We start from the raw sequence: 258,065 nt of genomic DNA, 5'->3' as shown, positions 1-258,065 counted from the left end.
TTAGATGGGTGACGTACATCCCATGGATAGAGGCGTGCTACCAGGGTACGTTGGACACACAAGGACAAGGTTCTATTCGTCAAAGGGCATATCGCACGTCTCCAAAACAAAAAATATATATAATCGAGGAACTGATGCAAAATAAAATAATTCGTTATTCAATGTCCCCATGGGCAACCCCTATAGTATTAGTAAGTAAGAAAACAGTGGATGTCCGTTTGTGTGTAGATTTTAGAAAATTAAATGAAATAAAAACAAAAAAAATTGTCCTTTACCTCTGGCCAAAGCTCTCTCTTAAACGTGCTTACGACAGTAAGACTTACAGAGACACACTTGTCTCAACTGCTACGCCAGGTCTGACTGTCTTTCTCGTGCGCCGGCCGGCTTACGTGACAGTCACGCCAACTGACGGTCACAAGGGACAATCACAAGGGCCCTCAGGGCACCCCAACTCGTCTTTAAAAGTCTGCAACCATTGAAGAGGCCTGTGATCGCTTATAATAACAAAATGTTTTAACCAGTAGATTTTTATATATTTTTTTATATTGCAGTATTAAACATGCTGCCAGAACGGAGACTATGGAGAAGAAAGTTACACAGTGGCGACAAGATAACTAATTTTTGATGCTATATTCATATGTATGTGTGTGATAGCTCAGCGGTAAGGTGTTGGGCTCATAACACCAAAATCAATGAATCAATACTCTTTGAAACGCAAAATTTATTTAGTTTTTTCCTTTTTATGCGTATATTTTGTTAAATTTTTAAGTCGCTTAGTATGTCTTAAACTTAAACTATCCTAAGTAATATTTATATGGTTACATTCCCTGAATTGCTTTTACAAGACAATTCAATTTGTTGTCTATTTTTGAGGAAAAATCTTCATCTAATTCACGATTGCATTCTCATTTTTTTTAACATAAGTCCCCGTGTTGCTAATTCTTGACAGTATACAACTGCAGATGATGTAAAATTAAACTGCTATTCATACTAGTTGCATTATGTCAATAACAGCATAGTGGTAAGGTGTTGCGCTGGCATCATTAAGTTTAATTGTTCAATACTCATGCGAAAATCAAACATTTTTTCTTCAAATGTAATTGTTTTTCTAATTTTTGGAAATTTTTTTTAAGTCGCTCAATAGGTCTTAAACTTACATTATCCTAGCCAATATTGATATGGTTAGATTCCCAGAAGTGTATTTTAAAAAACTATTGCATTCGGTAGTACATTTGTTGTATAAAATTCTTCAAATTCCTTATTGCATTTTCATTTTTTTACATAAGCTCCCGTGTTGCTAATTCCGGACAGTAGACTACAGCAGATGAACACTATAAATTGATTGAAATTTAGAAATCTTGGATCCAAAATCTGTTTATCTTTGGCCCACGTTACATGTCTATAGACAATTTTTTTTCAAAAAAATTGCCCGAAGGACATTACCGAAGGAATCTTGTTTCTTTGTTGAAGATGGTCTTTTATGTAAACACTACGAACCTACGTCAGTGAATAGAAGAAACTTTGAACAGTGTCAAGTTGTTGTTCCGCTTTCTCTTAGAAAGCTACTTTTACAAGAATACCATGATTCCCCATTGTCAGGACAAGGCAGCTAGGTGAACATTTTTTCGTCCAAGGGACCAATACTATTGGCCTATTATAACGAAGCCTACTGCGTATTGGCTTAGCGCTTTCTGAGAAGCAGAAGACACAGACATTACCAAGGCCGCTTGAGGCCTCTTAGCAACCGACGTTTGACAGTCGTCAATACGTTGTCAAGTTGTCCTACTTACTTTGTCTGTGTCGATATTTTCTTTTCGTTCTTCTTCTTCTTGTCCACAACTAACTAAGTCATCTTATATTTGTGTGTCCAAACTATTGAAATATTCTACTACATAAGTATTGTAAACGGCTTTCTAGAGCCAAGACTAAACCTACAATATACAGATCCATTCAACGTTCGTTCTCACCCTCCGTTATTGATGTAACGGAGAGACTCGCCATCCGTCGGAAATGGTCATCTTGCATCTTCGAACCGCTTTAGCGTTGGATTGATGGAAGATGCGAGCTATTAAAAAACCCGGACAGAGACTAGAGTGGGGGGAGTCGGTCGATCAGTTAGTAGTCTTAGCAGTTGTGGGTGAGTCGTGTTAGCGTTTTGTTTAACTTGTTCGTTTCCTTCCTTAGTGTAAGCAGTTTTCCTCTTTTCGTGTTATACTTTGAGTGCTGTGCCTTGTGTAGTTGCCCGTGTGGATCAAATCTAAAATAAACAGTTACTCCCGGATCGCTCGTTACATGGTAGAGATGCAGGGTACACCTGCCTGCTAGAGCAAGGTAAGACAAACCGGTTGTTCCCGTGAAGGTGAAAAGTGGAGTAAGGAGCTAGGAGGCGGGTTCTGTTGAGAGGTCCTTGGGAGGTGTGACCAGCTGGTACGGTTAACTTAAATTGTTTGGGCATAGGACCACAGTCCCGGCTAAACGTCTTGCCCCTCTGTCTGCTTTCACCACCGGAAAGATCTTTCTCTGATTAGGTTAAAAATAGGTGTACGGGGAGAACCTTGAGACCGGTGAGTCGTAAAATTTCGGTTATGGGGACAGATGAATTTTGGTCAACTTAGGCAAAGTAAAAGGATAAAGGGGATTTAAGCGTCACCCGAAAGGAGATTTAGGGAAGGTGAAGATCAATTGAGGGTTTTGGGGGTAAGGCCGAAGGTTCCGACGGGAGTTTTTGTAGACGCTGGGACTCAGACCTCATCCGCGACCGGTCCTTCAGCTTTGAGTCGGGGAGCCAAATCCTTTAACCCGGTTGTAGGCGCAGGTGCAAATACCCAGGAGGTGTGTAACTACCAACGGTTGCGAGCTCCGCAGAAAATACAGGATATTGGAATAGGAGAGCAATCGGTAGTGGAGTCGGGGAGCACCTGTGAGGAAGTAGCTGGGAGAGAACGAGCGTTGACGTACCCACTTTCTCTAGACAGTAACTCGGCCAGTAGAGGCGAATTCGTTGAGAGTGCAATAGATAGAACAGTCGCTGAATCCCTGCAGTGGAACTTGATTTGCGCGAGATTTTGGCGGAATCGAGACCCTCAGAAGAAGAGACCAGCGAAGATTTAGGTTCAAGCTCCCAGTGTTGGAGAGGTTCGAGTGATTCATCAGAATATTCTCCCGTAGAGACTTCTAGTAACGACGAGTCAAGCAGGGAATTTTCTAGTAGCAGTGTCCCTTCCCCTCTGCCACCGTTAGCAATGGCCCAGCGGGCACCAGCGCCATAGCTAAAGTATCGAACTCCTCCAATTTTTTACGGGAAAAAGGAGGAGGATGCGGCCGATTGATTGGAGCGTTACGAGAGTACCGATCAGTACAACCGATGGGGGGCCAACGAAAAAGCGGAAAATTTTGGGATGCATTTGGATGGTGCCGCACGAAAATGGTTTCTCTGCTTGGGAGCAGTCGCCGATTGGGAGGACACGCCAGCCGTAGCAGCAGCAACGGGAATAGCAGCTGTCCCGGCGGTGCCAGGGTTGCGAGCAAGATTCCTCACGGAATCTCAGGCGCAACATTATAGTCGCTATCAAGAGGCTAGGCTGCGACAGAGATAGCAGGGGATAGAGGAGTAGGGGATAGAATACGTTTACGGCGTCATCGTAACTTATGTCGGAAAGTAGATCCTGGTATGATCGAGGAGGTGAAGGTGGATTATCTTTTATGAGGATTAAAACCCACCTTATTGGAGAAAATCTGGATTGTTAGTCCAAAAACGTCCGCCAAGTTTCTAGCAGCGCTAAAGCTACATACTGAGGCCGCGGAATTAGCTATTCGACCAGACTGGGCCCTCAGCATCTTGGGCGCCGCGAAGGATGGTACACCGCATAGGCAAGACACGAAAGATGAACTACGAGAATTAGTTCTCGAATTAAACGCTAAACTCGCTGAGCTGAAGCGAGCGTCTAAATTTTCCGGGTTGTCCGGTTAACGAGATGGAGCGAGGTCGCCGCAAAACTCACCCTCGTTTGCATTGCGAACGGCGGATGGGAAACCCATTTGTCATAGGTGTGGGAAAGCTGGCCATATTGCTCGCTATTGTGAGGCGGAAAAAGTTAATGACAAGAAAGAAGAGCAGGTGCACCAAAAGCCGGATTGGGAAAGAAATGATCCGCAGGAAGGCAGGAAAGGGAGTGGAAGGGATGACCGGAAAGACGATAGAAGAGATGGGTGGCGAGGAGATGAGGGGCGGGAGAAAAGGGAACGACGGGTAAGGAAGTAGTCGTGAGACCCGAGAAAATGACCAAATGAACGTCGGCATGGTCTCCACGGATGAAGACAAAACCGAAGAATCCGCGTCTCTTCTTATAGACTGTTCGCGCTTAATTACGGAGGTAGTGACCTGTCAAGGGATGAACATCCGAGCTGTGATCGACACCTGTGCGGTGGTGTCAGTAGCGTCTCCTGAGTTACAACGAAAGTTACACTGCTGCTGGACTGCTGTCCAAAAGTGAAAGTAACTATTCGATTACGGAAAAGGAGTGTTTGGCCTTGGTATGGGCAGTGAAAAAGTTTCGCAGCTACATCTGGGGCATGGAAACTCTAGTGGTAACCGACCACAACGCCCTTTGTTGGTTGTTAACAAAAAAGGACTTAGCAGGGCGCCTAGCTCGTTGGAGTCCCCATATTCAAGAATTCTTACTACGTATCGCGCACCGGAACGGGAGATTACACTCAGACGCGGACGCTCTCTCTCGTTACCTAACCGACGCACCACAGGAACTAGACGAGGAATTGCAGTGTATGTTTGCTGCCCTGATCATCGACCTGTAAAGCAAAAGTGCTTTACAGTGTTCCCAGAAGACCGAGTGGAAGCTGGTATAGAGCAAGTGACTGACGTGTATCCCCAACTGTTTTACGAACGCACGTTACGATTTTAAGAGAGAAATTGCGGCTGGCGGCCATGTTTATCTCGAAACAAACATGGCTTCCAGCCGCAAAAGCTAATCTTAAAACACCAAGGTGCGTTCGTAAAACAATGGGGGTACGCGTCAGTCACTTGCTCTATTTGCTGAATTGGAAAAGGGAAAACCTTACCTCCAAAAGCGTCTTAGGGATGGACTTCTGTGTTTTGCAAAAGTAATGGAGGATGGCCTCCTCTTACGACTGTGTGTACCCCAGTCCTTCAGAGAAGAGTTTATGCGCGCTTGTCATCACGACATTACTGCTGGACACTTGGGACTCACACAAACCCTACACAAGATACAGTCCCGGTATTATTGGCCCGGAATGGGAGAAGATATCCGTGATTTTTTGCGGAAGTGTCGCGAGTGTCAATCGCGCAAGTCGGTGTACCATCGTTTAGCTGGGTTTTTGGAAATTGAGCGGAGTGAGAGTCCCTTCGAAGATTGAGAATGGACGTTTTAGGTCCCTGCCCTTTGTCAAAAGGTGGTAATACTAACATTGTTGTTGCCATTGACTATGTCACGAAGTGGGCAGAGACAAAGGCTCTGCCTAGAGCGGGGGCCACCGAGGTAGCTGACTTTTTAGTGAAGTGTGTGCGGTTGCACCACAGTGCCCCTCACCAATTGACAACCGACGAAGGGTGCTGTTTCATGGCGGAAGTGACGCAAAAAGTGTTGCAGGCGATGGAAACTAACCATACACCGACCACTGCATACCGTCTGCAGGCCAATGGTTTGGTCGAACGATTAAACCATACTCTGGCCGACATGTTATCCATGTACGTTAGTGCGGACCATCGAAACTGGGATGAATCCTTACCTTTCGTGACATTCGAATACAATACCAGTCGACAGGAGAGCACGGGGAGAACTCCTTTTTATCTTGTGTATGAGAGAGAGACCATTCTCCCCGTCGACGGAGCTTTAAATTCAGATCCGAATCTTGTCCCCATTCATGACCAAGACCCTGCTGAGTGGGCCTTGGAAAGGCTACAACGAGCGCGCCACGAGGTGCAGAGGCTAAGCGTCGCTGTGCACGAAAAGCAAAAGATTCGGTACGAAGACGGGTGCCGTGAGGCCCCGACTTACCTGCCGGGCGAAAAAGTATCAATTTACAAACCGGTTCGGAAGGTAGGGAAAACGGAAAAGCTCCTACATCGCTGGTTTGGGCCGTACGCCGTTGTACGCCAAACCACCCCCAGCAATTATGAGCTTCGACGAGGGCGGTCTCCAAAATCTGAAATCGTACATGTGGAGCGGATTAAGCCGTTCGTTGATTGTGTAAGCCCAAGTCTTCCAGCGCCAGTCCCTACGACTACTGGCGGCCAGCCAGAAGAGTCATCTGGAGATCCCTCAACGCAGTCTCACGCTGATAACCGGGAACAGGAGCCACCGCCAAAAGGCCGAGATGACTATCCCGCGCCCGGCTGTGCCGCTTGTTGATGAGGGGGGTAAAGGACCTCGACGTTCAGCTAGGATCCGAGCGGCAAGAAAAAAATTCTCGCTGACCTTTGCTCTATTCATGTTTCTAACAGTGATTGGGGAGTTGGACCTCACGTCAGCCAAGAAAGTGGTGGCTTATCAAGGGATGATTTTTAAATCAGAGAGTGAAGTGGCTTTCTCTGATTACGAATGGGTGGTGGCCACCGAACTTACGTTGAACCACATGAAAACCATGATGAAGACCTTACGCGAGAGGCTTGAAGTGAAAGTTGAAACTATGTGTTAACCACCGAAATAAGTGAAACGGAATGTGGTTAACTCAGTGGCCAAAAGGGCCACGCTGCGATTGTATTAAACACGAACGAGTTTACAACATCGAAAATTGGAGCGACAGGTTGCGACTGCAGCCACGACGAAAACGAATCAAAGTGACCTCGTTGCCGCATCTACCTCCGTCTTCAACTACGGCGGATATGCAGAAAAAGGGGTAAAACAAAAGAAGGTCGCTAACGCGAACAATTAGCTTTAGGTGTAAATGGGGTGGCGGAAGTGTAAGGGAGGGTAATCTATAGCAAAACCAAACGGTATTAGTTTAGCCAAGGTCAGACAAGTTCAGACTTGTCTGCCCCTCGGCAATGACATGATCTTACACACACACGCACATACACACAGACATACAAAACGAAAATTAAATTTACATTAACTCCTAACGACTTCTGTCGTTAACAGCGGGGCCTGTTACTGATTAAAGAGAGACACAATTATACCTCAGTAACATCAGATACATTCAGATTCTAATAGGCATAATTTGGACACCAGGCGGTGGTATTCTCCAGTAGATGTCTTGACGAACACCGACCTGACGATTCCATCTGGACTGGTGATGATCCGAGTTACTCGAACAATAGGCCAATGTTCTCTAGGAGAATTCGGGGCCACCACAAGCACGGTATCGTCCATAGCCAAATTCTTCTTATCGAAAAGCCATATTCGACGGTCAGTGAGTGTGGGAAGATACTCTTGAAGCCATCGGCGCCAAAAATGTGTCATCATGACTTGCATAGCTTCCCAATATTTTCGACAATGCAATTTATTGTCCTCGATGATGTCGTCTTCGGTGTTAGGTGAGCTCTGAACTATCAAAAAATGATTAGGGGTAACTGGTTCGGGATCTCGAGGGTCTACACTGACATAGGTCAGTGGACGTCCATTCAACAACGATTCAGCCTGAATCACGAAACCACGTAAAAGCTCTTCAGTAATCGCTATGACGGCCCTAGAGAGAAATTCAAGCTAACGCTACAAAAAAATATAAAAGGGAAACCCCAAAAAAAAAAAAGAAAACCGGGGTTTAAAAAAAAAATTATAAAAAAAAAAAAAAAAAAAAAAAAAAAAAAAAAAAAAAAAAAAAAAAAAAAAAAAAAAAAAGAAAAAAAAAAAAAAAAAAATTTTTTTTGGGGGGCAAAGAAAAAAAAAAAAAAAAAAAAAAAAAAAAAAAAAAAAAAAAAAAAAAAAAAAAAAAAAAAAAAAAAACATAAATTTTTTATTGTCTCAGCAATGAGACATTGTTGGAAACGAAAGCAGTGGCTGATGCTTTGGGTGAGCTACAGACTGCTTTCGCGCAAATCGAGAGAGTAACCTGGAAACCAGACCAAAAAAATTGAAGGAGTCGCACGAGAAATGGAGACACATTGGATAGCAATTACGACAGTGGAGGATGCTTTTCGGCAGGTGGAGCCCGCCCTCGCCTGGCTTGATGAAGCCCTGAACAATATTTCGGTTGGCATCGCTAATATGTCCATGGGGCGGCTTCCTGTTACTCTTTTTCCTACATTGCAAGTGGAAGCAATGCTGAAGGAAATCAAGGCGGTTCTACCTCCAGGCTGGTCGCTTAGCCCATGCATCCAGAACGGACATACCTGGAAGCTTTACATGGAAGCGAAGGTGGTAGTAGCGACCGTAAGTGACTACCTACGCATTTTTTTAACACTTACCCGTGTTCGAGTTTCCATTTAGATTTACACTGTACGAAGTTATTAGCTTGCCGCATCCTATCGGCAATGCCACGCTAGGTGCTCAGTTCGAGCCCTTTCCTCCGTTTTTCGCCGGGGCCAGTGATAGTCAAGCTTTTGTGGAACTGACGGTGTCAGATTCTTCCCGCTGTGTGACTTCCACTACATCCATCTGCCCAATCTGCCGAGCAGTTTATCGAAAACACAGAGAGCTGAGTTGTGCCATGGCCCTGTTTCTAAAAGACGAGGTACGGAGCCGCGCTCAATGCAAAACTAGGCTGTAACTATGGAGAGGCCAGCGAACTGTGCATCTAGGTCACCAAAGGTGGGGGTATTCCACAACACAAAAGACCACGATCACGTTCACCTGTCCTCACGAGCGCGGGAGAACGAATACTGTGGTAAAAAAGGAGGCGTTTGTAGTTTTCGAAGTGCCTATGTCATGTTCGGCACACACCGACGATTGGATTTTTCAAGCTAGCATTAGGAAAGGCATCAAGCATCCGCTCCGCAACAGCACTCTACCCTCTGTGACTCAGTTGGAAAATCTGGTTCAACTTCTGCACAACTTCTGCCCGAGCCGGCTGAAGAAGAAACTTCATCTTCTTTAAAGAAAAAGGTTGCGACTGCCAGCAAGCCCTTACTGTCGCATCACGCTAAATTTCAGGGCCGCATATCACTCATGGGTGTACATTTACGCGTCATCAAAGAAGAGGAAAAAGCAAGAGTGGCTATGGAGGTCGACGGCACCGTCGGGCTCCGTTATCCCTATGAACTAATTATCGCGATAGTCGGCTCATTGCTTGGCTTCGCAGCATCTTTAGTTTTCAGCTGGCATAACGTGACTGGAGGGGCGAATGTAATTCGACCCTCCCCCCAAAACTACTTGCCTATCCTTCCTTCATTTTGTTTTCCCCCTTATAGGTAGCTGTGTCCGGTAGTGTGTGTGTTTTCAAAAATCTTTTGATTTTGTTTCCTTATCTTTGTAGTTTTTCTTTGCGAAAGCTAGTGTGTTAAAAATATTACATTCATGTTATGTTATTTGGTTTCATGTTGTGTTAGTTTCGTCTAGTTTTTGCTCCCAAAAAAAAAAAAAAATGTGATCGGGACAAGTCGCCGGCTGAGGAGGGGGGGGGGATGTAACGAACGGTTTCTTGTTAAGCCCAAGAAATACGAAGGAAGCGTGAGAGAGAGCTTCAACGTTCGTTCTCACCCTCCGTTATTGATGTAACGGAGAGTCTCGCCATCCATCGGAAATGGTCATCTTGCATCTTCCAATCGCTTTAGCGTTGGATTGATGGAAGATGCAAACCATTAAAAAACTTGAGCAGAGACTAGAGTGGGGAGTCGGTCAATCATTTAGTAGTCAAAGCAGTTGTGTGTTAGTCGTGTTAGAGTTTTGTTTAACTTGTTTCTTTCCTTCTTTAGTGAAGCAGTTTTCCTCTTTTCGTGTTATCCTTTGAGTGCTGTGCCTTGTGTAGTTGCCCGTGTGGATCAAAATCTAAAATAAACAGTTACTCTCGGATCGCTCGTTACAATATATTAGTAATCATGGATTACTTTTCTAAATGGATAGAAGTCATTCCTCTTACCAACTGTACCGACCTCAATACTAGTAAAGCCTTAGTAGAACGAATTATTTTACATCATGGTCCCCCGAAAGCAATAATTACAGATCGAAGCAGTAATTTTAATTCTGAATTATTTTCTGCGCTTTGTAAATTTTTAAACATTAAACGGTTGAAAACAACTGCGTATCACCCTCAGACTAATGGGCAAACAGAGCAATTAAACAAAACTGTTGTTGAAATGATAAGGAAATATTGGGAGAATGGATTCGAGCGGGGGGGATATTTTAGGCCCTGTTGTTTTCGCTTATAATAATTCTGTCGACTCATCAACACTTAAGACTCCATATTTTCTAAATCACGGTCGTGATCCAGTCATGCCGATTGATCAATTCCTCTGTCCTCTTCCCCCAGTAATAGTTACTCCCTCAGACTACACGAAGCCTTTCAGCTTGTCAAAATCAATCTTTTGAAGTAAATTTTGAAAGTAAGCAACAATAGTACAGTGGAAATACAACAAGACGTAGGAAAACAAACTCAACTTTTACTTGTGAATCGACTAAAACCCCTATTTGAGTCAATGATCTGGAAAGACGAACCAGACTTTTTAGATGTAAGAGTTGAGAAACAGGCTGAAAAATTCGTACAAGAAACCGCAGATGAACTCAAAACTTTCCCTCCACCCCTAGAAACAAACCTTCAATCAGAGTTTGAACAAATTCCTTGTGAAAAAGAAACTCCTACTAAAAATTTTATGACACCTCCACCCACAACTCCTCCTAATCCAAGTTTAATGATTAGCTCACCAACAATTTCGTTACCTTCCAACCCGATTACAGAGACGTCAACCTTACCCATACAACCAGAGCGTCGCCTCGGTTTACGTCATCGGAATCTTTTAAAACCAGTTGTCAAATTCTGATATTGTATTGCTGTTATTTATTATTTTTTTTAATCACGTTCGAATCACTTAAACTATCTTTAAGCCATGTTTAAATTCTAATTACTGCGTATTAACGGATTTCTTTAACTTTTAGTAATCGTTGAACAATATCACTTAAAGCAGTCAGTAAAAAAAAAATAATAATAAAAAAAAATAATATAAAATAAAATAAAAATAAAAAACTTTGTATTAGTAATCTTAATTATTCATAAAATGGATCCCTAAAATAGATTTTGAAATTATTTTTCTCATAGATTATGTCTTCTACCTCTCCTCATCATACCATTTTTCAGTGGCCTCCATGCTCTTAACATCACTATTTGCAATTGTACGGCTTCTCAACCAAAAGAATTCCAAAAATTCACTAGCGATGACTGTGATAATCAAATAAGCCCCCTTCCCGGTATTCTAGTATATTATGATGTCTTTCTACTCTTCCCCAAATCAACCGTTTTGTTGGCCGTTCGTGTACCATGTGGCTGGAAAAGAAACACATCTATACTGACCTCTGGGGTTGGCAAACTCCAATTCAATCAAGAGTGCCAATAGAATTAAATGCACATGAATGTGAAAAAATGCGAGATTCCCGATTGTGCCATGGCAAAAGCATGGACTACTTGGGAAACAATAAGTGGTCGTTCGAACGTATTCCAAACGTGCAGAGTAGCTGGCCTCAAGTCACAGCTGATCAGCTGATCAAATGTCGATTAGAAGAAGTTACTTTAGAAACTGAGTGCGCTAACTGTACGATAAGCTCACCCATTGGTGATATACCGGGAGGGATCAACGGATCCGTTTCTCACAACCTAGGAACCATTGTCTGGAAGGAATCATTAAGAGAAGCTCAGCAGTGCATACTAATGCTTGTGGAAACATGTATTGCTCAACGTTACCTGACTAACAAAAGTGAAATAGAAAGAATTCGTGACGTCGAACAACAACTTGACTTTGTGTACAATACAACTAACCACCCTAAGTCATCAGAAAAAAGCTACAAACAAGTAATCGAAATGGAAAAAGTTATCTTACGTTTACATTCTTTAACTGACACCAATGCTCATCCGAGTAAACCCCTGGAAGAAGACATCGAAAATATTGCTGACATTCTCCGGGCTGAAATCAGCGGAGCGGCACATTCTCGAGACGCACGAGACCAAACTGCCGATGGAATAAATGGAGTGGCTCGAGAAATTCGAGCTCTACAATGTGAAAATCGGGTGCTGGCACACAAAACTGCTATCGCCACCGCACAACACAGTGGATGGCTTGCTGCCAGTTACCTAAATTTATCCACATGTAGCAAATTGATAGTCACTGGGGAATCGATCAGCGTCTATCAATGCTCCCCCAAAAATTCAACAATCACCACTGAAATCATAAGCTGTGGTCCTCAACCCAAACTCAGCGACTACACTTTAGACACTAAAGGATGGGAACTGACGCCTTACAACCCCTGTTACTGGCATAAAAATTTCGTCAACATCAACAGCCGAACACAGTTACTCGCACTAAGTTTACACCCTGCACTAACCCCCCACCCGATGAGCCCTACAGCTGCAATCGCCGATATAATTGCTGCTGCTAAAGCAGAACATAGCATCGACCTTGGAAATCCTTTTCACATGAGCACTCTTCTTTCCTCACTCCAAAAAGAAAAGAACGTTTTCCTGTCGTCTAAGATTCTTAGCTAGTCAAGTAGCATTTGTAGTCTTCTAGGGATGGGATTTATCGGATTCATTTTCTTTCATTTTTAAAGAGTAGGTTCCCTTATTGCAAGATACATACCTTGCTGTTCTTTTCTAAGTACTTGTAACCCTTTTACTTGCTTCACCAAAACATCTGATAATGGTATAGAAGAAGGCCATCCTACGTTATTAAATCCCTCAAATCCATCCCCGCCCATTACTATTGTAAACTTACCAACCTCTAATCAACAACTGGCCCTGGAATTTTTTGCCCCATCAGCCCCTTTTCTACAAGGAGAGCCTCCACGGAACAAATTCCATCGGGACGCACTAAGACAAGCGCATCGAGAAGCAGCTGTTTTTTTTTTGAATTAATTATTGTTGTTTTCTTTGTTTTGTTTTGACTTACTTTCTATTCCGTTCCAAATTTGACCTTGATTGATTGCGAGACGCAATCTTTTGGAACCGGATAGCTATGTAAAGAAGCAAAACAGTTTATTCTTTATTCTTTTCCTTATTTTTCCCCTAACCTTTATTCTTACGTAACATTAATTTTTTATACGCCCCTCTTTTCTATGTAATTTCTTTCTTAGACGTCTTACAGACGGATTTACTCTTCAAACGTTTCAACTTGATTTTCTGGTAGTTCGACCTTCACGAACCTCGTATAAAAACTTTTTGTTCTATAGAAAAAAGACTAAACTCCGTTCACAATTCAGTTCCTTCTAGAGTTGTTCCCCAATTTTGTGTGCTACTGAAAATATACTTCACTAGAAAAGACAATGAAAAAGGAAGTTAAAATATTAATAGCTTACACTAGACAGATGTCATACTGTCGCGAACCACTCGTTCAAGTTGCGAGGGACAAAAGTCCAAGTGTCCGGAAACCTGGAGTCCTTTTGACAACTAGCCCAAAAGTCTCTATTCCTCAATCAAACGATTGTCCTAAGATAGGAGAACCAAATAGACCTAACATTCCAGGTCCCCCTCAACGCCAGGGAAACCACTAGAGATCAACTGTAGCTTCGGGTCAGTTGATATCGAGCCTCCTTTAAAATCCCGACACGTCGCAAAATTAACAACCATTACAAGTGAATCGACTCCAAGAATTCCATTTAAGATTTTCCTAATCCCTTTACAAGCATTATTTGGTACAGGCGCGTCTAAAAGTATTATACACAAGAGATCATTTAATAAGTTGCCCCCTAGAGGTCAAGTGATCTGCAGTCAGTTTGATTTTGGTTTATACGATGTAGGGGAGAAAAAGTTACATACGCTGGGAAGAGTGACATTGCGATACCGAGTCGGTTTTAAGATAAGAATTTATTGTTAAAGACGGTGTTTCATAATGCTGTATCCTTGGATGGGATGCAATCCAAAAACACGGAATTCGGCTTGATGGAGAAGCGAAGAGCATTTCTTTAGCAAGAGATGAGCAGGACCCTTTAGCTATCTCTAGAAAAAATTAGTATTTCATTAGTTGCCTCTCTAATTGAGCCATAAATAGAATAACTTCTCATACTTCAATGTTTAAGAATATAGAAAATGTACACTCTCGCGCTATCCCAGTCTCTTGGAAGAAACGGCGGGTGTTAAGTAAAGGGTCCCAAGATTCCCCGCCAGGTTCGCTAGTATAGGAGGCCCCTAGTAAGTGCAGCAACTTTTACACCTTTGTTAAAAATGGATATATTTAATAAATATTGACGAATTCTATTTCTAATGAATTCTGCACTAGAGAGAAGACAAACGTGTTTAATATAATGAAATAGGCAATGTTGCGACAGGTGCAAATTTTTTTAAATTTTGAATTTCAATCACAAATTTAACATATAAATAATTGCCTAATCTAGATGAATTAGGTATTTAAGGATCGGGAATTAAATTAAGCTTAAATGAAATCAATTTCTGGACACATTGATTGGTAATTTTATAGATAACGAACGAAAAATCCCAATTTTTACTATACCACCAGAGGCGAGGGGCCTCCTATACTAGCGAACATGGCGGGGAATCTTGGGACCCTATACTGAACACCCGCCGGTCTTGGGGATAGCCGAGAGTGTACATTTCCTATTATATCGTGGTTTTACGATAGAAGTACCAAACATTTATTTTTAAAAATTATGAAATAGTAGATTTTATTAGAAGTTAATCTGTTATACTTATTCAGTAGCGATACAACATTGAAAATAGTAAAAAGTAAAGTCTTGGAAGAAAAGTAAAATTTTGATAGTAATACAGTACCCACCAACCGATTAAGAAGACTCCCTTCGTTTTGCGTCCTTTATTATGGCACTACGTGTCTCACAAAAACTGGAATAATTTTTTAATGGCTAAAGATAGATTTTTCCTTCTCTTTTTCCCGATTAGGAGAGAAAATGATGTTCGAAATATGCGTGCTTCACATTTTTGTAGGGCTTACCCCGACATTCCTACACCTTCGTTCATAGATTTCAAAAATAGAAAATTAATACTTAGATTAGCGCTGAAACATTTTTTTATACCAAAAGATGTTGCGTCATTTAATGAATATAACCGCAAATAAATTTGTTTGAAAAAAAAATTCAGCTCCCTTTCCTATTCATTGAAGTTTACTTCCTTAAAAAATTTGGAGCCAAAATCCTAACTTCTCCTCCAGTCACTAGGGGAGCTGGCATGCGCGCAACGTTCTGAAAAAAAAGCAAAGAATTCAATGGTGGGATTTTGAATGAAAAACGACAATCAGTTAACGAAAATCAATATTCCATTTATTCTGGGTTTAACACTTAGTTTATAAAAAAACATAGCTAAGATCAATATCTGGTGTGGCCACTCTTTGGCTAAAATTACGGCCTGGCAACGATCTTTCATAGTATTTATATATTTTTTGACAATCTCAGGTGTCACTTGACGCCACGCCTTCTCCAGTTCGGCCCATATAGTTTTCTTCGTTACTTTATTTGATTCTTCTAATCTTGATTTCACGAAATCCCAAACTTGCTCTATAGGATTTAAATCTGGGCTTTGTGGTGGCCATACCATTCTTTTAAGAACACCAATTTTTAAGAGAACGCAATTAGTATAGCAATAAAAAAATACAAAAAAAATATATATCAATACCCAATTTCTCTTTTCCATCTAAATAAGAGCGACAAAGATTGGACGAAAGTTGGGATCATTGTCCTCCTGAAAAATAAACCCTTCCCCAAGCAAGCTGACCTCCAGGAAATGCCTAAGAATTCGGATATTAAACAACTCTATCATAACAAGTAAAATACTAAAATATACTTTGCAAATAAGAATTTGGTGGTAAGTTTCCTTCTTCATTTTGCCATCAATTCGGTGCGACGGGAGTACTCCCTTTGAAGAAATGGCTCCCATTACAGACCCTCCACCCAACGTGACTGTTGAAACAAGACGCTCGTTATTATAGCGTTCACTTGCTGCTCGTCGAACAGAAGTTCGCCTGTGTGTTGCAAAAATTTTCATTTTTGATTGTTCAGTAAATAAAACTTTATCCCATTTTCGAGTCGTCCAAATAACGTGTTCTCTTGCAAATTTTAAACGTTTCTGAATGTTCGCTTTACAAAGCGACGGTTTCTTGTATGCCACTCGGCCATTCATTCCGTAAGTCACTAGACATCTTCTAACTGTTGATAAAGAGACAGGTACATCGACCACGAGATTTATTTCTTCAGTCAAAACAGGCAAAGAAAAAAACATCGACTTCTTTTTTATAACAAATACAAATATCGAGCAGTTTTTGGGACAGTTTAAGTTCTTTCTTTCACTTTGTTTGACGACCAGGAACAACTTTTTTTTCTTTCTGAAAACTATCTAAATCATTTTTTACTGTAAACAATGTTTTGGCGTAGGCGTAGGTTGAAGTATATTGAAATTACTCGATAAGAACAACCACCCTCTCGCATGGTTACAATTGTCCTTTTCTCTATCACTGATAAATCACTTCCCTTTCCCATATTAATTACTTGCATGAGACACTGCCCTGGTTCTGCCACGACGCGCAATATAAGAATAAAGTAACTTTCTACAATGAAACTTTCCAATTTTTGTCGGAATTTGGTGGAAGAATTAAGACCGCACTTTGATGGGCATGGATTTTCCTACTTTGTGTATTCAAAGTTGAAAAGTGCTTTCTGATGACAAGAGCTGTGGTCACGACCACACTGAACAAAGGGAGACGAACGAGTGACGAACAAGTCACCACGCTCCAATAGTTAGAAAAACGGACGTTGATGAATGGGCCTAAGGCTCTTTCTATCGTTACAAATTAGGGGATGAGAACAAAGGGAAAAAAAATAGCAACGTTTGACTGGTGGTTGATAATTTTCGACATTATCCGGCGGACAGGAAACTAGCTTCTTCTTCTTGTTCGTAGATTTTCTTCGCCGCTTTTTTAGCTTAGACTGCACACTTTCTGGTTGGCCTGCGCATGGTTGGCACTGGATCAGTGAAAGAAGTAGGATCTTTTAGTTCAGTAGGCTCGGAGGCCTAGATTGGGTGCAGTTTTGAAATGGGACGATTGGTTTTTCCTTTTGTCGTCCGAATGTTTGCGACACGAATCTCTCCATCGTAACTTCAGATAAGATTCTCGACCACCGCTAGCTTCCATTCTTTTCTTGGCTTCTCGTCGTGTACTAGGACTACATCTTTCTCTTTAATAACGGTAGTTTGACCTTTCTTGGTAGCCTGATGATACTCTCTGAGAGCTGGAAGATACGAATTAATGAATCGTTTCTCAAATTGTTTTAAGAGTGTTTGATGTCTGACGAGAGCCTTTTTCAACTCATTCGGTCTTTCCGCGTAAGACAAATCTAAAATTTCCTCCGTCAATTCTTCATTGTAGGGTAATGTATTGAGACGTCTACCATACATCAAATGGGCTGGACAGAGAGATTCCTGATCTCCGACGTGGCTAGAGGGCTCTTGGAGCGGGCATTCATTCATTACGACCTCGGCATCTGCAACTAGTGCTTGGTAAGCATTGAAAGTAGGTTTGCTGCGTCCAAGAATTTTAGCTAGAGATTCCTTTGTTATTCCCACAAGTTTCTCCTAGAAACCTCCGTACCAAGGAGCGCGTTTCGGGATGAAACGCCACTCGACTTGTTGGTCGGAGAGCTGTCACAGGACTAGCGGATCGCGGAAAACCTTCTGGAAGGTCTTAGCTGCTTTTTCGAATGTTTTTGCATTGTCGGAAATGATTACCGCGGGGCGCGAGTGGTGGGATACAAAACAGCGGAATGCTTCGAGAAACGAAATTGTAGTTAAATCTTCCACCACTTCGAGATGAATGGCACGGGAACTGGCACATGTGAAGAGTAAGATGTCGGCTTTTCTGTCAATCTTTGTCGCTTCTTTATGACCACGTAGATTGAACGATCCCGTAAAGTCTACAAGTGTGACGGTAAATGGAAAGGAATAGGTGGATCTGGACACTGGAAGTGGCGCGTGATTGGGTTTCGCGTAAGCTGCCCCCCGTACACGACAACACGTTACGCAGTCTTTTAAACATTTTTTAAACAATTTGTCTGATTTGTGGGATCCAGAAACGATGACGTATAGAAGAAACGGTCAATTTGATTCCACCGTGTAGTGCTAAGCCGTGATGTGCAGTTATGATAAGTCTTGAAAGGGGAGATTTATTCAGCAGGAGTATTGGATGCTTTGTTTCTTCTCTTAATTGAGAATTTGTCAGGCGGCCATCACAGCGTATTAATTCATCATCTCCGATGAAAAGATCTAGCTGCGAGACAAGAGGTGGGCGCCTTGTGTTTGGGTTTGTGAAATAGTCCAAACTCGCTGGAAAAATGTTGCTTTTGAGCAGATAAAATCCATAAATGTTCAGCTTTCTTGAGTTCTGTCACAGTAATGTGTCCCACTATCCATCTGGCCCTAGATTTGTCACGTAGTTTGATGTTTGGAGCAAGTCGCAGAATGATGGCAGTTGTCCTAATCAGGGAGAGAAAATTTATACCGTGAGATCTCTAGAATTTTTTCAATTCCTCCTGTGACGATTAGAGATGCATTGGAATTCACCACAACATTTGTAATGGCTGTAAGATGGTAGGTCGCAGCTGTTTCAGAGATACACTCCCATAATGGCCACTCGTTCTTCTTTGGAAGCCATTGTGGCCCATTGAGCCAAATTTCAGACGATGAAAATTGTCGGAGAGTAGATCCCCGGGATAACAGGTCTGCCGGGTTGGAGGTTGTAGGGCAGTAATTCCATACTGCGTTCGAGTGACTGTTGAAGTTACGAATGGTGTCGATACGATTGTTGACAAATTGGCATTTGATTTTGCTAGTCTTCTTTATCCAATAGAGCACGATCTGGCTGTCTCACCAAAGATGACAACTCGGTATTGGATCAAGTGGTTGAAAGGCGGATAGGATAGATGATGCTAAGTGGGTTCCGATCACAGCAGCCATAAACTCAGTCTGAGGGAGAGTCAATAGCCTCTTTTCGGTTTTGAGGGGGGCTAACCGAGCTCTCACGAGTACGAATGATGTATAGCTTCAATCACACAGATAGGCCACAGCACCGTAAGCGGATTGGCTTGCATCTGCGAAAACATGCAGGTCAGCTTTCTTTCTTCTTTAAAAATAACAATGAGGGAAGGAAACGCTTGCACCTTTGATTGCTTTCGTAATACCGCTCCATCTCTCGATGAGATCTAATGGTAAGAGATCATCCCAGTCTAATTTAAGCTTCCAAATGTCTTGAATTAAAATTCTTGCTGGAATTGTAAGTGGCATGATGAAACCAAGAGGGTCATATACACCGGATATACCGCGTAGTATGTCTCGATTCGTGGATTTGGAGTGGCAATAAACATTTAGTCTTGTACTTGGTACCTGGAGAGAATCCGTTGCTGGCTTCCAACTAAGCCCTAGTACTTTTGTCAGCGGGGAATTGTCGTCAACTCCTTCGTTTTCGGCTTTCTTGGTCAACTGGATTTTGTTAGAACCCCAAGCTTGAAGTCTAAGGCCGGCGTTGTTCAGCAGACAGTTGGCTTCTTTATAGTAATCCATTGCTTCCGTAGGTTTGTCACACCCGGTGACAAGGTTGTCGACATATATGTTTCTATTTATGTCAGCAGCTACTGGGGATAAAGTTGATTGGAGGTACTTTTTAATTACGGACAGCAAGATAAAATCCAAACGGAATCACCCTTAACTTTAGGGATAGGATTTCCGGTCAGATGGATCCTTTAACCAGAGGAATCGAACATAGTCCCGATCCTTTTCGTGCACACTGATCTGGTGAAAGGCTTTCTCAATATCAGCGGTAAGGCCAATAGTGTGGATTCTAAAGCGGAGAAGTATCACCAACATGTCGTTTTGCAATGGCGGCCCAATCTCCAAACAGTCGTTCAGACTTACCCCGGTGGGAGTCTTACACTAGCAATCATAAACGATTCTGATTGGAGTTGTGGTGGAATCTCTGAAGACTGCGATGTGCGGTATGTAGTGACTTGGATTCTTCAGTTCGTTGAACGGAACCTTTTCAATAAACTTTCTTGTGAGTTGGTCCTGCATGATACTAGAGCTTGAGACTGTTTGGATCCTTTGAAGTCATACGGTTGATGGTCCCCCGTGTCCTTTTCTGACAAGTCAGCAAGTTGGATGATAGTTGTCGGTGGCTATCACGTCAGGGAAGTCTTGCCACGTATTTTCCGTTGTAGAATGCTATGGAATTCTTCAGATATGATTCGGTTGTCTGCGTTGACTCCGTTTCGGGTTAAATTCCGAGGGTTTCAAGCTACCAGAAGCGCGTTACATCGAATTTCTCCTGTACAGAAACATGGAAACTTAGAGTCGGTTGACGTGTTAACTCGGGTACACCATTTAGTCTGCCAGAAACTAGAAGTCCTATCCTAGAGTTGACAGCTGATGGACCTTGTCCTTGAATAACTTGGTTCCCAACAATATTCCAGTAGAAATCCGCCCCGATAAGAATGTCGATATCGAAAAGAGACCTCTCAGAAACAGGATGGGCTAATCTCAACCCCTTGAGGTGTGGAAGAAATGGCAGCATAGCACGATGTGGATCCGCCAAAGGATCGACAATGTGTTAAACCATAATGGCTTGAATTAGAAAAGATGATCCGGAGCAATCTAGAAGACAGGTCTTGTTAACGTACCCTACATCGTAGTATTCTGCTGATGAATTTTCCAACGAAAATCCGGCCAAGATGAGATTTTCGCGCAAAATGGGTCTAAGATTTAGTAGCTTAGCTAGTTTGAATGTGATGAACAAACGTTGGGCTCCTTTATCGATGAGCACATTTCCTTTTGTCTTCACGCCTTGGGATTGAACCATGGCTCTCGCTGTTTCAAAAAATACGAAAGAGTTTGAAGGACCAGATCAATGAGGCGTAGCGACTGTTAGCGTTGCTGCCGAAACAGACGTAACCGTTGCGGTCGTTTCTGTACTTGGTCTTGAGATTGGTGCTTTTGCATCTTCAAAGTGAAGGCTTGTATGGTGGTCACGTTGGCAAGTATGGCAACGTTTCTTGGAGGGACCATCATTGCTTGACGAATGCGAAGAACTGAGGCAGTTAAAACATAGTTTCTTCACGCGGGCTATCTTGAATCTTTCTTCCATGGTCTATAAACTGGAGGTCTACGGACTGTCGTCTGCTAGACCCGATTTTGACGATTCGTCTGCTAATTTTTGAAGCAAAAATCCGGGCATCCACTAGAGGCGCTGACTGTCCGCATCAGTCATCAAATTACATTGGTAAGCCCGCGGAAAATAAGAAATTTTGCTTAAACATTTTGGTTTCAACTTAATTTTTGTATTACATCTGGATATCTTACACTGTGTAAATCGATACACTGATATTGCACATTAATAAACATTTTACACAACCAATTTTGACATTTTGCGGTGTTTTTGTTGCTTTTCTTTCAATTTTTGCTGAGCCTCATTCTTGAAGCGCTTGGATTCGATGTGATAGCGGAATGCAACGTATTCATAGATAAGAAAAGATATAACTTCAGCTCGATGCTCCTTGCAGCATATGGGAAGAAGACTAAGGCCGTCACCAACAATTTTCTTGATAACAAGCTCAAAGGAATCTCTAATGTAGGCTTCCTCTGATTTTAGATGCTTTTGAAGAATACTCTCCACCTTGGCGATGATGTAATAAAAGCCGAGTGAAGCGAAACGGAGGAATCCTTTGCTCTTAAGTGTGGTTATGTGTGCCGCGTAAAATTCACTGGGTAGCTCACTTTTTTCGGACGTAAGCGAAGCGAGGCACTTGTCACAATTGATTTCTTCTTTTCTGGAAAAAATAAGGTACCCACAGTTATAGTATGTTGCATTAGATTGTACCAGATCCAGATCATCTCCCAGAGAAACCATTTCGCTTCTAGTCGCAAAAATGAGCCCTGTCAGTATATGGTCCTTTAGGTTGTTCCTCATTTTCGCGGATCTGTCAACGTTCTCTTTAAAACTCTTCAACATGCAATCTTTGTAACTTGTTAGGATATGCATCCTCTCTTGGTCATCGATGTTGCCATCAATACGAAGTGCATTCCTAACAGGTACGTACATCGAAAGCATGCGATAAATCCGCATGAAAGTACTAGCCGTGGGGGCATCCAGGCCACCTCCACATGACCTAACAATGCCGAAAAATCGCTGTAAATAGAAAACACTTTAGTTGCTATAATATTTATGAGAAAAGGTAGTGGTGAGAGAAAGGAGACCTACTTCAAGGCAATCTTGATTGAATTTGCCACTGAGGACGAAGTCATAATTGCATTTCATCAGTAGATATTCAATTAGCTCTATTGCACTGGTAAGTGTTATTCTCATCGCTTTCAAACTCGTATTCGAAATGAAAGGAAGCCCGTTGAACTTAGACGCCCGTGAATGTTCTTCAGTTTCATTGATGGCATCAAGGAGATCAACCAGATGTTTCTTGTCTTTTTCCCAGTTGCCTAGGGTTATTCTGTCCCTGTATTGTCTTCCGTTTAAAACGTCAAAGGCATCGTTAAGAACCTGGCACATTTGTTGAGTTGCCTCGGTATGTTTGAAAGCTTCCATTGTAGCAGGATTTTTCAGACGGTAAAATTCAAAAGCTTTTGCAACTGAATGCGAAAATATCTAGTATATTTAGATATATGTGATTAGAGCAAAAATATGTTTAATATAATAATATGTACCTCTGCCATTAGCCGAACATTCATTTTAGAAAAGCTGTTTGGATGGATGTGCTCATCAGTTAGACGGAACGCTACGCCCATACCGCCTTGTTCCGGTTTGTCATAATTGAAAAGACGGACAAAATCTGAATGGCGGACTTCTTTCCCTTTAAACTGTAAAATACATTCATTGTTAAAATATATTGATGTACGTACACATGTTTGTACCTGAATCTTGTCATTATAAAAATGTGATTCGGCCGCAGATGGGAATTCTTGCGCTAGATCTATGGCGCTTTCAGCACCTTTCGCTTTTACTGTTTTCTTTCTTCGAGGTCGCACCATTCTTTGACGGGTGAAGATAAAATTTCTCACACACTTGAATAGATGCGGAACGTCCTGGAGAAACCATATCTTCTCACCTAGTTCCGTTGACGTGGGATGCTCTATCGAACATGAAATGTTTCCGTCCTCGTCGGGCGATCCTCTTATTCCGAAATCCGCCCAGGCCGTTTTGTTCGTTTGAGCTCCGTCACACGTGACCGACGTCACTCGAGCGGAAACTGCTTCCAGCGCAACAATTGCTTTCGTGGCCAGTCGTGAAATAACATGACCAGGCGCGGCCCCTTTTATGGCAAACACAGCGATCGGCTGGATCCACGACGATCGATAAGGTCGAAAGATAAATACAAGAGCATGGTCCGCCATTTGCTCAGTAAAGTCCACATTCCGATCTTCAATTCCTTCCGGACCGTAGTCAATGAATCCCTCAAAATGCATTTTTTGAGCATCATATTTAACATGTTTGGTCAACGACATCTCGTCCCAAACCAATGATCCTCGTCTCAAATTCAAATCTAAGCCCTCTAGTTGACGTTTGATTGAAAGCAGAGCCTCCTCATTGAATCCAAAATTACAGGGCATTGAACTAAGAAGTCGGCGGATGGTATCCGGGCAGGGAAGAGGTAACAAACAGTTTGTACGTAGATGTTTGTATGCCCGAGTACTCTTAATTTTCATTAGGAGGCACTCCATCAACCACTCTGCATCATAGCGCATACCTTTTCCTTCTCCACAGTTTGACTTGTCGATGATGAACATTCTCACTACAAGCCGTTCCTTAATAATATTGAAACATAACATGAGTTATAGATTAGCCATTTATACAATGTCATGTCAAATTAATTTTTTTTTCATTTCATTTTGTTTAATGAATATGCATATTAATACAAGAAAGGAAACCGCGTCATTAAACCACAGTTTATAGAACATGATTAAACCATGGCCAATGAACTGTTTACAGACCACATTGAAAAATTGGTTAGAAAAATACCTTGTAAAAAATTTGGTGGGAAAAATAATTCTTGTCAAAACAAACAATTCTTGTCAATACAAAAAAAAATATGCTTATATGAAAAATAGCGTCATGAACTCATCGCCTATAAACAGTTCAGAGACCATGTTGAAAAGTTATTGAGAAGAATACTTCTACGCAAAACTAGCTAACAACTACTAGATGCTATCACATCCAACATACGCAAGCGCACATATCAATATACCTTCTGATTTAGGTTATCAAGAACCTTTTTAAACTTCTCTTCACTTTTTTTCACTTCATTGGCTTGTTGGGCAAAACCATAACGGAGTTTGAATAGCTCCGCCTCTTGAAGATTGATAATATCTTCCTTTGCAATTAAATCGGCTTCTATCTTCTGCTTTTCCATTCTCAAAATGTGCTCCTGTGACTCCATAGTACCAATTTCCTTTTCCATTTTCTACAGGGATCAATTCGAAATATTAAAAAATTTAAAATCATTTGTAAACAAAATACGAAACAAAACTTACAGTCACGGTTTCCTTGTTACGAACTAGTTTTTGCTGTGCCAATCGATAATCAGCTCTCAACTTTGCCAGTTTTTCTTTTTCTGAAATAGGATTCGGCTGAGTCACTTTTTTCACCAGAGCTCGCCTTATCGTGCAGCACTCGGAACACACCGGTGTTCCTAGTGGTCCTAGTGGTTTCCGGTGTTTCCACCGGTCCTCTATGGTTTTTTGTACCCATTTCAAGACGTCCTCAGGTAGGGAATGAGAGCTTGGGTTATAGAAATTCTTATTATTTACGTCGAAAAAGGTTTTGCAGTTGGTTGATCTCCAAGTGTCATCTTGAAGGACAGCTCCAGTGCAAAACTTAATGTTGGCAAACCGCCCTTCTCTCATGCCGTGGCATTTGTGCGCCTCGTCGAAATTCTTGATAATCCTTGCTAACTGCTGGCACAGTGTTTCGTCATTTTGTTCTTGATTTAGAAACGTAGTATAAAGTACTTTGGAATTGTAGGACAAAAAAACCTGCCCGTCTTTCAAGTGGACCGACTTTGATTCAGTTGTTTCTCCCGGGAGAGTTCAAACTGAACACAAAGTGGGACCTGTAATGATAATAATTCATTAGCCAAACATAAAACCATTCATAATAATATATATTACCGCAGACTCATCTTTGGAATTAATCCAAAACCAAGTTGGAGGTAATGGACAGTCTTTCGGATTAAAAGACAACCATGGCATCCCTTCACAATTCTGGAAAACATCATCAATGTCTTCTTGAGGCTCATCCAGGTGCTTAGCCTTCTTATGCTTCCTAACGTCAGCAGTCTCTCTATCTTTTGGTAATTTTCTTTTGGCTGCTGGTTTTGGCTTTGTCAGATGACTCGGGCAATCTATGTTACATTGATAAAAGAAGCTGTAAAAAGGTTTTATTATTTGAGTATAAATATATGGTTATATTTACCTTGAAAAATTCTTGGAATTGCTCCTTCTTTAAGGGTCACGTTCTTCCACGCATGGAAGATTTCTTTTCCATCCTTCCCTTTTATCATGCGTCCTTTAATGACGTCATCTTCTTCAAAATGTCTGGAACACACTCCTTGATGATGGTTTTAGCTTTATATCCTTACGAGGAATGTATTGCTCCCATTGTTTGAAGAGAGCTTTATCCTTGGGTGGTGCGAACAATGATAGTGTAGAAGCTGGTTTGTTGCTTGGATAACCAGTCTTGCAATTGGACACAAAGCAACGATTTGGCATTGTGCTGGTCCTGAAAGTCCATAATAAACATGTTAACACATTTCACACAACAAAGTTAACTTGTAGACTTGTCAGAAAATAATTAAAAACCAAAAACTTACTTTTCCAAATGATGCACCAGGTCCTAACCATGTCCTAACAATGAATTGTTATGACTGATGCGGACAGTCAGTGCCTCTACCGGATGCCCGGATTTTAGTTTCAAAAAATAGCAGACAAAATCTGGAGCAGACGACAGTCCGTAGACCTCCAATTTATAGACCATGCTTTCTTCGGTGGTGACGGTCTCTTTACAATTAGCTGGCCAGTAATCTCCCGTACAATACGTGCAGTGTCTTTTTGGGGTGTTTTCCTTATAGGTAGTTGATCCTGCAAACATTACATTGGTTTTCTTTTGCTTGGTGAAAGAATGTTCCACGCCATCTTCGAGTATTTCGATCTCTTGCCGAAGCGCTTTGCGTAGATCATCCAGCGTCCATTCGACGGCACCATGCTGCCTAGCAAGAGTATGTCGCAAGGGAAACGATAGCTTGTCGAGCAAAATGCACACAAGCAGATCGCCATAAGTGTCGACACCTTTACCAAGCGCATCCAATCCACGTATGTGGGATTCCAGATTATCCAGAAATTTTCGTAAACTGTAACGGTCAGACTCTGGTTTTGTTAAAGAAACTAGAGTTCTCATGTGAACCATAATAATCTTTTGCGGTTGACCACAGTGATCCTTTAATAATGCAAAGGCTACTGGAAAATTCTGATTGTTTGGCGTCAGTCCCACGAGCAGTGTTTTGGCTTCTCCGGTTAGACGAGAATTCAGAAAATTTAACTTCGAAGCATCAGAATACTTGGCCTTTTTATGTACTTCCACTTCAAAAACATCCCAAAACGCGTTCCATAGTAGTACAGAACCATTGAACTCAGGGAAATCCAATTTAGGCAGATGGCTATGGTCAACTGACGTCGAAACATTAATAGCGGGAACTTGTGCTACAGGGTTAGAGGCAGCGGTTATAATAACGGCCGCCACTTGAATAGAATCTGACTCTTCTTTTTTCAGTTTGAATAAAATAAATTCTGCTGCATCTCGAGAGTCGTAAACTGATGAATTATACCTGTCTGCATTGCTAATTTCATCCTCCAAATCCCCTGCGTCGACAATGTCCGCTATCTCAACTTCCAATATTTCAATTTTCTTGATCTTGTTGTGTAGATCCAGAAGTTTCTTTTCCAGTTCGTAAAACTTGTTATCTCTTGCCAAGGTAGCATCGTCGATGATTTGTTGGATCTTGGGTAGCAGTCTGGTAACTGCTCCCCGATTCCCAGCACGTTTTCTGATGAGGGTTTGTTGCGACATTACGAAGATAGAACTATCACACTAAGCTTTCGGGGACAAGGATTGGTAAGAAATTGCAACAAAAACGATGATAACAGCCCAATCTGGATGGCCCAAACAGTCTGAAGACCTTTGACCAATCCCTAGGCGAGCAATTTATCTTTGTGCAATGTCCTCCTCGTCTCCCTCCTGAATGATCAGAATATCTTCCTCGATGGTGGCTTCCGTCAACACGTTCTTTTGTGCCAAGAGATCTCGGGCAATTCTTTTTACTTCCTGAATAGTTTTTTTAAGTGTGTCCTGATCTCTTTCCTTATAGACTACTGTTCTTTCTCTTCGCCTCGCTAGTCTTTCTACGCTGCGTTGTAATCGTCTTTGTTCGTGCTCGGCTGCCTGTACAGCTCGGCTGATTTTGCTATTGCGACGTCAAGGCAGTTTTGAAATTTCGAGCCGGATGGCGAGTATCGAGCAGATAGGGAAGTTGGATGGTATCACGTGGTGTTGACTCGTGATACACGCGACTAATGGAATCCGAGAATATCGGCTGAAATTCCCCGCATCGGGAGGGGATTCTACTAGCGAAAACAATGTGAGATGAACGTCTAACTGAGTTTGAGATGGGATATCTAACACTTTTTCCAAAAGAGAGGGATCGAAATCTGACGAGACAACTCAGATTCCTAGATTTGACTTTTTGAAGTCAATCCTGGTTACGGCACCAATGTCGGAATTTAGTGGAAGAATTAAGACCACACTTTGATGGGCACTGAGTTTCCTACGTTGTGTTTTCAAGGTTGAAAAGTGCTTTCTGATGACAAGAGCTGTGGTCACGACCACACTCAAGAAAGAGGGACGAACGAGTGACGAACAACGGAACAAGTCACCATGCTCCAATCGTTAGAAAACGGACGTTGATGAAAGGGCCTAAGGCTTTCTATCGTTACAAATTAGGGGATGAGAACAAAGGGGAGAAAAATAGCAACGTTTCACTGGTGGTCGAAAATTTTCGACAATTTTTGAAGAATGAAAAACGAAGGTATGGGTGAGATTCCCAAGGTCTACTTATTCATTGGACTGTTATTAGAAAGATTCATCAAAGACGTGTCTGGCTTTTTCATTCAAAATCCCGCTATTGAATTTTTTGTTTCTTTTTCAGAACAGCACGCTGGCGCCCCTAGTGACTGGAGGAGAAGTTAGGATTTTCGCCCCTAATTTTTGAAGGATGTAAACTTCAAGGGATAGGAAAGGGAGCTGAAAAAATTTTTTTTTCAAAAAAAATTATTCACGGTTCTATTCATTAAGTGACGCAACATCTTTTAAAAAATATTTCAGCGCTAATCTAACTATTAATTTTCTATTTTTGAAAAGCCGGTTTTAACACTACGCTTATGAAGGGAAATACGCGTGTACTTAATCTATGAACGAGGGTGTAGGGATGTGGGGTAAGTCCTAAAAAATGTGAAGCACACATATTTTGTAGATCATTTGGTCTCCTCATCGGGAAAAAAAGAAGAAAATATCTATCTTTAGCCATAAAAAATTTATTACAATTTTGTCAGACACGTAGCGCCATAAGAAAGCACGCAAAATGAATGGGTTGTTCTTAATCGGTTGGTGGGTACTGTATATTTTATTTGAATTTAACAACTCCCACTTCTCTAAGAAATTCGTACGCGAACAAATCTTTTGAAATTTTTTGAAAGTCCCACTATTTACCACTCTCCTTGTATGATTATCCATAGCTTTGTTATCCCTACTAAGTCTTTTTCCCACATTCATAACAAATATAGCAGCGCCACCGCACTATATTTGTAGAACGACTATAGCTGTATTTTTCGACCACTGGTGGCGCATGTTGCATGTCCCACCAGGTTACTAATACTCCTACATTTCTTCTATGAGACTAAAATGACTAGCTGCAGGAGTATTAGTAGCCTGGTGGGACATGCAACATGCACCACCAGTGGTCCTTAAATTGTTTGCATTGCAAGGAGAAATCAGGTTTTATTTGTTTTCCTAATCGCCTCTCTCTTTGTAAACTCAATTTTTATGCAAAAAAAAAAAAAAATTTTTCTTGAGACGAACTTTTTGGAATTGCGTCTCATACAAAATTATTGGAATCAGCCCCCTTAAATAGATTTGCGTTTTTAGAAATGAACTGAGTGAAAATCCACTTATTTTCTGGCCTGTAATATTGTAAACCATTTAAAGAAAATAAGGTTTCTTCCAATCGTGCCCAAGGGGTAATGAAACACATCTAAGATAGGAGACGACCAAGTTTTGCGAGAGAACCCAGTTGAAGGCTTCATCCCATCCCCATTCCCATAATTTTCGAAGATCAAATACCACTCCAGTCTAGTATAAGCGTAGAAACAGTCAGGCCAGCTACGATCCCCAAAGGTCAAAATCCATTGTCCGCCTCTTCCGACTCCAGCTCGTCAAACTCCGACGACAGTGGCGATAACGTAAACAATATTCCACACGACAACAGAGGGCCAGACATGGCAGCCCTGATTCATAAGTTTATCGTTTAGTGTTTATCGTTAGTTGCCGTTTTAGTGAAAAACCGGGGAAAAACGCAGTGGACTGGCTGGACCGGTATGAGTTGACGGGCCAATATACAATCGTTGGGGCGATGATGAGTTACGAAGCAATTTCGTAATGTACTTGGAAGGAACGGCACGCAAATGATTTTATTCTCCAATATTTCAGAAACTTCGAGAGATCAACCTGCACAGGAAGCCGCACAAGGAGTCGCAGCAGTCCCCGCAACTCAAGGCCTACGGACTATCTTTCTTCAAGAATTCAAACAAAAAAATTTTGCGTTAGTCCAGGAAACACTCTTACGACAGTGGATGCAAGGACCTGACGAAAACGCAGCTTCATACTACATGCGTCATTTAGTAAACCCCGCAATGACGCAAGCCCAGCAATTGGAACATTTATAAAATGGATTAAAAAAGTCCTTGGTAAAAATGATTTACCCGAGACAACCAACTACTTCTACGGAATTTTTGGAAATATTTACGTGCAAATGGAAACATCGTTATTACTGGATAAACGCACATGCTATGAGAGGATTCCAGCTACATCGCCTCACATTGCAGTGGTACGTCAGGAACCAAAGGAATCGGATTAGAAAACCAATTTGGATTAAGGTAAAATCATAATGGGTTTCCAGGACTCTCTCACTGAACTAAAAGAACAATAGAAATACATCAAACGTAAAAACCAACGTACATTCAGTTGGAATGTTCCTGAAAATACGAATCGGGTTATAAATGGTAAACCGGTGTGTAATCACTGCGCCAAACTGGGTCATTATGCTATAAACTGCTTTATAAACCCATAATCTCCATTTTCTAAAGGTAAACCACCACCGGGATGACAAAATTCAACTCCACGCACGGTGTTGGGCCAAACCCCGACAAGGTACCCCGTCAATTACATTAACAATGGAGCTTGGTCTGAAGTACACCACGGACAACAACCTACCTATCAACCGGAATTCTCTTCCCTGTCACCTCCACAATAGTCTATTAAGGAACCCCAATTAAATCAATGGAGATTAATAACCTTAATCTCGATAATTCTCAACTGCACAACACTAGCAAACAAATAGAATCCCAACTACCCTGTTTGCTATTAGACACATCCAAACTAATATCTGAAACGGTATGTGGCGGAGAAATGACAGTAAACGCGGTGTGGATACTGGAGGAGTAATCACAGTTATCTCTCCAAAATTGTTACCCTGCATAAAATTCAGCCTGGAAAAGTAGACGGGACAAAATATTATATTGGCAAATGAAACAGTGGCAATGCCGTTGGGTGTAGCCAATATCTCAGTTCCAGTACATTCCAAAGTGGCAAACGGAAAAGCTGTCATCATGCAAATAAAGGGATCGACTTACTTTTAGGAAATGACTTCTTGAAGCCGTTTGGAAAAATACATTTTGACTATCAGGATTCCCGAACCTTGTTAATGGTGGGAGAATGACCACTAAACGTAATCAAACCTCAAACGTCGGACTCTGGTAAAACATCAAGAGATCGGATAACGGAAGGTCTTCACATTCTGGCATTTTCTGTAGTACAGGTACCAATAGAACCCTCTAATAGCTCCGGAACCCTACTGTTCACACCATCAACTAAACTAATGACGTTCAAATCTCTTAAGTTGGGATACGCTTTATTCACCGGAGATAGTGTCTCTGTTCCTATAGCAAATCTCTCGTTTGGGAAAGTTTGGATTGAAAAAGGTACTGCAGTGGGCACCATTCAAACCTACACAACCAACATCATTCCTTGTGATCTCAAGAACGGGTCGAAAAAAATCCCTTCGTTACACTACGAATTACCACAAGTGTAACGAAACGCCAAGCGAAGCCTCTTCTTGCCCTTTTTTTGCTTAATTAGAATAAGACCTTATTTTTTAAACTCTCCTTAACTTGATACACCACTAGTTGACCTAGTTATTAGACTTTCTAGAAAATATAACAAACGGAGAGAACAAGCCTCGGCAAGCCCATTATAAATAGAAACTTTTACGAATTGTCAAAAGCCGCCCAAAACGGCCTTTACCTGCCGTGGCTAAAAATAGATATATTTTTGTCTGTTGGAAATTGCCCGAAACGGCCCGAAACTGCCCGGCCTATTTTTAACAATCGTCCAAATTCGCCCGATACCACTCGAATTTGTCCGCCTATACCTCTTCGTGACGTTTAAAATCACCCAATACCGCCCGATTTTGTCCGCCTATACCTTAACATTGTCCCGTATGTCCCCCACGGGATGATGACTAACATATAAAAAGCCACCGCAAACTCCCAAAAGTCAGTCAGATCTACTCTGCCTGTTCCGTGTGCCAACTTAGGCCTCTGCCGCTCTCCCGCCGTGCCCGCTACCGTAACTCTTGCAAGCCGCAGAATAAGTACCCTTTAAGTAATCACTAAGTAGCTGTTTGACTCTTTCTTTATTACGTCTATGCCTTGAAGTTAGTACCCATTGGTAACCTTTTAGAGTCATGAGTCTTCTTTCCTTAATTTACGAGCTTGTCTGATTATTCTAGGGTACCTGTTGCACATCGGTTTATAATACACGGCTTTTTATTTAATGCGTGCGTGTTGTTTTATGCTTGCTAAGTATACAAGACATTGTTAGTAAATACGCTGCATAAAACTTTTCCGTATTGGAGACAACATGACAACGTCGTGTACTCCTTTACACAAGGACCAAATGACAACTTTTCTCAGATATTGATCAAGCAATAAAGAAGGAATTAGACGGTAAAGACAGAACCGCCGTAACAACAGTTCTGCACAAGCATATTCCCTGTTTTGCAATTGATATCAAAGACGTCGGGTGTTGCAAAATGGCAGAATATTCCATTCACATTAAAGACGGAGCCAAACCGGTGCAACAAAAACCTTACCCAAGTGCGTGGAAGGCGCATTAAATTATTCAAACTCAAGTACGGGATATGTTAGACGCTGATCTGATCGAACTATCAAATAGCCCATGGTCAGCTGCGGTAGTTCTCATTTTAAAACCTGATGGGTCGTGGCGGTTTTGTATAGATTATAGGGGATTAAATGAAGTAACTATAAGGAATGTTTATCCTCTATCTCGAATTACAGATTTTTTATGCAAGCTTCAAGGAGCAGAGTTTTTCTCCATTATGGACCTTCAATCGAGATACTACCAACTTCCTTTTCGCGAAGAAGATCGTGAAAACACTGCATTTGTGACGGCAAACAGACTTTATCATTTTAAAGTTCTCCCGTTCAGTGTGGCAAATGGTCTGAGTGAAACGAAACGCCAAGTGAAGCCTCTTCTTGCCCTTTTTTTGCTTAATTAGACTAAGGCCTTATTTCTTAAACTCTACATAACTTGATACTCTACTAGTTGACCTAGTTCTTAGAATTTCTAGAAAATATAACAAACGGAGAGAACAAGTCTAGGCACGCCCGTTATAAATAGAAACTTTTACGATTTGTCAAAAGCCGCCCCAAATGGCCTTAAACTGCCATCGCTAAAAATAGATATATTGTAGCGTTCACCCATCATTCTCGCCATCCGTTATAGCTGTAACGGATAGACAAACGACTGACGGAAGTATCATTCGAGCGTCATTCGATTTCTGATACAACGGATTTGCCAACTGACTCTTTCCTACGCCTGGAAGACTATAAATGGGACTGTAGTGTAGACCTTCGTGGCCAGTAGTTTAATAGAACAGTTGTGTTTACTTTGTGTAGTGCTTGCGTGTTGTAGAGATCCAGAAAAACACCGAACCCATCGGCGATAACTCGTTACATGGTGGAGATGCAGGGTTGACCTTCCTGGTAAAATAAGGTAAGATCATTGGGCTTGATTTTGAGTTGTGAGGGGACAAAGTGAGAGAGTAAGAAACTAGGAGGCAGGTGCTGTTGAGAGGTCCTTGGAAGGTGTGACCAGCGGGTAATGGTACCTTATTTTGCTTGGGTATAGGACCACAGGCCTGACCAGCTTCTTACTCGTATGAACGTCCACAACTCAAGTAAGAGAACCGGAAGTTTCGACCAAAGTTTGTTTTAGTACTGAGACGCAAATCTCTCTAGCGATCAGTCACCCCACCCAGAGCCTCGGAGTTGAATCAGGGAATCTGGTCGGGAGAGAGGGAGAGAGGGCGAACCTGAAGTGCAATTATCGGAATTTCTTGCTACAGCGGAGGCCGAGAGACAGCGGTCTAGGGGAAAACACGGTTGTGGATCCAGACGACACGGGAGAAGAGGCGGGCGCAAGAGAGCGATCCGCTACCTATCCGCCTCTTCTAGGTAGTAATGCCGAGAGTAGGCTTAACTTGGTGGAAGCGGGGATAGAGGGGGCCTACCAGACTGAGTCACTTTTGTGGGATTCCGGCGCCCTACGAGAGGACGCGGTAGGGCTCAGGGTGACCATCGATGCGGAAGAGGGCACCGGTCGGAAGGGCTCGGATTGGCACAGTTGGAGAAGCTGACCCATATCCTCAGGAGAGTCATCACTTGCAGATTCGTTAGACGAAGTTTTGCTTGCGTGTGAGCCGTCAGGCAGTTCAGTGGTTTCTCGGGCCGTGTCACCAGTAGTTATGGCCCAACGACCACCTGCCCCCAACTGAAGTACTGGTCTCCTCCGATCTTCTACGGGAGGAAGGATGAGGATGCATCGGATTGGCTAGAACGTTATGAGAGTACGGCTCTGTATAACCGCTGGGGACCAGCTGAGATGGCCGAGAATTTTTGGGTGCAGCTGGATGGGGCAGCTAATAAATGGTTTCTCTACTCGGGAGCCCCGGTGGTGTGGCGGGATACACCGGCAGTGGCAGCATCACCGGGGGTGGTGGCTGTGCCTGGGACGGACTGTTTACGAACGAGACTTTATGGGGCCTTCCAGCCGCAACATTATGGTCTCTATTGTAGCACAAATGTTTTTTTTTCGCTCAGCCCCGGATGCTGAGTGGCCTTAAATGTGCAATGGTCAATGGACTTTGCCGCTCTGGCCGTATGTCAGAGGCCTTAAAAGCCGGTCTATGGCCGGCCAGAGGGGCAGTCCAGTGTAGTGATTCTGTGTAGCTGTAGTGTTGTTAGTGCTGTTTAGTGCTGTCGTGTACTGCTATGTATTGTGTAACCTGCCTACGAGTAATACACCCAATTAATCTGTTACATGGTGGAGATGCTCCTGTTTTGTAACTAATCAAAGACACGTTTGACTCGGGTAGGCGTTTGCTGGGAGGGGTCTCTGGAAGGCAGACTCGCCAATTTATTGCCAGGCACGAGACCACAGTAACGGTCTGAGGAAGCGTGGAGTTGATAGTGGGATCGCAGAGGATCCTCGAGTGAATGTCACATGGGAGAAGTGCCATAGCAGACGCGGGGAAAAAAGCCGAAGGCGGGCAGCAGAGGAAGCGGCCAAGAAAATTCACACTTATTACTCGGGTGTGAGGGCAGCTACACCTCTGGGGCGATCGCAATTGAAGGCAGTAGACGCAGCATCAGCGCGGGTAAAGAGCCGTTCAAGAGGCCCGCCTGGAGAGGCAAGTGAGCTCACTTCAGGGTTTGAGGGTTGCGTGTTTGCCTAGTGAAGTGTCCCTACCAAGGGAAGTTCAAGATCCGGCACAATTACGGTCGGATTCCGAGCTACAAGGCGAGGAATTTGAGGAAGCATGGAGCGGCCAGGATTATAGAAATCCAGGAGCGGGAAGTGCCGTGTCGGAGGGGACTTACGAGCCGAGGGCTGCACGTAAGCAGTGTAAGGGGGCTCATGAGGAAGGGAACGGACGAAAGGTGAACGTATGGACCAGGGCGGGGGACGTAGAGCGACAGGAAGAGCGGCTAATTGATCGGGATCAAGAACCGCTGTCGCAGTGGAAGCGGACGGGTGACCCAAATTTGCTTGGAACGCAGGGGTTAGTGACCGTGAGCCAGAAAGTGTGTAAGGTGTCGGCACAAGCGGAAGACGAGACCGGCGAAAAAAGCGCAGCAGGCGTGGAAGCTGATACAACTGGGGTCATCATACGTTCGTCAGGTACCGATAGTAGCCATCTGTCGGAGGATCCCCGAGCTGACAGTTTCTGGAGGATCCCGAGCTAGATTGGGATCCGTTTTTGGAAGAAGAGGAGAACATGGCGGACCGCCCAATGTCCCACTACAAGGCCGAAAAGCTCCGGGGCACGCGTAGCAGCGACGGATGACGAACCGGAGCACTACAGAGAGGTGCGAGCGCTCAAGACGCTGTACCTCAAGCAATTTGTGGCGGTAAATCTGAAGCGGCAAACGGAGAGGAAGCTGCGGATGAGAGTGTAACGAGCCAACTGCATTATTTACGCTTTACAGAAGATGGAAAATCTGCACGGACATTGAGTGTACGCAAGGTGTACACCAAGGAAACGCCCACATGACCAAGTGACCACACGCCACCGCCATCTAAGCCACACCCAATGTGCCACTTGCAATTCTGTATAAAAGAAATGTTATTCGCAACAATAGTTAGAGTAGTGTCATGCTTCTTGGTTTGATTGTATTGCTATTGTAGAAGTCAATAAATACACGCCTGGCAAATCTTCCAATTGGAGGTCCCAACGAGACTCGAAATTGAAATAAAAGATTCTGTCACCGGTATAAAAAGACTTCGAAACAGTAGACAATAAAATTGAATCGGGAGGATAAAGTGCCAATAATTTTTTTTCTACTTGCGTCGGTCAACAAAATCCACCACGGTAAGCCAATGCAGAAATCTTTTTTACCACAGACTACTCTCAGGACCGACTCCATTTACCCAGACTTAACTAACGAAACTTCACCACCAGTAAACCCAAATTAGAAAACCCATGATATAACAAATCCTGACTCTGAAATAAAAACGAGAGCCGCATTTATTCTCAGCTGGAAAGAATTAGTTGAATAAGAATACAAGTATAATAAGGAAAAATCAAAAAGTTATCCAACAACTTCAACAACAGCCACGATAAAACAATTGTAAGATAGAAAAAAAGAGGCAAATACAGCGGTGCATATCCGACATTATCCGACAATTACAATAGTGCATTGCGTCGACTTTTCTCTATCGAAAACAAATTCGTGCACAATTCTAATTTTGCTGAGAGATACAAAGCCGTAGTCGATGACTATGTGGCAAAGGGATTTGCGTGGCCTCTCAAAGAAAGTGAATTGAAGGGCACCTTTGGGAGAAATTGGTACCTTCCCCATCATGGAGTCGTAAATCCTCGAAACCCGAAAAGGTTAGGGTGGTCTTCGACGCTTCGGCACAGTTTCAAGGAGTTGCACTCAACGAAGTATTGTTAAAGGGTCCCAATATCATCAATGGCATAGGTGCTACCCTTCTACTCTTCAGAGAAAAGTCGGTGTCCCTATCTGGGGATATTCAACAAATGTTTCTTCAAATGGGCGTGAAGAAAGAAGACCGTTCTGCTCTACCATTTCTATGGCGTCCACCTGGCTCTCGAAAAAAAACCCACCGTATATGACATGCAGCGACAAATCTTTGGATCGGTATCATCCCCTTTCCTCTGCTCTCAAGTGCTCCGACATATTGCTGACCTACATCACGAAGAATTTTCTGAAGCCGCTGAACGAGTCTACAAGAACTTCTATGTAGATAACCTTCTGGATTCCTTTTACACCGAAGAGGAGGCTAGTCGAGCGGTCAAAGACTCTACAGCATTGCTAAAAAAAGGAGGATTCCATCTGAACCAATGGCCGGGTATTGTCACGTGTACTAGAAGGTGATCGTAATCAGCCTCGCCTGAATTTGGATCTAGAAGATTTGCCCACGGAGAGAACCTTAGGTGTTTTATATGACAGCGAAAGTGACAGCTTCATCTTTGATGTTAAAACCGATGTCAAAGCGAGTACTAAGCGTCGGATCTTGAGGGCTGTGTCTACCTTGTATGACCCACTGGGGTTTTTATCACCAGTGATCCTTAGCGCCAAAAGAATTCTGCAAGAATTTTGGCTTGTCGGTGTTGACTTGGATGAACAAGTTCCGAAGTAATTCAACACCAGTGAAACAAGTAGACTACTAATCTTAGCCAGCTCGAAGCGTTCAAGATCCCGCGAGCTCTAACTTCGTCTAGTGACATCCAAGACATTCAGCTGCATGCCTTTTGCGATGCATTTACCGTTGGGTTCGGCTCTCTGGTATATCTACGAGTAACCTATCGCAACAATATCGTCGTCTTAAATTAAGTCCCGGGTGGCACCCCTTCGTCCGCTGACCGTTCCGAAATTAGAACTCCAAGGAGCAGTTGTGGCACTACGCCTTGTGAAGTTCGTCCAATCAACCCTTCGTATTCCCATCAATCAAATCATCTATTTGTCTGACTCTAAAACGGTCGTTCAGTGGATAGCCTCAAAGACATGTCGCTTTCAGACGTTCGTCGCAAATCGAATATCCGAAATCTTAGAGCATTCTCAACCAACTGAATCGAGACATGTCACAGGTATCGAAAATCTAGCTGATGAGTGCAGCAGAGGACTTTTCCCTGATGAGATGATGGGGAATTACCGTTGGGTTAATGGCAAAGACATCTGGCAGCAAGAAGAAAACGCCTGGCCGATAACCATTAAACTTCCCGAACCTTCTGTTGAAGATCCAGAGGTATCAGCCACCAACTGGATTGGGCTTGTTTACGGCCTCGCTGAAGAAAATAGGCTTATCTCCCTTTTGGAACGAAATTCCAACTATGACGTGGTTATGCGAATTGTTGCATGGATCCTTCGTTTCATTTCCAACTCGAAATTGAAATTGCTGGATCATGTCAAATCACGCATTGGTGTCAAATGCATTCAGCACGCTGCTAATCATTGCATCAAATCTGCGCAATTGGAGAAATATTCCAAAAAAAATAGAGGCTTTAAAGAATAAAAGGCCTTTAAAATTGAGTTCTACGCTGATTACTTTATCACCATTTCTGGATGAAGAAGGAATACTGCGAGTAGGAGGTCGCTTGAATTACGCCCCTCTTTCGTTCGACATCAAGCATCCCAAAACCCTGCCTCACGATCATCCACTCACGCGTTTAATCGTCATGAGAGAGCATGATCTCCTGTTTCATCCATCTCTAGAAAGACTACTCAGCTCAATTAGGTCTCAATATTGGATCATTAAAGGACGAGTGGCTATCAAAAGGTATCTGAACAAGTGCTTTACTTGCAAACGCCATAGAGCTACTCCCTGCATTCCTTTAATGGCCCCACTTCCGCGTCATCGTCTTATTCCTTTCCAACGTCCATTCACTCATGTGGGTTTGGACTATTTCGGCCCATGCAACACCACCATTTATCGTCGCAAAGTAAAACGATATGTTTTGCTGATAACCTGTCTCAACACTAGAGCGGTACACTAGGAAGTTGCAGCCTCACTCGACTTGTCGTCTTTTTTGATCGCCTTTGCTTCCTTCACCGCCCGAAGAGGTCGTCCGTCAGTCGTGTATAGCGACAATGGAACTCAAATTGTTGCTTGGGACAAGGCGATCCAACAAGGCATCGAGCGTCTCAAGGAGCAAAACATCGTTGGTCAAATGGTGAAACAAGAAATCGAATGGCATTTTTCAACACCATTAGCGCCACATTTCGGAATCGTTTAGGAAAGTCTCGTAAAATCAACAAAGGTGGCTCTGGAAGCCATTGTGGAATCACGTCCGCTTAGAAGAGCTTTTACGTGGTTTCGTGATTCAGGCTGAATCGTTGTTGAATGGACGTCCACTGACCTATGTCAGTGTGGACCCTAGAGATCCCGAACAACTTACCCCTAATCATTTTTTGTTAGTCCAGAGCTCGCTCGCCTAACACCGAAGACGACGTCATCGAGGACGAGAAATTGTATTCTCGAAAACATTGGGAAGTTATGCAATTCATGACGACACACTTTTGGCGCCCATGGCTTCAAGAATATCTCCCCACACTCACTGACCGTCGAAAATGGCTTTTCGATAAGAAGAATTTGGCTGTGGACGATACCGTGCTTGTGGTGGCCACGAACTCTCCTAGATGACATTGGCCTATTGGTCGAGTAACTCGGATCATCCCCAGTTCAGATGGAATCGTCAGGTCGGTGTTCGTCAAGACCTCTACTGGAGAATACCATCGCCCAGTGTCCAAATTATGCCTATTAGAATCTGAATGTATCTGATGTTACTGATGTACAATTGTGTCTCTCTTTAATCAGTAGCAGACCCCGCTGTTAACGACAGAAGTCGTTAGTAATAAATGTAAATTTAATTGTTGTTTTTGTATGTCTGTATGTACGCGTATGTGTGTGTGTGTGTGTGTTCGTGTCATTGCCGAGCGGCAGACAAGTCTAAACTTGTCTGACCTTGGCTAAACTAATACCCTTTGGTTTTGCTATAGGTTACCCTACCTTACACTTCCGCCACCCCATTTTCACCTAAAACTAAATGTTCGCGTTAGCGCCCTTCTTTTGTTTTAACCTTTTATCTGCATTTCCGCCGTAGTCGAAGACGGAGGGAGATGCGGCAACGAGGTCCTTCTCATTCGTTTTCGTCGTGGCTGCAGTCGCAACCTGTTGTTCCCGTTTTCGTCTTTTGTACCTCGGGTTCGTGTTAAATACATCGCAGCGTGGCCCTTTTGGCCACTGAGTTAACCACATTTGTGTCACGCTTATTTCGGTGGTTAACACACGAAGGTACAACCCATTCCTGTCCTGGCTCAGCACTGAATGTAGCGTTGGTGGCTATCAGACCCTGATCACATGCTAATGTTTTGACAATTACGTAGGCCATCGTACCAGCTGGGAAATCTCGGCCTTTTGATACGAGTAAGAGTCCGTATTCACAAGAAGTTACTGAATTTATCTGTGGGCACGCACAAAAAAGGCCAGGTTCTTCGTCCGATCCGTGAATAGTTTCTCCACACTCAGAACTGGTAGGATCACTCGAGTTTGCTGTTAATTGAGTCGACTTTCGTTTAATTTTTCTTTTCTTCTTTCGGACAACTGGCAGGTCTTCCGGTAACTGCTCCTTTTCGGTTTCGAGTTCAGTCCGTTCAGACTCTACCCCATAGGATTGTAGCGCGTTGATCTTATTCATTTCCCCTCTCATGCGGTTTATTTCATCCTTCATGTCTCTTATGGTTTCATGGAAAGTGATGTGATTGTAGAGAAGGGGCTTTTTTTGAGTCGTGATATCCGTGGCTGCTCATCTTGGGTCGCTCCTTAATGGTGGATGCTCTTTTAGATGACCGCCTTCTGCTTGAACAGATACTCCTGACTCGATGAGGCAGTCTGCACCCAGAATCAACGGGCCTACGGAATCCCAAAGAAAGTACACGGTCCTCAACTCCACCTCTGTTCCGTCAAAACGAACATTGAACCGCACGGTCCCGTAACATCGTATACGACTTTGATCAGCCATCCTTAAAAATCTCCAATAATGGTCGTAGTGTACGAGCGTAAATTTTTACAAAAAATATAATCAAATAATATCATAATTTGCATAATGCAGAGAATTGACCTCACACTTGATGTTAGTACTGATACCTCATCCCAGCCACAGAATGGATTTGCTGAGATGTTGGCGCCAATGCTGAGACGTTCGTAAATGCTAACAAGCAAGATTGGAGCAATGTAACTACGGTCATGTTTGATAATTTTTATTTGAAAAGTCAGGAGTTTAACCGTAAGCTGACGACATTGAAGGGAGAGTACAAATGGACTATTTGTGCTGGGTTGACTATTGTAACGAAGGCCTACAAATACATTTAATTATGATACCCACATTCGTATTATATTATGTTTACTCTCCCTTGGCATATAATTATGTCTATATTTTACTCTCTCGCATCTACTCTTCTTTTGCATATTATTCGAATATTGTAATTCACATAGTAACCATTTGTCATAGACATCTTAAAGTTGACCCAATTGAACACCTGCTGTCTGACCCACACGTGCGACGCATATCACGCCACCAAACAAAATTCCGTGATTAGTCACACGTGCGATGCATATCACGCCATTAAATAAACATCCGTTTGATTGGTCGCACGTGCGACGCCAATCAAGCCATTAAACAAACACTTTCTGATTGGCTGCACACGCGACATAGCGACGCGTCAACAGCATCACGCCACTTTGACGAGATGCGAGGTTTCATGGTGAACCCAAAATCTAAGAAAGATCAGGCAACTAGCAGCTCGCTAAACGTTCACTTGCCTTCAACCACACTAGTTCGACACCTAAATTGCCTTAGTGTTTTCCTCCGCCTACCTGTTTCCGTAAGTGCCTATCTGAGCTGGATTTCCATTCGTCTCACTTTCGTCTTTAAATTCACCCGTATCGCTCGCGCTACTACGGTAAGATAAATTTATGTTGTCTCCATTTACACCTTGTTTTCCTTTAGTTCTCGTATTCTTATGCGTGTTACTCTCTTATATTTTATGGCCTAGTCTAGTAATACACCGTCGTCATTGCGGGTAAATGCCTCCGAGTTCCGTGTTAATATACATTCGTCTTAATCCGTAAAGTCATTCAACCGAGAGGGAGGATGCTTTACTTAATGGTGGCAGCGCTTTTTGGAACTCAACCACAATGAATGATGATGTTGTTACTGGCGGGCATAAACTTGTACATTCCCCTGTAAACAAGCACTCTCGGCCCGAAATAACTGTTACCCTACCCGATCAGGAAACCGTAGCTCAATCCCTTGATTTTGATATCTTGGCCACTGAAACTCAGTTTGCACCAGATACACTTAAGAGTGGTAGGACTTTGGAGACCACTGCCGAAGCAATTAGTAGATCTGCTTCCCCAGTTTTGAATCCCAAAGTACATCCAAATAGTTCTCAGTTACGAAAACTACGATTGAAAGCTGCGTACAAAGCCGTAGCGGTGCTTGATACAATTTCCTCCAGAAAAACTAGAGTAAGCGCTACGTCCGAGGTTGCGTCAGGAAAACGATCACCCTCCTTTTTCGCTAGATTCGCTGAACGTATTTACCAGCTAAGTCTCCTCCCAGAGTAGCGACCAAAACTAGTTCATTAGCAAGCACAGTTCTCGGTTTCTTCCATACGAGGAACACACCGAATGGAAAATCACTTGAACCTGAGCCTGAGCCACCTATTCAACAAAGTCAAGAACAATCACGACAAGATATTCCAGACCAAGGCGAGCAAGCTTTCGTCCCTTATACATGCGATCAAGAGCATGAAGGAGAGAGAAGCGGATTTCCAGTCGAACGACCCGAAGGTTCAGACCCAGATAATTCGGCTGATACAGGACATCTGACTGACGAAGCTATATCAAGACGACCTGAACCCATCGACGGTGTGGAAAAAACCAACGACCCTACTGAAGTACTTGACGTCGATCCTGGAGGTGAGACTCAGTGCACAGTCGAATAAGACGACAGCAACGGAACAATAGACGTCCGAGCTGAAAGCGATTTTCATGTTGTATGCGAGACAGTTCTTGACCTTCCTGCTGGGACGGTTTCACAGCATAACCAACTTGCAGAAAGATAAGGCTATCTTGGAATTAATCCTGATTTGTGGGACCACACACAGACACAGAGAGGATCAATATTACCATGTTTCGCAAGAAGTGGAAGACCTATCCATTCGCTTGCAGACGGTATCGTTGGCCTATCAACAAATATTTCTGGCAGACATTCGCAACCTCATGCTATACATACGGGAGCTGCGACTACTGACTCCACTGGAACCACTGACACCCGAGATCAACTTACTGCTGAGGAAGTTGGACAATTTCCCAGGAGCCAGCAGACCGAACAACGAACAGCTCGCAGAGGAGATCAAACAAACCTTCTCCCAAACCAAAACCCAATTGAAACAACTGCTATCACCGGATACCACGGGATAGATATCACAGCAACCCGTGGCACCACAGCAAGTTACGCCGCTGTCGAGAACCACTCAACCACCGATACCAGTACGACACACCGTCCACCGCCCTATTCGGCAACCACACAACCAGCCTACAAATCGACACAACCTTTCCCCGAAACAACGATCCAGGTAGACAGCAGACGTTGTTGCGAACCTCCATGGCCTACGAGAAGTGTTCCAGCACAGTCTCAGACTTCGCAACAGGGAAATTTAACATTTAGAATGCCAGTTCCAAACAACAACATGGCCTACTGTACTTCCCCCACCAGAGCAGCAACAGTCAGAGATTTGGACGATTTTCAAAATAACCAGCATACTTTCTCCCGGTTACAATTACTTCCTTCTTTCACCGGAAGCCCTATTACTCGTTTTGACTCTTGGTTAGAATCATTTCAAAGTATAGTAGAGGGGTCGGGATGGTCAGAAGAAAAGCTATTCAGATGTTACGTGATAAATAAACGGACAGAGCTTTTTCCGTCCTCCAGGCAATTTTAAAGGAACATCCGCATGATAATGAGTCAATCAAAGAAGCATTGCTTAACCACTTTCATGGCGATGAAAATGTTGATTTACATCTTCAAAAGTTTAACAAAGCCAAACGTAAGCCAGGTGAAAAAGTTGTTGATTACTCGCTACGTCTACAGCAAATTTTTAAACGCACGTATCCTGTAGGTCATTCCGAAAAATCGTTTGCAGTTATTCTCATGCAAAAATTTATTGAGGAAATTAGATTCCAAATTGCAGGCAAAAGTCAAATATAGGGAATTTAAAGATTTTAACGAACTGGTTGCAGCAACACGCGTGTATGCCCTCAGGCTAGAAGCGTTGGAAACCGATCGTGAAAAAAAGGAGTTTATTCGATCCATAGACGGGTCACAAGACACCAGCAGTACAAAATTAAAAGAAATTAAGCAAATTGAATTAGGCGGTTGCCAATATTCGCCACGGGGATAAACCTGTCGGGGAAAAGAAAACAGAAAACGAAGAAATTAAAGACGTACTTAATGAGCTTATCCAAACCGTCAAAAAAGTGCAACTAAATAAAAACGACGTCTCTTATCCGGTAAACGCAGCATACAGGAAGCAAGTTTCTTTTCAAACGCGTACTGTTGACCAGTATAGTAATGGTAGACCATTTCCACCGTGCTTCCCCAACAATAGTGGTAATCGACAATTCTTAAACGCACAAAATAGGCCTACAAACGCTACACCATCAATTCCAAGATCAACTAACGATACCAATAATAGGCCTACACAGCCGTCGATAATTTGCAATTTTTTTGGCTATCGCGGTCACATGCAATCTAATTGTCGTAGTTATCAACGTCACCTACAAGAACAAGCTCAGCCTCCTATATGTTATTCTTGCCGGGACATCGGCCATAAATCTAATAATTGCCCTAAGTTCAGAAGCACCAATAGGTCTAACATACCAGGTTCCCCTCAAAACCAGGGAAACCAGTAGGGATCAACTGTAGCTTCGGGTCAGTTGATGAAGAGCCTCATTTTAAATCCCGACAAGTCCCGAAATTAACAACCATTACGAATGAATCAACTCCAAGAATTCCGTAAAAAATTTTCCAGGTCCCGTTACAAGCATTATTTGTTACAGGCGCGTCTAAAAGTATTATTCACGAGATATTATTTAATAAGTTGCCCCCCAAAGGTCAGGTGATCTGCAGTCAGCTTGATTTCGATTTATATGATGTAGGGGAGAAAAAGTTATATACGTGGGGAAAAGTGACTTTGCCCGTTGGATACGGGGAGTCAATTTTACAGCAGGAATTTATTATTACAAATTGTATTTCTGAAGATTGTATCCTTGGATGGGACGCAATTCAGAAACAAGCATTTAAGCTTGATGGAGAAACTAAAAGCATTTATCTAGCTAGAGATGGGCAAGGCTCATCTTCTGTTTTTAGGGTACCGGAAATTGCAGTTACGACGGTCAAAAAGACGACGCTATCTCGTCAGACGTCGCTCGTAATTGTAGGCCAGCTAAAGGGTTCATTTGCGTATGTTTCCCCTAACACAAAATTTATATTTACACCAGTAGAAAATTTGCCGGCAGGAGTTTATATTGAAGAATTTATCGGAAAAGTATCGGGAGATGGAACGTATAATATTGTAGTTGAAAACCATTCGTTCAATAAAGTCAAAATCCCAAAAAACACCAAATTTGCTATAATTGAAATTATTCATCATGTCATCGAAAAAATAGCTTTAGATCAACGAGAAGCTAAGCCTAACAAAATAACTGAGCCTTTTGTAATTTCAGAAGTCGACACTGAATTTCAAGCACCGCCCTCTAAATTATTAAATGACTTTCACGACTTGTTTGCTTCAAAAGATTCCGAACTAGGGAATCCTAATCTTATTAAACACACAATTGATAAAATTAAGGACGACACAATTAATAAGGACGAGGCCCCATTCGACAACGTCCATTTAGAGTAACAAATAACCAAAAAATTATTAGAAGACAAAGTGCAAGAAATGCTTCAAGCAAATGTAATTCGATATTCGCAGTCCCCATGGGCTTCACCCGGGGTATTAGTAGAGAAAAAGAATGGAGAAATAAGATTTTGTGTCGATTATGGGAAATTAAAAGGTATTACAAAAAAAGATTCTTTTCCCATGCCAAGAATTGACGAAACTTTAGATAAATTATATGGAAAAAAATGGGACGCAATTCAGAAACACGCATTTAAGCTTGATGGAGAAACTAAAAGCATTTATCTAGCTAGAGATGGGCAAGGCTCATCTTCTGTTTTTAGGGTACCGGAAATTGCAGTTACGACGGTCAAAAAGACGACGCTATCTCGTCAGACGTCGCTCGTAATTGTAGGCCAGCTAAAGGGTTCATTTGCGTATGTTTCCCCTAACACATAATTTATATTTACACCAGTAGAAAATTTGCCGGCAGGAGTTTATGTTGAAGAATTTATCGGAAAAGTATCGGGAGATGGAACGTATAATATTGTAGTTGAAAACCATTCGTTAAATAAAGTCAAAATCCCAAAAACACCAAATTTGCCATAATTGAAATTATTCATCATGTCATGGAAAAAATAGCTTTAGATCAACGAGAAGCTAAGCCTAACAAAATAACTGAGCCTTTTGTAATTTCAGAAGTCGACACCGAATTTCAAGCACCGCTCTCTAAATTATTAAATGACTTTCACGACTTGTTTGCTTCAAAAGATTCCGAACTAGGGAATACTAATCTTATTAAACACACAATTGATCAAATTAAGGACGACACAATTAATAAGGACGAGGCCCCATTCGACAACGCCCATATAGAGTAACAAATAACCAAAAAAATTATTAGAAGACAAAGTGCAAGAAATGCTTCAAGCAAATGTAATTCGATATTCGCAGTCCCCATGGGCTTCACCCGTGGTATTTAAAAAGAATGGAAAAATAAGATTTTGTGTCGATTATGGGAAATTAAAAGGTATTACAAAAAAAGATTCTTTTCCCATGCCAAGAATTGACGAAACTTTAGATAAATTATATGGAAAAAATCACAACTCTTGATTTAGCTTCTGGCTATTGGCAAATTCAAGTTCATGATCCAGATATCGAGAAAACCACTTTTGTAGTAAAAAATAACCTTTACGAATTTAAAAGAATGGCATTCGGTTTGTGTAATGCACCAGCCACTTTTCAACGACTAATGAATTATGTACTAACAGACGTTTTAGGAAGTAAAGCATTAGTATATTTGGATGATGTCATAATTTTTTCAGACACTTTTGAAAATCACTTACGAGATATCAGAGAAATTTTTATCCTATTAAAAGAAGCAAATTTAAAATTGAAACTTAACAAATGTCAGTTTATGAAACGTTCCGTAAATTATTTAGGTCATGTCATTTCAACGGACGGTATTAAACCCGATCCTGGTAAAATTGATAAGATAGGGAATTATAAAACGCCAACTTCTGTTGACGAAGTGAAATCATTTCTCGGATTTGCCGGATATTATAGAAAATTTATTAAAAATTTTGGTTCAATAGCTAAGCCGTTAACTCGATTAACGCATAAAGATTCAAGTAGAAAACCTTTTGCGTGATCTTCCGGCAGTAACCGGAGTCAGAACACTGTTTTTGAAAGAATTTCAGCAACAAAACTACAAGCTGTTCCAGGAAACACGCTTGCGGAACCGGGTTCAAGGTATCGAAGAAGCGTAAACTAACTACTATTACGATGTTATTGATCTTTGTAGGGTGGTGGATCCAACAATGGCGGAAGCCACCAAAGTCGACTACCTTTTGGGGGGATTACGGCCCTCGTTGGTCGAAAAATTGTACCCGTTACAACCCAAAACAGGCGAAGAATTTTTGGAAGCGGTGAAACGATTTACTGATGCCAAGCTCTTGGCCAATAGATGAAACTGGCCGGATGTGGTGCTCGGGGTGGTGACGACCAGAGTGGTGGATGTTCCAATTGATTTCATTCGGACCCTTCCAAAACCAGCTCCAACTGCGGCTGATACGGAATTATGGAAAGTAATTAAAGAACGGCAAGGTGCGGTAGAAAGTTTGAAGATTCAAGCAACTCCACCTTCGAAGAGACCAGGAAACGAGAAGACAGTTACTTGGGGAGAGTCGGAGAGAATCTACAGAAACAATAACGGAGTACTCAAATGTTACTGTTGTAATGGAACGGGGCACATGGCCCGGAATTGTTGGGAAAATCCGCAATCGGCTCGTTTCCGACAACGACCCTACTCAGGTCCTCCTGACCCACAGAGAGGGCCGTTGGGTCCTCCCGCGTCAATCAACATCGTGTCCCAGCTAGCCGAGACGACTGCAGATTCATCAACACAGGACGAGATAAAGGAGCAACCTATCCTTAGACTAGATTTCAGCAAGCTGATCAGAGAAGGAGTCACTTGTGGAACACGGCAAGTAATTGCAGTCGTCGACACAGGGGCGGCACTGACAGTTATATCACCGGAGCTGCTACGGGCATCCCAAATCGTGATGCGTCCATGGGACGGACCGCGGGTGGTGATGGCTAATGGAGAACAAGCAACGTTGATGGGAGCATCCACCATTTCGATCAACCACAAAATGGGAACAGCAACTGGTGAAGCGGTGGTATTTGGGATGGACGGAATTGGTTTGATTTTGGGCAATGATTTTCTGAAGGAGTATGGCAAAGTGCAAATCGATTATCGAGAGCCGAAGGCATTACGCTGCATTACATCGCAGCGGGCAGATCACCCAACACGGTCGGTTAAATTGATTACCAACGCTGATGTAACAATCCCTTCTTTCTCAGTGGCTAATGTGATGACAGTAGCGCCAGCTTTAAAGGCGGAGAATTTTTGTTTCGAACCATCAGGAAAACTTCTACAAACCAAGGGAGTGTCGGTGGGGCACGCGTTACTGGCAGCCAAAAGGGATTTCACCCCGTTGACCAATTTAACGTCGACTAGCGTGTGGATTCCAAAGGGGTCGACATTGGGAATCATCAGTGGCTACGACGAAGAAGTGCTGAGCTGTGGCTTAACGACAAGAGAAGAGGACCATGAATGACCAGACCACCAACAAAGGAAGAAGTGAATCAGCGGAGGACACTCATAGACGACCTCAAAAAACAAGTCAATCATGGCATTCCGAAAGACAAACGTGAAAAAAATGTTCCAATTGCTAGAAGAAAATTTGGAATGTTTTGCGGCAAACGCTTCGGAAGTAGGCCGCTGCAACATATCCGAACAAAACATTGAAACGGGAGATTCCCCGCCAATCCATCAGGCCCCGTATGCCAGCGCGTGGAAGGCTAGAACCATCGTGAACGAACAAGTAAAAAGTTTGGAAGAGGCGGGAATTATCCAAATTTTGGACAGCTCGTGGTCCGCACCGGTGGTGCTAATCAGAAAGAAGGATTGAATATGGAGATTCTGTGTCGATTACAGGAAGCTTAATTCAGTCACGGTACGGGATGTTTATCCTCTACCAAGAATTGCGGATGTGCTGAGTCGATTGAAAGGAGCAGAATTTTTTTCCATCCTCGACTTACAAGCCGGATATCATCAGATTCCGGTGAGAGAGGAGGACCGTCACAAGACTGCCTTCATTACGGCTGATAAGTTGTACCAGTTCAAGGTACTTCCATTTGGCCTATCGAACGGTCCCGGTTCATTCCAGTGGTCCATGGATATTATACTGGCCGGACTTCGATGGACAGCGTGCCTCGTCTACTTGGATGATGTTGATTAATATTTTAACTTACTTTTTCATTGTCGTTTCTTGGAAAGTATATTTCAGTAGCACAAAAATAGTTGGGGAACAACTCTTTAGGAACTGAATTGTGAAAAGTGTCTCACTCTATTTTCTATAGAACAAAAGTTTTTATACGAGGTTCGTGAAGGTCGAACTACAAGAAAATTAAGTTGAAACGTTTGAAGGGTAAATCAGTCTGTAAGACGTCTAAGGAAGAAATTACATAGAAAAGAGAGACGTATAGAAAATTAATGTTACGTAAGAATAAAGGGTAGGGAAAAAATAAGGAAAATAATAAAGAATAAATTGTTTTGGTTCTTTACATAGCTATCCGGTTCCAAAAGAAGGCGTCTCGCAATCAATCAAGGTCAAATTTGGAACGGAATAGAAAGTGAGTGAAAACAAAAGAAAGAAAACAACATTAATTAATTCAACAGAACAGCTGCTTGTCGATGCGCTTGTCTTAGTGCGTCCCGGTGGAATTTGTTCCGTGGAGGCTCTCCTTGTAGAAAAGGGGCTGATGGGGCAAAAAATTCCGAGGCGGGTTGTTGAATAGAGGCGGGGATAGATTTGAGGGGTTTAATAACGCGGGGTGGCCTACTTCTATATCATTATCAGATGTTTTGGTGAAGCAAGTAAAAGGGTTACAAGTACTTAGAAAAGGAAAACAAGTATCTTGCAATAAGGGAACCTACTCCACAAAAATGAAAGAAAAAGAATCCGATAAATCTTATCCCTAGAAGACTACAAATGCTACTTGATCAACTAAGAATCTTAGACGACAGGGAAACGTTCTTTTCTTTTTGGAATGAGGAAAGAAGAGTGCTCATGTGAAAAGGATTTCCAAGGTCGATGCTATGTTCTTCTTTAGCAGCAGCAATTATCTCGGCGATTGCAACTGCGGTGCTCATCGGGTGGGGGGTTAGCGCGGGGTGTAAACTTAGTGCGAGTAGCTTATCAATTTCATACTGCAAAGTGTTGGATTATTATACCGGGGACGATTGGATGCCAAGAACTGTTTTTGTAGAAATGTGCTCGGCCGTTAATGTGGACGAAATTTTTATGCCAGTAACAGGGGTTGTAAGGCGTCAGTTCCCATCCTTCAGTGTCTAAAGTGTAGTCGCCGAGTTTGGGTTGAGGACCACAGCTTGTGATTTCAGTGGTGATCGTTGAATTTTTCGGGGAGCATTGATAGACGCTGATCGATTCACCAGTGGCTATCAATTTGCTACATGTGGGTAAATTAAGGTAACTGGCAGCAAGCCATCCACTGTGTTGTGCGTTGGCGATAGCAGTTTTGTGTGCCAGCACTCGATTTTCACATTGAAGAGCTTGAATTTCTCGAGCCACTCCATTTATTCCATCGGTAGTTCGGTCTCGTGCGTATTGAGAATGTGCCGCTCCGCTGATTTCAGCCCGGATAATGTCAGCAATTTTTTCGATGTCTTCTTCCAGTGGTTTACTTGGATGAGCATTGGTATGAGTTAAAGAATGTAAACGTAAAATAACTTTGTCCATTCCGAGAACTTGTTTGTAACTTTTTTCGGATGAATTAGAATATTCCTCGTTAGTTGTATTGTAAACAAAGTCAAGTTGTTGTTCGACGTCACGAATTCTTTCTATTTCACTTTTGTTAGTCAGGTAACGTTGAGCGATACCTGTTTCCACAAGCCTTAGTTTGCACTGTTGAACTTCTCTTAACGATTCTTTCCAGACAATGGTCACTAGGTTGTGAGAAACGGATCCGTTGATCCCTCCCGGTATATCGCCAATGGGTGAACTTATCGTACAGTTAGCGCACTCAGTTTCTAAAGTAACTTTTTCTAATCGACATTTGATCAGCTGATCAGCTGTGACTTGAAGCCAGCTACCCTGCACATTTGGAATACGTTTGAACGACCACTTATTGTTTCCTAAGTAGTCCATGCTTTTGCCATGGCACAATCGGGAATCACGCATTTTTTCACATTCATGTGCATTGACTTCTATTGGCACTCTTGATTGACTTGGAGTTTGCCAACCCTAGAAGTCAGTATAAATGTGTTTCTTTTCCAGCCATATGGTACACGAATGGCCAACAAAACGGGTGATTTGGGGAAGAGTAGAATAGACATCATAAAATACTGAAATAGCGGGAAAGGGGCTTATTTCATAATCACAGTCATCGCTAGTGAATTTTAGGAACCCTTTTGGCTGAGAAGCCGTACAATTACAAATAGTGATGTTAAGAGCATGGAGGCGACAGAAAAACGGTATGATGAGGAGAGGTAGAAGACATAATCTATGAGAAAAGTAATTTCAAAATCAATTTCAGGGATCCATTCTATGAATTATTAAGATTACTAGTACAAAGTTTTTAGAATTTAAACATGGTTTGAAGATAGTTATAGTGATTCGAACGTAATTTACAAAAAAAAAAAATTCAGCAATACAATTTCAGAATTTGACAACTTGTTTTAAAAGATTCCGAGGACGTAACCCGAGGCGACGCTCTGGTTGTATGGGTGAGGTTGACGTCTCTGGAATCGGGTTGGAAGGTAAGGAAATTGTTGGTGAACTTATCATTAAATTTGGAGTAGGAGGAATTGTGGGTGGGGGTCTCATCAAATTTGGAGTAGGAGTTTCTTTTTCAGAAGGAATTTGTTCTAACTCAGATTGAAGGTTTGTTTCTAGGGGTAGAGGAAAAGTTTCGAGTTCTTCTACGGTTTCTTGTACGAATTTTTCGGCTTGTTTCTCAATTCTTACATTAAAAAAGTCGACACCTGGTTCGTCTTTCCAGATCATTGACTCAAATAGGGGTTTTATTCGATTCACATGTGCAAGCTGAGTTTGTCTTCCTACGTCTTGTTGTATTTCCACAGTACTATTGTTCCTTACTTTCAAAATTCGAAAAGGGCCTATAAAACGGGGAATGAGTTTTTTACTAATTCCCGCCAAGGGCGTTCGCATATCCAGTAAAACTTTATCTCCTACGTTAAATTTTTGCTCTTTTACGCGTTTATCGTACTGGGCTTTTTGTTGTTCATGAGCTTGGGAAAGATTGATTTTGACAAGCTCAAAGGCTTTGTGTAAGCGTTTCATAATTTGACTTTTATAGTCTGAGGGAGTAGCTATTACTGGGGGAAGAGGACGAAGGAATTGATCAATCGGCATGACTGGATCACGACCGTGATTTAGAAAATATGGAGTCTCAAGTGTTGACGAGTGGACAGAATTATTATAAGCGAAAACAACGGGGCCTAAAATATCCTCCCACCGCTCGAATCCATTCTCCAAATATTTCCTTATCATTTCAACAACAGTTTTGTTGAATCGCTCTGTTTGCCCATTAGTCTGAGGGTGATACGCAGTTGTTTTCATGCGTTTAATGTTTAAAGCTCTACAAAGCGCAGAAAATAATTCAGAAGTAAAATTACTGCCTCGATCTGTAATTATTGCTTTCTGGGACCATGATGTAAAATAATTCGTTCTACTAAGGCTTTACTAGTACTGACGGCGGTACAGTTGGTAAGAGGAATGACTTCTATCCATTTAGAAAAGTGTAACGAAACGCCAAGCGAAGCCCCTTCTTGCCCCTTTTCTTTTGCTTAATTAAACTAAGACCTTATTTCTTAAACTCTCCTTAACTTAATACCCCAGTAGTTGACCTAGTTATTAGACTTTCTAGAAAATATAACAAAAAGGAGAGAACAAGTCTCGGCACGCCCGTTATAAATAGAAACTTTTACGATTTGTCAAAAGCCGCCCAAAACGGCCTTAACCTGCCGTGGCTAAAAATATATATATTTTTGTCTGTTGGGCATTGCCTGAAACGGCCCGAAGCTGCCCGGCCAATTTTTAACAATCGTCCAAATTCGCCCGATACCGCCCGAATTTGTCCGCCTATACCTCTTCGTGACGTCCAAAATCGCCCGATACCGCCCGATTTCGTCCTCCTATACCTTAACATTGTTCCGTATGTCCCCCACGGGATGTTGACTAACATATAAAAAGCCACCGCAAACTCCCAAAAGTCAGTCAGATCTACTCTGCCTGTTCTGTGTGCCAACTTAGGCCTCTGCCGCTCTCCCGCCAAGCCCGTTACCGTAACTCTTGCAAGCCGCAGAATAAGTACCCTTTAAGTAATCACTAAGTAGCTGTTTGACTCTTTCTTTATTACGTCTATGCCTTGAAGTTAGTACCCATTGATAACCTTTAAGAGTCATGAGTCTTCTTTCCTTAATTTACGAGCTTGTCTGATCATTCTACGGGTACCTGTTGCACATCGGTTTATAATACACGGCTTTTTATTTATTGCGTGTGTGTTGTTTTATGCTTGCTAAGTATACAAGACATTGTGAGTAAAGACGCCGCATTAAATTTAACTTTTCCGTATTGGAGACAACATGACAACGTCATGTACTCCTTTACACTATCAGTTCTGCTTCACCGATTGACCCGAACATCATCAATCGATACCTTTGGAATTGGGCGAAGGGGTTGAAGGCGACCTCTTCTCTCCCAGTCAAATGGAAGTCGTACAATCTCGTGATTGCAAAGGCAGGAGAGGAAATCAGTCCTGAGGCCTTAGTTGTTGAACAGACCGACCTAACGGCACCTGGTACATTGCAGACCGCTGGCATTGTCATCTCCGGTGAAGAACAAACCACCTTAGCAATTGCACTGTTAGGAGCACATAAATATTCCATGTCCAGTCACGACTCTTACAGGTCGACCATTCTGGATAAATTCAAACAAATATGGGCTTCCTTTCAACCAAGGAGACCGCTTGACGCGGTTGTTGAAGCCGGCGCTGGATGGTCAGCACATTCGGAGTTCCGTAAGATTGTTGCAGCGATTGATATGTTCCTCGCTGCTGCACCGCAGACACGCTTCACGTCTGTCAGAGTCGCAACACTTGGATCCAGATATCTCCAATGCTCTGGATTAATGTCATTGCAGTATTTGTGGAACATTCTCGGATGGGATAATGACTGCTTGGTCGGGTTTATGTGGGACACAAAACTGGTAGAAGATGTAATCCAGCTGCTGGAGAACGGTCAGGAATACGATTGCCTAAACTCATACCTTCCATACTTGATGGATTTTGGCCTAGTCGTCAAGAGTGCGTACGCGGCAGCTTCCGTGCCGAGATTCACCATCTTTTGTCACGCCATTGGATCCCGCCCACTAAACACTGCTCCAACCGTACTACAGTCTTTAACATCGTCGGCCAATCAAAATTGTCCCTGGTAATGGCGGCCATCATGGAAAATTTCTGCCAATCACCGTAGAGACTCCCGCGCCATCTAGCGCTGAAGATTTAGTCAAAGAGGCTAATAAACAATATATTCAAGACCGTGTTACCGATTGTGAAAATAAATTAGTGCGTATGATTAACAAAGGTTAGAATGTGATGCCCGGAAAGCAAAACATGAAAGAACAATTGCAGCCGCTCAGTATACCGGTTGGGTTGCCGCTTCACATTTAAAATTACCACAGTGCACGAAATTACAAGCTTTTGGGCAAACTGCTGTTGTGGTTAAGTGTAACTGAGTGAACGTCACATTTGAAACTGTAATTACGTCATGCGGACCACAGCCAAAATTAAACAATTATACCATTAATCTCGATGGCTGGAAATTAGTTAAATTCCCCATGCTGTTGGACCAACGGATTCATTAACTTCAACGATAAGCCTTACGCTTTTTGCAACAATACTTTGAAACGAGTTGAGGCTAACATGGTATTGCCGGAACAAACGCTGGCACATTCCTGCCGTTACGACGACGTAAAATCCTTCGATTATGAACATCGTACTAACCCTGCTTACAACGACAACCTACTTAACCACATGAATGTCATGGCTGATATAGTAGCCGCCATGAATGAACATCCACCGACCGAATTTTTGTTAAATCACCAGCCCAGCGCATCAAGTGTGTTAGTGACAGCCGCTGGAGTAGTACATTATACCAGCTGGTGGGAGAGCATTAAAATGGGGTTCTTCATCAGCATATATTGTGTATTCTCGGCCTAGTCATCTTACGTATCTGCTGCTGGTTGGGTATCTTTAGATTCATAAGAAAATTTTGCGGCTATCCAATAGAAGAGGCTCGTTCACCAACCACCAACCGCACCGCCGTGCATCCAGTTTGATTACGGGACGTAATCTCGCACCGCCGGGAGCGATGTAACAAAGGCCTACAAATACATTTAATTATGAAACCCACATTCTTATTATATTATGTTTACTCTCCCTTGGCATATAATTATATCTATATTTTACTCTCTCGCATCTACTCTTCTTTTGCATATTATTCGAATACTGTAATTCACATAGTAACCATTTGTCATAGACATCTTAAAATTGACCCAATTGAACACCTGCTGTGTTGATGTAAAATATGTGTGGAATCTGTTGACATTAAATAAATATGGCAAACCCTTCTCTCCTTTCATTCTTGTGAAATTAATGCGCTTGGGTATAGGGATGCTGTTTAGCACTCCGTTTTTCTCTCTCTTCTCTCTGCTGACAGCTTTAACAGCTACTGACTCTATCACGTGCTTTTTGATTCTCAACTAGTCGCTTGTTTCTACATCTAGTAAGTATAAAAGTAAACTATATATTGTAATTTAAATATATATATCTGCTGTTTGAACTTATTTAGTAAACTATCAATACTCGATAAACTGCTTGTCAAATATTATTTTTAACAGGTTATGGGCCCAGAGTAACGTTTTTTTTTTTTATTACATGAAGTTTAAAAATGGCCACTCAAAATTTATCTGCTAATGAATTGAGGGATTATGCAAAGTTTAATGGAATAAATTTTCCCCAATGGTGGTATGGTGGTATGCTAAATGGTGCATGCTAAAACTCAGAAGGAAGAAGTTGGAAAAACTTGTGCTCGGACAAGATCCAAAACCAGCAGAGGTAATTACTTTAACAAAATACTTTGTTCGCATGAGTAGATGAATTTTTAGAAGCATATGATGGTATCGTTATTTAAGGTTTGATTTCCACCGAGTAGGAAATAAGATTTTCCCCAGTGATTTCTGTTACGTCAATTTTTGGGATTCCACCCATAAGGTGATGTTTGTCATTGTAAATGTTCAGATTTATATATTTTTTATTTTATACCAGGGGCTGTTCATAAATTACGTAGTAGCTTTTTTACTGTTTTTGGACCCCCTCCTTCCCTATTGTGGTAAGCTGAGTAGAATCGGAAACCCCCTCCCCCCTAATTACGTAGTAAACGGCAAGACCCCCTCCTAAAAACTATATCTTAAAAAGTAGGGAAAGTAGGTCGGGGTCAACGACTAACTGAGACGAAACGAAACAACCAGTTTGCCATTCAATGGGGATTTCCCCTTCATGTCTAGGCCTGTCTGGAAGCTCCTCCCCATTTCCCCCAGGCTACTGCAGCAAATTTTACTTTTTTTTTCAAAAAATTTTTTTCCGCACACTACGTAGAAAAATAGGAAATACCCCTCCCCTCCCCCCTGAAGCAAACCGTAGTATTTTGTCAGAGCCCCTACCCCCCTAAAACGTACTACGTAATTTATGAACAGCCCCCCACCCACGAGGTGGCGATCACATCCCAGTGATTTTTTTTGTTGGATTCCACTCATAAGGTGACGAGTGAATTGGTGACGAGTGAACATTTTTTGTAAATGCAATTTTGCTGGATTCCACCCATAAGGTGAAGAATGTTGTTGAGAAAAGAATTTTTCTTGTTGGAATTTCCAGAATGAATTGATTGTTTTTGGGAATCCGAATATGAATATTATATTTTAGATTTTGACACAAAAAAAATTAAAAATAAATAAAAATTACTAAATCAGATGTTTTTATCTCAATACAGACGTTTAACGATGAAAATGAAGTAACGAATCAAGATGTTATGGACACTTGGATTGAAAGAGATACTGATGCCTGTTCCATTATTTACTACAATATCGAGCCAACATATCAAACTTCAATTGAAGGATCTGCCACGTCAGCTGAAATGTGGAACAGACTGGCTCAGGAATATGCACAAGTAGCAGTGGCTAATTTAAGTAAACTCACAGCAAAATTCTTTCAGTATCTAATGGACCCCGGTAAAAAAAAGGGGGAAAGAAAAAATTTTATATCAATCTTTTATGTAAAATAGGACACACTGTATCAGCCCATGTCAATAGAATGAGACAGATGGCAGAAGAACTCGAGTGTTGAGGCTCCCGTCACCGATCAACAATTTATTTATAGGATCCTTCAAACGCTACCTCCGAGCTACTATAACTTTATTTCGGCATAGGAAAGTGTTCCGCTTGCAGAGCGTTCGATTTCCAGTCTTACGTCACGTCTAATACTTGAGGAAACAAGAATGAAAAGCAGAACAAACGGACCAAATCCAGCAGATATTGCCTTTTTTGCGTCTCACCCGAACAACAAGCAACAGCAGGCAGCTGATTGTAATTCAGAGAACGCCTACGCAGCAAGCAAAAGTTATAATGGTGTTAGAGGAGGCTATACAAGCTTAAGAGGTAATCGAGGCAGCTCTTCAGGTTATCGAGGTGGTTATCGTGGCGGTAACAATGGTTTTCGTGGAAGAGGTATGAACTTTAAATTCTCCAAATTTTCAGACCAATTTTTTTTTATAATTTTTTTAAATATAAATTTCCAGGCTTTCACCGTGGCCCTAACTTTGATCAAATTTACTGCTGGGCGTGTAACCAACCAGGACATAAGTCTTTTACGTGCAGAAACAAAGGAAGAAAAGAAGAACAAAGATCTTCAAGGCAGAACAAATTCGAAAACAACCGCAACCTGAACAATGGTTTTTCTGCCTTGTCTTCCTTCTGTTTCGTAGCAATAAAGCCGACAGACTGGTACGCTGATTCTGGCGCAACGCACTACATGTCTGAACAACGAAATTTTTTTACTACCTTCTGTAACAGAATTCCCATTCTGCAAGCATGGCTTCTTCACTTTATCTCCCCCACATCCCTCGTCACACAGCCTCCACTTGAACCTACCATAAGACTGCAAGCAGCAACAGAATAGACCTTTTTCCCATCGACTCCCTAAAAGACACCTGCACCGCCCGAAGACATATTCTTATATCAGCCGACTAACACGGAAGCACCCTCGTCCAGCCGGAAATTCCTCGAACATCTTCTTACCTTTTCCCACGCCTAGAATATTCATGCACCTGCACCGCACGCGCCAGAACATTCAACCCCTTTTTAGATTAAGATCACAATGCATAAATAACCGTAGATATAGAAATAGTTTTACTAATTATTCACTTAAACCCTAGTTAAGTGACCTGTCCTAACTGTCACCAAAGTTCGGGGGTGGCTTTAACACAGGACTATTAAATACTAATTTATACCTCAAACTCACGCTTCCTCCCGTAAATCTCACGACTTAAAACTATAATTCTTCCTACCCCTCCATGACTCATCCTAGCGGATGGGTACCCTTTAACCTCCCTAAAATTCGACTTAAGTGAGTTGACAGAACTGTCAACTCGAGTCGGGGGTGGCTTTTGCACGGAGCCTTCTTTCCCTATTGTTTTCTTTATTCAGGTCACGGCCGCATCTTTTCCATATAAAAGGCCATGACTTTTCTCTCATAGGACAGTTCCGTTGGTTCCGACAGTTCTGTTAGTTCTGTTAGTTCTTTTAGTTCTGTTAGTTCTGTTAGTTCAAACAGTTCTGCTAGTTCTGACAGTTCTGTTAGTTCTGTTAGTTCTGTTAGTTCAGACAGTTCTGTTAGTTCAGACAGTTCTGTTAGTTCAGACAGTTCTGTTAGTTCTGTTTAGCTAGTACAGCTCCCTTCGAGCTCTGTGACTTAAAAACTCTGTTTAAGTACCAGTTAGTTCAGTTAACTTAATTTGGTGAACCAGGTATTCCCTCTCCCATCGTTCAACTGTTCCCAATTGGTATGTCACACCTCATTTAACTTATAATTGAAGACTTAGACTTAGTAACCAATACATTTGCATTGTGTATCAGCCGTCTCCTTTTTATTTATTTAAACTGCTTTTAATTTAATTATTCCGTAAAGGGAAGAATGAGTAAATCCATGATCCCTTTACATCTGGTGGCAGCGGTATTTGAACTTATCCACAATTTCATTGTATACGGGTGCTAAGCCAAAAAATTTTTAGTAAACCAATAAAGAGTACTGTCTGTCACGGATCTGAACCTTTTTTTCCCACCTTTGATAATCTTACTTCTTTACCTGTCTCTAAAGTAAATCGAACCATCTCCTCACCAAAAGAGATCCACTCGTTCAACTGTTATCCTTAAAACAGCTAAGCTATTACAGCTTGGGTTAAAAAATTCTAAAACTGTTGGGAAACCAAAATCTTTTAAGTGGCAAGATATTAAGACATCTATTAGTACTAGTTTTCCACTTCTTGCTCGCACTATTGACTGGCTTCGGCAGTCCCCATCTACTTCAGATTTTGAAAGTGACAGTGAAAAACCGCCACGCGCTTTATTACAGGGCTCCTCTCCACAACTCCCCTCCTCCCTACTTGTAGTTAATGACCCTAAGATAACCTTTACAATTCAACCAACCGCCACTGAAATAAATAAAGTTGAAAGTCAGGAACCTTTACCCTCGCCTAATTCTAGCGACTTTAATTTTGACAGCACTTTGCTTAGCTCATTAAATGAACATCAACGCGTCGATACTACAGATATATGTGAAGCACGCGCCGTCATTAACCCACCTTGTCAATTACCAACCGCATTCCCCATTACCTGTAGAAAATTTACGGCTAGCCCTATTTGTACTCAAGAAAGCCTTACAATCCAAGCAAATTTTACCGGTTCACGAACAAAATTATCTGATAGCGCAATTAAAATCAATCAGCAATGATCCCCAACTATCAGACCCGAAATCGTTGAAACCATTGCCCAACCTATTGCCCTTGCTAGACGAAATTCACTCCCTTCTAAATCAACCGTTAGACAATTGTCGGCCGTCGGAAATTGTCAGCAACAATTATCAAAATCTTTGTCGATCGCTTGACGGACTACATGGAGCACACATTAAAAAATCAGACAGCAACCCTCAAATTTTTGAACGGAGCCAATCGTTACACTCACTTCATCAAGACGCTGACTCCAGCGAAGACGCAGAGCAGCAAGAAGAAACAGCATCCAATTCCTGACGGCATTCTCCGTCACCTATCCTTGGGCCTCGTAGAAAAAATTTGCGCAGCTCACTCAATGACATTCATCAACGATTTTCTTCAACTCCCATCCCTACTACGGTGCCTAGTCAACCTTGCAGCCGTTCCAGACCTAACCAACCAACTAGTTTTAAATCTCCTCTCACACCTGGAAACCTAGCGGATCTCCCGGAAGCAATACTAAACACGGTACAATTCACGGCACAGCAGCTAAAAGTACTCATCAAACGAGAATACCAGCGCACTTTAACGCCAACGTTATCATTCGACAACACAGTACAAGTCAAAGCAGCTGCGAAAGCCTCAGCCCCATTCTCACAGCACAGCAGGCATACACACAACCCCTCTCTGGCGGAGAAAAATCAAAACAATCTAAAGATAAACGAGACAGTCAGCAAATTCCATACAACGCCACATACACCACCAAGCGGAGACTTAACGCAACTTCAATAAAAACAAAGCAGCCAGCACCACCCGTCGCGCAATCGACGCCAACAGAAAACAACAAGCAATTCCACAGAAAAAAAAACAATAAAAATGGATCCACTTTAGTATTCATTGGTGACAAATGTCATCCGATAGGAGATCTGCAAGAATTAAAAAAAGGACAACGCACGCAAACTATGCTCATCCAACTGCAAAATTTTACAGGAGGACCATCAACTCGTTTTGACCGCTGGATTAAACTATTCGAAAATGTTGTCGCTATGTCAAACTGGAACGAAAAAGAAAAAATGAATATGTTGGTGACCAAAATGGCCGGCTCTGCTCATGATATTCTATAAAATATCCTAGAAAGCGTCACTCAAGATTATAAAGAAGTAAAACGGCTGCTACAAGAACGTTTCCATGGAAACGAAAATCAAGACTTTTTCCAAACCCAACTTGAAGAAGTAAAACGACATTCAGGCGAAGCTATTCTTGATTATGGTTTCCGCCTCAAAAATATTTTTGAACATGGATACCCAAGGGGGAAGATGACACAAAAACTGATGAAACAACACGATTCCAAATGCTGCGACAAAATTTTTTTCAAGGGTTAGACAAAGCTCTTAGAAACAAAGTCCGGTACAAACCTTTCACTACATACGAAGCCTTAGTTGCCGAAACCAATAAATATGCTCTACTTCTGGATAGAGAAAAAGAAGAAAAAGACCAAAGGGAATTTATTAATGCAGTAGAGAACAACTTCACCAGTATTGAAATTTTAAAAGCAATAGAGAAACTACCTGAAGCCATAAATTCCCTCGCGACAGGTACCAGGTATCCCCAAAAGTTCCCTGAATAAGATGGAAACCCCCAGAGACCTGCTAGCGCAGACCAGGTTGGTTTGGAAAAAGCAGTGCCTCAATTGATAGAAAACAGTGATCGTAATAGAACCAGATTTGATGGGAAAAAACAGTGACTCAATTGATAGAAAACAGTGATCGTAATAGAACCAGATTTTCTAATCATAGTAATATTAGACAAGCAAATTCATACCAAACAAGCAATGGTTACAATCAATACAGACAAAATTACAATACTCCACAAAATTACGATACTCCACCTTCCCATTTTGTGAGCAACCCTCCAAACAGGTACCAGATTAATAACCCTCCACCCCGACCCTTCTTCACATCTTAATATTCCCTACGCTCAGATCTGACTACCTGTCATGCTTGTGGCATGAAAGGCCACGTAAAAAGAGATTGTAGAAACAATCGAGAACAAAATACAAATATGCGACAGCCCCTCAAATGCTATTCTTGTCAGCAGATAGGACATAGAGCGAATGAATGCATCCATAGACAAATGCAGCAAAAGCCTAATATTCCTGGTCCATCTCATGGACAGGGAAACGCTTAGGTACCAACTGCAGCTTTTGGTCAGTTGGTAGGCCAACCTCTTTTTATGGGAAAACCCGGCACATTTCTCCCATTACAATTATTCAAAATAGTTCAGCACCCCGTATTTCTCTTTTTATTGATAATATTCAATTTGATGCGCTGTTTGATACAGGCGCTGCAAGAAGCCTTTTACACGAAAAAATTTATAGATTATTACCGTCGGGAATGCAACTGGCCAGTGCTGAGACCAACACAGATTTATTTGACGTACAGAATAGAAAATTACAGACTCTAGGGAAGGTAAAGCTACCTGTCCAATATGGAGAATATATACTTGAACAAGAATTTATTATTACAAGCGGAATTTCTGCAGCATGCATTTTAGGCGTTGACGCTGCTTTTAAACATGAGTTCGTACTATGTGGGCGAACTAAGACAATTTTTTTGGCGAGAGACAAAGCAGGAAGAGCACCTCTGTATTCAAGCAATAATTTAATGACCTCAGTCAAAAATGTGACGACGTTCCCATTGACTTGCACGGTCATTAGAGCCAGAATGAGTAGGTCACAATATCAATTGCTTTACTCCTAGCAAAGAGCTACGGGAGGGAATTACAGTAGATCAATTTTTAGGCGAGACAAATGATAAAGGTGTTACGTGTATGACCCTGTTTGTATACTGTTCGGTAGATGGCAGGTCGATCAGTGGTCGATTCACCTGCCTGTCAGAAATGACAGATAGTTAGTTCTCGGATCCGGCTACTGGCAGACCTAAAGAAGAAGCTTCGCGAAAGCCGGCTACTCTTCGCGTATTGTGGATCTACTTCTGTGTTCCTAAATAAATTGTGCTCTGAAATTCACGGTTGGTACTTTGTTCTCGGTTTATTCGGCTTTACAAGTGCAACAATTGGTGTCAGAAGTGGGATCGCAAGGCCTTAGAACGACTTTTAAAAAGTCGCCTTGCTGAACGCCACTGCCTTAAATTATTTTTATTTTTTTTTCTCTGAGGTTTTGTTTTGTCAATTTGTAAAGTGGTGTGTGGATCTCCGTAAGTTTTCATTTTTTTTTGGTTTTTGTTTTGTGTGTTTTGTGTGTAAGTGACATTTTAGGGGCATCTAATTTCCTTTTTGGCGCGCCGACAATTTAAGCGAGTTACGGTTAGTGTATCTAAGCTTTTGTCGGGTATTTAATTTGGTTTTAGTGTGTTCGTCTCCTGCCTTATTTGCTTTTGCTGGTGCCTTTGTTTATGTTTGGTTATTCTTTTTTTTTTTGCAAGTGGTTTTTTTTTCTCGTGGTTGACCGACTGATTAGTCACGTCTGTTTTGGGTCTTTTCCTTTTGGTTGCTTTTGCTGGTGTCAGGACCTGCATGTCGGATGCGGATTCCGAAATTAAAGAACCTTTTTTTGGTTTTGAACATCACTATCACTTACGAAGCCGTAGCCAACAAACCGATCCAGAACCGGTTAGACCCCGTTGAGTTCGCCCTGTACCTCGCTATCCACCTAACGACGCTGCTAAACAACGTCTGGAATTTGACATTTCTCCTTCGGAAGCGTCGACCAAAACTGAAGTGGCGGACAATGCAGCTCTCTCGCTGCGTTACAAGGGTTTACCACGGCAGTAGCAACGGACGCAGCAGCGAGGCAGAACCAGATGGCGCAGCTATTTCAAGTTATTGGGGGCCAACAGCAACATCACGCCGCTTTGCAGGCCGCTGTTGCAATACAACCAAACGCACCAGTGGTTCGGCCCTCTATAGTAGCCGTGAATGCTCTACCACATTTTTCAGGTAGTGCAGACGAGGACGCACAGGGGTTTGTTGACCAAGTAAATAGAGTAGCAGGGTTAGAAGGTTGGGCAGCCGACAACTGTCTTTTGGTGGCCGTAACTCGTCTTGTAGGTACGGCGTCTCAATGGCACGCGCAAACCGGACAGAACTATGGTACGTGGCCACTTTGGTCGGCGACCCTTGTCACAAACTTTTCCCACACCTTGTCGTTTTTGGAGTGGAGCTTAATGGTGGAAGCAAGAGTGCAGAAACCAGGGGAATCTTGTTTGGAGTACGTTTTGGACAAGCATAGATTATGACTGCGATCTCCTGTAACTTTGCCAGAGGTAGACATCATTAAGGCGTTGCTTAGGGGGCTAGCCAATCCAATTTACATCGCGGCGCTTACGGCTTAGCTACCTGTCAATTTTACTGACTTCGTATCTCGTCTACGGGACTTGGAACAGCTTGGCTTATCAAGTGTTCAAATGGGTATTCCTGCCCCGCCTGTAACATATGTAACGAAAACTGGCCTAAATATCTAAACCAAACACCACGTGGTCATAATACAACAACACGTGTACGGGGTATAAAAACCACGTGCGCAGAGAAACACGTGCGGGGGATGACACGTGCGCGAGGTAACACTTGCGCGGAATACCATGTGCGCGGGGGTAATAACACGTGCTGCAACATGACACCTCACTAAGAGCGCGAACCCTTCATAAATAAACCTTTGTCTCACCGTCTGACAGTTAAATGCTTTAGTTACTTGTTTAACCTTGCCTAATATTATTATTTATGCTAATTATCTAGTTTAGGGGTGGCTTTTCTACAGGGCCATTAACAAACCTCAAATTCACTTACTTCCCCATAAATTTCCTATGCAGCTATAATTCACCCTCCCCCGAATTTCTATTTTACTCTCGTTAACTCTAGTTTAAATCTCTTTTAAACAACCTGTCAAGAACCGCCAACTTGACTCGGGGGGGTTAACACGGCCCACATCTTTCTCTTGATTATGTAAAAGTAGGTCACGGGCCGGCTCGTTCGGTATATAAAGGCCATAATTTTCACCCCGAGGAGTCAGTCTCCTTTCGAGATCCCGACCACTCTTGGAGCCTCCTACCGCCAGCCGTGCCGCCATACTCATCCTATCGGTATGTTATTTTTATTCTAATAATTATTAGTCTTATTATTCGTCTTGATTGTAGCCCTAAATACACGGCATTCTGATAAAACGCCTCGTTCATTTAACCCTATATTTCGTAGAGTAAGATGACGCAATTGAGCATTACTCTACACATACACTGCACCCTTTAACGGTACGGCATGGCCTGCGCCACCTGTTGTCCACCTGTGCCCCACCTGCGCCAAATTCGCGGCTCTTTTTCAAAATCTTGGTGACAGATTGGTCAATCAAATTTCAACTTCAATGTCGCGGCTGGCGGTTAACCCGATAGCCGGTGGTTCACGCGCTGGGGGCCCGATGCCCCAGAGAGGCCCACCACAGAGACTTTGTTATGTCTGCAATAGAAATGGACATATTTCCCGGGACTGCCCAGCAAAAAAACGACGCGTCTGCCCGCCAACGGCAATGGCGCCCTTAAGAGACTTTGTTTGTTTTTTTGAAAACCGACCTACCTTTCCCCTTATCAAAGTCTGGATCGAAAAAGTAGGCGAAGTTATAGCCCTCGTCGACTCTGGTGTAAGTGTTAGCGCAGTCCGACTGAGGGTCGTGTGCAAGTTTTTAAGTCCAAACCGCAAGGTGAACAAAGCTAAACTCAGGGGCGTCGACAACAAACCGATGCGCGTCGAGGGGTCTTTGCCACTCAACGTTAAATGGGGGGGGGGGTAAACTTGTAAAAATTAATCGTGTAACTGTCTTGAGGACTGCACCATTTTCCTTAATTTTGGGGGTTGATTGGATCGTTAAAAGTAATACAAGTATAGTGGTTAAGGGTGGGAGGATTGAACTAGTTGGGGAAGGTAGTAAAATTTCGAATGTGGAAGGAAATAAAATTTTAAATGGGGAAGGGAGTAAACTTCTGAATGGGGAAGGGAGTAAAATTTTGAATGGGGAAGGGAGGGAAATTTTCAATGGGGAAGGGAGTAAAATCGTAGAAATTAAGGAAAGTGAAATCTTAGGGGAACGGGGGGAAGAAGGTACGATTTGCGAAGGACGTTTATATAATTAATGAAGGAATGGAAGAAGAAAAGGTTTACGTGTGTGACGAAAGGCAAAAACGGGAAGCGGTTGACTTAGTTGTGGGAGGAGTAGAAGGAAATGAAGAATTAATCATCGGGAATGATATTTGCGAGTATCTTGCCGAACAGTCACCGTCAAAACGCCGTGGGTGGATGCCTGTTAGAGTAGACGGACCCCGAACCATCCTGCCTAATTCACTCATGTTTGTGAATGGGAGATTGCCAAGTGGTATTTCGTGGAGGGGATTTGTTAAATTTAATTCTTGTTCGAAACCGGGAAAAGAATGGGTAATACCGTCGAGTATTGTAGATATTAGGGAAGGAATTGTAAAAATTGATATTGTAAATTACGCCTCGGTGGAGTTGAAGTGGAAGCGGCGCCATTTTTTGTGTGTTGTTGAAGCAGACGAAGACGTGGAATTGTCTGGTGTGTCAGAAAGTGGCGGAATTCCAGAAGTTGGCGTAACCTTGATCTCAGAAGATCATTTCTCTAAGTTAGCTCCACAAATCAGAATGGGGGAGAAACTCAGTCCTTTGGAGCGCGCGAAAATAGTCGAGTTGCTTGAGCGTCGACAAAAGTGTTTTCCGGCGTCAAAAAGAGCCATCGGACACACGACAGATGTCGTGCACCACAGCGACACGGGGATGCTCGCCCCATCAAATCTGTGCCATACCGGGTGTCTGCTTTTGAAAGCCAAATTATTGCCGACAAGGTCGAAGAAATGTTGGAAGACGGGATTATTGAAGAATTTTATAGTCCGTGGAGTTCGCCCGTGGTGTTGGTGAGGAAGGCGAAATCGGGAGAATATCGAATTTGTGTCGATTTCCGTCGCTTGAATGCAGTGACAAAACGTGATGTATATCCATTGCCACGGATTGACGACGTTTTAGATCGATTAGCAATAGCCCAGTTTTTTTCATGTCTTGATTTGGCCAGCGGATATTGGCAGGTGCTAGTAGCGGTAGAAGATCGAGAGAAAACAGCCTTCGTCACCCCGAACGGCCTTTATCAATTTTCTTGTCTACCGTTGGGTTTGAACTGTGCCCCAGCGACGTTCCAGCGTTTAATGGACAAGGTTTTGGCTTGCCTGAAATGGCATATGTGTCTTGTCTATCTGGACGACGTTCTTGTTTTTGGGAAGACGTATGAAGAGCACTTGGCACGTCTAGAGCTGGTTCTAACAGCCCTAGAACAAGCAAATTTGACTCTGCCCTTAGAAAAATTTTAGCAGTAGAAAGAAGGATCATATTAGTTGACGTGGTTGCCTTTAACATGCTAGTGGATGGCTAGCTGTTTGTTTCTATGGTTCTAGTTAGTTTCATACATGCTTGGTGGTTCAGGCTAGTAACATGTCTGTAACTAGCTAGCTACAGGCTGTCTAGACCCGGTAATTTTGTTGATAGTTTTTAGCTAGTAATCTCCCATAGGTTACTATTTAGCATTCTACTTGAAATTTTTATGCTAGCTATCCCCCATATGTTACTAGTTAGAGTGGTAAATGATTGTTTTCTGCTAATTACTTGGAATGCATGTTACTTGCTAGACCACCCGTCATAGCTATTAATAATTTTAAAAAAGGCGTGCATTATTCGTCGCGATCGTCTCATATATGCGCGGGCTTCTTTATTTATATATAACAATTCACGATGAAGAGCGCTGATAGTAAGGCGACGACGCGCGCGTGGCCGTGCCGTGATGGCACGCATCATCTCTTTCATCTCTGTAGCAAACTTTTCTGAAACTTTGGTATAAATATGTATCTGACCAGCTTATGCGACCATCGTTGTTAGCTGGTCGAGCAGGCGTGCGAGCGGGAAAAAAATGTGCTTTTTTAATTAACACACTATTGCGCACGTATTATGTTTTTAAAATATACAAACAACATGCCGCCTAAATTATAATACAATATATATGCTACACACGCTTTTGGTATAAACTGCGAGAATACAGAAAATAAATATATAAAAATGAATATTTAACAATAATATTTGTATTCAGATTATTGTTTTATTGAAATGCTGCGATATCATTATTGCAATCAATCGGATTCCAAAGTATTTGTAAGTGCCGTGATAATGAACGAAGGAATTAAAGAGTTGTAGAATGCAACAACACATTTTCTTACGACCTGATGTGGAAGGATTGCTTCCAAGGAAACCCAATCCTGACAGTTTTGTAGTTTAGCCAGGTAAAATTGCAAATTCTTTCCCCGCTAAACTAGGAGAAAAATGTTTTTTTAAATTCTTGACCCATCCTGCGACCAAACATAAATACTTGGAAATCGCATTTTCCTTCTTCAATAAAAATAAAGTTTTCAATTTAAAAGAAAGAGCCATCTTGTAAAAGGGCACAATAATTAATTCGCTTTTTAGATCGAACATAGGCGGCTGTGGTAAAGATGGAGTTGCTTCCGTTTCGAAATTCTAATCGTTTGTATAAGGCACAAGAATTGTTTTCAATTATAGAAATAATATGCTCACGGTCATTTTCATTGATGTCTTCGTCATTTTGTTGAAACAAACAGTTTTCGATTATCGTCTGTTCATCCAAAGTCAATTTCCACCTAACTTGTTTACCCAAAAGATTCAGACATGATTTGCCATCAATTTTTAGGCATTTCATATTCTGAAACTGATAGCTGTTGGGTAAACAAATTAGCCTATTTATCAACTTAGCTATATTAGGACGAATCGCTTCGTTTTTCAGCATACACACCGCCTGGTTTCGAACAGAATTTTGCATTAGGTAGGAACTTGCCATTTGTTCAACGACAGCTTGCGTTCCGTTAGATAACCCTTGTAATTGGCCATTAAACCACTCGGGAATAAACGTTGACGTAGACCATAAACATCCCCAGTCTAAAACACTTTTTGACACATGCGTCAAGAGATGAATGTTATAGGTAACAAATTTTTCGTCATACAACAGTTTCATTTTTCTAACAAAGTCCTCAAGAAGTTTTCCGACTTCTTTAACGTAAACTGTCGGAACAGATTCTTGCAAAAGAACTGAAAGAGCGTACGACAAGCTAGCAAAGTGAGAAAAATATGGTTCTGGTAATTTTCCTTCGAGAAGTGGAAAGTAGTAAAGAGCAAATAACCGGAATTCGGATGCTTTCCAAAATTTGATCGTGTCGACAGATCTCGAGGTTCGTGTTATGTCGTATGGAGGTTTGATTTTAGACAATCGCTTGTTCAAAACCTCTAATTTTTCTTTGCCTATGTACCATGGTTCTTTGCTGTTGGCTGGAGAAATCCATAAGAGCATTAAGTAACGAATTACCCCTAAGCAAAAACAATGCATATACTCCGGAATGAATGAAGCAATGAAGTCGAACCCTTCTATCTCATCAGCAAGCGATGTACGTCCTTTGATTCCGTTGAATGTTTTTCCACTTCTGATGGCTTCCTGACGTTTAATTTAAAAGATTCCTGAACTAATTTTTAATAAATATTGAAAGAAACATTCTTACGTTGACATCGTTTCTGTACTGAAAATTAGTACGAAGCGGGTAACGTGGGAGTGCTTCGTCACTTTGCTCGCAGTAAACTCGGACATGCCCTTTCCCTTTTGTCACTGATTTCCCTGTTCAAAATTGGACAAAAAAAGAAAAAAAAAATAGGGAGACAAGTCGGCTTTTTAAAATAATATCTTTTGTATACCAGGATGAAGGCAGAAATCGCAACCGAATTTGCCATTAAATTGCATCGTGTTACGCAAAACTGGACGAGCGATTGTGTCTACAGTCACGACGACAGGTCGAATCTTGTAGGTGACTCCATCGTATTGAATCCCGGTTGAAGAAAGTTTGTTCAGTTCAGACACACATGGATAAACAAAAACGCTCCGAGTAGGCTTTTTGTTTCCGTACCACAAAGCTAGGAGGATGATATTTGACCGTCTCGTTTTATAGCTGGTTTCATTTATAATCCCCATAAAGGGCCAAAATGAATACTTGCTGGATTTGAATTTCTGTGCCCCGTCCGTGTTGATTTGCAAGGTGACAGTATGATCATCAATAAGGCCATCCATAACGTACTGTTTATAGCGATCGCCTGTAAAGACGTCGCCTTTTGTTTCATCGTTGTCAGGGCTTGCTGATGAGTGCTTTCTCTGAATTCCACGGTATCGGAGGTAGAATGTGATCTGTTCGTCGATTGGAAGCAGGAGAGTATAACAATTGTCCGATGTTTCTTTAGAATATTTATGACCACAGGGCTGAATTTCTAAAGTAAATCCTGTGTCGTCATTCAGCAGTGGGACGGAGCAAGTTGTGCACGGAAAAATTCTTTTCAACCCTCCTTTTAGGAACCCATATTTTTTCATAAACATATACGGGCTTCTCAACTCTCGGTTGTCGTAGAGTTCGGATGTTATGTTTAAAATTTCAAGAAAATCTGAAAGTCCGGTTTGCGATAATCCGTGTTTCAGGTAAAATGCCGCTGTAAGAAGGCGCGTTACCTGAATTCGATTAAAATTATCCCCTGCTGTCATCTAGAAATCAGTATTAATTAATTAAATAAATATCCCAGCTTCACTTTGAAAAACCTATTGTCCTTACTGATACGTAATCGTCGTCTTCTAATGTCAGCTCGTCTTCACTACCAAACAAATGGTGTGAGCATTCGTCGACACCTTCCGGATCCGAAACGATTTCTTCCGGATAGTCATCGTCGATAACCAACGATTCCGTGAATGATTTTGATCCATCAATACGGTATCAGTATGATATTCAGTGGCTTCATATGCCTCATTGAAAGCTATATAATATGAAATTCACTGTATCAAATCGCGCTTAATAAAAAAATTAATCTACATGGTTAGGTAATATGTTACCCTTTTCAAAATTATTCATCGATGCAAAATCATTATTTTCAGAAACAGAAGTTACGGAATTCAAAACTTAGCTTTCTTCTTCATGAGGATAGCCGCCGCTGGAATTTGGTGTGTTTTGCTGCAGGAGCATGTCGTCTACGTCATCATTGGCCTGGCGTTCTGCTATCTGACGTGATATGGAGCTCAGTGTCCACCTTGAGCTTCCAGTAAGTCTCCTTCTTTTTGGATCACCTTTTCCACTATCTTTATTGTAATCTTCCATTTGAAACCTAGAAATGTTCACACAAAATCACGAAACTCCTTTCTCAATTTTGTCTAAACTGACTGAAAAATTGTCTCTAGTCAATGAAAGAGAACAAAGAAAACAAAAGTCTTAACAATAAGCCAGCACTTTGGTGATCATAAAGGTACCATGATGTCAGATTCTTGTATTAAAATATTGAAATGAGAAATGATTAAAGAATAATTAAGACTTTGATTCTTTAGTGTGTTTAGGGATTTAGTGATCCGGCCCGGCCAGATGCCTCACATTTTGGGGGGAACAAGTGCGTACACACACAGGAAAGCCTTACACACGATAGCTAGCTCAATCAGTTCAAAAACGCGTTCAAAACCCCCAACAGCATCAAGTACCAGTTTACATTATCACATGTGCAGTTTTTTTGTCGTTATTAATTATATTCCGTTTTCATCAACTGCCTAGGTTTGGTTCTCGTATGTTATTGGTTCGTAGTTTTCTTTGGGTATACTTTCATTGCTGTGGTGAAACAGTTCAGCACATGTGACGCATAAATGTTTCATCATTCATGTTTAAATGTGCCTCCGTTTATTATTTTAAGGCTTAGATGTGTAAAAATGTCACCTACACGTAATTCGTACAAAAGCAGCATTGCTATGCTGTTCAAGCTGAAGCAAACTGGGAGATTGGTTATCGGGACAGGTGGAGTTATAACATCTCCCAAACTTCCAGCTGACAATCTTGAGTTGCTGGAAGACATTGACTCACTGCAGAATGATAAGACTGAGGTCAAAATTAGGTACACAGTGTTTGTATTGATAAAAAAATTTTACTCGCTTTAACTAATTTAATTGATTCGTAGAATTGAAACTTCCACTGATGAGCTCACAACCTCGAAGAAAACTTATGTGGCTACAGTTCTTGGTTACTCAAGTATGTTTTTTTTTATTAAGGCCAAAAAGTAAAATATGTAAATTTGGTAATACTTTGTTTTATCATGTAGGTAGACCCAGTGGGAGAAAAGAAATGGAAGACCTTAAAACGAGAATCACTGAACAGCAGCCTTATGCTTCAACGCTTGGAGTGGTGTTGATCAGCACAACTCAAATGAAGATCTTGCTAAGAACACATCTGATAACAATGCTCAGAATGTAGCATATGAAGAAGAAAATAAGAAGAAATCAGAAGAGGATGCTAAGAAAAAAGCTTTAGAAGACAAAGCTAAAAGGAAATCTGAAGAAGAGGCCAAGAAAAGAGCTGATGCCGAGGCTAAGAAGAAATGTGAAGAGGCGGCCTTGAAAAGGAAAGCTGAACAACATTCTACATTTAACCAAAAAGGACCTGTGGCCAAGAAAAGGCTTGTATATCCAGAAGAAACCATTTCCATTCTGGACGAAGCATCTTCCCAAAATGATATGTTTGCCGTCGATTCATCAGGTGATGGTAAGTTATTGAAATAAGATTAATCACCAGCCTGTAGTTTGTGTTCGAGTATTTTATATGTAAATCTGTTTTATCATCCAGAAAGTGATGAAGACGATGAAGAAAACGAAGAAGAAGAGTCGTCAATGGAGACGAATATGAACGAGGCTCAAGGACAGAATTTAAATGACAATGAAGATGAGTCTGTGATGCACAACGCTCCTTCTGTTAGTGTTCCAGTTCCCCATGACCGATCAAAATCGTCATCGAGACAATCTCAAGCCTCATCATCAAGCCTTGTATCTCTTCAGTCAAGTAGTAATTCTGTTGTGGTTAACAATAGGACTAGTCCTTCACATCAGCAGGTAAAGAATGTAATATTCATTTAAAGTAATGTAATATTTATTAAATAAGAAAACCTCTTGAAATCAAGATTATTGCAGCGCTAAAGGCGCGAATCGAGCAATTGGAACAAGAAAACGACTATCTCCACCATCAAATTGATGACAGTGAAGTGCTTACAAAGTCCCTCAAGTCCGAAATTGTCGAACTTAAAAACAAACAACCAGAAAATTTGATAGACAGTAAGGAAGCTTTAAAATCTAAAACCAATAGTTGAACATCTCACTTTGTTGTTTCTTTTTACACAGAACTCCAAGCTGCGATTTCTTTGGTAGACGGGATAAGGAACAACGAAACAGACGCTGCCGGTGCTGTTGCTGCTGCCAGCTCAAGACGCTCATCCAAACCTAATAACATGGTAAGTCTAGACTACTTTTATATTTTAAAAAATTTCATTGTTTCGTAATTTTCTAAAATGTATTATCGTTAAGGTTTATATAGTGCAGGGCCATTCTCTGAGAATAAACACGTCGGATCTAAAATTCGCAATCACTATCGGAAGATTATTCAATGGCAATTTGAACGCCATGGTTAATAAAATTATGGAATCAGTGTACACACGAATTTACATGAGTGAACATTCACTCTCAGGATTGCCTCCCCGGGTGTCGAAGGCCCAGAAGGATACAGTCGCCTAAAAACTCCACCGAAACCAACCAAACCGGGACTCCCTGAAGAAGACGTCACTGCAATCACTCGTGTAAATAAAAAAGGGCGGAGGGGTAGGGTGTAAGAAACAAAAAAATAGAACAAATAAGGTATCTCAACCTCTGCCATAGGCACATACCATCCGGCAATACACAGTAAAATGGCGGGTTTTTTAGCTACACGTAAAGAAACTTTCAGCCGCGACTGTATGTCTCAACGGTTTGTTATTCGGGGTAAAGTCTTGTATAAAAAAAATAGTCATTCGGGTAGAAAATTTCTTTTAGTTGTTCCCTCCATCCTACGTCGTAAGGTCCTTGAATCTTGTCATGATTTTCCCTCATCCGGGCACCAGGGAGTAGATAAAACTTTATTTAGAATAAAAAGTAGATTTTGGTGGCCACGGCTGGGTAGGAGTGTAAAAGTGTTCGTCCAATCTTGTCTTTTCTGTCAAAAACACAAACATGCTATTGGTCACGTGATTGGTAAGCTCCTCCCCATTGAGCCACCGTCATCCCCATTCCATCTCATCGGTGTCGACCATTTAGGTCCATTTAAGAGTACGTCTGCAGGATTTCGCCACATCATCGTCGCGATCGACTATTTGACTAAGTGGATCGAGGTACAGCCTGTTCCAGATACGTCGTCCAAATTTGCCACTGTTTTTTTGGAGCAAAATATCCTCTTCCGGCATAGGCACCTCAGCGCCTAATTTCGGATCAGGGCGCGGCTTTCACCTCGAAGTTGTTTTCTGACTAGACAAGAAGATGGAATATAGACCACGTTTTTGCGACCGCAGAGCATCCGAAAACCAATGGGCTGGTTGAACGGGTAAACAGGACTTTGACACTTGCTTTCTGAGCCTTCGTTAATACGACTCATGATGATTGGGATTTGCATCTGTCCGCGGCAGCATTTGCCATTAATACTGTCACGTGGTCAATGACCACGTTATGTGATCCGGTATGCAATGCTACCGGACGTGTGACGTCAGTGTTCCCCCCCATATATAGTCCCCCGTTGTCGTGTATCAACCCCCCAGTCTTAGTCTTGTGAACCGTCAATACAACATACTGTTACATGGTGGAGATGCAAAACCTCCGGTAAGTCTCTTTTGTGGTTGTGTTTCTCTTCGATTCTGTGCTGCGGAGGCGGTGGCTGTCAAGGACCCCTGAGAATCGACGACCCAACTGGTTTTAGCACCTTAAATTGTTGGGGTACGGGGTCACGGCTCCGACCGTAGGGCAATCGGGGGAAGCATAACGAAGGAGAGACGCCGGGGGGAAAACGGTGAAAAGGGCTAAGGCGGGGCAGACGGGTACATTGAGGGAACGTGGATAGCGGAAACCGTGAGCCGAAGTGGTCGGCAAGAATCGGGGCAGTGAACCGTGAGCCGAAGAGTTCGGCAAGAAGCGGAGAAGTGACCGTGAGCCGAAGTGTTCGGTAAGAATCGGGGCAGTGAACCGTGAGCCGAAGAGTTCGGCAAGAAGCGGAGAAGTGACCGTGAGCCGAAGTGTTCGGCAAGAATCGGGGCAGTGAACCGTGAGCCGAAGTTTTCGGCAAGAATCGGAGAAGTGAACCGTGAGCCAAAGTTGTTGGCAAGAAGCGGAGAAGTGAACCGGAAGCCGAAGAGTTCGGCAAGAAACAGGCGGTGCGAGGATTGCGGGAAGTAGATGATAGGAGAGGAGGACGTAAGGAGCGGGGAGAGAATCCGAGACGCTCGGGGACGGTTCGTGGCACGGGGTAGGTGGGGGATACCCGAAATCGGGAGTGCATCCCAGGGGCGAGCGAGGACGCGCAGTCGACCGTTGAGGGAGAGCGGAACGGAAGAGCGAGGAGAAATAGAGGACGGGGCTAACGAACCCCAACAGGAGCAGCGACCGGCATCCGTTCGGCAGGAGTATCATCTCACATTCAGTGAGGAGGAAACTGAGCGGTGGGAGGACGCCGAAGAGAACACGGAGAAGCGCAGCCAGAGTGGGATTTCACGGATTTGAGAAGAAGATCATCGAATATCAGTAGCTACATCCGGGGATTCAGAGCAGCTCAACAGCAAGTGGGCGCAAGGCACGCGATGGCCGCACAGATAAAATTCCAATCCCCACCCACCTTCGGGGGGAAGGACGGGGAAGACGTCGTGCAGTGGATGCATCGATACGAAAGAATCGGGAGATATAATCGATGGGGAGATGAAGAACTTCGCGACCACGTGGAGCGGTCGCTTTCCGGGGCAGCGCAGAACTGGTACTCATACAAAGAGGCCGCGGGACAACTAGCAGCCGAATGGGAGGATGTTGCAGGACCGCCAATTGTACCCGGAGTAAAAACACAGCTGTTGGAGCAATTCAAGCCAGTCAATCAGAATCGATTCAATGAAGCGAAACTGAGAGAACGCAAACAAGGAATCGAGGAATCCACGATCGAGTATTTTTACGACATCCTGGATTTATGCCGCAGAGTAGACCCGAATATGTCCGAAGCTACGAGATTGGCGCACCTATGGAGAGGACTCAAGCCAAGTTTACTAGAGAAACTCTGGAGTTTGAAACCCAACTCATGTGACGAATTCCTTCAAGAAATTAAGCGGTATCAGGAAATGACTTCCCGAGCAAGACACGAGGAATGGGCGATGGGCGTGGTCGGAAAACCAACACCAACGGCGGGAAGTGAGAGAATGGATCGAATAGAAAAATTGCTAGAGGGACTGATGGGAGCCGTTGCATTAAGGAACGCATCAGGGGCAGCCGCACAGCAAGGAGAAAGAGCGGAGAGTCAACAGTATCGGTCGGATAACCGATCGATACTAAAATGGACTTCGGATGGGGAACCTATCTGCAGCAGATGTAAGACGGAGGGACACATCGGGAGAGAGTGTCCAACAAGAACAAACGGTCAGGGAGGCCTGAGGGGTCGGACACCGGACGGACAGGTCGTATGCTACGGGTGTGAAGGGATAGGACACATACGTCGTGACTGCCCGAGCTCCCAGCGAGAAGGAGGGGCACCACAACAGCAACGGCAGGTGCGATTCGCTGGAGAGGGTAGGCAAGTAATTGGTCTAGTAGGGACACAGCATGTAGACCCGGAGGTGCTAGCATGGCCAATTCTGAAAATCGACATCCAGAGGATGGTAGTACTGGATGTGTGGTGCTGGGGAAAACGGGTGGCTGCCGTGATAGATACAGGGGCGGGAGTGTCCGTGTGTTCGCCCAAATTAGTAAGAGAACTAGGGATAACAGTGACACCATGGCGCGCAAATCGTCTAGTATCAGTTGACGGCAAGGAGATTCAACCGGGAGGAGCCGCAATGCTGTCAGTATCAGATGGGAGGTTGACCGTCAAGGGGGGGGGCTTTGGTTCTGAACGGCGACATCGACTTACTTCTGGGGAAAGACATGTTGGAAAAACTTGGAACGCGGATGAAGATTGGGGCGCTACCGGAGATCTTCATTGGAGACACTGCCATGGGAGCACCGGTGGAAGAGATGACGGAGGAAGCACCGAAACTAGTAGTCCAGAATGGATGCGAGGTCCCACCCCGATCGAGGAAAGTGGTCGCAACTCAACCACTAGATTTGAATGGGTTTGGCGAAGGTGCACTGATGGAACCATCCCAAGCATTGCAGACGACGAAAAGGGTGTCGACGGGTAAGGTCCTAATTAGCGGCGTGGGAACAATCGGACAGATGGCGATAACCCACTTATCGGACCACAAACAATGGATCGAAGAGGGGACGGTGTTAGGAATAATCGAGCCAGTGACCGAAATCAAGGAGGGAGACACGCCAGTAGCCGTCGCGACAGCAGAGGCAGAGAAGAAAGCGCGTCGGGAGCACAAATTTGACAGCAGGATTGGAGAAGGATTAATGCCGACAGACAGAGAAAAGATCCGAGAAGTGTTAGTGGAATATGGCGACTATTTTTCGTGGCCCGGAGACCAACTAGGACTGAGTACGGCAGCAGGGCAGACAATAGAGGCCAGGGGAAAGGACATCCGTGACCGAGAGGCTGAAACTAGAGAGACTATACCCCTGGACGAGGAGGTGCAAGAAGCTCGAAATGAAAGTGTGGACGATCAGGTGCGTCGATCAACACGAGTCCGGATGCCACCGGTACGATACGGACAAATGCCGCAGGTGGCAGTGGGGGCTCTTCTCCTTCTGCTAGGACTACTAGGACCGCGGATGGGGGAACTTTTCCCACCTACTCAACTGCGGTCGGTAGACGACTCAGTAGACGACTCGGAGAGGGAAAAACGAGCGGCGGAACATCATACATACCCATTTGAGCTATGGGGTGTGGGAGCAGCGTTGTTTATGGCCAGTGTGGCTGTGTTCAGCATCCAGTGGTGCCGTGGGAGAAAAGGAGACGTTAATAGGGCTGACCTTCGGGAACGCCTACGGATAGTGGAGGAGTTCGTAGAAGAAGAAGCTAAGATGCGACGTGCGCGGCGGTGGAGTACCGCCGAAAAAAAAGGATGATGTTTTTGTTTTTTTGGGGGGGTGTCATGTGGCCTATATCATGTACCAATGTTCCCGGTTTTCTTTCGGTATATCTTTTTTTGTAATGTTTGTTTTTTAGTAATGCATTCGGGGACGAATGCAGCTAGAGGGGGGGATGTCACGTGGTCAGTGACCACGTTATGTGATCCGGTATGCAATGCTACCGGACGTGTGACGTCAGTGTTCCCCCCATATATAGTCCCCCGTTGTCGTGTATCAACCCCCCAGTCTTAGTCTTGTGAACCGTCAATACAACATACTGTTACAATACTGCTAGACAGGCCACTACGGAAATAACTCCTTTTGAACAAGTGCATGGTCGTCTCCTAGTCCTGTTTATTGAGAACATATTTCCCTGGCCGGATAAAGAGAAGGAGTCGCACTCGCAATTTTTGACGCGTATTGCGGATTTAAGGATGGCAGCGCGGGTGCGGATTATTAAGAAGCAACGAAGAGCAAAAAAACGCGTCGATAGACGAAGGAAAGTAGACACCGAGCTCCTACTGGGGATCTTGTCCTTGTTCGCTGGAAGCTCCATAAGAAGAATCTTACAAAGAAATTGTTGTCCAAGTTTATCGGACCGCTCAAAGTGGTGAAAAAGGTGTGTCCGACAACATATTTGGTGGAAGATCTGCCCGCGCGCAGGAAGAAAAATTCACATCGGCGGTTTAACGCTCATGTCTGCCAGATTCGTCGGTTTCATGGCCAGTCGGATCTTGAGTGGGATGAGTCAGAAGACATAACGGTAGAAGAATCTTTGTCATCGTCGTCCTCATCAAGTGACGTAAGCTCATCGGAATCGGAGAATGAGCCACCGGAAGCCCCACCAATAATTACGCCATTACCTGTTACGAGGATTGGGCGACAAACAAGACGGCCGGCGTGGATGAGGCACTAACACACATGACCGTACACGCACTTCTTTCGCTGTGTTTTATTTTTTTTGTATGTTTATAACATTTTTTTTTTTTTTTATTATTTAGCTGTGTTTTGCCTTGTGGTATGTGTCCCTTTTTGCTATGTTTTTTCTTTTTTTTTTTTTTGCTTCTTACGTGGTTACAACTTATTCAAGTACTTAATTTTTTTTTCTTTTTTTGGGGGGGTAGGAACTGGTTATTTTAGAGCCGTTAGCCGAGGGAGGGTTTAGTATTCTGGAGGGTTGGTAAAAGTGGGAAATTTCGAAGTTCTTTGTTTTGCTTTTCTTTTGTTTAAATCAGTTGCGTTCATCTTGTTCCCTTTTGTGTTTTGTTTTGTTTGTTCTCGTTTTTTTTTATGGCAAACTTCGAGTCAGGAAGGGCCGAATGTTACGTGTATGACCCTGTTTGTATACTGTTCGGTAGATGGCAGGTCGATCAGTGGCCGGGATTCACCTTCTTGTCAGAAATGACAGATAGTTAGTTCTCGGATCCGGCTACCGGCAGACCTAAAGAAGAAGCTTCGCAAAAGCCGGCTACTCTTCGCGTATTGTGGATCTACTTCTGTGTTCTTGAAAAAATTTTGCTCTGAAATTCATGGTTGGTACTTTGTTCTCGGTTTATTCGGCTTGACAAGTGCAACAAAGGGGAATACAATTTGCTAATTCGTAATATTTCAAGTAAACTCATTCATTTACCGCGTTGAATTTTATTGGGCAATGTCGAAACAGCTCGTCAGTTAATTGGAAAATTGACGTAAAAGATGAAAATGACACAAGGCCAAATGAAGAACAAGCGGAAATCGACACTTACATTTCTAACGTCTAATTTCAATATAAAAAACCTTTAATTAAATTATTTAACGATTTCAAAGACATTTTCGCTACAACATATTCTCAATTAGGATATACCGGTTTAATTAAGCATAGTATAGACACCCAAGGAAGAGGCCCTATCAGACTTAGACCCTATCGAGCAGTAATGAAGCATCAGGAAGAGTTAAGATGACAAATTAAGGAGCTGTTGGATAAAGACATCTCCGAGTTATCTACCTCTCCCTGGGCGGCACCTGTTTTACTCGTAGAAAAGAAAGACGGAAGTTTACGATTTTGCGTAGACTATCGTAAATTAGACAGCGTCACTGTAAAAGATTCATTCCCTAGGTCTGTTTGACGCCTTTCTTAGCGAGCATTTGAAGAAATATGGAAATTGCGGCAGAGGAAATACCTCATACCTCTCGTCGACAATTTGTGAAGAAATTCTTGATATGATGGGCGAGAAGCTTTTAAATACTATTTTAGAAGAAATAAAACTCGCAAAGTACTACACAATAAGCGTTGATTCAACTCCAGACCTGTGTCATATCGACCACCTTTCGTTCACTGTTCGCTACGTTTTTTCTGACGAACCGGCCCAACGTTTTTTAAAGTTTGTCCCCATCACTGCTCACAACTCAGCATATCTTGCAGAAACTGTGTTGGAATTTTTAAAAAATCATGGCCTAGATATTAAAAATTGCCGCGGACAGTCTTACGACAATGCTTCCAATATGTCTGGCCAATATACAGGCCTACAAGCTCGAATTAAAGATAAATGAACGTTTGCTGTATACATTCCGTGCGCAAGTCACTCTCTCAACTTGGTTGGCGCAAGAGCTGCCGAGTGCTGCACGGCTGTTGTTGATTTTTTTTGGCTTTCTTCAACGGTTGTATACATTTTTTTCAGCCTCGACTCACCGATGGGAAACTTTAACAACAGCACTAAGACCTACAAAAAAGGTTTTCAAACGTTTGTCTGATACTCGTTGGTCAGCAAGAGCCGATGCCGTGACGTCTTTATTCAATGGTTATTCCGAAATACAACAAGCTCTCAACAAAATAGAAGAAGATCAAAAAGAAGAACGAGCAACCAGTCACGAAGCTGAGAGTTTAAGCAACAAAATGGACAAACTGGAAACAGCTTTTCTGAGTAGTTTTTGGAATGATATATTGACTCGGTATAATACTGTAAGCAAGACATTACAAGAGACCGATGTCGATTTGTCCGTAGTTGTTACTTAACTGACATCGCTAAAAACTTTTACCCAAGGATTGAGAGACGATTTCCAAAAATATGAAGATGACGCAAAGATTCAATTACCTGACACTGATTACTACGACGCAACGAAAAGAACTAAAAAACGTAGCGTCCGTGTCCAGCGCTCTGATGGGAATGCGAAAGAGGTAATTTTACGAGGTGCTGAAAAGTTTCGTATTGAAACATTTATTCATGTCTTGGACTCTCTGCTTACTGGTCTATCGACCAGACTTGCAGCTTATGAATCTATGAACCAGCTTTTTTCTTTCATAACCAGCTTACCTACTCTTGAAAATGAAGACATAAGAAACGGCTGTAATAGACTAGCAGAATTCTACCATCAAGATCTGGATGCTGCTGAGCTCTATCAAGAATGTTTACAGTTCAAGTTTTATGTGACAATGGAGGACGCAAAGGCAAAAGAAAATCAAGCTCCACAGTCCCTGTTTAATCTACTTTACAAGAAAATAAGGCAATATCGTCTTGAGAGTACGTTCCCAAACATTGAAATACCAATTATAATGTTTCTTTCCACCATGGTGACCAATTGCAAAGAGGAGCGCTCTTTTTCAAAAATGAAAATTATTAAAGGTGAGCTTCGGTCTCCTTTTTACGGAAAACCGTCTTAATTGCTTATCGCTTTTGAGCATTGAATGCGATCTCCTGCAAACTATTGATTTTGAATTCCTTATAGCTGAATTTGCCTCAAAAAAAGCTAGAAAGGTGTATATCGTTTGATGTTTACTTCAGTTCATTCAGCAAATTCTTTCATAATGTAAGTAATTTAGCAAAATAAGTTTTTTTTGCCATTTTTACATTAATCCTATTACGATTTATTACTTTTTAAGGTATGCAGTCTGCCGTTTGAATCTTATCTATTAATACCAAGAACTTTAACTTTTACCGTAAAGTAGTTTACGCATTTAACATATGTCTTAATAGACTGCCAAGTACATAACGTACGTTGCAACAATCTACAAAACTCAATACAGAAGTCTAACTTCTTCCCTACTCTGCTGTGTTGCTATTTTTTTAATCTCAAGTATCGAGGTCGCGATATTGTCACGTAGCATTGGGTGTTAGTCACTATCTATGTAGTTGGGTATACGGAAATGTTTACTTAAATATAGGCCTAACCATAACATGTTATTCTGGGCCTAGTGTCACGTAGGATTGGGTGTTATTATCTATGTAACGTTACTTAAATGTAGGCCTGAACATAACATGTTGTTCTGGGCCTGGATGTGGACTTTGTCAACTTCCGGGCCACTCCTTTTTTGTCGGTCAAAAAGATAGACATCTGTTTGACCACGCAAGGATCACGTGATTACTACATGATTGACTCAGACTATGCCTTTAAATAGAGAGGCCTAGGCTAGGCTCAGCGCGATTCATTTGAAGTCAGTCTGTAGACTTGTGCTGTAAGAAATACAAGTTCTCTCTCTATCTTTCAATTGCAATAGTTATACAAGTTATTAAGGAGATTCTACATATTCGACGTCGACGATTGACAATTGGTGGAGAAGCAGGTAGGAAACAAATAACTGGATTTTTTTTTTTTTGCTCTTTGCGATTTTGGGAAGGCGTACTTCGTTTAGGGGTCCTCCCACAAGCGGGGCAAGCAAACCGGTTTTTCCCCTTAAATTGTTTGCATACGGGACCACGAACACGGTCCACAGGTCACAATAGCTTAAAAAGGGAAATCTGGTACCATTTGTTTTCCTAAATCGCCCCTTTCTTCGCAAACTCAAAAAAAAAAAAAAAAGCTTTTTTTTTATGCAACACATCTGTAGAAATTTTTTTTTTTATCGCATACGATTAAATATTTGAAAGAATGAACTGGTTAGCGTTCTATTACAGTATATTTGAAAACACTTTGAAGACAATTACAATTTACAAAATAGGAATTTGTTGGAATTTCGGTTAAATTCAAAATTATTGGATTTTCTTGTTCGTTTCGAATCATTTACTTTAAAAAAGAGCTTAAATTAAACAAGTAAACGCATGATGCAGTTTCAATTTTGATTATAAAACTATTTTTGGAGACAAACTTATTGGAGTTGCGTCTCATACGAAATTATTGAAATCGCCCACATTTAATAGAACATTATTGGGAAACGACAGAAACAATTTTTCCCAAACGAGCACAGGGGGTAATGAAACACGTCTCAGATAGGAGACGACCGAGTTGCGCGAGAGAACCCAGTCGAAGGCTTCATCCCATCTCCATTCCCATAACGGCCGAAGATCAAATACCACTCCAGTCTAATATAAACATTCAAACAGTCAGACCAGTTACGACCCCAAAAGGTCAAAATCTGTCGCCCGCCTCTTCCGACTCCAGCTCGTCAGACTCCGACGACACTGACCATAACGTAAACAATACTCCACACAACAACAGAGGGCCGGACATGGCAACACCGATTCATAAGTTTATTCCACCACCGAGTTTTAGTGCAAAACCAGGGGAAAACGCAGTGGACTGGCTGGACCGGTATGAGTTGACGGGAAAATACAATCGTTGGGGCGATGATGAGTTACGAAGCAATTTCGTAATGTACTTGGAAGGCACGGCACGCAAATGGTTTTTATTCTCCAAAATTCCAGCAACTTGGAGAGATCAACCAGGACAGGCAGCAGCACAAGGAGCCGCAGCAGTTCCCGCAACTCAAGGTCTACGGACTATCTTTCTTCAAGAATTCAAACAAGAAAATTACGCGTTAGTCCAGGAGACACTCTTACGACAACGGATGCAAGGACCTGACGAAGACGCGGCTTCATACAATTACGACATCATCCACATGTGTCATTTAGTAAACCCCACAATGACGCAAGCCCAGCAATTGGAACACTTATACAACGGATTAAAAAAGTCTTTGGTAAAAAAGATTTACCCGAGACAACCAACTACTGCTGCCGAATTTTTTGAACTACTAAAAGTGCACACGGAAACATCGTTATTATTGGAGAAACGCACATGGTCTGAAAAGAGCCCAACTACATCACCTCAAATTGCAGTGGTACGTCAGGAACCACAGGAATCGGATTGGAAAACCAACTTGGATTTAAGTAAAATTTTAATTGGACTTCAGGACTCTATAACTGAACTAAAAGAACAACAGAAATACAATAAACGACAAAACAAACGTACGTTTGTTAAAAGTTTGAGTTGTGTAAAGTTGGAATGTCCCTGAAACTACAAATCGGGTTATAAATGGTAAACCGGTGTGCAACCACTGCGCCAAACTGGGTCATTATGCTAGAAACTGCTTTACAAACCCATCATCTTCATTTTTTAAAGGTATACCACCATCGGGACGACAAAATCCAACTTCACGCTCGGTGGTAGGCCAAACCCCAACAAAGTACCCCGTAAATTACATTAACAATGGAGCTTGGTTGGAAGTTCACCATGGACAACAACCTATCTCTCAGCCATAATTTTCTTCCCTGTCATCCCAACAACAGTCTATGGATGAACCCCAATTAAAGCATTGAAGAGTAAATAACCTTAACCTCGAACATTCTCAACACAACAATAGCAAACAAATAGAATCCCAAATACCTTTCCTTCTATTAGACACATCCAAACTAATAACTGAAACAGTATGTTGCGGAGAAATGACAGTAAAAGCGGTGGTGGATACTGGAGCAGTAATCCCAGTTATCTCTGCAAAATTGTTAACCTGTACAAAATTCCGCCTGGACAAGTGGACGGGACCAAATATTATATTCTTAATATCCGCTTCTACCTTTAACGGTGTAGACTCCTTTTTATTCAGCTCCTTCAAAGAAAAAAGAAAAAATACAAAATCTGGCAACACCGCCCAACTCGAGGACGCCGATGCCTACCCACTTAATCCTCAGAACCTTTTCAGCTCCGTTCAAGTACAGTCACTATGTCTAGTGTTTCTTCAAGCGACTCGCGTAAGCGACAACGTGCTCTTGACTCACGTGGTCTTTTTTGTGACCAATTAGATCAAACTCTTTCAGTTCCGAGTATTTTGCCGAGTGTTGTCTCTGATCGCCGGCATGACGAATCAAGGCATCATCGTGAAGATTCAAGTCGTCATCATGACGATGCCAGTCGTGCTTCTGGTAGTAAGGAAAGATCTCGCTCTCGCTCTTCCAAATCTACTTCTCGGTCCAAATCGAGATCTCCATCTCGCAAACGTGGTAAAGTGGAAACAGACGGACCATCGGCCAGTGTTTGTATGGTAAAGAAATCAGAAGTAAATATGATTCGTAGTTGGATGAAGCATGGCATTGAGTCCAAGCAAGAAGGTGTTACTCTTCGCTCTTCTTACAAGCCTTCTTTCGAAGGCAGTTTTGAGTTAATGGCTCCAGAGTTGGACCCATCGATGGTTCGTAAGTGGCTTCGCAATATCGGTGACACGTCCGAGAGGACCAAGTTGAAAGATTTTGGGGAAAAAAACTTTTTGAACCCTTTGAGCCTCTCGTTTATTTGTTGAATTCCGTACCGGATTCCAATGATGCTCATTTGCCTGCCCAAACGGTCATTCGTTGTTGGCCCATGTTTTTGCCCACATGACTCAGATGCGACGCTTCAATGCTATGCGCCATGTGGCTCCGAAATTCTCCAGCATGGTGGTGGACCCTTTGCTTTTCTCTTCCCGAGAACATCGTTATCTCTTTGGAGAGAAATTTATTACCGCGCTTGACAAAGAAGCGGAAATGGATTCCAAAATGGATAAAATTGGACGCTATGGCGGTCATTCCTCTAGCCGTAAGGGCAATTACTCACATCGCAAAGGCGATAATCAAGGGGGGGGCCCCCCACTAACAACAATTTCAACAACAGCAGCAAGGGTGGCGCCAACTGGAATTGAGGAAAGCAGCAGCCTCAGCAGCAGAAAGGAAAGCAGCAGCAAGGCCCTCCCAAAAAAAAAAAGTACGTGGATTTTTCTTCACCTTTTTTTTTTTTTTTTTTTGTCGGCGGACGACTTTCGTTATTTTTAGACGCTTGGCGTTCAGTTACAGACGATCAATGGATTTTACAGATAATTGAATCAGGCTATCATATTGAATTAACCCACCCTCCTGTTAACAAGACAAGTGGCCCTCTGAAATTTTAATGGATGAAGAAAAGTCGACTATTTGTAATACTGAGATCAAAACTCTAGCTCGTAAAGGTGCGATTGTGATTGCTCCCAACAACAGTGGTTTTATTAGCAATTTTTTTATCGTTCCCAAAGAAAACTAAGGGCAAATTTAGACCTATTTTCAAATTAAAGAATCTAAATCATTTTGTCTCGTATGAGCATTTTAAAAAGGAGGGTATTTATAAAACCTAAAATATCTAATCCGTAATAATGATTACCTAGTAAAACTTGATTTGCAAGACGCCTATTTTTTGTTACCTGTGGTTAAGGAACACCAAAAATTTTTAAAATTTTTCTGGAAAGGAATTATATATCAGTACGGTTGTCTACCGTTTGGTTTATCATCGGCCCCCCGCGTGTTTACCAAAGTGATGAAAGCTTTAATTGCTCGATTACGTGCTTTGGGAATTCGTCTAATAATATATTTAGATGATATTCTCATCATGGGTTCATCACACGATGAAGCAAGTCGTCATTTGAAAGTTACTATTGATTTATTGCAGTCAGTTAGGTTCCTAATTAGTTGGGAAAAGTCTGTCCTTTTCCCGGCCCAGACTATTGAATTTCTCGGCCTCAATATTGATTCAAGAGTTTTGACTCTTTCTCTCCCCCCCGCTAAAGTCGATTCGATTATTGCTCTTTGTGATTCGCTGCTTAAAGCAGATCAAGTAAAATTACGGGACATTGCCAAAATATTGGGAAATTTTTCCTGGTCGATTCCCACGGTCCCCTTTGCCCAAGGCCAATCAAGGCTTTTGCAACAGTTTTACATTCGGTCGATGCACTATTCTCGAGATTTAAACCAACTTGTCACCCTATCCCCTGAGGCATGTCTGGACTTGCAATGGTGGGTGGACCCCTAGACAATCTAACTAGACAATCTAACGGCAAGGCGATTCCCCCTTCCTCCTCCTGCCCAGACCTATCTATTTTTGCAGATGCCTCGTTACAAGGCTGGGGTGCTGTTTGCGACAGCGTCACAACAAGAGGCCCCTTGGCCTCAAGTAGACAGGTCACGACATATTAATGAACTTGAATTATTAGGTGCCCTTTATGCGTTGCAAACTTTTACTAGAGAATCGCGTAGTATTTCGGTTCATTTATTTTTAGACAATTCTACTGCGGTGGCGTACGTTAATAAATGCGGTGGTACGCGCTCTCGCACACTTTCGGCTATCACATCTAAAATTGTTGAGTGGTGTGAGTCTCGCAACATTTCTGTATTGGCGTCGCATTTACCTGGAGTTCTAAATTCAATTGCAGACAGAGAATCACGTTCGACGCTCGACGCGAGCGATTGGATGTTGCTATCGGACAGATTCAAGTCTCTGCATTTAATTTGGCCAACGGAAGTGGATTTGTTTGAGGCTGCCTGGAATCGCCAGCTGCCAAAATTCGTAAGTTGGATTCAACAACCAAATGCGGCGGCAGTGAATGCCTTCTCCCTGAGTTGGTACAATCTTCGAGCGTACGCTTTTCCGCCCTTTGCCTTGATTCTGCGGTGCCTGGCCAAGATCAAGAGAGAGAGAGCAGATCTGGTGTTAATCTGCCCGTTATGGCCTTCGCAGCCTTGGTGGCCCCTGCTGTTGGAAATGGCAATAGACATTCCGCGTGTCTTCCAGTATCATCCTCTGCTACTGCACTCGAGCGATTTACACCCACATCCGCTTCTGCAGTCAGGCAAGTTCCTCTTGTCCGCTTGGATGTTATCCGGCGTCGTTTCCAAGAACGAGGATTTTCGCCACAGGTTATTGAATTGTTGTTGGCCAGCTCCCGTTCCTCTACAGCAAATGCATACCAGTCTGCCTGGAGCGCTTGGATACGTTGGAATGTGGCAAGGGGTTTCGATCCCATGTCTAACTCTCTAGCCAACATTTTGCAATATTTAAATGATCAGTTTCGTTCTGGCCTGGCGTCTCAAACAATCAACTCTCATCGGTCCATGTTATCCATGACCTTAGACCCTATTGAAGGCCATAGAATCGGGGAACACCCCTAAGTGGTGCAGTTTTTGAAAGGGTGTTTTAATTCGAAATCACCTCGCGCACATTATAATAAAATGTGGAACCCTGATGTGATTCTTAATCATTTTATTTCGTTACCAGAAAATAATGATTTGTCTTTAACTGTCATCTCTCACAAGCTCGCAATCTTAATCGCTTTGGCTTGTTTGCTAAGAGTTTCTGAATTAGCTGCTATTTCGGTATCATCCATAAATTTTTCAGAGTCGGACGCCACCTTTTCTATCTCTCGTCCCCGTAAAACCCAACACCTGGGCCCATTGCGCTCTTTCTCTCTCCCCCGCCTCTCTGGTCCTTCTTGTCCATTCGATTGTCTTGCCAACTATGTAGATCGTACTGCCGCTTTACGTCAGAAAGATTCCGATGCGTTGTTCATCGGGTTAAAACGACCACATAAAGAAGTGGGCTCTTCAACTGTCGCCAGATGGATAAGGCAAGGTCTCAGTTCGGCAGGCATTAATAACGACTTTGGTGCCCATTCGACTCGGGGTTCTGCCTCCTCTAATGCCGCGCAAGCAGGAATCCCAGTAGATCAAATTCTAAAAGCAGCTAGTTGGAAGAGTGATTCTGTTTTCAACATATTTTATTTGCGCTCTTCTGGTTCCAATGAAGTTGCGCATTGCGTACTCACACAATCAACGTCTAGTCTTTAAAATCACCGTTAAAGGTAGAAGCGGATATTAAGAATATAATTAAAGATTATTCGAGGGTCACGTAGCGACCCGACGAATAATATGGATTATATGAATTAATAGAAGCGAGACCTTTAACGGTCTCGTATCTCCCACCCTCTCCTCTCTCATATATATTAACCTAATTCATCTTTTTGTCTTCTTTTTCTTCTCAGGAAACGCAACTGAAGGCACTTATCGAAATCATCCATCGGCCCTTCATTGGTTCTAATCAGGATATTCCTTGTCTTTCGAATCGTATTGTGTTCGTATTCATGTTCTGTGTTAAAAGGTTCTGAGGATTAAGTGGGTAGGCATCGGCGTCCTTGAGTTGGGCGGTGTTGCCAGATTTTGTATTTTTCTTTTTTCTTTGAAGGAGCTGAATAAAAAGGAGTCTACACCGTTAAAGGTCTCGCTTCTATTAATTCATATAATCCATATTATTCGTCGGGTCGCTACGCGACCCTCGAATAATCTTTAATTATAATGGCAAATGGAACAGTGGCAACGCCGTTGGAGGCAGCCAACATCTCAGTTCGAGTACACTCCAAAGTGGCAAACGGAAAAGCTGTCGTTATGCAAATGGAGGGAATCGACTTACCTTTAGGAAACGATTTCTTGAAGCAGTTTGGAAAAATACATATTGATTACCAGGATTCCCAAACCTTGTTAACGGTGGGAGAATTACCACTAAACAGAATCGAACCTCAAACGTCGAAGCCTGGTGAAACATCAAAAGTTTTGATAACGAAAGGTCTTCACATTCCGGCATTTTCTGTGGTACAAGTACCAATAGAACCCCCTAATAGCTCCGGCACCCTACTGTTCACACCATCAACTAAATTAATGACGTTGAAATCTCTTACGGTGGGATACGCGTTATTCACCGAAGATAGTGTCTCTGTTCCGATAGAAAATCTCTCGTTTGGGGAAGTATGGATTGACAAAGGTACTACAGTAGGCACGATTCAAACCTACACAAACAATATCATTCCTTGTGATCTCAAGAACGGGTCGAAAGAAACCCCTTCCTCACTTTACGAATCACCACAAGGACTAAATGAACAACTCTTATCAGATATTGACCAAGCAATAAATAAGGAATTAGACGGGAAAGACAGAACCGCCGTAACAACAGTTCTACAGAAGCATATTCCCTGTTTTGCAATTGATTCCAAGGATGTCGGACGCTGCAAAATAGCAGAACATTCCATTCAAATTAAAGACGGAGCCAAACCAGTGCAACAAAAACCTTACCCAAGTGCATGGAAGGCGCGGCAAATTATTCAAACTCAAGTACGGGATATGTTAGACGCTGATTTGATCGAACTATCAAATAGCCCATGGTCAGCTCCGGTAGTCCTCATTTTTAAACCTGATGGGTCGTGGCGGTTTTGTGTAGACTACAGGGCATTAAATGAAGTAACTATACGAAATGTTTATCCTTTACCTCGAATTGCAGATCTATTAAGCAAGCTTCAAGGAGCAGAATTTTTCTCCATTATGGATCTTTAATCAGGATATCATCAACTTCCTCTTCGCGAAGAGGATCGTGAAAAAACTGCATTTGTGACAGCAGATGGACTTTATCATTTTAAAGTTCTTCTGTTCGGAGTGGCAAATGGTCCAAGCACCTTTCAGAATGCTATGGACATTGTACTAGGAGGACTTCGCTGGACATCCTGCCTTGTGTACCTGGACGACATTATCATCTACGCACCAACATTATCGTCGCATCTAGAACGTCTTAATTTAGTTTTAACATGTTTAACAAATGTTGGCTTAAAATTAAAAATCAGTAAGTGTAGATTCGCCATGACTACACTCAAAGTGTTGGGACACATTATCTCCAAAGATGGTATCGCTCCGGACCCTGACAAATTGCTGGCAGTAACCAAAGTTCCTCCCTGTAATGAAGGAAAGACCGCGGCAGACAAGATCAAACGAGTCCAAAGCTTTTTAGGTCTCTGTTCATATTACCGAAGACATACCCCAAATTTTTCCATGATAGCATTACCGTTAATTCTGCTTACAAAAAAAGGTAACCCATTTGTTTGGGAAAAAGATCAGCAGGAGAGCTTTTCCAAACTGAAACAGGCTTTAACAAAGGCTCCCATTTTGACACATCCCAACTACTCGTTGCCAATGATCATCATGCCGGACGCGTGCGGATTGGTTATTGGAGCAGTCTTATCACAATCCACTAACATGGCTGAACACCCTTTAGCTTATGCAAGCCGTCTTTTATCTAAATCGGAAATTAATTATTCAATCACTGAAAGAGAATGTCTGGCACTTATCTGGAGTTTGGATAAATTTAGAGCATTAATTTGGGGTTGTAAACTAATCATTGTTACAGACCACGAAGCCCTGTGTTGGTTACGGACAAAAAAAGATTTGGCAGGACGCCTGGCACGTTGGAGCCTTTGCCTCCAGGAATACGACGCCGAAGTACGATATCGCTCTGGCAAATTACATGCTAACGCGGATTGTTTATCCAGAAACCCACTAACGATTGAGGATACGCCGTTACAAGAACATTGCCTTTTGGTAAACCCAGTTCTCATCGATGCCCTAGATAACCAACTACAGGATCTGCGTCTGGATTTCGCCAAGAAACAACGGTCGGTTACAGAATGACACAAAATTATTGAACGACTCGATTCGGGACGATCAGTCGGTCGCCATTACTGCTTAGTGGATGACCGTCTTTTTAAACAAAAAACTGATCATGGGCGCTCTTATCTACGTCTCTGCGTTCCACCAGAATATCGCGAATTAGTTTTGTCGTCTTGTCATGACGATCCCGTAGCTGGACACCTGGGAATTCAGTAAACGTTGACCAAAATAATCGGAAGATTTTTTTGGAACACCATTGCCTCAGACGTCACGCATTATGTTCGGTCTTGCAAAAAATGTCAAACCAGAAAAAATACTTGTTCTCTCCCTTCCGGCATGTTACAATGCATCACTGTCGAACGACCATTCATAAGATTGGGGTGGATCTGTTGGGTCCTTTTCCCACCTCATCTCAAGGAAACAAATTGATCATCGTAGCCGTGGACTATTTGACAAAATGGGTCGAACTACAGGCCTTGCCGTCCGGTAAAGCAGATGTTGTCACAGATTTCATTGTTAATCAAATATTTCTTCGTCATGGTGTTCCGGAGTCTATTGTCACGGACAGAGGGAAGTGTTTTTCAGCCGAATTAACCCAAGAAGTCTGGAAAAAATTAAGATTGCTCGATAAAACTACGTCAGGATATCATCCGTAAGCAAACGGCCAAGTTGAAAGGATGAACCATACCTTCGCCATGATGATATCTATGTATATCACAGAAGATCAAACAAACTGTGACGAGCCATTGCCATTTATTTGCTTTGCCTATAACACAGCAAGACAAGAATCAACGGGATTTTCACCTTTTTTTCTACTGTATGGAAGGGAACCTATATTACCTGTTGACAGTTTTTAGGTTTACATCCTAATCCAACATGGCAGGTAGACACGGTGGTACAACCTTACGCGGATTACTTAATGGAAGAACTCAAAAGGGCACGCTCTCTGGTTCGTTCCCGTATTGAGAGTGTTCATAGAGAACAAGCTCGCTGGTACGATTCCCAACACCGGGACGTAAGCTTCCATCCAAATGACGACAATTGGTAGCAAAATTTGGATTCCAGGATTTAAAGCCAAGAGCCGTTCCTGCAGACCCAAATGTGCACCTCAGCTCTCATTTGAAGTCGAAGAGCGAGAAAGAGAAAATTGAGAACTATCGTGAACCAGTTGGCGCTCTTCTCTACTTGGCTCTGCAAACGCGCCCAGATCTTGCATATGCTGTTGGCCAAGTGACAAGGTATTGTCAAAACCCAAAAGTTGAGCACTGGCAAGCAGTACTTCAGATTTTTGGATATCTCAATGGAACAAAAGACTACGGCATCTGGGTCACCGGAGAAAGAACTGGACTTGTCGGATATTCGGATGCTGATTTTGCTGGAGATGTCAACGACCGTAAATCTACTTCTGGCAGCATATTTTTTTTTTTAGGGTGGACCAGTAGCCTGGGCCAGCAAAAAGCAGCCTTGCACTGCCCTCTCGACAACAGAAGCAGAATATATATCTGCTTTTGAAGTTGCAAAAACTGCTGTTTGGCTAAGTTACCTACTTCAAGACTTCACCGGAGAGGAACAAAAGAAGGTGCCAATATATTGTGACAACCAAGGAGCTGTCAGACTGGTCTACAATGCTGAATTTCATCAGCGAACCAAGCATATTCAATTGAGATGGCATTGGATCAGGAAACAGGCAGCCAATGAGATAATAGAAGTCAAATTTGTAGGAACTGAAAATCAGCTTTCTGATATATTTACAGAGGCACTTGCAGGGCCAGTTTTTCATAACATGAGAAGGAGGATCGGCGTCGGAAAGCTATCCGATTAAGTCAATTCGGGTTTGAGGGAGAGTGTTGATGTAAAATATGTGCGGAATCTGTTGACATAAAATAAATATGGCAAACCCTTCTCTCCTTTCATTCTTGTGAAATTAATGCGCTTGGGTATAGGGATGCTGTTTAGAACTCCCTTTTCCTCTCTCTTCTCTCCGCTGACAGCTTTAACAGCTACTGACTATCGCGTGCTTTTTGATTCTCAACTAGTGGTTTGTTTCTACATCTAGTAAGTATAAAAGTAAACTATATATTGTAATTTAAATATATATATCTGCTGTTTGAACTTATTTAGTAAACAATCAATACTCGATAAACTGTCAAATATTACTTTTAACATGCTGTTTGACTCACACGTGCGATGCATATCACGCCATTAAATAAACATCCGTTTGATTGGTCGCACACGCGACGCCAATCAAGCCATTAAACAAACACTTTCTGATTGGCTGCACGCGCGACATAGCGACGCGTCAACAGCATCACGCCACTTTGACGAGATGCGAGGTTTCATGGTGAACCCAAAATCTAAGAAAGATCAGACAACTAGCAGCTAGCTAAACGTTCAGTTGACTTCAACAACACTAGTTCGACACCTAAATTACCTTCGTGTTTTCTTTTACAAGTGTTTCTCCGCCTACCTGTTTCCGTAAGTGCCTATCTGAGCTGTATTTCCATTCGTCTCACTTTCGTCTTTAAATTCACCCGTATCGCTCGCGCTACTATGGTAAGATCAATTTACGTTGTCTCCATTTACACCTTGTTTCCCTTTAGTTCTCGTATTCCTATGCATGTAGTCTCCCTTATATTTTATGGCGTAGTCTAGTAATACACCGTCGTCATTACGGGTAAACGCCTCCGAGTTTCGTGTTAATATTGTCACGTGGTCAATGACCACGTTATGTGATCCGGTATGCAATGCTACCGGACGTGTGACGTCAGTGTTTCCCCCCCCATATATAGTCCCCCGTTGTCGTGTATCAAGCCCCAGTCTTAGTCTTGTGAACCGTCAATACAACTTACTGTTACATGGTGGAGATGCAGAACCTCTGGTAAGTCTCTTTTTTTGGTTGTGTTTCTGTTCGATTCTGTGCTGCGGAGGCGGTGGCTGTCAGGGACCCCTGAGAGTCGACGACCCAACTGGTCTTAGCACCTTAAATTGTTGGGGTACGGGGTCACGGCTCCGACCGTAGGGCAATCGGGGGAAGCATAACGAAGGAGAGACGCCGGGGGGAAAACGGTGGGAAGGGCTAAGGCGGGGCAGACGGGTACATTGAGGGAACGTGGATAGCGGAAACCGTGAGCCGAAGTGGTCGGCAAGAATCGGGGAAGTGAACCGTGAGCCGAAGAATTCGGCAAGAAGCGGAGAAGTAACCGTGAGCCGAAGTATTCGGCAAGAATCGGGGCAGTGAACCGTGAGCCGAAGTTTACGGCAAGAATCGGGGAAGTGAACCGTGAGCCGAAGAGTTCGGCAAGAAGCGGAGAAGTAACCGTGAGCCGAAGTTTACGGCAAGAATCGGGAAAGTAAACCGTGAGCCGAAGTTTACGGCAAGAAGCGGGGAAGTGAACCGGGAGCCGAAAAGTTCGGCAAGAAACAAGCGGTGCGAGGATTGCGGGAAGTAGATGATAGGAGAGGAGGACGTAAGGAGCGGGGAGAGAATCCGAGACGCTCGGGGACGGTTCGTGGCAAGGGGTAGTTGGGGGATACCCGAGATCGGGAGTGCATCCCAGGGGCGGGCGAGGACGCGCAGTCGACCGCTGAGGGAAAGCGGAACGGAAGAGCGAGGAGAAATAGAGGAAGGGGCTAACGAACCCCAACAGGGGCAGCGACCGGCATCCGTTCGGCAGGAGTATCATCTCACATTCAGTGAGGAGGAAACGGAGCGGTGGGAGGACGCCGAAGAGGAAGAAGGATCGGGAGAACACGAAGAAGAGCAGCCAGAGTGGGATTTCACGGATTTGAGAAGAAAATCATCGAATATCAGTAGCTACATCCGGGGATTCATGACAGCTCAACAGCAAGTGAGCGCAAGGCACGCGATGGCCGCACAGATAAAATTCCAATCCCCACCCACCTTCGGGGGGAAGGACGGGGAAGACGTCGTGCAGTGGATGCATCGATACGAAAGAATCGGGAGATATAATCGATGGGGAGATGAAGAACTTCGCGACCACGTGGAGCTATCGCTGTCCGGGGCAGCGCAGAAGTGGTACTCATACAAAGAGGCCGCGGGACAACTAGCAGCCGAATGGGAGGATGTTGCAGGACCGCCAATTGTACCCGGAGTTAAAACACAGCTGTTGGAGCAATTCAAGCCAGTCAATCAGAATCGATTCAATGAAGCGAATCTGAGAGAACGCAAACAAGGAATCGAGGAATCCACGATCGAGTATTTTTACGACATCCTGGATTTATGCCGCAGAGTAGACCCGAATATGACCGAAGCTACGAAATTGGCGCACCTATGGAGAGGACTCAAGCCAAGTTTACTAGAGAAGCTCTGGAGTTTGAAACCCAACTCGTGTGACGAATTCCTTCAAGAAATTAAGCGGTATCAGGAAATGACGTCCCGAGCAAGACACGAGGAATGGGCGATGGGCGTGGTCGGAAAACAAACACCAACGACGGGAGATGAGAGAATGGATCGAATGGAAAAATTGCTAGAGGGACTAATGGGAGCCGTGGCATCAAGGAACGCATCAGGGCAGCGCCGCACAGCAAGGAGAAAGAGCGGAGAGTCAAGAGTATCGGTCGGATAACCGATCGATACTGAAATGGACTTCGGATGGGAAACCTATCTGCAGCAGATGTAAGACGGAGGGGCACATCGGGAGAGAGTGTCCAACAAGAGAAAACGGTCAGGGAGGCCTGAGGGGTCGGACGCAGGACGGAAAGGTCGTGTGCTACGGGTGTGAAGGGATAGGACACATACGTCGCGACTGCCCGAGCTCCCAGCGAGGAGGGGGGCACCACAACAAAAACAGCATCAGCAGGTGCGATTCGCTGGAGAGGGTAAGCAAGTAATTGGTCTAGTAGGGACAGAGCATGGAGACCCGGAGGTGCTAGCATGGCCAATTCTGAAGATCGACATCCAGAGGATGGTAGTACTGGATGTGTTGTGCTGGGGAAAACGGGTGGCTGCCGTGATAGACACAGGGGCGGTAGTGTCCGTGTGTTCGCCCAAATTAGTGAGGGAACTAGGGATAACAGTGACACTATGGCGCGCAAATCGTCTAGTATCAGTTGACGGCAAGAAGATTCAACCGGGAGGAGCCGCAAGGATGTTAGTATCGGATGGGAAGATGACCGTCGAGGGGGAGGCTTTGGTTCTGGACGGCGACATCGACTTACTTCTGGGGAAGGACATGTTGGAGAAACTTGGAACGCGGATGAAGATTGGGGCGCTACCGGGGATCTTCATTGGAGACATTGCCCTCGGAGCACTGGGGGAGGAGATGATGGAGGAAGCACCGAAACTAGTAGTCCAGAAAGGATGCTGGGTCCCACCCCGATCGATGAAAGTGGTCGCAACTCAACCACTAGATTTGAAAGGGTTTGGCGAAAGTGCACTGGTGGAACCATCCCAAGCATTGCAGAGGACGAAAAGGGTGTCGACGGGAAAGGTCCTGGTTAGCGGCATGGGAACAATCGGACAGATGGCGATAACCAACTTATCGGATCACCAACAATGGATCGAAGAGGGGACGGTGTTAGGAATAATCGAGCCAGTGACCGAAATCAAGGAGGGAGACTCGCCAGTAGCCGTCGCGACAGCAGGGGCAGAGAAGAAAGCGTTTCGGGAGCACGAATTTGAAAGCAGGATTGGAGAAGGAGTAACGCCGACAGACAGAGAAAAGATCCGAGAAGTGTTAGTGGAATATGGCGACTGTTTTTCGTGGCCCGGAGACCAACTAGGACTGTGTACGGCAGCAGAGCATACAATAGATACCGGGGAAGCAAAACCAATTCGACAATCACCCCATGCGCGGGCATGGAAGGAGAGAATCATTATAGAAGCTCAGTGCAAGGAAATGGAGAAAGCAGGAGTTATCGAACCCTCGAACAGCCCATGGGGAGCGGCAGTGGTCCTGGTCAGAAAGAAGGACGGGACGTGGAGATTTTGTGTTGATTACCGGCGCCTAAATGCAGTGACGATAAGTGATGTGTATCCGCTGCCGAGGATAGAGGAGACTCTGGCACGATTGGAGGGTGCGGCGTTCTTTTCAATCATGGATTTGCAGTCAGGATACTGGCAAGTGCCCATTAAGGAAGGTGACCGTCCGAAAACGGCGTTCGTCACAGCGGATGGGCTATACCAATTTAAGGTGATGGCAATGGGGCTGTGTTCAGCACCCGGAACTTTTCAAAGAATGATGGACGTGGTATTAAGTGGTCTCAGATGGACAACGTGTCTAGTTTATCTGGACGATATTGTAGTGTACTCTCGGTCGTTGGACGAACACGTGCAAGGACTGCGCGGGGTACTGGGACGTCTGAGAGGGGCAAATCTAAAAGTGAAGTTGGAAAAATGTACGTTCGCCCAGCCACAACTACGGGCGTTGGGACATATCGTGGATAAAAATGGGGTGTTACCGGATCCGAAGCAAGTGCAGGCAGTGAGAGACTTCCCGCACCCTCCGGTGGATGGTTCCAGAGCGGCAAAAGTGAAGAACATAAGGGCGTTCCTAGGCATGTGTTCGTACTATAGAAGATTTATCGACGGATTCGCGAAAATCGCCAGACCGCTACACGATCTTGTGGGCGAAAAAAAAACATTTACCGCCCCAGTCTTAGTCTTGTGAACCGTCAATACAACTTACTGTTACAATATACATTCGTCTTAATCCGTAAAGTCATTCACCCGAGAGGGAGGATGCTTAACACTATCATCATTGTCAAAGGCGAACTTGACCCCAATCAGTACTCTTACAAAAGAATTTGTTTGATGTTTGCATCTAAGGCTTTAGAATTGAAATACACTCCCAAAATCAATCCACTTGCACTTTCAGCATTTGGAAATTATTCAAAAACAGTACATCTGATTTCAGTGTTGTATAACCTTGCATTGGAATAATGCTTTTATATGGACCCTGTTTTGGTTACAGCCATGTGCCTTTATAGAGTCAGCAATAAAAGTGCAGTTAGGCTAGCAGCGAGCAACGCAGAGCTTTGCGCGTCATTGTTCTCGCAAAACAATAGTGAAGTGAAGTTTAGAGACTGGTATGAAACGACGAAAGCAGATGTGAAAACGTCATATTGTAGCGAACGGTTTCTTGTTATGCCCAAGAAATACGAGGAGGAGCGTGAGAGAGAGCTTCAACGTCTGTTCTCACCCTCCGTTATAGATGTAACGGAGAGACTCGCTATCCGTCGGAAATGGTCATCTTACAGCTTCCAATCGCTTTAGCGTTGAATGGATGGAAGATGTGATCCATTAAAAACCCGAGCAGAGACTAAATCGGGGGCACTCAGTAGAGTCAGCAGTTGTGTGTTAGTCGTGTTAGCGTTTTGTTTAATCTTCTTCGTTCCTTTCCTTAGTGTAAGCAGTTTTCCTCTTTTTGGTGTTATTCTTTGAGTGTTGTGCCTTGTGCGGTTGACCGTGTGGATCACAATCTGAAATAAACAAGTAACTCCTGGGATCGCTCGTTACATGGTGGAGATGCAGGGTACACCTGCCTGCTAGAACAAGGTAAGACAAACCGGTTGTTTCCGTTAAAGTGAAAAGTGGAGTAAGGAGCTAGGAATTGGGTTCTGTTGAGAGGTCCTTGGGAAGTGTGACCAGCGGGTACGGTTACCTTAAATTGCTTGGGCATAGGACCACAGTCCCGGCCGAACATCTTGCCCATCTGTTTGCTTTCACCACCGGAATGATCTTGTTCTGTGTAATTTAAAAATAGGTGTACGGGGAGTACCTTGAGACCGGAGAGTCGTTGAATTTCGGTTAAGGGGGAAGATGAATTTTGGTCAACTTAGGCAGAGTAAAAGGATAAGGGGGATTTCAGCGTCACCCGTAAGGGGATTTAGGGAAGGCGAAGAGCAAGTGAGGGATTTGGGGGTAAGGCCGAAGGTTCCGACGGGGGTTTTTGTAGACGCCGGGACTTAGACCTCATCCGGGGCCGATCCTTCAATTTTGAGTCGGGGAGCCGAATCCTTTAACCCGGTTGTAAGCGCAGGTGCAAATACCCAGGTGGTGTGTAACTACCAACGGTGGCGAGCTCAGCAGAAACCACGGGATAGTGGGATCGGAGAGCAATCGGTAGTGGAGTCGGGGAGCACCTGTGAGGAAGTAGCTGGGAGAGAACGAGCGTCGACGTACCCACTTTCTCTAGACAGCAAGTCGGCCAGTAGAGGCGAATTAGTAGAGAGTGCAATAGATAGAACAGTCGCCGAATCCCTGCAGTGGGACTCGGGCTATTTGCGCGAGATTTTGGCGGATTCGAGACCCTCAGAAGAAGAGACCAGCGAAGATTTAGGTTCAAACTTCCAGGGTTGGAGAGGTCCAGGCGATTCCTCAGAAGATTCGCCCGTAGAGACTTCTAGTGACGACGACGAGCCAAGCAGCGAATCTTCTATTAGCAGTGTCCCTTCCCCCTTGCCACCGTTAGCAATGGCCCAGCGGGCACTGGCGCCTCAGTTAAAGAATCGGTCTCTTCCAATTTTCTACGGGAAAAAGGAGGAGGATGCGGCCGATTGGTTGGAGCGTTACGAGAGTACAACCGATGGGGGCCCAACGAAAAATTGGAAAATTTTGTGATGCATTTGGATGGTGCCGCACGAAAATGGTTTCTCTGCTTAGGAGCGGTCGCCGATTGGCAGGACACGCCAGCCGTAGTAGCGGCACCGGGAGTGGCAGCTGTCCCGGCGGTGCCAGGGTTGCGAACAAGATTCCTCGCGGAATTTCAGGCGCAACATTACAGTCGCTATCAAGAGGCTAGGCTACGGCAGAGGAAGCAGGGGATAGAGGAGTCGGGGATAGAATACTTTTACGACGTCATCGACTTATGTCGGTAAGTAGATCCTTGTGTAATAGACCGCAGCAACTCCTCCCAGCAACAGCAGCCCCACCCAGCAAGAAGGTCGTCACGAATGCAACCTTCCCTGAGGATAATAGTTTATGATAAAAGTAAAAGTTATTGTAAACCCCTCCCTTCTTAACCTTCCATCTTTTGGTATATAAGTGCATGGTTGTATCGTCTTAAGTAGAGTTAGTTTACTGGCAAATGCACAGTCTAGAAACTATTACATTTGGAGGTCCCAACGAGACTGCAAGAATAACAACGAGACTCTTGAAGAAAAGTTTCTGATCTGTGCTTCATTCGCCAGCTGCAAGTGTTCTACGCTTCTATCACCATGTCTCCAAGCAACCGACATCGGAACATCATCGAGGTAAGCGAATGCCGTTTGATTCACCTATACAAAAAACTGCTCTCAACGAGAACAAACTACTACCTGTATACCCCGTACTACAAGAATCTGATTTAACCGACCAAGACCCAAACCTAAGTCACCATCGAGAACAATTTTTGGACCATTGGAAGACCTTAATAGACTTAGAATTTAAGCAAGACTTAGAAAAAAGTAAATCATACCAGACAATCTCAACAACTGAAAATATCCAACAGTTACAAACACAGAAACAAGAAGCAAGTCAGGCGACGCAAAATTTGCTGCATTTTTACACTTATTACCTTCTAGAACAAACTTTAAAAGTAACAGATGGTGTAACGGCAGAAACCATTGCAAATGCTACTAAAACACTCAAAGACGATATAGTCGCACAAGGTGGGAACACCAGAACACTCGATAGTTTACTCCAACAGCTACACACATTGCACGGAAAGGAAAAAGAATTTTTGTTCGGTATGATCAGTGTATTGCATAAAGAGTCAGTAATTGCACTAATTGAAGATAAAAAGCCGATATCTACGCTAAAATTTGAACTTTCAAACGCGAAAAAACAATTGGAGAATAATAAAAAGAAGGCAAAAAGTTCCAAATACACTTTAAGCAGTTCGTTAGAGCAACTTCAAGAAAACAACGAGGCTCTGAAAAACTCCCTTGAAAAAGCCAATTCCCGAATCGCTGACCTAGAACAAAACCTTGAAGCCACCTTAGCAACCGAGAGCCAATTGCAGAATCTTCTCAAAAGAAAAGAGGAAAACAACGCAGCTGTCGAGACCGAAGGGCAAGAAATAATTAGCAAACTTGAAGGTGAGAAGACCAGACTAATCCAGAAACTAAGCACTGCAGAAAACCAGATAAAACAAGTATCGGAAACAGCAGAGCAGCTCCAGAAAGAGATAAAAGTTTTGGCAGACAGACTCGACAAGGCTTCAGCAGAGAAAATCAATTTAAAGAAAAACTTGCAAGATTTTACTTCGAAGAACAAGAACCTTGAAAAAGACCTTCAAGAACTACAAGATCAGGTACGAGGACAAGAAAATCAAATAACATTTCTAAAAAACCGGGTGAAAGAATACAAAAAACTTCAAGTTAAATTCATCGAGACTGAAGACTTCAACGACTCAAGGTTAGACGAGGACGAACCAGGAGAAATAACCAAACTAGTGGGAGATATAAACGAACTGACCTTGCCGACAGACAGTGGAGACAAATCACTCCACTACGAGCTGGAAATAGAACAAACAAATGATTTTGAACAAACAATAGAAAACCTCAAAACGCAAATAGAACACTTAAACAAAACAAAATCATCTATCTGGAGCAAGAAAATCAACAGCTAAAAAAGAAGCTCGACATGGGCGTAACACACGACGACGAGGACACTTCGGAAAAAACGTTCGCGAATACCCGCAAGAAAAATCCCAAGGATGACGATATTCCAGCAACTGAGCAGGACGACGAAGACGCAAAGAAAGTGAACAGGTACTTCACTAAGTCAATAGTGAAGGCCCTAGGAGAGCTATTCTCCAGAAAAGACAAAAAGGCAATCCCAATCTTTAAAGGAAAAAGCACTGATAAACTAATATCAGAGTGGCTACGCGGCGCCGAACACGTAGCACGAAACAACGAATGGGACGACAATCAAAAGATACGTTTCTTCTCTGACCGATTGAAAGGCGAAGCCTTCGAATGGCATGAAAACTACGCTGAGGAAGAAGGCGATGATCTAAATTACCAGGATTGGAAAGAAGCACTAATAACAAGATTTCAAGACACCTACGACTTAGCTACGCTGGAGAAAAAACTTGCAAAATTAACTCAAAAACCGGAAGAAAACTGCAGAGCTTTTGTGTCAAGGTTAAATAATCTTTACGATACCATCGCTGGTAAAGAAGAAAGGGCTGACCATAACCAAACTATTATTGAAGGACAATTACAAAACAAAGTGAAAAAGATGAGGGGTCACAGAAAAAAGCAAAATCCTACTACAAGGATTACTACCAAAGTATAAAGCAGAACTTTATCTACGAATGCCAGAAAACACAAAAGACTTTGATGCATTATGTAAACCATTTTTCATTTCTAAAAAAATTCTACACACAAAAGAAGCTACAGACGACAAGGAGATGTCAGCTGTTATAGCAGGGATGACGCATCACGAAAAACAACAAGACGATAAAATCAAACTAATTGAGCAAAAATTATCAGAAGCTCTGTCAGAATTAAAATGTACTAATACAAAACGTGGATTCCACAGGAAAACGACGTTACCATAGCTGCAACTGACCAATACGAAAACAGAAGACCACGCCCAAGTGAACCTTACTCAAGACCACGTGATTCGCGAGTGCGATTTGCTGACAGTCATAATAGCCGAGAATCAAGTCGAGAAAGAAGTCTAAGTAGAAACAGAGACAACAGTCTTTACCTCAGAGATTACAATTCGTCAGGACGAAGAAATTATAATCCTTCAGGATACAGGCAAACCAGATTTCCATCTCACCAACGTCCCTCATATCGGAACGACTACCCCAACCGACAGGGAACTACAACGGACCAAACAACTACAGACAACAAGCACGTTATAACAGCAACTAACATCCACAGCAGCAACAGCACACTAGCAACAACCCTCGAACCAGTGAAAATCGAGAAATAACCTGCTACAAGTGTAACCGAAGAGGACATATTGCAAGAGAATGTTGGACAGATATGGCACGTACCAACAACCAAGGTCCCCGATAAACACCATAAAACCAATCCGTAACTCCCAAACTAACATACACTTGAGGATCAGATGTAGAAGTAGAAATTCCAAAACTGATACGTATTCCCGTTAGAATTTTTAATAAGGAAATCATAGCTTTAGTGGACACGGGCGCAGCCGCTAGTTTAGTATCCAGTAAAATATTGGATACTCTAGAGTGTAATGAGAACTTAAAACAAGTAGAAAATGCGAATCCTCCTATTTTTAGAACGGTGTCGGGACAAGAACTTAAATCGATAGGGAAATTTGAATTTTCAGTTATTATCAATGATAACCATATTATTAACAATCACTTTTATATTATGAACAACTTAAATGAACAATGCATCTTAGGATTAGATTTCTTATCTAACAACAATGTGAAGATTAACACTAGAAATCGTCAAATATATTATGATCACTTTGGAGTAGAACATAATTTTGGAAATAATACCATGCCCATTTATAGCGTAACATTTAGCAAAGCCGGCATCCATATACCACTAATCTCAATTGATAGAGAAGAAAAAGATCTTACACAACAAGATTATCGTAATTTAGAATCCTTCACTCAATTAGACTTTAATAATAAAACTAAGCAGATAGCTAAGATTGCTGAAAGAGAAGAACAAGCACTCAATGTATCAGACGACATACAAACTAAAATTGAAATTTTACTAAAGAAACACGAAGATCTTTTCGCAGACCAAGAATCCGACTTGGGTCTAGCTACACAAGTGAAACATCACATCAACATAGGCCATAACGCTCCCATTAATCAAAGACTACGAAGAACACCCGAATCCCTAAAACTTGTTGTTAAGACTAAAATAGAGGTAATGCTAAGTAACAAAATATTAAGAGAAAGCCACAGTCCTTTTGCTGCAGCCATAGTAATGGTACCTAAAAAAGATGGAGAGATGCGAATGTGCATCGACTACAGAGCTTTGAACAACATCACTGTTAAGGATAAGTACCCTCTACCTAGGATAGATGACACAATTGACGCGTTGTGCGGATCGGTTTATTTTTCAATATTGGACTTACTGAGCGACTACTGGAAAATAGAAATAGAAGAAAGTGATAAACACAAAACAGCTTTCATTTGTGAATTTGGCCAATACGAATTTAATCGGATGCTATTTGGTTTAACAAATGCTCCCAGCACTTTCCAAAGAGCAATGAATAACATCTTGAAAACGGTATTGTACAAATTCGCATTGGTTTACCTAGATGACATCATAGTGTTCAGTAATTCAATAACTGATCATGTGACACACTTGGAAGCAGTTTTTAGACTCCTTAAACAAGCGGGTTTAAAGTTGAAAAGATAGAAGTGCGAAATTTTTAAAGAAGAATTAGATTATTTAGGTTACATCGTATCCGGGAAAGGAATAACACCAAGTACAAAGAAATTAGACGCGATTATTAAATATCCCGCTCCCAAAAACGTAAAAGAATTGAGCTCATTTTTAGGTCTAGCCAGCTACTACAGAAAATTCATTCGGGCTTTTGCTGATAAAGCCCATCCACTAACTGCGCTCACTAGAAAGTCAGCTGAATGGAAATGGGGGGAGGAACAAAGGGACGCCTTTGAATGTGTTAAGAACTGTCTCATCATTAGACCTGTTCTAGGTTATCCGGATTTTTCTCGAGAATTTATCATCTACACGGATGCTTCAGGATATGGAATAGGAGCAGTCTTGGCTCAAATACAACCTTCACCTCAATCAGCGGATTTAACGGAGTCCGACGGACAGGACCTTCGTAAATCAGACGGCGTAGAAGTCGTCATAGCCTATACCTCTAAACATCTGAACGACCGCGAGGCCAAGTGGTCAACCACAGAGAAAGAGGCATACGCAATAATCCACGCCATCGACGTGTTTAGGACGTACCTATACGGGCGTAAGTTTACCGTATTTACAGATCATAGACCTTTAGAATGGCTAGAGTAAGACAGAACCAGCAGGAAGATTAGCTCGATGGGCTCTTAAGATCCAAGAATTTGATATCATTATTGGGTACCGACCAGGAAAGTCACACCAAAATGCTGACACACTTAGTCGCACCCCAATAGTGCCGCTAGCGAAAGTAGAAACAAGGTCAACAGGTACAAAAGAGAAACCAGAAGTAAAAAACGAAACCAAGGAAACTAGAACAAAACAAGTAATTTTTGAAACGGAAAGTAATCAGTCCAAGGACACGGAAAAATGGATAGAACTCGAACACAAAGATGAGTATTGCCGAACAATATTAAAAGAAATGGCAAAGGCCAATCTAAGTAAGGACGTTAAAAATAAATTTAAAATAAACGAAAAAGGATTATTAGTAGATATCAGAGGAAGTATTGTAACGCCAGTAAGACTGGTGCCACAAATTTTAAAGGAAAATCACGATCACATATTGGCAGGACATTTAGGGGTAGGAAAAACGTTGGCTAGACTTCAAAGACAGTACACATGGCCATGCATGCGTACCGCCGTAATAGAATACGTTAAAAGTTGTTTGATATGTAATAAAAGAAAAGCGGTAGGTGGAAGTAAAGCACCATTGCACCCTTTGCCTTTAGCTGATGGAGTATGGGAAAGGATCGCTATGGATATAGTGGGACAAATTCAAGAAAGCGCTAAGGGATACAGATATATATTAGTTATTTCAGATTATGCCATTAGGTTTGTTTTTACAGTTCCAATGAGAAATCAAACTGCCCAAACAATTGCGAAGGTTTTAGTTAATAAAATATTTACTAAATATGGATCTCCAGAAGTAGTTCTAACAGACCAAGGTACTAACTTTCTATCCAGTCTAATACAAGAGGTGTGTAAACTATTCAAAGTCAAACAAATAAGGACTACGGCCTATCATCCACAAACTGATGGATTAGTTGAGAGGTTCAATCGAACTCTCTGTGACATGTTAGCTTGTTGTCTCAGACCAGCCTGCTAACTGAGACAAATACCTTCCATTCGTTACTTTTGCTTACAACACAGCAAAAACAAGCTTCAACTCAAGAAACACCATTCTTTCTATTCTTCGGACGAGAACCAATAATGCCCAATGATATCAAGATTAACAGAAGATACGAGACCTATGAAGATACTAGTATGGTGTATTCACAGCAATGGGAAAAAGCTCAAAAACTGGCAAGAGAACATCTCTTCAAATCCCAAACAAGACAGAAAAAATACTACGACGTAACCACGAAAATTATTAAATACAACATAGGTGACTACGTATTACTGAAAGCGCCACCAGCAGCAGGAAAATTCCTAAATCGATGGAACGGACCATTTCAAATTTCAAGAAGCTTCTCGGATCTCAACTACGAGATCCAGCACACTGAAAACAAAAAACTGAAATCTGTCGTACATACCAACCGTCTCAAACTTCACATACCAAGAAAGAAAGAAACAACTAAGGAAGAAGAAATACTACAAAACCTACCAGAAAATGTTAAAGCCCAACGACGACCAGTAATTCACCAACGCCGACCAGGCCGACCAAGGAAGCAGCAGCTGATAAATCCAGTAAAGATGAACATCAAACCACGCAGGAACGAAGGAGAACCAAAAGAACAAACAAACCACACAATACCCAACCTTTACCGTAACCAAATCCGAAACGATCCTATAACGAATCACCAATACAACCTACGAAGACGATATCAAGGACCAGATTACTAAACATTTTCATTTTTCACAGATGCAGACATTACTCTTCCTTCTTTGTCTCCTTCATTCACTTAACCCTACTTACCCTATCTACGCATCCGTCTGCGATTGTAACAACATGAAAATACGAGGAATCCTAGACTTCGAATTGCCTTACTACTGTGACAATGAAAAACCAGAAACACAACACTTACCAAGGATACCAACTACTTACACCTTAGTAACCAAGCAAAAACCAGCAGCCACTTGGAAAGGATGGACATGTTGACAGTGGACTAAAACAAAGAAAATAACCGGATCGTTCTGGATCGGATCCTTCGATACAGTTTACTCCCAAGAAACAATACTAATCACCCCTTTGGAATGCTGGCGGATGGTCAACGATAAAAAATGTGGCGACATTAACATGCAAACCGGATCGACGGGACTCAGTTTCACAGCCACTCCTACAGGAGAAGGTAAATGGTACGCCATCAAGGAATACCAAACACTCAACTGTATAGCGGAACAGATCACGCTACGTCAGGAGAAACCAGATAGTCCAATCGAACGCCCTTTCGGATTACTAAATACCACCCATGAAATGTACTATACGAGTATGGCCACCGGAAACATACCCAGGAGCGTCAATCAGTTGATTCATGTACTGATTGCGAGGATGTGCGGTAAGGCAAACATGACCTACCACAGAGAGCCACCAGTTCTTCAGAAAGGCACGAGACACCCATCAACCGTCACACCTCCACCGATGGCTCACCCAAGCGTAGTCACCAGAGTCAACCACGTCATGAACACCTTTAGGAATTCATGGCATGTTGATGCCCAAAACCCCTACTGGACATGGAAGTACTTTGGGTCATACGCCATAAGGCCACTGAGGGGAGGGGGAAGTTACATCAATGGAGTGATCAATTACGTTTTCGGACCCTGGGCTGAAGATCATGCCGTAAACCAATACTCAATGACCGATATCAGCCCCAGAATGATACAGAAGCTCTTTACGGAGAAAGTCGACACGTGGGTCCCACCCAGACCTCTTGGAGCTCGTGTGATTTCCAAGACTATCGCCAAATGGATGTGGGAACGCGCCAGCAAGAAGGGACTGAAGCCTAGAATCTGCACCAAGGAGGAGTTCCTCAAGAAACTCCGCAACGACGCGGCGGTTGGAGCCTGGAACGACACCCTAATGTGGGAAAGCGGAAACAAGGCTTTGGCCAACCCTAGATTCTGGAAGATTGTTGACGAGGAAAGAGAACTGCATCTCAGGGGAGAATGTAGGCTGTGCATGTACAATACAATGGGAAAGCGGGAGAAGAGACCCCGAGAATTTGGCAACGCAAAAGGAAGCCGCGTTATTTGGTACATGTGGTTAGGGAGCATATTCTTAGAGTTCGAGGCCCTAGGATTTTTGAATGAAGACGGATGGGCAAAAAGAGAAAACACTGGATTTGGGGTGTCAGGGCTGGGAGTGAACTACCTGGGTTATGTCCTGGAAGACCTAAGAGACCATGGCAGCTTTTATTGGAATGCAGACGTTAGGGGCTTTGACACCTCAGTCCACTCAGATGACCTGGCCGATGAACTCCTCATTGAGGAATACGCAGAGGACCCAAGACACCGAGCTCTCATAAATAGCATTTACACCCTATGCTACCGAAATGTTCTGGCTCTCGTCCCTTGCCCTTCAGACCGGAATGGTGATGGACCTAATTGGAAGAGAAGATTTCAGAGGCTCAGGTCAGAACGTGACGTACGTGTGTAACACGTTCATTAACGCCAAGAACCTGATAGGCAGGCAGCTTGAAGCGGATGGCGTCATCACAGAAGGAGACATTAACACCGAGGACGCGACCAGGGCTGACAGAGTGCGGGAGAAGGTGGAGGAAGCGCTCCGGGAGGCAGGAGAGAAACTGTGTTCGCAGATGGCAGTGTCAGGAGATGACAGTGTGGTGGCCAACAACAACAAGGAGTACGGGAGAGCCCTGCACTACATCAACGCTTAAGGGAAAGTACGAAAGGACATTGGTCTCTGGACACCATGCAAGCCAACAACTACAACTCCAAGTACTGAACCTACATTGCCATCAACTACAACTGAAACCACGTCCACTGCACTATCATCAACGACAACTATGACGACAACAACAACAACTGAATTAATAAGCAATTCAACAACACCTCCCACAACAACTGAAAAAATAGAAGATCCTCCAGTCACGAAAAATCACACCATTCTCACCATCACACCATTTCTCCATCCTAGACATGCAGGCGGGGTACTGGCAGGTCGAGGTCGACGAGCAGGATCGGGCTAAAACCGCTTTCTATCACCGCGGATGGGCTGTTTGAGTTCAAAGTGATGCCGTTCGGGTTAACAAATGCGCCGGCAACGTTCCAACGAATGATGGATGTTGTCTTAGCTGGTATCAAATGGAACTCATGCCTTGTCTATCTAGACGACATTGTCGTCTTCGCACCCACCGTATCTCAACATCTAGAGCGTCTGTAATCGGTCCTCCAACGTATTGAACGGGCGGGGTTGAAATTGAAGTTGTCAAAGTGTTCATTCCTAGAGCAATCCCTTAAAGTCTTGGGCTTTATTATTAGTGGCGAAGGGATCTCTCCAGATCCTGAAAAGATCTCCGCCGTGCGTGATTTCCCGGTTCCGCGGAATGTTAAAGAAGTACAAAGCTTCCTTGGTCTTTGTTCTTATTACCGGAGATTCGTCCCTAATTTCGCTGTCGTGGCCCGACTTCTCTCGAATATGACCAAAAAGAACCAACGTTTCTCCTGGGGGGAAGAGCACCAGCGTAGCTTTGAGGCTATGAAAACCATCCTGATTTCCCCTCCAACCTTGGCCCACCCACGGTACGATTTGCCAATGGAAATCCATTGCGATGCCAGTAATTATGGGGTGGGGGCCGTCCTTGTACAAAAACACGGAGATGAAGAACACGTCATTGCGTATGCGAGCCGCCTTTTGAGCGACCCGGAAATTAATTATTCAGTATCCGAGAAAGAGCGTCTCGCCCTCGTCTGGTCCGTCCGTAAATTTCGATCCTACATCTGGGGGCTAAAGATAAGAGACGGATCATCATTCTATTTGCTGGCTATTGAAGAAACGGGATTTGTCTGGGAGGCTTGCGCGGTGGAGCCTTCAGCTCTAAGACCTTGATATTGAAATAGTGCACCATAGCGGGCACCTCCACTCGGATGCAGACGGGTTGTCACGGGCTCCAACGGGTTGTCCCGAGAAAGAAAAGGAGATTCCCCTCCTGAATGTCACTGTGGTCGCGGGTGCGATGGATATTGGGTCGGACCAACGGGAATCTTTGTGGTGGGAAGGCATCTTAAGGGGAATGAAAGACACAGCGCCCACTCTCCGGATTAAAAAATTGATTCAACCCCATGAGCTGAGGGGGGATGTCCTTTATCGTCATCGAATTCGTGCTGGGGTGGTATCGTATCAACTCTGTCTCCCCAAAAGCCTCGTCGAACAAGTGCTTTTAGCCTGCCATAGTGACGTCACCGTTGGGCACCTGGGAGTGACGTGCACGACGTATAAAATCCAACAGCGATATTACTGGCCGGGAATGCGACGTCAAATTACTCGTTTCTACTCTCTAAAGAAGTCGTCGACTTCTTTGTACGGAATGTAGTCCTCCAACATGGGGCACCTGTGTCCCTAATCTCCGATCGCGGAAATTGTTTGACGGCTAACTTTTCTGAGAAGCTTTTTAAAGCCTTGCAGACTAATCACTTGGTTACGGCTGCGTATCATCCTCAGTGTAATGGGTTGGTCGAGCAGTACAACCATACCTTTGCGGAAATGCTCTCCATGTACGTAAATTCACTCCATAATGATTGGGATGGGTTCATTGATTTCGTCACCTTCGCCTACAATACGAGTCGCCAGGAGTCGACTGGGTTTAGCCCATTCTTTTTCTTATATCGGCGAGAAGCCGTACTACCGATTGATGTTGCGTTGGGAAATAATCCAAAAAAAGATTTAGATGTTGGTGACTCCAGTGACCGTGCCCGTACGCTGACGACGAACCTCTCCGCTATTCGTGAAAAGGTGAAGAAAAGGATGGCGATTGTTCAGTCAAGACAGAAGAAACGGTATGATCGCCGCCACCGGCAAGTGAAGTTTACTGTAGGCGATCCGGTGCTTGTTTATCGCCCCATTCGAAAAAAAGGACGCGCAACGAAGTTTCTTCATCGTTACTTTGACCCCTACCGTATAGTACGTCGGGTAAGCGACCTCATCTATATCGTGGAGCCGCTATATGGGAAAAATAAGAATCAAGATTGTGTTCATGTGTCTCATCTAAAGCCGTTTAGGCATAGTGCGCCGAGTGGAAAAGTGAGTGTTAAATCACCTGTAGTCAAGACACCCGTTTCAATTATCAAGAAAAAGCAGACATCGGAAAATCAAGTGAAAGAAAAGTCGCCTAAAGTGGTGCGGTGGTGTGATCAGCAATCTCGAGCTGTGGATCAAGAGCAGCATTGCGAAAAAGACGCTTCATCAACAACTGGATTAAGAGACGAAAGAGTGGGCGGTCATGTTCTCCGCTCTCGCCAAGGATTGAAGTCCCCAACTCGACTTGATTTGTAGTTAAATTGTGTGATTTGTTGTGTGGCCGATTTAACGTGTATCATGTATGTTTGGCTTCTTGGACTGATTTGGTTTTGTTGTGTCGTAGAGAGGTTGGACCGTCACGGCAGAGTGAGACTGTTGTCGTTGGACCGCCACGACAGGGGTCTTCACTGTGAGGATCCTGTGTGCGCGTGAGAGAGTTTGGAAGATGGTTCCTTCCAACAGTTTACGGAAGCTTCCGGGGAAGATGTGTCTTCCTGTGTGCGTGTATGTTAAGTTAGATGTGCACTTAGTTTAAGCTGGTTTAAGTTCATAATAATTTCGGAGGTTGGGTAAAAATCAAAAAAAAATGGGAACTAAGATCATTTGCTTTTCAGTCGCATCCTCTATATTCGATGATCGGGACGATCATTTTTCGTAAGAGGGGGAAATGTCACGTCCCGTCCTGTTCGCCTTACTTTTGCTTACCAGATGAGCACTAGATTGCCTTGTGTCGCTTGGCGTCCTTAGATTTAGTCCAGATCTCTCTCGCATTTCTCTCGTCTGCTAACCACACTGAGTGGATGTTAGTTTTCTCTTCTCTGGTGTGTGAGTTAATCTCTTGCTTGTGTCAATGTGTTAGTTCCACTAGGGCACCATTGGTTAAGTTAGTGTAGTGTCTGAGACAATTAGTGTAGTTAGCCAATGGGGAAGGCCACCGTCTTGTTCTGTGCCGTGACGTTGGCCAGCATTACGGTGCTTTTTACAAGTGGTTTTCATCATCGAGTGTACTGAACTAGATTACCCGTGACAATATTGTAACATTGTTCAATGGGCGGAAGTCAAGGCAAAATCTCCAGCTTCCGTCCTTTTTTTGAATCAATAGTGTCCTCGTGCTCCATGGCCTGGTGGCTTCTTCAATCACACCTTTCTTCAGCATGTCCAGTGTCAGTTCCTTGTGGATGGCTTGTTCCTTCCACGACGCCGGGCGTTGGGTCTGGTAGATGGGTCTGGCGTTGGGTGTTAGCTGGATTTCGTGCTCTGCGACGTTGCAACGTCCTAGGCGCTCGCCTTCCCTCGCGAAACAGTCGGAGTTGTCTCGTAGTGTGTCCTCGAACTCCTTCCTCTCCTCTGCCAGCAACTCCTGGTTTATGCTGGGTGTGAAGTCAAGGATATTTGTGGTGCCTTTATCAAGCTCGGTGTTTAATGTTCTGGGTCCGTTGGCTCTGCCTGTGGCATGTATTTCTGTGTCTATTCCGGCCACTTCGGTTCTGTGTCCTAGTACCATTTTCTTGTGGATGTAAACTGATCTGTTTTCCAGGTTTTTCTTCATGACCCATACCGTTGTTCGGTCGCCAGGCATTTGGGCTCTTCCTGGGGTCGGTCCTGATGTGCGGTTGGTTGCTGGTTCTATCATCCAGGGGCAGCCGTCTACTGTTGGTTTTGTCGCTTCAATTTGTTCTATCTCCACGGCCGCCATGGATCTTGCTGGGATTCTTGCCCCGCTCTTTGCTACTATCTTTGTGGCCGGTGTTGGTGTTTCGTCTTCGATTGCCATCCGTACTGGTAGATCACCGAACCGCATCTTTGGTTTCCCCTTGCCGTATTCGATCTCCAGTTTTTTAAAACGTCTCAGCACGTCGTTGCCTAAGAGTAGGTTGATCCCTCCCATCTGCAGTACTAGCACCTTCGCTTGGACTGTTGTCGTCCCAATGGTTATTGTCAACTCCACTCTTCCTAAGGGGGGTGTCCGCTGTCCGTTTACCATTACGATTTGTGGCCCGCCCCAGGTCTTGAATTCTAGGGCCATTTCTGCTGTTAGTTTGGGGGATATGATCGATACCGCTGCTACTGTATCGATTACCGCTTCGGTCTTTTTTTCCGTGTCGTTGGTTCCAATTGTCACTTCTTCTGTCAGCAGTTGTCCCGCGTCGATTTGTAGCAGGGGTATCTCCTTGTCATCTTCTTCGTCTGATGTGCTGATCATTGCGACGGTCGTGTTGTTACGTCTGTCGTCGTCTTCTTTCTTTTTCGGGCAGTATCTCTTAATGTGCCCCTCGGCTTTGCAGTAGAAACAGGTTGGCCGTCCGTCTGCTGTCCTTTGAGGGGGTGTTGCTTCATTCTGGCTTTGTGTTGTCCCGTTGTCTGCTCGGCTCCTCCCCTTCCTTCCCCCGCGTTTCTTCATAGCGACTATTTCTCCTTGTAGTTGTTGCACGACGTCTAGAAGTTGCTTGAGTGAGGGTTCCTCGTTATCTCTGCTGGTTGCTGCTGCGACTCTTGTTTCCTCTTCTCTCTCCCTTTCTTCTGCTAGCATGTGGACGGGCCATCTTTTGTTGCATGCTAGTTCGGCTGCTTCGGTGTGTCTCCTTACCGCTGCTAGGAAGTCGATGCAAGTTTTGGGTTGTAGGACCCAAATTTTCTCCACCAATGTAGGTTTTAGTCCTTCGTAGAGGTGGTGTAGTTTTGCCTCTTCGGACATGTTAGGGTCCATCAATCGGCATAAGTTTATTATCTCGTAGTAGTATTTTGCGGCAGGTTCGTTTATGCCTTGTTTGCGGTTCCGAAGTTTCCTCTCTTGATATCCGGCATAGCTATCTTGTAGGGATTCTTTTATGAAGATGAAACGCATTCCACTTATCGCCGGTGTCCCGGCCTGTTGTTGGGTGGCTGCTACTGCCGCAGTGTCTCCCCACCCGTTGGGTGGTGTCAGGCATTGGAACCACTGTCTTGCTGGTCCTTCGAGGTAAATGCCGAAGTTTGCTCGTTTGTCTGCGTCGGCCCACCGGCTGTAGTCTGCCAGTATCTCGTATCGATCCATCCAGTCGGTGGCGTCTTCTCCTCCTTTGCCTGAGAAGACAGGGGGTGCCTTGAACTTGAGAAGTCCGGCGGCCATGTTTGTCGTCGGGGGGTTCCGAACTGTTGGTAGGGTCGGGTGTCGTGTGTGTTGAGTGGGGTGTTGGGGTGACGGTCTTCCTGTTGTTGGTGTGTTCGCTGGTGTCGGGTTATTTTCCGGCTGCGTTGGTGTCAGAGTTCGGTTTCCTGTTGCTGTTCTGGTGGTTGGTGTTGTATAGTTGAAGCTTGTGAGTAGGCCAACTGTACCCTCGGCGCCGTCTGATTCGTCGTCGGACTCTGACGAAAGCTGTCGGTAGCTTAGGTCGGTGTCGCCTGTCGCTGCTTGGTATTCGGCTCTCTTTTCGTTCCAGAGTCTTCGTGGTGTATATAGCTCGTCTTCGTCTCTTTCATCTTCCGGTTGAAACTCCGCGTTCTGTACTGGGGAAAAAAGGTCTTGATCTGCGAATACTTCGTTTTCTTGAGATACTGTTGGGCTATGGGGCAGGGTTTCTTCTTGCGGGTGTCCTGTGAGGTCCGAGGTGTCCCACGTCAACGATGGTCGGGATCCTTGGCTTGAGCGGTCTCCTTCTTCGTCTACGGGCCTTCTCGGAGTTGGTTGTCTGGTGGATGTCTGTGGTGACTCCCACTTACGTTCTACTTGACTCCGATCTGTGAATCTGCTGTTTCATCCTTTGTGGTCTTCGACTTTGCTGCTGTGCCTCTGTGCTGCTCTTGCGTCGGTTTCTGCGCTCTCTGCTGCTCCTTGGCTGTTGGGTGGCTGTCTCTTGCCAGCCTGGCCGTTGAAACCGCACTTGCGCCTAAGGCTGTTTTCGTCTGTGGTTCTACAGTCTACCTCTTCTTCTTCTTCGCCTCTGTTCGGTATCTTGTTTCTTCTTGTCACCAGACGTAACGGTGGTGATGCTGCGATACCTTGTACTCGCTTGCTGCTCCTGTTCTCCTGTCCACTCATTCACTTCCCTCTTTTTCTCACTTTCTTACCCTGGGTTCCTTCTATTTAGTCAGGAAGTTGCGTCCGTAACCTTATGTCTCAGCAATTTAAGGTGCGAGACCGGCTGAGTTTCTCGCAAAGGTCTCTAAACGCAACGCGCCTCTTACTGACCAATTAGACAAGCCCGGGATGTTTTTCAGATAGAAGTTTGTTTTTGCTTACCGTTTGAATCTCCACCATGTAACGAGGGCGTGAGAGTAGACTGTGTATTTGCGTACAACTTTCAGAAAGGAATTACAGAGACTGCCCCGAGTGGTTCGATTTGGATTCTCTTTATACCCTCTCGGCGGTACTACCCGATACTCTAATGTATTGCCCTTTGTTCGAGCTCTAGACTACAGGACGCTGTTGCTTCCATTACGTGTTATTCTACACGGCTAAAGGCTATTGATCTAGCCGTTACAGCAGGTATTAAAAATCTCATAGAATGAAAATTGCATTGTTGCTTTTCTTGAAGTGCGATTGGCCTCAATTTTCACGAATATGCAGGGCAATCCCACAGTCAATAATGAAGGAACCGCTCCGTTGAAGGAAGGCTTCGTCAATGCTTCGCCAGCGTTTTGCGCGGGAGAGCAAGATATTAGCAATTACCTCCGGATAATGTTCGAAAAAGGTACGCACAGTATGAGTCATGTGACGACGGATGTTATTCCCACTCTCGGTAGTAGTGCCTCCTAAACACATTAGTTACTGATTATGATATTCCTAGACTTGTGAAGGGTATCCCAACTCACCTACGACTCAAAGTTTTTAACTCTTTGCAAATGGTGGTTTTGATTGAGGATGCCCCGCAGGGAGAGAATATGAATGTTAATGATTTTAAAGACGTCATCAGAAAGATACTCATCGAGACGCTTAATCGGGCGAAACGTGATTATGTTTTAATTGGCGATTATGATAGCGAAATTGTTGGAGTGACGAAAATCGTGAAGAGAGGAACGCATGGATTGGACCCTTCCGTCCTGGCGACCTGTAACACTGGATTAATCAATTCTCTAGCAGCCGTTTATGCAAATTTGGCTCCCAGGAATTTACCAGATTTTCGAATTCAGTTGCCTGGTCTTTTCTTGTTAGAAGAGGCGCGTTTAATTCATCGCGCCTTTGAATTAATTACTGATGCGGCGCAGGTGGCGGTTTGCAGTCAACGGATGGGGTCAATGACCAGGATGCTTTCTGATCATGATGGTATCAATTATACTGTGCCCGAACGTGAAGTTGGAGAACAGTTTCTCGCCATGGCCGACGGGTCAGAGGCACCGGTCTGGGGTATCCCGGGCTTAGCGCCGACTCTCACCCGCGCTGCGATTGAAATTACGATGCCGTTATTTGGAATGTACACTCCTAACCCGAGTAATGACATGTCCGGTTTACGTAGCAGCACTAACAGAATGGACCACTCCCAGAATTTTATTAGCCTTGAAATGACGCCGGAGCTTGGAACAGAAGTGAGTTGCATACTAGCCGCGATTATGTATCTGTAAAGGAGTACACGACGTTGTCATGTTGTCTCCAATACGGAAAAGTTTAATTTAATGTGGCGTCTTTACTCACAATGTTTTGTATACTTAGCAAGCATAAAACAACATGCACGCAATAAATAAAAAGCCGTGTATTATAAACCGATTTGCAACAGGTAGACGTAGAATAATTAAACAAGCTCGTAAATTGAGGGAAGAAGACTCATGACACTTTAAGGTTACCAATGGGTACTAACTTCAAGGCATAGACGTAATAAAGTAATAGTCAATCAGCTACTTAGTGATTACTTAAAGGGTACTTATTCTGCGGCTTGCAAGAGTTACGGTAGCGGGCTCGGCGGGAGAGCTGCAGAGGCCTAAGTTGGCACACGGAGCAGGCAGAGTAGATCTGACTGCCTTTTGGGAGTTTGCGGTGGCTTTTTATATGTTAGTTATCATCCCGTGGGGGACATACGGGACAATGTTAAGGTATAGGCGGACAAAATCGGGTGGTATCGGGCGAATTTGGACGTCACGAAGAGGTATAGGCGGACAAATTCAAGCGGTATCGGGCGAATTTGGACGATTGTTAAAAATAGGCCGGGCAGTTTCGGGCCGTTTCGGGCAATTCCCAACAGACAAAAATATATCTATTTTTAGCTACGGCAGGTTAAGGCCGTTTTGGGCGGCTTTGGACAAATCATAAAAGTTTCTATTTATAACGGGCGTGCCGAGACTTGTTCTCTCCGCTTGTTATATTTTCTAGAAAGTCTAATAACTAGGTCAACTAGTGGGGTATTAAGTTAAGGGGAGTTTAAGAAATAAGGTCTTAGTTTAATTGAGCAAAAATAAAAGGGGCAAGAAGGGGCTTCGCTTGGCGTTTCGTTACATCGCTCCCCGTCATACTAGATTGCGTCCCGCAATCCAAAAGAAAATTCAGGGACCTGTGGGTCGGCTGCTTCTCGACTGGTAAACCGCCTTAGGGGGAGGACGTGGGGGCTTACAGCAACATTTCCATATCAAACCACAAAATCCGAGGGCGTAACAAACACGAGCGATCAGTAGGAAAATAGCGATGAGCAGGATGATAAATGAGTAGACTTTAAAATTCTCGAACCAATTGGTAAAGGTTCCGAGACCTGCTTTCTCGGCTGCGGATACGACGATAGCCGATGTCCCTGTAATTTGATTGGGGACAGTCAGGGAATGTTCGTTCATGGAGGCTGTGATATCGGCCATTATATCCATTGGGCTAATGAGGGCTTCCGTATAAGCGGGATTGGTTTGATGTTGATATTCGAAGAAGTTGACGTCTTGATATCGGAAAGCGTCAGCCAAATCACGCTGTGGGATGACGACGGATGCTTCGACCGGTTGCCACGTGTTATTGCGATAGGCGTGAGGTTTGTCGTTAAAATTCACGATACCTCCAGCCCAGTAGCATGGCGTGAAAGCAGTGAGTTCCCAACCGGACCGGCCAATGGTGAAATTGTTGAACCGCGGTTGAGGTCCACAAGTGGTTGTATCCGTCGTGAAATTTACTGTTGTAGGGGTGCATTGTAGGGCTGAGACGATGTTTCCGGTGGCGATCAGTTTGATGCATTGCCGAAGACCCAGCTGTGCGGCTGCCAGCCATCCATTGTATTGGGCGGTTGACACGGCTTGTGCGTGTTTAGCACGTCGTTGGTCACACTGCATGCTCTGAATGACGCGGATAAGTTCATTTTCGTGACGGATGGCGGCGTCCTCTAAATACTGGATTCTTGCGTTTTGTCGGATGTTGATATCTAAAGGGTCCTTTCTTTTTGTCACAATATCCTTGATGATGGATGGTACGGTAACTGCGGACGGTCCCAATGGGTATTTAATGATGAACAAATGGTTGTCTCCGATCACGGTCCAACTGTCTATGTTTTTGTCGCATTTCACGGTTTGGCAGCGTGACGTCAACCGTACGTGAAAGTCCAACTGTTTGGAGTCGTCTTGGAGGATCCAAGTCCCGTTCGTTGAAGATTCGTACCAGAATCCCACGCCTTTCTCTAATTGTCGGATTACGATATCAGTTGGTTTTCCGTAGGTGTCGATCCAAAATAATGTTAAATGGTTATGGGATAGAGATCCATGAGATACGTTGGTTTTTCCTAGTGGCGTGTTTATCATGTCTCCTTCGTCAATTCGGGAAAGGACGACTTCTTCTAACATACAGTTGACTGTAACCACAGTGGTGGTTCTTAGCCAATAACCGAAGTCCTCCGGTTCTTGGTTAAATATCCATTTGTTTTCTGATTTCATCATTGGGCTCTCGTTGCATCGCCTCGATTGTCTCATTATATCACACTCTACCGCCGACGTTTCCATGGCGATGCGTTCCGGAACGGTAATAACTTGTCCTACGAAATTGATCGTGATATGCTTAATTGATTTCCATCTACCACAGATGTATCCCGGGAAGTTAAAAGCTGCCTTTTTGTCGGTCATGACTCGATAGTCGACTTTCGTATTCGAACTGCGTGTGGCAGGTTCGCAGGAGCCATCGGAAAATTGGAGGAGTCCGACTCCGCTTGGTTTGTTGCAGTCGCATGTCGTGGTCTGGAATGCATTGGTTGAGGAGAGCAGTAGGAGTAGCGTGACGAGGGTCGGCATTATCTGTGGTAATCATAAAAACACCTTGATTTACTACCGTATTTCCAGGCAGTAAATGTTTTTTTTTTGTTTTGTTTTGTTTTTGTTTTTGTTTTTGTTTGTTTGTTTGTTTGTTTGTTTTTTTTTGTTTTTTTTTTTTATACGCTTATAGGGTTTTGGGGGGGATGGACATATATGTGGAGAGCAATGGCATATGGCCGTATATTAATATTATTATCTATCTGTATCTAAAACATCCTATCTTATATGGGGTAATAAGTATTAGGGGTCGATGGTCGGATAAGGGGAGCTACAGGGGGAAACATGGCGTTGTCGCAGGGGGGCAATGGGGGGAAGTAAGATGAAGATGGAGGGAGAAGTGAGAGATGGCGAAATGGACTGCCGCAACGTACGTTTGCATACGCTGTTTGTATCCGGCTTTATTCCCGACATCCTAAATTGTGGGGGGGAGGGAGGTGGTTGTGGTGGGAGTTCGTTTATTGAGGGGTTTACACGAAGAAAAGCGATTCACTATTGCAGGAGCGTGCAGAGGGGTAAGGAGTGGGGTTGGGCGGGTTATAGTATCGGATGGCTGAAAATGTAGCCTATTGAATCGTATAGCTGTTGGAGCCTCATCCGTTTTTATCGGAAGCATCCTATAGTATGAAGGGGTGGGGAACAGTCTACGTGACAGTCGTGTCACGGAAGGTTATTATGGAAATATGGCAGGTTGATTTTTCGTTTACCGTAGGAGTGGGAAAAAGGAATACAAGGGGAGTGCTATATGGCTATATGAATAAAAGGGGTGAAAATATCATAGAGGGCGCACCATATGGTTGCCTGGGGCGTTTCCCCGAGATATATGTACGGCAAAAATTTTACGGGGTGGAAGTTGGGTAAAGGCAGAATGAGCAAGGGTGATATAGAGCAAGGAGATGGGGAAAACGGTAGACGAGCTTAGACTTAGCGTATCAACTACAATTTTATTGCTAGTTTCATCCGCGTTTATCGGGCGCATCCTATATGATGGCCGATACGGACTCTCAGGAGTTTATGCAGCATTAACAGTGTCTCCCGAAAAACAATCCAGTTATTATTATAAGTATTTATTTATTTATTATTATTATTCTTATTATTATTTTTATTTATTTTATTTTTTTTTTTTTTTGGGTTTTGTTTTTTATTTTATTATTTTATTTTTTTTTTCTTGTGTTTTTTGTTTTGTTTGTTTTGTTTAGTTTTTTTTTGTATTTTTTTTTTTTTTTTTTTTTTTTTTTTTGTTTTTTTTGTTTTTTTGGTATACAATTGACAAAGTTTTTTATTTATTTATTTATTTTTTTATTGAAAAAGCGAGAAAAACATTTATTTATTTTTTTTTTGTGTTACATAGTTATAACACATACATAGTGTATAAAACAAAAGCTAGCACTAAAAAAAGTAACATAAGGAAGAGCTCCCTGTGGTTTATGCCTGGACGTGTGGGGGCCATGAACAGTCCCGGTGATGGAGTTGCTCTCGGCAGCTGTAGGTCCATCGTGGACATCCGACTGTAGGAGGCCGGTGGCCACGCTGCTGGGGGGAGGCCGAATGGTGTCCATCTCCGCTCGCTATCTCCACCCGGTTGGGTTAGCCGCCCCACGTAGCGGTCCAGGGCGAAGATGTTCTCCCAGTTGGGAGTTCCATCCAAATGGCTGGTTATGCTCGGAAGAGCGTTCCGGTTCACGAAGTACTCATCCAGAGCATCATCGGAAACGTAATGCCCCAACTCCGCGGAAAGGGAGCGGGTTTCTGGGAGGCTGACGGTCTCGTCGTCCTCCGTGATGGTATCGTCCAGCTCAACGGTGTCGTTGAGCGACGTTTCCATCCTCCAGATGTCCTCGATGAGACTCCAGTCTTCATCCGAGATGATTTGGGGAGTAGACATGTTTGCTGTGTGTTTGTTGGGGAAGGAATGGATGCTTGACGTTCGTTTTCGAGGTCCTTAAATACTCATTTCTCCGCCATTCGTCAGGGTGTTGTAGAGTTAGTGAACTTTCGTTGGAGGATCTTGACCTAGGCTGTTCGGTTGTAAACGGCTAATTGTCCCACGAGGGTCGTCCAATGTGCAGCACTGAACTTTTATGTCCTCTCCTGACCTCGATTTGTTTATTTATTAGGTTTTTAAATTTCGGCGATGAGACGCGTCTTTGGTCTAATTGTTGACCTGGCGCGTAGCCGTGGAAGATTTTTACTTGAAACACATGTTTCAGTGGGAATGTCACACATGTGTTCGGGAACCATGTCGTCCATTGTTTGCAAGGTTACACTCGGAGGTGTTGAAGTTGCGTCACTTTGAGATTCACTACTTTCCCCTTCCGTGTCTTCCATAATATTGTTTTGTTCCGTCACGTCGTGCTCGTAATCATTTTCACTTTCCTGTTGTTTTTCTGTATTAGTCTGGGTGGCGATGTGTTTCCGGAATCGGTCTCTTGTTTCGACCGATGATTCGATATCCGGTATCGGATCGTCCATCCATAACATAGTTTCGTACAACGGCTTAAGCCTGTTACAATGCACTAGTTGGCAGTTGTATGAATTGTCTGCTATATCCACTGTGCGGTTGGGGTATACTTTCACGACACGATAAGGTCCTCGGAATTTCGAGGTGAACTTCCTGTTGTCGCCTTTTTGAACAACTCTGATGTCTAGTAAGACTCGATCTCCCGGTTTGTAATCGAAGACTTTCGCCCTTTTGTTATATTGTTCTCTTTGTCGTTCCCTGGCTTTTTCATTTTCCTCTCGTGCCCGGTGGAAGCTGTATCGTAGTCTTTCTAGGAGTTTGTCCACATAACCACCTGATGAGGGTACGACTTCGGGAACTGCCCCTAAAATTTTGTTTATGGGAAAATTGCAATCCCGGCCGTGCATCATGTAGTATGGAGATTCGTTTGTGGACGAATTACGGACGCTCGGTATGCAAAACAGATTTCCCCCAGCACATCTTCCCAATTATGATGTTGGCCGTCGACGAGTTCTTTTCTTAGCATAGTCGTTAGGGTACGATTAAATCTCTCCGTCTCCCCATTGCTCGCTGGATTGTATGCTGTGGTGAATCTTTGTTCGATGTTGAGTTGCTTGCAGAAGTATTTAAATAACCCGGACGTAAAATTCGGTCCTCTATCTGAGACGATGGCCAGTGGGGGCCCATGGGTCAACACAACGTGTTTATACACGCATTCTGCCGTAGTACGGGCAGTTTGATCAGGTAGGGCGACAGCGATCACGTACTTTGTGAAGTAATCGGTGATGACGCAAATACAGTTGTTTCCATTAGGGGACACGGGTTGGATAGGGCCTAAAAAGTCTTATCCCGATTACTTGAAACGGGAATTTTGCTAGCTCATGAGGAAAAAGGAAAGCTCTGAGAGTAGAGTTGGTGTTTGCTATGCAAACTTCGCAAGCGGTACAATATTCTTTTATATCTTTCCTCATCGTGGGCCAGTAGTAATGATTTTTAACTTTTAAATAAGTCCTGAGATATGCCAGATGACCGGAAATGGGTTCGTCGTGCATCTGCTTCAACACTGTTCGGCGTAAGGTAAGGGGTAGAACCACTTGGGGATTTAAAAAATTTCTTCTGCTTTTCGACGTTGGAGTTTCTATTCGGTACAGTATGCCGTTTGTAACTTGGTAGAGGCTAATTTCCTTTGCCCAGATTGGCATATTTTTTTCGTTTTCTTCCGAAAGAACTCCATCGTTGAGGTATTCCTTTATTGACTGACATAACGGGTCCGCGGCCTGGCTTGCTAAAATGTCCGGGTACGTCTCGTTCGTCCGAATATGGGCTACGCGGAGGCGAGACAGACAATCCGTGTTTTGGTGCACACGTCCTGGTCGATATTTAATTTTGTAATTCGTGCCGGCTAGTAAAATAGCCCATCTGCCTAATCTTCCGTTATTGTCTTTCTGTTCCTCTAACCACTGTAAGGGACGGTGATCGCTGATGACTGTGAATGGTTTATCCAACAAGTAGTGTCGGAAATCTTTAATAGAGAATACGACGGCTAAGGCTTCCTTTTCTACAGTGGCGTACTTCTGCTCGGCTGGTTTTAATTGGCGACTGGCGTATGCGATAGGTTTTTCGACACCGTCTTGTATTTGCGAAAGGACGGAGCCGATTCCATAATCGCAAGCATCGGTGAAGAGCAGAAATTCAAGCTCGAAGTTAGGGTACGCAAGTAGTGGGGGGGTGATAGAGCAAGTACGGAGTTTTTCGAAAGCAATTTGGTCTTTATCAGTCCAGGTGAAGGGTTTTTTCAATGCGTCTTTGTGTGTCTTTGCGGTTAAAGGTTGCGCAATAGATCCAAAATTTTCGATAAAGCGTCTGTAATACCCAGCTAGGCCTAAGAACGATCGTACTTCTTCCGCTGATGTTGGAACTTTATAAGTGGCAATTTTGTCTATTTTAGCGGAATCAGGGCCGATGCCGTCAGTAGAAATGACATGCCCAAGATAGTTCACTGATTGTTTCATGAATTGACATTTCTTTAATTTTAATTTAAGTCCTGCGCCTTTAATTAGCGAAAAGACTTCTCGTATGTCATTCAGATGGCTCTCGAAGGAATCGGAAAAAATTATTACGTCATCTAAGTAAACTAAAGCTTTTTGTCCTGCTACATCCCTAAGTATATGGTTCATTAAGCGCTGAAAAGTCACGGGTGCGTTACATAGACCAAAAGGCATCCTAACAAATTCGTATAGATTATTTTCTACAATAAAAGCAGTTTTTTCTTTAGAGGATTCCTCTAGTTCGATCTGCCAGTATCCTGATGCCAGATCTAAGGTCGTAAAGAATTTTTTTCCATACAGCCTATCGAGGGTGCCGTCGATTCTCGGAAGTGGATAAGAGTCTTTTTTTGTTAAATTATTTAATTTCCTATAGTCAATGCAAAAACGCAATTCCCCCGATTTTTTTACAACTAAAATTACTGGAGCTGCCCATGGGGACGTCGAATGTCATATTACGTTTGCTTGCAGCATTTCTTTTATCTGTTTTTCTAATTCTTCTCTTTGGCCTTGGCCTGTGCGATAGGGTCGAAGTCGAATAGGTCCTTTTTCTTCCGTATCAATAAAATGTTTTATTAATCCTGTACTCCCTAAACCAGAGTCTTTTGTCGCGAATAAATCAGTAAATTCGTTTAGAAGCGCAGCTAACGGCTTTTTATATTGTGGGTCAACATCCACATCTGTTTCAGGAACACACCCTTCAGTGGAAACGGTCTCCCGAGAAGCAGAGTCTTGACCTGATCAGTTGACAAGAGAATTCTACCTCACCCAGGGGACTATCTCTCGGTAGAGTGTGTGACATATTGGAATTGTTTTCTACAACAATCTGATATTTTCTGTTTTCGTTCGTAGCGTTTACGAAATTGCCTATGTATATTCCCTCTGGTAAATCCATACTCTGGGAAAATAAAAAGAGAGAGCTAGTGCCTAATTTATCACCCTGCTCTTTTAATGTGGCCTCTACAACTTGAGAAGATCTAGGGGCAATTAAAACCTTCCTAACTAGAGTCATGGCTACGTTGACCGTTGACTCTTGGCTCGTCGGTAATAACCCATCTTGTTTAACTTCCTGATTACCTTCCAGTTTGTCACGGGCAAGGAATATAGTTTTAGAGCGGCCATCAAAAATAAACTCGTGTTTGTCTGCGGCGTCCAGACCCAATATACATGATTCTGATATACCGTTCGTGACGATAAATTCTTGGTCTAGTAAATTGGCTCCGTAAACAACAGGTAGGGAAACTAACCCTAACGTGAACAATTTTTTGTTGTGCACATCGTATAGTTCTACGTCGGACTCAGAGCAATTCACTTGCTCTTCCAGCGCTATCCGATTAAAAATATCTATATGTAAAAGGCTCCGCGCTGCACCCGTATCGAATAATGCCTTAAACGGAATATCGTGAATTTTCACGGAAAGTCGAGGGGCTGCTGATTTACTGAAAGCTGTAATTTTTGCGACTGATGGTATGGTTTTGGGGTTTAATGACCTATTCTCCGTTAACCCCATTTTACGGCTGGCCTTTATTCGTTTCCCTGGTTCGTTGAAGCGTCAGTTTCGTTAGGCTTAATTAAGTTTTTCTTCTCGGGGCAAAATTTCGCTACGTGGCCTACTTGTTGACAAAAGTAACAGGTAGGTGGCGTCTCTGGTGTCGTTTGCGGTTTTATAAATCGAAAGCAACTTTCGATGCTGTGGTTGGTGAGGCCGCAGTTTGAGCAGCCAGCGGCATTTTGCGTTGCCCTATTTCGTTGGAAAGGTTGCTGACCTGAGTTATTTTCGTTAGGCCTGCCGAAATTGTTTCCGACTGGTTGTCGGAACCCGTTCATTGGGCCTTGGCGGTTGAAACTGTTTTGGGGGGCGTGGTTTGAGAAATTTCCGTGTCTTGATTGGTTCGGGGGAAAGCTGAAGTTATTTCTGGGGGGTTGACGTATCTCATTTGTTTGGCGAATGCTAGCCTGCATGATGCTGCCGAGGTTTGTTATGACGTCCGTTAAACGGTCAATTTTTCCGCTCAAGTCGGGCGATGTGCTTGTTTCTTGTAGAGCAGGTTCAGTGGTGGCTAATTTCAGGCAGGATGCGATTGAGTTTATGTGTTCACTTTGTTTTTCGATTGCTTGTAGGATAGCTGTTTCGTTTTGAGTGCTAGCTACCGCGTTAACAAATATCCTTTTGTCTTTTTCTATCGTATCCGATTGGACGCGCTTTGCGTACTTCTGTCTGATAGATACAAGTTCTTCGAATGTTGATACTGATTTGTGTCTTACGATGTTTTGAAGTTCTGGTTCCAGTCCTTGCAAAAATTTTTGTCGAAGTAATCTTAGTTGCGTGGTTTTTTCTTCGGGTGTTTCCTGGTTGTTGGAGGGATAGGCACGTGTGTATAGCGTTTTAAGTCTGTAGGCATAATTTAAAATATTTTCTTTTGGCTTCCGTTGTATCTCGTCAAATTGGTTTTGATAAAAATCAATGTCTTCGGATCCATGGTAGTTTTCTTGGAAGAGTTTCTTGATATCTTCGTATTCGTAAGTATCGCTGGATTCCAAGATGTTTTGTAGTAAGTCGTACGCTTCGCCCGACATTTTAGTTGATAGCATACTGATTATTTCTGCATTGTCCCAGTTTGACATGGCTACGACGTTATCGAAAAGCTTAATCCAACGAAGGAAGCGAACAGCAGGGCTGCCTGAGAAATTTTGCAGTTGATTCAGCATGGTGATGGCTTCCCTGCCCTTACGGTGGTCATTTTTCCGGTAATAATTTGGGGGTGATGCCATTTCTTGGTTTTTTATGATGTTTATGTTGTTGATTCCTTTTTCGTTAAATAAACACTCTTGGTTTTCGCTTTTCTTTTCGTCCCGTGTGACGTCAGTGGGTGAGTAATTGGTGCAGTATACCCGAGTTTTTTTGTGTGTGCTGTTCTCGGGAGTTTGATAGCTCACTTCTTTCGGGTAAGGCGTATATGCCTCGGTTTGTTTTAGAGTGTCAGCTCGGTTTGTATCAAACCAGAGATGGTGAGGATTTTGTGTCTTTTGTGGGGGGTAATAAACTGGTCCGTACGTATTTGGAAAATGAGGGATCGGATTCTGATCTTCAAGGGTGACGGCAGGGGTGTAACGTGGTTGAGGTCGAACAGGGGTTTGATCAGTTTACTGAATTTTGTACAAAATAGCGTGATCCCGATCCGGTGTTTTGTGTTCAGTGTTATTGCTAGGGTTTCGAGTGGCTGGATGAGAGAGTAGGTTCCTTGTCGTGTCGTGTGTTTGGTACTCGCTTCTTTCCGGAGCGCTGTGGTGTAAACCTGTGCTACGACCGCGAATTGGCCCGTTATTTTCACAAAGTGGAGAATGGATCTTATTTCGTTGACTGCAGCGGTCACAAATGCACACAAAAGGGCTGTCAGCTCGCTCGCTTCGTGCTGCCAGAGTTCTAGAGCTTTCGTGAGTTTCTTCCTTTCCACGAGTTTGGTTAAGTTGTGCAATAGTTCTGAAAAGTGGGGCTGGAGTGGAAAGTGGGAATGATGGTCGCACGTCTCTAGATATGCACGCTGAATGGCCTGTCGGAGGGCATGGATTTGCTGTTTGGATGGGGTGCTCTCTAGCTCCGTTGTTATCCAATCGATTATTGCACTGGCTTGTGGATACGCTGGGCGTATGTGTTTCAGCTCTTGCCGGAGTAGATGGGCGTACTGTTTGTGCAATGTCGCAATCCTCGTCGTGGTGTTCCACTTTTCCATGCGCGGAAATTGTTCTTAAAGGGTATTCTATGATATCGGGGCTTATTTCGTCTCCGCCGATAGCGTTGCTGTGTTGGCTTAGGGCTGTCAGGATGTGTTCGATTTCGATGTAGGGCGTGAAAGGTAGGGGATTATTGATGGCGTTTGTGGTGGAGTTGAGCGTGTTAGGTGTAATGTTTCCTTGGGGAGTACTGGTATTTGGTGGTGGAATATGGAGAAGCCCTGTGAGACGGTCGACTAATTCGAAAAATGAGTTGCTAGTGGGCGGGGGAAGGTCTGAAGTGTTTGGAATTATGGTCGAGAGTGCTTCTTCGATAGTCTGGTTGTCTACACGATCTTGTTGGAATGTGGTGGCCTCGTTATTTATTACACAGATATTTTGTATTGGCTGGTCAGTGTTAGTTTCGTCGGATGGGGTGGTATTTGTTAGGACCTTGCTGTTTGCTGGGTCCGTTTTTTCACTTACTGAATTGATCGTGGGCGTTGTGTTTGCACTATGTGATTCAGGGATGACAGTAATTTGCGGGGCTTGGGAAATAAGGCTTAATTGCGTAGTTATGGTTTCTGTTTTAATACTGCCTTCGTTGGAGCTTTCGGTACTTATTGATAAATTGGTTAGATTTGTCACTTTTTTGGGTGTAAAGAAATTTGCAATCCTGGTTATAAGTGACGGATTTACGTTGTCAGTGTTTTGGATGCGTATCTTCTTAGATCGTAAAATAGCCTCAGGATTATCTACTTGCTCTAAAGGTACGTAATTTAGCGTTGAACGAGTAGGTCTCTTATGGGAAGGAGGAAAATTGTGAGGAGTGTACGTATTAGGCTGAGTCAGATCAGCCGTGAAAGGTGGAATTTCAGAGAGTTCAACGGGAGCGTTATCAGTCTTATTAGATTTTTGGAAGAATGTACGTCCAGTTTTAGGCTTAGCACCCGTATACAGCGACATTGTAAGTGAGTTCGAAAACCGCTGCCACCAGATGTAAAGGAGTACACGACGTTGTCATGTTGTCTCCAATACGGAAAAGTTTAATTTAATGTGGCGTCTTTACTCACAATGTTTTGTATACTTAGCAAGCATAAAACAACACGCACGCAATAAATAAAAAGCCGTGTATTATAAACCGATTTGCAACAGGTAGCCGTAGAATAATTAAACAAGCTCGTAAATTGAGGGAAGAATACTCATGACACTTTAAGGTTACCAATGGGTACTAACTTCAAGGCATAGACGTAATAAAGTAATAGTCAATCAGCTACTTAGTGATTACTTAAAGGGTACTTATTCTGCGGCTTGCAAGAGTTACGGTAGCGGGCTCGGCGGGAGAGCTGCAGAGGCCTAAGTTGGCACACGGAGCAGGCAGAGTAGATCTGACTGCCTTTTGGGAGTTTGCGGTGGCTTTTTATATGTTAGTTATCATCCCGTGGGGGACATACGGGACAATGTTAAGGTATAGGCGGACAAAATCGGGCGGTATCGGGCGAATTTGGACGTCACGAAGAGGTATAGGCGGACAAATTCAAGCGGTATCGGGCGAATTCTGACGATTGTTAAAAATAGGCCGGGCAGTTTCGGAACGTTTCGGGCAATTCCCAACAGACAAAAATATATCTATTTTTAGCTACGGCAGGTTAAGGCCGTTTTGGGCGGCTTTGGACAAATCATAAAAGTTTCTATTTATAACGGGCGTGCCGAGACTTGTTCTCTCCGCTTGTTATATTTTCTAGAAAGTCTAATAACTAGGTCAACTAGTGGGGTATTAAGTTAAGGGGAGTTTAAGAAATAAGGTCTTAGTTTAATTGAGCAAAAATAAAAGGGGCAAGAAGGGGCTTCGCTTGGCGTTTCGTTACATATCCAGGGCAGGAGGAGATCTTAATTCGTAGTGAGACTGCAGAGATTGCGGAATCACCCATCGATCAACTAGGCGCCTTTTTCGCGAAATTTTTCCTTTGAATCACTCCTGGTATGGCTAACATGAGTTTAGCGACATCCGAGAAATTGGACGGCTACATCGCGGCGTTGCTCGGTTTCGATGGGTTGTATAGCATCCCTGGCGGTGGTTCGTTAGAGTTCCTGCGTCCTACCGCTAGGAACCACGACTTCGTTGATAGGTTGAATCTCCTTTCGAGTCGCGCTGGTAGTGGAAATGGTTGGATTAATCATGGCAGGGGTCTAGCGGAAGGAAATGTCGCTCTATGGAAATTTCCTCTCGTAGCACTTAAGCCAAGTATCGCTCTCACGCGTTTGCCTGAGATTGAGTCACGGATGGATGCGGAAATACAAGTTTTTTCTGTTGTGTTGTATAATATTTTTTAGATCGTTCAGGACATAAGAGTGGAGGCTGCAGTTAAGCGAAGAGCCTGCTTCACGATAGCATGTGAAGCAGTCGCCACGCCGTTCGTCAGCTCAATACTCTCTCTAGCTCTGCATGATCCTTACTCAGAGTATTTGCCTAATAGGGACTTATTTCGAGCCTTTAATTTCAATTTGACTTCTCCTTTCGCGCGCTTCCTGGACGATATGTTTGTTACTACGAGGGGGGATCCTACCCTCATTGGCTATACGTATCAATTCGCATGGAAGCGCGACCAATTAGCTGTATTCCAGCGGGAAGTTGAGGATCTTATTGATACGAGAGTTATGCTTAGCTCGCGTCGCGGTTGGGCTCTTCGCCCGCGCATCACTGAGCGGGATTTAATTACTTATGTAAACCAGGGACGCGTTATGACTGATATTCTTGCGGCCAATAACGCTAGAGCGGACGGCTTGGTATCCCTTCCGTTCCCCTTTCCTTTTAACATTATAGTTGCACATGAATGGGAGCAGGCGTTTCGTGCGCTGACCCTTACTCGTTCGACCCATCCGGTTGGTGGAATTCCCATCATCTCGTTTGATGCTAAAACTCTGGTCCTACAATACGTTATTCCGGATAGATTAACGCATCTATTTCCAGATAACAGGATGCATGAGCTGCCGCATTGGACGCAGTGGTACGTGGGACGCGAAAGAGCTTTTATGTTGCAAAATGATTCGATTCGTAGATGGCGTCATAGTATCGAGGGTTTCTCTGGAGCGATCTTCGGGATTCCCATTCGACCCTTAACGCAGCCTAGGCGTATTCTGAAGCTCTGAGCTACGCACTATAGTTAGTGCACGATGCATAGCCAACACAGTTATGTCTTTAGAGATTCCTATATGACTTTTTTAGCGGATATATTTTGATAATGTGGAGAGGCCATTGGCCTATGCGAGACGACTGTTGTCCAAAAGTGAAGGTAACTATTCGATTACAGAAAAGGAGTGTTTAGCCTTGGTATGGGCAGTGAAAAAAATTCGCAGCTACATCTGGGGCATGGAAACTCTAGTGGTAACCGACCACCACGCCCTTTGTTGGTTGTTAACAAAAAAAGACTTAGCTGGGCGCCTAGCTCGTTGGAGTCTCCAGCTCCAAGAATTCTTACTACGTATCACGCACCGGAATGGGAGATTACACGCAGACGCGAACGCTCTCTCTCGTTACCCAACCGACGCACCGCAGGAAGAGGAATTGCAGTGTATGTTTGCTGCCCTGAGCGTCGACCTGGAAAGCAAAAGTGATTTACAGTGTGCCCAGTAGACCGAGTGGAAGCTGGTATTTGCTGAATTGGAAAAGGGAAAACCTTACCCCCAATATCGTCTTAGGGATTGGTTGCTGTGTCGTGCAAAAGGAATGGAGGGTGGCCTCCTCTTACGACTGTGTGTGCCCAAGTCCTTTAGAGAAGAGGTGATGCGCGCTTGTCATCACGACATTACTGCTGGACATTTGGGACTCACGCGGACCCTACACAAGATACAGGCCCGGTATTTTTGGCCGGGCATGGGACCGTGGAAGTGGAGTCGTCGTCAAGCTGAGGAGGAGCTTGAATACGTCACGAAAGCCTTCACCGATCAGCTAGTGGCGCTGATTCGGATGAAGAAATGGAGGAAGGCGACCGAGAAATTAAAAGAAATTCTCGATTTGGATCCCGCAAATCGACACCCACCTTTATTTTAGCCTTCAGCGATGTGGGCAGATTAGGACAAGTTTCTCAACTGCGACCACGAACGCTATCCCCCACCCTACTGACATCTCCATATCGTTTCCCCAATTTGTGTCTCCTTTTTCATTTTATCTTTTATTTCCAATCCCCAATACAACCCTTAAGAAAAACAAAAAAATTTTTTATTGTTACATTTGCCAAGTAGTAGAATGGATGAATTATATTTTTAAACAGCGTACTACAGTTCAGAAACTGCCATATACACGGGTTTGTTCCGAATAAGTTGAAGTAAGCGATAGAATACGATATTGTCACGTTCCGTCTGTTCTCTAATACTTTTGTTCTTTAGTTGAGCGCTAGATGGCTTCGCGGCGACCTGACTTTCCTCTTTAACCCTTTTTCCCCTAGCAGATTCTGTCTACTTGTTGCGTCGGTCGGTCGCATCTTTTCTCTCGTCCGAGTTTGCTCTTTTTTTGTCTGTATGTTGCTTGTGTGTTAGCGTGTGAGAGTGCGTGTGTGTAAGTTGGTTGTAGACCCATTAGGGGCATCATCGGCGTAGTGTTAGAGTAGATAAGTGTAGAGCCGATGGTGAAGAACACCGCCTTGTCCTGTGCCGTCTCGATTGGCCAGCATTGCGGTGCCTTTTGCAAGTGGTTTCTCAACAACGAGTGTGCTAACTTGATTTCCCGTGACAATGGTGGAGATGCAGGGTATAGTTACACTCGTTGTTTGAGAAAAATTTAAAAATTTGATTCTGTGTGTGTGAAAAACTTGGACAAAATTTCGTTGAAAATTGTGGCGTCTCATCGTCGACGTTTTAGACTCAACTTTTGTTCCTTACGTTGATGTTGCGTGTTGATGAGTCACACGGTCAACAATTTTTCCCCTGCCGTTGTGTTAATGTTGGTGTTGGGTTTAGGCGGACGCTAATTCGATTTTTATTAAATTCTTTTATGATTTTGATTTTAATTTTGTTTTGCTTTTTATTTAGATTTTGTGTCGAAGATTGTCTGCTTTTGGGTCTAATTTTTGGATTTTGAAGGCCTCATTTTAATTTGTACTTGAGGCTTGATTGCCGCTTTGATTGAGAGTGAGATAGAGATTGGCCATTGTTTGATTACGAGTCTTGGACTCATTTTTGTTGACTGCTACTTGTTGAGTCCCTGCCACTTGTTGATTGCGAGCAGCTTCCTATTCTTGATTGCATTGGGTGGAACCATCACTTCAAGTTATGGCGAATAGTGGAGCCATTGAACAGAAGAAAGAAGAGTCAAGATTGTGATCCAGTGTTTCGTCTAAAGCCGTTTAGGCATAGTGCGCCGAGTGGAAAAATTAGTGTTAAATCACCTGTAGTCAAGACCCCCGTTTCTATTTTCAAGAAAAAGCAGACATCGGAAAATCAAGTGAAAGAAAAGACGCCTAAAGTGGTGCGGTGGTGTGATCAGCAATCTCGAGCTGTTGATCAAGAGCAGCATTACGAAAAAGACGCTTCATCAACAACTGGATTAAGAGACGAAAGAGTGGGCGGTCATGTTCTCCGCTCTCGCCGAAGATTGAGGTCTTCGACTCGACTTGATTTGTAGTTAAATTGTGTGATTTGTTGTGTGGCCAATTTAACGTGTATCATGTATGTTTGGCTTGTTGGACTGATTTGATTTTGTTGTGTCGTGAAGAGGTTGGACCGTCACGGCAGAGTGAGACTGTGTCGTGGAGAGGTTGGACCGCCACGACAGGGGTCTTCACTGTGAGGATCCTGTGTGCGCGTGAGAGAGTTTGGAAGATGGTAACTTCCAGCAGTTTGCGGAAGCTTCCGGGGAAGATGCGTCTTCCTTGTGTGTGTTGAGTTAGAGTGCACTTAGTTGTAAGTTACTGCTAAGTAAGAGTAGAGTAAAAGCTAAGAATAAGACTAAGGCTAGGAGTAGTATAAGGGCTAAGACTAAGACGTGTTAATTTTGTTTTGAATGTTGTGTGTGTATGCCTGTATAGTGCTTAATTAATTCCTTTGTTGTTTCATGTTGATGATCGGGACGATCATTCTTCGTGGAGGGGAGAAATGTCACGTTCCGTCTGTTCTCTAATAGTTTTGTTCTTTAGTTGAGCGCTAGATGGCTTCGCGGCAACCTGACTTTCCTCTTTAACCCTTTTTCCCCTAGCAGATTCTGTCTACTTGTTGCGTCGGTCGGTCGCATCTTTTCTCTCGTCCGAGTTTGCTCTTTTTTTGTCTGTATGTTGCTTGTGTGTTAGCGTGTGAGAGTGCGTGTGTGTAAGTTGGTTGTAGACCCATTAGGGGCATCATCGGCGTAGTGTTAGAGTAGATAAGTGTAGAGCCGATGGTGAAGACCACCGCCTTGTCCTGTGCCGTGTCGATTGGCCAGCATTGCGGTGCCTTTTGCAAGTGTTTTCTCAACAACGAGTGTGCTAACTTGATTTCCCGTGACAATATCAGTAATGATGTCGATATTTGGAATTTTTCATAAAGTAAAGTTATAGAAAAACTTTCCATAGATTCGGTATTTCAATAGTGTCACTTCAATGTAGCCCCGCCCAAACGTCAGCGCCACCACTATAGCATCCCCTACACACCCGTGCACTTAGTTTTACCCTTTCTTTTTCTCCCCTTTTCGTAAGTTAGCCGCTAAAATGTGGAACTTGGACTGAGGAATGTTTCAAGGACACATTCACACTTGCTAGTATTTCACACCACCTCCCCCCCTCTGTTTCCGTGCATACCCTTTTCCATGCGTGGACTTAGAAAATTCTCAACTTCTTTTTCTCACCGTGCATTTTTAAACGTTTCTTTTCTTACTCCCCTTGCCAAATGAATGTTTCTTTTTAAATTCTTTCTTTTCAGTAATAATGTTTAGCTTCCCTTCTTTCCAATAATACTAATTTATTGTTGAAATGTTGTTTCTCTTTATGCTAAAACAAAGTTATAATATGATGCATTTCATTTCCATATCCTTTTGCCGTAGCGTAACTAGCAAAAAGCCAACGGGAAATCGTTAGCATTTTTAAGCCTAGAATATGTTTACTCTCATTTTTATCTTTTGCTATCCTTTTCATTCTTTTGTTTTATTCATATATATCAAATATTCAAATCTTTGACGCAAATTGCCGGCCAAAATAAAATGACAAAAATAGCGTTCAAGTGAAATACGGTGTTTATAGTAAAGAACGGGCAGCAGCCCATTGTCCGGGATATATTTGCGCAAAATGGAAAAACATTAAACACATCACTATGAGTTTTTTCGGCGAAGTTGTGATTGTGCTGGACAAAATTTCCATTGATACGACACCTTCGGAGTGCAACGACATGATTAACCATAAAAAGTGCAACGGAAATGAGATGAAAGCTTCAGATAATAAATATGTATTTGATCACGAACCAAGAGCTTTAAAATATTGGATGAGTACTGTTATGAAATGTCAAATCTATTCTATTATGTGGCCTCTGGAATGTGCCGCCTTCATGCAGGTAATTGCTGCCCTCAAAGATCAGCGAACTTTGGCATTGAATCCATGGGGTGGCTTTGGCACAATGGCAGAGAAAAACATAATGCGTTCTACTCAATTTAAGCGCCTAGCTCAATTGGCGTATGATATTCAGACGAGATTCATGGGTAATAGGCCCTACGTCAATCTAAAATCTTGCGTCATATGGAAACCGAGCCATTTATGGTAAGTGGGCTAATACTGTTGATGGTCCCCTAAACGACTATGATCAATGGATTACAACCAATATGAACGTGAACAACTTAGGCGTAAATGTCCCAGCTCAAGCAGCACAGAACGCGGCGATCATTCAGGGTTTAGTTATTAACTAATAAACCAACCCTTACAACAAACCATAAAATTCACATCTTCTTTTAAAAATCCTGACATAGGTTTATTTTGATCCTCATAATGGCTGTTAATTTCAATACGGTTTCGTTCTTGAACGCCGCGCCAATTAACTATGCTTTTACTGGTATCGTAGTGTAACGAAGCCATCAAAAAATATATACCTTTGCAAGATACCCACAATATGATCTATTTGCTTATGCTTATTTTATATTCATATTATATTCTTATTCACTATTATAAACGTATTTGTTAGTTGCTTCATGTGCAACCATGTTGACCTAGATAAAACTTCCGGGGTATGACTCACGCGTGTGACGCACCTATGCGTCACGAACATCACGCCACACGCGAAGATGTGACGTTTCATGGTGAACCCACTTCTCAACCTTTAAATCTGCTTCTGATTACGTAGGAAATTTAACTGATCGCTTGCGTTATAGCTTCCAACGAGTTCGCGAAGAAACCGAGAAAGCGCGGAATCTTCAACGCAAACAAATATAACAAGCGAGCAAAAGAGAAGAAATATGTTGTAGGCGATAGAGTCTTATTAGATATTCGTGTAGTTAAGGATGGAGATAGTAGGAAGTTTACATCAAAATATAAAGGCCCTTAGAGAGTAGTAAAAGTATATAATAATAAAACTGTAGATATAGCTGATAATTCTTATACATGTCAACGTACGCATGTAAATCGTTTAAAACAACTGTACGAGACAATGCTGTGGAAAACAGAACTTTGTCCCCCAATTGAGAACCCCTCTGATTTTGAAAACCGATTTCGTAAGTCAATTGCGACTCAAACTATAGAACATGACATTGCCATGGAAAATCAAGATCACGAAGAAATAATGGCAAGTGACAGCCCCGAAAACGACACCGCACAAACAAGTGATCATTTGGCAGATGCAAATTGTTCACCACAACAAGATGACGTCGTCAATGTAGATCGACCTTCGTCGGAAAATAATACATCTAACACAGACGAGTCCGACGACGAAACAACATCAATTCAGAATTACGTAATTAACGAAGATGACTCCGCACGCGCTGAGGTTAAGGCAGATGAGCGTCCATCATCAGAGCCCAAAGAAGATGTGTCAGCTGAGAAACCAGAACAACTTCATGTTACCAGACGCCCGCAACGCAATCGACAAAAGCCTCTGCGTTATCGAGATGGAGTCCAATAACAAGAAGAAATCCCTCATATAAGTCCCAAAAATTATTCATCTCATCATAACCACCACTCATTACCAATTACAATCCCAACCAGACAGCTTTGTCTAAAAATAATGTAACACGTCAATTACGTATTTGAGGACAATCGATGAGAAACAAATTCTTTCATCTATTTCTCTCTTTCTAGTCTCTTAAAATTTTGCTATATTTCGTTATCGCCTATCACTTTTCTATCCTGTTTTCTTTTCCCTCTCTCGTCAAAAACGTTGTAGCCTCAGTAGTGTTTTTAAAAAATAAAACGGTAGAAGTAACAATAAGAATAGTCTCCAAATAGATTAAGTAATTAACAAAAAAAAAAAAAAAAAAAAAAGAAGAAAGAACATTTTTTTTATTTAATTGGAATTGGAATTAAATATAATTACATTGCGGAAAAATTACTTGACAAATTTCAAAAAAATGCAAAAGCCGTTCGCACACGGATTGAGTCCAGCGCCAGACTCTCCCCTAGCCGAAAGGAACAAATCTCCATCGTCAGTGGTCAATTCTGAAAGCCAACTCTTGCCACCCCAAGAGCTAAACGGCCTTGACTACTGAGAAGATCGCGAGGCTTCAATGTACAAGAAGGGGGTGGAAAGACCACGATGAAACACCGTGACCCACCTTCCGTACATTGGAAGCCGACGCACATTTCTTCCCTTTTACAAGCTTCCCCCGGGATTTGAACCCGAGTACCCACGCATAGCAAGCGAGCTTGCTAACCAACTTTCTTTGCGTGGGGTGTACATTCAAGCATGACATTCAATCTCTGACAAACTAACTTTTTACTTATCGTGAAATAAAAACCTCCCCTTTAGATAAATAAAAACCTAACTTAACTAAGTTCATCAACTTATTTGTCATTTTGAATCAATAAGTCTTATTTTTTTTTCAGTAAGACTTATTTATTTCAAGAATTGACCTTCTCATGCCATCTAGTGATCAAAAAGTAAACTAGAACAACGTTATCTAGCGGTCGAGTTTTAAACCACGAGCAAAAGTACTAATACGCATAAAATAATAGGGAAATTATATTAGCATTACCGTAGCAATCCTTGAGTCCAGAATTCTTCTCCTATTCCGCCTTCTATGCTCTTCTTTCACTTCTTTTCCTTTCTTCATATTTTTCGCTTATCTTTCACTTTACAAACAATCAAAACGACTCCGTAAAACCAAAAGAGTCCGATGTTAACGTGTCGGCGAATGAAAATGCACATGCGTATTTTGCCGGTCGCCCACAAAGAACTCGAGGAAAACCAGTCGTTATGCGGACGGAATCCAATAACGCAAGCCAAACAATTCTATAAAATATAGCGGACAACCGACTATTTAAAGGACGACCAAGTCCTAGTCGACCAACAAACCGTTTTCAGTTGTCAACCAACGAACACTTCAATCCTTTAAAACCATTCTGCACATTCTAAACTTGTCGATTTCTAAAATGGACCAGAACCCACAGCCCCCACCACTTAACTATCAACTAATTGAAGCGTGGGCCTCAAACAAGATGCCGGCGACCTCAAGCGGTGAGAGCTCCATGCAAAATTTAATTCCTATGGCACAGCTACACGACTCGAGCTGGGATCAACCCCAGCAAGGAAACGTCCCCATCGTTAGCCAGACACCACAATCACCGGACTCCGTGGACGACAATTCGTGGGAGCTGGAACGCAACCGGTACGAACGACACCTAGAAGAAAAAACAGCTCAGCTGTCAACGGAACTAAGCGGGCAGATCTTCACCGAAGATTGGAGTTGCGCTGTCCACACTCTTAAGCTGATCCTAGACTTGGATCCTACTAGGCGTCATCCTCCACTCTACAACTGGCACCCGCAACAATGGGGACCGGTAGCCATTGCCATTAGTGGTTGGGGGAACCACTAGTGGAGGAACCGCGCAGAGACCGCGGATCGACAACGCCGCCTTTCAGGAAAGTCGTCGTGAGGCGGTGGAGGAACTGGAATACGTGACGAACGCCTTCACCGATCAGCTGGTGGCGCTGATGCGAATGAAAAAATGGAGGAAAGCTACGGAAAAATTGAAGGAAATCCTGGATTTGGATCCAGCGAACCGTCGTCCCCCGTTATTCTGGCCACCAGCGATGTGGGCAGATGAAGATACATGTATACATTGCAACCAAGAACGCTACCCCCCTCCCTACTAATATCTTCATGTCGCCCCCCCAGTTTGTATCTCCTTCATTTTAATTTTTCATTCAGTTCCCAATACAATAATTAAGAAAAAAAAATGTTTAATGTTATAATTACAAACCTATAGATTAGATGACATACTTTTAAGCAGCATATGACAGTTCAGAAACTGCCATATACGCAGGTTTATTACATATCAGTAGACATAAACGATAAATACGATATCAGAAATGAGTACTAGTATTTCAACCACCCTCCCCCCTCTGTTTCCGTGCATATCCCTTTTTCCACATCCATGTGTTGGACTTAGAAAATTCTCAACTTCGCATATGATCCTTAAACTCTTTTTTTCGCCGTACATTTTTAAACGTTTGTTTTCTATCCCCCTTGCCAAAGGAATGTTTCTTTTTAAATTCTTTCTTTTCCATAATAATGTTTAGCTTCCCATCTTTCCAATAATACTAATTTAGTGTTGAAATGTTGTTTCCCTTTATGCTAAAACAAAATTATAAATGATAGATTTCATTTCCGTTTACTTTTGCCGTAGCGTAACTAGAAAAAGCCGACGGGAAATCTTTGACATTTTAAAGCCTAGAATATGTTTACTCTCCTTTTTATCTTTTGCTACCCTTTTTCATTCTTTGACTATAGCATCCCCCCTTCAGATAATAAATATGTATTTGATCACGAACCAACACCTTTAAAATGTTAGATGAGTACAGTAACAGAAGAAATTATTAACTGCGTCCTTAAAAAAGAGCAACTTTATCAACAAAGTGAAGACACTAATTTCCAGACACCTATTGGCACAGCTTCCGCGACGGCAGGTAACTTGTCACATAATCATTTAACATTGGTATGGGACACTACCTACACGCATCATACGGCACCAAACAATCGACTTGTTGAATCTGGTGTCGGCACACTAACAAGACAGATGGAAGGTGAAAAGTCATTCCGCCTACAGGATGACGACAATCAACTAGATTTCCACTTAACTCTTCGACCTCCTTGTCTTCCTCTTCAACCCAATTGTACGAACCGTACATCAGCTTACGATGTCGTTGGTCAACCAAAATTATACATTTTGACAGGAGAGATAAAGGAAAATTCTTCTTCAGCATCAACAACGACACCACCGCCACCTAACGCTGAAATTTTCAACATACCAGCTAATATACAATATATTCGCGATCAACTAACCGATCACGAGAATGAATTAGCAAGACTAATTCAAATATTACAATGTGATTCCCGAAAGGCGAAGCACGAACGAGCTATCGCATCCGCTCAATATAATGGATGGTTAGCGGCTTCCCAATTAAATTTACCCCAGTGCACGAAACTCCAAGCTTTGGGTAGAACGGCAGTTGTCATACAATGCAAAAAATTAAATGTCACATTTGACACTGTAGTGACCTCTTGCGGTCCGCAACCAAAATTCCAAAATTTTACGATAAACCTTGATGGATGGGAACTTGTAAAATTTTCACCCTGTTATTGGACCAATGGATTTGTCAACTTTAATGGCAAGCCGTACGCATTCTGTAATAACACCTGGAACCCGATCGAGGCAAATATAATTTTACCAGAGCAGTCACTAGCCCACTCCTTTCGTTACGAAGATGTCAAATTTCTGATTATGAACATCGAAGCAACCCAGCATACAGTGATACCATGCTTAACCACATGAATATCATGGCCGATATTGCGGCAGCAATGAACGAACACTCACAAGATATATCTTTGGTACACGAAAAATTGAGTACCACCAATGTTTTGATAACAGCATCCAATGTTGGGACCTATACCAGCTGGTGGGTAAAACCCAAGGATTATTTTTACATCGGTATACTCTGTGTTTCCGGTGTGGTCCTCATGCGTATCTGCTATTGCTTTGGATTTTTCGAAATGATTCGGAGTTTATGCTGTCTCAAATTGAAAACTTTGACCACAACAACTTTCGGATCTATCGAAATGAATGACAGATTACGGGACGTAATCTCACGCAGCCGGGAGTGATTTAACGAAGCCATCAATATATATATACCTTTGCAAGATACCCACAATATGATCTATTTGCTTATACTTATTTTATATTCATATTATATTCTTATTCACTATTATAAACGTATTTGTTAGTTGCTTCATGTGCAACCATGTTGATCTAGATAAAACTTCCGGGTTCTGACTCACGCGTGTGACGTACCTATGCGTCACGAACATTACGCCACACGCGAAGAGGCGACGTTTCATGGTGAACCCACTTTCTGACAAGAGTCAGACAAGTACCAGCTTGCAAGACGTTCAGTCGCCTTTAGCTTGAATTGTCACTCTTAAACAGTAGACTTTTATCTTGATGTCTTAGCTTATTCATCTTACTCCATTGGTTATTCCTCCCAACTTATTGTGTTCTTCTTTCCTCTCCGAGCATCGCGAGTTTTCGAACTATCTTCTCAATACGTACTCCAAATACTATACGTGTCGGCAAGTAGTATTGTTTCCCGTTTTTCTCCTATTATTCCCTCACGCTTGTACGCCCGCACTACCATGGTAAGATCAAATTACTTTGTCTCGAATCTCACGCTCAGTTTTCGATTGGACTCACGTCCATGTATCCCTACTCGTTTTGTAAACCTTTGGCCTCAGCTTAATAATACATAATCATCATTGTGGGTAAATACGCCTCTGAGTTTATTTACACAACCAATTGTCTTAATTCGTAAAGCAATTCACCCGATAGGGAGAATGCTTTACACAAGCGTGCGTTTTTGTATGAAAATTTAAAAGTAAAAAGGGAGGTAGTTACTTTCAGTTCCTTGATAGACAATCCGTCTAAGGAAATGTTGCATACGTGACGACCTTCATGCTGGGTTCTTTCTGCATGTTACAATTCTTTTGTCTCGTCCACCGATGCGTAAGAAAATTTCCGCGCGTAAGAAAAGTCCCATGTTTTATTTCCAATAGCATCGCTCACATTTTCCATACCCGTACATCAGCGCCACCGCTATTGCATTCCGTACGGAGGGGCTGTACAACTGTGCATTTTTTTAGTGGCTACTGTGTGTATAGCAAAGGAGATCTCACTCGAAAAACTTAAATTGTATTTCAAAATTGATTTGCGGACGCAATCGATGTTGAAACTCCGCAGAATCGGACGTGTCTGATTCCGCGGCGTCTCAGCCACCGGCGAAAACGAAATCGTTTTTTAAAACACAGATTTGGTTTGGAGACCCTCTTCCACATTTAATTTCCTCAAAATGTTAAAATTCATTTCATTTCACGGCATTTGGTACTCCAAGTGATCGAACTTACTTTTACACCTCAAGTGGAAACACCTAATGAAATACTTCATAAATTATCCTTCGTGGAATGCGCCAGTTAAGATTTGACAGGGATCGGCCTCGATAGAGCAGTAAAACCTCCAGGGATGCACGTTCTCCATAAATGCAAGAATCTCATTTGTGTTTAACTTGGTCTGCTGTGCCTGCAGCGTCTTATGATGAACCAACTCCTTCACGTTAAAAAATTAGTAAAAGTAATTATAATTTAGATTTCCCCTTGTTCTTTGTTACAGTGGGTACGTTATTCATTCCTTCATTTCCTAATTGTTTTTCTAGCCCCAATTCTATCTAGTTTATTTTTATTTAATTATTGTTTGTAAGTGGCTCGTCTCTTCTAGCAGAAAAATTTCTGTTTCCTGCAAGAAATTCGTCTGCTACATAGGATCGAATCACGGGAAAAATACAGCTACTCACAAACAATTATTTAATATTAATAAACTAGATAGAATTTGGGGCTAGGAAAAAAATTAGGAAATGAAGAAATGAATAGTGTACCCACTGTAACAAAGAAGAGGGGAAATGTAAATTATAGTTACTAAAACTTATTTTTTTAACGTGAAGGAGTTGATTCTCCAGAAGAGGGTGCAGCCACAGCAGACCAACTTGGACACAAATGAGATTTTCACATTTATGAAGAACGCGAAACCCTGGATGTTTTACTGCTTTATTGGTTCTGATTAGGGATCGGCCCCGACCCTAATCGGGGAGCATTTTGCCAATCGGGTTTTCAAATTCGGGGTTCAGGGTGGGGCGTTCGGGGCTCGGGGTGAAAATTTTGGAACCCTGATCTCAATCGGGGTTGTATCGGGGTGCCTAATGGGGGATGCAACCCCGATTGCAATCAATCGATCGACGTAAAAACATAATCGATCGAGTTGAAATCGATTATTATGATGAAAAGGCCCCGATACACCGATAAAAACCCAACCCAAATTCGTAGTTTGAATTCAGGTGCCATTTTTGCAAAAGGCGTCAGGGCAAGCGGGTAAACCTTGATTTTGCCCCGCCCCGCCCTGACTGACGAAGTGGCACCCGATTCAGCCCCGATTTCCTTTCCCGGGGCGGGGCGGTTAACCCGATTATGGCTAATCGGGGCCGATCGCTAATTCTGATCGGGGTCCCCACACTACCTCTGGGAAAGCCATCTGGGTTACAATCAGAAGAGAACCACTTCGTAAACCGGGGCCGATGCGGGACTGAAATCAGGGTTGCATAGAAGGCTCCAGTGCAATTTACAAAGATGGTGAATGTAACAGTTTCAAGGCAGAAGTTTGGGTAGGTGGGTAAAAGGGAGCTTAAACGTGGTTTAAATTAGGGCAAAGAACTCGATCGATTATGTTTCTACATTAATCGATTGGTTGCAATTAGGGCTCGGCCCCGATCACATTCTAATCGGGGACACCGCTAGGCTTCCCCGATAAAAATGAATCGGGGGAGTTCGGTGCGGGGATTTCTTTTTTTGGTGCGGAACAGTGCTATAATCGGTACTACAACGATATCACTATTCATTGATTATCGGTTAAAGCACCGATCACCGAAATCACCGCACCGATAAAGATCATCCCCGCACTCAATCGACTAAAAAGTTCCTCGATTGGTGCGGGGCCGAGCGCTAGTTGCAATAGACCTTGAACACAATGCGAAAAGCATGGAATTTTCTATATTGCAACACCGTAACCGACCATCTTTATTTCGTGTTTTCCTTTCACTTTATAATTCCCCATTTAAATTCAAAGTGTTTTTAGATTTATGTTAATTGATTTTGAACTTTTGTTTTGATTTTATTGAAAAGAGAGAGAAACTATTCCTTGATGAACAAGTAACATGTTAGTATAATTTATTTTTATTTTTCCGAGTAAATATTTTTAGCTTAAAGGGTCAAATGATTTGTTTGCTACCGGAAGGCACGGGCGCAACACACGTAAAAGGGTTTTTATTTTTTCAGCGCGCGCCAGTATCTGCCGGTAATAAGCTGGGTTATCGGATAACCCAGGTCTGATCCCTTTTTTAGACAAACAACTAAAATCGAAACAAATTATTTCCAATTTCATTCGGTCAAATAAATAAAAGACAATAAAATGTCACTTATAAATCGAGGAATAATTTCCTTCTCTTCTCACTCAGATCAAAACCAAAGATCAAAATTCATTAAATTAAAACTAAAAACACCCCTTAATTTGAAAGGGGAATTATCACAGGGAAAGGAAAACAAGAAATAAGGATTTTGGCGTTGCCGTATGGATAAATTGCTCGTTTCGAATTGCGGCGAAGGTCTAGGGCACGGCCCCGATTCTCGAAAACCCAGATAACCCACGGATCATCGCCTATGGGCAATCAGGGTAGCCTATTTGCCAAGATGGGTAGGCTGGGCCGGTTTAGATGGGTAAGCCGGTTATACCCACCGCCATCTTGAAAACTGGCAGCTTAGAAGGCGCCAAATTTTAAAAAAAAAGGGGGAGGGTAGCAAAAAAAAATTTTTCCTGATCGGTGAATACCATCTAATGGCGGAAATTGAAAGCACATGGCTAAATTCTAGGGGAAAACCCGGGTAATGGAACCAGTTTTGAAATTATGTTACCCACAGAAAACCCGGGTAGGTAGTGGGCATGAAGTCTCAAGAACCGTTACCCACCGGATCAATTTTTTTGCCAAGAAGACTTACCTATTCACCCAAATACCTACCCATTGGACGCGGGGCGGAACTCTAAGAAGATCTATTGGGGCTGGAGCCCAAATTATGTTCGGGTTGAAATATTTGTCGCCCCGAAATGCTTACCCCGATTGTCTCACGGTCAATATTGTTAATTCTGTGGTCATCACCAGTGCATTGCATTTGGTACTTTTAGTCGTATTTGACAAATCCAAATCATTTTAACAAATTCGAAATCCAAATCAAATCATTTTGTAAAAATAATCTAAAATTTCAAATCAAATCAAAATCAAATCAAAATCAATCCCAAATGATTTGATTTTTGTCAAATCCATATCATTCAAATCCAAATCCAATCAAAAAATTTTTCAAAATAATTTAAAAGAATGCCCCACCCGCCCCGAATGGATTTTCGGGGAAGGACGTGAGCCCCGATTAGAGCTAATCGGGGCTGATATGGATTTGAAAATTGATTTGATTTTTCAAATCAAATCACGATAATTTGCGACAAATTCAAATCAAATCAAGGCTATTTTTCGGTTCCGAAAATCAAATCAAAATCCTCGAATTTCTCGGATTTAATTTGGATTTGATTTGATTTTTCTTGCCAAATCCAATGCACTGGTCATCACCATAAAAATAAGTAAATGTTTTTCTTATTTAGTTTTTAATTAGTTTTTCATCTTATAATATGTACCTGTAGATGAAAATGATGCAAAGTTTTTTTAGGAATTAAATCTAAATAAGATTTATCATACTTTTAGTTAAATTCATTTATTTTACATGCCGTACCAAGTAGAGCTGTTGATTTCCTGTCTTATTTGGGAATCGATTACTCTTGACTTTTTTTCAAAAAGGAATCCCGATTCCTGATTCCGATTCCTTTTAAAATTAAATTAACTATCTTTGTTTTAAGACCCATGCCGGTCCATGCCTTTTCTTATCTTCAACCATGCTTTAATTACAGTCTGTGTTCAGTCTGCTTACTCTGCTACAACAAAAGTGTGAGCACTATTGCTTTTTATTTACAGTGTCACTACAATAAATTACTTTGTAAAAATGCGTTGAAAAAATAATTATTCAATATTAATCATTTCGGAATCAGACCAAAACGTGTGATCATGATTCTTGATTACTTCAATCAAAAGGAATCGATTCCCGATTCTTGATTCCTGTAGAATCAACAGCTCTAGTACCAAGTCTTACTGCATCATTTCGAATCAAACATAGTCATCTGTTGGACATATCTCCAACTAACATGAAGATGATTTGAAATAAAATATTTAATAAAAAATTTTTAATGAGAAACTGAAAAAAACTAATAAATTATCCAATGCGCTGTAATCAAGTTCCATGTTGCAACATAAGGTCATAATGCCAACAAAAACCGTATAAATTATTTTTTTATCACATTTTGGCTATTGCAAATCTCTCCAAAATCCAAACGGTCTTAAAAAGCAAAAACAGTACTAAAATACCACTAGTTTGTTTTTTGGTTCCAAACGACACAGAAGCACATTCCCCTCTCATTTATTCAGTTCTGAATCTCTAATAGCTTACTACAATTACTTAGTCCAGTTACTTACTTTGGTATGCCGAGAAAACTAGAGCTTTTCACACCCACACCCACGAATCTACGACGCCACGTTTCACTGTCAAGAACCAGCGTTGCCATGTCATATAGCTTTATACGACTTTTTCCCTCTTCCTTATGACTGTCAGTGTCAGGTGTCAGCTCTCAGCTGTCTGTCACTAGGGCTCGGCCCTGATTACTGAAACCCAAAAACCAGCCAATTTGGTACTACCCGGGTAGATATTTCTCAAGCGGTTCGATTCGGCCCAAAATACCCGGTGAAACCGATATACCCGACACGATGTTGAAAAATGACGGATAAGAAGCACCAAATTTAAAATAAAATATAAATTACAACGTATTACAAAAACTTGAACCTTAATCAAATTTCCGGGTAAGAATCGAAGTAAAAGTCAGGCAATTGGGTCAGAAATTGGTGTATTCGGAAAACGGTCGTTTGTGTTTTCACCTTGGTCTGGTTTAGGCCAGGAAGCCGACCTATGTGCCCATGAGTAGAAAAAAATGCACCCTGAAACCCGAAAAAACTACACTGAAACCTAAAACGACCTAACCGATCGGTCAAAAGGCTAGCCGATTGACAGCCGAGCCCTAACTGCAACTGTAGACTGACTGTATTACAAATCTAGCGGTTCGCCCCCGATCAGCCTGCGCTTCAGCCATAGGGGGTTAGTCTTACCAGTGACCTTGCGTTCTGTTGATGGGCCAACGAGAATCACGTGACTAAGGTCACATTTTGTTCTTTTGACCGCAGGGCAACTGCCAATTAAGATCACTATTCATCAATAATCGGGGAAGGCACCGAGCACCGAAATCACCGCACCGATAAAGATCATCCCGCACCGAATCGACTAAAAAGTTCCCCAATTGGCGCGGGGCCGAGCGCTATGAGACACTATACCGGAAGTGAAATTGTTTTTTTGTTAAGTTATGTTAGTCATATGGTAACTCTTACTATCAAATAGTTAGAAATTCCGTCTTTTGTAGTTAAACACCTAACCCTTCAACTACAATTGATGTTTTTTTTCCTGTTTTAGAAACTGCTGAAACGTAATTGAGTAAGAAATAATGCCATAAAAAAAGAATTCTGAAGGGTAACAATTATAACGGGTTACTATTTAGAGGTTTGTTTTACGAGTGCCTTGGTGTTTTAAGATAGCTTTGGGCTGGAAGCCATGTTTTTATCGATATCAAACCGGTGCCGCCGTAACTTCTCTTAAAATAGTAGGTGCGTTCGTAAAAGTCGCTCAAGCGAACGATGTTTGTGATTGGGGTTCGTGACTTTTTTTTTTTTTTGCCTGATCCTGATCGTGCTAGAAAAACATTGCGCTAAAAACCGGAACCCCAAAATCAAAACAACCCACAAAACTTTTGTCGATCACCGACCCATGCAACGGGTTGGCCGAGCTCTACATAAATCTACAAGTGACCGAAAATGGAAGTAAACACAGTTACTAGTCTTTGTGTATGCATTACATCAGATTTGAAAATTTGCCGGGGCACACACGTCATCAACGGTCGTTGAGGTATTCAATAGAGGAGCCGTAGATGATTTTCAGTTGCAAATCCCCTGCCACCTTGGCGTTTGAATGCTGAAACTTATGTTTCACCAAAGGCCTGGCTACCAAAGTCCAAAACGTGCACAGCCACAACAGCCCGGTTAACGAAGACGCAACAGTGAAAACGATCGCTGTTGAAGACGACTGCAGCCAGGTATTATCTACAATGGCAAACAATCCTGCCAAGGCCATCAATGGCATAGCGATGGCTGCCAAAATGTCGCCAGCGTTCCACACCGGAGTAATTCCGAACTCTTTTTGGTCGCAGATATTCTTCATGTTTAATATGAAACTGACCATGGTAGCAAGACAAATAATGGCAACAGTCAGTCCGAAGTCGACAGGGTCTTCAATCCAACATTCTGATCTGATGGGTTTAGCATCGGCATATTTCCATTTGTAAATCGGAATCGTCAGAATGGTAATGGAGGATAGTCCCCAGACGGCAAATGAAAATTTTGCCAGGCATGCGTTTTGATTGGGAATCCAATGTTCATGAATCTGCCAACGGCGTATGACAAGGAGCGTACCTTGCCAGAAAAATGCGGATGTCAAGAAGAACTGAAAGAGTGTCGTCAAGACAATGCAGCCGACCATGTGCGCTTGAACAAAGTATTGGCTAAGATGACAACATAACATCATTAACCAGGCCATAATCAGCTGGAGACGTGCGCCCATTTCCACTAAATCCATTTCGCGCACAGCTTTATGGTAGATGCATGCCGAGCGAATAACAAGACATGTAGCTACAAGGGTTATCAACGCAATATTGATGACTATCGGTAACCGGTGGATCAACGCCGACCATAGTGTTCTGGTCTCCCTAGCGGAGCGGAACAAGCTGTAGATGCCAGACGAGTGGCACTGACAGATATGTCTTCTATATTCGTTTATGCCTAGATACCAGCAGTCGCCCGTCAGCCAACCACCTTGCAAACCGATCGCGCGTGAATCCCAACGTGCACAAAATAGTGTACTAGCCGGTATTGATTCCCAGTCCCTATCTTCTTTGAAGGCTAGCGTAAATAGCATTGGTACAGTCATTAAAATGGGTTGCAGGTTAACGTGCACAATTGGTTGGCCACTGATGAATTGTCCTAGAAGACTACTCCGGGTCCGATCGCTTGCATCTATCTTATACAAGTTGACGACATTGTCTTTAGTCAGTGGATTAACTGCCAAGAGATCGAACGGGAGAACTGCTACAATTGTGAATATGGCGTTGCTGTATTCGGCATTCTCGGAACCTTTTTGTACGACGACTGTCAAACTATTGAAATCAATCGTCAGCGCTGAAGGTTGCGAGATGAGCATGGGGTCACTTTTATCCGCCACTATCGAAACCTGATCACCGAGATTGATCCGAACTCGTGGTCCTTCGCGATCCAGTAGAGGTAGATAAGAAAACAGTTGGATCAGTTCATTTAACACATCCGGTAAAAATTGTAGTTCCGATAGAGGACTTTTACCCGGTCGTACCATCTAATGCAACCAATGTAATGGAAAGTTATAAGTCAGTTTTAATTTCAAATTATTCGACCATGAAAAGTGTAATGAAATATTTACCTTCTCCATGAGTGTAGTCACGAGAATGGCGATTAACATGCACAGTTTGCTTCCGATACGCGCTTATCATGTGACTTAGACTATCAATGGATAATTCAAGGCTAGCTGCGGACAGGTAAGGTTGTTCCCATTCGGCTAATAATTCTTTCAAAATGGCATCCATTGACAGGCCTCCGTTAAGGGCCGTCTGAGACATCCGCTCAAGTTGATACAGTTTAGCGTTCGTTACATCCGGCGTTTCGCATATGGTGGTTGCCTCATACATTATTTCAGTGGATTCCCTTATCTGTAAAACGAGAAAATATAAATGAATGATAAATCAATGATTGCATAAAACACGTAATCAATGGTACAGACGCAATAAAAAAACTGTGGATCGATGCTCACCTTTGGTGTTCCCCAAATGGCACCTCGTTCAAAGTTGCCCATACAGGTACGATGAACCATATGCCCTCCAATTAAACAGGGAGAGATAGACCTGGTCATCCGGTTGATGTCCGTCCTAGGCCAAGCCAGACGATCAATTGTAATAGGAGCTTCTTCGCGGTCGTGATGATCGAGTGTCTCAAGGGGACGAATTGGAGGACAGGCCACAGTGCTCCGAACTTCGATAAATTGGTAGTTTTCATCATTTTTGTAAATCAATGGCAAACAGGACTGCATGAGAACGTGCAAAATGCGTTCATACTCTAACGTTTCCATTTTCAGATCATCAAAATGCCATTCTGGCTGACATCTTCTTGCATTAGCCAACAAATCATATTGCGGGACATCAGATGGGACGAAGAACGACACCACAAAATTGAAAATGTTCTCAGCGCCTGTTGTGTTGCTCGGGTTCAGGCTCAACAGTGATCGTAACAATTGAGAAATTATTCATTATTTCTCTGAAATAGCGGAAACGATTTAAATTCAACCGTTGCAACAGATCGTCAGCAAGTAACTCTCGGTTCTCTTTTATGGCTGTCTGGCGATGTTGTAGTAGGGAAAACAGCTGATTCCGTTGCGAGATAACAATGACGTAATTGTACCAGTGGGCTGGGCGGTGAACGATGGTATTGGATTGGAAACGAAATGCTGGTCTGTTTAGCCAGGCTTCGCAAGTCAGCGGACCTGATCCCATAGTTGTCGGCACGGGAACAAGAGTTCGATATTGCCGACGAAATCCACGACGAAAACTGAAACGTCGGACGTAGTTTCTTAAATAGCAGACAACGTCAAAGTCGGATTGCCAAAAAGATTTTTTCAAGTATGAACTGTGTGACAGCTTCCTCGTTTCTGTAGCGTTCGGCCAGGAATCCTTGTCATCTCCTTCTCGAAGAGAGGGCTTGGGGTTGTATGTAAAAACAACGGCATATTCGCCTTCCTGTTCCGAGTCGGTGGGAGGCTCGATCAGCAAACTTAGACCGTCTTGCCAATCGAACATTGTTTTCTGGCAGACCAGACCCCATAGTTTGGTGTTGCGTGGCCAGTTCCACCACATTCCGAGGTGAAACGCAGATGCATAGCCATTTCCGAACTCGCTGTAAGGATGCCAATTGTAAGTCGAGCTGTTAATGTCAGCTGATTCGTCCAACCATCTGAAGGCTCCTGGCTGGTCATTCCGATTCCATAATCCGATCCAGGAGTCAACAACGCTTCTGTTACTAAAGTAAGCGTAGACTTCTTCCAAAGCTTTTCGCGTGGCATGTGTCGGAGCTGTAGCAAGATGGCCTCCGTGTTGGACGCAGAATTCTTGAGCTTCGTCCACATCGATGGCTACTTTTAACGTGTAGCGTCTATAGCAAATTCCGGCGTCTAGTACGAACCAATGCGTGAGCCAACCAGGGCTGTAAAATAAAGGTTTTGAACAGTTAAATTTTAATTTCATCAAAATATTTAAGATATACGTATACTCGCAAAAGTATTCCCCCACATGGTCCAACTGACTGTTCAAATTAAATTGCTGTGGTAATTTAGGCATCAGTGGACGACCACAGATCATCGGCAAGTGATTTTGGCATGATGTGCTGATTATCTGATTCTTTCCTAAATCGTACGCAGCACACAACGCGCTCTCTTCCGAAGTTTCTACCGTAGTATTCCAGTCACTTGTCTGGAAAATCCACCGGTTGCTGACTGTTAAGCGACAATGAAACTATTAAAATTTTCAGACAATTTGGGTGCAAAAAATAAAAGTCTAAGCGGGGGGTTGTGGTAGTAATTATTTTATTATAAATTTTATAATTTTATAATTATTGCATTATAAAAATTAAAGGATGGAATTTTCATGAAACCATCTCACTGAAAATAACATCAAAAGAAGACCGTTAAAGCTCCTAGTTCAGACTGTGTACCGCTAAGTTTAAAAAAAACGTCAGGATAAAAAATTCAGAAATATTTCCGTTTTTCGTTTCGTTTTTTGTTAAATAAGAAGAACAGATTACCTGTGTTCCAACTCCAAACAGGTGTTTGGAGAAAAGACGCCTTATTGAGACGACGAAGAGGAAGCCAAACTAATGAAGATGCTGAATTTTGCGTTCGATAAATCCATTCGCGTGACGTTTGAACCCAATTGGACAAGCTGTCTGGCATCAATATTTCAGGCTGCATAGGCCAGCCAGCCCAACATTGGGAGACGGCTGTGGCGAAACTAGTAACCTCTGTCATTTTGTAACACTTTCCATCAACTTCTTCGTACCCATAGAAACATTGTGGATCTTCTTGTCTGGCTTTCATAGTCGAACATGTCTAAATAAACAGACCAGAATATCTTGATTAGAAGCAATCTTGTTCATTCAGAGAAAGAAATCTCAATAAGTGTTATGCATACCTGATGTTGAAATGGATATATTTCTGGCATACCACAACTTCTTGTTATGATATCTCCATGATTGTCTATGCAGACAGGTCCACCAATAAAATTGCCTGATGTTACTGTTTGTCCCAGATAGCCAACCCATGTGACATTATTGCTATCGTTTGGCAAGGCCATGTTGCATGGACTAATTGTATCGAGAAGTAACTCAAAATTATCGTTAGGTAGATAAAGCGAACGGCTCTTTGCCCAACGTGACAACTGAAATTGCTTGCCAAGCTTTTGAACCATTTGAAAGTCAAACTTGTTGATTTCCTACGATTCGACATGGAACATTTAATTAAAGAAAAAAAAATATATTATATTTGGTTTTTGTTAGGCAACCGCCCGACAAATTTTTAAAGCGAACGTACCTTATTTTGCATGTGCATTATGAACGTGATATAGGTTTGCTGTATAACCGGAGGTTCAACGTGAAATTTCAGTGTTCTTCCCTTACCGGAACTGATCTCCACCTCGACAAACTAGTAAAAATAAATTTTTTTTTTCTCTAAGTCATGTAAAAAATTTCTACGTGAACAACCAGTGGTTCAAAATTAGTAGCAAAACATGATAAAGTATTCGGTTAACCTGTGTCAAAATTATCTTTGCCGTCTCTAGGATGTTGTGAAGTCGGCAAGAGATACATGTAGAAACCAGACGTACTGTTACAGTATTCCACGCCACTAGGTGAAATCCATCACTTCGAATTGCTTGATTGCCGTACAACGCTTCGCATGTGACGAGACCAATCCACGGAATAAAATCCTCTTCAGAAGCAAAACTAACCTCCTAAACGAAAATGGAAACTAGAAAACTTCAGTTCTCGTTTGTCTCAGCAGGTGTACGTGTGCTCGAACCTGGGGGAAGTTTCCTACGTAACCTCCGTTTCGAATCCATCTAATTTTAATAGCTGGTGTATGAGCGTCATCAGTTGTCTTAACCTCACATTTCAACTTAAGCGAGGTAATTTTGGATGGGGAGACATTGATGAATCCGTTTCGATTCTGTCCTACAGGTCCCCAGTCAATGTCGGCGCCTTCAGTCATTGCCGAAACAGATAATATTTGCCCTTTTGGTGTGAAAACTATACAGGATGGGGTAAAGCACAAGATATTTTGGTTAAAGAAACAAGCATAGCAGAGTTGTTAAAATATTTAACCTCTTAATTCATGGGTGGAACGATAATTGGAAACACACATACAGCCTAAGGTCTGCTGGCTGTCTTTCAGAGAAAGGCCTGAAGTTTTTAGCTGATCAATCCTATCACCTCCAGTATGGTAACAATACATTTGGTTCTTAATAAGGTCAGGTGCCATCAAGTCAGGCAAAAACTTTTCAAGAATCAGGATATTTCTTTCTTCGTCTGTGCCACAATTGGAAACATAGATTAATCATTTTGTTTAAAAATAAATGTATTAACCTTTATGTTTACATGAGTCGGGGCTGCCTAACCATTGCAGGCGCCCATTGCTGAAACACAAGCTTGTCCAGAAGGAATTTTCTTTGATCCATGATTGACCAAAGGCTTCCTAAAGGAAGTTTGATAACCAGATTTAATATTTTAATGAACAACGTCCAATGATATTATCGTGGGCAATACTCTGCAATTGTATGCTACAGAGTCACAGACATAGATACACCGTTGAAAAGTCACCAGAAACTATGGTAGTCTCTTGCAGTCTTAAGTTTAAGTTTAAGTTTATTAGGCACCCGGCTGCTTCTGCAGCCCTCTTGCAGTCTTGCTGTTCGGAATAAAGCAGACAAAATATAGTGCTGGCACATGGACTACTTTATATTAAGGACTGGACACTTCGATGATTCCTATGTCTCCCATGTAATTTTTTTTACGTCGATATAAGACAAAGAATTAAAAAATGATTGCTGAGTTAATAAATGTTCCTATACCTAAATTGAATTGTTTAAAAGATATTTCCGTTTTACTTTCAAGAGAACGGGTAGAAAGTCGACTTGACTCATTCGCCATCTACCTGCCAAACGGCCTAAGCTCCTGCTACTTGGCGTCGGCAAGCGGCAAGATTTGAAATCAGCTTTTCTTTGTTTTGTGTATGATCAGCTCATTAGCATAATTTTCGACTTTTGGCTTAAATAAAGATAAAAACTACCTGTTTCTAAATTTTTCCTTTTTTCTGATTTCGATTTGCGTGCCCTACCCTGAAATAAGCAGGACTCGAAACAATAAAGAAAAAGATGAAAAAAAAAAGGAATACCATTTCTTCAGTTGTAATTATGGCTCAATACAATGATGACCAATGGAAACATATAATTTAAAAAAACACGGAATTGCGAATGTCTAAGTCACTTTGTTTACAATATTTAACTTCACTTCCAGCCTTCAAACACACTCACAACACTAAGTAAAAACTTAGGCCGTTTGGCGGGTAGATGGCGTATGAGTCAAGTCGACTTTCTTCCCCTACTCCGATAAAATAAACGTTAATATCTTTTTTCCCTAAGTTTACATTAAAAATTACAATGTAGCTGAATTCGTCTTTAAAAACTCAATATAATGGTATTTTTTAATTATTTTGCTGTAAAAAAGCCTACCGGACAGGCATTAACACGGCGAGATTGGACTGAGTCCAATCCTTAATATAAAGTAGTCCATGGCTGGCAGTACTGGCGAAAACACGAAAAACAGATCGACACACTAAATACGGGGAAAGAAGTCAAAGAACATGGAGCAAACAGGGACAGACCACCTGGTCTGTCCCCCTGGGGCCAACTTCTAACTAGCCCCAAGGTTTTCGTCTAAGTTTTTAAGAAGGGTGAAAGATGTGGAAAGGGTATTTCTTGGAAACTGAACTACTAAAGGTTTTGGGTAAAACAAAAATTTGAGTTAAAGTCAAGGTCTTCCAAAGAATAGATCTGGAAGGGGTCCATTCCGCAAATGAACTTGCAAGAACCTAAGTGATTTTCAGCTTCAAAACGTTAGAACTGCAACAATGTTTTACTTGACAACTAAGACAGCAGCGATTTTAATTGAGCTGTCAGAAATAAACGGGTGCTAGTGTAGCGGCAAGTCCCTCTTGACGCTTATTTTTTTAGGAAAGGCCTATCCTTTAACGTTAGAGCAGTTCTCGTATGCAACTTGAGACGTCATCCTTGAGATTTGATCAGAAACCGAAACAAAACCGCCTTACAAATCGAGCTAACCCTCCCCATATCGAGAATTTTCCCAAAACAACGAATTCCGCGGGCACTATAGGTATCCGCTGAAAAAACTGTTCATGGTTTAAAATCAAAATTATTTCCGCTAAAAGTAACTTACAATCCCCATTCCAGCAACACAATTGGCAACCAAAATTACACGAAACTAGCAGAAAAACCGCAATAGAGCAAAACTGCTGAAATAAGACCCCAAGCTTCTCTTGGAGACCAAAAAAATAAATAGGTGCCGGTTCAGCGGCACTTAATTTTTTAGGAAGGGCTACTTTTTAACGTTGTTGCATTGTTCGTCTGCAAGTTGAGACGTCGTTTTTGAGTATTGCCTAGAAACCGAAATAAAAACGACATATAAATCCATATACCCTCCCCTATATCAAAACTGCTCCAAAACAAATTCCTTCTGCGCCCGGAATCCGCAGGAGGGATTGTACATTTTTCAAATTCAAAATCTTCCGTGCACAGAGTTACATACCATTTCCTTACCAGCAACATGAATAGGGAGAAATTTAACAGAAAAAACGCAAAGGAGAGAGACCGCTCAAAGGAGACCCGCCCCCCAGGACCTCTTGCAAATCAAGAGAGAATAAAATATAGTTATCGTTGATTTCCAATTTATAAGACAAATGGTTGAACTAGTCTTCCTATCCGATTATTCTGGAGAGTATGGTAGTAATGTTAATCCGCAATGAAAACGAAACCAGGACAAAAACTCATAATACTGGCAAGTAAATAACTTTTTTTTCCCCTCTTCAATGTGATGAAGTCATTTTATAAATGATGTAATATTCACTTTCCATACCAAGTGGTCTGCTCCCGGAAGATGCGCGCCCATTTGAGCGCATCTAGCTTGTGCTTCATTCCACGACCGAGGGCGCTCATCGATCCACTGGAAACAAAATTTGTTGCCGTTAGGACAAATCCAATCTGTTACAGCAAATGAAACGAAGGTTTGAAAAATCCAACACACAGAAAACGCTGAACTAAACATGATTCAACAGCACAGTTCAAGAAGTAGAGCAACAATGGTAGAGGTTTCTTAACTGAATCTACTTTTATTCTTAGTCAATCGCAAGACTTAGCTTCTGACAAGGAAGCAAAGGCGGAGTCACCCAAACCATTGTATACACACATGACAACTGCTTATTGTCAATCATATATTTCAAACAAAATTGATATGGGTTATAGTTCTTTACCTAGACTGCTACCCAAGTTGAACTTAAATTCTTTAGTGTCATTGTCTGTTTAATGGTTAGCTAGAAACCGCAGCCTTTCAATACAGCGTTGTTGAATAACTGACTCACTTTCCTTATGTTTGTGGTAAATAGGGCTACAGCTAATGCTTTCCATTTAGTTAGAGACTGGAACTGATAACCAGTGTTGTCAAAAATGAAAAAAAGATTTAAACCTAAATCAAATCATTTCGCCAAAATTGCTAAAATCTAAATCTTAAATCAAATCAAATCATTTTCTAGAATTGATTTAAATCGCAATTTAAATCATAAATCAAAATTATGAAAAAAAATGATTTAAATCGCGATTTAAATCGATTTCGAAATCAAAGTCAAAATCACTTCAACATTTTTTGCTTGAATATAACCATATGTTTGTTAGCAAAGCAATGGGAAATCTCTTCGTCATTTTCATCCACAAACTCGTAATTATTTTTTGCATTTTTTTTTGGGGGGGGGGCAATTGATTGATAGCAAGGGCAAAATTTGTGTAAGGTAGAATGGGTTCAAATGAAATACTTCGTGTATTTTTAGTCCCCCCGACTAAAGTACTGATTTAATTCAGCAAAAAAGTATATAATTGTGTAGAAAATTATCTATTCTTTAACCCATTTTTCAAAATTTTTCTTCAGACGCCAAGAGCTAGATTTTTGTTTCAATTGACTCCGAGTTTCAATTGGCCCCATCCTCCCTACAAAATCAGTACAAAACTAAAAGTATCAGGCGCGATTCCCACAATGATCGTTATATTTTAGAAAGAATGATGAAGATTTAATCTATTAAAATTTAGATTTTTTCCCAAAAACGGTGATTTTGATTTTAATAAATGATTTATTTTCCATAAATCAAATCAAAAATCGCAAAATTTAAAAATGATTTAACTTCAAAATCATGAAAAAATTATTTACAATGTAAATCAATGTAAATCAACATTTCGTTATCAGTGATAACGAAATGACAAATTTTTAAATCATTTTTTCATGATTTAGATTTAGATGTAAATCATTTTTAAATTTTGCGATTGGTTTGTATATATTATGGGCATTTCGCGATTGGTTGGCAACTCCCTGGTGACGTGTACGAAATGCAAAATTTTTGCTTAGATTCACCTAGATTTAAGATGGATTTTGACTTAACGTTCACACTTCACACAGTTTGTGGCTTAGAGAACTCCAAATTATTCTTGGCGACGTTTACGAGATTCAAATCAGTTGCCTTGGCATTTTGTTTTTAACTGTATTCTAGACCTTAAGATATCTGTTGTTATGTGAATCGTCAAAATCCTAATGAATTTTGGCCAGGGTTCTTACTTCATTTTTCAATCGAAACAAATATTAGTTGCAATCTGGTCTGCCGACCCCTCAACAGAGCACAGTAGCGTGACTGGTAAAGTTCCTGTCATCAAGTATTATTTTCGAAATGTAAAAATGAAAAGCAGTGTATGATTGTTTTTTCCGGGTTTTTCGAAACTGTTATGTATTGTGATACAACCAAAGTAATAGTTGTCTGATTAACTTTCTCAAATATGTTTGAAAATCACCGTTACACTATAAAATAAAATAAAAGATGATAACGAAATAACTGCAGCCAATAAGCTAACAATACTCCAACATCTGGACTGGTCTCGGTACTAAAAAACACGAGCATATTGAACAGGTTTTCGAAACCACGCATGCTTAACAAGCAATCCACCACTCAACCGCACCAAATTCATAGGACCCCTCTTTTTTTCTAATTCCGCTATGGGATCTAAAATTCTAAAAAAAACATGCCTATCTAGTTTTTGACTCCGGATTTACCTGTTTTTTTTAAAGAATTCTAATATTTAAAAAACTAACTCCCTCGCGCTCCAGGCGGATGACTGCCGAGGCTACGCTTTCTCTGCACCTCGGGCTTCAAATGTGATAGTAATCGATAACTGCGACCGCAAGGAGCACGAGGGAGGGGTGAAAAAAATGGCTGGTAGGCTGGGTGGGAAACTGGCCAAATGAGCCCTTTACTAGATTGCGAATAACTCGGCCAATCAAATCCGGAAAAAAGATTTCCTTTCGGATTTGCATTGAGGGGTGGCCAAGCAAACTTTTGGGAAAATTAGTTTTTTTTTAAGAGTTCGCTTTTTCCCAAAAAGCGATACCAAAGACCTCCCCAAATTTCCAAAATTTGAAAAAACTCTAACTTTAGCATAAAATATCTCCTGAACGGCAGGGAATATTAGAATTCTGAAAAAACAGGCAAATCCGGAGTCAAAAACTGGATAGGCCTGTATTTTTTGTAGAATTTTAGATCCCATAGTGGAATTAGAAAAAAAGAGGGGTCCATGAATTTGGTGCGGTTGAGTGGTGGATTGCTTGTTAAAAACGGAAAAAATTATTTTTAAATTATCTAATTCAAGCTCAGTGGTTCGGATAGTTGGTATAATTTTTGGGAGTAATCATATCATCTCATACAAATTTTCACATCATAGCTTTCAGATATTGCGCTGCTGAGTACCGTTCACTCATATTTAATTTTATTCAGTTGGTACTTGAGTGATCAGCGCCCTAGTCCACTCAGCTATCACAATCTACTAAAATTACAACTGCCAGCAGTGGGATTTATAATGAAAAGTGTAATCCAATATAAATGATTTGAATGTCCCCATGTAACATCTACCAGTTATAACAGGTTTGCATATTGAAATAATGCACATTCTGGTCCATATAAAAAAACAAAAACAAATAGCGCACATAAAAAGATTTACCCTTGGCGAGACTCGAACTCGCAATCTCCAACTTAGGAGGCTGGCGCCTTATCCATTAGGCCACAAGGGCTTATATGAAGGGAAATAGGCAAAGAATATGAAACTCTATGAAACTCTTTGGCGGTTCAACACTGGAATCGTGATTTTTTTTATGCACTGTGTCTCAATATTTTTCAATTGAGTAACCTCCTAATAAACAAATGAAAAAGTTATTTTTTTAACCATTTTTTGTTGAATTCTGAATTGATTAGGGTTTACTTGTTTACTTTAATCGGTCCAACCGCAGACGACAGAGTATTGTTTGTTCAGCCTCAGCACTTCAGCGTTCGTACGGCAGTACGCGGGTGGATTTCCGTGACAAAAATATGAAGTAAAACTTAGTTGGTTTAGTGAAATTCCGACAAGTAAGTAAAAAAAATGGAGGCAAGTGCTTTGAAGAAAGTAAGGAATAAGTTAGTTACTCCATTGGGAATCCCCCCTCCTTCATCCAGAAGGTAAATTTTTGTTTTTGTGTTTCAATACAATACAATTAAAATAAATTCTCCCTACTTCATTATAGTTTTGCACGACCTGGAGGAATAGGGAAGAAAAGGGATTACACTCCTGTTCACTGGAGTCGTTATTTTACATCAAGTGAAAAAGTAATAGTAAATGAAGATGGAGACTCATTTCAGGTTTATCGTAGAGGCTCCTCTGGTCCCCTACTTGTTCTGCTTCATGGAGGGGGATTTTCTGCTCTAAGTTGGGCATTGTTTGCTGTAACTACTTTTTTTCACACATACATAGCACATAGCGTACTATATTTATTTATCTTCTCTGTATATGTTAGGAATGCATTGAAGGTTTGATTTCCTGTCAAGTCCTTGCAATTGACATGAGAGGTCATGGTGATAGTAAAACACACAATGATGAAAACCTTTCTGCTGAAACCCAAGCTGAGGATGTTGTGTCAGTTGTCAAACATGTTTTTGGATCAGACCCTCCCCCAATTGTTCTTATTGGACACAGCATGGGAGGTGCAATTGCAGTTCATGCTACTGCTACAGAGCAGCTTCCAACAATTGCTGGACTTATTGTGATTGATGTTGTGGAAGGAACAGCAATGGAGGCACTTGCCTCAATGCAGAGTTTTCTTAGATCAAGGCCAAAACATTTTCACTCCTTAGAGCAAGCTATTGAATGGAGGTATGTAAGTTATGACAAGAAATCCATAAAACAGCAGCAGCTTTTACAGTTAAATTATTTTATTTTTAAAGTGTCAGAAGTGGTCAGATTAGAAATGCTGATTCAGCAAGAGTGTCTATGCCTGGTCAGTTAACAAGGTAGCGTTGTAATTTAAATGTTTATACATAAAGTGCTTTTGCTCTAATCCCAAATTTGCAATTTACGTTCCAATAGCGATGTGACGGGACAATGCGCCACATCCGAGGTATCCACCACAGCCACTCCAACTGTTTCCTCTCCAGGTGGTTTCACACCGCAAGCCGTGACTTCGATGAAACATGGTGAATGCATAAACGAAGAAGACGAGCAGGAAAAGACCGAAACGCCTCCCGCTTTTCCAACAGAACCTTCATTTTCCCCTCCCGTAAAACTTTTAGACGTTTAATTATTGAAGTGTGCTTTAAAATTTAAAGTATTGTTCTTGTCATTTAGAGCGTCAAAGATAAGACCGGTTATCGGTGGCGTATTGATCTGACGAAAACTGAACATCAATGGCCAGGATGGTTCCACGGCCTTTCTGCCACTTTTTTAGCTATTCCCGTTGCCAAACTCCTACTTTTGGCTGGCATAGACCGGCTCGACAAGGAGCTGACCATCGGGCAGATGCAAGGCGAGTGACAAACAAAATTCCTGATCGTTGGGTGTTTTTTTATTATCGTTTCGATTTAAATAGGGAAATTTCAAATGCAAGTCCTTCCTCAATGTGGCCATGCGGTGCATGAAGACGTACCAGAGAAAGTTGCAGAAGTGGTAGCTACGTTTCTAGTAAGGAATCGCCTGACATCACCATCTGACAAATTTACTTGGTAATATAATCTCTTTCACCCATCGAGTTTCTCAAGTTGATTTCTAATGTTATGTATTTGATATCTAGGGTTATGCCCGCTTGTTAGGTTTTCTCCGTAACCCTCTAAGGTTCCGGAGACAAACGGTATGAGGTAAAATGTCGGACAACACGAGAATGACGTGAGCGTACTGTATTTATGTTTCTCTCATTGTTCACGTGCGTTTTTGTCCCCTTGCCCTCATTTAAAACTGTTTTATAACCTCTTGTTTTTTTCTGACGATACCTTTTCTTTTTCACAATTGCGTCAGTATGGAACTTTGCGTTCAAAGGAAAATGGGTCACCGTCATCCATTCATCCACTTTGTGTCAACTGTGAATAGCGTTTATAGGAGTTTTCTTCAGCTTTTTCTGTAAAAAACTTCCATTGACAGGCTATTTCGAAAGTCTCGCACAGTGAAAGCGATTTTGGGTACCTAGCCGTGTGTCTGTTTGGAGTAAAGAGCTGTTGCCAAATTGTACTCCAATTTCAGCTTGCTTTTTTCACACGTCAAGCTAATTCTACTACGATTGCATGATGAACATTGAACATTGAAGGTCATGTCGTACACGCAGGGCAACTGTGTTTTGTAAAGTGTTCCTGGTACGATTACATGTCTTTGTGTGAAGAATTCTCCCGTAGTGGATTCTCTTTGCCTTGGTTTTCGCCAAACTTTTATTAACCTTCAAGACTAATTCCAGTCTTTTCCTGGCGTATTTATGTATACTCCAAAGCATCGGAATTACATATCAAAACAGAAATTTTGTTTTTATAAAGTTCGGTAGCGTTTCATTTCATACAGATCCGGGAAAAGTTAAAGTTAGCAGCTTCGTTCGTTTACTTTTTTTTTTCTCCTTTTGGTTTTAGTTTTTCTTCTGTTTTTCCTCTCCCTCTCCAGATAACAAAGAACACCCTTAAACAATGTGCTAGCATGGGCATTGCTCTCCGAGGTTTTTCCTTCGCTACGGGCATTTGTTGCGGCGGAAGCCACGAAGCAGAAAAACATTATTTGCGACCTCAGTGCAACTACGTGATTTCTCCGAGCTTCACATATTTTTTACTGGTTTGAGATGGCAACAAAAAAGTCGAACATTAAGCTGACGGCGATTTTTTTCTGGGTTTAGCCCGATGAATTCGCTTAACACGAAGAGCATAAACGAATAAGTTTATCCGATTAAGGTATGGATTTTCCCCCAAAAAATCCACATCCTAAAGAAACTCGCTTTACGCTCTTCCTTTCACCCGACGCGGGTGAAAGCGCAAAAGATTGGAGAAAAGTATAATGCCGTATATGGTCTATTGTTTGAACATTCATTTAACCTATAATGAAGAAAGGAAATCCTGTTTTTGTTGTTGACGTGCTTGAATGTTTTTTTTTTTACTCTTGTTAGTTTTTCTATTAGTTCATTTTTTTTTCGGTGACGTAATCATTATACCTTGCGCAGGTATTATTGAATCGTACGTTTATATAGTTGCTCAATAGGCAGTATTACTTGGCATTCTTTATACAATACACGTCTTGGCTAGATTCGCTATCAGTCTCACGAATTGCCTTTTCATTAGCTATTGGGAACGTGCCGTTTAAAAATTGCTTAATCGATATTGACTTGCTAGTCTTTATGCCTCTATACATTTTTTCATTAAATCAACTGGTTTATTAGTTTTTTTCCCATAACCTTTTTTTCCTTGCTAAACAATAGATTGCTCTATCTTTATTTTATTTTTAATACGTATTAACAAACCGTTTTATATAATTATTTTTCTTTGACATCTTCGTCTCAAGTCGCTTTCTTTTGTCCTAGCTGTGACATTAAAGGATGTCGAGGTCATTCTTGTTATTTTTCGGAAGTTGGGAAAATCCCAGTTTTTAAATTTACGGTAGTACATGTGATACTACCTGCGGATGAAAAGGAAGCTGTTAGTGTATGTTAGGTGTCCTTGAGTCGTTGATGGTTTCACCTGTTTGAGAAGTTTCATCTGATTGGACAGCTACCAAAAACCCTTGCTGTTGCTAGCACCACGAAGAAACAAAGACTGGGAAAAAGAAAGCAAATGAGAATGGTTAAGGAAAACGAATGAAAAGAGTGTTTGGCGAGTGACTGTCTACAATTCTGGAGTTTTCATTAGCTCCAGGTTCAGCCCACCTTGCCACCAGCCTTCAACTGTTGAGGTATAAAAGCCAACAAGGAAAACAGACAATCAGCAGTCGCTTTAAGAATCTGGCCTACAACACAATACCAAGGTAAATTTAAAATAACAAAGAATAAAAATCATATTATTTGTTTCGAGTTGAATTTTTTGCTAACATTTTTCTATTGCATGTTGTAATTTAGAAGAAAATGAAATTCGTGATTTGCTTCAGTCTTTGTGTCGTCTTGGCTGCGGGTGTTCAAATCGTCCCTAAAACTCTGACGCGCGAAATCAAAGCGGACGTGCTTAGAGGTAATAAGCTCTTAGATATACTCCGTTTTATATTTTACTATGGCTAAATAGTAACAGCTAAGTGCAGAAAATTAATTATCAATTGATAATCATGAATCAGATTTCCCTGGTGTTTGCTATGCTTCCACGCAGTGCCGCACCTTTAAGGAGGGCGAAGAATGGGATCTCAAACCTTTCTGTGGAAAATCCGTTTGCATGATGGGTGCTGACGGAAGGTAATAATTTCGTTTTTTTTTTAAAATACTTTCTTAATGTATTGCTCATGCGAAATACTTAAAAATTTTACCATTTAAACAAACATTCTGCAGTTTGAAGGAGCGCGTCAGTGATTGCGGCCCCCCAGCTAAACCAAATGAAGAGTGCAAAGTTTCCGCCAATGCTACACTCGCCTATCCTGACTGCTGTCCAGTTTATGATTGCGCACCTGGAGTTGAACTGGAATTCCCTGAGATTCCAGTTGTTTAAACAACTAAATAAATGACTAAATAACGGAGTCGATAGGCGTTAAGGTGCATTTGTTTTCCTCTTCGCATTCACTGCATTTATCTCCATGAAATCTGAGCTGGTCCTTCGTTTATTGCTAATACATTTACATTCGTGACACCACAAATAGTAAAGTTCATCAATGAATTGTGTACGAAAAGCTGAGCAGTTATTCCGATATGAAAAACAGAATTTTTTGGTGTGACCTAGAAAGATCTCTTCTGACTAGTTGATGCAGTATTGCGAAATCAAGGCTTCTTTGCTTTCGTAAGAAGAAAGTCATCGATAATTTTAAAATGTAAGTAAGTCACGCTGACTGCTGCATTAAGAATAAGCGGGGAATCGCCCCACACTGATTTTTACCGTGTGATAGCGTTCCTTGTCACGTTGGACGAATAGATAGATAGAAGCAATTAAAAAACAAAACTAAATCCGTCCAACTAAATATGCAGAATTAACAACTGAAATGTTATGTTAATTTGACTGAAGGACAAGAAACGCACGTTTCCGGCTCGATGGGTTTCTTAAGTTATCATTAAAATTTGTTTTCCCCGGTACATTTCATTAACAACAAATGAATACCCAAGGAAAAAGTAACGCAACGGTTTGATAGCTTAGTTTCCTCCAAACAACACCTCGTCAAAACTCTAGTTTTCATGGAATAGTTGGCGAATAAATACTAAAGCGTAGCAATCAGTCTATTAAGATAAACAGAAAAAGTTGTATTGAAACTGAGTTGTATTATTCTTTAAGACAGGAAATTTCGGGTGCGCTTATACAAGAACGCCGTATATTTCTTTCCGTGTATTTTTTTCATTGTTCTTTCCGTTCTTTGTCTACTGAACTAATTCTTTTGTCAACTCACGCAAAAAAAAAATCTTTCCATTCTTTCTTTTAGCTAAAAGCTGGTCTAGTATTGATATTAGACCACGCACGGTAAGAGAACAGTGAAAAAACACAAAGTGAAAGATACTTACACCCACGACTATAAAACAGGAATAGTAGAAAGATCACATAATGGATTTGAAAGAAATAAAATGATAAGGTGTGTCTTCAATATTAGATTGCCTTGTTTGATCACATAGTTCAAAATAGTTCATGGACTAGTTGCCTCTTAGTCTCTTAGTCATCGTCGCGAAGCCACTTTTCATCGGTGCATTCTTCATCCGAATCACTTGATGACGATTCGGGTTGTTCGGCGTCGAATGCGTATTCTGAATAAATCAAAATCAAAATATTTCAGTGATACATCTCATTTCTTTTGCCACTGAATTTGTTAATCAAATTCTTCGTACTTGCGTCTACTATGGGCTCCAGTTGCTCCTCATCATCTGACGAATTATTAGTCAACCAATAGTCAAAATCACGAGTCAGCCAAGGTTGTTTTAAGGGGGATTGAATGAAGCGAGTCCACATTGAACCTATTCCTTGCTTTCGGAGCGTCGCCTTTACTCCGCAACTGACGATACAATGGGAACATTTTTCAGGAACTATGAATCCGTACGTGCTCGTGTTCAGTTCATATCTACGTCGAGATGTAGAAAGACACCATGGTAAGATTATAAATTTCAACACGTAATATCGTAAATGGCTTTTAGTGGAAAGATAGAAGAAAAGTCTACCTCGATCCGTTAACATCGGCCACAAAGCTCAAATGGTTCTCCGAAAGTTCAATAGTATAGTCGCTCAGGTGTCCCACAACAAAAGTCACACAAACATCCTATTGAAATATAAGAATGTCTATATTTTGATAATTTATGATCAGGTCAATCTAAAACACTAAACTACCTGTTCACTTTGTGCCCATTTCGTTGTAGGGAAGCGACTCAAACTGTCCTTCAAAGGCATCGTGTGGTCGATTAGCGCTAAATTCTGGTTTCCGTGTATAATCTGCTGCACCGCCAGCTTCTCCTCTGATGCTGAAACACTTTTGCTGGAAGCCTCGTCAGACGGACGAGAATCGGCATTTGACTTGGTCTCGTCACTTTCTTGAGATTTCGGAAAAAGGTCAATCCAACCAGGCGAAACATCAAATTTCATGTCATCTTCTGTGTCGCTAAGTTGTTGCGATTTGCACATTTTTTCTCTCAACGCTTTCTCTTCAGCCTCCTTCTTGATAGCAGCCGAGTGGCGCACGATTGCACGAAAATCTTCATCATTTTCTAAAGAAATAGCATAATTTTGGGCTATCATTTGTTGAGCTAAATTCTGGGGCTCGGATTCTTCTCGGTTTATCAGTGTAACATGATAGTGCGGCCCATTCGTCACTTCATCAGGAACTGTTTCTTTGAACTTCATCTGGGCATGCCAAACGTGCATGAATCCATCAGGTCCAGTGGTGAGAGATGAGAAAAAAAAGACATCTTCTTCAGTCCATCCACCACTGTCATTTTTCGGCCCCACGCCGTACAACGAACAGGCGATGGCTTGAAATGGTAGGCGACTGATGAATTTAGCGGGCAATGTTTTCAAAGCGTGTATAGGAACCGTTGCGAAGTCCCCGTAGTCCACGAAAAAGACTTGGAACTCCGATGCATCATGTCCAATTATCTTTTTCTTTATGCAGCAGCGACACCACGATCCACGTTCTGTAGGTGATTCCGCGAGGCAGAAACTTCCTACACGAGCTTCTTCGTACGTCACATTTTTACATTTGGATAACTAAATATGGGTTTATAGCATCATTAGTGTTTTAACTTTATCAAATTAAAAGCGGAATAAGCTCACTTGTTTTTTTATATCTTCTTCCAATGATATCAAGGTTTTCTGAAATTTGACGATTGTGACGTAAAACTAAAGTAGATAATGCGCTGTTAGGTTATCATATACAATCAGAGAGAAAAAGAGAGAGAGCAAATGAAATCCATACCTGGTGTGGAGAATCGCTAGCCACTAACTCAACTTGTGTTTCTTCATTCATTGGAAGGAATGCATGAGCCACTTCGATCGGTTTGCTGCTTCGGCTTGCCAATCCAACGCTGCAATCTGGTAAAACAAGTCCGCCTGTTTCACATAGGTGGTGCAGCTTTACTAAATGTTCGTCGTTGCTTTCGGCTAACTCAGCTTTCAAGAGTTCTTTTAGTATGTCTGTCACAACAACACAGGAATTCAAGCCATCCAGTCGTTTCCTCTCGTGCAATGGGCTTAGCCATAACGTAGAGGACAAGGCCAGCACAATCCGACCCTCCAGCTCTTTACTCATTAATTTTTCACGAACAAAATCGTTCGCGTAACGGCTCCAGCTTGAATTTCGCTCCAATGGCTTGGCTCCCACCAGAAAAACTTCGATGGCTTCCGGGGCAATTTTTTTCAGGTGTTCTGGAAGTTCAAATATATCTTTGACAAAGCATTGAACGACACAACCTTGGTCAATACACACGACTGCAACCTCGGTAGGAATTCCCTGAAGAACAACATATTTTGTAATCCACCACATACGAGAAATGATTTATACTCATAGTGCCCTTACCTGGTGATCTTTCTCAAGTACCGATTCTACACGAACACGGTCAAAAAGATGTTCTGTGGTGCGTCGGGCGTAAAGATTACCAACTTCTATTTTATCCCCATGCACCGGATTCTTTCGCTCATTTTCGTCAAGAAAATGGTTTCTCAACTGAGCAATAACTTCGAAATGTGATCCACTCTTATCTTCCAACTGATTATTTTCATTGCGATGCTTCAAAATGCGGGCGTAATACTGGGTTGCAGTACGGACGGCGGTAATGCGAATGCGAACAATGCCGTTTCTTGGAACAACTGGTTGGTCAAGGCTTTCCAGAATGACATGTCGAAGTCCACATAGCTTCATATTTCTACACAATCCAAACGCCTAGAAGACACAAGGAAAAAGAAATATTCGGAATAATAATTCCGAATTACTAATCGGCTGACACAAATTTGCATTTACTACCTTCAAATTTTCACATAGTGGTAGATTTCTTTTGCGAACCTCTTTACCACAGAAAGAAAGTATGGCTTCCGTTGCTAATTCATCAGAGACCACATGTCCAAAGCGTTGCATAAAACGTACGATCGTCAGCAGAGAGTTGTTAAACTCTTTGGTGATAAGTAGATGTGTTTCAGGTTTATCAGCCTCCGTAGCTTTCAAGTGGAAGTTGTCCATTGCGAATGAAAGCCGATAGCTAAAATCGTATTTGGAATGGTGAGGTATAAAATAATGGATGAGTGTTTGTGCATTTTTTATGTCGAGTCTCTCTAGGACATCGTCTGTGCAGATAAGAATGGCAGAACCCTTTTGAACATGGTTCCATCTTTGCGTTATAAAATCTAAATCTGACACAATAGATTGATTGTGGGCTAACAGAGGCGCCACACCAATCTGAAACCACGCAAGTAAGTATGAATTGAGCATTAACACTTTAATCTTTGATAAGTTACCGTTGACAGCATTCGTTCAACTTTAAAGACTTCAGCCGACCCGCGGCAGAATATAATGGTTCTGCTTAAGCGTTTTTTTTGCATAATCTCCAACAAATGGCAGTCCATCTCGTCAGAAGTTCCAAGACGAACATCAAGCTTCATCCCACCATAAATGGCAGCCTCCATACAAGAGGATATGAAAACCGAAGGATTTTTTAAAACCTTAGAAGAAATTTCTTCCATTCCCTTTGTCCAATGGCTGGCACAAGCCACAATCTACCGGGGGAAAACTTTAGCACGAGTATAACTAATATGCATTCACTGTCATGCTTACCTGTCGTGGGACGAAGTTCTTTCCCTCTGTTACCCGCTGAACAGACTCTTGATAAAAATTAAACAGTTTTTTCGCTGCTCCAGCGTGTTCTTTGAGCACAAAGTCTGCATCGTCGAATACAAGATGACAGCATCGATCAAAGCTAATTATATCTTTTCCTTCTGATAACAACAAACTGAGTGCAGGAGCTGTGGCAGCGAGCAAAGTCACTCCGTTGATTAGGTAGGGCAGAGCCACTTTCAAGGACCGTTCTGTACCATCGGTGAAGACGGCAGAGCGAAAGTTCTAAAACATAAAATCTAGATTATTATGCGCAGACATCTATGAAATACTATAAGATAATACGGGAGTTTTCTTCATAATTCGACAACAATAGTAGTGCACCATTTCTGCATTTTCCCACGATGAGCAAATAACAATGGCCAAAGGGGAACAGCCTTCTGGCACTTCGCTGTATTCGCTTGGGTCAAGCAAATTATTTAATATTGGTATCAGATAGCCTATTGCCGAAAGTTAGCATTAGGGACATGCCTGAGAACTACAACAAGTCTTCGTTTGGCATTATAATACCTAATGTTTTTCCACCTCGCGCTCCTGAGATATAAGCCACATTATGACCGCGCAAAATTGCATCCCAAACATAGGCTTGAATCGTTTTGGGTTTTTCAAAACCAAAAGAATTTAAAGCTTCATGAATACTCAGTTCAAATGGGAAATCCTTGAAGTTATGGATTGATAAATGGGGTACGTTAGATCGAACAAGAACACGACCTATGTGTTATCTTCTTTTTAATACCATTAATCAAAATTATTCATTTTGTATTACTAATACCTTCCTCTATTAACTGTGCTAACTTGGAAAGCTTTAGCATTTTGGGTACATTTTCTTCGGATGCAATAGTATGCTCTACTTTTGCAGATGCTGAAGCTAATTGCAACAGTTCTTTTATATCTTCGTCATTTTCATGCACAGGTGAAACGACATTAGTAGTGTCAACTGGGTTATCCAAGGAAGGTGACTGAGACTTCGTTTCTTGAGTAGCTTCTTTTTTGCTACATTTGGATCGTTCAAGTGCAGCCTTCAACAGAAATGCTCGACTGCGATTCCTTGCAAATAAATAATAAAAAATGTGTTATTCATTTTATATCGTTCCACTTATAGCTGTCATACATAGTTGAGCCACTTGCAACTGTAGTTAGATTTGGCTGTGAATTTGACTGTTGGGCCAACACAGGACTGTTTACTCTTGTGCATGAATTTTGCAATAAACCAGAATGCCTAAAAGAAAATGGTTACATTCTTATTTTAAAAAATTGTTAGAGCCATATACTGAGGAAGGTGTAGTCCATTGCATGGCTTGATGTTTTCTGCAATAGGTCTCCTAACTTTGACTTCCATTTTTGTATATTCTGGCCTAGCACGTTGTATTGGTTTGGATGCTCCATATGGCATACCGGCAGGCATGAAAGGCATAGGCAAGTTAGAAGTTGGTTTTATGGATGTCTCACTGTATTCTTCCTTCCCCTCTGGTCCACCTTGAGATGCAAATTCTAAACCATTCACTATGTGAAACAATACAAAGTTTGCCTCAATACATTTCCAAAATATACTGAGTATAGCAATGTATACCTGTTGCTTTTTCTTGTTTACTTGGTTGGTTTTCTATGACACAATTCTTTGTAAGTATTTGAGAAAGGGATTCATTCTTGGACACTGGCTCTTTAATATTGGGGGACTGTGAAACCCAAATGGAATTCATGGTTTGGAGTTGAAACCCAGTAATATCAGCATTTTGATCAGGTGGCATGGAGTTGGATTCTAAATTTGACTTCTGCTGTGGTTTCAGATTTGCCACTGTTGTTGAAAACTTTACAGGCTGAGAAATTGGTACACATTGTTTCAATGACTCTGTTTGGTTCTTCTTTGATTGGCATGAATTAAGATACTCAGATATGGCTAAAATGCTTCTTCCTCTTGCAAAAGAAAATTTGCCGTTTGCCGAAGAGTTTAGCGGGCATGTCTTAGTGCTATCTTTAAATTCTTGAGGTGACAAGTGGACATTTTCTCGTGGACAACTAGAAGACTCCTGATTATGCAGAGATCCATCTCTACGGGACGCCATTCCGTCTGCTTTTTCAGCCGATAAACGTGCTTTCTTCAGTTGTAGGAGTGTCTCGTAGTGCCTCACGTAATCTGAGAACCCAATTGTGTAAATTTTATTTTCTTCACTCTGCATCTGTATATTCTTCTAAAACCAAACAACACCTGATTGATCAGCTGTTTCGTTTCGTCCCAACTTGACTTCAACGAATGGACAAGGCAACACCAGTGGCACGAACCACGAAGGGATACAAAAACGAACAAATAAGATGAAATCTAATTCAAAGGCGGGAGTTTCATTGTGTTGAATTTTGTTTTGTGTTTTTAATAATTATAATTATTTTATTATAATTATTTTATTATTACTATTATTTAAATATTATTTTCACGGTTGTGTGCGAGTGCGACTGTTGGCCATAAACAGAGTCATAGAACCCTGGTTGGTTCACGACATTGATGGAATCGTCTGTCATTGTGTCTAATTTCTGAAATAGCAGTCAGAGCCTCCAGCGGGTGCGTCATAAGTACACCAATCACGAAACAGGTTTGAAAACTTCCACAGCCAATCACAACAGTGATAAAGGAAACGAACAGAGCAGACGATACCAGAAAAATTGAAGCTCGAATAGAAACACTGACAATGACCGAATAACTCAGTTTCTCTCGATAGATGACTCTGATTCTAGTTTCCACCACTGTGCCCCGCCCCAAAACCGTCGAAATTTTAGACATTCAGACCAACGAAACGCGGTATAGGGATTGCTCTCAGCGTGAACCAACCAGGGTTCTATGACTCTGCTGCAGGCTATTCATTGCGACAATTTCACCTCTCTTTGTCCCTATACGCAATTGTTGTGTAGACCACGTTTTTAAATCTTCATTAGTAGTTTAGTATGTGGTCAAATTAGCTACTGTATCAACGCCTCCTAACGCAATTCATGACGATGTGTCAGAAAAAGACCGCCAGAAATGTTGAAATTAAGGCGAAAATTCACGACATAAACGCTGTGACAGAAAAGGTTTCTGAAGTGTGTAAAATGGAAATGGAAGTGATTGAGCAATGTGACACTTTCTTCAAAACGGAAAATGGCCGCCTGAAATTAAGGGAGTTTAAGGTCTTGTACAAAATACGATAGTACAAGTTGTTTTGCATTAATAATTCCAATTATGTCTTTCAGGATGGCAGCGGAGAACTTATTTATTATGATAGACCTGATGTAGATGGCCCAAAACTATCGAGTTATTCAAAATCGTCGGTAACCGATACAACCTCATTAAAAAGTGTTCTAGAAATGGCTTTGGGTGTAAAAGGCCTGGTGAAGAAAAAACGTATGCTGTGGCATTACAATCAAACGCGAATTCATATTGATGAAGTGGAAGATTTAGGAAATTTTTTGGAACTTGAGGTAGGCTTATTTGTTTCACAAAATGCTATGTACTATCTGCATCAATTCCCGATTTCAAGGTGGTATTGAACGACAACCAAACACCAGAAGACGGAACACATGCTGCCCAAGAGCTACTTGACGTTTTGGGTATTCCAGTTTCTGATCTGCTGTCTGGTTCCTACTTGGATTACTTAAATATTTCTAAACCTTAAATACAGTACCACTTCCTCATATCTTAACTTTGCAGTGGGGTTTATAACTAATATCAAGGCTTAAATTGTGTTTCAGTTTCACACCTAGCCTACTTTTTTAAAATTAACATAATTTCTTTCAATTTTTCTTAATACTAACAGAGTCATAGACCCCTGGTTCCTCCACTATGGCTATTTTCCCTCTCAGAAAGGGGTACCTTCTTGCGGGGATTACTATAAAAAAAAAAAAAAAAACGAGGGTTTTGGGTCGGGGCATGGTCGGGGCGGATGAGTGATTTTCTCCCGGCGGGACTGCCATCTGTCGACAAATAAGTTTCTGCGTGGAGTGAAAAAACACACCCGCAAGACCGGGCGGAAAATCACTCTTTCTCCCGTACCGCTTCGACCCAAAACCCCCGTTTTTTGTATAGGAATCAGTGCTGCCACTTTGGTGGGAAGGTCCCACTTTCTGGGATTTTTGATTTCCAAAAGTGGAAATGTGGGATGGGATGGGATTGGGATTTTTGAAAAAAGGTGGGATTTAGAAGTAGAAGATAATTAGATAAATTATTTTGGGGTTTGGCCAAATGGCCAGTTAGTGATAAAAAGTGTTATTGTCTTATTGGGTAATAGTAATAAAAATATTATTGGCTATTGGGCAACCTTGCCAAATGACTGCGCACTTGCGCAGTGCTTCAGTGTGCAGACGACAGTTTTTTGTGTTTCAATCCAGTGCCATCGCTGTCTCTCAATCGGAATTGGGCGTATCTCAAGATATGAGAATCAACTCATTTTACATTCATTGTAGGGATTTCTATATTACTGCGATCTCTGATATGAAATCTCGTTTCGATTTTACGGATCCAGTTTATGAGGTTGTTACTATGCTACATCCGGAAAATGCGCGAAATCTGAAACCTCGAACACTGAGTGCATTATTTGAAAGATTTACGGTTTTAAATAAGTTCTGTGATCGTTTAAAAACCGAAAAAGAATGGAATGCTCATGCCCTACTCCCTACGTCTGCTTTCGGGGTTCTAACTGAGTCCGCAGTTTTTCGCTTGCCTGCGGAAGAATATTGGCAAAAAGTTTTTGCAAATCACGAGGCCACTTTCGCTAACTTGTGCGTTTGCGTTTCAATGCTTTTTAGTTTAATCGTTAGTAACGTAATAGCAAAAAGAAAATTCAGTGAACTTAACAATACTAAAACGGACAAAAGAACTAGTATAGATGATGATACCGTAGTTAGTCTAATGAGAATAAAGTCTTGGTTAAAAGCTCATGATAAGAGTGCTGATGAAGTCAATATCACCGACGAATTAGTCCAGGGGCCGTATTCTAGCCTTGACTTAAGCACGGAATTTTTTCTTAACTTACTGTTTTTTGCTTAAAAATCCAATTTATGCTTGGATTTACCTAAAACCGTATTCTAGCTTTTCTCAACTCACCTTTTTTTCTTAAGAAATATTTTGAACTTGTCTTTTTAAACTTAAGAAAGCAAATTTTTGTAAGCCAACTATTAGTTGGCTTACAGCGGTTATTTTCTTAAAATTCCGTGCTAAGGCTAATGCTTACAGCTATTGTTGTCCTAGTTTTTAGTATTTTCACGTGTCATTGTTTTGATTTTCAAGTAACAACATCTAGTGGTCTTGTTGATTGTTGATGAATAATTGAAGATGAATAACATCGACAAGTTCGAACGTCACCTTGATGTTTTGAACGAAGTTTTAAATAGTGACAATGACAGTGATGCGAATGAGGATGAATTGTATGAAAAACGAATAGAAGTGAGAAGGAGAATGGTTCCGTTTTATCGTCAACGTGCTGATATTTTTGATATATTTGACGATAATAAAATTTACAAAGTATTTAGATTCGATAAAGCTTCTATTTGGTATATCGAAGGTATTCTCTATTTCATATTATTAGTAGTCTTAAGCTACTACAACATTTCCATGTGTATTAACTGTTGCATTGGCTGATTAACCATAGGACTCATTTCCAACAAATTGGGCCGCAAGTTGTTTGTAGACTAATTACAATCAACAATCAAGTTTACATTAAACTAATAAGCCACACAATTATAGCTAAGTTAACTTTCTTGCGATGTACTCATCAACTAAAATTTCTATTTGGAATGACGACCACGCTTTTTATTTTATTGCTGGGGCCATTTCAATCTCGTAAGTCTTTCACTAGCACAATAAACACAGTTCAAGATACCAAAACTGTCAATCAAAGAATCTTATAACTTTAAAAATACTAACTAGATTCTAGCTCTAGCAGACGCCTTGTAATAATAATAAAGTAAACAGCATCTATTACTGTACGCAATGTCATGAAACGAATATTCTTATTGGTCGCTATAAGGTCCGCCCTCTAAGAAAAAAAAAATTCTATGCTTGAAAAATCTGATCTTGGAATTTGAACTTATACTAAGTTCAGAAATAAAAGTAAGAAAATTTAAGCTAGAATACGTGTTTATTGAAATAACGAACTTACATTTTTTCCTAACTTACGTGAGGAAATTTTATAAGAAATTTTAGTAAGTTTAAGACCAGAATTTAAGCCAAGGCTAGAATACGGCCCCAGGGGCCGTATTCTAGCCTTGACTTAAGCACGGAATTTTTTCTTAACTTACTGTTTTTTGCTTAAAAATCCAATTTATGCTTGGATTTACCTAAAACCGTATTCTAGCTTTTCTCAACTCACCTTTTTTTCTTAAGAAATATTTTGAACTTGTCTTTTTAAACTTAAGAAAGCAAATTTTTGTAAGCCAACTATTAGTTGGCTTACAGCGGTTATTTTCTTAAAATTCCGTGCTAAGGCTAATGCTTACAGCTATTGTTGTCCTAGTTTTTAGTATTTTCACGTGTCATTGTTTTGATTTTCAAGTAACAACATCTAGTGGTCTTGTTGATTGTTGATGAATAATTGAAGATGAATAACATCGACAAGTTCGAACGTCACCTTGATGTTTTGAACGAAGTTTTAAATAGTGACAATGACAGTGATGCGAATGAGGATGAATTGTATGAAAAACGAATAGAAGTGAGAAGGAGAATGGTTCCGTTTTATCGTCAACGTGCTGATATTTTTGATATATTTGACGATAATAAAATTTACAAAGTATTTAGATTCGATAAAGCTTCTATTTGGTATATCGAAGGTATTCTCTATTTCATATTATTAGTAGTCTTAAGCTACTACAACATTTCCATGTGTATTAACTGTTGCATTGGCTGATTAACCATAGGACTCATTTCCAACAAATTGGGCCGCAAGTTGTTTGTAGACTAATTACAATCAACAATCAAGTTTACATTAAACTAATAAGCCACACAATTATAGCTAAGTTAACTTTCTTGCGATGTACTCATCAACTAAAATTTCTATTTGGAATGACGACCACGCTTTTTATTTTATTGCTGGGGCCATTTCAATCTCGTAAGTCTTTCACTAGCACAATAAACACAGTTCAAGATACCAAAACTGTCAATCAAAGAATCTTATAACTTTAAAAATACTAACTAGATTCTAGCTCTAGCAGACGCCTTGTAATAATAATAAAGTAAACAGCATCTATTACTGTACGCAATGTCATGAAACGAATATTCTTATTGGTCGCTATAAGGTCCGCCCTCTAAGAAAAAAAAAATTCTATGCTTGAAAAATCTGATCTTGGAATTTGAACTTATACTAAGTTCAGAAATAAAAGTAAGAAAATTTAAGCTAGAATACGTGTTTATTGAAATAACGAACTTACATTTTTTCCTAACTTACGTGAGGAAATTTTATAAGAAATTTTAGTAAGTTTAAGACCAGAATTTAAGCCAAGGCTAGAATACGGCCCCAGGCCGTTATTAAAGTAAAATCCAATGCCACCATTCCAGATTCTAAGTCATTTTAAGTTTTGTGCAATAAACTTTTTACTAGTTTTATATGACGCGAAATTTCCCTCCCATGTGCCATGTCCTATATATCCCCTATGCCATTTGTTTCACCAAGACAGTTTAACGCTCGATAAATAAAATACAATTTAACCCTGAGTCAGAGACTTATATTTTGAAATAAAATTTTGGGAAAATAGGTGGGATTTCAAAAAAAACAGGCGGGAAACGTGGGATTTTATAAAGAAAAAAGGTGGGATTTCCTTGGGATTTTTAATCGGAAAATGTGGGAAAATTGGGATTTTTTACATGGTTCCAGGGGATTCCGGGTTTTTTGGCGTGGCAGCACTGATAGGAATCCCCGCAAGAGGGTACCCCTTTTCTGAGAGGGAAAATAGCCATAGTGGAGGAACCAGGGGTCTATGACTCTGATACTAATCAAAATGTCCTTGCAAGAACTAAAAAGTAAATGGGACAGCCATTTTCTAAACTCTCCTGAATATCACTCCCTCTACTTGTCCCACAGTACATAAAACATAAAACAAATTGACAGTCCCTTTCAATGCGCTCTTCATCTCGTCCCATTCTCCATTAGTAATTTTAGGATTGTCTCTCTGACTGCTCCCGTTCTTACATCAGCTTCTCCAAGAAGATAAGCAGTTTATGCACTTTGTGACAACTTGGTCTCCGCGAGACGGTCTCGAAGGGTCGAGACCGTCACCCGTACATCCCAGTGGGACTATCCCGGCCCTCTGATTGGCTCTCTCCCTCTCCTCACCCTATAGCCCCTCAACCCCTTCTGCTTGTGGTGTGTGGCCTGTGGGGCTGTGGCGTGTGTGGAGTAGTCGGGCTGCCGCCTTCATTTGTTTGTTTTTCATGTTTATTTATTTATGATTATTTATGTTTATATTTATTGTTTCTAACTTACTATTTTGTTAATAAACTATTTGTATCTTCATTATATCGTTTTAAATTTTATAGCACAGGAATAAATTAAATATTGGTGTGTTTTCATTATAACTATTGTTAATTGTCATCCATGGGCAATTGGGTTGGTGCGGGTCTGAGAAAAAGGTTCAAAACCCGATTTTGGGAGAATCGGGAAAACTATATGTCCAAAAGTTTTAATACTTATAGGAATGGATAAATCTTGATAAGGTCTATCCAATTCTGCAAAAATTTTGCTTAAGGTGTACTAATTAGGAAAGTAAACCGCTTCGCCATTTTACGGGTAGGTCGGTGCGGTTTAGCGGGGCTAAGGAACCCCCCTCATAAAAATACGTCATATTTCAATAATTTATTGCGGGAAAACTATAAGGAAAAAATTAATAAATTTTGCAGAAATGGATAGCTCTTAGTAAGCGCTATCCATTTCTGTAAAATAATTAACATAATTTTCATAAACAAACAAATTTTGGACAAGACGTTGTTTGTAGTTTTTGCGCTCTAGATATATATACTAGATCCAATAGACTTAAGTAACAATATAAATTTTTTTTTAAACTTTTTTGTGTATGAATATTTTTTCGTTATCGTTGGATTTTTGTTTTTAATTTATTAATTTATGCTATTACACTACTTATACCTTTATTAAATCGCTTTTCAATTTATAAAACAGGAATGAATTAAACATCGGTGTGTTTCCATCAGAATTATTGTGAATGAACTCTCATGGGCAACTGGGTTGGTGCGGGCTGGAGAAAAACGGTTTCAACACCCGATTTTGGGACAATCGGGAAAACTATAAGTCCAAAAGTTTTAACAATTATAGGAATGGATATATCTTGATAAGATCTATCCATTTCTGTAAAAATATTGCTCAAAATTTCCTTATTGGAGAAGTAAACCGCTTCGGCATTTTTCAGGTAGGTCGGTGCAGTTTAGCGGGTCTAAGTTAACCCTCATCTCCCAGTAATACGGGAAATTTAAATAATTTTTTTCGGGGAAACTATAGGACCAAAATTAATAAATTTTATATAAATGGAAAGCTCTTGATAAGGGCTATCTATTTCTCTATAATTTATGAAAAAATATTCATACACTAAAAAGTTTCAAAAACAATGAAAATTATTACTTAAGTCTATAGGATCGAGTATATCTCTAGAGCGCAAAAACTACAAAAAAGTTCTTGCCCAAAATTTTTTTGTTTATGAAAATTGTCTTAACTTTTTTACAGAAATGGATAGCTCTTGATAAGAGCTATCCATTTCTGTAAAATTTATTAATTTTGGTCTTATAGTTTTCCCGCAAAAATTATTTAAATATTAAGTATTATTCGGGGGTGGGGATTACCGGATACCCGCTAAACCGCACCGACCTACCGGAAAAATGGCAAATCGGGTTACTCTTCCAATAAGTAGTTTTTAAGTAATATTTTTGCAGAAATGGACAGATCTTATCCAGATATATCCATTCCTATAAGTTTTTAAGTTTTGGACTTATAGTTTCCCCGATCATTACAAGATCGGGTTTTGGAACCGCCAACCCAAGGCCCATTGGATGACAATTTACACTTATTTAAGAAAACACACCGGTAATTAATTCAATCTATTATATAAAATGAAAAAAACAATTAATGTAAGTAAAAATATTGTATTTGTAAAACTTAATAAAGAACAAACAATAAATGTAAATAATAAAAATACACGAAAGAAACAAACAAATCAAAGCGGCAGCCCCACGGAAAACCACACTGTGTACATCAGGAAAATGTGGGAGCGGAAAGCAGAAAGACATAGAAGGATGTAAGGGTGAAGAGAGCCAATCAGAGGGCCGGGATAGTCCCACTGGGATGTACGGGTGACGGTCTCCACCCTTCGAGACCGTCTCGCGGAGACCAAGTTGCTTTGTGATACCACGCATTCGAAAAATTTTCGTACTGTCAACTGCCACGCCGGTCGGTAAAATTGCCAGTGCAAATGGAATTTGTTCACTGTTAATGCTTGCGTATACTGTAAATACATTTTTAATTCGTGACCTAACTCTCAATATGGTTAAGTAGCAGAGTAAATGAGGTAGAAAGTGCTGTAATCGGTTTCGTAAGGTATAACTACAATGATATCTTGCATATCGTATTACATAATAGTTTACATGGCGTAATTCACACGTGGTTTATATGCCATAAAATGAGGTAAGTGTAGGATGCGGCGATGTGCCGGTAGAGAAAAAATAGCGTGCGCGTTTCGAAAACCTAGAAGCGGTACGGGTGTTATTGTTCCTTCTCTAAGTCTCATTGGCAATGTATGCCAGAAGATTACAAGACAATGTAGTTTACAGTTTAGATTAGTCAATAGAATATCACGTAATGCTGGTTTAACAATCAACAGATTTCAAATTAATGTGTAACCCTCTTGCGGGGATTACTATACAAAAAAATGGGGGTTTTGGGTCGGGGTGGTAGGGGCGAAAGAGTGATTTTCCGCCCGGTGGGAGCGCCTCTTGTGGGTGTGTGGTTTCACTCCAAGCAGAAACTCATTTGTCGATAGATGGCAGTCCCACCGGGCGGAAAATCACTCATACGCCCCGACTATGCCCCGACCATGCCCCGACCCAAAACCCTCGTTTTTTTTATAGTAATCCCCGCAAGAGGGTACCCTTTTCTGAGAGGGAAAATAGCCATAGTGGAGGAACCAGGGATCTATGACTCTGAGACAAAATATTGCGTTAAAGATGAGTCACCATGAAGAACTGGCCAGAAAAACAAAACGACCTAACCGATCGGCCACAAAGCTGCCCGATTGATGCGGGGCCGAGCCCCAACCCGAGCCCTACTGCGAATCACGCTTCAGTACGAATATTTTAGGAGATGGCAACGCCGGCTATTACGAATTTAACAATTTATTCTTTTTAGTTAATTTTAAACGGTTATTGTTGTCTTAGTTGAGCACACTATTTCGAACACTATTTCGACTTCTTTGCAATCGCAACTATCACCCATTATTCGTTGTCGTTCCAACACATACAGCCCAAAATGTTTTCTGTAGAGCGAAATCTTCGAGGACACCATGGAACAATAACATCTTTGGCATTTAGCCCTAATATGAAGCAGCTAATTTCTTGTAGCAATGACAAGTCCATTATTCTATGGGGTCTTCAACAAAAGATGAAAGCATTTAGGTGAATTTATGGACATTCTTCTTTAATCTTTGTGCAATGCTGGTTATGTAAATGTCTGGGGAATCAAAATGATTACTGTGTCAAAAATTTAAACATTACGGGTAATGATTGTTAAACTAACGATTGCTAAATTGCCATTATTTTATTCCTTAAATGCACATGTCTCTGGCCAATGTTTCTCTGTGTAATTTAAGATAAAATCAGCTATAGTCTCATTTTAACCAACACATTAATCTATGTAACATGTGCCATTGTGTGCAAATGAAGGCTTATACTGAAATGCTAAATCCTAATTCTGAGCTTGAACATCTTTTTAGGTTCACTGGCCATACATCTTCAGTCAGTGATGTATGCTTTGCACCAGCTGGAAATTTAATGGCATCATGCAGTATTGATGGTTCACTAGCTGTGTGGATTCCGAATATCACTGGAGAGAGTACATTTTGGAAAGGCCATCAAGCTGCAGCACGTTCTGTAGCTTTTACACCTGATGGGAGGCAAATATTGTCAGCCTCTGATGACAAGACAATCAAGTTGTGGAATGTGCATAAATCTAAGTATTCATAAGAACAAAAGCAAATAACTTGCAAGTTTGTACCCATTACCAATTATGTCTTAAGGTTTGTAGCCTCGTTCAATAGTCACACGAATTGGGTCCGTTGCACGCGGCCATCCCCAGACGGAAACCAGATGGTTTCCTGTGCCGACGACCGGACAATCAAATTATGGGATTTAAAAAGTGGCGATTGCATTCACACATTCTATGAACCCAAGGTATTTTCTCCTTTTTTAATTTTCCTCGGTATTGTAAAAGAAGGTAGTTTTTTAGGCTCAAGGCAATTATGTTGAATTTCATCCTACTGGAACATGCATCGGGACAGCACTCAGCAACGGAGTCGTAAAAATTTATGAAACTCGTATGCGGAAGGTGCTTCAATTGTATGAAATCCACAACGGCCCAGTGCACTGCTTATCATTTCATCCAACGTCTGGCAACTACCTAATTACGGCCTCACAAGAAGGAACGTTAAAGGTTCTTGATCTAATGGAAGGGCGCCCAAGTTATACCCTGTACGGACCGAAAGGCGCAGTGCATTCGGTGAAGTTTAGCCCAGATGGCGGCTATTTCGCCACAGGTATCTAAAAGGGTTGGATTATAACTTACTTGAAAACCAAACTAACCAAATGATGTTATAGGAGGAGCGGACAATGAAATTCTAGTTTGGAAAGCCAATTTTTCTCCAGTTCTGGATGTTGCTGACACTTCCAGCAATAAGACATCTATAAAAACTAAAATTCGACCGTCCATTGCCGGTGGACTTCAAGGTGTCGACGTGAAGAAAATTGTTGCATCTTCTGTGACAGAAGATCGACAAGATATAGAAGATGCGAGTGTTAATTCAAAAAGAACGTCAAGCATTGACGAGCTAGAAATTAGTAAAAAAACTATGGACATGCAAATTAGCGATTCGCATGAAAAAACAGGAAATGCAAACAAAACGGTTAGTTAAATAAGGCCGTTTCATCTAATCAGTTTTTCTTAGAATGTTTTCTTTTATCGTTAAATTTACCAGGAAAGAGAGAAGCGGTTGGAAATTATTATCGGGGATTTGGTTTCGCAAGTTGATGTCTTAACAAATACGTTGTTAGCGCTCGAGCAACGTGTGACATTTATCGAGGATCAACAAAAAGAAAATCTTGGCACAGGGATATTCTCCAATGGGGAATAAGTCGGTGCGTGCTTGTAATTTAATATTGTGAAATCCAAAAACCCTTGCATTCCACTCGATACAATTTTGCTGAAATCTCTCTTGCCAAGAGAAAAAAATGCCGCCTTCTCTTCCTCAATAATTCTTTTGTCTTCTCCAAAAACGGCTTCGTTTTTATTCCATTGGACCAATGTAAAAATATAATAATAATAATAATAAAAGTAATTTAGCAAATCGATTTCTTGAAGCATTTTTTTTTTTACAACTTCTTCAACCTTTGCAACATGTAAAATTTGTGCATGGATGTATTTTTAATCCCCTCAACAAACGAGTTCGTTCTTCGACGACGAATAAGTGATATGTAAATTCAAATTGGTTACTTTGTTTCATGTCGCTTACTAGTAAACTGATACACATGCCGTCCACAAAGAAAAGAACGTTCGAATTATCGGGGCTCAGGGGAATGTACGACGAGAAATGCGTAAAGAATGACTTCTGAATTGTCGTTCAATGGCTGCAGCGAATCATCAATGCGATTGTTCCAGAAAATTCTTAAGCAGTGGTAAAGGACGATCTCATGGTCGGTTGCGGACTTTGAAGCAACAAGGATCAGAATGTGACGTAGGCGGCGAACACAATGCCGCTGCCCGAAAAGCATTCCGTCATATTGTACTCCATTCAAGCAGGCTAAAGGAATCAGGGCCAATTAGTGGGGCACAGGCATTCAATATATCTTTTACACCCGATTACATCCCTTTCAGAAATCACTTCAATCGTATAGGAACCATCGTAATGATTACAATATATGCTTGTCAGTTACGATCGAAATCATTTCTCAAAGTCGTCTGCAACGATTTCATTTTCACCGTAAACTTTAACGACGTAGCAACGTGCCACAAGTAAAAAAAAAGTAGAAGCTCATAATCGTCTTTTCGTTGAAAAATAAAGAAATCCGAATGAGTATCTTGTCTAATAAATTGGGATATAGTTATAAGCCATATGGGAAAAGAACATGGGCTCAATGTAATGAAAAGTCAACTGCAACCAACCCCCTCGTCTTATTAGTGCGTGACTACGTGACACATGGTCCCACCCTTGGATACACATTTAATTGAGAATTCTCATTCTTCATGAGCAGAGCAGCACATAGCTCGGTCAGATTTCTTCATTTGTTGCCATATAAGCTGGTTATTAACAACGTTATGCATGTTAGCTTGTGCCTCCATCACTTGGACGATACACAGTCTTACGGTTCCACAGTGGCCACCACCGCATAGCGAAAGTGAATTTTGTCTTTGTTATCTTTCATTAAATCACTTTTTTTTATAGCCTAGGCTTATTGCTTAGCAGTCGAATTTCATTAAAATGATGAATGAATTCAACATTTGCAAGAATTTAAAGAAATTTTGTGTTCTAACCAGTTTCTTTTTTCGTGATTAAACGTCCTTTTGCCGACGAAGATTGAAAAAAACTCCGCAAAACAACAGGTTAGATATTATTTTTTAAAACTCTCATTGAAATCCAGTTTGCTATGATTAAGCAATCTGTGCATTATTGAATGATGTCTTTTGTTTAGTTTTCCTGTGTTTGTCACAACTTAAATGGCGTCCTCTTAACAGAAATGTCAAACGTTGATCGATATTTTTCCCATTTCGACGCATTAAACAATAGTTCACGAAGGAGAGGAAAGAAGACGGACGGCACATATTCGAAGGTAAGCTTCTCAGGCTGACATCTAAAATCAATTAGGAGTATCATTCCCGCAGGCATGAGTATAAAGCTCCCAAAAGATGGTGGACTTTGGGTTTTTGGTTATGCTGATGAACCTGAGAGCACTCAATAATAATTTCCGCTCCGCATAAAATTGAGAATTGTTGCTTTTACGGAAAAGAAACCCTGTCCATCTAGTGCATGCAAATTTACTTCCCCATACCTTTGTAGCAGAATCACAAGTTTCAAACATGTAACTCCTAGTTCCGTGAGAACAAGTCCACAGGCAGTGTTCTAATGGGACACGAGGGGAAGAAGGATTTTGCAAACTCTGGTGTGGACTGTCATCGATTACGCCTGGACAACTATTCAACAGAGATTTTAATCGGAAAACTTGTGGTTGAGCGAGGTGAATCAACACCCACCTCATCCAAACCAATCTATTAATATGAACGTGAGTATATATAAATACACAGCTTGATTAATGACCATCTTGCTGTTCACTTTTCTGTATAGCCCGGTAATGTGCCAATCCATCATTTATCCATGGGCTAGTGACAAGTAGCGCTGAAATACGTATCAAGTATGAAAAAAATATATATATAATAATAATAACTTGAGGCAAGTGAACGGCGCAGGCGGGAATGAGGTAGCTATGAAGTTGCCCGATGAAGGCGTGGCTCTTCTACCGCGCTAAGGTCCAAGGATGGCTTTGACGTAAACCGAGGACCATGATATATAAAAGAGCGTTGCAAAAATGAATCTGTTCCATTGACGGTTCCCCCAAAACTTCGAACATTCCCTCAACCGGGTAAGTTCTAATTACTTAAACTGGAATTCTGGAAATACGGCCTACTTGGCTACGCGTACAAGATGTCAGCAACGTCAGTTTCGTCAAAAATTGCTGTGAATCCGGCCAATACAGCCAGCGGCATTACTTCCTTCCATTCCGGTCGGGAACAGTTCGTCATGAAAAAATCCTATAGTATTGAGGTACGTTCAAGCCAGTCCAAACAAATTTCTTTTGTAATAATGCTGCTAATTCGCACTTGACACTGTTCAGTTCTGGGTATAAACTCCTGGGCAAATGATTTAATTTTAATTTAATTTTTTTTTTCAAAACCATCGCAAAAGCCACAATCTAGAGGGAGTCAGGCAACGGGGAATTCCCTAAGTAGAGCGGCTGAATGATCACGTCATCAAAGCGTTCGGTTACTATGGCACTTGGGGTTTCTAATCCCTTTGCTGTTTCATTACAGCATTCAATTCTTAGCGCCGTTTCAATAAGCGAATGATGCCGCACTAGACTATTTAACTTATCTCTTGAGATGGTCTTATTCCTTTACAATCTGCACAACATTTAACTTTAGTCGCTGGTAAACGTTTCGTGTATATGTTTCGTCTTAACTTAGACCTTAGACCTCGGACCCGAAAACTTAGTTATTTCTTATCAAAGAAAAATTGTGCTGTACAAGTATTCAGCAATTTGGTGTGTTGCAAAAAAGGACAAGGGGCGATGGGAACAGGGTATGACGATAGTATAACAGCAAGCCAGGGTAGCCTTGTGGAACATAAAAACTGGAGAAAATCATTAAAAAAATAATAAATGCGTTTGTATAAGACAAGATAAGCACAAGGAAAATTGTCATCTCGTTTTCCATAATATCTCGCGTTTATTGCATAGCAGGCGGAAATGTTATCCAAAATTTGATTTGATTTCATATGGGAAAATCCAGTCAAGACGCCGACATGCATGTTGCTTCATGATCCAATCAACTGTAGACAAACGCATGATACGACATATCGGGGCCAGTAGTACGTCAAAGGATGAAAATCTCTGCCATAGTTTATTCTGTTTGCCCGCTTATGAAAGATACAGCTTCCAAGCTATATCCTATTAGACGCATTTAGAATGCAAATTCGATAGAAATACGTTGATCTTGTGTTCCTCAGAAGCTTTCCTCTAGCATATTAGGATATGCTATCGTGTATGTCCAATTTTCCAATGTGATCTTGCCAACAAATTAACTAAACGTATATATGCGTCATTAATGGCCATAGAACGGATATGCCGGAAGACGTCGGTCTCTGGTGGACGACGCACGTTTCGAAACAAAAGTGAACAGACAGAATCGAGAAAATTTACTTCACGAAAATTCACTCTCTCGCGGTAAGTTCAAAAATAATCATCCGATAAATTCCAAACGGATTCCCCCAAAAAAATTTTATTGCAAGCACAGAAAATTCGACGTCGCAGGAGGAACTCGTTTTACCGGAAGACGCTTTTACTGTCGGAGAAAATGGAAGACTTTTGGTGGCGATAATTATCCGTATGCGCGAAGAACTGGTAACGCTGTCTCGAACATTCAAAACAATCCAGGTAAACCCTCTTGTTTCATAAAATTTTGATTCATGTGTGAAACAATTTACTCGTTTAAATCAGCATTGCAAGGGGACGCTGTTGCACGTAGAATCGCGTCCATCACACAACAAAGAGGAGCCCCAATTCGAAGTGATTTTGAAGCTAGATATCGCTCGCGACAATCTTGTATCACTGCTCAAGTTAATGAAGCAAAGTACATCACTTAGCCGTGTGACGGTCGCCAGTGCAACCAACTTTGTCGGAGACATACCAGGTAAGACGAATGCTGCTCTATTTCGGCCATCGAGAAGACAAAAAAAAAATGAAAAATGTAAATAAGTAATTCTTATTTGATAAATAGAAATTTGGTTTCCAAAGCATATTTCCGAATTGGATTTATGCAATCATTTGGTGACACGTTACGAACCAGATCTAGACCAAGGCCATCCTGGCTTTACTGACGTTGTCTATCGAAAACGGCGTCAAGATATTGCTAATATTGCTTTCAATTATAAACAGTATTCTATTGTTGATTTTCGACTAGTATTTGTGTGATTAAGAATTTCAGTTTGGATTGGTATTTTTCGATAGCGGAGAGCCTATTCCACGCGTTGAATATTCGCTCGAAGACAAAACCACTTGGAAAGCTGTTTACACAGAACTGATGTCACTTTTGCCGAAACACGCGTGTCGCCAGCATTTGGAAGCTCTTACTCTATTGGAAAAGGAATGCGGATACGCGGCAGACAACATTCCGCAACTAGAGGACATTTCCAACTTTCTTAAAAGTAATAAATTTTAAAATACTAACTACAAATGCATTTAAATTTTCATAAAAATGCAGGAAGGACTGGCTTTTCTCTTCGTCCGGCAGCTGGTTTGTTGACGGCTCGCGATTTTCTTGCAAGCTTGGCTTATCGCGTATTTCAATGCACCCAGTATGTTGTTTTAACGAGAGCCTACATAAAAATTGTCAAAACTCAATTCTAATAATCATTTCTTTATTTAAAACCAGATACGTTCGACATTCTTCCTCTCCCTATCACTCTCCGGAACCGTAAGCCTATAACAACAGAAAAAAATAAAACAACAAATTTATGTAATAACATACTTTTAAAATTGTTTGAAATAGGGACTCAATTCACGAGCTGTTGGGACATGTTCCAATCCTGGCTGACAGAAATTTTGCCCAATTTTCCCAAGAATTGGGTTTAGCCTCGCTAGGGGCAAGCGACAGTGACATTGAAAAATTCTCGACGGTAGTACTTTGTTTTGGTTTTTTAAACCCATATAATATTGCGATTCGATACATAAACAACAACACGCTCCTATGAATTTATTTTTGTTTACGACGCAGATGTATTGGTTCACGGTCGAGTTCGGGCTCTGCAAACAAAATGGGGAACTCAAGGCATACGGAGCTGGTTTGCTTTCAAGTTACGGAGAACTTAAGCATGCCCTATCCGGGAAACCTAGTTTACTGGCTTTCGATCCGACCGTCTGCGCTGTTCAACCCTATCAGGATCAGGATTATCAGGATGTCTATTTCGTAGCAGAGAGTCTGGAAGATGCCCTTCAAAAGTTCCGGTTTGTAACATTGAAATATGTCTGTCACAAAAATCGAAATTATCACCAGTCAATATATGTATTTTTTTTCCTTTTTAATGCATTTTACTTTTGAAAAAATAGCGGTTGGGTAGCCGAGAACATACGTCGACCTTACGAAGTCTGCTACGATCCGTTCACGCAAACTGCCGAAGTCGTTGACTCAATTACTGCGCTGGCTAATGTTACTAAACAAGTTCAGACGGATCTGTCTCATGTCTGCACAGCCCTACACAAGATGAAGTAAGAACTTAAAATAAAAAGGATTGGTTTGGTGAAGAACCTAGTCAACATTCTTACATTATTGTTAAACGATAGATTTCTAAGTGTCTCGTAGCGCCCTTTCTTTTTTTTTTTTTTTTGCACGCATTTTATTAATTACGACTTTTTCCACAGTCCCGGCTTGTGCTGCAAATGGTAGCCAATCTGCACGTGCTGAAGTTGTTTGTTTAATATATTTTAATCTCAATATTTTCGTCGTATTCACTCAAATACACGCTTATCTGTTCAAGTTCTCATCACAAATGCGACATTTCGTTTGGTTCAAAGTCTACGATTTCCTTATTAAGTACGTCACTTATAACATATACCAAACTGCGCAATCACACTTTACTCTTTCGTTTTGTTTTCGGGGATGCGTCAACAACCGCACAACGTGTTATGACCCAGTTGTTTATTTATACAGGAAGGCAGCGAAAAAAAAAAAAATCGTTAGACCTACGCATAAAGGATTGTCCAGCTTTATTAGTTGTCATCTTTCGCCATATGTTTCATGTCTCGTCCAGTTTTCATTTTGCTTGACACTTCTTCATCCCAACAAACATTAACACACAATTTCAATGCGCGTGGGAGCCATTGATACCACCGTTGATACATGTACAATAGAAAATAATATTTTGATCTGGAACCATTCATGGTTTGCGGGGAAACTGCGTATTTAGCAAATATAACGAAATTAGGTTCCGATCAAAACATGGCCCCGTTCCGTTTGGCAGTGTTCATTTGCATACAATGCTATTTAACATCGAACTTTGAATCAGAAACGTCGCATTGCTCAGAGATCGGTCATTTTCATTTGGGTCACATTCATCGAAAAATATTCCATACAATTCAATCCAAATTAAAACACCCATTATAATACCAAGCTTAACACCAGTTACATCCAAACATTGATGTCATGTAAATGTCATGTGCAAGTAGGACGTTGAGCTTCTAATCTGGTGTCAAATTTTTGAAAAGTGTGGACTTGTGTGAAATTGCGTAATTTTAATTGCGCAATTTCACAAAAATCTGCATGAATATAATGCACGATCCTTAATGGCAAACCATTAATTTTTTGAATCGTTTTCCAATTGTGCGAATCATAATGTGAAATTCATTCAATTTAGATATCGTGTTGCAAAAAAGCTGCGAGAAAATTGTGCCACAGCAAGCTGGCAAAATACATGAATTTAGAAAAAAGGGCAACAAAACAAACTGTCTTTCTTGGTCAGAAATCGATAGTGAATACTGATATCGATTCACAGACGATCACAACCTAACCTTGGAGCCTTTGGACGTCTGAATGCACGGTTTATCTGATCGGGCAGTCTGAGGGCAAAGTACTTTCTATTTTTCAACCGACTATTTATTGAAAAACAGCTGTCAAACAGCCGAAGTAACCAGTTGACTGTCTTCTCTGAAATCGAATAGTTCTCAACTTGTTTTTCCTCTGCAAATTCACTGTTGTAACGCTTTCTGTTGGCTTCATTCTACATGAAAAAACTTCGTTGCTTCAATTGCATTTGAGAAGCAAACGTTTAGAAAATGTCAGTGAACTAAACTTCTAGTATTCATCTTTTCACAAAAAACAAACAAAACCAAGACAAACATATCGTATGGTGCAAAGTTTTCTTCCAATCTTGTTGCAAAACTGCAAGTGACATCTTGCAGAATGAGAAAAATGAATTTGTCGTTCGCCGGCTGTGGTTTCATGGGTATTTATCATGTTGGCGTTGCAGCGTGCTTGAGAAAGTAAGTAACTACCTGCATTGCCTTGTTCACCACTTTTAAGAGAGTGTAATTATCCCCTGTTCAACTAATCTGTAGATATGCACCAGATTTGTACCTAAAAAAAGTATCTGGGGCGTCTGCGGGTGCCATAGCTGCCGCCTGTCTTTTGTGCGATGCACCGTTAGGTAAATAAAAGAAATCTTTTTTTCTGCGGTCACTCCGCGATGTACAGTACAAACAAACTTTTGTTTATTTATTTCTTTAAAAAATACGTCGTACCCGTGGCGTAAAACATTTTTTTGATTACATATGGTTTATTTGTATCATGTTCAATAATGATATATTTATTGCTGATTATTGATGCCATCATTATTTAGTTATAAATCGTTATCGATTATAGATTCATTTGATTTTTGTTGTTGGGAATAAGTGTGTAGAAGAGGGAGGGGGAAATCCCTGCTGATTAATGTAATTTGTTTTTTGTATTTGCTTTAAAAAAAAAGGAGATATCACTAGTCATGTTCTTCAAGTCGCACTGCAAGCTCGTAGCCGAATGTTGGGACCCTTTAGTCCTTCATTTGATATCCATAATCTTTTGAGGCACGGACTTGAAAAGGTACTCTAGGAATATCTGTTGTCTACCCTGTTTCATTACGTGCTGAATAACCCTTGAAATGAATGCATATTTATTGAAAAAAAAGAAAGAAAACGATGTTTCGATAGCGGGAAAATTTCCTTATCAGAAATTAAACGTGAACATGTTCTAATTATTTTAGTGTTTGTTTGTTGTTTGCTGTTTTTTTTTCAGAATCTTCCTGACGATGCCCATTTAAGAGTGAACGGGAAAATTCACATTTCAGTGACGCGGGTGTACGATGGTAAAAATATCATTCTGAAGCACTTTGACACCAAAGACGAGTTAATCCAGGTCGGTCACATGTCATTTCACTTCATTCAAAAGTCGTATAATCAACTACTTTTTTTTCCCTAAAACAATCTAATTTAGGCCTTAACGTGCAGTTGCTTTATTCCATTTTTTTCGGGGATGATTCCACCAAAATTCCGTGGCGTTCGTTACATGGACGGCGGACTAAGCGATAATCTTCTAGTGCTCGATGAACATACGATAACCGTATCTCCGTTTTGCGGAGAATCAGATATATGCCGTAAATATGAAAATCAAAAATACATCTAAGCAATTAATTTTAAAAAATTTATTCTTATGAATTAGCTCGAGATAAAGACACATCAAGGCTGATCCACGTAAGTCTTCGTCAAATAAGGTCCACCCTCCCACACAAACAAAAAAGAAGAGTTTAGTTTAAAAATGTTCTATCTTTCCTTTGATTTCTTAGGTCGTTTTTGCCAATACGAGTATTGAGCTGTCCAGGACAAATTTGTATCGATTAGCGCACATCATGTTTCCTCCGAAACCAGAGGTTAGCAGCGGCTTCTACTTGTAATTGGGATTCTTTAAATGATCATTCGCATGAAATTAATTAAAGTTGCCTATCTGATACAGACTCTATCGAAGATTTGCCAGCAAGGCTTCGATGATGCTCGTTTGTTTATTCAGCAAAATAACCTAGTCGCATGCGACCAATGCGTTTCGACAGTCAATCCTGTCACCAGTACTGCAATTACCGATATCGATTGTCTTGAATGTGAGACACAAAAGCAAGTGAGTTTCTTTTTATTGTTTGCGTTTACTCACCTCATTTTCATTTTCAGCATTTGAGGTGACTGAATTTCAAAGCCGTCAATCTCGGAAAGATGAGTTACCGTAATTTTATATAAGCAATAATCTAACCGAGTGAAGAAAGGACTCGAGAGATACTATAACGTTTCGCAATTCTTATCAATTATTGATTTTATAGATGGTTATTATCGATCGTTTACCGGAAACTGTCAGTCTAACGCTGCAGAACGCTATCGCGCAAGCCAACGAAGGTCTGATGAATTGGATTTTCCGACACCGAGGAATGAGGCTACTCTCTATTTTAAGCCTGCCCTACGTCATACCAGTTGATGTTGTTTACGCTGCATTTCTCAAGTAAAACACAAAAAAAAGAAACACTTCGGGATTAATTCTATTTTATAATTTATTCTAAATTCCACGAAATCCGAGCTACGCCTTTCATTCAAAATCGGACCTGTCCGTACCCGTCAGAAATGCGCCATTGTATAAATTGTCTTAATGATGTTACTGTTCTAGGTTTGCTGATAGCGCTCCAACTATGTCGACAGTGGGAACAAATTTAAAAGGAGTTGCCGACTCCTTCATGACGTTTATATTGAGCTTGATCATGGAAATCATGAAAAAGCGAACGCCTTGCAGTACACGACTTTCCTGCCAGTTGGCTGTCACCGAATTTAGCCCCGATGGTATGTGCTTTTTAACATTTGAAAAATTACTTCAATAATTTTCTTTTCTCCAAAACATCTGATTTCCCTAGCAAATCCATCTTTGGTCGACAACAAGGAAGCAAGTGTAAGAAACCATGTCAACTTCGGTTTTACTTTTAATCTCGAGTCGAGGTTTGCAAAATTCTTTATTTCCCTGATTTTGCTATGACTAATTCTGCCCTCGTTCTAGTCATGAGGGTCAATACCCGTCGACCCCATTCTTCAGTGACGATTCATTCGATGAAATTTTAGCCCTAACAGCCAGACACGATGCCTTAATGGCACATTATTTTCTTGACGAAAAAAATCATGGGGAATCTTCAATCTATCCCAATGAGTACGCGTCGTTGTTACACTTCCTGCCCTCAGGTCCATGCCCGTAGTATTCCAGATAACAATAATTTATCTTATGAAGATGGGAATGTATTTAAGTCAGGATAAAGATTGATATGCCAAGCTTTAACGTGGGATTGCTGGACATGGAAAGCTCACCTTGTTTATATATCCGGCAGAGTGAAATCGCCTGTTTGTGGGAATTGATCGTCCGTTGTTTATTTGCATGACCTAGATTCTTTTATATTTATGAATAAAACAGATTGTACCCTGACAATGAAATCGCGCTTTTTCGTTGTGCGATCTGATTCAAACCAAAAAATGTATATTTTCTGTTTTGCGTTAAGCGTTCGTCGATGTAAGTGTCTTTAAGTGGACTAACGTGCAATGTAAATTGAGACGTTTGGGAACTCAATTGACACGATATGGCCCAAATAGATTGTATAAAATAATGTCATATTATAACACTATCTCTTTTCATGCCACTCACTTTAGTCAGGCAAGATTATGATTTTCAAAAACAATAGTGACCACTTTGTTTTGTAAAAATATCATGCCCAAAACTATGCGTTGGTTTTATAGAAAAGAGAGCTGAACTCATAATAAATACACTGTGATTACGCAATGCCCGTGTTACATCAAAACTAGTTGCCGTTTTGATTTTTTCGTGGAGTATGAATGTTATTTTTGTTTGGTGGGGCTATTTTTCGGTCCACCTCCATTGTGATCTTAGTGCCCATGAAAAATCCAAATTCAAATACGTACTATAATCAGATATTCAGCAGTAAAAAACTCCAGGAATAATGTAATATTACGTGGAGAAATATGCATCGATAGATAACCGATTTTAACCAATAAAATTCATTTTAAGTGGCTCGTAATTTTTCCTTTTTTATTAAACAAACCTTTTCGTGGCATTCCCACGCCACGTTTCTCGACTCAACGGCTCACGGTGTTCGTGAACTTCCCAATAGCCTCGGAGAAAAAGAATCACACATTATAATCATAATTGAACGCTGATTTCGATTAAGTTATTAGTTTTCTGGATAAACAAGACGTTTTTCAAATAAACGAAAACAAGTGCTGTTAATGCACCAACTATGTTTTTTACGTTTAATTCAAAAAGTATTAGGCTAATTTACAAATAAACTTGATTTCCGTGATTATCATTCAATTCTGAATCAAAATTGTATAATTTAAGCCGAAATTTGATGTTTGCCCAAAAAAGAAAAAGTGGGAAGGGTATAGCCTTCCCACTTCCCAGCCTTCCCACATCTCTTTTCGATTTCGATTAAGTTATTAGTTTTCTTGTTAAATCAGCCGCTTAAAAAATAAAAAAAACACAGTGCTGTTAGCGTCCCCACTTGCATGAGAAGGATGATGAACTGAAACAGGACATAGGCAGTGATGCAGCTGGATTCGGAAAGGTAAGCACTAACCAATGAGAACACATTAAAATTTGTTTCCTTTTGTCTAGGGACAGGATTTGATCCGATCTGTTTTCGGCTGTCTAGTTCTCATAAATCCCTCCGTTACATATTTCTTTTCACTCTTCTTCCTTCACTTTACTTACCCAATCACGAGTGACCGATTGAGGTCTGAAATGAACAGCGTGGTGTGTGGTGCCGGAAGGTTTCGCCCTTCGACTGCCCTACGACTAGTTCTTTTCAAGTCGCTCTTGACAAAATGGTGTGGCCAGGAAAAGGTAGCAGGCCACGAGACATGCGATATCAAGACGTTCACATGATAGTATCCAGGGATGTCCTCTGAGTGTTCTGGGTAACCACCAGAAATCAAGCCTTGAATTTATACGACAAGTATAATCTGGCCCAGAAGGGCGGCCAGCTCATCGAGTCGATCTCACTTGTGAGCGGGGTCTGAGGCGAGTTGCATGTCTTCCCTTGTCCCTAGAACTGAGACGTAAGCCCGTATTACCGAAACGATCTCGACGGTGGGAAGGTGACGAGGAAAACGACCGAGTGCAAACCCTCCGACGAAGCCGTGTGCGGTGCTTGTTTCCATGAATTGTTGTTTCTTTTGGGTTGTTTTTGAGCGTATTTGAGTAAATAAATGTTTGATGCAAAAAAAAAAAGTTCTTACTCGGATTGTATTTCGATCTGCGATTATGGCGTTTGCGAATACTTGACATTTGTAGGGTATACGTAGAAAATAGGCTAGGTTAGGCAGAATAGTTTGGCTTGCTTCAGTGCAGTAAGATTCGAGCGGTTTAGAGCTAGTAAATTCTTTACTGCTTTTATTGAAGTAAAGTTCGGATCAAGGGTGGGAAGTATAGCTCGGAGAAGAAAAACTTGTCGGGTTCGTACGGGTAGCTGGGTGTGGTGTAAGTTGGGTTGTAAAATTCCACTTTGGGTAGGTTGTACTTTGGAGCATTGGTAGTGTAATATTTTGGAGCCTCTGTTTGGTAGCTCGGACTGGTGTTACTTGTAGTTTAGTCAACAAGAGCTTCGGCGTCGTAACTTAAGCAGCATAGTATTCATAAGCTTCAGTGCTGTACTAGGTTGAAGCGAAATATGTGGTGGTATAATAAGAGGCTGTGGGGTTGTATTCGAAGCTTTGGTCGTTTAGTACTCGGATGACTCATTGTGGTCAGTGGATACGTGATATGCGCGGATATGCGTAGTAGGGCGTATCAATTGTGTACGATGGAGACGAACCCATCATTACACCTGTGATTAATGTTGCCATCAGAAGGGCAACCGCCAACAGCAATATACCGCCGTAGTTACCTAAACATAAAAAAATGAAAAACTATTTTTTTAAAAGTACCCGATTCATACAATGGATTTTTTTTTGGTGAAACACTGGGGGTCAGTTGTGCTAAAATGGAAAATCTAATATAAAAATAAACAACAAAAATGGAAAACACCTATGGCATTCCGAATAGAAAACTGTTTAATAGCCAGTAATCTTACCCCACCTTAATTGCATCGTAGGGTGTGACACAGTTCCTTTCATCATGCATATCCAGCACTGCATGGTTTCCTAGTTTTAAATACTAAATAGCAAATCAATTCTAGTAAGTAAATGCCCAATTCGGACCAGCAATTTGAACTATCGGCTGCGCAATAATACGTCCTAATTGTTTAAGAAAAGGAAAAAAAAAAAAAAGGTTGTGCTAAACACTTGAACGACATGCTAGTATCCTCCAGACCTGTCACCATAGACTGGATCGTATAGTACAGCTATTGATCCGATCTATCATGACATCAGCTGATAGCTTTTATCTCTCTATTCAGTCATGCATTCGAATGGTAGGCCAATCCCATACCAACGCTAGACGTTTCGAGTGGTAACTGCTTACAGACTCTTGGACTAGCAATCCCATCATTGGGAGGGTGCCATACCCAGTCATTTCAAGTGGCGCTACATTTAGAACTGCACATAATCCTTATATACCGTGATTTAGGGCACCAAAACGTGTTGATAACGCAATCGTGCATCCTACGCGTAAAATTTACTTTCATTTAAATTTTGAAAAACTTTTACACCATGTAATAAATGAACACTATCGGGAAAAAGGTGACAAACATCAATAGACTTTACTTCAAAACAATAAAATGTATTAAGTGCTTTAGATTTCTAATTAATATCTAGCACTCAAGAATTGGGGTGTTGACGGCTACGGCAACAGGGAGGTAACACTTTTAATGACATGCAAGGTTCTTCGATATCGCCCTGCGGCCAATGTTGACACTAATGCGTTAGTGCGTTTGCTAAGTGTTATTTCAGGTGTGAGGGAAAAAACGATTTGTTCAGTTTAATTCGATTTTAGATTTAAGAATAAATTTTTTTATTTATGATTTAGATTTAGCCCTGAATATGTCGCAATGACCCTAATTGTTGTGAACGCCCCAAACCATTAATTTTCCTATGTTGGCTTCAACCTACATAGTCAGTGTAAGAAGAAAAAATTCTAGTTTTATTAATATTTTAAAACGCGCTACTATTTTTGGATAAAACAACGACTTTGCCTCGAAATATTACAGGTGGTCATCACTTTGTGGTCCGCGGTCCTTTGTATTTATTCTTACCGCTTATAGACGGCGTTATCGCTATTACCAAAAAAACTACTCGTGAAGCTATATGCCTGTTTTCCGGTTTTCCCGTAAACGGTGTTTCGGGAGAAAAAAAAACTTTCCTTTTTAGGCCTCCATACTAAACCGCTTTGGGAATTCAATGTCTATTACCGTACCTACGTATTTTATTATGGATTCACCTATTGCAATGGCTGAAAGCAAGTGAAGGAATTCGGGTTCAGTCCCGAGGTGTCTGTTTTCTGATTTCATTGCAACTCGTCCCACAGCTCACTTTTATTTATCGCCATTTTCTCATACACGGACATTTGATTATAATGTTTGGATTCGAGAGGTATAGACGTCTATTTCAGCCATATGGAAGTGGCTTACATCCCGATCTTTAATTAACGTTCCTTAACGTCCTTATGCACTCGGCCCAATGGCGGTGAGAGTGTTGCCGAGTTCATTGATTTCGTCGTCGTTGGAGCATCTGAAACGGATGTCATTGGCTTCTGTGTTGTCTGCCTTGTTCCATCAGAACTCACTCGCAACTGAAAACTCTCCATGAGAAGCATATCTATCACATTCTGTTTCTGTTGTTTCTCGTAGGCCAATATACAACAATAGACTTTGCCGCTCAATATATCAATATACATCAGGTGGTGGATTTAGCAGCAGTGCTAAATGAAGCTTGTTACATCCAAAAATCAATATTTCTGATCGTTATCTGTCAATTTTTTTGATTTATAAGCTGATAAAAATCGATTGTCCATTTTCTCCTGAAAAAACCTTTGATTCCGCTGTTGTTACACAACTGCATTTCTTCACTTCAGGGAGCCTAGTGTTGCATGCGATGCATGCAATTTGACCCCCTACTATAAGCACGCGTACGACATCTCCTTTAATAAATTGTGGTGACATGTTTTGCTTCCACCATTTAATCTGCTACGTATAAATTCGGCCGACGGCAATTGTCGGTCATTTGGGAACCTCTTCTTTGAGCTATGAGAGTTGTACTCTGCGTCCAACCCACTGTAAGTGTAACAAGGTAAGTTCCTAACTGTACCTCTCGTTATTAACCAGCCCTTTACTTTTGCGACAATTCAGTTTATTAACAAATTCTCCGCAAAGCAAAGGGAAAGCATGGTTCATGGAGATATCCTTCAAATAGAGATTTTGGACTTTTACAGAAGCTTATCTTTTAAAATGGCAGGATTACTGAACTGGATGAACACTAATTGCCCTAAAATTGGCTTCTTGTTAAAAGTTGATGATGATATCTATGTCAATATTTACAATCTTGCAAAGATTGTCGAATCCTACCACAAATCGGGCAATTTCTCTATTTTCGGACGCAGTCCTAATTCGGGATTTCCTTCTCACCATTACAACAACTTTGGACCAGTAAGAGGTGTGGACTAAAAGATTTAGATGAAATTAATGGACTTGTAAGATTACCAAGTAAAATTGCATTAATCTTGTGTCCATGGTTCCAAATTTAAACAACAAATTTGATTCTGCAGAACCCTGTCAGTATGAAATGACATTCGACGCTTGGCCATGGAATTCGTATCCTGATTACATAAGTGGACCAGTCTATTTGATACACGGAAGTTCAATCCTCCCTTCAATACCGACAGCATGTATGCTCCTCCGCCATTTGATGACGAATGTGATGCATGGAAATACCTCGCATGGGACGATTGGCTATCACCGCTGTCCCATAAACAGATCGACAACTTTTACCGGGGTTCAACCAACAAGTCATGCGACAGGCCCAATGCTTCCATCAAGTTCAATTTCAGAAGCAATTATTCTACTTTTCCTTGAACAAGTGTAACTGTGTAAGCGCATAGACCTACAACTTACTGCTGATGTAGTAAAGGTTTACCCGGTTTACCTCGCCTATCCGACAAGAAGTGCCAAGAACCCAACAGATTCCATACGTGTAAAAAGATAATCTCTTTAGCTTCGACTTTACGAGGTTATTGCCTTAAAACTTAGGCAAGAATGTGTGTTTCTAAATTTTTCCATAGCATATAGAATAACAAAGGTTAATAATGAAATAAGGCACACCTCTTATAAATGGTCTGTAGCAAACTGTACTGTTCTGCCAAACATCTCGCTTTATTTGTTTGATTTCACTTCAAAGGAGAAAACAATTGTTCCATTATTACGAGATGCACATAGACTACATAGTTCATTATTTGTTTTGTGAATTTAAGGCCGTTGGTTTAAATGAAGGTACGAAAATGGGTTGAAAAATAGCATTGCTTGCAGCATCGAAATTTGGGCATCTATTTACATGTATAAAAGGGATGTTACTGACGTATTATTATTGGAGTGGTAGGAATAGGCGGTGCCGATCACTCCCCATAGAGGCTGTGCTGTGCCACATTAAATTGTGGACCATCTGCCATACGGTGAGCATTTGGGAATAAACAGTATAAATCTCTACGGCATAAAGGCTGCACAAGTAAGGCTAAGTGCGTTAGGGAAAATAATAGGGAGTTAGGGAACCACCTTTTTCTTAACAATTTGTTGTTCAAATCAATTCAACTATCAGTTACGAAAAAGATAGCGCCTAAAAACAGTTGACAGTCACCATTTTGACGTCCACCAAAACACCAAAACAGCACAGGTGCAGTCTGGTCTGGTGCAGTGTCCAGTAAAGAAAATAGCGTTTCGTACATTGCCACTTGATTTATTGTGTCAGCCAAGTTTACCTCTCCTGTCCGACAAGTGACACGTAGCCAACAGAGTCCACACGTGTAAGAAGATTCCATAATTTCTTAAGCTTCAACTTTACGAGGCACTACCCAGGCAAAAATCCGACACAATTAAATGCATGTTTTAATATTGTGTTTATATTGGCACACTTTAGGACGATATAAATTATGTATTGAATCATACTAAAGTCTAAAATATAATTTTTAGATAAAAAGAATAATGAATTGTGTCCCACTTGTGGTATACTAGCATAAGTAAAATAATAAATTGAAACATGGAAGAATTGTACTCAATGCGTATCGAACTACGGAACTGTACATCGGTAGCCGTACGTGCTACCAACTGTGCCACCTTCGATAGTAACTAACTCAAGAAATATCTATCCAAATTCGATTCAAGTGCTTTAGGTGATAGAAAAATTTTGGAGATTTTTTTTAATATTTGGAAACATTTGATTTTACGTGATAGAATTTGGTTTTCGAACATCAACGATTCATAAAAATTGATTTTGTGAAATTTATAATGATAACTTAACTTAATTGAATTAACATAATAATTTGAAACAGATAAATCGACATTATAAAGTTAAACTTTCGTATTTATGCGGATACTTGGAATAGAAGTGGCTAAACAAAATAAAAATACCCTGAAAAATTGGTTCTTCCCAACTTTCCAAGTCCATAAAATATTCGGGGTATAATCTCGTTTATTCGGTTCAGGCGTTCACAAGTCCAAAAAAATTATGGGATATCATTTGATAATATAATGAATGGTATAAACACCCCCAAAAATTTGGGAAAATGTAAAAATTTTGCTTTTTCTCATTATTCCTGGGTTGCTAACCCCGAAAGAATTATATCCTTTTTAACAGTCATATAAGAATTTTCCAAAATTTTACGCACTAATCACATCTATGCACTATGTTAACTTTTGTTTCATCGGTGTGAAACACGATCTATTGAAAACTATAATATAACTCATAATAATTGACTTCTAATAATATATACATTAAGCAATAATTGCCTCCGCCTTGTATCAAACTGCATAATATTACTTTTTTATCACATTTTATTACCAGTTTGTAAAGTAACAAATAATTAATTTTGATAGTATGCGATTTATTGAAAACTAGCATAATTAATTGCTTCTGTTTTATTAGCATTTATTAAATTGCATATTGTTACTTTATGATCATACTTAATACAAACTAGTATGATAAAATCAGGCTTATATATCATTAATTATACTAGTATGCGATTCATTGTAAACTTGTACAATTAATTGTCTCAGATTTTTGGCTGGGTACCTTAAAACAAAGGTAAGAATTTGTTTGTTTCTACATTTTCCCTTAGAATATAGAATAATATAGGTTAATACCGAAATAAGACACACCTCTTTTAATGATATTGACTGTATGTCGTCTTTTCTTCGACGCACTGGTTTTTATTTGTGAATGCACGTTTTGTTTTTCTTCTATAAAAGTGAAAGTGTGTGGATGCAGAGAAGAGTCCAAACAGCACAAGCAAACAGAATACTGCAAAACACGTGAGCCAGTGCAACCGATAAAGAACAAAGCCGCGATGCACTTCTTCATCTTTTTTTGCTTTGGCTTATTTATGTGTTACCATTGCATTTCTGTGAACGAAACACACTCAGCAAATAACACAGAATTGAGAGAAGGGTGAACAACGTACCGAAACATGACTGGAGAAAGTTGGGAGACGACACCGTTTTCACTGACGTCGCGTCACGGCAGAAAGGAGAAAGATGACTTTTCGTTTGCATCTTGTAAGGTTAATTGCGATTTAGTAGATTAGCCACGTACGTTGAGCCACCTAAATTTATTTTGAGAAAAAAAAAGTTACTTAGTGCATCAGTTAGGCAACGCTTTACCTCAATCTGTGAAGGAACAAAAAAAAACGATCGAAAGATTACGATTATGCTGAGAAGTGGATTCAAATGGAACCATGAATGCTTTTTAAGCTTCATCTAAAATCAAGGATGAGTTTAGCAAAAGTTACGTGGGGTAGTCCGATGCATAATTGACTTGTCAATGTTTAAAATTTAACGCTGCCTTGAAAAGCGGACACTTGCTTCGTCGCAATAGAAACGAACAAGGCAAAAGTGACTTGAAAGGATATAGAATTCGCCAACAACGGGCGATAATATAAAAGACAAATAGCGTATATAAAAACGGTATGATAATAAAATTACCTTGTTCAGTAAATATGGGAGCTACTTTTGTTGGTTGTCTGGAAGAACTCTACAAACTTTGCCTTCTACGCGTAACCCTGGTTTCAGAATACGGGATTTTGAAAGTTTCCCAAGAACTAGCTATTATGCAGAGAAACGAAACACATCTACTCGGAGTCTCGGACAGTCACAACAATGATGATTGAGTGATGTTCGACGAACGACGAAGTTGAGTAGCTCCGGGGCCATGGAAGGGTTTCGTCGATGGTCCACGTGCTTTTTAAAAAATTGCACGCCATACGAAAAGGGCCAAAACATTCAGCGGCGGAGGGATAAGTGCCACCCCAGAAAAACTCTCGTAGGAATTGGGAGGGGAAGCAATAGGGGTTCTCTGCATGTAGCGATATGTGCACGTTGCAACTGTGCTATTCAAAAAATGAAAAAGGAGTGAAAGGTTTGAAGAATAAATTTGGCGGGGCGGTTGCAAGCATATGTGTTGTACTAAGTAATTTAAATCGGGTTGAAATTTTACAGAAAGCTTCAAAATTTTTCTGTTTAAGGCTGTCAATATTGTGGCTTAAGGGTACGCAGTTTTATTTTAAGGTTCGTTTCTTTTGTTAACAAAGTTCATTGCTGTTGTAAAGTAAAAATGAGTGACAAAGCTATTATACCAGTTCGAGTGGCACGTTTCGTTTTTGCCTCGTAATTATGTGTTTGGTGCTAACATTTGGATTTTATTTTGCAGGTGGTGAGAATACAGCCTTTAGTCCCCAAAGAGATAACAGAGGGATCCCAACATTTTATTACCAAATGGCTGAATCAACCACAGGTGACAGTCAAAGGTTCTACGGAAGCATTCACCTATGATTCTGTGTTCGGTCCAGAGGAAAGCCAGATACAAGTTTATGAAACTGCTGTTATGAAGGTAATGGGAAAATATTCAAGGGTTACAATGTTATCATTTTGGCTTATGGCCAAACGAGCTCTGGGAAAACATTTTCAATGGGAGCTGCTGACATGGTGAGTACCACAAGTGCAGTTCTATCTGAAAACAGTTGAATCATCCAACGGGCAGTCAAAGATTTATTCCACAAAATGGGAGAAGATACAAGTTTTACATTTGACATCAATGTCTCTTATCTTGAGGTGCAGTTTTTAAAAAATTCATTTTAATTGGTTTTAACTAACTTTTATTTTTCTCTAGCTATATATAAATTATAATACAACCTTTTGTCAAAGTCTTGGAATGAAGAAGTAGATATCAGAGAAGATCCTAAAAGTGGAATCAAAATTAATGTTCTAACTAAAACTCCAGTTTCCAAATGGGAAGAAACATTAAAGTGCCTACTGAATGGTTCGTTGAACCGGCTCACGGGAGTAACTGATATGAATCACCAAAGCAGTCGATCGCACGCTATTTTTACTCTTACCATAAATCAAGTACGTTTCATACACTCGTACAGAAATGGCAGTAAATAAAACGAATTTTATTTACTTTTCTAGATCAACAATCAAAGACAGTGCGTCAATCGTAAAACCTCAAAATTTCATCTGGTTTATGTCGCGGGATATGAGAGAGCCAGTAAAACGGATGCAGTTGGGGAGAGATATGCAGAAGGAGTCAACATCAACAAAGAATTGCTGTCTTTAGGAAATGTCATTAGTGCGCTATACGAAAGCAATCCTAGGCATATTTCTTGTAGAGATTCTAAACTAGCGTGGCTTTCTCAAGATTCTCATGGTATTCTTAACCTCTTTTTTTTTAAAGCTGAAATTTGACACTTACAGGAAGTAATAGTAGTATGGCAACAATCTAACGATACGCGCTTTTTCCTAGGCGGTAATTCTCATACTTTGATGATTGCCTGCGTTGGTCCAGCCGACTCGAACTACGAGGAATCACTAAGCACGCTGCGATAAGCTAACCACGCCAGAAAAATAAAAAACAAAAAAATTTTTAATCGAGACCCGACAATGGTAGAAGTTATGGCACTGCGAGCTGAAATCCAGCAGCTTTTGGTAGCATATAGTAACGAAAGTACAAGCTTTGCTGAAGTTGAACAACTTTGTCAGCAACTTAAATTTGCAGAAGAAGAGAAAATAGAGGAGAGTGGGGGCAATTGAGACACAGGGCAATTGAAACAAAAATTGTTTCTCTCGCCGTATAAGAGGAATTTTCTTGAAAAAATTAGGGTTAATAGAAAGAGGGGGTTTACAAGTTTAGAAAAATTTACGAGTTTTTGTATTCAAAACTTTTTAAGATATCTCGAAAAAACTGTTTTTTGTTCTCCGTCTGTTAAATTTGCGTTTTCAATTTTTTTGTTTTAACCCCTAAAACGCTACGCTTTAGTAATAAAATTAGTTTCAGATGATTTGCAATTCATTTTTCTACAATTTAATTTCATTTAATTTTTCCCTGCATTCTTAAATAATTTTAAATAATTAAATGTAACGATGACCCTATTACAGGGCAATTGAAACACTTTGTTTATATTCCCTGTCTGCGAGTGGTTGCATTTTTTTTGCAAGTATTTGACGTAATTCATTTAAACAAATGTAAATCATCATGTTAACACAACTATAATACTTGTATTCGCTGTTTGGGATTTATTAAAAATAGCATGTTGCTAAATGGTTTTTTTTTAAATTTAATTATTTAAATATTTTAAACTAAATTACGATCTACTTTAAGCATATTTTAAAAATCTGTAAATCGCATTGTACCTAATGGTAAAATTTGATCACACTAGCAGTTGTGGCTGCTGAGATATCGTGATTTTCATTTTATGTGGGTATAAAGAAGCTTCCTTATGGGAAAACCCACGTTGCAATTGCGTCGACACACCGTTTCAATTGCCCTGCTACCATGGCAATTGAAACACTCGAAGCGACCTCAGTTTTTTACAATTTACCACTATTATAATTAATCTTTTCTGATAAAAAAAAATATCGTTTAGTAGCTGAGATAATAGGCTACAATTCTATATAATTTTCATATTAAATTTTTCAGTTTTTTTTTCAATAAATACCAAAAACCAAAAAGTGTATCAATTGCCCCCACTCTCCCCTACATCTATTTAGTTGGAGTTGGAAGAAAACACAAATATGTGCGAGAAAGCTCTTCTGGCAGACGCTGCAAACATGCAAATGAAACAGAGGCTAGAAGAATTACAGGTATTTCGCAAAAAAATCGGCTAGCTGCTATAGTTAGATAATAGATTGTAATTTCTAGATGCAAGCCGTAAACTTGGACCGAACGCTTGGAGCCATTAATCAAACTCTTAATGCTACTGGCGACTTGAGTATCCCGAAAGCAATAGAGCAAACGTTGAATTTGAAATAAAAAATTGATGAAATCCATGATGTCCAAAGGAAGGGCAAAATTGAACATGTCAACCACGACATGCAAAGTTGCTTCGCATCCGACAAAGAAAACAAAGACAGTGATTCCGAATCGACTGAGTCACCTAGATATGATTTTTTGAACTGATCATTTGTAACACTATCACTAGCCTTGGCTGAATGATCATTTCTTAATTACGTATTGCAGGCGTCTGTCAAAGTTGGGAGCTGGCATGGCACTCAGACAAGCTGCTTTGAGTAACGTTTTGAAGGAGCTTAACGCCCAGTTGGCTCTTAAGTGGTCAATAAAATGACTCAAGATCAAGAAGGTCCATATAGTATAGTTAAAGCTCATTACGACGCAACGGTGAACGAGCTGGAAAATAAAATCGCATCTTTGCAGCAAGAAAAGGAAGAACTAGCTAGCCTCTTAGCTCAAGTTAGTGGCAATGAGTACGAATGTAAAATATCCGAGCAGCGAAGGAAGTGGTTAATGCTACGAAATTCTTGACGTGGCTATACAGATGTTAAAAACCACTGACTAATCCACAAGGAGATTGTTGGCTTCAGACTGTTTATCATCGATTTATATTTCTGTAGTCTTTGGCTTTGAAGGTCTCAAAAAATATTTAAGTTCGTGGACGGCAAAAATATTGTGTTCACCGATGGCAAAAAAATTAAAAATGGTGGTATATTGTATGTTCAGAGAAAAGAATACAGCACGAAGGCCTATATTTTATATATTTTTTGTTTCATATCGGTCAAACAGCTTTGATGTTGTGCGAATCAGCTGTGCGAATCAGCTTTGCGAATCAGCTGTGCGAATCAATCAGCTGTGCGAATGATAACCTAATGCTGGTTATGAATGTTTGCCTTCTGTTACTATGTTCAGTTTTAACAAGCAGAATATCCACAATAGGTAAGCCTAACGACAACAACTTGGTGCTTTACGAAAACTGTTTCCACCATTGCAGTTTTGGATTAATAAACGATTTACCCATCTTCAATTCAAAACGTTTGCCGCATACTTAATTTTCAGTCAAACTACTTTTATTTTTAACTCCTGGATTACAAGATAGAGAAAAAAGTACATCTATAAATCGTTGCAGTTCGGGAGGGATATGTCGACAACTAATTGTCGTGGGTGATGTATCTCCAGTTTTTACATCATGTTTCCTTGTTGTTTCTTGTTCCGCCATGTATAGGTACTCTTACTGGTGGATTTTTTGCTGAAGCGAAATCCTACAACAAGAAATTAATACTTTTAGTCTTAAGTATCGTTCAGACTACAGCTCTTTTCTACGTATAACGTATAACGTATAACGTTAAAAGTTTACGTTTGTGCTTCGTAAATTTCGCTGCGTTTTTTACGGAGCCATATTTACGTAAATGTGTTCGTAGACTGTTCAGACTACACTGTCAAATTTACGTAGAGTAGGCTAGATTCTGCGGAGATTCTAGCGTCTGCTGTAGATTTTTGTACCTGTTGTAGCTCTTTGTTATATTTATTGATAAAAGTTCTGAGGACGAAACGTTCTTCTTCTGACTAATTTCTTGAAGACCTAAAATAGAATAAGCAATAAACCAAAATAGTTGCAAAAGATTTCATGACATAATATTTACTTTTTGATTTTCTTTATCGGTGATTTTTTGGGGGGCGACTTGAATTTGTTAGGGGAATTCTTTTTGGCAACTTTAGTAGGCGCCATATTTATTTTTAAAATAAAAATTAAAAAAATTAATTATTAAATTTACAATTCTACACCTGACATATCCCAGAATGAATAAACAGGAGAGAAAACCTGAAAAAACAAAAGAATGTAGACAAGCGTAATAGATTTTGGCTACGTAGTGCGTAGAACGTCCCAAAAACTTATGTAAAAATGAGATCAATCTCATTTTTACGTACGCTCAGTTTTGACTTCGTTTTGACTACGTTTTGAGTTTACGTATTACGTACTACGTAGAGCGTTGTGTCTGAACACTCTTCCGTTCCCAGCTACGTAACTCGGAGCGTAAAAACGTTATACGTAGTACGTAAAACGCTCAAAAAGGCTGTAGTCTGAACGTGGCTTTAGTCAATAAATGTTGATACCAAACTATTACCTAATCCATCAGTAAGCTTCTGGAGTCCCTTATTGTTGGTTCCCTGCTCCTGAATCTTGTAGGATGGCTCATCAGTGCTTTTGGTATTACCAGCACCAGCAACCGCTGGCGGTAAAGAAACAGTTTCCGGCAAAAAGTGTCAACAAGGGTTTAGCAGTTCAAATTTCCATTCGTTTGCATTGTTTATAGTACCTCATCATCACTATTTACCTTATTTCCATTTGTTTTAGTTTCATTCCTGATATTCCCACCATCACTGTTGCTAGTGTCTATTATGTCTACGTTGACAATTTTTTCTTCTGATGGTCCAGTCGGCTTCAGTGCTGAGTGATAGTCCTAGGTAAAAGAATTGTTATTATGTTTTATTTAACTCAAATGCTTTATTTTTAGCCTACTTACTGTAACATGTCTTGAAAAATTAGAAATTTTCCAATATCCTTTATCGTCGAACACCATCCTGATTGTGGTGGCTTTGAAATGATCCTTGTGTTCGCAAACTATTTTTCTGGTTTCTTCACATACAGTAAAATCTTCTAAGGTATAGTTGAGATTATTTGTTTGTTTGAAGCGTTGGACCCAGTTATTACTTGCTGCTTCTAGTAGGCTACGTCCTTTGGATATAGGAAGCTGGTTCATCCCTGCTGCGTTACTGCTTGTGAGGAACATCTGAGCGTTGCCCTTGGTGGTGTCAATAGCCAGCTGAGGTCTAGTTGCTGCTAGGGAAGATGCTACTGAAGAATGTTTTCTAAACATTGAATTCACTTGTAAGACTGGGATTTTGTTCTCCTTTAGTATGCTTGCACAAAGCTCTACTGCGGATATAATAGATGATCTTTCTCCAGGTAAGAACGTGAACTGCTTTGGGTTTTCGTAGAACAATTCTCCAAATAAATTGATTTTTTCTGCTGATGAATTTTCGTGCTTTTCTAATTTATTAATCATAGATGCGCTGGCTACGTGCATCCTAATATTGTCTTCTATCTCTTGAAGTTTATCATTATCGATAGGGTGTTCTTGAGCAAAAGATCTAAGGCTACTATAGCCTAGCTTTTGAAGAAGATTTTTTATGTGAATGGGCAAATTTAATCCGCATTTTTCAAAAGTGTCATAAACATTCTCTGCTTGACTCATTTTGTCTTATTTCTATTCAGCGTCTTTATTCAAATTATTTCAGACGACAATTTTTGACGTTTCAGATCATCGATCATTCGAAATCGATATACAGGCATCACAGAGTCGGTGGGCTGAGCAAATATGATTAGAACTTATCTCTATGAATTGAAACTACATTATTTTAATTAAGAACGCAAGTAATTTCTAATATTTTATTTTAAAGACTTTAATTTTGTTTAACATTCACAAAAGTTTAATTAAGATTCGCACTTATATTTGGCTTAAGATTTATAATTTGGCTTAGATTCAAAAATTTTGGCTTAGATTCAAACAGTTTGGCTTAGATTCAAATATTTTGGCTTAAATTCAAACATTTTGGCTTAGATTCAAAATTTTTGGCTTAGATTCAAAGATTTTGGCTTAGATTCAAAATTTTGGCTTAAGATTTAAACTGATTCTCGACAGGGTGTACGAGATTCAAATCAGTTGCCAACCCCTCGGTGTGTTACCCATGTCACGGAAGAAGCCTTTTCCTTCAATCCGTGGATGCAAAACAAATAAAACAATGAGCAACAATGGTACTTTTAAGCATTGGTCTTGGGAATTCCCGCGCCATAAATCTATTAAGGAATATTAAAAGAGGGGATGGCTGAAGGTTATTGGTCACAAAACGTGAAGAACTGACATCTTTTTTTTTCTCGCATGGATAGTTATTTCGTCTCTATTCTTTGTTCGCACCATTCCTTTTGTTTTTTTGAAGGTGAGACGGGGGTGGCATTGGCAACACCACAGTTCTAGGCGATGCGGACGTGTTTTGCACGAGCAGTTTATACAATTTGTTATTTTTAATTTTTTTTTGCTGACGTTTCCGAAGGTCTTTTTCTCGGCGTTCGATATAAAAAGGCCGCTGCAAATCTACTGCTCTTCAGTTGCAAACCGTGCATTTGCAAATACCAATCTCTAACGCAACGCAATCTTCATCAAAATGTGCTCATTCTCCAATGTTATGGTTTGTTTGATTCTATTGTAAAAGCAGATATCATTGATTTTGGTTTTAATTCAAATTTGTTCCATTTTGCAGTGAACAACGTTGCTGGTAGCTGCTTTGGTTTTCTCGGCATCCAACGCCCATAAAAAAGTTTTTGAAAACTCAACAAAATTCTATTACTTTTAGTAATATTTCGAAGATTAGATCCAATATCTATTTATTGATTTTGATGTGTAGGAAGAGGAGGCGGCGGGAGTGGAGGTGGTTACGGTGGCTATGGTAAGTGATGCTCCTTGCACGTCCGAGACCAACCAGGACAAGGAAAATAGATATTCACAGCTACAAAATTTTATAAATAAAGTTATGAACTTGTATAATTATAAGGTGGCCAACAAAGTCTAGGACATGGCGGTGGTCATACATTACCGATGAGTTCGGGACACGCTGGCCATTCGACGCATGGAGGATACGTAGGCAACGTCTCTCCGATGATAGGAGGACACCACAGCAGCCACACAACACCCGTGAGCGGGGGGTACGGAGGTCAAATTGCGCCAATCAGCGGAGGATACGGTGGTCACACATCACCCGTGGGTGGAGGGCATTTCAGTAGTCATGCTGCCCCCGTTAGTGGTGCGTATGATGGACATGGTGCACCAGTTGGTGGAGGATACGGAGGGCATCCTTCTCCTGCAAGCGGAGGGTACGGCAGTAGTCAAGCGGTCCGTCGGCCTAAGAGTGGAGGCTACAGCAACAATCACACGTCCCCTGTGAGCGGAGGATATGGTAGTCATGTTGCGTCAATGAACGGAGGATACGGTGGTCATGCTTTGCCAACCAGCGGAGGATATGGAGGTCATGCAGCATCGGCAGCCAAAGGTTACGGTGGCCACGGATCGCATAGGGGTGGAGGACATGGAGGTCATTCTGCGCCGATGAGGGGAGCTTATGGAAGTCATTCTGCTGGAAAAGGCTACGGTCGTTAAGAAAGATTAGTTCAACATTGGCAGTGACATGGTTTGCTAAACATTCGTACTAGTTTCTTTCGAAATGTTTACCAAAAATACGATGAAAGGAAAGTTAGCAAAAATGTTATATTCCATGCAGCTAGGACACATATTCAATGGCATCTTCATATCTGTATTCTTCCCACTCCAATCGAATTAGCCATATGGCAATAGACACAACCTGCAAAGAAATGTTTACCCCTTGTTCCAGTGAAAAGATTCCGGAAAATAAACGTTTTTTCATAAAATCACAATTTTTTTTTCTGTTTCACAATATATTGTTGAATTTCTAGTTGTTTTGCCGGTTGTGTTGCCACTTTAAGCATATACTCTCAATACTGATTTAGTTATGTGCCCAGGTAACACGGGAGCAGTTGCATACATGTTTATTGACAGCCAATGACTGGGGATTTTTATAAAGAAAGCTGTGGCCGTCCAATTTCCCCATTTTTTACGAAATTCTACATCAAGTTAAAATACACGATTTTTATTCAGAATTCAACAGCATTCCCGAAAATCAGATTTTTTTTTCTCGTTGGGTTTAAAGTTCTTCGAATAAACGTGTAAAACAAATGAGCAATGCTGGCGCGCCAGCAATTTTTTGGTTTCGTTTAATTAAAAACGACTGATTTTACGGGGAACAAATATTTTCCTTACATCAAAAAAATATTTTGTTTTTTTGGTCGAACTCTAAGAGATGTCGTTTTTTTCAGATTTTGAAAAAACGGGAAGGCTTTACTAGTATTGTGTCGTTATTTTTTTTTTCCATCTTTGTCATTATTCGTTAAATATTATTTTTTTTTATGTAATCGTTAACTTCATACGTTATTTAGTATATTATGTTTTTCGTTATTTTTCTCGTAATATAGTTTCAAAACTTCGAGATAATTTTTGTACGGGTCTTTCTTTTGCTTTTTCCATTTTCAGCGGTTTCCTAGAATCGGAAATGGGGGCAATTGTAAATATTTTATTGTTTTGATTACATGTAATCAAACTTTATATGTTAATAAACGTGTGTTTCAAATTTCAATGTTTTTATGTAGATTTACTTTTTTTTTTAATTTAGGAGTTACTCAAATCGGTTTCCGCGTCGAAATTTTTTCTTAAAATTATTCGTCGAAATTTTAGTCTTAAAATTAATGCTGCATATAAACGAAATAACATTAAAATCCCCAAATACTCTAGTTTTTTAACTTATATAACCTAGTTTACATTAGAAAAACTACCCTTTTTCAACAACCCCTTTCGCCACAACACACCCGGCGGGTGTGTTGTAAAACATTTGGGAAATTTGAAAAAGGGTAGTTTTCCCCAAGGCCACAACTAAGCCTACGACTACGACAACCAAGCCTACAACTACAACAACAAAACCTACAACTACAACAAATAAGCCTACGACTACAACTACTACGCCTACAACTACAACAACGAAGTCTACAACTACTACGCCTACAACTACAACAACAAAGTCTACGACTACAACTACTACGCCTACAACTACAACAAATAAGCCTACGACTACAACTACTACGCCTACAACTACAACAACAAAGTCTACGACTACAACTACTACGCCTACAACTACAACAAATAAGCCTACGACTACAACTACTACGCCTACAACTACAACAACAAAGTCTACGACTACAGCTACTACGCCTACAACTACAACAAATCAGCCTACGACTACAACTACTACGCCTACAACTACAACAACAAAGTCTACAACTACTACGCCTACAACTACAACAACAAAGTCTACGACTACAACTACTACGCCTACAACTACAACAAATAAGCCTACAACTACAACCACCCTGCCTACAACTACAACTACCACAGCTACAACTACAACTACTGAGCCAACAACTACAACCACTAGGCCTACAACTCCAAGTACTGAACCTACATTGCCATCAACTACAACTGAAACCACGTCCACTGCACTACCATCAACGACAACTATGGCGACGACAACAACAACTGAAGTAATAAGCAATTCAACAACAAATAACACAACAACTGAAAAAATAGAAGATCCTCCAGTTACGAAAAATCACACTGGTATGGAAGATGCAATAATGGAAATTATTGATGACACTGAAAAAACATCTCAGCAAGAAATACCCGAGGCAGCATCTTTAACACTAGAACAAGTACCGGAGGTACCAACAAAAAACGAAACAGAAAGCGGTCTACCCCAAAATATAGAAGAATTCGGCGACAAAATTAAATTCGATATTTCAAAAATGCATGAGCAATATAAAATAAGTATAGAAACAGAACACGAAAACAAACTTGCAAAAGAAATTCGCGACGTATATTGTCAACTATCAACGATAAAGAAAACTCAAGCGGTGATTTTAGCTCAAAGTAACGGAATTCTTGCTGCTTCAGCGCTCGGATTACCCATCTGTACGAGACTGCAAGGCTTCGGACAAGCGATGACACTTCAACAATGTGAAACCAAACGAATTTTCATCTCCGCAAAAGAATCCAAATGTGGATTTCAACCATTCTTTACTTATGAAGATAAAAACTGCACAATTGGAGTAGATGGATGGTCCATACATCCATATTCCGATTGCTTTTGGAAAACTCATTTAGTAAATTTAAATGGATTCCATCAAACCTGGGAACATAATTCAACAGACGGAGAGTGGGTAAAACAAAAAGCAAGCATTCACATGCCGAACTTAGACCTTATCACAGAGTTCGAAGAGTTGCACTTGAACGATTTCGACTACAGTCTGAAGAGCCATCCAGCGCATGAAAAAATGGAAATGAAACAATTAAATATCCTAAACGATCTAGTAGGCCTAATGCAGGAATCAAATTCAAAATCTGTTTCTGACATAGTGATGTCAGAAAAACAGGATAATCAGATAGGAACCATGTTCTCATGGTTCGACACATTAAAATTCTTATCCTATCTATCATAGGATTCATTGTATTCATCATATCCCTACGCATATTGATCATTTGTGACCCTTTTACAAGAATCATGGAAAAAATTCGACAAGCTAGAAGATTAAGACGTTATGGAATAAATACGGAAGAAGCGCACGAATTAACTTCAATGATCCCAAATCCAAGCACTCAACCACCGGAAGAAATAATAGAGCAACCGTTCACTAGGATGACGGCTCCTACACCTCTTACCATGGAAAGACCCACACAATCACGCCCGGCTCAACCAAGCGCACCGAAACAACGTAATATTTATCCTGTCATGGAAGAAAACTGGGAATCCGATCAAGCTCGCAAATGCACAGGAAAACACACGACTTGCACTTACGTTGTGGGTTATGGAATGGCATGGGAAGACCTTTGCAGATGCTCAACAGAAGTTGAATCTAAAAACAACTAACATTAAAAAAAAAAAAAAAAAAAAAAAAACAAACAAACCTAATAAGTTTTTATTTTGGGTGAAAGGGGAAAGTGGTAAATGTATTAAAAAAACTCAAAATATGAAAACTTCAAGTGAATTGTCTTTGTTACACGATTAGTGTTTAAACAGCAACCAAACACACAAGTGTTAAGTAAAAGTGGAAGTTTTAACTAAAAAAAAAAAAAAGTGAAGACGCAGTGCAACGTAATGAAGCAAGTGATAGTGAAAGTCAACCAGAAATAAACTACTTAGTGATCGAAAGTGAAAGTGAAACAGAAAGTGAAACACAACGAGATGGGCTCTTCGGGGATTATGGTTTTTACCCACCAACGTTCGAATTTAATCCAAATACTACACAAAAGGCAACACTATCTAAATGTAGCAACTGTGCGATGAAAACGCACCCAACTTTATCGGCAGCAAGAGCAGATGCCGTTCAGAAACGAACGCAAGCCATTACACGACTACGTGAGCAAGAAATTTTCTTAGAAATGATAGACGCTCCAAGGGAAGAAATAAGAAGGTGTATCATCCAAAAATTGGGCCCCGCTGCATGGGATTACCATCCGAAGGCAGAATTTCTAAACCAGAAATTTAACGACAAAACACTACTTCATACAAGCGTGAAAGCCCGAAAACTGGACATAACGGATTTACTGTTAGACTACGGAGCTGACCCAGATATAGAAGAGGATGGCCAGACCATTGCACATAGAGCGGCAGCAGAAAATAACAAGCTCTTGATCAGGATATTACGATATCACAAATACAAGTTTTCATCGTACAATAGCCTTGGAGAAACACCGCTAATGGTCGCCATCGCCTACGGGCATGAAGAAGTGGCTAGTTATTTGTGGATAAGTTCCAACGTGGCACAAATGGCAAAGGACAACAGCACCGTCCTACATTATGCCTCCAAACATGGAAACAACACTCTCGCTAGGGCAGCATGTGAAAAGAAAATTCACATTAACATCAATCAAACTACTAAACCAGGAAACTATACGGCCCTACACCTAGCCACAATGTATAGGCAAGATCTCATAGCAAATATCTTATTGGAACACGGAGCAGATCTAGACATAACTGATATCAATGGAAACACCCCGCGGGATTACGCGTTTGATGAACATAGGAGAAACATATTCGAAGATTGGAAATGTATAAGAAGCCGCAAGAGAAAGGCTTCTGGCAATGAATAAGATTGAAGCAAAACAAAAATTAAAGAACCAACAACAGTTTATTACCACTACTACAACAAAAACACTAAAATGAAAACATTACAACAACAAATTGCATTCATTAGACAGAATCTTCGAATTCCTCCAGCAGGCATTCCGGTAAAAACACCGCAGACCGAGAAGTGGGATAGAAAATATCCTCGCCTGACTCCAACCACCACAACAACCTAGCGAGATGTTGAGGATAAAGATCGCGGTATCTCGCATATCCAGGATATCGGCTAAAAACAGATAATAACAAAACGTTAACAAAATCGGAAACATAAAAAAGAAAGAAAAGGAAAACCAACTCACACGTAGTAATAATCACCGATCCAAACTCGCTGAAAGCCAAAATCGCAAGTAGAGGAAGGAGCACAGGGATTATTGAGTAGTGAAAACAACAGCAACTGCACTACCAATTCCTTGTCCTCGGGTCGAAATCGAGCAGAGAAACGAGACGGCGAAGAAAACAACAACACCACCATCAGATGCAAAACATCATCAAAATTGCCCCGATGGCGCAACAAAAATTGTAAAGAATCAACCTCCATTTTAAAAACTCAAAACAAATGACACGAAACGACAACGAACGACAGAAAACCAAGAACCGACGTGAAAGAACGGCAAGAAAAAACTAAAAGAAGAGAAGAGAAGAAAAGCATACAAGAAAAAAAAAAAAAAATTGATTGAAATCTTTAGTAGCATTCCAGTAAAAAGGAACTTAGATCATCAATTATTAACTAACACTTTATTAACATAAAGACAATGAATAACGGTATAGAAAACATATCTTGTATTTTGTGCCTCATACTGTAGCCCAACAAACAAGAATAACGGTGAAGGAAAGAAAGTAGGTGACGGGTAAAAAACAAGTTTTCACCCAACCATTGCCACGCCACATGCCGAAGAGAAGTAAGAAGGAGAAGAAAGTCAGAAGACAAAGAGAAAAATTGGAGGACCAATTTCTTCTTGCCGAAGGAATGTAATAGACCGCAGCAACTCCTCCTAGCAACAGCAGCCCCACCCAGCAAGAAGGTCGTCACGAATGCAACCTTCCCTGCGGATAATAGTTAATGATAAAAGTAAAAGTTATTGTAAACCCCTCCCTTCTTAACCTTCAATCTTGTGGTATATAAGTGCATGGTTGTATCGTCTTAGGTAGAGTTAGTTTACTGGCAAATACACAGTCTAGAAACTATTACACAGGCAAACATTTCACAGGTGAACATCGTATAAAGTGAAACACCTAAAATGTGCCAAATTTTGGCCTCTAATGCATACCACTGTTCACCATAAGTCATATCTAGCAAAAATTCGACTTACAATTCCCTGACATTTGGACAGGCCATGTACTATACATATGCATGTATAATGCCTATGCCGACATGCCCCATCTTGCAATGTATCAACTTGCCCCAACCCGGGGTTTATTCAAATACAAATTTTTATTACTCCTTTATAATAGATGAAAACAAATCCATTGTTACAGTTCAATAGAGGACACAATTTTCTATGAAACTAATATTTTTTAAAAATTATATGCATACCAAGAAAAGATAAAATTGATGAATACCAAGCACGCAACTATTGTGGATTTGACGCAAAAAATTTCGTTATTTTCTATTTCCTAAACTATTTGGGATAAATTTATAAAACTTTGCACAAATGTGCGCACAATAAACATCTTTGACTATGAATTATTTCAATAAAACCTCTTTCACACAATTCTTCTAAATTCGGAATTGCAAACTTGCCCTCCTGCCAACTAGCCCCACTCTCCCCTACCCTTCAAGCCTGGTAAGCTTAGTTATCAACGGCAAACATCACATCGTGACGTTCGTTGACGGTCAGCTTCGGTTATTGGGTTAGCAACGGAATTTGTTAGGCGTCAATAAGTCATTCAGTCTAGCTAGGAGTACGATTAAGTAAATTGAAATAGACAAAATCAGACGAGATGATAATGAAAGATTATCGAAAACGTAAGGCTGGTTACCATCACAACAGCATTTATTATTTTAAACCAGTTTTATATCTTTCTTTAGCTCGTAAACTAAAGTGAACTGGAGAAAAAATGAAGATTCCCTTCGCAGTTTTATGTAGTAGTTTGCTTTTATCAATTTCAGTGACAGCAAACGTCGATTAACGTTACGACGGAACGGGGGTACATTTTATTGGAATTTGTGGTTCTTAAACTATAAAAATCGAAGTAAAATATCACATCAAAACATGCTAGATATAATAAAGAATCTCAATAATATATTTTCTGTTTATTTTGGTGTATATTAGTAACCAAACAACGTACCCAAAAATATCTGTTTTTGGCCCTCCCTCCCCCCTCCCCTAAAATGTCATAAAATAAAATAATTAATTGCGAGCTAAGTTTTCAGCGAATTTTCGTAAGTTTTACGGCAATCGATAGGTATTTAAAAGCGCTATCTATTTGGTACATTTCATAAAAAAATATTGAAAAGGAAAAAAATTCTAAATTCCTTTCGTTTTATTTTTTTCAAACCTGAATTTCTGGTTTTGTGTTGAAAAACAAAAAATTCGCATAATTATTGCACAGGCATCATTTCAACACCACATACCATTGCGCCAACATATTTTATAAAGTGCTGGACTGGATGCTAGGGAAAATGTTTTACTTATCAGCTTCTATCCCATGTCCTAATTGCCTTAACACTATCAGACTTGCCAATCGATCAATTTTTTGAGTTTGATCGGCGATCAACTCAGTTCAGAATGAGTTGATCGCCGATCAAACTCATTTTAGCGATCAATTTTTCATTTTTCATACGCCATCTAGCGGTGAATAAAACGAACATGTACAGTAAAACGAAAAAATGTTAAACATTGCGAGTTAAATTATGGGAGCATATTTCCACAAATTATCAGTAGATGGCGTGGAATAAGAAATTTTGAGCGCAGAAATGAGTTGATCGATCGATCATTTTTTGAGTTTGAGTTTGATCGCGATTGAAAATTGATTTCGATCACGGCAAGTCTGGTTTGCAGTATGCTTAATAACACCTCGTTACCCTTAAAGTCTTATTCAAATATTCATTCCTGGGGGTTTGAAAAAGGCCACTGTGAAAATGATCGTACAAATATTCACAAGTTAACAACTTAGTGTCATTACCTGTGTTTATCGAGCGAGACTTGTTAAATAAAGAGATTAACGTTTCTCTACGCTTTGAAAGTAGTTAGTTCATGATTCGGGTAAACTTTAGTTTACAGTTAACACCAAGTAACAACAACATTGTAAAAATGTATCGATTAATTTGTATTTACTCATCCATAAGACTTTAAAGTTGACTATCGTTTCTTCCACGTGAACTTTTTCGAGCACCAGCTTGACCGGGCTTCTTCCTTTCACGTGTTCGCGGGTCAAATGAAAGAAGTCCGGCTAAATGGAAAAATATTGATTTAAATATGTTTAGGTTAAGAATCTAATATCTCGATTGTTACCCAAACGCATGCGCTCTATGGTCTCTGCGTTTACGAAAGATCTCAGGCACATGGAAATGCCAAGGCGAATCGCACCCGATTGGGCAGAAGTGCCTCAGCCGTCCACAGTAGCCACAACGTCAACTTTCCCTAGCATATCGTTGAATTGTAAAGGGAAAATTATCTGAAACACAAACACTTTCATTACGTTACCATTAAGATAAGAAAATAAGACACATGTTACCTGCTTTTTATCTTGTTCTCTTTGGAAAAAGTGTATGTCTGTTTCGTTAATGCTAATCACACCAGTACCCTGACCAATTACTTTCACGGTAGCATTAGAGGTCTTTCGCCGGGCATTATACGTCATGTAGGGGCGACCCGATTCATCACGCATTTTTTTTTTTTTTGTTAAGAGGGACTACTCCTATTGGAGTTTTTCCCCGTGATTTTATTTAAATACATATGCATTGAGTGTTCCACTCGTACCTTACATACAGCGTACCATTTGGCATTTTTTATTTATAATTGATTCTTAGATAGATTTAGGCTAAAAATTGATTTGTGCGCTTTCTTAGGGGGGATAGACGGTCGGAAGTCAGGATAAATATGCACAGTTCTTGAAAGGCTTTGGTAGATGTATGGATTTTTGAGATTGGGGGTGGCCAGAGACTAAGTTCTGAGAGGCATATTGCTATGAAATTGACACGGAGGTTGGCAAAGAGGGGGCAATCGAAAATAAAATGTTCCGTAGTTTCGTATTGGGAGGAACATGCACAGGAAGGAGAGATTAAAAGTTTGAGACGATGTTGGTGGACATTTAAATAGCTATGCCCTGATAGAATTTGTATGACTTGGTGAGGTAGGTTATGAGAGGATAATTGGGTGAAACAGCTTGGCGATGGGAAAAACGACCTGGTGGTGTTGCCTTGGGACGATTCGCTCCACTCCTTACTCCAAAGATTTCCTAGCACAGTCCTTATGGCTTTCTTTATCTGCGACGGGGGTCTGCCTGTATGCGTGAAGCCGTTGCCGGGCGTCCTTTTCTTCCTTCCGTAGAATTTTATCGATATCCGGTAGGAGAGTTTCTGTGGCTTGCTGGGCGTAAGGAGAAAAGGTTTGGAGTTTCGACATGAGAAGTCGTCTTAGGGTGATTTCTGAGACTCTGTAGTCAACAGGCAGGGATCCGGTGAGAACTGAGAGAGCTCCGGAGTCGGCAGTCTTGAAAGATTTGGAAATTAGGATGTTGAATTGGCGTTCGATTTGTCGTAGTTTCTTCCGGTTATATTTTCGTTTTGATCGCGGATGCCCAGACTGAGCAACAATATAGAAGGCTGGGTTCCACCAGAGCTTTATATAAGGCTCCCAGGCGTGTCCCAGATAAACCCCAAGTTCTTCCGGCGTAGGAGCGAAGGGAAAAGAAAATTTTCCTTACTTGGCGATCCTTCTCGTTGAGGTGTGCTGACCAGTTCAGTTTTGAGTCCAGAGTTAGGCCTAGTAGTTTTGTATGAGAGGTTGGTAAGATATGGTGCTCATCCATAGTCAGGTAGAGGTTATCCGATGGCGCATGCTTTCTACTGAAGATAATAAGTACTGTCTTCGCGGCGTTGATTTTTAATTTTAATTTCCCCAGGTGGGATTTGATAGCGTCCGTCAGCACTTGCAGTAGTCTGACTGCCATAGATTCGTCCTTATGTTGTAATGTTGCTGTTAAGTCGTCTGCGTATGCTAGTATTTTCCCCTGTAGCTTGAGGTCTGCTGGAATCCGTAATATGTCGTCGATCATAACGTTCCAAAGGAAGGGAGAGAGTAAACTACCTTGTGGGCAGCCTGTAGGTATTGAAAAAGGCTCGTCTGTTTGTTGTTGGTCGAATTTGCCTACCCTGTGCGACAGAAAATCCTTAACAATTTTCACAAGGGAGAGTGGGCACTGTCTCTTGATAAGGGCTAGTAGAATCGCAGGAGCCCATGCTGTGTCGAAAGCGCTCTTAATGTCAATAAGTGCGCATGCCGTAACATTCTTTTTTTGAAACCCCGTTTCGACTTCATTGACAAGGCAGTGGAGTGCTGATTCTGTTGAGCAGTTGGCTTGAAAACCGTGTTGATTTGGATGCACCCAGTTTCCTATCAGAGCCAGCTGCTGAAGTGGACTCAGAAGAATTTTCTCGAAAAGTTTACTCATTGCCGGTAGGACGCTTATCGGCCTATAACTATTCACGTCAGAGTAGTCGGCTTTCCCTGGCTTGCGAATGATACATACTCTCGCTTGTTTCCAGCTCCTTGGAAATTTTCCATGTACGAGACAGGCGTTGAAAAGGACGAGAATGTATCTAATTAAAATCGGAAGGGAGAGTATAAGTAGGCCGGTGGATAAGCCGTCCCAACCTGGCGCGGATTTTTTCTTTAGAGCTTTGGCCGCTAACTTTATCTCATTTTCTATGATCGGTGCACAAACATCTTGAACGTCTTCTGCTAAGGACCTAATTACAGATTTTTCAATTTCTTGGTGTGGTTTGTCTGATTTTCCTTCCGTGTGGAAGAAATGTTCCGCGAAGCGGGATGTGACAATTGATGGGTCCGCTGTAAGGAGTCCGTTTACATTTATTTCGAGTTTCATCTGTGTAGAAGTTGCGGAGCGCGCGGATTTTTTTATCTCTCTGAACGCGCTGTTTGCGTTACCGTTCATATCACTGATAAATTTTTTGAACGAGTCTCGTTTGGCTTGACGAATATGTTTTTGGTATGTGCCCTTAGCTTCTTTGAAACGGGCTTGGTCTTCAGTCCGGTGGAAGCGGGACCATTTTTTAAATGCTTTCCTGGTTTCCTTTCGTAGGCGGTCAAGTTTTTCTGTCCACCAGGGGGCCAAGGGACGTGGTCTGTGTTTTTGATTTTTAATTTTGCTTTTATTTGCGCTTGATATGATGATTGATGATATAGCTTCTACGTATTTGTCGATATCGTCTCCAGCTTTCAGGTTGCTTTGGGTTACATCATGAGCTGACAGTTCGTTAGATAGGTTCTCCATATACAGATCAGCGTCTATATCCCCTTCTCTTGGTGGTTTTTTAGCTGTACGTGTGCCAGGCGCTTGTGGCGTCTGCGACAGAACAAAAAATATATAGGGGTGATCCGACAAGGAGTGATCCTGTAAAAATTGCCAGCTTGTTGTGTTGGTATCGCCTCCTAGTAGTGTAACGTCAACAAAGGCTGTGCCGGCCGGAATGAAATTTAGGAGTCTACCTTTGCATTTGCTACCTTTAAGGAGAAATGTGCTATAAGGTTTTCTAGTTCCTTTCCTTTTTATCAGTGGAGTGGGAGTTCCAGACAGGGCTCTTTGCGTTGGAGTCCATGCAGATAACGGCTCTCCTTAGTTCAGTCTCGTAAGTCTTCAAATAGCTCTTGATGGTTAAAGAAATTGAGGGGGATGATGGTCGGCAGTAAGCGCTTATTAGGAGGAACTTGGATTTATCAGAGCACATTTTAACAACCACTACCTCGTTTGACGAGCACTTTTCCATATGCGCTTTGATTCCATTATTTACCAGGATCGCGGAGCCGTACGGATGTTGGTCACTAAGGTTGTGAAATGCAGTGAAACCTTCCGGTACGTATTTTAGGTCGTAGTGGTCATGCCTTTTCATTGCGTACGGTTCTTGGATCATTACTATATCGACTTTATAGTCGTCAATCGTTTTTGCTAGTAAAGCGGAGGCCGCCTTGCAGTGTCGGAGGTTAATTTTGAGAAACTTTTTAGAGTGCATGGGGTGCTCTTTATTTAAGGTGTGATTATCTTCCATCTAAATGTTGAAAAGTTGACGATACCGTTTCACTGCATTAATTTGATCTGGACAGCTTGGGTCTCCTGCCGTGTGATTCTTTTTGCAATTTGGGCATTTAAAGGTGGATGCATTGCAGGACCTGGAATCGTGGTTACTTGAACATTTACCGCAGGTTGGCGCGGTGGCTTTACAGTGTGACGAGGTGTGCCCATAGTTGTTGCATTTGTAGCATCGCCTTACTTTCCCTGTTTACATCAATCGGGACGATTTTGATTAGTTTGTAGCGCGTGTGAATTTTGTTTCTACTTAACGCCTCATCCCTTACCGCGGCGGAGGTAAAATACATTTTAACATGTCCTAGATCTTGGTCGTTGCATTTGTGGATCTGGACTATTTTTTGAAGTGTACCTTCAATAAAGCTGTTTCTGAAGTTAATATCCTCTTTTAGTTCATCCATGTTCTCGATTGGGACAAAAAGACCGATTGCTGGGTATAGTTTTTCTTGGGTTCTCGGGTCGTTTATGACTGCTTTGCACTCTTCACTGGTTCTGATTATATCGAGGGCTTTATCCGCATCTTGTTGATTCTGGAAAGTAATGAAACCTTTGTCGTCTTTCGTGTTGACTCTGAGTGGTATTGGGTTTCCGATTTCTTTTGACTTAAGTAGCTTATCCATGAGGCCTACGTTAAGTTCTCCTGCGCTAGTCCGGTTAATTTTGAAGGCTACCGTTGTTTGGTTGTGTTTGTGGTTCTCCGATGGTCCTCTCGTGGCGGCAGCGTATGACTTTGTTCCTTCGTTACGTTGACTCGATTCGGTGTGCGCGGCTATTACCTTGTCAGCAAAGGCAAGTTTAGCCTCTTGAAAAAGTTGTTTTTGTTTCTCCAATTCGCTTGTCTTTGCGATCAGGAACGATTGTGTTTGCTTCAGTTGGACTTGGTATTTCCTTGCTGCATATGCAATATTGAGGGTGCGCTGGATAAGTTCCTTATGCGTTAATTCGCTCAGTTCCCTTTCGTCGACTTTGAGTAGCGAGTCTTCTAGAGAGTCGGCATGAGTTCTGTAGTTATGATCTAAGCACGTAGACTCTTTCTTCGGTGCACCTTGGTCCTCCGAGCTAGGTGATATTATTTGTGTATAGTTCCGTTTCAGTTGTTTACTTGTGTCCATGCTGGAATTAGGTGTAGACTGCTCAGTTGTTGCCTTCTTTATCTCTGTTCTGCAGTTAGGGCATAGCCTGTAGTTCCCTCTGCCCACACCTTTAGTGACAAATCTGTAGTTACATCGCTCGCATGTTCTTTCCTTCCCTTTTTGCGACCCGTCTGAAATAGTCGATTCGTCGAGATGATCGACGAGACTATCTTCGGGTGCAAAGGTGTTCCCTCCGCTCTCAGAATCCATACCTGAAACCAGCAGGTAGGACGAGAGAAGAAAGACACTTAGAAGGAGAAGGGCGGTGGCCCGCGGCTTTGACTGGGAATCAGACGGGGGGATGGGAGACTTTTCTGCTAACGAACTGTCACAGTAGCAAATTCTGATGTTATTGCGGAAATTTCGATTGAGAAAACGGTGTGAAAATCGGGTGCAGAGTGGTGAAACTTGTTTTGGTACACGCCCTGGTAGTTTTGCTATAGGAATACTTGAAAAAGAAACACTGATTTGCCGTAGAAATATTTTAAAATTGAAAAAACAGTGGGAGACGAGAGTAAGCACAGAATCGTTGATCAAGCAGACCATTCGATCCCTCACGCATCAACTAAGATAATAAATGGAGTATCGAATACGACCTCACTTCATTACTTTCCTTGCTATAACGATGAATTATCCAGATTAATGTTACCTCAGGAACTTGTTGTATTTCAACTTGGGCAGCTAGTTGACGTCGAAATTGCATGATGAAATCTTTCTCGATGACAGAATATGGATGTTGACTAAAGGTACGTCTACACTAGCAGTTTTTACAGACAAGTTACGGTCATACAGGCCTACCGGCATACAGTCTTACTGCCACGCTATTTCAGTTTTTCCGTAACGCAATCTACACTGCACATAGGTTTACAGACATCATACGGAAAATGGGCGTTGCAGAAGGCAGGGCAAACACTTTGTAACTTTGTAACTTTTGTAACTTTGTAATCGTGCAATGTAGTATTATACAATACAGGATGATTTTTAACACACAAAATGAACCTCTTGACGTCTTTTGTTTCTAGTTTCAGTCTACAAAATATTAAAATTGTACATAAACTGAGAAAAAGCAACAAATAGAATTAAAGTATTTACTTTTCGGTTATTTTCTTTGGGGATTTCTTTTCTTTGGAGATGGTTTGGGCCCCATGTTTTTTATTCAAATTCAAGTTTTTTAATACGCACAACGACTGTGGCAGACGAATTTCTACAGACAATGTTGCAGTCATGTGTGGTTGCATTAATAAAGAGTATTTGAAAATATATACTTTATTCTCATTGGCTGAACCTTATTTTTCATCTTACGGAAACTCTCACTTACGGGAAAAGTTTGAATCATTTCAAACTTTTTTTCTTACAGACACACAGGCATACAGGCATACGTTTACGGAAAATCGCTATTGTAGATTGAACGGAATAAGCTTTCCGTATGCCTGTATCGAGTCTGTATGTATGTATGACCGTAACTTGTCTGTAAAAACTGCTAGTGTAGACGTACCTTAAAGCGTTCGAACTTTTCGATCAAATTCGCATACTACCAAAACGAATAAAGAAAAGGGGAATAAAACGTTATTGTGCAGTTTTCCCACTAAAAAAATCATTTATCACCTGAGCATCAGTCAATGACTCAAGAAGAACATTCTCAATTTTTTGTTTTGGTATCCATTCAGACCCAAACAGAAACCTACATCCAATGGGAAAGTAAATTTTAGATATAAATAAAGAATAAACAAACGCAATTTACAATTCTATAGGTTTTTGGTTTTGAATTCCCCTGCTTATTATTTTATCTTCATGTCTCTTAAGGCGGCTGCTAAATCCTTATTTCAAACAAAAAATTTAGGTATTTCATTATTTGATAGTAAAACTACTATGTTTTGCTTTTACATGCATGAGTGTGTAGTAATTTGGTTTTGATGTGTAGAACAAACTGTGATAGGGTCGCCCATTAACATCAAATTCTGCTGCCTTACGTTTAGGATAGATCTCATCAGGATGTTTCGTCATTGGTCTTGCTTGTTGGTCAAACAGCCCAGATGGAAACAAATATCTTATAGCCTCCTGAATATTAAAGAGGGTAAATAATTGAAACTGTACACACACTGTTATAAAAGTTACATCAACATCAGTTTGTGTGAAGAACTCAGGGTCTTTCCCCATCATGTTAGCCAAATGTCGTTTTCCTATGTTGTACTCATGTAATTGCTGTTTGATGAAATTGTCTACAAAGGAAAAACATTACGCCACAAAGCTTGCTGCAAATCTTCTTACGAAAATTGATACCATGGATTTTGGCACGCTCCATATATGACTTCATAGCTTTGCTCATTTTTTTCGTATCGCTCTGTTCAAAATCTAATGCACGACCGTCTTTTGAAACTGATTCGTTGAGTTTAAGAGATCCATTTTGGAACAGAGGAGCAGAAATAAAATATGATCGAACCTAAATAATTTGAAAATGATTGAATCTCCACGTCATTTGATAAACAAAGTTCTGTTTGTATGTACCCCTCTAAAACATTTTGAAGGGAAAACTACGAGTTCTCTTAGCACTGCCATGTGTACACCGTCTGCACTTCACTATCATGTATCAAGCAACACAAACTTCAACTGTTCACGGACTATGTTCCGATCTCGCTGTCGTCTAAATCGGACCTTCTAGCGGGTTTATATTCTTTCACTAGACGGCTCTAGTGATCGGACGTACATCCGTTCTCCAAAAATTTCGAATTCAAAATCAATGGGCATTATTGAACGGGCCTTGATCCGTTCACGGAAACGCCAATTCGTCAACAACCGGTCCGTGGTGGGCGTTCCAATTTTGTGTGATTGTCATTATTTACGTTTATTGTTTTTGTTTTTTTCTTCTGATTTGGTTTTAAAGTTAGTTGTATTTGTGTTTTTTTTTTAAATCTGTATATATGTTTAAAAGAATAACCCATGCGTTGTTATTATGTAGTAGAAATAATTTGAACATTTTTATGTTTTTGTTTTTGTTTTGTTCTATTATGGTAGAACGGTGGAGAGAAAAAATGTTCGCGATGGGTAATTCGAGATCCAAGTAGAAACGGAGTGCCTATTGTTTAAAGGCTTAGAGACTCGGCAAATGGTATTACTGACCCGTTGTGACAGCGTAGATGAGGTTGCAGAAGAGTTGCGTTACGTCGCAAAATCTTCACATCATATTATTTCCGCTATTGCTGATATTACTGAATCCAGTTCCATGATTTGACTGAAAACGGTATGTTGGTTTCCTTTCTATTGAGTGCGAAACATTGATCTTAACGGCTGGTGTCAAATTACAGGACGAAAAATGTTGCATGACTTCTTGTTCGATATCTGTGGATTGCAAGGAGGTTTCACATTGGAGAAACACGAGCAGCAGTGTAACGTTTACATTCGGCGCACGTTCGGACGTGATAAGATCGTGCTCATGCTAGTAAGCGGCGGACTCGATTTCGTCGTACGTGCTGTCCTTCTCCATAAAGCACTTCTACAGGGTGACGCCTAATAAGCGCTTGCTTATTATGGAGTTAGTCATGGGTTCAAATCCCATTTGATCATAAAGGAAAAATTTCATTTAAGCTTAATAGTTTGTTTGAAAATATGCTGCATCAGAAGAAAATACATGCATCTTTATTAAGGGAACATGCCAGATAACTCGTCGCGAGTGCAGGGCATCTATATCCATTCTTATCTTTTTCTTTTTTTTTTATTTTATCTTTACGAAAAGATACAATATGTTTGCTAATTTACTTTATTGACGTTATTCACTGACAGTTAACAAGCGTTTTAGTAATTTACCTTGGGCTACTTGAAATTATTATTACAAGTGTGAACAAGTTTCATTTAAGTTCCTTGTAAAAGTTGAAATTCAAAGTGTATGTATAATGGCACTACGGTATAGCATCGGAGCGGTACGCAGAAGGTTTAGGGTTCGATTCCCTAAAGAGTTCAGTTACATTTCAATGTAAAAATAAATTTCATTGGGAAAATAAAACGCGGAATTTCAATGTCTTCGGAAATAATTCTGATTTATGAGTTACAAAATCTCTAAGTAAAATTAGAGTGCCTTAACCAAAGACTTGTAAAGCCATATTCTACAACGTGGCTAGTAATGGTTGGTCGCATGTACTGGAACATTACAACTCAGATGGAAAACGAACCCATACTATGATGATTATGGAATGATTTGCTGTATTTGCTGTATCAGGACGTCACACACGTCAAACGCCTAATGTGTCGTGGAGAGCCGCAAAGCTGGTCAGAAACGGTCCTACTCACCTTCGCAAACGTAATACCACCTAGGATAAAGATTGCCGCAATGAGTTACCAGGTGCAGGTGTCAGTTCCAACGCCCTATAGGTGTCGCAAATGCTGGCGTATAGGCCATACGTCCGCGAGATGCGGTCTAAACGAAACGTTCTGTAAAAGATGCGGTAAACGACATGAGGAAGATGAAGTGTGTATTAGGAATTGCATCAACTGTAACAGTTCAGAACACGAATCTGATTGTAACCAATGCCCGGAGTACGAAAGTATGAAAAAGATACTAAAAATGGCATACCTGGAAGGAATTTCAATCAGGGAAGCACGTTACAGGCAAACTACGCTATACAGCTCAATTGCGAGACGCACGAATAACCCACCAGCAGGGCAGGGTGCACCGACGACGGCAGAAACACCAGAGATGGCAGCACTTGCCAACCAAGTAAAAAGGCTGCAAGAAGAGATTAAAGTTATCCGTGAGTCAACCATCCCTCAGATCCAAGGAGATATAAGAATTATGGTGGAAGACCTAGCAGAAACGAAAGAAAAAATTAAAAACTTCGATACAAGATTCGACAAGTTGGAAGGCGCTCAGGCAGATCTAGCAATCCAACAAGAATCCAGGTTCGACAGGCTGGAACTATTAATGAACAACCTATGCGGAGAATTAAACAGACAAACAACTAGATCGACCCCATATCAAACAAATCAAAGACAGATGACAACATCTACGGACCCCCTTAGAAATCCTATCACGTTAAGGACACCGAATCCCGAATCGCAGCTACTAAGCCCCATGTTCGAACCAATAAAAGAATGGAATGAAATGATGGACGGAACTGACTACGAAGATGGTGCATAGAACATTACCCCAAATAAACAACACCTCAATAAAATGCATCCAATGGAACGCGAGGGGGCTCACAAAATCAAAATTAGAAGAATTTAGAAATTACGTTTCGTTAATCCAACCTGAAATAGTGCTGCTAAGTGAAACACACTGGAACAGCGCATACAATGTTAAGTTTCGCACATACCACACCCTCAAGAAGGACCGCCCAAACAGGATGGGTGGAGGAGTGGCCATATTAGTGCACAAATCCCTACAGTTTACACCATTAATATTAAATAATACGGACACCATTGAAGCAATTGGTGTCAAAATTAAATGTACCAACAACAAAACCATTACCTTTACCTCAGTTTACATACCACAAGGAGATTGTGAAGTAGAAGACGTAGAAGCACTAATCACCAACCCGGACGCATTCGTTACAGGAGGGGACTTCAACGGTCACCATGGCATGTGGGAAACAAACACACGGGAAAACAAGGCAGGAAGATCAATCCATGAAGCTCTATTAAACACTCATGCAGCATGCCTAATAACACCTAAAAACATGGGCACAAGAATAGACCCCACCAAAGGCAAAGAATCTACGCTAGATTTAACCATCACGTCACCCGAAATAGCTAACACAGCAAATATAACCCTTGGACCACACCTGGGTAGTGACCACTTGCCCATAACCATCATTCTAAACGCCGCACTTAATCGCTCGTCAGGGCGACCACCAGGATGGAGGTTGGATGAAAGGAAATGGACGGAATGGAACGAGAACCTAGACGCGTCCCTAAAAAACAAATGCTTCCATCAAATCACCAATCCAGAAAAAGCGATGGAAGAATTTACGGAAAGCTTGGAAGAAGCCAATAAAAAAAACTTCAAGAAAACGGGGCTCATCAAACCAACAAACGCCGAACCAGACAGACCATGGTGGAACACGAATTGCAAAAATCTGGTACAAACAGCAAGAGAAGCCTACAACAAATGGAAGAAAGCCCCACTATCACCGGGAAAACGAGACGAATGGAAGAAAGCCGAAGCACGGAAGAAAAAAGGTATTATAACCGCAAAAAGGGAAGCCTGGAAGGTCTTCATCACGAAACTAGGATCGCGCGACCAACCGAAGATGTGTTCCTTCGTCAATTGCATGCTGGGAAAAGGGATAAACCTATCACCTGACGCAACAGAGATAAGAAATAACGAAGTCCCTATCAACGACCCCAAGGAAAAGGCAGAATTATTCCTGGAGATATTTAGCAAGAGTTACACTACAGGGGTACAACACAAAAACCTATACGAGGAGCTGATCAACGCACGGATGGCAATAAATTTACCCAACACACTAAACGACAGGATTACATCAGAGGAACAAGAAAGAGCACTGCCAAAATCCAAAATCAAGGCAATGGGGCCCGATCTAATACACAACGAAATGATCCGAAATCTATCATCACCAAACAAATTGCACTTACTTCACCTATTTAATGGCCTACTTACAAACGCACATGTCCCAAGTCTATGGAAACAATCAATTGTAATACCGCTATTGAAACCAGGGAAACCTAGAGAAAATCCAACTTCGTATCGACCGGTATCTCTCACCTCTTGCTTGAGTAAAACGATGGAGAGAATAATAGCCAACAGATTACACTGGTTCCTGGAAACGAAAGGGAAAATTAATAAGATCCAGGCAGGATTTAGAAGAGGGTGCAGTACTATGGACCACATAATACAACTGGAAACTGATATTGTAACCAGCTTTAGCCAGAAGAAATCAACAGTAGCAGTATTCCTTGACATCGAGAAAGCATACGACTCGATTTGGATACAAGGACTCCTATTTAAAATGGCAAGCATGGGCATCACAGGCGCCATCCTGGCATGGCTCAAAAACTTTGTGACAGGAAGAAGCATGAGCGTGAGGATCGGAGACCAAGAGTCCAGCCACAAATCCATCTCTAACGGGGTACCCCAAGGAGCGGTTATAAGTCCCATACTATTCAACATCATGATGTCAGATTTCCCAATGCAACAACAAACAAAAACGCTATTATTTGCCGACGACGTTACAATATACACTCAAGTAAACCAACCCGAAGACGCTGAAACAACACTGCAACCGGCGCTCGACAAAATATATCGATGGGGATCAAAATGGAACTTCAAATTTGCTCCCGCAAAATCAGCTACGGTGGTATTTACAAGGGCGTACAAACCAGGAGCAGACCCCCTTCTATTCTTAAATGGACACCGGATAATGACTAGAAGCTCCCACAAGTTCTTGGGAGTGTGGTTTGACCAAAAACTGCTTTGGAAGGAACATATAGCGCATGTATACCAAGCCTGCTGTAAGATGAAAAACCTATTCAGGATAATCACAACAGCCAGAATAGGACCCACCACGCATACCCTGATGTTACTTTTCAAGAGCCTAGTCCGGAGCAAAATAGACTACGGTCTAATTGTGTACGGAAACGCTAGCAAGTCAAATCTAACGCAACTAGACGTAATAAGCCGAGCCATTATAAGGATAGTACTGGGATCCAGGTTATCCACCCCCACGGAAATCCTCTACGCAGAATCACGAACGGAGCCTAGTGGAACAAGAAGAAGATGGCTGGCAACTAAGTACATTATAAACCTAGGCCATAGACCATACAACCCCATGTATAACACAGCAAAGCAGATGCAAGAAAGCGAAATCACATACCCCGCAAGAAGCACCCCGAGCCTCAGAAAAGTCCTAGACGCTATGAACACCATCGACATACAGCCGTGGCCTGAGAAACCCCAACTACCATCAAGCTATAACTATCCTCCACCAAGCAACCCAGCAATCTGCAAGACACTATGGTTTCCGATGTCCAAGAAAAAAGCAATGGATTGCCGAATCGAAACGGTCAACCTATTCAATTCCCTATCTCACAAAATCCCGGACACAACGATATGTGCCTACACGGACGGCTCCCACGAACCTTCGAAGAACATCACGACCTGCGCCGTCTACATCCCACGCCTTAATGTTACCAAATCCTGGACACTATCAAAACATTCAAGCATATTCTCTGCTGAGTTACAAGCAATATACCAAACCCTCCGCATCATATATGATCTCACTGACAACCCACCGGAAGTCTTAGTGTACTGCGACTCCAGCTCCGCCATAAAAACAATTGTATCGAACCAACAATCAACGAATGAGGCAATATCCCCCATCAGAGAGACGATAAGAAGTCTAAAATCCAGCGGAACCCGCACGACACTAGCGTGGATCCCCAGCCATACCGGAATAACGGGAAACGAACGAGCGGACGCACTCGCAAACATGGAAAGCAAAACCCCATCCGGGGAGAGGACAGAAAACCCACTATCACCCTCAGAAAAAGCATCCGTGGCTAGGAAGACATGGGCGAACGCACATCTTATGGAAATCAAACGCTGCCAGAAAGTATGCATACAAATGAAAACAACATTAAATCTAACAAGATGGCACTACCACAAGGAAAGAGCGGTGTCCATATGCCTACACAGGCTAAGATCTGGCCACAACTACACAAACGCCTTCAACCACAGAATCGACCACGAAGCGGACCCTAGCTGCAGGCAAGGCTGCGAAGCACTTGAAGATGTCAAACACATACTAATCGATTGCCCAGCATTCGATCTACACCGCCACAAACTCCGGCAACTGTTAGCAACAAAGAACCTTAACTTCGACACACATACAATACTGGGCATGAACCCACTAGCAGACCCGGCCACGCAATACAAAATAAGGGACCTACTAGGAAGATTCTTAATACAGACAGCACTGATACACATAATACAAAGAATAAAAGAATAAAAGAAACAAGAAAAAAGAAAAAAAAAAAAAAAAAAAAAAAAAAAACGCAAGACAAATAGTAGAGATCGGTCAGTGTGTGTGGGGTACTCACCCAAGTTTAAAAGAAACGCCAAAACCAGGAAATGGAATTATCCATCAACAGTTCAAACCACGGGACAGCATTAACAACAGGAACCACAAATGTGAACCTAAGAAATACAAGATAAGTTACTCGAGCAACCAGGATAACATTAAGATCAAAAACTTACGACCAATCAGCCAGACAAACAGCACTCAGCAAAATCAACAACCATGTAACAGGGAAGCCACCTAGGAAAAACTCCAAGAGATAAGGAAATTATATAAACTTGCATTACCACCATGGAAACCAAAAATCCGAGGCATCCACACACAAAGGCAATTCAAACAGCATGCCCAATGGCCATCAACAACCTAGGTAAACAAATACAACCAGGAATTAATAAAAAGGAAACACATAAACAAACGCACAAGATGCCCCAAGCATCTAACAAATCAAAAAACCTTAAACATGCCGCCAACCAGACGGAACAATCGAGGGAAGAACAAAACAATGAAGAAACACTGGCACACACCGGCAACCATTGAACACGCGACACAGTTCTGGGAAGAAGCGGAGACAAGAAGCGAAGAAACGGGTCTAAACAGCAACCATGACAGTGAAGGAAATGGACAATAGAGGGACACTACCAGCTACGCCTGCATCACAGCAACACGAACAGCACAGTATAGAATAGAAAAACACCACCATCAAAGCAGAAATCAAACCCAGGAAACAAAGACAGTCGGTGCGGAAGGTCTTCATTTAATCGAAGACCAGTTGCTGCCCTAAGGTGGCAGCAGTGCACCTAAAATTACCATTGTAGTCGAATGTTCGTTCGACCTGAACTGTGTTGACCTTGTATTTGATAGCTCTTTACAGCAGACGAAAAAGGGTAGTTAAGGAGGGAGGGCGGCCGGCCCCTTTTGCTCAGACCTTTTCTAGCTCTGTTACAGCATAGTCATGCCTAGCTCTAGCTCCAGCTCAAGTAGTTCAAGTGATAGCGATGCGTCGTCTCGCGGTTCGTCAAGGAGATCGAGAGTTAGATCAGGTAGAGTTAGGGAACCCGCAAGACAGATTCCCAGGGAGGAGATAGATCAAATAGCAGAGGCAGGAGTAATTCCCGATCCCATCCCGGGAGAAGAAGGAAGAGAAGACTCGCCAAACCCCGAGATCCCGCAAGATCCTCAGGTTCCACTAGAAGAGGATAGACGCATTGAGAGAGATGAAGAGGAGAGGATCCAGAACCCGAGGCCAGCTAAGAGACGTAGAGAAAAAGAGTCGGTACGAAAGTTTAAGTTGTCAAAGAGTAGGGGTAGAAGGCTGCTACGCCCCTTTTCAAAAGGTGTGGGCACCACGGAGTCCAAAGTGATTAGGGGGCGTTATCTTATGTCCTTTAAGAAACGTTCGACCTCGTTTAAGTGCCCTTCTTTGGACGACGCCCTTTACCAACGTCTCAAACAGATTAAGGGTTCGTCCGCGTCTAAAAATACGATCGATCAGAACGAGAGAGCCTTGTACAGCGTGCAACAAAAAATCCTAGAAGCAGCTCAACCGCTCTTTTTTCTGTCAAACGAGAAGCTTAAAGATAACGATCACCGTGAGACTATAAGTGATGCGCTCCAATTATTGGGAGATTCGTTTCATGAGGTTACCCAACAGCGCAGGAGGAATGTGCTCAAACAAACAAATCCATCCTACCTCTACCTGCTAGATGATCAGGACAATTTCAATAGCGACGAAGCTAGTTCCCTCTTTGGAAGATCATTTATCAGATCCATGGTCAGATCCTCACAACAACAAGCCGAGTTAAGCAACCTTCAACCGATCCATCGCCTGTTTGGGCAACCTTTCCGCACTGGCGGACAACAGTTTCGCCATTTGGAGGTGCACACCAATAGACCGCTGGGTCAATCACATCGTCATCGATTCGAATCCATCGACACCCAGCAGGGTATGTCGGCCGACAACCGTCAAACGGGAGATTCGTCAGTCCCTCCAGCAAGGTTCGGCGGAGAGCGCGACCTGTTTGAGAACAACACGGCCCAACATCCGAACGCGGATCCTCAAGATCATTCAGCAACAGGGGAAGGTACGTCTCTAACCTTAAGTCAGATAACAGTAAGCCGGTTCTGACAACGGAAAAAGAGATTTTGGTGGGAGCTAGGATATCATCCGGAGCAGAAAGGTGGGCCGAAATATCATCTGATCCCTGGATCCTTGGGGTAGTCACGAGCGGGTTAAGATTAGAGTTTTCATCCTACCCTATACAAGATATTACCCCCGCTAATACGATATTGGGAGCGAGCCAATGGGATATTTGCAATAAAGAGATAGAGGATATGATAAGGAAAAAGGCAGTGGTACGCGCAGAGAAGAGAGGTTTTGTTAGTAACGTGTTCATCATCCCAAAAAAGTCAGGTGGCTCACGCCCAGTCATTAACTTGAAGAGACTCAATACATTCATCGTTTACAGACACTTCAAAATGGAAGGTGTCAACCTGATTAAGCACATAGTCTGTACCAACGATTGGATGGCTAAGCTAGACCTTAAAGATGCGTATTTCTCAGTTCCCATACACAAGGAAGACCATCGATTTCTGCAGTTTAAATGGAAAAATTCGCTATTTCAATTTGTCTGTTTACCCTTTGGACTTTCCTCAGCCCCATGGGCTTTCACTAAGTTGATGAAACCTGTGGTAGCTTACTTAAGACAACAGGGCATAAGATTAATCATCTACTTGGACGATATTTTGGTCTTGAACCAATCTAAAGAAAGGTTGGTTGAACAGTTAGCCGTAGTCTCTGATCTATTGGTATCGCTGGGCTTCGTATTAAATCAAGAAAAATCTCAATTGACCCCCGCGCAGGAGTTGGAGTTCTTAGGCCTTCTAATAGACTCGACTTCGTTATCTCTTAGTCTTCCGCGTACGAAACAGGATTCCATTATAAGTTCATGTAAAGAGACTCTAAAGAAAGAACGTATACCACTGAAGGAGATCGCCAGCATCTTAGGAAAATTTACTTGGGCCGCATGGGCCATTCCCTTTTCCCATGCCCATTGCCGGGGTATCCAAAATCTTTACATAGACAAACTGAAATCGAGCAGCGGAGATCTCAAGACCAAAATCTATCTGACCATTGAGGCTAGGAATGACCTAACGTGGTGGACTTCATCTCAGAATCTGAATAAAAAGAAAGCCTTGATAGACGCGTTACCGTCCGTCACCATTTACGCCGATGCGTCTCTTTCCGGATGGGGGGCGGTATGCAACGAGGTGAGGACAGGAGGTCCATGGACCACATCCGATGCCACTAGACATATAAACGAGCTTGAGCTCTTAGCAGGCTTCCACGCACTAAGATCATTTTCAGAGAGGAGTCGATCCTGTACGATATCTCTTAGGCTGGACAACTCCACAGCCGTAGCTTATATAAATAAGATGGGTGGCTCAAAATCGTCTCATCTGAATAATATCGCGCTAGAGATAGCTAACTGGTGCGAAGAGCGGAATATCTCCCTTCAAGCTAGCCACTTACCCGGGATTTTTAATGCTGTCGCAGATCAAGAATCGAGAGTGAGGGAAGATTGGAGCGACTGGATGTTGGCAAAGGAGGCGTTTCACTCGATTCAGAAGAGGTGGGAGATAGAGATCGACTTATTCGCAGCCCATTGGAATGCCCAACTGGAGACGTTTGCGAGCTGGAGACCCCAGCCCGGGGCAGTGGAGACGGACGCCATGTCCTTCAGCTGGATAGGTCGCTGCGGATATGCCTTCCCTCCCCCTTCTCCCTCATAAAGAACTGTCTATCCAAAATAAGACAGGAGAAAGCGACTCTGGTTTTAGTCTGCCCATACTGGCCGAGCCAGTCGTGGTTTCCGAGCATCCTAGATCTAGCGTGCGACACTCCAATAGTCCTCCGCTCGCGTCCGGACCTATTAGTATCCAGTCAAGGGGAACCCCACTCCCTACTCAATTCCAAGACCTTCCAGCTAACCGCCTGGAAATTATCCGGAGACAGTACGCTAGCCAGGGCATTCCGGAGCAAGTGGGAAACCTACTGTTGGCAGGATCAAGGGACTCCACCAGAGCTGCGTACCAGTCCGCCTGGATCACGTGGGGTAATTGGTGTAGTGAACAAGATCGCAATCCCCTTCGAAATGATTTGAATAATATCCTTCTTTTCCTGACAGAGGCTCATTCCAAAGGAAAAGCCTATAACACAATAAACATCTACAGATCGATGCTCTCATCTACTCTAGATCCAATTGACGGCCTCCAAATCGGGAAGCACCCTCTCGTATTAAAGTTAATGAGAGGTATCTACAATTCTAATCCCCCCAAACCCAAGTACGATTGCACATGGGACGTGGACATGGTGGTTAACCACCTGAACCGGCTTGCAAACGAAGAGATGACGATCGCCCCTCTCGCTCGAAAACTCGTCACACTCATAGCTTTAGCATCCCTGCTACGTGTTTCGGAGATAGCCTCTATCGCGAGGGAAAGTCTAAAAATAAATGAATCAGGTATGTCGTTTTCCCTCTTGAAACCGAGAAAGGCTCAACGGGAAGGAGCACTGAAGACATTATCAATCAAGAGGATCAGGGACCCTCGAATCGACCCTGTCAGTTGTACAGAACGCTATATCCTTCTATCGGAAGGATTCCGCAACCAAGCCAACGACAAACATCTCTTAATTGGGTCGGTGAAACCGCACAAACCCGTAGCCGGGTCGACCGTAGCAGGTTGGTTAAAAAGACAGCTTCAGGAAGGAGGAGTAGACGTAAGTAAATTCTCGGCTCACTCAACAAGAGGAGCAGCCTCCTCGAAAGCAGCAGCAGCGGGTATCCCTGTACAATCCATTCTAAATACGGCCAACTGGTCGTCGGAATCGACCTTTACAAAATTTTACAGACGAGACTTGAACAAAGAACCATCCCTAGCCGAAGTAGTGCTGAATCTAGAATAACCATAATTCGCTTTAAAGATCACAGTTCAGGTCGAACGAACATTCGACTACAATTGTAAATTGATCGAGAGTGCGAAGCACTATCGACGATCAATTCTGATTGTGGAAGAATAAGAGAGAGAGACCTGAACTGTAAACTTCCTCCCACCCGCCCGTCACTACTTTAATAAATCTTAACCTAACCATTCTCGTCTATCAAAATCACAGATTCGATCAGCGACGAGGTGGCAACCAACAGTTCAGGGGCAGATACTAAACCGATTCCAGCGACCAAATAGCCCAAAGAAGACGGAAACCGAAAAGGTCTGAGTAAAAGGGGCCGGCCGCCCTCCCTCCTTAACTACCCTTTTTCGTCTGCTGTAAAGAGCTATCAAATACAAGTTCAACACAGTTCAGGTCTCTCTCTCTTATTCTTCCACAATCAGAATTGATCGTCGACAGTGCTTCGCACTCTCGATCAATTTACAATTACCATTACCATTACCATTACCATTATCGTCTATCGTTATCCTTATCCCCTCACCTCTTCTAGTAGTGGCTAGTGGAAACTGTTTGGGTTGTGAAAAAAAAACGCTATATTTGAACATAAAGATTTTTTTTATTAGCGTGTTCTTCGTTTTCACAAAGGCCACTTTTGCGGGATGGGAATGGCATCTAAAAGGAAAAAGAACAATGAGTAGTGAAGGTCCAGTTAAGATTGTAGGAATTAACCATGGAGTATGTCTGCATCATTTCTTGTTGATGGATGGATGGAAGGAAAAAAGAACAATTCACTGTAAGACATGATTATGGCTGTTTCTCAACAATTAGATTTTCCATTATTTTTAAACAATGAGATTTTGCAAGCTTTGTGTGCTGTGTGTATTATATACACCACCTTATTTTGCCAATTTCCTCTTTAGTCTGTCTCGTTGATTCTCTGAATTTTTTTTATGTTTCAGGATGTTACATTTTTTTGCCAGTCTCCAGATGACAATAATGAACAACACAGCTTACAAAACAAGCTCCGTGCTAACAGAAGTATGATTGGATGAGGTTCAAAATTTTAGAAAATGCTGTATTTCTTGAAATGATTTCATAAAATATTTTACACAGGTGTTCTTGCTGCTGCCAGCCGGTTCTTTTCCATCCTGTTACCTGATTGTGAGTTAGACCTAGATGTCTGCATCTCAATTGATCTGAGCTTTGAAGAACTGTTTTGTGTTCTTGAGTACATCTATTCTGGGAAGCTGCTGTGTTCAGTCAAAAGCAAAGACAGAATTTTAAGTATTCTAAAAGAATTTGATATTTTCGTGCCTGATCATCTACAGAATTCAGTAGACTGTGGAAGAAATGGAAGTAGTGAGGCAGAAGTGGAAATAATATTTGAAGAAGCCATTGCAAGTGAACCAAAAACTACTAAAGATCCCACAAACATTTCAGAGGATAAATCTCCCTTTGCAACTTCTGCCGATGTTCGTGTAGTAAATAGTGGAGAACTAATTTTACGAGAACCCAATATTTCAAGCTCCAATGAAGATCCCTTCCAGTATGAAGAAAAGCTTCCAGAAAAATTCTCAAACAGTCATAAGATGTATAGCAACAAAAGTAAAACTCATTGTGGATCAAAAATGGCTATTCTGAATTCAAACACCAATGTTACTGAAACCATTGTTGAACCGGAAATCTCCAGACATAAAGATCCGGTCTTCACCGTAGTCACCAACCAACCCACTTCGCTGGAAGAAACGCTTGAAAGTATCGTATCGTCAGAGATTGTAGCGGTTGAACCTCAAGATAACCCATCGCTAAGTAATTGTGATGTGCATAGAAGTAGTGTAGAAGATGAATGGACTATTCAGCAAATACCGGATAGGCAGACCGTTACGCTGCAGTTCCCTGCCCAGATTCTTGGCAGTACGACTTTGAGCGCACTAAAAAAGGGAAAAAGAAGAAAATTACATTTGTTGAGGAAGAGACTGAAGACAGTGACCAAGATCCCGAAGATCAAGACCAAGAAGATTCTCTTGGTTACGAAGAAAATGATGAAGTCAAAAGTAAATCAGCAGTACAAACATCTAACCAGTCTGACGATCAAAGTAATGGTTTTGAACCTCCGCTCAACTTTGAAGTAGCTGCAAAAAAGCTGGATTCGTGTTTAGATCAAAGTACATCTACCCTAAGATCGGATGTGAAGCCTAGTTTGAAAGTAAATATCTTAATTGGCGCGTTAATTTCATTTTGTAATGCAATTTTAATGTTTCAGGGAATCGGATGTTCTAGTTCATTTGAGGATCTCACTCCAAACCTGGACGTGAGTGATAGTGCTGAAGAAGAAGATATTATTCCTAAGTTGAAGTGCACACAAAACAATGAAACCTCAAACGTCGAAGGACTATTGGCCCTCTGCTCGGGAAAATTCCCTGGTAAGTTGTGTCGAAGATTTGTTTTTTCGTTGTATGCTTAGCTAACTTATTTTACCATGTAGATTCGCTTTCTGGAAGAGACACGCAAAAAAGTAGTTTGACTGAAAATGCAGATGACGAATCTGATGAAGAAGTTAAGCCGTTCGCAAGAATAATTCCAATGGCTGATGAGGATGACGAGGAAGATGGCTCCAGTAGTGCTCTCCCAAAATTCGTTTCTGAAAATGACGCTGATGAACCTGGAACTGTGCCTTCTTTTTTAGAGGATGGAGAAAAATCACTGTCAAAGGTGAAAAAAGGGCCCGTGTTTGTCTGTCAGATGACGAAGATGAAACTATCGATGAAAACCATTCGTTTGTCGAAGAAGAGGAAATGCATGAAGAGGAACGAGAATTTAGAGGTCTGACTGAGTTTTTTGAAGACGAGGCTGAACTGTCCGGTTCCGAAGTTGGCAGCGGTGACGAACGAGAAGACGAAATGGATGACTGGGAGGAGGAGGAAGGCGATAAGGAGGATATTGATGAAAACGAAGTTCGTGAGCAAGTTGGAAGAGCCCATATGAAGACAATGCTTGATCAAGACCAGCGTGAAGTTCGACTTTTTCAAGAGCTTTTTCTCGAAGATGGAGATTTGCATTCTGATGGCGGTGGAAGGCAAAGACAATTTCGGTGGAAACAGGCTGATGGTGAAAATACTGAGGGAGACGGTGCCCGTCCAAAAAATCAAGAAGATGAAGAAGATGAAGCTGCTGAAGAACAGGATGATCTCACATGGAGAAAAATTCACAGTGATAGAGAAAAATGGCTCCTGCAACAAAAGTCGCAACAGGTGATCGTCCAACGACGTAAAATGTTTTCAGTTTACTAATCAACCATTTTTGCCGCCAAACATTTGGTGTACAGGAAACGAATAAAGAAGGGCCATTGGTTATGAGCCGGCAAACTAAAATGGTGAAAATCAACACTGCTTCCAAAACCATTAATCAAATTACAGAAGGCGATTCCTCCGCTGCTACTGCCAACGCCAAGCAGTCAACGCATTCTAAGGCGAACATTGTGACCACTGTAGGTTACTTTTACAAAGTGCTTAACACATTGTAGAGATCAGCGCTTATATACTTTCCTACTTTTCATTTTATAGGTGAGATGCGGATCTTTTTTACGCAGAAGTGAAAAAGATTTATCAGAAATTGCATCGTTGATGAAATCCGTGTTACCTGTTCAGGCACCAAGGGTCGGTTCCAATTTTGTATTTGCATCCATTACTCCGGAGAGGCCAGTCGCCGAGCAAAATAGGAAACATAAACAAGATGTAATACCAAAACTTAATCTGTTGTGTTCTTTTGCTTCCGATGGTATTTATTTTTATTTTTTTCAGAGTTCTAAATGCGATTCATCCAAGCAAAATCCAGCACCAGCCAAGAAAGCTAAAATGCCTCTAAGTGCAAAACTAATTTAACATTTAGTTCAATTAGTTAGTTTCTCCATATCTACTTAATAAAAAAATAATTTAGTCATACCTTTCAAAAGTGTCAACGACAGTGTTGACTGTGTGGGGCAGATACGTTGTGTATCGATTCGATTCGGCGACCGATATGGGTATGCTATGCCCGAGATACAGCGGCTATCTTATAACATGTATCCCTTACACATCCACCCCACACATCCAATAATCGTACACAGAACCTTTAAATACCTTGATTCCAGATCCGAAAACATCATGCTGCAAGTTTTACAACAATTCCGCAGTTTTTATTTTTTTTTATTACTTTTCTATTTTACGGGTAAGTTTTAATTTATGAGCTGTATACACGTATTGTTTGTACACATCAATCAATTTTTCTAGTGCATAAAAAATTTTTGCATTACATTATACGAACTAAATAGGTCCCGTGCACGTCGCTAGCCGGACCACGTCGATAACATTTTCCGTTTTTTTTTATCGAATTCCCAAATTTTTTGATTTACTTATGAATTGATCGTATGCGTTATTGAATTTCTCGTAATGTTCATTTATGACATTGCTACTTTTTTTCGAAAATTATTCGTAAATTAGAATTTACACGGTAACTGCAAGGCTTTGTTATAATGATGTTTTCGGATTGAAAACGTTCCGCGACACGCTTTGCCGTTGGCAACTTCCATGGTGATTTCCACAAGATACCACCCCATGTTCCAAATACATGAAATACCGGGTCCCCAATAGATTAACTGTAGTGTTGCTATCGTCTATCGTTATCCTTATCCCCTCACCTCTTCTAGTAGTGGGTAGTGGAAACTGTTTGGGTTGTGAAAAAAAAAACGCTATATTTGAACATAAAGTTTTTTTTTATTAGCGTGTTCTTCGTTTTCACAATGGCCACTTTTGCGGGATGGGAATGGCATCTAAAAGGAAAAAAAACAATGAGTAGTGAAGGTCCAGTTAAGATTGTAGGAATTAACCATGGAGTATGTCTGCATCATTTCTTGTTGATGGATGGATGGAAGGAAAAAAGAACAATTCACTGTAAGACATGATTATGGCTGTTTCTCAACAATTAGATTTTCCATTATTTTTAAACAATGAGATTTTGCAAGCTTTCGGTGCTGTGTGTATTATATACACCACCTTATTTTGCCAATTTCCTCTTTAGTCTGTCTCGTTGATTCTCTGAATTTTTTTTATGTTTCAGGATGTTACATTTTTTGCCAGTCTCCAGATGACAATAATGAACAACACAGCTTACAAAACAAGCTCCGTGCTAACAGAAGTATGATTGGATGAGGTTCAAAATTTTAGAAATTGCTGTATTTCTTGAAATGATTTCATAAAATATTTTACACAGGTGTTCTTGCTGCTACCAGCCGGTTCTTTTCCATCCTGTTACCTGATTGTGAGTTAGACCTAGATGTCTGCATCTCAATTGATCTGAGCTTTGAAGAACTGTTTTGTGTTCTTGAGTACATCTATTCTGGGAAGCTGCTGTGTTCAGTCAAAAGCAAAGACAGAATTTTAAGTATTCTAAAAGAATTTGATATTTTCGTGCCTGATCATCTACAGAGCAGCAGCAGCCGCGGGATGGTACTCGGAGTAGTGGCTACCAGAGGCGTTTCTACTCGGAGAGCTTTGGCGTTGGGGGCGGAACGTCTCGTTTTGGTAACGGAGCCGGGCCGTCCCACCAGCAAATCGACGTGGGGGCTGGACCGTCTCATCGGCAGTTCGACGGCAGTGCTGGCTGGATCAACGCCAATCATGGGTTCGTAATTGATTGTGTTTATGACTTATCGCTTAAGCCTTTAGCAGTTAGTGAGAGATGCATTGGCGGTAGAATTAAGCATTTTTCGAAGGCCTGGAAATTAATTTCGGCTGATCCGTGGATCCTCAACGTAGTGAGGCACGGGTTGGAGTTGGACTTTGAAACGCCGCCCGTGATGGTAAAATTCCCGTGTAACGCGCGCATGGATGTCGATCAGTTATCGATAGGAAATAAGGAAGTAGGAGCGTTACTTCAGAAAGGAGCAGCGGTCAAGGCTAGCAAGATCGGCTTCGTTAGTTCTATGTTTATTATTAAGAAAGCGTCGGGGGGTTTTAGACCGATCATTAATTTGAGGAAACTCAATTGTTTTCTGGTTTACAGACATTTTAAAATGGAGGGATTGCCCACCCTTAAGCATTTGATTAGAGAAAGGGATTGGATGGTCAAAATTGATTTGAGGGACGCCTATCTGACGGTCCCGGTAAATGAGAATTTCCACGAATTTTTACAGTTCTTGTGGGCAGGGGAAGTCTTTCAGTTTGTAAGTCTCTGTTTTGGTCTGGCGTCGGCGCCGTGGGTGTTTACAAAGCTTTTGAAGCCCGTAGTGGCTCTTTTGAGAACTTTGGGTTTCAGAGTAGTAATCTATTTGGATGACCTTATAGTATTAAATCAATGCGAGTTGAAGATTTTGGAGCAATACAGTTTTATTGGGATCTTATTGCGCGTCCTGGGATTTGTGATTAACGAGGAAAAGTCAGTGGGGACACCATCTCAGGTGATGGAATTCCTGGGACTCATCGTTAATACGGTTACCTTGAGTTTTCGGTTACCGTCAAAGAAAGTTGATTCGATGGTTGAGAGATGTGGTCGGATATTGAGTAAGCGGAACGTTCCGCTGCGGGTGTTGGCAAGCCTGTTAGGGGATTTTACTTGGGCGTCATCGGCCGTTCTATTCGCGCGTTCACATTATAGGGAAGTGCAGTCGCTGTACATAAACAACTCCAAGTTTTACAAAGGGGAACTGGACACGAAAGTGGATCTCACTGATCCAGTGAAATCCGATTTATTGTGGTGGATATCCAATCTCGCCTCCTGCCAGGGTAAGCCTATGTTCGAGGCGGAACCTACGTTGTCGATCTGCTCAGACGCGTCTTTGTCAGGTTGGGGGGCGGTCTGCGAAGGCATTACGACAGGCATGTCTTGGTCGGATGAAGAGAAGAATCTTCACATCAATGAGCTTGAGATGTTGGGAGCATTTAATGCTTTCATGGCCTTTGCGGGCTCTAGGCGCAACTGTACCATCGAGTTGAGATTGGACAACACTACCGCAGTAGCGTATGTGAATAAAGAAGGAGGGACTCGCTCAGCATCCCTGAATAATTTAGCGCTAGATGTGGCTCGGTGGTGCGAGGTGAGGAACATTGTTTTGAAAGCGGAGCATTTACCGGGTGTTTTAAATTCCATTGCAGACAGGGAATCCCGCAGGGGAGTGGACTGGAGCGATTGGAGGTTACGTCCGGAGGTTTTTCAGGCTCTATCGAGAGTATGGAGGACTTCGGTCGACCTTTTCGCCAACCCGTGGAACAGTCAGCTAGCGAGGTTCGTATCTTGGAAGCCTCAGCCTCGGGCGTGGGCAGTCAATGCGTTCACGCTGAGCTGGACGGAGCTGGAAGCCTATGCTTTTCCCCCTTTCTCCTTAATTCAAGAATGTTTGACCAAGATCCAAAGGGATCGAGCAATTGTAGTATTAATTTGCCCGCTGTGGCCGAGCCAGCCATGGTTCGCGTCGCTGTTGAGTCTGGCGTGCGATGTACCGCGGATTTTGGCACCACATCCGTCGCTATTGCGTTCGGTCAAAGGGGGAAAATCACCCGCTGTGCAGCGTACCCAGCTTCCGGCTAGTCGCGTGGAAGTTGTCAGGGATAGATACGCTAAACAGGGGTTTTCGGCGGAAGTGGTCGAGTTGTTGTTGGGGGGGTCAGGGACAACACAAATTCCGCTTACGATTCGAGCTGGAGAATTTGGTCGGATTGGTGTTTGGGAAGGAGTCACGATCCCCTGTGCAACGCTATTCCAGTAGTTGCGTCCTTTTTGGCTGAGCAGTCTAAATCCAAGGCCTATAGCACGGTAAATATTTATCGGTCAGCCCTATCGTCTGTTCTAGAGCGAGTAGATGGGCACCCGGTGGGTCAACACCCTAAGATTGTACTGCTAATGAAGGGTATCTTTAACAGAAGGCCACCGTCGGCCAAATATAATTCCACTTGGGACGTCGATGTGGTTTTGTCTTATCTTAGGACACAGGAGAACGCCTCGCTTTCGTTAGTGGCTTTGGCAGCGAAGCTAGCCACTCTCCTAGCTCTAGCGACCCTTTTCCGGGCTTCAGATTTGGCTGCGATCGATAAAAGGTCTATCAAGTTCTCGACTAATCGGGTTTCGTTCTCTTTGACCCGCCCCCGCAAGGCCCAGAAATCGGGAGCGCTTCATTCATTTTCTCTGGAAAGGCTAGGTGATGAGCCGCTGGATCCGGTGGAGTGCTTAAAGTGCTACATTTCGAGGACAGAGGGCTTCAGGAAGGACTCGAACAGCGAGCTTCTTTTCATTAGCTCGGTTGGGCAACACAACCCAGTTAAAAGCCAGACAATTTCGAATTGGATTAAGAATGTACTTAAAGACTCGGGCATTGACATGGGTGTTTTCTCGGGCCACTCAACCAGGGGAGCAGCAGCCTCTAAAGCAGTAGCGGTGGGAGCCTCATTAGATTCAGTCCTAAGTGCCGGACACTGGGCGTCGTCTTCTACGTTTAAAAAATTCTATCACCGCGAGAAGGAGCCAGGGCCGTCAGTTGCCGCGTCAGTCTTGATCCCGGACAGCGATTGGTATCGTATTATTCAGATTTAATGGTTGTAGTCCCGTTTCGGCCGGGTCCATTGGAGTAACCGGTTTTGTGTAACTATAATTATTAGTTTTTTTACTTGAGTTTCATATAGGCTTTAAAGTCACAGTTAAGATCGATGTTATCGATCGATATACAATTTTAGATTGTCCAAGCTTGCGCCAAGACAATATTAATTGTATGAGAGAGTATAACACGATCTTAACTGTAAATTTCCCACCACCCACCCCTATTTACAGTTAAGTTGGTCGGGCGTAGCGCATTATTTGTGCGAGTGACCGAGTCCCGTTTTTGTTTCAGATCCTTTGGCAACGGGCGTTATGGTCTAAGAGGAAGTCGCGGACACGGAAGATAAGGGGCAATTCCCAGTTTGGATTGTCTGTGGCCTATGTTTATTATTATTATTCATGTTTTGTTTGACCTATGTTTGGCCTAATGTTGTAATGGCCAATGTTTGGCCCATGTTATTATTTGTTTGTTACCATTGTGTTACACCTGTTTGTTACGGTGGTGTGTTGTCACACTTTGTAGAATGGTCTGAGGCTCTGGCGGCAGGCCGAGCAGTCAGGTCGTTTCTTTCCCTACCTTTAAAACAGCTGAGAAATAAAGGGTCAACATAGTTAAGATCGTGTTATACTCTCTCATACAATTAATATTGTCTTGGCGCAAGCTTGGAAAATCTAAAATTGTTTCCGTTTGCCTATCGTGTTTTGTCATGCTTAAGTCTATAGAGATTGGATATTGGTTACCTGCACTGCCATAAAAGAAGATTTCGTCTTAGGTTTTAATTGTAGATTGCATTTATATTTGAATTAGGCGCGTAATCAAAATGGCCGCCATAATGGGTGTAAGGAAGGGGTTACTATTATTGTAATTTATAGTACCAAAACTATGGTTATCTAAGTAAATTTTTACACCAAAACATGCTGGAGGTTTTAAGGTATCTTAATTATGTATTACTTTATTGATTTGCCGTATATTAAGACCCAAACGATGCGCCCAAAGTTTGACAGTTTTGGTTATTTTTCCCTCCCCCCGCAAAAAGTTTTAAATTAAAAAAATTAATTACGGCTGAAATATTACATGCATGTAAAAAACACAAACATCAATCGATAGACCTTGAAAAGAGCTATCTTTTTCATGTATTTTTATTGAAAAATGTTGAAAAGAAAAAAATTGCTTTAACATGACAGTTTTTTTCCTTTTTTTCCAACCAGCGCAATACTTGGTCCAAGTGAGAAAGCGCAAAAAAATTTTCATGTTGAAGCAATTTTTTTCATTTCAACATTTTTCAATAAAAATACATGGAAAAGATAGGACATACTCTGAGGATCTTCCGGCAGTGGTAGGAACACCATCACCATCACCACATACCGGATCCCGCACTAGTGAACCACGCCCCGGCAGCGGTGGATGATTACGATTGTGATCACCTGAACCGTAGCCCGCATGTGGCTTTCACGTCTCTGCGGGAGACTCCTCATCCAGGTAAACGCGTATCTTATCTATCGACCAGCTACACGCCACCAAGTAAGGCTAAGTGCGTTAGGGAAAATAATAGGGAGTTAGGGAACAACCTTTTTCTTAACAATTTGTTTTTCAAATAAATTCAACTATCAGTTACGAAAAAGATAACGCCTAAAAACAGTTGACAGTCACCATTTTGACGTCCACCAAAACACCAAAACAGCACAGGTGCAGTCTGGTCTGGTGCAGTGTCCAGTAAAGAAAATAGCGTTTCGTACATCGCCACTTGATTTATTGTGTCAGCCAAGTGTAAAACATCCCTTTGGGGGTTGAGTACTACAAAGAATTAAATGTTGTTTGGAATAGGAATTTAAGGGAACTCGGAGGCGAATTACCCACAATGATAGACGTGTATTTTACTTGACTAAGGCCATAAGAATTACACGGGACAGGACATACAATATGACATGAAAGGGAATAACGAGCCAAACCATAATGACCAACAGAATAAGGAAATTATTGGAAGCTTACCGATGTAGCGCGAGCGTTACGGGAGTGCACGTTGGTAAAACGATAGGAAGCGGAGATATTAACACTCAGCAATTCGACTACTAAACGTTTCAGAACTGTGAGAAGACTCTAGCAAATTCAAGAATTTGCACCGACAGAGTTTCCGCGTCTAAACGTTGTGGAAGTTGCCGAACGACTCTGTTTGTCGGAAATGTGGGTTCATCACGAAACCTCGCATTTCGGGAGTGGTCACAGAAACTGATGGCCTGTCGCAACTCGGCACGAGCAACCAATCAAGAGATGTTTTATTAATTGATTGATTATGACGTGTAAGCAACCAATCAACTGATTATTTATTTATTGTGCGATATGCGCATCAGTTGCAGGTGTTCATCGAGGTCAGCTAAAAGCGTTGATGACTTCATCTCCGGATTGACAAACAACGTTTCAAGGAAGTAAACAGGAAATACGATACGAATTGTAAACGTTAACATAAGGAAAAAGGTGGATATCATAAGTGAAAAAGGGAGTAACATAAGATCATAAAATGTGGGCATGTTGAGTAAATATATGTGTAGGCCTTCGTTACATCGCTCCGGGCGGCGTAAGATTACGTCCCGTAATCAGACTTCATGTTTGTGATAAGAAGTTTTAACTTCTTTAATTGGAGGACAGCAGATACCGAAGAGGCCAAGACAGCAGCAAATGCGTAAGACGATGAGAACAAGGATGAAAATGACGGTGACGACCAAGGAGATTATGATGACCTCCCACCAGCTGGTATATCTCTCGACTCCTGCTGCTGTCAGTAGAACATCAGCTGCATGAGGACGATGATTCGATGGGAAATCAGCAGGTGATTGTTCATTCATGGCGGCTACGATGTCAACTACAACGTTCATGTGGTTGAGTAAATTATCGTTATAAGCTGGATTGCTGCGATGGTCATAGTCGAAGGCTTTCACGTCTTCATAGCGGAAGGAATGAGAAAATGTACGCTCCGGCGGTACAATATTCGGGTCGATCCTTTTCCAAGTGTTGTTGCGGAAGGCGTAAGGTTTATCGTTGAAATTGACGAAACCATTCGTCCAATAGCATGGGGAAAATTTCACTAATTCCCAGCCATCGAGATTAATGGTATAATTGTTAAATTTTGGCTGTGGTCCACAAGGTGTGATCACGGTTTCAAATGTGGCATTCACAGCTTTACACTGAATCACTACGGCGGTTTGTCCAAAAGCTTGCAATTTTGCCCACCGAGGTAATTTCAATAATGAAGCGGCGAGCCAACCATTATATTGGGCGGTGATAATTGCTCGTTCATTTTTAGCTTTGCGAACGTCACACTCAATTGTCTGTAACATACGCGCTAATTCATTATCACGATCAATAGCACGATCTTGAATATATTGTTTATTGGCCAATTTATCCAAATCGGGGTCACTAGATGGTGAGGTGGTTTCAACAGAGACGCTTGGTTGGGCCTTCTCCTTGATGGACGCCGACTCGGCGGTGAGTGATAGAGATTTATCAACGAAAGGCCACGTTACCAAAACTAAATTTGATTGGCCGACGATTTTAAAAGTCGTTGTTCGGTTGTTGCAACTTCGATGATTGGGGTCGCAAGGTGGTTGAAGAGTCAAATGAAAATCTAGTTGACGGTCATCGTCCAAGAGGCGGAAATATTTTTCATTCGTCGTCTTCATCATAAGATTTCCGATTCCAGATTCAACTGGACGTAATTCGTGTTGAATCTTATGGGTGTATGTCGTATCCCAAAACAAAGTTAGATGGTTGTGAGACAAGGTACCAGCGGTTGCGGAAGCTTTTCCGATCGGCGTTGGAAAATCTTCATCTTCCACTTGTTGAAACAGTTGTACTTGTTCAAGCGCGCAATTCAGAGTTTCCCAATCGACGGTTCGCATCCAGTAACCGTCGGATCGAGGTTCATGCGAAAATACATACTTCTCATCCGAAAGAGTCTTTTCATAACCTTCACACTTTTTAGTGTTAATCATTTTATAGCACTCAGAAGCCGTTGTGTCTATAGGAATTTTCTCAGGCACAATCACTGTTTGACCGAAAAAGTTCATAGTCATGCGGTGAATATTTCTCCATTTGGCACAAATAAAACCCGGAAATTTCACTGCGGCGCGTTCATCACTGTAGACAACATATCTCACTGGAACAGCACTCGTGGAATTCATTTTCGGCTTGCAATCAGCATCAGGAAATTGAATAATTCCCATATTCAAAGGCTCAGCGCAATCGCATACGGTTGTTTGAAATGCGCGCGCGCGTAGGTAGAAAAGACACAGTTACAATAGTAACGGCATTGACGACATTACTACACACGAAACATACGGAAAACAACACAGGGAAATATAAAAATGGAAACATTCTTATGGCCAAATATTCAACTTTATCATGTGGGTTTCTTAAAACTAGTAAACGAGAACAATAAAAGAAAAGGTAAAAATGTGGGGAAGAAAAAGGAAAATATTCTCATGGATTTAAAAAGGGTAAAAGACATTCCGTCGGCTATACTTTAACGGTGACACGGCAACAGGGATAGGGGAAATAGTGCCTTTCAATTTAACAGAGTTTTCTACTGGAAGGAAGCAACAATTTGGGGCAAATTTGGTATCATCAGAAAGAAGAGAAAAAGATCTTAATTATAGAAAAGAAAGAATTACGAAAATGTCACTCGTATAGGAGCGCAGATAAGAAATAAAACATTGAAAAATGTAACGGTAAATGCTTGGCGCTGTCAAGGTCACGCGCAAGTCCAATACACAGGGGAAGTGCGAATGGGGGAAAACGGAGGGGAATAAAAAGGAATAAGACGGAATAGATTGCCGACGGCGAAAAAGGGACTTAGAATATTTTCAACGTTGGAACATTGGGAAAAGCTGTAGCAAGGAAAGGAAAATAAAATATATATTTCGCGTTGGGTGTGGCAGCTAGCGGTGGCGCTGCTATACGCGTAGTGTAAATGGAACAATGACGCATTTGCGTCAAGAACGAAAACAGAAAAGTTGTTAGTTAGGAATCGAATCAAATGAAACAGTGTGTTAGTGTTTGTTGTGTTTTGTTTTTTTGGTTTTTTTTTTTTTTTTTGGTTTTGTTTTTGTTTGTTTTGTTTGTTTTATTTTTGGTTTTTTTTGTTTTGTTTTGTTTTTGTTTGTTTTGTTCGAATTTGTTTGTTTAGGAATCGAATCAAGTGAAACAGTGTGTTAGTGTTTGTTGTGTTTTTTTTTTGTTTTTTTTTTGTTTTTTTTTGTTTTTTTTTGTTTTTTTGTTGTTTTTTTCTCTTTGTTTGTTCTTTGTTTGTTTATTTTATTTTAATTTTTAATTTAATTTAATTTTATTTTATTTGTTTTTTTTTGTGTCAAACTACGCCTAGATTTTTTGGGTACAAATGTGTAAAGTGTGTTAAGTGTCTACTGTGATGTGTAATACCTTGTCGAGTATTCACTCACATATATGGATACAGAGTAAATTTCAAATGTGTTTAGTGTTTAACGTAAAGGTAAGTTTTTCAAAATATTACTTTTAGGTAGACATAGGGAAAAAGAAAGACATGACAATAAAAACATTTTTAAGGTAAGCAATCGAAATAAAGTAATTAATGCACTGACAATTGCATTCACACAAGAAATACATTTCATTTGAAAACAAGGTGTAAATATGATGATTTTTTTTTTATAACGGAAGAGAGGTAAGTGAGTGTTTGTTTTTTTTCCTCACTTTTCGTTTCATCAATTAATCTCCTTTTTTTTCCTTTTGTTTATAGGTTCATCAGTGTTTCATTGTTTATTATTCTCTTTTTTTTTTTTTTTTTTGACACTGTTTTTGTTCATTTTTGTTTTTTTTTGAATATATATTTTGTTAATTTTTTCATGTTTATTTATGTTTATTGATGTATATGTTTTTCTTATTATATTTTTTCCTAACCCTCTCTCCCTTATGTATGTTTTTTTTTTTTTTTTTTTTTTAATCAAATACAATGTTGAATAAAACAGTTTTGTGTTCATTATTATTGTGTAAACGGACAATCATTCGGAGGCTGGTTGAAGATGTGTCGAAGGAAGCATCGCATAACAACAAGTGCGTAGGCGAAGACAGGTCGCCATTTTGATGAGTGTCAGTTTCTTTGTTTTTAAAGTGAAAGATAAGCGAAAAAGAAGAAAGGAAAAGAATTGAAGAAGAATACAGCAGGCGGAATAGAAGAAGAGTTCGGGACTAAAGGATTGCTACGGTAATGCCAATATAATTTCCCTATTATTTTATGCGTATTAGTACTTTTACTCGTAGTGTAAAACTCGACCGCTAGATGACGTTTTTCTAGTTTACTTTTTTTACCGCTAGATGGCATGAGAATGTCAATTCTGGAAATAAATAAGTCTAACTTAGAAAATAAGAACTTATTGATTAAAAATGACAAATAACTTGATGAACTTAGTTAAGTAAGGTTTTTATTTATCTAACGGGGAGCTTTTTATTTTACAATAAGTAAAAAGTTAGTTTGTCCGAGATGGAATGACTTGCTTGGATATACACATAGTTTGTACCCCACGCAAAGATAGTTGGTTAGCAAGCTCGCTTGGGACGCGTGGGCACTCGGGTTCAAATCCCGGGGGAAGCTTGTAAAAGGGAACAAATGTGCGTCGGCCCCAATGTACGGAAGGTGGGTCACGGTGGTTTTCCATCGTGGCCTTTCCACCCCCTTCTTGTACATGGTCGCCTCGCGCTCTTCTCAGCTGTCAATTCCGTTGGCCGTGTAACTCTTGTGGGTGGCAAGAGTTGGCCGTCGGAACTGACTACTGACGATGGAGATTTGTTCCTTTCTGGCTAGGGGAGAGTCTGGCGCTGGACTCAATCCGTGTAGAACGGCTTTTGCATTTTTTCAAAATTTTTCGCAATATAATTATATATTTAATTCCAAGTCTAATCGGATTAAAAAAATTATCATATTATAATATATCTTATTCCTTAGAAACATATATAATTATATGTTTTTAAAGAACCTCCTATTTTTGAGACTACTTGAACTAATGATTTAACCTAAACTGATTGTTTGAATTATATCTCTTTCCTATATTATATATTTTTTCTATTCCTTTTCCTCCTATCCCATATGTTTTTTCCTTTCTTTTTTTGTTGAATTACTTAATCTATTTGGAGACTATTCTTATTGTTATTTCTGCCGCTTTTTATTTTAAAACACTACTGAGGCTGCAACGCTTTTGAAGAGGGAGGGGAAATACAGAGAGGGAAAAGAAGACAGGATAAAAAGTGATAGGCGAATAACAGAATATAGCAAAATTTCAAGAGACTAGAAAGAGAGAAATAGAAGAAAGAAATTTTTTCTCATCGATTGTCTTCAAATACGTAATTGACGTGTTCCATTCTTGTTAGACAAAGCTGTCCGGTTGGGATTGCAATTGGTAATGAGTGGTGGTTATGATGTGATGAATAATTTTCGGGACTTATATGTGGGATTTCTTCTTGCTATTGGACTCCATCTCGATAACGCAGAGGCTTTTGTCGATTGCGTTGTGGGCGTCTGGTTTCTTGAAGTAGTTCTGGGTTCTCAGTTGGCGTTTCTCCTTCTGGCTCGGATGGCAAACTCTCGGTTGCCTCAACTTCGGCGCGTGCGGAGTCATTTTCGTTATTTGCGTTATGTTGAACTGATTGTGTTTCGTTGTCTGATTCTTCTGTGTTAGAAATATTATCTTCCGATGAAGGACGATGAACGCTGACGACATCAGCTTGTTGTTGAGATACATTTACATCTTCAAGATGATCAGTTGTTTGCGTTGTGTCATTTTCGTAATCAGCACTTGCCAATATATCTTCATGATCTTGACTTTCCATGGTAATGTCATGGTCTTGAGTTTGCGTCGCAATTGACTTGCGAAATCGGTTTTCGAAATCGGAGGGGTTCTCAATTGGGGGACAAGGTTCCGTTTTCCACAACATTGTCTCGTATCGTGGTATTAAACGATTTACATCCATACGTTGACATATATAAGAACTGTTTGGTAATGGTTGAATACTAGCAACTTTTAAACGGGATAAACAATCTGCATTCTGATTAACACGTCCAGGCCTATATTCCAATTCATAATTCGTTGCGGCTAATAATATAGCCCATCTACCTAACCTACCATTATTATCTTTCTGATTTTTAAGCCATTGCAAAGGTCGATGGTCACTAATGATCTCGAAAGGTTTATCTAGTAAGTAATGTCGAAAGTATTTAATCGCATCAACTACAGCTAACGCTTCTTTTTCTGTGGTACTGTACTTCATTTCGGCTTTTGTTAACTGTCTACTAGAATAGGCTATTGGATGTTCTTGCCCATCTTGCATTTGCGATAATACTGCTCCAATTCCATACTCACACGCATCGGTAAAAAGAAAAAATTTTTCGTTAAAATTTGGATATGCAAGAACTGGGGGAGTTACTAGAGAATTGCGTAACTTCTCAAAGGCAACCTGTTCCTCAGTTCCCCACGCAAATGGTTTCCTACTTAGATCTTTATGCGTTAATCGGGTTAACGGCTTAGCAATTGAACCAAAATCTTTAATAAATCTTCTATAATATCCGGCAAGTCCAAGAAATGATCTGACTTCTTCAACAGAAGTTGGTGTTTTATAATTAACGATCTTATCAATTTTACTCGGATCGGGTTTAATACCGTCCGTTGAGATAACATGACCTAGATAATTTACTGAACGCTTAGCGAATTGACATTTATTAAGTTTTAGTTTTAAATTGGCTGCTTTTAAAAGGTTAAAAATTTCTCGAATGTCGTTTAAATGATTCTCAAATGTATCTGAAAAGATAATGACGTCATCCAGATAAACTAACGCTTTATTTCCTAAGACGTCTCTCAGTACATAATTCATTAGCCTTTGGAACGTGGCAGGTGCATTGCACAAACCAAACGCCATTCTCTCGAATTCACAAAGATTATTTTCCACAACAAAAGCTGTTTTCTCGATATCTGGATCATGAACTTGAATTTGCCAATAACCGGAAGCTAAATCAAGGGTTGTAAAGAATTTCTTTCCATATAATTTGGCTAAAGTTTCATCGATGCGTGGCATGGGAAAAGAGTCTTTCTTTGTAATGCTGTTTAATTTCCTATAATCAACGCAAAATCTTATTTCTCCATTCTTTTTCTCTACAAGCACCACGGGTGAAGCCCATGGAGATTGCGAGTATCTGATGACCTTTGCATCTAGCATCTCCTGCACTTTATCTTCCAATAATTTCCTTTGATTATTAGTAACTCTATATGGGAGTTGTCGAATGGGGCCTCTTCCTTCTGTATCAATTGTATGTTTAATGAGATTGGTATTCCCTAGTTCTGAATCTTTTGAAGTAAACAAGTCGTGAAAGTCATTTAATAATTGAGAGAGCGGTGCTTGAAATTCCGGGTCGACTTCCGAAATTACAATAGGCTCACGTGATTCTATGGGCTAAATTTAAAATAGAAGAGGGGCCTTGCCCATCTCTAGCTAAGTAAATACTCTTTGTTTTTCCATCAAGCTGAAAACCATGCTTCTGGATTGCATCCCATCCAAGAATACAGTCTTCAGAAACACCGTTTGTAACGATAAATTCTTGCTGTAAAATTGTCTCCCCGTATCCAACGGGCAGAGTCACTTTTCCCAGCGTATGTAACTTATTTTCTCCTACATCATATAAATCGAAGTCAAGCTGGCTGCAGATCGCCTGACCTCTAGGGGGTAACTTCTTAAATAAACGTTCATGTAAAATGCTTTTAGACGCGCCTGTATCGAATAATGCTTGGAACGGGACCTGGAAAATCTTTAACGGAATTCTTGGAGTCGATTCAATCGTAATTGTTGTTAATTTTGCGACTTGTCGGGATTTGCGAGGAGGCTCTTCATCAACTGACCCGAAGCTACAGTTGATTCCTACTGGTTTTCCTGATGTTGAGGAGAACCGGGAATGTTAGGTCTATTATTGTTTCTGAACTTAGGACAACTGTTAGATCTATGCCCGATGTCACGGCAAGAATAACAAATAGGCGGCTGAGCTTGTTCTAGTCCTTGACGTTGATAACGGCGACAATCTGCCTGAATATGACCTCGGTAACCGCAAAAATTGCAAACAACCGACGACTGTAAAGGTCGATTATTGAAATCATTTGGAGGTCTGGGGGCTGGCGGACTACTGTTTTTAGAACTATTTTGGGAGTTTACAAATTGTCTATTTCCATTATTGTTATTAAAGCGCTGCGGTGGTGCTCTCACGTTACCGTCTTGCTGATTAGCTAAAGTCGGTTGAAACGAGACCTGTTTCCTATACTCTGTGTTTGAAGGATATGAGACGTCTTTCCTATTGAGATGGAGTTTCTTTACGCTCTGCACGAGTTCACTAAGAACGTCCCTAATCTGCTCACTTTCAGTTTTCTTTTCCACAACAGGCTTGTCTTCATGGTGAACGTTAGCCACTGCCTTCATCATCATTTCTTTCTGATCTACTATCATTTGCTTAAGCTCTGTCAATTATGCGCTATTGGTGCCATGTGTGCCATCAATAGACCGAATAAACTCCTGCCTTTCACGATCTGTTTCTAACGCTTCTAGTCTACTAGCATACGTCCGTGTTGAAGTAACTAATTCGCCAAAGTCCTTAAAGTCCTTATACTTAACTTTCGTCTGTAGTTTGGAATCTAAGCCTTCAATAAATTTCTGCATTAAAATGATTGCAAAAGACTTCTCAGAGTGAGCTACAGGATATGCACGCTTGAAAATTTCCTGAAGTCGAAGGGCATAATCAACGATCTTTTCTCCTGGCTTAAGCTTAGCTTTGTTAAATTTCTTAAGATATAAATCAACATTTTCGTCGCCGTGAAAATGATCGAGCAAAGCTTC

At 41.5% G+C, this 258,065-nt stretch overlaps 22 protein-coding genes, 8 long non-coding RNA genes, 1 other non-coding gene and 2 pseudogenes across 36 annotated transcripts; 16 read left to right on the top strand and 17 right to left on the bottom strand.

The window, feature by feature from the left end:
• Positions 1–7,163: 7,163 nt before the first annotated feature.
• On the bottom strand, positions 7,164–8,436 carry LOC123471396. Its single transcript, XM_045172630.1, has 2 exons — positions 8,381–8,436; positions 7,164–7,662 (listed from the first exon to the last, which is right to left on the bottom strand). The coding sequence occupies exons 1-2, from the start codon at positions 8,434–8,436 to the stop codon at positions 7,164–7,166; spliced, it is 555 nt and encodes a 184-aa protein (XP_045028565.1).
• A 15,630-nt stretch (positions 8,437–24,066) lies between these two features.
• Positions 24,067–25,659, bottom strand: LOC123471060. Its single transcript, XM_045171926.1, has 4 exons — positions 25,535–25,659; positions 25,231–25,463; positions 24,595–25,172; positions 24,067–24,524 (listed from the first exon to the last, which is right to left on the bottom strand). The coding sequence occupies exons 3-4, from the start codon at positions 24,964–24,966 to the stop codon at positions 24,300–24,302; spliced, it is 597 nt and encodes a 198-aa protein (XP_045027861.1). The 5' UTR covers positions 24,967–25,172; positions 25,231–25,463; positions 25,535–25,659; the 3' UTR covers positions 24,067–24,299.
• An 11,508-nt stretch (positions 25,660–37,167) lies between these two features.
• On the top strand, positions 37,168–38,566 carry LOC123471395. Its single transcript, XM_045172629.1, has 4 exons — positions 37,168–37,402; positions 37,461–37,689; positions 37,731–37,839; positions 37,889–38,566. Exons 1-4 carry the CDS (start codon positions 37,168–37,170, stop codon positions 38,564–38,566), a joined length of 1,251 nt encoding a protein of 416 aa, XP_045028564.1.
• Positions 38,567–50,635: 12,069 nt separating this feature from the next.
• On the bottom strand, positions 50,636–52,586 carry LOC123471310 (annotated as a pseudogene).
• A 3,965-nt stretch (positions 52,587–56,551) lies between these two features.
• Positions 56,552–58,002, top strand: LOC116920563 (annotated as a pseudogene).
• A 50,181-nt stretch (positions 58,003–108,183) lies between these two features.
• On the bottom strand, positions 108,184–117,927 carry LOC116920572. Its single transcript, XM_032926715.2, is given in 1 exon segment — positions 108,184–117,927. A coding segment is annotated over 1 exon segment (3,006 nt). The 5' UTR covers positions 116,287–117,927; the 3' UTR covers positions 108,184–113,280.
• Positions 117,928–118,597: 670 nt separating this feature from the next.
• Positions 118,598–121,616, bottom strand: LOC123466501. The gene has a single exon (XM_045173284.1). It carries the CDS (start codon positions 120,423–120,425, stop codon positions 118,719–118,721), a length of 1,707 nt encoding a protein of 568 aa, XP_045029219.1. The 5' UTR covers positions 120,426–121,616; the 3' UTR covers positions 118,598–118,718.
• A 4,857-nt stretch (positions 121,617–126,473) lies between these two features.
• On the bottom strand, positions 126,474–127,730 carry LOC123471627. Its single transcript, XM_045173283.1, has one exon. It carries the CDS (start codon positions 127,719–127,721, stop codon positions 126,474–126,476), a length of 1,248 nt encoding a protein of 415 aa, XP_045029218.1. The 5' UTR covers positions 127,722–127,730.
• Positions 127,731–140,614: 12,884 nt separating this feature from the next.
• On the top strand, positions 140,615–141,924 carry LOC116920576. Its single transcript, XM_032926720.2, is given in 2 exon segments — positions 140,615–141,536; positions 141,539–141,924. Coding segments are annotated over 2 exon segments (1,308 nt in total).
• A 6,891-nt stretch (positions 141,925–148,815) lies between these two features.
• Positions 148,816–157,975, bottom strand: LOC116920568. Its single transcript, XM_032926709.2, is given in 15 exon segments — positions 148,816–150,528; positions 150,613–150,639; positions 150,641–150,898; positions 151,000–151,452; positions 151,454–152,441; positions 152,508–152,730; positions 153,039–153,342; positions 153,425–153,724; positions 153,823–153,933; positions 154,040–154,240; positions 154,309–154,535; positions 154,611–154,814; positions 154,884–154,980; positions 157,437–157,561; positions 157,831–157,975. Coding segments are annotated over 14 exon segments (4,956 nt in total). The 5' UTR covers positions 157,470–157,561; positions 157,831–157,975; the 3' UTR covers positions 148,816–148,998.
• On the top strand, positions 153,798–155,579 carry LOC123471487. Its single transcript, XR_006646005.1, has 3 exons — positions 153,798–153,936; positions 154,070–155,285; positions 155,400–155,579. It is a non-coding gene; the product is annotated as an uncharacterized LOC123471487 (long non-coding RNA).
• A 2,628-nt stretch (positions 157,976–160,603) lies between the features above and the next one.
• Trnar-ccu lies at positions 160,604–160,676 on the bottom strand. The gene has a single exon. It is a non-coding gene; the product is annotated as a tRNA-Arg (tRNA).
• Positions 160,677–160,821: 145 nt separating this feature from the next.
• LOC116920577 (protein phosphatase methylesterase 1) lies at positions 160,822–163,285 on the top strand. Of its 2 annotated transcripts, none has more exons than XM_045172869.1 (8): positions 160,822–161,100; positions 161,166–161,364; positions 161,436–161,791; positions 161,863–161,928; positions 162,005–162,194; positions 162,263–162,444; positions 162,746–162,761; positions 163,049–163,285. In XM_045172869.1, the coding sequence occupies exons 1-8, from the start codon at positions 161,024–161,026 to the stop codon at positions 163,190–163,192; spliced, it is 1,230 nt and encodes a 409-aa protein (XP_045028804.1). In that variant the 5' UTR covers positions 160,822–161,023; the 3' UTR covers positions 163,193–163,285. The 2 variants fall into 2 exon arrangements, with proteins under 2 accessions (XP_045028804.1, XP_032782612.2); XM_032926721.2 differs by adding an exon at positions 162,504–162,636 and having other exon boundaries at positions 160,836–161,100; positions 162,263–162,440; positions 162,705–163,285.
• On the bottom strand, positions 162,817–164,726 carry LOC116920604. Its single transcript, XR_004392799.2, has 2 exons — positions 164,614–164,726; positions 162,817–164,551 (listed from the first exon to the last, which is right to left on the bottom strand). It is a non-coding gene; the product is annotated as an uncharacterized LOC116920604 (long non-coding RNA).
• A 28-nt stretch (positions 164,727–164,754) lies between these two features.
• On the top strand, positions 164,755–165,706 carry LOC116920590. Its single transcript, XM_032926735.2, has 4 exons — positions 164,755–164,896; positions 164,988–165,096; positions 165,197–165,311; positions 165,405–165,706. The coding sequence occupies exons 2-4, from the start codon at positions 164,994–164,996 to the stop codon at positions 165,559–165,561; spliced, it is 375 nt and encodes a 124-aa protein (XP_032782626.1). The 5' UTR covers positions 164,755–164,896; positions 164,988–164,993; the 3' UTR covers positions 165,562–165,706.
• Positions 165,707–166,299: 593 nt separating this feature from the next.
• LOC116920569 (putative ATP-dependent RNA helicase TDRD12) lies at positions 166,300–173,051 on the bottom strand. 2 transcript variants are annotated; one of them, XM_032926711.2, is made up of 17 exons: positions 172,563–173,050; positions 171,927–172,490; positions 171,628–171,859; positions 171,468–171,575; positions 171,129–171,403; positions 170,867–171,067; positions 170,642–170,796; positions 170,297–170,581; positions 169,981–170,238; positions 169,493–169,921; positions 169,049–169,411; positions 168,449–168,982; positions 168,307–168,372; positions 167,368–168,240; positions 167,202–167,299; positions 166,875–167,104; positions 166,300–166,793 (listed from the first exon to the last, which is right to left on the bottom strand). In XM_032926711.2, the coding sequence occupies exons 2-17, from the start codon at positions 172,417–172,419 to the stop codon at positions 166,702–166,704; spliced, it is 4,692 nt and encodes a 1,563-aa protein (XP_032782602.2). In that variant the 5' UTR covers positions 172,420–172,490; positions 172,563–173,050; the 3' UTR covers positions 166,300–166,701. The 2 variants fall into 2 exon arrangements, with proteins under 2 accessions (XP_032782602.2, XP_032782601.2); XM_032926710.2 differs by having other exon boundaries at positions 171,927–173,051.
• A 55-nt stretch (positions 173,052–173,106) lies between these two features.
• Positions 173,107–180,842, top strand: LOC116920586. Of its 2 annotated transcripts, XR_006646004.1 has the most exons (5): positions 173,107–173,512; positions 173,576–173,803; positions 173,863–173,932; positions 178,462–178,534; positions 180,711–180,842. XR_006646004.1 is itself a non-coding variant. In XM_032926731.2 (3 exons), the coding sequence occupies exons 1-3, from the start codon at positions 173,336–173,338 to the stop codon at positions 173,995–173,997; spliced, it is 540 nt and encodes a 179-aa protein (XP_032782622.1). In that variant the 5' UTR covers positions 173,114–173,335; the 3' UTR covers positions 173,998–174,018. The 2 variants fall into 2 exon arrangements, 1 of the variants encoding a protein (XP_032782622.1); XM_032926731.2 differs by lacking the exons at positions 178,462–178,534; positions 180,711–180,842 and having other exon boundaries at positions 173,114–173,512; positions 173,863–174,018.
• Positions 180,843–181,680: 838 nt separating this feature from the next.
• LOC123471486 (POC1 centriolar protein homolog A-like) lies at positions 181,681–183,929 on the top strand. The gene is made up of 6 exons (XM_045172868.1): positions 181,681–181,982; positions 182,300–182,539; positions 182,603–182,756; positions 182,812–183,118; positions 183,180–183,484; positions 183,557–183,929. The coding sequence occupies exons 1-6, from the start codon at positions 181,837–181,839 to the stop codon at positions 183,710–183,712; spliced, it is 1,308 nt and encodes a 435-aa protein (XP_045028803.1). The 5' UTR covers positions 181,681–181,836; the 3' UTR covers positions 183,713–183,929.
• Positions 183,930–186,158: 2,229 nt separating this feature from the next.
• LOC116920573 (tyrosine 3-monooxygenase) lies at positions 186,159–189,879 on the top strand. Its single transcript, XM_032926716.1, has 12 exons — positions 186,159–186,394; positions 187,463–187,571; positions 187,642–187,781; positions 187,845–188,037; positions 188,125–188,281; positions 188,355–188,551; positions 188,608–188,701; positions 188,779–188,820; positions 188,896–189,022; positions 189,121–189,350; positions 189,453–189,611; positions 189,765–189,879. Exons 1-12 carry the CDS (start codon positions 186,275–186,277, stop codon positions 189,787–189,789), a joined length of 1,593 nt encoding a protein of 530 aa, XP_032782607.1. The 5' UTR covers positions 186,159–186,274; the 3' UTR covers positions 189,790–189,879.
• Positions 187,373–189,581, bottom strand: LOC116920597. The gene is made up of 2 exons (XR_004392792.2): positions 189,439–189,581; positions 187,373–189,371 (listed from the first exon to the last, which is right to left on the bottom strand). It is a non-coding gene; the product is annotated as an uncharacterized LOC116920597 (long non-coding RNA).
• Positions 189,880–191,034: 1,155 nt separating the features above from the next.
• On the top strand, positions 191,035–194,724 carry LOC116920574 (1-acylglycerol-3-phosphate O-acyltransferase Pnpla3). Its single transcript, XM_032926717.2, has 12 exons — positions 191,035–191,381; positions 191,457–191,545; positions 191,864–191,976; positions 192,169–192,288; positions 192,367–192,526; positions 192,592–192,623; positions 192,716–192,799; positions 192,883–193,041; positions 193,238–193,413; positions 193,576–193,745; positions 193,817–193,898; positions 193,957–194,724. The coding sequence occupies exons 1-12, from the start codon at positions 191,302–191,304 to the stop codon at positions 194,147–194,149; spliced, it is 1,458 nt and encodes a 485-aa protein (XP_032782608.1). The 5' UTR covers positions 191,035–191,301; the 3' UTR covers positions 194,150–194,724.
• Positions 194,725–196,187: 1,463 nt separating this feature from the next.
• On the bottom strand, positions 196,188–197,299 carry LOC116920602. The gene is made up of 2 exons (XR_004392797.2): positions 197,038–197,299; positions 196,188–196,846 (listed from the first exon to the last, which is right to left on the bottom strand). It is a non-coding gene; the product is annotated as an uncharacterized LOC116920602 (long non-coding RNA).
• A 1,755-nt stretch (positions 197,300–199,054) lies between these two features.
• On the top strand, positions 199,055–200,055 carry LOC123471587. Its single transcript, XR_006646391.1, has 3 exons — positions 199,055–199,184; positions 199,350–199,597; positions 199,660–200,055. It is a non-coding gene; the product is annotated as an uncharacterized LOC123471587 (long non-coding RNA).
• A 471-nt stretch (positions 200,056–200,526) lies between these two features.
• LOC116920594 lies at positions 200,527–203,576 on the bottom strand. 2 transcript variants are annotated; one of them, XR_004392789.2, is made up of 4 exons: positions 203,081–203,576; positions 202,561–202,701; positions 202,259–202,501; positions 200,527–200,951 (listed from the first exon to the last, which is right to left on the bottom strand). It is a non-coding gene; the product is annotated as an uncharacterized LOC116920594 (long non-coding RNA). The 2 variants fall into 2 exon arrangements; XR_006646392.1 differs by lacking the exon at positions 203,081–203,576 and adding an exon at positions 202,802–203,041.
• A 132-nt stretch (positions 203,577–203,708) lies between these two features.
• On the top strand, positions 203,709–205,242 carry LOC116920591 (chromosome-associated kinesin KIF4A). The gene is given in 5 exon segments (XM_045172628.1): positions 203,709–203,732; positions 203,805–203,984; positions 204,281–204,499; positions 204,563–204,800; positions 204,897–205,242. Coding segments are annotated over 5 exon segments (948 nt in total). The 3' UTR covers positions 205,184–205,242.
• Positions 205,243–210,553: 5,311 nt separating this feature from the next.
• Positions 210,554–211,850, top strand: LOC123471582 (glycine-rich cell wall structural protein-like). Its single transcript, XM_045173212.1, has 3 exons — positions 210,554–210,629; positions 210,702–210,887; positions 210,993–211,850. The coding sequence occupies exon 3, from the start codon at positions 211,037–211,039 to the stop codon at positions 211,592–211,594; it is 558 nt and encodes a 185-aa protein (XP_045029147.1). The 5' UTR covers positions 210,554–210,629; positions 210,702–210,887; positions 210,993–211,036; the 3' UTR covers positions 211,595–211,850.
• Positions 211,851–216,260: 4,410 nt separating this feature from the next.
• Positions 216,261–216,903, bottom strand: LOC123471584. The gene is made up of 2 exons (XM_045173214.1): positions 216,542–216,903; positions 216,261–216,468 (listed from the first exon to the last, which is right to left on the bottom strand). Exons 1-2 carry the CDS (start codon positions 216,778–216,780, stop codon positions 216,309–216,311), a joined length of 399 nt encoding a protein of 132 aa, XP_045029149.1. The 5' UTR covers positions 216,781–216,903; the 3' UTR covers positions 216,261–216,308.
• A 2,589-nt stretch (positions 216,904–219,492) lies between these two features.
• LOC116920566 lies at positions 219,493–220,067 on the bottom strand. The gene is made up of 3 exons (XR_004392780.2): positions 219,921–220,067; positions 219,698–219,860; positions 219,493–219,635 (listed from the first exon to the last, which is right to left on the bottom strand). It is a non-coding gene; the product is annotated as an uncharacterized LOC116920566 (long non-coding RNA).
• Positions 220,068–223,642: 3,575 nt separating this feature from the next.
• Positions 223,643–224,623, bottom strand: LOC116920666. Its single transcript, XM_032926769.2, has 2 exons — positions 224,393–224,623; positions 223,643–224,146 (listed from the first exon to the last, which is right to left on the bottom strand). Exons 1-2 carry the CDS (start codon positions 224,621–224,623, stop codon positions 223,643–223,645), a joined length of 735 nt encoding a protein of 244 aa, XP_032782660.2.
• A 1,423-nt stretch (positions 224,624–226,046) lies between these two features.
• Positions 226,047–227,261, bottom strand: LOC123471583 (28S ribosomal protein S9, mitochondrial-like). 2 transcript variants are annotated; one of them, XR_006646387.1, is made up of 7 exons: positions 227,150–227,261; positions 226,925–227,084; positions 226,760–226,863; positions 226,529–226,702; positions 226,386–226,461; positions 226,250–226,325; positions 226,047–226,175 (listed from the first exon to the last, which is right to left on the bottom strand). XR_006646387.1 is itself a non-coding variant. In XM_045173213.1 (6 exons), the coding sequence occupies exons 1-5, from the start codon at positions 227,198–227,200 to the stop codon at positions 226,423–226,425; spliced, it is 528 nt and encodes a 175-aa protein (XP_045029148.1). In that variant the 5' UTR covers positions 227,201–227,261; the 3' UTR covers positions 226,194–226,325; positions 226,386–226,422. The 2 variants fall into 2 exon arrangements, 1 of the variants encoding a protein (XP_045029148.1); XM_045173213.1 differs by lacking the exon at positions 226,047–226,175 and having other exon boundaries at positions 226,194–226,325.
• A 4,996-nt stretch (positions 227,262–232,257) lies between these two features.
• Positions 232,258–233,601, top strand: LOC116920667. The gene has a single exon (XM_032926770.2). It carries the CDS (start codon positions 232,423–232,425, stop codon positions 233,599–233,601), a length of 1,179 nt encoding a protein of 392 aa, XP_032782661.1. The 5' UTR covers positions 232,258–232,422.
• A 9,303-nt stretch (positions 233,602–242,904) lies between these two features.
• LOC123471586 lies at positions 242,905–244,078 on the top strand. Its single transcript, XR_006646390.1, has 3 exons — positions 242,905–243,543; positions 243,710–243,802; positions 243,863–244,078. It is a non-coding gene; the product is annotated as an uncharacterized LOC123471586 (long non-coding RNA).
• Positions 244,079–246,487: 2,409 nt separating this feature from the next.
• LOC123471393 lies at positions 246,488–247,502 on the top strand. The gene has a single exon (XM_045172627.1). It carries the CDS (start codon positions 246,488–246,490, stop codon positions 247,172–247,174), a length of 687 nt encoding a protein of 228 aa, XP_045028562.1. The 3' UTR covers positions 247,175–247,502.
• Positions 247,503–258,065: the final 10,563 nt, after the last annotated feature.

The sequence above is a fragment of the Daphnia magna genome, linkage group LG4 (genome assembly GCF_020631705.1).
Source record: "Daphnia magna isolate NIES linkage group LG4, ASM2063170v1.1, whole genome shotgun sequence".
Classification (NCBI taxonomy): Eukaryota; Metazoa; Arthropoda; class Branchiopoda; order Diplostraca; family Daphniidae; genus Daphnia; species Daphnia magna.
This window is presented reverse-complemented; position numbering and strand designations above follow the sequence as displayed.

Excerpts from the sequence above, each read along its gene's own strand:
- LOC123471393 (XM_045172627.1), top strand. The coding sequence starts at position 246,488 with ATGAAGGGTATCTTTAACAGAAGGCCACCGTCGGCCAAATATAATTCC.
- LOC123471584 (XM_045173214.1), bottom strand. The coding sequence starts at position 216,780 with ATGGAGGTTGATTCTTTACAATTTTTGTTGCGCCATCGGGGCAATTTT. Across the intron at positions 216,469-216,541 it reads ATCGGTGATTATTACTACGT|CCGATATCCTGGATATGCGA; the intron begins GTGAGTTGGTTT and ends ATCTGTTTTTAG.
- LOC116920666 (XM_032926769.2), bottom strand. The coding sequence starts at position 224,623 with ATGGACACAAGTAAACAACTGAAACGGAACTATACACAAATAATATCA. Across the intron at positions 224,147-224,392 it reads CATATGCAGCAAGGAAATAC|CTTAACGTAGGCCTCATGGA; the intron begins CAAGTCCAACTG and ends AGCGCAGGAGAA.
- LOC123471396 (XM_045172630.1), bottom strand. The coding sequence starts at position 8,436 with ATGCGGCAAGCTAATAACTTCGTACAGTGTAAATCTAAATGGAAACTC. Across the intron at positions 7,663-8,380 it reads AAATGGAAACTCGAACACGG|GGCCGTCATAGCGATTACTG; the intron begins GTAAGTGTTAAA and ends ATTTCTCTCTAG.
- LOC116920574 (XM_032926717.2), top strand. The coding sequence starts at position 191,302 with ATGAGAAAAATGAATTTGTCGTTCGCCGGCTGTGGTTTCATGGGTATT. Across the intron at positions 191,546-191,863 it reads TTTGTGCGATGCACCGTTAG|GAGATATCACTAGTCATGTT; the intron begins GTAAATAAAAGA and ends TTAAAAAAAAAG. Across the intron at positions 192,527-192,591 it reads CGGAGAATCAGATATATGCC|CTCGAGATAAAGACACATCA; the intron begins GTAAATATGAAA and ends CTTATGAATTAG.
- LOC123471395 (XM_045172629.1), top strand. The coding sequence starts at position 37,168 with ATGCAGCGACAAATCTTTGGATCGGTATCATCCCCTTTCCTCTGCTCT. Across the intron at positions 37,690-37,730 it reads TTGGATGAACAAGTTCCGAA|CCAGCTCGAAGCGTTCAAGA; the intron begins GTAATTCAACAC and ends TACTAATCTTAG. Across the intron at positions 37,840-37,888 it reads CCGTTGGGTTCGGCTCTCTG|TCCCGGGTGGCACCCCTTCG; the intron begins GTATATCTACGA and ends TCTTAAATTAAG.
- LOC123466501 (XM_045173284.1), bottom strand. The coding sequence starts at position 120,425 with ATGCCGACCCTCGTCACGCTACTCCTACTGCTCTCCTCAACCAATGCA.
- LOC116920577 (XM_045172869.1), top strand. The coding sequence starts at position 161,024 with ATGGAGGCAAGTGCTTTGAAGAAAGTAAGGAATAAGTTAGTTACTCCA. Across the intron at positions 161,365-161,435 it reads TAAGTTGGGCATTGTTTGCT|GAATGCATTGAAGGTTTGAT; the intron begins GTAACTACTTTT and ends TGTATATGTTAG. Across the intron at positions 161,929-162,004 it reads ATGCCTGGTCAGTTAACAAG|CGATGTGACGGGACAATGCG; the intron begins GTAGCGTTGTAA and ends ACGTTCCAATAG.
- LOC116920573 (XM_032926716.1), top strand. The coding sequence starts at position 186,275 with ATGTCAGCAACGTCAGTTTCGTCAAAAATTGCTGTGAATCCGGCCAAT. Across the intron at positions 188,038-188,124 it reads CTTTGTCGGAGACATACCAG|AAATTTGGTTTCCAAAGCAT; the intron begins GTAAGACGAATG and ends TTTGATAAATAG. Across the intron at positions 188,821-188,895 it reads CCCTATCACTCTCCGGAACC|GGACTCAATTCACGAGCTGT; the intron begins GTAAGCCTATAA and ends TGTTTGAAATAG.
- LOC116920586 (XM_032926731.2), top strand. The coding sequence starts at position 173,336 with ATGACGATGTGTCAGAAAAAGACCGCCAGAAATGTTGAAATTAAGGCG. Across the intron at positions 173,513-173,575 it reads TGAAATTAAGGGAGTTTAAG|GATGGCAGCGGAGAACTTAT; the intron begins GTCTTGTACAAA and ends TATGTCTTTCAG. Across the intron at positions 173,804-173,862 it reads GAAATTTTTTGGAACTTGAG|GTGGTATTGAACGACAACCA; the intron begins GTAGGCTTATTT and ends CCCGATTTCAAG.
- LOC123471060 (XM_045171926.1), bottom strand. The coding sequence starts at position 24,966 with ATGAGAGAAGGGCGGTTTGCCAACATTAAGTTTTGCACTGGAGCTGTC. Across the intron at positions 24,525-24,594 it reads GTAACAAGGAAACCGTGACT|AAAATGGAAAAGGAAATTGG; the intron begins GTAAGTTTTGTT and ends TGATCCCTGTAG.
- LOC123471583 (XM_045173213.1), bottom strand. The coding sequence starts at position 227,200 with ATGGCAGTGCTAAGAGAACTCGTAGTTTTCCCTTCAAAATGTTTTAGA. Across the intron at positions 226,864-226,924 it reads GGAGCGTGCCAAAATCCATG|ACAATTTCATCAAACAGCAA; the intron begins GTATCAATTTTC and ends TTTCCTTTGTAG. Across the intron at positions 226,703-226,759 it reads TCACACAAACTGATGTTGAT|GAGGCTATAAGATATTTGTT; the intron begins GTAACTTTTATA and ends TTTAATATTCAG.
- LOC116920569 (XM_032926710.2), bottom strand. The coding sequence starts at position 172,533 with ATGCAGAGTGAAGAAAATAAAATTTACACAATTGGGTTCTCAGATTAC. Across the intron at positions 168,983-169,048 it reads TACTTGAGAAAGATCACCAG|GGAATTCCTACCGAGGTTGC; the intron begins GTAAGGGCACTA and ends GTTGTTCTTCAG. Across the intron at positions 166,794-166,874 it reads GGAGCCCATAGTAGACGCAA|AATACGCATTCGACGCCGAA; the intron begins GTACGAAGAATT and ends TGATTTATTCAG.
- LOC123471582 (XM_045173212.1), top strand. The coding sequence starts at position 211,037 with ATGAGTTCGGGACACGCTGGCCATTCGACGCATGGAGGATACGTAGGC.
- LOC123471486 (XM_045172868.1), top strand. The coding sequence starts at position 181,837 with ATGTTTTCTGTAGAGCGAAATCTTCGAGGACACCATGGAACAATAACA. Across the intron at positions 183,119-183,179 it reads TGGCGGCTATTTCGCCACAG|GAGGAGCGGACAATGAAATT; the intron begins GTATCTAAAAGG and ends ATGATGTTATAG. Across the intron at positions 183,485-183,556 it reads CAGGAAATGCAAACAAAACG|GAAAGAGAGAAGCGGTTGGA; the intron begins GTTAGTTAAATA and ends TAAATTTACCAG.
- LOC116920667 (XM_032926770.2), top strand. The coding sequence starts at position 232,423 with ATGTATAACACAGCAAAGCAGATGCAAGAAAGCGAAATCACATACCCC.
- LOC123471627 (XM_045173283.1), bottom strand. The coding sequence starts at position 127,721 with ATGGCATCACCCCCAAATTATTACCGGAAAAATGACCACCGTAAGGGC.
- LOC116920590 (XM_032926735.2), top strand. The coding sequence starts at position 164,994 with ATGAAATTCGTGATTTGCTTCAGTCTTTGTGTCGTCTTGGCTGCGGGT. Across the intron at positions 165,097-165,196 it reads CAAAGCGGACGTGCTTAGAG|ATTTCCCTGGTGTTTGCTAT; the intron begins GTAATAAGCTCT and ends ATCATGAATCAG. Across the intron at positions 165,312-165,404 it reads ATGATGGGTGCTGACGGAAG|TTTGAAGGAGCGCGTCAGTG; the intron begins GTAATAATTTCG and ends AACATTCTGCAG.